At 40.5% G+C, this 288,358-nt stretch overlaps 14 protein-coding genes, 1 non-coding gene and 1 pseudogene across 22 annotated transcripts; 9 read left to right on the forward strand and 7 right to left on the reverse strand.

The window, feature by feature from the left end:
* The first annotated feature begins 3,424 nt into the window (after positions 1-3,424).
* triobpb (TRIO and F-actin binding protein b) lies at positions 3,425-24,227 on the forward strand. Its single transcript, XM_086066875.1, has 18 exons — positions 3,425-3,676; positions 4,356-4,501; positions 5,262-5,425; positions 7,142-9,137; positions 9,313-9,444; positions 11,034-11,103; positions 16,647-16,703; positions 17,386-17,454; positions 17,542-17,631; positions 17,715-17,824; positions 18,119-18,518; positions 18,895-19,132; positions 20,420-20,522; positions 20,740-20,899; positions 21,388-21,489; positions 21,848-21,934; positions 22,453-22,634; positions 23,383-24,227. Exons 1-17 carry the CDS (start codon positions 3,425-3,427, stop codon positions 22,612-22,614), a joined length of 4,338 nt encoding a protein of 1,445 aa, XP_085923001.1. The 3' UTR covers positions 22,615-22,634; positions 23,383-24,227.
* A 385-nt stretch (positions 24,228-24,612) lies between these two features.
* Positions 24,613-25,543, forward strand: ndufa6 (NADH:ubiquinone oxidoreductase subunit A6). Its single transcript, XM_086066887.1, has 3 exons — positions 24,613-24,785; positions 25,131-25,246; positions 25,339-25,543. Exons 1-3 carry the CDS (start codon positions 24,647-24,649, stop codon positions 25,468-25,470), a joined length of 387 nt encoding a protein of 128 aa, XP_085923013.1. The 5' UTR covers positions 24,613-24,646; the 3' UTR covers positions 25,471-25,543.
* Positions 25,544-27,828: 2,285 nt separating this feature from the next.
* Positions 27,829-29,631, reverse strand: smdt1a (single-pass membrane protein with aspartate-rich tail 1a). Its single transcript, XM_086066902.1, has 3 exons — positions 29,438-29,631; positions 29,094-29,274; positions 27,829-27,973 (listed from the first exon to the last, which is right to left on the reverse strand). The coding sequence occupies exons 1-2, from the start codon at positions 29,570-29,572 to the stop codon at positions 29,137-29,139; spliced, it is 273 nt and encodes a 90-aa protein (XP_085923028.1). The 5' UTR covers positions 29,573-29,631; the 3' UTR covers positions 27,829-27,973; positions 29,094-29,136.
* Positions 29,632-30,106: 475 nt separating this feature from the next.
* fam234b (family with sequence similarity 234 member B) lies at positions 30,107-38,850 on the reverse strand. The gene is made up of 13 exons (XM_086066913.1): positions 37,958-38,850; positions 36,854-37,360; positions 36,569-36,682; positions 36,315-36,482; positions 36,083-36,198; positions 35,851-36,001; positions 34,672-34,813; positions 34,312-34,506; positions 34,162-34,240; positions 33,413-33,580; positions 32,861-32,981; positions 30,853-31,079; positions 30,107-30,730 (listed from the first exon to the last, which is right to left on the reverse strand). The coding sequence occupies exons 1-12, from the start codon at positions 38,127-38,129 to the stop codon at positions 30,859-30,861; spliced, it is 2,154 nt and encodes a 717-aa protein (XP_085923039.1). The 5' UTR covers positions 38,130-38,850; the 3' UTR covers positions 30,107-30,730; positions 30,853-30,858.
* On the reverse strand, positions 38,726-38,879 carry LOC147184251 (U12 minor spliceosomal RNA). Its single transcript, XR_015090597.1, has one exon. It is a non-coding gene; the product is annotated as a U12 minor spliceosomal RNA (small nuclear RNA).
* A 390-nt stretch (positions 38,880-39,269) lies between these two features.
* Positions 39,270-45,068, forward strand: poldip3 (polymerase (DNA-directed), delta interacting protein 3). Its single transcript, XM_086066924.1, has 10 exons — positions 39,270-39,424; positions 40,129-40,229; positions 40,946-41,376; positions 41,461-41,505; positions 41,590-41,667; positions 41,758-41,979; positions 42,377-42,454; positions 42,583-42,712; positions 42,844-42,910; positions 44,164-45,068. Exons 1-10 carry the CDS (start codon positions 39,357-39,359, stop codon positions 44,375-44,377), a joined length of 1,434 nt encoding a protein of 477 aa, XP_085923050.1. The 5' UTR covers positions 39,270-39,356; the 3' UTR covers positions 44,378-45,068.
* A 333-nt stretch (positions 45,069-45,401) lies between these two features.
* On the forward strand, positions 45,402-48,850 carry rrp7a (ribosomal RNA processing 7 homolog A). Of its 2 annotated transcripts, XM_086066937.1 has the most exons (8): positions 45,402-45,578; positions 45,894-45,968; positions 46,067-46,209; positions 46,671-46,796; positions 46,887-47,010; positions 47,114-47,211; positions 47,283-47,481; positions 47,592-48,850. In XM_086066937.1, exons 2-8 carry the CDS (start codon positions 45,905-45,907, stop codon positions 47,675-47,677), a joined length of 840 nt encoding a protein of 279 aa, XP_085923063.1. In that variant the 5' UTR covers positions 45,402-45,578; positions 45,894-45,904; the 3' UTR covers positions 47,678-48,850. The 2 variants fall into 2 exon arrangements, with proteins under 2 accessions (XP_085923063.1, XP_085923072.1); XM_086066946.1 differs by lacking the exon at positions 45,402-45,578 and having other exon boundaries at positions 45,875-45,968.
* A 739-nt stretch (positions 48,851-49,589) lies between these two features.
* Positions 49,590-53,726, reverse strand: LOC147184254 (zona pellucida sperm-binding protein 4-like). Its single transcript, XM_086084024.1, has 12 exons — positions 53,308-53,726; positions 53,097-53,221; positions 52,583-52,703; positions 52,351-52,485; positions 52,104-52,273; positions 51,924-52,003; positions 51,725-51,849; positions 51,474-51,657; positions 51,265-51,403; positions 51,121-51,187; positions 49,823-49,957; positions 49,590-49,747 (listed from the first exon to the last, which is right to left on the reverse strand). The coding sequence occupies exons 1-12, from the start codon at positions 53,495-53,497 to the stop codon at positions 49,590-49,592; spliced, it is 1,629 nt and encodes a 542-aa protein (XP_085940150.1). The 5' UTR covers positions 53,498-53,726.
* Positions 53,727-54,552: 826 nt separating this feature from the next.
* Positions 54,553-61,639, forward strand: wbp2nl (WBP2 N-terminal like). Its single transcript, XM_086066956.1, has 8 exons — positions 54,553-54,626; positions 56,568-56,676; positions 56,768-56,906; positions 57,142-57,234; positions 57,323-57,523; positions 59,640-59,753; positions 60,453-60,535; positions 60,643-61,639. The coding sequence occupies exons 1-8, from the start codon at positions 54,568-54,570 to the stop codon at positions 60,697-60,699; spliced, it is 855 nt and encodes a 284-aa protein (XP_085923082.1). The 5' UTR covers positions 54,553-54,567; the 3' UTR covers positions 60,700-61,639.
* A 127-nt stretch (positions 61,640-61,766) lies between these two features.
* LOC147184256 (heme-binding protein 1-like) lies at positions 61,767-68,824 on the reverse strand. The gene is made up of 4 exons (XM_086066969.1): positions 68,494-68,824; positions 63,059-63,197; positions 62,773-62,953; positions 61,767-62,696 (listed from the first exon to the last, which is right to left on the reverse strand). Exons 1-4 carry the CDS (start codon positions 68,569-68,571, stop codon positions 62,519-62,521), a joined length of 576 nt encoding a protein of 191 aa, XP_085923095.1. The 5' UTR covers positions 68,572-68,824; the 3' UTR covers positions 61,767-62,518.
* A 1,852-nt stretch (positions 68,825-70,676) lies between these two features.
* fmc1 (formation of mitochondrial complex V assembly factor 1) lies at positions 70,677-73,167 on the reverse strand. Its single transcript, XM_086067066.1, has 2 exons — positions 72,979-73,167; positions 70,677-71,121 (listed from the first exon to the last, which is right to left on the reverse strand). Exons 1-2 carry the CDS (start codon positions 73,105-73,107, stop codon positions 70,918-70,920), a joined length of 333 nt encoding a protein of 110 aa, XP_085923192.1. The 5' UTR covers positions 73,108-73,167; the 3' UTR covers positions 70,677-70,917.
* A 51-nt stretch (positions 73,168-73,218) lies between these two features.
* grin2ba (glutamate receptor, ionotropic, N-methyl D-aspartate 2B, genome duplicate a) lies at positions 73,219-222,307 on the forward strand. 7 transcript variants are annotated; one of them, XM_086067020.1, is made up of 18 exons: positions 73,219-73,285; positions 73,402-73,501; positions 89,871-89,986; positions 92,086-92,193; positions 123,649-124,263; positions 166,101-166,244; positions 166,941-167,211; positions 172,929-173,121; positions 186,207-186,321; positions 190,667-190,875; positions 191,866-192,037; positions 199,140-199,293; positions 199,697-199,822; positions 202,610-202,839; positions 202,917-203,077; positions 203,471-203,658; positions 210,080-210,318; positions 214,957-222,307. In XM_086067020.1, the coding sequence occupies exons 4-18, from the start codon at positions 92,167-92,169 to the stop codon at positions 217,201-217,203; spliced, it is 5,091 nt and encodes a 1,696-aa protein (XP_085923146.1). In that variant the 5' UTR covers positions 73,219-73,285; positions 73,402-73,501; positions 89,871-89,986; positions 92,086-92,166; the 3' UTR covers positions 217,204-222,307. The 7 variants fall into 7 exon arrangements, with proteins under 7 accessions (XP_085923146.1, XP_085923155.1, XP_085923131.1 ...); XM_086067029.1 differs by having other exon boundaries at positions 89,874-89,986; XM_086067005.1 differs by lacking the exons at positions 73,219-73,285; positions 73,402-73,501 and adding an exon at positions 77,012-77,852.
* Positions 222,308-240,897: 18,590 nt separating this feature from the next.
* On the forward strand, positions 240,898-255,460 carry tcf20 (transcription factor 20). Its single transcript, XM_086067080.1, has 6 exons — positions 240,898-241,303; positions 243,101-251,043; positions 251,192-251,285; positions 251,473-251,522; positions 252,212-252,296; positions 254,074-255,460. The coding sequence occupies exons 2-5, from the start codon at positions 244,144-244,146 to the stop codon at positions 252,269-252,271; spliced, it is 7,104 nt and encodes a 2,367-aa protein (XP_085923206.1). The 5' UTR covers positions 240,898-241,303; positions 243,101-244,143; the 3' UTR covers positions 252,272-252,296; positions 254,074-255,460.
* Positions 255,461-257,297: 1,837 nt separating this feature from the next.
* Positions 257,298-267,191, forward strand: gsg1 (germ cell associated 1). The gene is made up of 6 exons (XM_086067087.1): positions 257,298-257,446; positions 261,113-261,412; positions 262,695-262,742; positions 262,834-262,998; positions 263,087-263,198; positions 264,512-267,191. Exons 2-6 carry the CDS (start codon positions 261,115-261,117, stop codon positions 264,963-264,965), a joined length of 1,077 nt encoding a protein of 358 aa, XP_085923213.1. The 5' UTR covers positions 257,298-257,446; positions 261,113-261,114; the 3' UTR covers positions 264,966-267,191.
* Positions 266,469-271,161, reverse strand: emp1b (epithelial membrane protein 1b). Its single transcript, XM_086067100.1, has 5 exons — positions 271,012-271,161; positions 269,627-269,714; positions 268,009-268,117; positions 267,586-267,726; positions 266,469-267,502 (listed from the first exon to the last, which is right to left on the reverse strand). Exons 1-5 carry the CDS (start codon positions 271,074-271,076, stop codon positions 267,342-267,344), a joined length of 564 nt encoding a protein of 187 aa, XP_085923226.1. The 5' UTR covers positions 271,077-271,161; the 3' UTR covers positions 266,469-267,341.
* An 8,402-nt stretch (positions 271,162-279,563) lies between these two features.
* Positions 279,564-288,201, forward strand: LOC147184262 (uncharacterized; annotated as a pseudogene).
* The last annotated feature ends 157 nt before the right edge of the window (positions 288,202-288,358 follow it).

A 288,358-nucleotide genomic window follows, 5' to 3' on the forward strand; every position in this document is an offset into this window, starting at 1 on the left:
AAAAAAAAGAGGAAAAAAAAGTGACAACTAAAGGCGCTCCACTCAGGAGGGGGAAAAAGGCGGAGGGCGCTCAAGAGCTGTGAGCACGCTTTCATGCACAGCATGTGACACTTCAGCACTGGGAGGTGGCTGATGCCGCCTATTTATTAGGTGGGTTATTGGAGACAGGTGGAAGCAATCAGGAACTGGAACTGAGCATGGCAGAAGGAAAGGCAAGTGGCCTGGAGTGAGAGTGGTGGTTAGTTCTTTCAAAATAAAATCAGAAGTGTCTGGCCCAAAATAAGAGCAAGACAACCCCGTTTACTGCCGCGTGACAAAAATGTCCAAAAACAGAAGAAGTAAAATAAATAGAAAATACCATTAAAAAACAAAAAAAGAAAGGCAGAAAAATACCATAACATTCATTTGGAATTGCCCCCCAAAAAAGTCAGAAAATTCATTATAAAGGCAGAAAAAAAAACCATTCAAAAAGTAACTTAAAAATGTCAAAAAGAAAAGAAAAAAAAATCCTGAACACTATCAGATAATTGGCAAAAAAGGTTAAAAAAAAAATTACGTCAGAAAAGAAAACGTTTAGAAAGAAACTATAAAATGTCCCAAAACAAAAGAATAAACCCCCAAAATTGCCATTAAGTGTCCACAAAATTGCCGGAAATGTCAGAAAATTAATAGCAAAAAAAACAGAAAAAAGGTATTAAAAAAATAGTTATAAAATGTCCGAAGAAGGCTGAAAAATGCCATAAAATGTCTTTGGAATTGCCTCCTAAAAAAGTCAGAAAATTCATTATAAAGGCAGAAAAAATGTTAACAACAACAAAAATTAAAAAAGTAAAATCCTAAACATCATATAATTTACACAAAATTGGCAAAAAAAAATTCACATTTTATTTTTACAAAGTCAGAAAAGAAAAAGTTTAGAAAGTAACTATAAAATGTCCCAAAACAAAAGAATAAATCCCACAGAATAAATAATAATGTCCACAAAATTGCCAAAAATTACAGAAAATTAATAGAAAAAAACCTGAAAAAAGGTTTTTAAAAAATAGCCATAAAATGTCCAAAGGGAGAAGAGAGGCAAAAAAATTATATGTCCATACTTTTCTGTTGACATTTTTGTTTTGTTTTATTTATTTGGCCTAAAATGACTCTTTTGACAGTAAAGTTTGCTGACCCCTGACCTAGCTCAATATTATCTCTTTCCCCACAGAACAGACGAGAACACTAGCGTGCCAGTAGGTTTAATGTATATTCAGCCCCCCTCCATGCTTGTGTTTATTTATTTACGCTAACCTGAGCCTGCGTGTGCCACCTGCCACCAGCACAAGCATTTCACTTCGCTTTCTAAAGCCGTGATATTTAATACAAGGGGGCTTTGCAGGCAACTGGCTGCGGGGTCGACCCCTGAAAGTCTTAACTTTGCTCACGTAGAGCAGCAGCGCTCGTCATGGATGCTTCTGTTTCACTCATTGTCTCATCAGCCAATAGGAAGCATGTGCAGCTGGGCACTATAGAGACCATGAGGATGAGCCATGTGCTTACTGGGGGGGTCAATGGGCAGCTATGCTCTGGCAACAAGACAACTGACAACTTCCCTTTTCAGGTATGATGATCATTTTCTTGGAAATGCTATTCCAAATGTTCATTGCTCTTTCTTGTCTTGTAGCTAATGCTACTTTGAGAGCACTCATGGCTGGATTGTGTTTCACTTTTACTCTTGTGTGGTTAGTTCTTTAAGCTCTTAAAGACATATGTGAAGTTTGAAGCCAAGCTCTACTTCACGTTTCTGGTTAAATGGATTTATTCTTTTCATTTTGGCAGACATTTTGTTTGGGTTTGTATTTTTTTTAACAGAAATTCGACAGTAGTTTGTTTGCATGTTTTCCATGACTTATAATTTCAAAATAAAATTTACATTCTATCCAGCCTTTACATTATTACATGTAAGGCACAATGTGTATCAATAAAAAGTTCCAGAACTGATGTCACAAAATATATAAAATGTACGAAAATATATTATATTTAATTCCAAATGATAAGTTTCCCCCCTCCACTGTGGGTCAGATGATCAATCAGCACGCCTACCAAAAAATCATGTGGTGTTTAAGAGGTGTAGCAAGACCATTTGTGGCTGTGTCGCTATGACAACACGCTTGCTCATGATTCCCTGAGCATCCGACGGTTCCGAGCTAAGAAGAACATCCTACTCACCTGAACTGACCTCATGTGATTATGTATTTACTTCAAATAATGTATTCTTATCCATGCCAGTTAAGTATACTGTAGTGATAGGCAGAACAATTAAATGATCCTCCACTAGATGGCAGGCACTTAACCTGTTTTTCCACCTGTTGCCTTTGATACAATGGTAACAGGCTACAGCTTTGTGTTCAACTAAACAAAACAGGGCTCAATTTCTCACTGTGTAAGCCAAGTTGAGAGTAATCTGAGCCAAGATCATTATTTCAATGTACATATAAACATTTTGACATTTTTGTCTGGTCATGTGCCATGGGCCTTAAAAAAAAGGAGTAAAATACAGTAAATATAAAGTCTTCACACCCCTGTTGAAATGCCAGGTTTTTGTGCCATAAAATGAGAGTAAGACATATAATTTCAAAGCAATTTCCACCACTAATGGGACATAACCTGTACAATTTAGTTGAAAAAAGAAATATTCTTGAGAAACAAACAACTGAAATGTTTGCACAAGTCTGCACACCCACATATAACTGTGGATGTGGCTGTGCACAGAATTAACCAATCACTCAAGCTCATGTTGAATGTGAGTAAGCAAGCACACTACTGCCACCATTAATAAAACTAGCAGAAGCATGAGGATTAGACTTTACACCAATGTGAACGGCTAGATCAGGATCGTAAGATATTGTACATTTTATGCAATATTGGTGATCGGCGGTAATATCTTAATTTGCCCTATCGATCAATGATATTGATTGGCTCTACGAAATAAGACATTACATGTTATATTTAATGTTTACTAGCTCTTTTTTTATCATTTTATTTAATTTTATTCTCCATGCATTTCAGTTGGTGTCAATTATACGTGGGTTTTCGCTATTCGTGGAACGGGCCAGTCCCTAGACCCAATGAATGGCAGCAGTCGACTGGAGAGTAAATATAAAGGTTTTTAAATAGATGCATTGCTCCATCTTCTGATCAAATCAGTGATCGATTATCTTTTTTCTTTTTCTTTCAAATTCAATCCGTGATCGTGATCAGATGAAAAATCCTGAACGTGTAAAGTGCTGAAGTTTTTGTGCTAAAAGTGACTGATAATTCCCTCCACTTCTGACTAAGGCCACAGTTCCATATGAAGAAAACCAGCCTCTCTCTCTTATGCCCTTGTTTCTCAGTTTTCAACACATTATGCAATGACGATGACAATTCACATTCCAAAACCATCATGCCCCTCTCTGATGACGACGAGCCCGTGTGCCCCAAGTTTCAACCCAACATCTTTGACCCCTCCCGCTGTCATGACTGCCTGCGTCAAAGACACCTTCATCATGGGGCAGGGGACAACACCGAGACAGCCCCACAGCTGAAATACACTCTAGAAGCTGTCACCGAGGCCAAATGCGGGACGGGACCGGGCAATGGAAGTCTCTTAACGCCAATCCCCTCACAGGCAGAGGAAAAAGACACCAGCAGTAAGGTGAGAAAGACGAGATGGGCGCACAGGATGGTGCAGTATATTGCTGGGCTTCAGATGCTAAGAAGAGCAGTGAAGCAGGACCACGTGCAGAATGTGTGATGAGTGATGTTGGACCTTAGGATGAGAGGATGGAAATTGATAAGGTCAAAAGTCATCCCGGAGTATTGAGGTCAACTACTCTAAAAACAAAAATCTCAATATAACATTTTTGAAATGGGGGGAAAAAAATCTATATGATGAAACAACTTTCTCCAAGACCTCTTTCTTTACAGCAATATAACTACAATATTTACACAGTTATCTGGAATATGCGAGGATCATGTCCGCCATTCTACAGGCAGCTACAGTTACGTTACAATCAAATGAAAACAGGAGTTTGTGGTAAGAAAAATGTAAATAATTAATGATAAAGGCTTTACCCTGTGTCAAGTTACAGAGGTGTAACCCTAATCGAACAACAGACTGCACATGTGAGTGTGTCAGAGGTGAGAGAGTGTTGAAGGAGACAAGAGCCTGTCAGACAAATTTCATTATTGTTATGCATGTGAATTTGGATATCAAATTAGGCTGTCAATTAAGTGAACTTTACCTACTTCATTTGGAGAGAAACAAAGTGGTGGTGCCTCTTCCTTTCTGGGCCATCCCTGTTTGTGATTGGTCCTGTTGATCATCCTACCAGGAGGATTCGGACCGTTTGTCGGTGGTGAGCAGCTATTGCGACGTCACTCGAGGTTGTCCAGGTCATGCCGAGAGCTCTTTGCGTATTCTGAGCCCAGACTGTGAGCTGTATATCTGGGACGGAGACGACGACCATAGCACTGACAGGTAGGGATTCTAACTGGATTGCCAATTAATAATAATTATAACTTTGGAATTTTTTGTATACTATTAGGGTAAATGTTCAAGTTGTTCTTTCAATTTTATGATCATCTACTGTATAATAGTTACAATAATGCAAACAAATCATGTACACAGTAATTTGCAAAGGGAAAATAACTTTTTTTTCTTGTTTTCCCAACTTTTGCAGCATAATCTTGACTAAGATTTACATAATAGCACATTCTTCTTTTTAAATATTGAAATGAGAACTCAGATACTCTCCTCAGACAAATTAGCTAAATGTGTAATTCAATTCATTCTCATAGTTCCCATTAGAAGTGTTAAACTTGGAATATTTATTTACAAAATTAATTACCTAAAATTGCAACTGTTAGTATAAGGGGAGGTCACACAAAATTTGTACCTTGCTGCCATTGTTTATATGTGTGTTACCTGCTGTATTCTAATAAAAAGACAGTATAGAATAGCAATAATATAATGGTTTGGCTTCTACATGCTATCAGTGACAGACAGCTTTACTTACTATATTCCTGTAGTTTAATAAAAAAGTTTGCTTTGGAAGATTCTGCATCACCACTCTTGGCTTTTGATATCGAGCAAGGCACTATTTTCAAATGTTAAGTCCTGTTTTTTTGTTTTTTCGTTTAAGCAGTTCCCATCACCATGTTAGCCTCTTTATTTATTTTTTGCTTCGCTTGTCTTTGTTTTCATTTTCCACCTCTATTCTATGACATCGTCCAAACAGCTGCGTTGATCAGAGTGACTACCAGGAGCTCAGTGGCTCCGGCAGTGCAGAAGATGAATACCCGCCTCTGAGAATGACTCGACTTGACCCGTCACCACACAGAACGATCCCTCGGGCCTGGATGGATGAAGCTCACAGTAGAGATGGCTTCAGCAGGCGCTCAGGTCAGTCGTAAGCGTTCAGAGCTAGCAAGGCTAAGACGTACTATAGGTGACCAGATTTTCTAGATTAAAAACCGGGACATTACAATTGAGCTGAAAATCAAATATACAATCAATTCTTACCAGGAACTAATTGAAATCCTAGTCATTCTACTAACCAGTGCGTAGTTGTGTTATTACTTTAGCTAATGCTAAAAGCTATCTTGGGTGACAGTTCAACAGCGCTAAACAAGTAAATCCTTTCACCATTATCCAACCTTTTTTGCTCAGTCCAGTCACCTATTAGAAGCTGGCTGTTCCGTTTACCTTGCGAAAATATGCCGCCAGAAAATCTCAGCATGCGTTGAACTTGGAACTGACATGCAACCACAGCATTCGGACTATATTTCCCATGATTCTTAGACACAGAAGCAGAATGTAACACTAATTCCGGTATGATGAAAACAGGCCTGGTAGTGATTAGATGCGGATGAGGATGAGAATGCAAACGTGAATGTGAAAGTAAGTAGGAACAGTTAAAATCCTTTTTAATTGGTTTGTCGTATAAATTGCTCTTACATACACATAGCCAAAACAATTGGCTTGCTGACTGGACTAAAAAACAAACCAACAAAAAAAACTGGACACCTGGACGTGCCCTGCGGAAAAGTAGCACAAAAGAAAGGGGCTGGCAAAATTCCCTGGGACTCGGGTCACAAGACTGAAAACGAGACTGTCCCCACTGGTCACCTTCAGAAGCACTGACCTACAATTACAACCTAAATTCAAATGTATTCAATGAAATTATATTAATTTGTTCCCAACAGTCTCTTCATTTTATAGTGTTTCTCTTGACTGTACTGTTTCCAGTTTGTGTAACTGTTAAGATTGTTTTTTTGTCCTATCAGATTTGACCCTCAACACAGTACATTTTGTACAATAAATTGAATTTTTTTTTTTCAATCCCAGACAGTAAACTTTACACTTCGAAGAGTGTAAAATATAAAATGTAAAAAAAAAAAACTGTACATAAAATGTATTCAAGGGTTGATTGAGGAGCGATCTTCAGGTTAGGAGACGGCCAATCTAACTACTGAGCCATGCCGCTCCTTCTGTGTGTCAATATATTGCTGGTGTCAGGTGGAATCCTCGTACCTCCAAGACCGTTTTTGGTCTCCTTTTGGGCACACGAGCAATTTGTTAACAAAAAAGTATGTGCGGCACAGCTGAAGTGGTAGAGCGGCTGTCTCCCGTGCTCAAGAGTGTCGGATCGTTCCTCAACCCTTGAGTGATTTTCTTTCTTTCTTATAAAATATTTTACTCTCTTCCAAGTGTAAAGTTTACTTGGTTTAGAATGGGACAGATTAAAGCATTTTTGAGTCAAATTTACTCTAATCTTCCCTCGTCCTTACGAGTCTAGAGCACTGGCACTGTTGGGTTGATAATAGCCTTGTCATTTGAGTTTTTATTTGAAAATATCCAGTTCCATGTATGAACCTTCCGTCAACCAATGACTTACTGCGCCTGACTGTTCTACTGTATATCATATTACAACCAATGGTGTTCTTTACCTGGCAATTCTTGTGATGCCACCACCTGAGGTGTCTTAGAGCAATCATCAGTAACATAATATATGTTGTTCGGTTTGTGTCAGAAAACCTTGCTGCTCAGTATTTTGTCTTCTGCTACCACTCCTTCATTCTATTTTTGTCACATCATTTGACTTCACCTTTCCTCCAGGGTTTAAAGAAGAAAGAGAGAAGCGCGAGAGCGGCTACTTCTCTTTGGGAAGGGCAGCAGGTGCCCGTGCTCCCCGTGATAACAGCCCTCAAGTGCCATTTCGGCATTTTGAGAGAGGCCATCGAGTCTTTAGCAGTAAAACCATTGAAGCCAAAGACACCATCCCCTTCAGAAATCCCAATCTTGGTCTGGCCTCTGAGAGGCAGGTACCTGAAGTTCTGGATGAAGAGCTGCCTCTGGAATTCCCTCCTCCCGACCCCTATGACATTGCTGTTGAGGTTGAAGCACAGGTTGGCGCTCGTTCCCCGAGTCCAACTCCTTTTAAAATAGCTGAGTCTTTGGCCTCTGTGGAGCGAAAAGGTTTCATCAGTTCTTACGGTAGAGGAAACACTTCTTTCAGTTCTTCCTACCAACAATCCGGGCGCTTTGATTCTTCGAGGCAAGACTCAGCACTACAATCGCGCTCTTCCTCCCCGGCACGTGGAAACACTCGATTGAGGGGTAGAGACTTTCCTTCCCCTATCAGAGGGCATACCGTTGATGGTGGAGGGTGGTCTCAAGGGGTAGAGCCACGATTGAGAGGCTCCCTGCAAGGATCCAATGGCCGAAGTGCGGATTCTGGAACTTTGCCAAGAAACTTTAAATCTCTTGCTGGTTCAGTCAAGACCCAATCTAGTAGAGTCTCTGATTTTAAGAGTGCCTTACGAAAAACAGAAGTCAGTGGGTCCCTCAATGGTCGAGGTCTTGAAAGCAGGAACTCCTCTACTAGCAAAATGTCACTCCGCCAAACTGAAAATACTATCAGTTCATTACATAGACTCAACAATTATACAAACGCTCCATCTCATAGACCTTCTGAGAGTCGCCATGGAAGTCGTGGGTCTTCACCCACAAGAAGAACTTACACTTCATTGGACCAATCTGTCCTTCGTAAATCAGAATCAATTGCATCACTGGACGGAAGAAGTCACTATGGACGCTGCGGATCCCCAATAAGAGAAGGCTATGACATTGAAACTCAGGCTCACCTGCGGAATGGACTTAGTGGCCAACAAGATCATGAAAACCCAAGCACCTCCCCTACCAGATGTGGCTATGACACATCGATTCAGCCAAAACTTAACAAGACGGGAATCAATATTGACAGCCATTCTGAAAAAAGATCCTACAAATCTACTGGTCAGTACCCACTTCGCAAAACAGCCAGCAGTACTTCATTAAATGGTCATAAAAGTCGAAATTCCTCTCCTTCAAGGAGAAGTTATGAAACTCCAACTCAGTCTATACTGCGCAAATCCGAAGTTAAAAATCTTGACAGCCATAGCACTTCATCAAAGCAAAGCTACAGTGCCCCTCACCGAACCTCATTTTCCAAAAATACACTGAGCAGTTCTCTGAAGAAAAATAATAACAATAGCCGTAACTCTTCGCCGTCTAGAAGTACCACCAATGACCATCCAGGCTACTCTGTCCTCAGAAATGCCAGCAATGAAGTGGGCGGCCGTTCATTTCAGAGAAAAAACAATTACAGTGACTCAAAATCTGCCCCTGATCGCTCATCACGGTCATGGCGGGGATCGACACATTCCCTGCGTAGCTCCTCGCTATCCCGTGCTGCTTCTCCCACCATGCAGAATGCAAAAGTCAACAGAAAAGCTTCTGTCACCTTGCAAACTCAAAGAAGCCCTGGTGTTGCTAGATCTAGGGTCGGAAGACACGGTCTTGAAGAACGCTATACCTCCGCTGATGACAAAAGACTTGCTCGGAGGAGCCCTTCACCTGTATCTCAGATGAAAATACAAAGTCATACCTTATCGCAGAGCTCCATGGATTCTTCTGAGTCTGTGACATCTGCTGGAAGAAATAAGGAGGCTTATACCACAACGGCTGATTTGCCCAAGGTCAAAATGATCCATCAGAGGGATGAGCATGACCAGATGGAGAGACCTCAGAATCACCAGCGCTCGAGGAGACAGGAACTCTTCAAACCAGCCAGGTTAGACTTACTTTACAACAATAATGCCACTTCAATGAGAGATGTGCTCTGGGTGTATACTGGATTTGAAATCGTGATGGATTTGATGTTGTGATGCATCACAAGCACTCAGTTGTTACATCAGCTTCTTCTATGCATTTTATTGATCACATCTGACACCATTGTTCTGTTTCAGCCACTCCCTGAGCAAGCATCCCTCCAGAGAGTGGGAAGAAACGGGGGAAACTGACAGAGAATGGTACTATGGCGGAAGTGGTTACCTATCACGAGCTTACTCCTCCTCCTCACTGCAGGTAGGTTCAGAGATGTTAATAAAGTTATCTCATTGATTGGACTCTGTCTGTCGGTCTGTCTGTCTCTACGCTGGTTTAAATTCAACTCTTTGGGGAAGAATTTCTGTCTCATGCAAATGCTTTCGTTACCATGATGATACCATCGCGACATCAAAAGGGAAGCTGTGCGGGTTATCAGAAGCTAACGCGGGTAACTCTGTTAGCTATTGCGAATCTGTACTAGCCTGACAAAGCTTCATGTTCAACATAATAATGCTTGCTAAGGGATCGCCTTCATGGGCGGAGAAATTCTGCAGAGGGAGCCGTTTTTATGTAAATTAGCTCCACTGTTGCATGACAGGCAGTGAGGCCAAAGAACCTCTCACTCACAAATATATTTTCAGAAATAAGCAGGTAACAAAATATTTACTTGGTTGTTAAATTTCACTCTTGATGGGTGGGCAAGCAATTTGGAGACCTAACTGTTAGCATTCAAGCAATTAGAAGTAAAGTCCATATCACACTGAGGGGTGAACATTTGCAACACGAACGAATGCTAATTTCATGTCAGGGTTCATTCAAGGTTGTAACACGTTTTCTAAACAGTTTTAATGGTTCTCTACACAATCTTAATGGGATTTTTTGTCGCAAGGAAAATTTGAACATATTCACTTGTAATACAGGCCCAGATTTTCACAATGTCCCCTTGAAGAAAAATTGTTTTTCTTTAAATAATAAAATCAATATATAAACTTTTATAGACTTAAAAGTCTTTGTTTACAGTTGTGCTTGAATGTTTACATTACTTTGAGGTATGTAAGCTTAACAAGGATGAACACTTTTCTGTAACTCTTTCAGTTTCTCTGTATCGCTGTGAGGCTAAACGCATTCACTCCCGGCCAATTTCACTGAAGCAACCCCCTTCGCTCCCGGCTGTTTTACTGGATTTTGACTTATTTTGCAAGGTCCACAGAATTTTCTGTTCTATTGCTATAAAAACATGGACCCTACCAAAAGAAAGACTAGAGTCTCTACTTTCATCAGGAAAAAGTACATTCTTATTTGTTTCCGTTTGCAGCAATTAGCATTAGAATATAGCTAAGTTTAATCATTATTCAAAAACTTGTTGAAAACACTGGGAAAAAGAGCTTGTTGCAACATTGCCCTGGCTGATCTATTATACTCTGCTGCCACCTGCTGGACGTTTTTTGTAATAACTAGTATTGCTTTAAGCGACCTCTTCATGTCAGAAGCTGTATCAAAGCCTTCTGTATGCTCTAGCATAAAAAACATTAACATTACGTTTTTGGGAGTGCAGGACAAAGTATTAAAAAACTTATTTATACGTTTTTGCGTTTGAATGAGTTAAATGGACAAATGTCTGCTGTGAATTTTGCCATTCAACTCCTTGTTAGAGTACAGAAAGTTTGGCATTAGGTACTAAAAGACTGAACAGTTGTCACATTTATTCAGAAATTTGGAGAAAGTCAAATTAAATTTATTCGTGAAGGTTGTAGTTTTGGATTCATCCTGACATTTAACCAGAAATCTGAAAGCTTGTGAATAGTATACTGTATATAAATAAATATTGATGCTCTGCCGACTATTTTACTCCTTTTTAGAGGTCTTGCAGTCCCACAATAGATGAGGGTATTTCTTGGAAAGATCATCAACAGAGATCAGCACCAATGCAGGTATGTGACAGCCAGTACAAACAACTTTCCCTTTTTTTGAATTTTTGTTGATAAACCAAAACAATTTTGTTACATATACGGTAGATGCAACATAAACGGCTTCCCGATTAGTGTCATGAGCCCATGCTGCAGTATAAGACAGTCCACTCATTTACAGTAATAAACATATTTATGTTATTTAATTTCCAGACCAGATGACAGATCACCAATGTTCACAGATCATGTTTATGATTGTGCTTATTATTTGCGCATTGCAAATGAACCTTCCTTTTGTTACCGCACAGATATTTTGTAGACGCTACTGTAATCATCCCTAGGGGCATTTCTTCAGAATGAGCTTTGTCATTTGCCGGCTTGGGCAAGTGTTGAAATTCCTGGGCTGCACCAAGTGAAACCAACAGTGACAAAGCTGGGTGACCAGGATATATGTGGTACAGACCGTAGATATGTATACATAAACACCACCTTGGTACCAATTATACGTCTAAGTCACCATCATACTGGATGTGGAAAAGTGAAGTGGTTGGTTAATATGGCTCATTCATTTGCTGCTTGGAGATGTACAACCAACCAGCATTGTACTGTATATTCAAAACGTGATATCATGGGATTAATACTGAATAATGCCTTTTGATTTTATTTGCCCATTATACACATATTGCTCCAGGATGTTTTCTCTTCCGGTGCTAAAAATGGGCTTGGAGGTCTGAGAAAATGAGTTTGAAATACAGTATATTTAAATGCTGGAAATAAAATAAATGCTGAAAGGGCTTAACTTGGGATACACAGATTTTTGACAGGGGCTATAGCACCCCCCCAACTCCGGTGAAGGGCCGTTGTTGCGGTTATATCATTTTGAAAACTGAATTTGCTGCCTTTTTGGCTAATGGTGGCTTTGATTTGAACCATACCTCTCAGAACTGTGAGGTGGATAGGCTAACCAACCAATTAAATTAAATTGGTGGATAATTAAAATTTTCTGTGGCACACGCTCCCTCATGGCACGCAGTGTGCCACACTGATGAACTTATATGTGAATGGACTGGCAATCCCGCTTACTTGTCGTTGGGAGAAGTGAAGCCCCCTTACATTATCACTTACCAAGGCCGCCTAACTTAAATACATTGATTGTCTGCCTCTATGGCGAAAATACCACCGTGTATGGCACAAAGTTGTACCACTATGCGCTATATGTACATTTTATTGCTAAGAAAAATTACTTTAATTTTCTCTTATCAGGTATATCTGCAGGTGCTACTCAAACATTTCTCTGCATCATATTGTCGGAGCCATCAACAATCAAGTTCAAGTAAAGCCCCTCAGGAAAATATTAGCTGCGAAATGTAAACTCAATGTCTGTGAGTCACAATTCGCAATATTGAGATAAAATGGTCGATGCAAACAGTGAAGTTGGCTCTTTGTGAGGCTCTCATTACTCTATACAGGGGTCCTAGCATAAAACACGCACTCATAAGTGTTTTCAATGGAAAAATACAAGTTGTCAGTAAAAGTGGCAACGTAAGATGGCTGCCCCTGACTGTTGGCAATCCATAAATCCATGGCCACAGCACATTGGTTGGCAATTGCTGTCCTAAAACACTTAAATTATTAAATCAATTAAATTCAGTTAAATTAGAAACCTTGAGCAGACAAAAGACTAGTGGGGCAGCCAACTTCCTCGATTGGTTGTGTTGAAAGTGTGATAGAAAGGGGAGCAGTGAGACATTTCACCTGGGACAAGGAAGATTAAAAGTTACATAACTGCTCCTAGTGCATATCTACCAATTTGATTTGTGTGTAGAGGGTAATTGAAAGGCATGATTTACTCGTTACGTTTTTTAGGTTGTTGCTTAAAGAAGGTCAACAATGCATTGCAATTATTGTCGCGGGCAGATATGCCACATCAAATATGGCTGACGCGCAGGCGTATCTCAATAACGGAGCTTCGCCGTTTATTGAGGCGTTCGTGTCTATACCTTGACCGTTCTGGTGCTTCGCGCCACGAGCGGGAGCTACAGAGCTGTGTTTTCTTCAAAGAGTCGAGCGGAGCCTCCCAGGAAGTGAACCCTAAGTCAAAACTATAAGTGGTGTCGCTACAGCCCTTCTGCACGCTGCACATTTGGCTCATTTTTAGCCGCATTTTTTTATTTTATCAAACGTATCTGTTTTTAGCGGAGTTCGGAGTTGACTTCCTGCTTGTGAATGTCAACAGCTTCGCTTGATGGCACTGTGAATGGCGCGGTCTGATCCAACGTCGATTAACGATGGTGTTGTACAAGAAAGTTGTACTACGTTATTGACGGGTTGCTTTTAGTTAAGTCGAACGTGGAGTTCTGATAGAGAGAGGTACACGTGTTTTTTTTTGTTCATGAGTTAACGGTATTTTGCTTTTTTTCTTCGACCCCGTCCTATCTGGATCCTGTTATCATGACGGTAAGTCGGTCTTTTTCTCTTTTTTGTTTTTTCAAAGCAACGTCTTTCCTTTCTTCCTTCCTCTAAGATAGAATAAGCCTTTGCAAGTGAAACTTGGTGTTAAAATGCGGATTACACCCACCCTAAAATGTTAATAACTTTGCATTTGTATTTCCCGTTTACATGTTTTTACATGCTTACTTTTAATGAGCCGTCCTGGACAGCCTTCAAGGGTGTGTTTTCAGTTGGTAGTGCCATTTTAGGCTTCAAAACTGTTCAAACGGACACTAAATGTTGTTTTGTATGATTCCCAACTTGAATTTTCTGCATATCTGATGTCCGTCTAGGTATACTTTGATGTGTTGTTTATGTTTACAGTAAAAAATTTGTCATTTGCTTCGTGCTTTAGTGTACGTCAATGATTACAGCTACCAATGACACTGGCGCATTGACAGCGACAATACCAATGTAATTATACATTATATAAATGCAAGATACAGTACAAACTAGCAAAAAAAACAAATTGCCCCCACTTTTGTGTGGGAAATCACAACCATACTGTAGTTTCTTATGAAGGACCTACAGCAACAACAAAAAACGAATTGCACGTGGGTGTGGAACTGAGGGCAAATGGGCCCCAAGCCTTCCACCTCAATTCGACACATTCGTTATTAAAATATATTGATTGTAAATATCTGTCAGCGCTCATGCCGAAAGTTAGCTTGGATAGGCGCCAGCCCAACCACAAGCTTTATGTGGACAAGTGCTCGAGAGTGAATGGATAATTTGATACAAATCTAAAAAATAATATCAATACAGCGGAACCTTAAACCACTTGAGTGAATTTGTCACACCCACCAAAGTGGGGTGAAATTTGTTCTCCGCATTTGACCCATATCCCTTAAGGGAGCGGTGAGCAGCAGCAGGGGCCGTGCTCGGGAATCATTTAGTGAACTAAAGGCGAAACACAAGCTTTTCTGAGATGCCGGTGAAATGCCTATTTGCTCTAAACTTACTTTTCCCATAGGAAGTATGAATAATCCATTTATCCGTCAATAGTATTGCTTTCATAAAATCTTTGATCAACTGTAAAGTTTTAAATAACAGAACAATAACAACATACCTGTATTTGCTCAGGGGGAAAACAGATGTTTTTATTAAGTATTGGTTTTAATAAGGCGAGAGACATTCTCTGAGCCGGGCAGTTAATAAAAACCTAATCGTAATTTTGATTTTTGCTTCTTACGATTATAAAATTATATAATTGACAAAAAACAAATAATTTGCAGAACGGCGCGGTTTGTGATTGCTAAGTTTTGAAATAAGTGACAATTATTTATTAATTGTAATTTCAATACCAATTAAAATAATTGTGATTCTCTTAAGTCATAAATACTATAAAACACGTGAAGTACTGATAGTAATGCCCCTGACTGGAGAATTGTTCTTTTTAACTTTGTTGCGCAGCACTAGACAATTGACCATGTTACAAACGTATAAAAAGTCTACACACCCCTGTTCCAGTGCTAGGATTTTGTTATAAATAATGAGACCAAAATAAATTACTTCAAAACGCTTTTCACCACTAAAACCAGTACAATCCCAATTGCTTTTTTTTCTTCCTTTGAATCTTTGAAAAAGGGTGCAAGTAAAAAATAAACAAAAATAAACAGACAATGTGGCGCACAAGTGTATACATACTTATAGGGGCTGATGTGACTGTGTTTAGAATTAACCATCATATTCACACTCGTTAAATTGAAATCAGAACACCCCTGCCACCATTTACCACCATTGCCACTTATTAATCTCAAACTTTTGATGTTCTTGTACACTGGTTAGGGATGTAACGATATCCAAACATTACGATGCAATAATATCACGATATGACCCTCACAATACAATCATTATCACAAGGAGGAAGTTGGCGATATAAGAAAAAGTCACGATACTGTGTAAAAACTCACAATTTTGCCCCCCCAATGTATTTGTTGGTATGGCTGATTTACATGAGAAATAACCGCCACAGTGGCCAAAACATTCCTAATTAAAATTAAGCTGCACTAATAAACTAACCACCAGAGGTTGCTATAACTACACAAATGGAATACAACCTCACTTTTTTAACAGGTGTGCTGTTTTTAATATCAATGACATGACGACGACGACGATATTGTGGCAATTTTAATATCGTTATATCACGATATTGTAATTATTGTTACATCCCTAACACTGGTTCTCAGCCCCGGTCCTCAAGTACCGCTATCCGGCCTGTTTTCCATGTCTCCCCAGCCAACACGGCTGAGGATTGTTATCAGGCTTCATGCAGAGCTTGCTGAGTAGCTGATCATTTGAAACACCTTTGTTGCTTTTGGGAGACACGGAAAACAGGCTGGATTAGGGGTACTCGAGGACCGCCGTTGAGAACCACTGTTTTAGTAGACCTTTCCTGACATTGTTTTTGCTCCTTAGCAAAAGCGTTTTGCTGCTATTTGGAACTGTTTATTACAGGGGTGGGCAAACTCGGTCCTTGAGGGCCGGAGTCCTGCAGGTTTTGGATGTTTCCCTTCTCCAACACAGCTGATATATGATCAGCTCATCCGCAACCTCTGCATAAGCCTGACAACAATAATTAATAATTAATTATTTAATAATTAATTCCAACTTTTCTAGCCTAGCATTTGAGTAGGGTGTGTATATTGTATATTTGCACTGCAAATGTGTTGACAAGAAATTACCATAAAATTGTATTTACTAAAACTGGATTGCGTTATATATTATTAGTACAGCCCCCCCCCCCCAACACAAAACAAAAAAAGCATTTATACATGCATGATTCCTAAAATTGAATGGCAAAAAAGTTACGTCTTGCCTCTGGTTTAATACGTTTTGCCCACCATGGATTTAATCATTGGCAGTATTTGATTTGCACTACTTGACATTTTTTAAATATTTAATCTGTTTTAAGTATTAATCACCTTGGCAGGAGGATCCATGTTGCATTCTTTGAGTAATAGACAGTTTTCCGATGGGATAAATATCTATATATAGGCCTTCTTTCTCCATAATGTAACAATTGTGTATTCTTGGTGAAGGTAACTGACATTGATCTGTGATTCTCTGCCCCACAGCCTGACCTCCTAAACTTTAAGAAGGGATGGATGTCAAAACTGGATGATTGTGGAGAGGTAAAATACCACAAAAGATGTACTTTATTCTTCTGCAACTCTTGAGAAATGTAGTATTAAGGCTAGTAGTATCCCATTCACTTCACTAATCTGCTGTACACTAAAGCCATATTCCCACTAAGTAGTACACTTCACTTTGGGTAGATGGGTACAGTCTTTCTGAGATGGGTTTAAACAAAAGTATCATTAATTTATTTAAAATTACCATAATTCTCCAATTATTGAATCAAATCGATTTGAAATGTATTGCATATATTTTTGTATTTTACAATGTATTTTATTGTAACCCAGTATTTAATGGAAGAAATGGATGCAAAACAAACAAATGTTTTTGAGGAAATGCTTGGTAGGTGGGATTAATTAGTTGGTTGTGTGTGGTCCATGGGCCATACTTTATCTAGTGTTGCCTGAATGGCAATAACTCCGCCATGAAATTAGTGACTTGCTAACAGCACAACACATGGCCTGCAAATGAAGTCAGTGAAAAAGAGGAACAAAACACAATACAGTGCTTGATTGACAAGAAGTAAATGACTAATTGCATTGTAACGGGCGGGTTGGTTTGTGTTTTGTTTTTTTCCGTTTGCGCAATCCCACTTCACCTTCTGTTTTTAAGCTGATCTTATCTGCAATATTGCAATGTTGTTGTCTGACATTTGATATCTTCCACATGTATATTAAGTGGAAGAAGCACTGGTTTGTTTTGACTGATGCTGGACTCAAGTACTACAGAGACTCCAGTGCAGAGGAGGCAAGTTTAGTAGAACGACACCATTCATTACAAAAATTAAAAACAAATTGAAAAATTAACTGAAGGCATCTTGTGTGCTCTGGACAGAAAGATGACTTGGATGGTGAAATTGATCTGAAATCCTGCGTCAAGGTTTCTGAGTTTGATGTGGAGAAGAACTATGGCTTTCAGATTCAGGTGACTATTTGATCAAATATGGACTGTTTTCGTTTTTGGCCACATCTTTTTATCTTAGAGCATTTTCATCTGTTGTCCACCAGACACGGGAGGCCATGTTCACTCTTTCTGCCATGACAGCAGGAATCAGGAGGAACTGGATTGAGGTTTTAAAGAAATGCATCAGGCCCAGTACCTCACCAGACATCACACAGTAATTTCTGCATTGTTATTAATAGAAATTCAAGTTTTTAAAGGGTAGATTCAGATTGTATCTTTTACTATAGCTAATTAACAAAATGATGCTAATTGATGTTCAGAGATGACACTGTTATAAAAATGATCCTGATTATAGTGACCAAAATTATTACGGCCATTATCACAACATTACTAGCATGAATACGAACAACAAATAAAGTTGAAAGAGTTTTATTCTGAATAGAAAAAAATATTGAACCATTTTTGTTACCTTGAATTTGATACATTTTTTGTTTCAAATCTTCTCCAGACTGCCTGATAGCAGTAGTGACAAAGAAAACACCCACTTACGCCTTCAATTGCCTTCCCGGCGACCGCCATCGCGGCACGCTGACGTTTCCGTGGAAGTTCCTCCCTCGCAGCGCAAGTTTGACTACGTTGAGCTGTCCCCCATGCCTGCTTCGTCCAGCCATGTGCGGGCCAATCAGAGAGAGATCGGTGCGGAAGACAAGACACGGGACTCCACGAGCAGCCAGTGGGAGGCTGTGCTGTCTCGGAAGGGCACCGCCGGAGGAGTCAATCAGAAGCTACGCACGGAGGAGGAGATTGAGAGAAAGTGGGCGGAGTTTGAACGTATGCCTTTAAAGGAGAAACCACCAGTGGGGTCACGGCCTTCCAGCCAGTCAGCCAATGAGGCGCTGCAGAGGGAGGTAGTGTGTGGAGAGGTTTTCAAAATTTGCAAACAAGATAAATATGCAAATTAATGCTTCATCCTTTTTCGATGAAGTATTTTCCCCTTTCAGCCTTTTAATGCTTCAAATGATCACTGCCCCTCTGGCTTGCGTTTGCTTCAGCAGTTGTCCCATAAGATCAACATTTCTAGATAGAAATGCTTGAAGAATGCTGCTGAATCTGCTGCTTGCTTGCTGTGCATCTGTGTGCTTTCTTTGGCACGATTGTATTCACATTTACTGATATTTTTACACTTGTGGGATCTAAAAAGATCCTTGCAACCTAAAATGTCAGTCAATGTTTAGAATGAGTTAACTTTCAGTGTGCTTTACCTCTGTTTTCGTCTCTCTTCAGGTGGCGTCACTGAGGCATCAGCTTGAACAACTACAACGGGGGGGAGGAAGAGGAGGGGGTGGAGGGGTGCAGGGTGGCTGCGGTCCCGACGGTCCATGCGGCCGCAGCCTGACCGCCATGGACCACGCTCATCGGCAAGCGATGGCGGAGCTGCAGAGGCAGCACGACCGCCAGATGACAGAGATGGAAACGGAGAAAAACAGGCTGCTGCTGGAGGAGATTCAAGATACGTCACGAGGTCAGCTTGACTACATTTTCGTGGTGTATAATTTAAAAAAGGGATGACTAGTACTGAAACATTTAAAGTGGCAAATTCCTAATGGTTTTTCTTTATTCATACAAATGCACTGAAAGGAAAAGGGATGTGTGACTTTGCTGTTGTATTTCCCCAGCCACACAATCTGAAAAATCGGGTTCTCACACTTTCTCGATCCAGGGACTCATTACAAAGGATCTATTGTTCCCAAGACCCCCTCATTCATGACTTGTTTAATAGAAAGGAACTTAACCTCCCCAAAAAAGTAAATGTACATCCATCGGTGCTAGCTGATGTGCACTGCTTGCGCTAACAACTTGGTTGCAGAAAGAGATGAGTTTGTTTACAAAAGTAGTGTTGCCAACCTGCAAACTTTTTGACCACTCTTGTGATGATTTTCTTTCTCAAGACAGACTAGACAGTTTAATTGCCGTAAGGAAAAAAAAAACATTCTCACGTGATTTTTTTTATTTGAAAAAAAAAGGGGGTCATTGGGAAGGCAGTCACAGTCAACATTGCTAATTAGGGCTGGCTTTTAAAAAATCGAATAATCAATATCAAATTGATTTTCCTTTTCGAGCCTGATATCAATTTATAAGACCGTGAATTGATTATTTCAATATCTTTTTCCTATACATTCATAAGAAAATAGATATATATATATTTTTTGTGTATTGTACTGTGTTCTTGAAATGTTCTATTATTTTACTATTATTATTTATTATCATTATTTATTATTACGTATTTTCTTACATTTATGAATTCAGAATATTTTTAATTTATATATAAAATTATGAAAATATTTTCCTTTCATCCTTTCTGATGTGATTATAACACATGTTACTTTCATTAATAAACTAAATCATTTAACCAATTACTGCAGCTCCTCCAAATTTAATTTGGTATTTAATATTTGTTTTTTTTATCATGTCCTTGATATTTATGAAGAATTCATGTTCCATAATTAATCAATATCGGACTGAATCGATTGCCCTACTGCCCCTGTCATATTCATGAGACACAGCAATCGTTTGAGAGATTATAGGGAAGTAAAGAGTAATTGGTTCAGTGTTTGTTTTATAGGCGTGCCACTTATATACAGTAACATAATAATGTTTTGCTAGTTTTTTTGGGGGGGATCCCAAGCTTCGGCCAGGGACCCAGTTAGAGAATCACTGCACATAAACAACCCTACCGCCGCAAACACACTTTATTTGGAAGAAGACGTGATGATGCCTCTTGGTTCTGAACATCATGCTTTTGTTTCAGTAATGGAGGCAGTCAAGAAGAAGCACAAAGAGGAGCTGGAGAGAGAGGTGAAAAGACTAAGCAGTGGATCGCTTGATCCGCAGACCTTGCGCATCCAACAACAGTAAGACACATTTTGTCCGTGTAGTAGCGATCAAGATAACATTTTTATTTCCTTAAAATTCAAATTAATTGTACAATTTGATTTGTCATTCATTAAAAGTGTAGTGTAATTTTTCATTTCAGTCATTTTCCCCCCGCTTTTTGTTGCTTCTCTTCATCTGAATTTACTGCAATGCACTTAGGTACATACATTTCTGCGCGTTATTATTTGTATGCAGGGCTGAGAGTCAGGCCTTGCAGAGAGAACTAGGCGGACTATCCGAGCGCTACTCACAAAAGTGTCTGGAGCTGAACCGAGCGGAACAGAACAATGCTGACAGGGAGCGGGAACTCAGTCGAAAGGAGAGAGACCTTGAGCAGCTCAAGAAAGAAAACCAAGTAAGTTTGGGTTGTTGTTTTTTTTAACTAAAAAATATGTATTTAGTTGCACAGTTCTTTAATGAAAACCCAAACCCAACCTATTACTCCTGTCTACTTTTAAGGTGCCCTTGAGCAAATGTGTTCCATTACTTTTTGTCACTGAAAAAGTGGGGGGCACATATACATGCAGCCTGTTGTAACCCTCCACCGATGACTTGACTCGGATGTAGCTATCCTCAACTTAATAAAGCGGAAAGTTTGCAGTTAAATCACATCTTGGACATTTCATTTCAAATCAGTAGTGGTTGTGTTCAGAGCCTACAAGATGACAATTGTATTGATGTCCCAATATTTATGGACCTGACTATATGTGTTATACAAAATGTGCTGTTAAACAGAAACTTGTATCACAGCAGACAAGTATTCATACACGTTTCATTTTTGTTCGACAGTAATAAAGGAAAAAGTGTCGTATGGAAATTAATTGTGAGAAATATTTCTTCCAGAACTTAAAGGACCGTTTGGCAGAGGAGATCAACCACATACGATGTAACAACTCAGATCTGGGTTCAAAAGACAACAAAAAAGGGACGTCTTGTGAACTGGAGGTGAAGATCCTGTTATTTTAACCTCAACACTGAAAGCAAATAAGGAAGTCCTATCTTATGCAAAGGCAGTATTTGTTTATTTGCACCACGAGTTAAGCGGTTATGAGGTGGCGACACTACTTCGCTCTTTTGTAAGCGGATTGTTGTAAACCGCGAGAAAGTTGGTGAAAGTGCGACGCTTCTCACTCTCACCCTCATTCACTGCTGTAAAATATTTTTATAATCTATTTATATGCCCCAAAGCCAGCATTGGCTGAATAACCTAGCATCTAAAACCATCATTTGTGCCATCATTGTTTCATGTATGTCATGACTTTATAGCAGGGAATGAGAACCGCACTCTTGTTTTCTCTTGCAGGTACTTCTCAGGCTAAAAGAAAAAGAGATTGAGTATTTACGTAAGGAGATCAGCTGTCTAAGGAATGAACTGCAGTTCCTTAACACGGTACTGTATTTGTGTGATAACTTCAAATTAGTTAAGCAGGCACTATAATACTATGTATCATGCACTGTGTGTTCATACTGTTGGATGAAAGATTTGTTTGAAGTTTTTCCACTTTCCATGCCCGTATTGTGTGAACCCTGCACTATATTAAAATGATTTTGGGCTTGGGAATGTTTATCCTTAGCTCGTTTGTGACGTGTATTAAGCGCTTAAAGGCAGTGTAGCTAATTCTAAACATTCAGGGCTTATGTCTAATGTCTGTTCTAATTAATTAAACCCTTAGTGTGAAGAAAACAAAGCCTATGATGTATAAACCCCTTTAGGAACATTGTATAAAAAAAAACTCAGTAAAAACGGAATGCAATGATTTGCATTTTTTTTTTTCAACCTTATGTCAATTATTAAATACACAGCAAATATCAGATTTGTAATGTACAAGCTGATGAAAGTTACTGCTGGGTGAATTTTTAATGCCGAACCACGAAAATGTATTTTAACACGTCCACCATTCACACTAGGAGAAACGTCTGGCTGGTGAGAGATATGCAGAGGTCAATGAGGAGCTGAGTGGGATCAAAGGTCGCAGCGAGCGGGAGATCCAGAGTCTAAAGGAGCACTTGAGGCTGGCCATGGCTGCACTTCAGGAGGGCCAAAGGCTCGGGAACAGCGTGGACCACTGACAATCTGCTGAGAATCCCAGGTAAAAGGTTTGAATTTATGCTTCCTATATGCTAGGAGACGACAACAGTTGGGTCATTACAGAATTGAAGGACTAACAGTTTTCCAAGATTTTAAGTTAGAATTTTTTATGTATTTAAGAAAAAAATAGATATTTGTCATATACATTTTGCCGATAGAGATAATCAAGTTCTTAAAAAAAACACATTTAATAATATTGATGAATTCTTTACAACTAGATGAAGTACAATTTCAAGTTAAAATGAATTTGATGTCTTTAATATGTGAATTGAGATTCAATGCTCATGTTAAATGTTGCTCAAGAGTGGTCAAGCTCATGTGAGTTGCAGCCAGGGGCTTGGTTTGAGTGACACACTCCATTTCGGGTAAAAACACTGACAACAAATATTAGCTTGCTGGTGTCATTTCTGCTGAGTCATGCATCTGGTTTTTTTCTCTCTTTTGATTGCGAAAAATATGTCTGACAATAACAAGAGGCAGTTATGTAGTAAGTTGGTCATCAAAAGGGAGAGACTGTATAAAAAAACAAAACCATTTGGTCCTAAAATATTTATGAAGCTACAGTTACATTTTGTCTCAGGGCAACTAGAATTTTCACAAGTACATGTTTCTGTAATTTCACAAAAGTGCATGGATTATTTGAAAATGTATTGGGGCGTGACAGAAAATGTCTTCCAATTCTGTAATAATGAGTTATTAAAGGATATATAAAATGTTGACGTGTGATTGTTGTGTTTGCTGTATTGCAGGTGTCTGCTTCAATGTGACTGAATGTACACAAGATACTGAAAAGTAGAGAAAATGGTCGAACTTTCATGGGGACCACAAACGTGCCTTTTGTTTCAATCATTCCGCCAATCAGCAGTACAGTCAAGCTGCAAACTGGCTTTATTACACTGGACCACTTGTGATATATAAACTGCACTTTTCCATTCTTAGTGAAGCTTCTGCCTCTAGGGAGTGCAAGCATGTATGAGCGTGCATTTTGTCCTAAAACTGGAATATTTGTCAACCATTAGTGTTATAGTTTCAGGTAATTGTCTATCAGCTTTTTACTATGTATGAACCAATAGATTCTTTATGTGTCTGTTTGAGGCCGCAGAATGACACAGAGCTACTGTCATCTCCGTTTTTTTGTTTCTTTTTTAAATCTGTACATCTTTTTAAAATATGCTTTAAAATTGGAGCTTATTTTTGTTGTATTGTTATTAACAGGAAACTTGAGGTGTTTTTTTTTGTGGTGGTCTTTGGTTTTGATAAAGATGTTGAAAATAACTGGGATCAATACAACAAAGCCACCCACATTATCATTACTGTTAGGCTGATTCGACATGAATCTGAAATTGCCTCCAACCAAATTCAGCCCCAAATATCTTTGCTTGGTAAAACTCAATACTTGTTGCCACATAACCCCAGCGTCTTTCCCCTCAGTCCTCATCATTACTGGCCTAAAACAATTGGCAGGTGTTGCATTAATGAGCCAAATTGTTGACAAAATGTTGTGATAAAATGACTTATCTACCTTTTAGAAAATATATATTTAATATACTGTATTTCTGGTATTTTGCAATCAATAAAAAGAGAAGCTCATGCATTTGTGTCTGAATTATATGCACTGTAATTACAAGCGTGTCTACAAATTAAAATATATTAAATAGTTTTACCCACATGCCCACTTCATGTAGAAATTTTAAAAAGGCTATCGCTATGTTTAGCATTAATTCTAGTTTTAGGTGAGGACAATTTGTGATAATGTCCCCCCCATACCCATACTAGTTGGGCTTAGAAGTGATAACACTTAATAGTGTTTCGTAGTAGCTGCTTATTAACTTTAATTGTGTACTACGAGTCTAAAGTGGCACTACTAGTGGGGAGATAAACCCGTTAAAATAGCACGACAGTTGATACGCAAGCATAATCTGTTGGCGGCATCGCCTGTCCTCTAGATGGCGCTACTCTGTTTTGTTTAGTACAACGCCGTCGAATAACACCGGAAACTGGACGGTAGCAGTCATGGCGTCCACTGCTGCGACCAGAGCTGCGGCCGGTGCGGCCAAAGTTGTTAAGCCCATTTTTAGCAGGGATTTGGACGAAGCGAAACGTAGAGTCCGGGAGCTATACCGAGCCTGGTACCGAGAAATCCCCAACACAGGTTTGTCGGCACTAGACGGTCCGTTTTAAAGGCTTTTAGGTGTCAAGGTCGTGTCTTGTCTAGCAAGCTAGCAGTTCGCCACTAAAGCTTTCATGACAACAGAGAATTTGCGTGAAATATGTTGTTCTATACATTTCATCACTGTATTGTTCATATGGCTATGATAAATTAATCTGCTGCACTGTATTTCAACGCGTTAAGTCTAAATCGGGTTGGTGTCTTCATAAATGTGCTCAAATTCTAATGTATAAGCAACTCACCATGAAGGTAAAATACCAAACTAATAGCAGAACATAAATGAAGATGATTTTGTGTCAACATAGTTTCCAATTTGTGTTTCCACAGTGGCGGTGTTTCAGCTGGACATCACAACACACGAGGGCAGAGACAAACTGAAGGAGGTGTTCGACAAAAACAAACATGTCACCGACCCCCGATTGGTTGACATGTTGGTCATTAAGGTAACACGAGTTTATGTTTTATCATAGCAGTTAGGCCGCACATTTGGGATCTGATGTAGCTGTTTCCTTTCTGTATTTAATGTCAATTACAGGGGAAAATGGAACTCCAGGAGACCATCCACGTATGGAAACAGAAGACACACATTATGCGTTATTTCCAAGAGTCTGAGGAACCACGCGCTACCGATTTCCTCTCCAAATTTTACCGGGGTCATGAACCCTGAACTCATAACTTTAACTGCTTGTCGGCCATGACAGACGGTCCTCTTTTCTGTAAATATACACGTGACATTCACACGCTCTTGTGTTTGTGTCTCTTATTAACCATCAAACAATCATTTTCGGGATTGGTATTAACTCTTTGACTGCCAGACGTTTTCAGAAAAGGGATGCCGCCAGTGCCAGCCGATTTAAGCATTTTGACTGATTTTCAAGGTCCACAGAAAATGTTCGGTTTGGACTATGGAAACACACGTACTACCAAATGAAAGATTGGACTTTCATCTTTCATCAGAAAAAAAGAGTTTGTTTCTACCTTATTCCGTTCTTTAGTAATCAACAATAGAAAATGGTTAGTTTGACCCAATTTCGCCTGTGTTGGACCAAAATACGGAGAAATCAAGCTTTTAGTGAAACGATATTATTTCATGCATTCTAGTGAATTTGACACTTCTTTTTGTCCATGAATGATGCCACAAACACCTAAATAGTGCTTTACTTCTATAAAACACTACCACCAAGAATGAAAAAGTGTTTTTTGATAGCAAAATACGTTTATTTACATTCAACAGTGTAACAATTTGACAACAATTTGGCAAACTATTTACAAATGTGTGCAACTGTGGTGCTATTTACAAATATGTGGATGTTTCAACGACAGTTTTTCTTTTTGTAACACTCTCCTGCGTGCAAAGAGACGCAACAGCATTTGCACAACAGATTGCCTCTTCGCGTGCGCCACTTTCTTGCCGGCCGTTTTTTTCCGGGGAATAGCAAGTATATACTGCAGTGTGTCATCAAGTCTAATATCAGGATCATGCTACGGTTACGTTACGGTTTCGTTACGTCTCGCTTCCCCGTGTCCTTCAGTTGCTATACCGGGTGGTAGGAGATGTTCTGATCCATTTTATCCACTCCATTCATGGTGGCATCGTAGTCCAGAAACAGTGTCTTCTCCGTGATCAGACTGTACCCGCTCCTCCGATGAATATGCATTGGACTCGGGGTACTCTTCATTGTCCGATCGAATGTCCGCTTGTGCAGCTCCGCGTTTTCCGGCCTTAGCAGCGCTAGCCGCGCTAAGCCGGTGAGGCTTACTACGTGTTCATAACAGTCACGCCAAAGCTTCCAACTTTGGCGTAGAGCTCGGAGTCCTCCTCATCATCATCATCAATCTGCATTGGTCGATGCCAACTCTCCATCGCCCGATCGAATGTCCGATTGTGTAGAAGTACCCGGCCGGCTATTGTGCGCGTTTTCCGGCCTTAGCAGCGCTAGCCGCGCTAGCCGCGCTTACCGGTGAGGCTTACTACGTGTTCATAACAGTCACGCCAAAGCTTCCAACTTTGGCGTAGAGCTCGTTGTCATCATCATCGTTGACATCAATGCGCTTTTTAGTATTGATTGATGCTTTCCGTCTTTGAAAAAAATGCTCAAGCGTGAGCTGCTTGCAACCGGTTGCTTGGGCAGCCATTGTGGGCTTATTCAGCCATGTCTCCTCAACACTCTAGCTCCGCCTCACGTCTTCTACTGACGCCCACGGTGGGCGGCCCATCCAACCTTGTGCAAAGAGAGTCATCGCTGCCCTCTAGGGGCCAAAACGAGTCTTTGACTAATCAGATCTGCCTGATACTTTCAGCACAGCTGCCCAAGGCTTTCCTGCACCCGTTTTTGAAAAAAAAACAAAAAAACATAGGGGACGTCTTTTAACGTCCTCGGCGCCCTTCCCTAGGTTTATGCTAAACGTTTTATAACGTTTATGGCAGTCAAAGAGTTAAGGAGGGCCATTATCCTATTTTGGGAGATTCTTATCCTAAGTGGAAAATAAATGATAAATTCATCCATTTGCTATAGCAATAGTTCTCAGACTGGTCAGTCTGGACCAGGGGCGGCCAAGTTCGGTCCTCGAGAGCCCCTATGCAGCCTGTTTTCCATGTTTCTTTCCACTAACACACCTGATTTATGATAAGGATCGTTTTCAGGCTCCTGCAAAGCTTGCTAATGAGCTGTTTATTAGATTCAGCTGCGCTGAAGGAGGGAGACATGGAAAACAGGCTGGATAGAGGACTGAACTTGGCCACCCCTGCCCTGGACTGTTCACCAACTTGCAGGATACATTCAGACAACCAACCATTGACACTCATGCCAAAGGATAATATAGTATTAAGTTAAGATGGAATAGAAACTATTGTTTGTTGACTCATGTCATCTGTCTTTAACATCATGGGCACCCATTTGTCTCACTGTTGTACTGTTTTTAGCCATATGCACTTTATAATAGAATTTAATGGTGTTGTGAGAATACAAAATTTGAAGACTCACTTCTAGTGATGACTACCATATACATAAAAAAAACCACTAAGCAAATATCAAAACCTTTACTAGTGCATGCAAACACAAAACAATACAGGAGGACTATTTTGGGCTCAATAACAGTTAAAAATAAAAATCCTGATGGAACTCCCAGGTGAGCAGTGACTTGTCCCAGTAGATGTGTCAAAATGAAATCTGTAAGGGAAAGGATAAAATATAATGAAATTGGTGTGAGGGAAACAAGGGCAGTATTAAGTGTTTTTCTCTACCAGTGTGCTGTAGCATCATCATATGTATACAGTGTATTGTGGGAAATGATCGAAGGGCACTTAATTGGTATGAAAATTATTTGATTACTACAAAAAATCTTTATCTATGCCATGTGCCAACTATGTATAGTGACAGGCAGAACAAGTAAGCGCTTTCCACTAGATGGCAGAATGTACAATTTACCTGTGTATCCACCTGTTGCCATTCCTACAACAGAATAATAACTGCGTTCAACTCAAAACACTCAGATTTCACACAGAGGAAGTACATTTGTGAGTAATTAGCAATTTTAAAAATGTAACAAGGTCTCCGAATGGTTAATTGATTATCAAAATAACTTGATAAACAATAAGTTGCTCCTCTGGATTGCTGTCTTTGATAATACAATGTTAATGGCTCAACAAACATGCTGTGGGGATTCCCTGAAAACTGATGTTTTTGGAGATTTTCCTGATGGCAGTGAATTCATGTAAATACTTTTTGGAACAACTGTAATGGCATAGGTTGGGGATATTTGGGTGAAATTTCAGGATGACTCTGAAATGCAGTACAGTATAACCTTAACAGGTAAAGTTTGACCGGAAATGTCAACTTTGCAGATCCAACTGTTTGTGTTAATAGTCTTATCTTTTGACCAAGTTGCTGTTCTCTAACAAGGAGCTCAAATGGTAAATCTTCCATTACAACCTCAATGGTGAGGCACTATTGAACAATTATTTGTTTGAATTAAACAGCACTATTAAGAGGAATGTAAAAAAAAAAAAGTCATATTGAACCAGGAAACATACTGGTGCATTAATAGATTGATAACCTGTTGTGAATTTGACCGTTCAGCTCCTTGTTAAATAAATTAATTGAGATGTCCAAAAAGTACTGAAACATTAAAATGTTGGCCAAAAACATTTGAGCTTTATCCAAAAATTTCAACCAAAAGCCAAATATCCCAAACATTTTGTGTGTGGTGTACGTTTAGCCCAAGAAAGGTTTGGAATGGGAAACAGTTTAGTCTTTATATCTACGGGATGTAGTTGAACGCGACATCTACCTGCTTGCTGCTGATGATATTGTTCTTGATTGCTTCCCGACGTTCAATCGTCGTCGTCATCGTCCTCGGGGACAAAGATGTCGTGTTCCTCCAGGAGCTCCGCGAAGTTCTTGCTGATCCGAGTCCCCACATACAAGAAGGGCACCACTACCGCCGCAATCCGCCAAAGACCGAAGGGGGTCTGCTTGCCGGTTTCCCACACCCACCGTAGAAACAACTCGGTTATTTAATGTCAATACAGATGAAAATGTGAAGGAGAAGAAAAAAAAAAAGGTTCCTCCGTGATTGTGTCATTCTTGAGTATCAGCTGTGGCGTGCTCTACCCGCCTCGTATGAACACTCACCTTTTTGGGTTTTGGTAGAATGGCTCCGGAAGAGGAGCACACTGCCGTCCGACACGCTATCACAGTCTTTGCCGGCGAGGCAAAGAAGTTTCTGACGGTCGAAACCCAACCAAGTCGACTAAATGCCGACGCCATGATAAGCAGCGTTTGGATGCGGCACGGCAACAATGCGGAACCACGTTGAAGATGCGGTGAAGGAACAGCGCCACTCAGCGCTAATATATCGGCACAGCAAAGGTGGGCGTGCAATCTAATGAATGGTAAAATCAAGTACACCATCTGCTAGCATAGGTGTCAAACTCCGGTCCTGGACGGCAGCAGTCCTGCAGGTTTTTGGATGTTTCCGTTCTCCAACACAGCTGATATATGATCAGCTCATCAGCAAACTGCATAAGCCTGATAACGATCCTGCTAATTGGAATCAGTTTGTGTTGGAAGAGTGAAACCTCCAAAACCTGCAGGACCGCGGCCCTCCAGGACCGGAGTTTAACACCTATGTGCTAGGGCAAAAGCATGCATAGTTAAAAAGTACAGATTTAAATGTTATTTGATACAAAAGTTTGAAGGGAAAAAAAGCAGCTTAAAAATGCACACAAAATAGTATCTGCTGAAAGAAATGAAGGGAACACTACAGTAATACATCCTAGTAGATTATTAATTGTGGAAATATTCCAGTTGAAAATCTTTATTAATCACACAGTGGAATGTGTTGAAAACAAAATAAAAATGATCAATTATTTTCATATTTGTAACACAGGAAGTTGCGGCTTACAATAATAATGTACTCGTGAGCAGCCAAGTGAGAAACAAAAATATAATACAAACACAGTATAACAAACAATACATCAACCGATAAATACTGTACAGCAATCAATATTTACACACATTGCAACTAGAAAGTTAACACATGATCATTTGAAAGGAGTCTATTACTGATTTATTTTGATCTGAGAATATGCAACACTGGCCATGGAAGGTTTATAATGAAGTACCATATTTACACTTCCTTTCATTAAAACAATGTGCAGCGATCATGTCCAAACCATTTTAAGCATTCAATAAGTCATTAAAAAACATTCTTAAAAATGCCATTTCAATAAATATGAGTATTTGAGTAAACATAAATAACATGACTAAAAGAAGCAAGCCACTTCACATTTAATTGACAGAAATGAAGTACTAATTAATTACAGATGTAAACAGCTTCAAATGAATAATGAATCCCTCCTTAGTGCAGCGTTATCCAGTTGTACCACTTCGTGTGTCACAGCACGGTAGAAAAGCAGCAAGTTACTAAAAAAATAAAATAATACTTGTATCAACACACAGCATTCAGTTGATTGTGCTGTACACCCTCATCATAATCAACATCACCTTTAAATACTTAACGACTATGCTAATGAAGGACCTCTCACCTGATGTTAGAAGACCAGGTGCCTGTAGAACTTGTCAAGCTCAAACTTGCCAGGTTTAAGAGCTGTCGCAGTCTTGTTGCTCTCGCCTAATGTGACCATTTGTCCTTTCGCGATGGCTGCACGAAGCCTAACGCTCTTCACTATCCGAGCAGCGGGCTCCGAGTCGGGTGTCGGGCGTGAGGATACGGTGATGTAGGATGCATCTTTCTGCCGCTCCTCGTAACTCACTGGCAAAAAGGATGCAGGAGAAAAATATCATTGACAGATTCCGTATACATACCGTTACGCCACACCGTAATTATGTTTTTCCTTAGAGGGTTGTTACGACTGTAAACCCATTTAAAGTAAATGTATGATCACCTCATATTACTACATACTGTATATGCAACACATTGATAGATAACTAGTTCTGAAGTCAGAAGCCAGTAGAGAAATATTGGTTCTACTATTAATCCATTTATTTTAAAAGGAAGTCAACCCCCCCTCAAATCTTTACACTAATATGTATAAACAGCAAAATCCACCCATTATTATCCATCAATTTTATCCCTTGATGTCGACTGATAATGACATCACAGTTGCTCCGAGTTCAGGTAACAACCAATCAAAGCTCACCTGATTTCTGATTTCTGATTTCGTTTCACACTTGTGCGGTCTAGAATCGGGAGTTCTCAAACTTTGTCCAGGGGCCCTTTAAATGGAATAATTTTTTTCCCAAGGACTCTCTTATAGTCCTAACTCCATATAAACACAACTATCACATTGACAACTGAATGCCATTGTAATTAAAAAGTTGTGTATTTGAGGGGGCCAAGTCAAACTGCTGTGATTAAAAATTCATATTTCTTAGATTTAAAAAAAGTTGTAATATGAGAATGACATTTTTATTTATAGTATTATAGTTTTAGTATATAGTATTATTATATAGTATTTTCCAAGAAAAAACTAAAAATACATTCTTTATATAATACATAAAGCAAAGAAACTAACAAGTGAATTTAAAGTATAACTTTATCCTCATAACATGCTTTTATTTTGGAATAGATTGTAATTCCCCAAAATCGTAAAAAAAAAAAAAAGGACTACAGTAAATATTTTGGGGGAGTTTTTTGTTTTTATTTTATTAATCAATTTTTTTAAATCAAAGATACTGCCTGAATAAAAAAACCCTTCCCATTCTGTTCAACATAGTTGGAGTGGAATTAACTTGTGTATTTGAGGGGGCCAAGTCAAACTGCTACGATTAAAAATTCATATTTATTAGATACAACAATTTTAATATTATGAGAATGAAGTTTTTATTTATAGTGTTATAGTATTAGCATATAGTAATAGTATTTTTTTAAGTAAAACTTTATCCTCATAACCTGCTTTTATTTTAGAATAAATTCTTTACTTTTTATTAAAGGACTACAGTAAATCTTTTTGAGAGTTTTTGTTTTTTTAAATCAAAGCTACTGCCTGAATAAAAAAAAAGCTCCCCATTATGTTCAACATAGTTGGAGTGGAATTAAAAACTTGTGTATTTGAAAGGGCCAAGTCAAAGTGCAACGATTAAAAATTCATATTTCGTAGATAAAATATTAATAATATAGTATATAGTAATAGTATTTAGAGAGAAAAAAACCACATAATTTATATAATATATAAATAGAATAAATTAACAAGTGAATTTAAAGTATAACTTTATCCTCATAACATGCTTTTATTTTAGAATATATTGTAATTCTCCAAATTCTTAAAAAAATAAAATAAAAAATAGGACTACAGTAAATATTTGAGAATAAAAAATGTATATATATTTTTTTAATCAAAGCTACTGCCTGAATTAAAAAAAAAAAGCTCCCCATTCTTTTCAACATAGTTGGAGTGGATAAGGGGGAAATAAACATCAGCAAATAGGTAAATTTGCAAATGCCGAACTGTGAATATGCAGGGCTTCACTATAATGATGCTTCCCCATATGTAGTTGAAGGGTTAGGGTTTAGTTGACTACTCTGGCTTGTACCTGCAGCAGCTACTGCAGTATCTGTGGTAGTGGCCAGCTGCATGAGGATTGAGGGATAAGCAGGATGCAATAGGAAAAGCTTTCTGATGACTGGTTCTGCCGCCGCAACGCCCGGGCCCACCTGTGTGGAGAGTGACATCAAAATGCATTTTATTCACTAAATATCTCTTTGAACTCTTTTGTAAGATAATCATTCTCAGTTTTGAGCTACACACTCAGAGAAGTATTTGAAGTGATGTCGAGCTGCGCTGCATCATACTGAAAGGTATTTACTGTATATTCCAGTGCAGCTAAATGAGGTCGTATTAGAAACAGCTCACACTTTGATGCAGTGAAGTTCTGCACCACTGCTAACAACCACAACCATGAAAAATGAAAATCAAATTATAATAACAAGCATTGTTAAATGAGTTAGAATGGATCATTTCTATGCTAACATTATTATTGTCATTGGTGCTATGTTTGTAGGAGTTAAGTAGTGAACAACTAGTCTCTTCAATTTGTAGCCGTGTGCAATTTATTCGCCTCAGAGCTTGTTCTCTTGGCACTCACAGTTGCCTTGGTGATATTCTTCTGTGCAGTGATTGGCTCGCTGGCCCAGAAGACAAATGCTGATTGGCCGGTGGAAGTGGAGACCGCTGCCGTTTCCAAAACAAGACGGGGGCACACAAACTGCGCTGCCCAGAGAGGACGGCCATTTGCCCCATCAATCACCTGTGCCTACATCAATAATGAAATTAGGTAAACACACATGCAGGCGTAAACAAAAAAGCTGCATAATTATGTTTTGAATTGCTTCACTCATTCACTGCCATTAACGTCAAAAATTCATTTTAACTATCGCCATTAGTTTAACATTTTTTTCCACTTTTGTTGAAAACCTAGAATTTTTTATTGTACATTTAGTTTTGTACATGAAATTTGTGAATAATCGCGAGTTAGCTAGTGAAGTCATGTGATTAATTACGATTAAAAACTTTAATCGCCTGACGCCCCCAGATTTTTAATATTTTCTTTCTTTTTTCTTTTTTTTATTCATTCACTGCCGTTGACGGCTATAAACGTCAAAAATTCATTTGAACTATTTCTATTAGTTTAACATTTTTTTTCCACTTTTTTTTATTGTATTTAGAACATATAGAATTTGTGAGTGAAGTCATGTGATTAATTACAATTAAAAAAATGTAATCGCCTCTTGCTCCTAATTTTTAATAATCTTTTTTTTTTTTAATGAATTTATGGCAGTGAAGGAGTTAAAAAAGGAGGTTTAACCGCATCTGCACAGAAAAACCTTGCGTTACCTTCATAATGCCATTTGCCGAGTGTTGAAAGAAAAGGTCGAGGATTCCGTCATCATTAAAGTGCCCTGGAGTTGGTTGGCTGCGACACACAAGGACATATGTAACAGACACGTCACTATAGATACATTCCATGACCACATGGGTCGATACCTGTGTATGGGGGCGGAATTGAAGGTCCACTGTTTGCGTACATCCCTTTGCCTGAGCACAGAGATCTTGCTGAAGCCGTACACCAACACCCAGTCGCTCTTGCTGGAATTCCGGTTGGAGACTGTGTCCAGGTTGTTGTGGTAGGTGCTCGAACCGGCCATCAGCGGCAGCAAGAATTCCACACGCTCAGATCCTCTACAAAAAAAAAAAAAAACACACAAGGAGATTGTATTGCTTTGTCTGCTCATCGTGCTCACCTTGGAACTCATACTAATTACAGCCCATCAAGTTTTTGACTGAAATGTGTTTTTTCAACATATAAGAGGCTCTTTGCCATGTCGTGTTGTTGCTAGGGCCAACCTAAAGATGTGTATGAAGGAGGAGGAATTTGTTTTCTTCAGTCCTTCCCACCCAGGATCCTTCCGTCTTAGTTTGGGAGTCACCGGCAACTTGCTCGTTGCACGGATGTAGAGATCCCGCAGTGAGATGGCCACGACATTACCTAGGAGAACAGACACATTGTTGACATGAAATATGTCTTCGTAATGATACTTTTTAGGCATGGAATTGTTGTATTCTTTTGTTTATCTAGGCCAGGGGTCAGCAAACTTTATTGTCAAAAGAGCTATTTTAGGCCAAATAAACAACAACAAAATCTACCTGGAGCTGAACTGAGGGCTCACAGCTAATTGGAGCTGCACCATAACAGAAAATATTGTCACCTACTTCAAATAGTCATAAGTTTACCCCCCAATCATCTCTTCATAATGCAAATGGTTTATTTTTTCCTGAAAAATCGGATAAAATGACTTAGGCGATTATTTTAAGAAAGCGTCGATATGCAACATCCAATACTTTGAGATTCATTTTCTTCTACCTTTCCATCTTCTGATTTCAGATTATTATTCTTTGTAACTGATCAGACTTCGTTTTTCAGATATATTTAGACTTTTCTGCCTTTCAGTCAAATGTCTGACATTTTTGGCAATTTTATGGACATATGGTAATTTTCTGCCGTTCCTCTTCCTTTTTTTGAATTTTTTTTTGCTATAAATTTGCTGACATTTTGGCAATTTTGTGGACATTTTATGGTAATCTATGGTATTACTTCTTTTGTTTGAACATTTTCTTTTCTGCTTTTTTTTTTTTAAGAATTGACTTTTTGGCCATTTTTGAACGTTTTTCTTTTTTCAAATAAATGTTCTGACTCTTTGTTGCAATTTTGTGTACATTATATGGTCATCTGCTTTTCTTGAAAATGTCTTCTTTTTGGAGTATTTTATGGTCACTTTTTGGATATTTTTAGGTATTAAAAAAAAACTTTTCATCTAACCTTTCATCCCGAGGCTTTTCCTGACAACTTACAATTTTGTACTCAGACATTTTTTGAATATTTAATTAATTATTAATTATGTTATGCTAAACTGTTAATTCATTCAAAGAATATCTAAAAAATATATAAAAAATAAAGATTTTTTATTTTTGTTGTAGCTATCCTTAAGAGAGGGACAAAAAAGCCATAGGTTGCAGACCCCTGACCTAGGCCAAACAGGATGTAGGGTGCCCCCTGTTGCGTCTCGTGCAGAAGAGGACCAATTAGTTTCCCTTGGCCAGTGAGGTTGAATGACACCGACTGTCCGAGTGTCGCTCCAGTCAGGCCAGAAATTAAAGTCAGGGAGAGATCCAGAGCCTGCAAGTGAACACAGACATATGTAGTCAGTACTGAGTGTGTTTGTGTGTGGGAGGGTAGTCAGGTGTAAAATGGCTGCACCTCGTCGGCAGGCAGGGTGGCAATCAGCAGATCTGGGACGGAATCGCCCTGAAGATCTGGGAGTAACACCGCCTGCGATTCAATGTTCCTCAGCAACGCGGACCACAAGTTCTTCCCTGTCAAGTGAAAGGAAAAATCTTTCACATTGGCCAAAGTGCTTTTTCAGACGTTTGGTTTTGGGGCGCTGCGATGACAGTAAGGTGTCCGGGAAAGAAGATTGTGCTTTTCTCACCTGTGGTTCCATTCACAGCCATGATAATCGACTTCCCGATGAGGAGACATACAGGCAATGGCTTAGTGTTGAGCTGCAGGCCACACTGGATGTACATGACTGACTCCCACATGACTTTCCTCCATAGCAGCTGCCCACTAGCGCCAGACAGGACCACGGCGCTGTAAACTGGCAACACGACGACGTTACAGGTCATTCGAGCAGACCGGACATGTGCATGTGAAGAGGTCAAAACGTATCAGGATTCACTCTACTTTTGTTTCCTTGTGCGGGACGCGTGTCATTGGTCCACTCGGTGACACTGAGCAGCACATCATCCACTGAATCGCCGTCGACATCCCATAATGCAAGCGCAGGTGGAGTTACACCTGGATGGAGAGGGACAAAAATCAGAAAAACTTATGGACTAATAATATTCATGTTTTGAAACATCTCAAAATGGCGGTGAACTGCAGCCAGCTACAGAAAAAAACTCTTTCCGGGAGTCAATTTTGCAACACAGCTCTAATGTCAAATGGTACGCTATGGGCCGTTTTTACCTCCAGCATCCCCGAGTGCTCTCTCCCACGGCGGCCTCTTTGTCAGGGCTCCCTTCTGACAGGGAATCAGGAAAGCACAAAGAAGCACGAGAAGCATGGCGCAGACTAGAGGCACCAAAAAAAACGATGCCCGCATAGCATTCTTCCTCCTCAGCCTCTTCTGTTCCTCATCAGTGCCGTGAATCCTCAGTCCAGATCCCCCCAGCTGCTCCCCGTCCTCCCTCGACGGGCTCCAGTACTGCCCGCCTTTCACATCATCTCTGCCCTGCTGGGATTTGCTGGGGAGTCGCTCTCTCCAGTCGTCATCATCCTCCTGCGCCGAATCTCCGGCCGCCACGAGTCGTCCGGATCGACCTCCCCTCAGCTTCGTCGAGCCGCTGCCGTGAAAGGTGTCCCGGCCCAGACCGTTGCGGGGGTAGTTGAGTACGAGGTCATCCTCTTCGCTCTCGTCCTCGCTGTCTGCTTGGGTGAGCGGGTCGTACTCACCCAGCTCTGAGCCCTTTTTCCCTGCACACACACACACACACACACACACATACACTGCTCGTGTTGCAATAGAAGCTTGAATTTGGGTTTTCCATCACCCCAAAATGTCAAAATGCCATGACACAGACAGGTGGAATAAAATATATTAACTGAGACTAAATTCCACGTGACAAATAACATAAAACATAGAATAAATATATTCAGGGACAAGTAGGCAGTCTAAAATAATGACAATTATTCGCGGATTAAAAAAAAAATGTCAGAAAACTCGGAGGTAGCGGGAAGGATAAGATGCTCTCTCAGGTCAATGTGACAATGTGGTCTGGGTGTCAACTTTAGCTAGCTGACTGCTAGCAGGTAGCAGAGATGCTTAAAGAGGAACATAAGCCAGCACGTTCATAAATATATACGTGCGTACCCCTCGTTAGTACGGTGTCTGACAGTTTGTTTTTTTAAACGTGCCAGAATGATGCTAATTTAGTGACACATCAAAAAGACCGATTTGCATGTCAGATGCGACAGATTCCCTTGGTGTTCTCCGCAAGGATGTTTATCTTATACAGCCCTAAACGTCACTACCTCGTGTTTAAAGCTGACCTCGCGGTGTTTGCATCTTACCGGGTAGTTTGAGGGCACGGGACAAGGCTGCTGCCATTTCTCTTGGAGCGGATCTGCAGCACAGCTGTGATGAGCTGCGGGAACCTGGATAGGGGACCGTTTCACCCCGCTGTGCTTGGATCTGTGCATGCCCAGTTGCATCACGGGAGTTGCAGTACTTTACCGCATTCATGCGTTTTAAGTCCAAGCAGCAATTGCAATTACAATGGACGAATGCTGCCCTCTGCCGGTGAAGTTTATGACGTCATTGTTACAGGGCCAGGTTTAAAAATAATAATATTTGACGTGTTGTAAAGCTAAGGCATGATGACATTTCTAGGTACTTTCCATCTATTATGATAAATATGTGTTCGGAAATTGTACAGGCTGTTAGTGGTTTTGCATTAGTATTTATGGTTATCTGTCTCTACATGTGCCCTCATACTATGTGCAGTCTGCCTATCGCCCAAAAGCATTTTGGGGTAGCCTCCAACTCCCCACTACCCTGAACAGGATTAACAATACACAAAATCGATGGATGTTTTCAAAGTGTAGATCGCTTCTCAATAAAGCAGTTAAAACGTTGCATAACCGCCATAGCGGTGTAAGGTGTTGTTTTAATTTGAAACTTTTTAACAATGTTTAATATCGTTTTTTGTTGTAGTTTAAAATGCTTAACGGTGCGTCTTATTGAAAAAAAATATTTCTGATAGAAACTAAGAGGACATCAGATCCGATTGTATATGTAAGAAGATAAAACAGATAGATATTCTTAACCGATTGGGGGGCAGGGAAGATCCATATCCTGCAAAGCATCTCGCAAAGTAGGCAAGTCACTTCAGCGGGCGGACCTATCCCCTTTCAAAAATTCTTCTCGCAATTTGTACGAGGACACGGGCGTCACCCCGCGTCGTTATTTTCCTTACTCATCAGTTTAAGGCATACCTTCAACAGTGTCGTGAAGCTATACATATACACATCGACTATATTTGTTCAGTCAGAGTTGTAACAATGGGCACCATGGCGTACTACATAAAACTGTTCTATAATTATCTTAACTATAACACATCCGGATTAGTAACTGCGTTTGATAACTGCGTGTTTTGATTTAGTTTAGTGTAGTTAATTTATTGTGGATTCACTTATGATATGCGCAAAGGCTCATGGGAGGCAGGACGGAGCCACGAATCAAGAACAATCGATTGTAAGAATGCTTCTATTTATTAAACGTATTTTTTTGTCAGTTACATTGTACTTTATATAGTTAGTACACATACTATATGTGAATTTCTGTAAACAAATATAAGTGTGCGTTGTGATAAAAATAGCAGAATGCATTTAATATAAAATACTTTCTGAACCAACAGGCCGTCCGTAACGTCGACAACCGCGCATGTGCAATTTAATATAGAGCTGCAAAATGGCGGACGTATCTTTGGATGAAGTGATAAGACAACGCGGAATAAACGTTAAGGTGCCAGTTAAACGGTAAAACGACTGCTTAATTACTATACGCCTTATTAATTGTTGGTCTGGGACATTTGTACTGTTACAGTAAAACTGTTAACAGAGAATCGAGGCGCATTTGGGAGATTTCTGGCTAATCGTGAACTAATGGTAGCTTGCTCAGGGTCCCACAGCCAGCGCTTGTCGAGCGTGTATTAGCATTAGCTCGATGTTAGGCCATTTGCATTCGAATTGTGTTTTCATTCAGTTTGGAATTCAATTCGTTGACCAATTATATTTGTTGGTAGCAATATCCGTTGAATTGCGCTAGTTGTGCAACTTATTTTGATTGCGTGACCTAGTAAGTTTTTTTTTTTTTCATGCGCATGTTATTTTAGCAGACTGGATAATTTTAGCAGCTACGTAGCCTTCCGAAAATGTAGCATGTCGTCTAAATATAAAACAATTCCTATTTAACTGTGCTTATATAACACGGTGAGACAATTAATTAATCGGTTAGTTCGTTTAAGTAATGGTTTTAGAAATACCGAGCTACACAGGCAATACTTGTGTGTGTACGAAGTTAACTTGGTACGGTTGACTTCCAAAGTTAGATTATATTTATTTGACCGCCCATTTACTACCCTTGTTCTCTGTGGTTTGATTAATAATCCAAAGGCAACTGAAGCATTGCTATATTTGTATATTGCTGAATGTATTAACCTATTGCATTGCATCCTTTCCAGAACCATGTTTGGACGGGGTGCAGGAGGTGTTGGCAATTCTTTTGATGCCCGTCAAAGGATTGGTATGACTGATGTTCGACAACGACTTGGTGGAGGCGCTGGTAAGAATGTTACATGAGTATTTACTTATTAAAAGTGTTATAATGTCTTGTTTATTTACCATTTATTAGTAAGGTGGAGTTAGCATGGTAATGCGTGTATGAGGTTTGTCAGTCAACCTCCACGACTGGTATCACAAAATATTTGTTTCAAATCCAAACTACAAGCACTATTGCTAGTTTTGCCCTTAGAGGCATTCCCCCTCGAATCTAACACACTTTCCCGGCCTACCTTTACACACCATCCTTAGCTCATGGAAGGATTCTTGTGGGATCTTCCGCAGTGCCACCGTCAGGGCCGTTTTGATTTTTTCCCACAATTTAAAATGGGTCCCCTTAATGACCCGCTCAAGGTTGGGAGAGAGGGAAGAAATTGAACAGAGCCTGAGCCACGTCAAAATTATTTTGGCAAGGAACTATTGGATGCTCAGGCCATTGTGAGCAGGCATGGTGTTGTGGTGAAGCAGCCATAAATTGTCATAATCCAACTCTCTCCTCTTTTGTGTGGCGGGAGGTTCTGGTTCCTATCAGTTGCCCATCAATTTGAAATTATGTCAGTTTACCTCTCTTTAAAAAAATTTTTTTGAATGATTGCTTTTCTATGTCAAATGACTCATGTGGAAGTAGTGTCTCAAGACTTTGTACAGTCATGTCCGTTGTGTGAGTCCCGTTCTCCATATATTTTCATCACAGCCTGTGTTTTGTGCATCTTTTGTCAGGTTTTCCATTGAAAGATGCCAGAGAAAAGCTAATTCAGAAAGATGCTCGCTTTAAAATCCGCGGCAGGGGCGGAGCAGCAGCCGGAGGAGTCAAGGATGCTCGTCAGATGATCAACTCGCGTAAACAGCAGCAGAATGTGTTCACTGTGCCTGTACAGACCATCCAAAAGACAGCAGTGGCACACCAACTGCAGAGCCACACACTTGTGCCGCAGATAAAGATCCAGGCTAACAACAACTTTGCAGGTGTGAACACAAGGCTATTTGCCCCAAACGTGCAAGGACTGAGTGGGAGGGATGGCCCAATCAGCAATCTGAACAAAGGAATGACAGATGCTCGTGATCGACTGAGCCTTAAGAGGAGCATGAGTAGTGGGCCGCAAACCCAGGCATCCACTCTGTTGCCTCTAAAAATAACCAAGACCATCCAGGTTAGGCCTTGTGCATCATTGCACTGTTTATGTTGCATATTTACCATCAAACTTAAAACCGAATTGTCCAACCTCATTTTACAGCAACGCCCAGTTGGGGTTCTTGGTGGAATGCGTCTACACACACAGGTTAAATATTCACTTTCCAGTAAAGTCTCATATTTTTATCACTGTAGTGTAAAAAAAAATAATACTGTAACTTGTCTCCCCCAGGCTGTCTCAAATGATCATGATTGCCCCCCAAGTAAACAATTCAAAATCACTACTGCTAACAATTTGCTACAGTCACGGGTAAGTGTTTATATTACATCAAAACAGACATGCTTTCTTATTATGTCTCACAGTTACATATTTGAACTATTCCATTTCGATCATTTACAGGATGGTCCATTGGGCTCCCCATTTTCCATGTCAGCCCCAATAACCAAGGTTGTTAAAAATGATGCTTACTCAGCCCCTCGTCCTCCCGTCCCCATTGCCCCCACTCGGCCCACCACCAGTACAGCGGCCCCACGGCCTCCCGCTGCAGCATTGAAGCCTGTTTCTAGGACTCTCCAGCAAAGCTCAGCTCAACACAGCTCAGCGCCGCCCCCTTCCCCTCAGGTAGACAACCTTACCCCGCATCATGTGGAAGCAGACCACTTAAGTGGTGGCATCTGTTTTTTTTTTACCAGTCTTAGTGTGTGTTTACATGATTCTCCAGCTCCATTTAAAAACAGTTCTCACATTAGTACATTATTCAAAAGTGTCAAGTACACATTTTGAAGCCAACACACAAACCTTGAAAACTGAGGTCAACTTTGTACACAGTAGAACACGTGACCGTTAATGGTAATTGTGTGTGGTGTTGAAGTGTCTAAATTTATATCCTTGTAACCCGTTTCTAGGACTAGAGGTAGAAATACATCATTTTGTTCTTTCAATTTTAGATGGGAAAGTAAGCTTTCTTGCCAGAGTTGTGATTTATTGTCATTGCATCTTCTGTTCTCATTTGTTTTAGCCTGTTTTCAGCCCATTGGAAGGAACAAAAATTACAGTGAATAACTTGCATCCCCGTGTGACTGAGGAAGACATAGTGGTGAGTAAATCGCAGGCTATTTACAAAGAAAACTCCCATGTTTAATATTCAGTAAGTGTTCTAAACATTGTTCTCTACCGGCGGTGACTCATTGTGTACTTTGTCCCTCCACATGAATTTGTTCACAGGAGCTGTTTTGTGTGTGCGGTGCCTTGAAGCGAGCTCGCCTGGTGAAGGTGGGCGTAGCTGAAGTGGTGTTTGTCCGCAAGGAGGATGCCGTGAGTGCGTATAGGAAGTACAATAACCGCTGCTTGGATGGTGAGTCTTCATAGCAAACAAACCCATCAACTTGATCTGTCAGCCAATATTGTGGTATACTGTACATGTGATACGTAATCATGAAAGCAAACATTCACACTGATGCTGTTTTTGTCCTGCTTCACACACAGGTCAGCCTATGAAGTGTAACATACACATTCAGGGAAATGTCATCACTTCTGATCAGCCCATTCTCTTGTAAGTGAGCTCAATAGGCTTTATTCTTTATTTTGCATCCATTACTTACACTGTAAGTTGTGACCGCGTATAATGTGCTACAATTTCATCCCTCTTGATGAGGCCTGAAGGATTTTGTTTTTCTAAATCAAATCCAGTGGTTGTGATTCTGATTTAATATGCAATTTTTTTTCAAGGTCCTCTTTTATGCCTTTTTTATTGAAACCTAAGCACTAAATTAATCAGTATAACAAAAAACATCAAATTAGTTAGACGTATATGTTTTGGATTTACAGGTTCGGCCTTTGCTAAAAATAAAGACAGTTGAACCATGAATTAATATGAAAACAGTTTATCTTCTTCAATTTGAGTTAACTTGCAAAACACTTTTTGACTAACAAGTAGAGGCGGGAATTTTTGGCACCTTACGATTCAGGGGTTACGGTTCAATTATAAAATTATTATTGATCCATTTTTAATTAATGTATATTAATGCACCTTTTTTTTGTCTCATTAAGTGTTAAATACTGTGCAATGGATAAAAAAAACTCACGGTTCGGAACAGATTACGGGTTTGAATCACGGATCAGATAATTTTTTGATATAGGACTTTGTCTTCCTTTTATTTTATAAAACACAAAAACCATTAAATAACATGATTCAACTCAAATATAAAATATGTCCATTTGGAACGTATGAACGCAAATTGGTCTGAACGATTATGGAAAATAATCTGACTGAGTCCTGAAACACTAGTCTATAGAGAAAACAGAAACAACCGTTGTCAACCTGGATACACACACACACATGCGACTAGCCGCTAACACCTGAGACTTGTGCCGACGGCGTAATAAACTAGAGGTTTCTTGGCGCCCTAAATGAAGCAATTGATATGATTTCGGGATGGCAATCGCACCGCCAGAAAATGCTTGACCCTCGTTTGGTGTTTAATGTACCATTAGCCAACATGTCTGCGGTGTGGGCACGTTTCAATTTATATTGTGCTTGGTTAAAATGCCAGTGCTAAATATATATTTTATAATAATATTATAATTTTAATTAATTATAATAAATGGGAGAATACTATATATATTAGTAAGTACATGGGTTTGAAATGTCTGGGTGCTAAAAAGACAAATATGTCTGAGAGACTGATTGAGTCTTAATATGTACAAGCAGAGGTGATTCTGACTGGCTAGAATGTTGAATACTATTATTGCTGCATTGTCTAAGTTTGGAAATATGACATGAAAGCGCGTGCCTTATTGTTCCAGGCGGCTCAGCGACACCCCAGGTGCAGGCAGTGGGGCCAAGAAAGATGGCCTTCCTCCCTCATTGTCACGTTCTGCAAGCCAGCGAGCTTCCCAGCCAACCCCTGAGGTGGACCCCCAGACTATCCTGAAAGCTCTCTTCAAGTCCACTGCACAGTCCTCCTCAACCACCGAGCCCCCCAACTCTCAGGCCACTGCCTTCCGCATTAAAATATAGGCTGTCGCTCGTACCTGTTCTATAACATTGATGCATCCTCAGTGGTTTTCATTTGGACAGCAGCCACACAACACATAAAAAAAAAAGTGTTTTTACACATTCAACATACATAAATACTCAAGAGGTTTGAGCAGCATCCTGTTTTTGATTGCTCTGCTATATGTCCCATGCTATTCCCAAATTGGCCCAACTGAAACAAGCCAACCCAAGTGTTTGTCATACTACAAATTAGCACAAATGTGTTTAATCCACCCATCAAATTGGGGTTTATTTATGATGTCTATAATGCTATTGCTTTTGAGCCGTCTGTGCTCAGTTCTTAGAGGTGCAACAGAAAGTAGACTCAATAATCCAAAATGTTTCATTACATGGGACAGATAGTTTGTATATCTGATAAGGGTTCGTTTAGAATGCTAAATAAATAAAATCACCAGAAGGATGGTCCAAGTCCAAAGTTTATTTTGTATGTTAAACAGTTTCACCCGGTCATAATTTGTGTTGTTATTGTTGATTGTGTGACATTCAGCATTTTGATGATTGACTGGCTTTAAATTTTTGTTCACCCCGGTACGGTATATGTTACTCATTGTTTTATACTGTAAATTACTTTGTTCTTTTGATTTGTCAGTTAGAAAAAGACTCGAGAGGTCAGATCTTGTCCTTAAAATGTCATTAAAAATGTAGCTTTGTAGAGGTTGTCAAAGACTTGTTTTTCTTACTTTGGCTTCCTGAGAAATTATCTATTACCGAGTAAATTTTATTTCATGCTAAATTTGTGCTAGGAAACACAGTCCTGCAGGATTAGGGAAAGGTTATCAAGAACTTGGTCATAAAGTCGAAATGTAATAGATGACCTCCAAATGATTGTGTAATGTGCACAGCACTTGAGATTGCATTGAGGGTTCAAATGGTGTGTTGGAGGCGAGCAAATAGCGCTATCTTTGGTGGGGGGGGGGGGCTTTAAAGAAGGCTGGCACATCTCTGCACTGCTATTGTACAACGGCCATGATTTGTGACTAGCTGAAAAGTCTTGATCACAAGTGTCTCTGGTCTTATACAGTATTCAAAGAAGTGATTTGTTTCATAACGCTGTACGGGTTCCTCACAACGCACATTGAATTCGGGGTCTTTATAAGGAGATAAAAAGGCCCCTACTGGCTACTACTACGCCTCCACTGAATTTGACTGACGCACAATCCAGGTGACCGTTAAATATATAGAACAATGCTTTAAAACATTGAAGTACAGTACTCAAGTCAAATCACATTTTCTTTCCTCGGAATGTGCTTTTTTCTTTTTTCTTTTTTCTTTTTTTTTCTACAGGAAGACAAACATCCTACAGTGACTATAAATAAAATGTTAACTACTTTGATAGAGGCGAAATTTAGTGTATAATTTAAATACTAAATATTTTCTCATTTTTATATTTATGGCTTTATGACATTTCGTTGAGTTCTGATTTACGTACGAAACCATAGGAACGGAAAGCAGATTCATTTTACTTCCGGTGTGAAAGGTCAAAACAAGATGGCTCCGTCCAAGCGCAAACATGCCAGCAACAAGGCTTGTATTATTCCTGGAGGATTTACAGGTATATGAGCAATATTTATGTAGTTTAGCTTCTGGGTTCCGCAAATTACAAACATCTTCGTCATGCTAAATTGAATATCTTCCCCTTTCCTCCTCCAGTGTTGCCCTTGAAGTTTAACTCGGACACGAAATCTGAACACAACTTGTGCGTGAAGGAGCACAAAGTTCGATCAGCGACAAGTTCCCACCGACCGCTCGACAGGACGTTGTTTGTCCTCAACATACCGCCATACTGCTCTGAGGTACAATGTGTGTGTGTGTGGTCTTGTTTTTGTTACATATTGGGGCCAATATATCGGGATTTCACAGAGTTGACGGGTGGGCCCATTTTGCTGGGCCCCACAAGTTTAGACCTCTTTTTGAGGGTCAAGACTTGGCTTTAGAGTTTAGGTTTGAATTGGGTTATGTTATTAGGGTAAGGAATAGGCGTAGGCAATCGTTTTTTATGGTTGGGGTTAGGGGAAGGGGCTAGGAAATGCATTATGAGATGGCCCCACAAAGATAGTAAAACAAACGTTTGTGTGTGTGTAATTGCAATTGTAATTGTAAGAGCAGTGGTGTTTTTATTTGAATGGGTCATCAACTACATACTGTACCAAGAAAACCAAGTACACACTAGAAGACCTAATCTTGCCACTGAGTAAAAAGATAAATAACCATGCAAGGCATCATTTCATCCCAAAATTGTGTGCATGTCTTTCAGGATGTCATCACGGAATTGTTCTCACAGTTTGGTTCTGTTCAGTCGGTGGAGTTGAGTAACCACCCAGGCTTATCACACCAGTCTGGGTCTACACTGTCCACATTCTTCAAACCAGCTGAAAAACGGGTAGACTAACAATATTGTAGTTGAATCATTTATGTTGTGCAATCTGCCATTCTTCTCATCTCATGCCTTTCCTCACTGTCGTCCATTCAGTGCTTCAAAGTTGGTTACATCGTGTTCCAGAAACCCTCCAGTATTGCAGCAGCTAAATCGCACCCTTACAATGTGCCTCTGGTGGTCTGCTCAACTCAGCATACAGTTAAGACTGGTGTACAAAGTAAGTCAAATTTCAGCATTAATAACTCCATAATGAATGTTGTTTCGTCCCTGTCCCTCTGTACTGTAACTTGTGTTTGTCTGACCTGTGTATGGCTCGGTAGAATGGATTCAACAGTACAAAGACTCTTTTGTCCAGCCGGATAAACTGCAAAATGCAGTCGATGAGTTCATGAAGAACTTTGACAAGATGAAAGAAGAAGTAAGTACTTTCCTTTTACCTGTTCCTAGCACACTGCGTGGACTTAATGTCTTTGCTTTCATTTGTACCAGGAAGAGGAGCGCCTAAAGCAGGAGGCGGAGCAACAAAAAGAGGATGAGGAGGGCTGGGTGAAAGTCAGCAGGGGGCACAAGGCACGACCCCACAGCGAGGTCGCCAACCAAAAGGCCCTGCGGAAGGAGATGGGGAAGAAGAAGAGGAAGGAGCTCTTGAACTTCTACTCCTGGCAGCATAAAAACACACAGAAACAACGTAAGTGGTCTTTGTTTTAATTGTTAATGAACATCTGGGGTGATTTTTAACATCATAGTGAACTTGTGAAAATGTGATACATTCAATGTTTTTTTTTTGTTCTGTTTCAGATATTGCTGAACTCAGGAAAAAGTTTGAGGAGGACAAACAGAGAATAGCGCTCCTGAGGGCTCAAAGGCAGTTCAAACCGTATTAAAGCAACAAGCATTGTACATATGCTCAGTTCACTGCGTTGTTTCTCACTCGGCAACCTAGATGTTGCTTATTTTATCATCATTCTGCTTTTGCACACCACAATACATCATTTAAATTGGGACATTCATTTTTAGACAGTGGTAGACTTTTACTTGTTGTGGGGGAAAAAAACTACAAACAATGGCGGGGACAGTTTTCATTCCACCCTTTTCAAGGCTTCATCATGTATAACTTGTGTTCATGCTATAAAGGAAACTTTTGATTTTTAAACACCTGTCATGTAGTAATTTATCTCAATTCAGACTGATACCGAATAGTCATGAGTGTAATAATGTAAACATTCAGCTTTCAATTCTGTAGTTGTAGCTGCTTAGTTTGATTAAAGTTCAATTTTGAACTTACAATAACAAGACTAACGGTAAGCTCTGTGCTGTCTATTTGCAACCACCTTTCTTATCAGTTTTTAGCTTTGTTAATGTAAACGTGGAACTTCCCATTTTTGTTTGATTTTGTAATTTCAAACTATTCCCAAATATTCTATATATTATCTTGTTTACATCTGATTGTATGTTTTGGCTCCATGAGGGCCACTTTTGGTGTACTTATTGAACTTAAAACTCATGAAAACATTTTCTAAAAATTCCTCATCTGATTGAATCATATAATTTTGGTCAACTGGGTTTCATTCTAGACTGTACTTGAAAATGTTAGTTTTGTTTTCTACCTGGTTATTTTTTTTGGACTGATTTCACAAACTCCGGTCCTGGAGGGCCGTAGTCAGTCCTGCAGGTTTTGGATGTTTCCGTTCTCCAACACAAGCTGATTCCAATCAGCAGGATCTTTATCAGGCTTATGCAGAGTTTGCTGATGAGCTGATCATATATCAGCTGTGTTGGAGAACGGAAACATCCAAAACCGGAGTTTGACACCTATGGTAAGGGCGCCGGTAACAACCAATCAAGGCTCACCTGTTTTCTGTCATTGGTCATGTGATAGGCTTATGTTGCATTCGAGGAAGGTGGGAAGTCTAATTTCACTCCAGCAAACCTTCCACATATCTTCAAAGTATTTCATACATTTCAGAGTAACTTCATGCAGTGAGATAACTATCTTCACACAGTCCATACAAGTCGCGTTGCATTATTTTGAATAAATAAATTGTTTATGATCTAAATTGTTTTGCCATTCATGGTCTGTGTCTCCATGTGGGTTGCCATTGTTGAGTGATGACAGATTGAAGCCGACCAGTAAAGTCCAGATCCTCCCCCACCTTCGCAATTTACACCTACCAGTTCAAAAGTGTTACAGTGCACTTTTCCCGGGTCAAAGGTCGGAAAAGTCAGACTTCCCACTTCCCTCAAATGCAGAATTAGCACAGTGATGTCATTTTCATTCTATAGCAAGTGGCAGTCCCTTAAGATAAAAACAGGTGGATTTTTCAGTTTAATTCATATTACACAAATGCAATATTAAATCACAATTCTGTTTAGACTAGTAGTAGCGCATTGAGCATATGCTGAACAATTTTGATTTGACTTACTTTTAAAAGCCTGTAGGGCCAGCTGTAAGTCATTATTTACCAAACTGTTTTTAAAATAATACCCACCATACTATAGTCATCAAGAAATTGGCACCTTATAGTAAGTGACCGACCGCAAAGTCAGTCTGTGTTAAGCCCGCGATACGCAACGTAGCATCAGCTTCTAGTCTCAGCAGTTTTAAGATGACTTCTGAGACCCGCGTGAGAAACTTCCATAGTTGAAGGCAGGCATGCATACACAGCTGTATTTATATTTAAATGAAAACAATGAACTAGCAGCTTAATTAATAGCATGTTAATCAGATACTGCATGAGCAAACGGACACAAAAAAAAAGAGAGTAAAGTGGAACTGAGAGTTAAGTGAAATGTTTATTATGTTGTCACATTTTCAACTTGAGCATCGGAGGCTTGTGCTGCTTCTGGCTTGTGACACTTCCTGTTGCTCAGACACAATATCATCATCATCACCACCAGCAGTAGCGTTGTCGCCGCCCCGAAGCCACAGAGAACAAATAGCATGTCTTTACGTACTGAGGAAGAGACAGCATTATTAACAATCAATGATCCATATGATGGTGACTGGTCATGGCACGAGTTGGACTTACCGGTATTCTGCTGAACACGTGGATTGTCTTGAATTGTCGTGCTACTCTGACACAACAACAAAGGGCCTAATGAGACCAGCTGAGTGGCATGCGCTTCAAATGAAGCCTCTCTTCTGCGTCTCTCACCTTCAGACGCTATGTGGGGGATAGGAACATTTTAGTATTGTGCCTGAGGTTTCCAGTGCTTTACTGTCATACTAACAATATTATGCCCTATGTAGGTTAAAGTATGAATGCTTCATGAGTGGATTTTTCAAGTCGGAGAAATAAACACAGATGTGTAACCCTTACATCGTCAACAGGCCCTAATATTTGCAATCGCCACTGACGACAATGTATAAATAACTAGGAAGAGGTAATGTGGTTGACATCCACTTGCATTAGTGACGAAAAAGCCACATAGACATCCATATGACTTTTTTTTTTTTTTTTTTAATGTACATGATCATTGTAAAATGGCCAGTGAGCTATACAGTATGCATCCTGCATATTAGGGAAGGACTGCTATATTTCCTTGCAAAACTTTATTTATTTTTAAGTGATAGAAGCTTGCGAATGTTTTGATCTGTGGCTTCTATGCTAGTGGTGCATTTTATTGTGTAGAATCAAGTAATTCAGAGCGCCTTTTCTTATTTTAATCAAGTTGCCTCAACTCTTTGGTGATCCATTAATTGACGCACATTGAAATGTAGTGTTTTTTTCTACTTCCACCCCAAAAATAAAAAAAGCTGATAAATATAAATTTTCCACAAAAAAACAAACAAAAAAAAAAAAAAGTGCGAGGGGGCAAAAAGCCCAAAATATTATATAGATAGAGAGAAGCAGGTGCCGAAACACGAGTATGCAGGGTTTAAGTGTACATGTTATATATTTTTTTGTCCAATCAGTTCACAGCCTCTGTGTTGCCACATGCATTTAGAATTGGTGTTCTAGCAGATGTAATCCAAACTCTTAGCAATGGGACCGTTTTTAACCAGCCAGATTCCAAATAAGCCTTCGCAGACCCTCGATGTCAGCATTTTTTGCATCCTGATTGGTCAGTCAGAGCAAAACTTGTTACAACCAAAGTTGGACTAGTAAATGTTAACACAAAATAAGCGGCACTTCTGGCGAGTACGATGCAGTTTTAGATGTAGCTACAAATTAATTAATACATGGCACAGTTGCATGCTTTTGTATAGTGATAGATTGTTTCTATAACCGCAACATGAAAGTGGTGGTAATAATAATAAAAATATTGAGTTAAGTCAGGAGTCTGCCACTGAATACATCCATCCCACATGATGCCAAGTACTCACAGATGGCACAGCGTTGGGCACAGTCCACATCCTCGGTGCAGATTTCCACCCAACAGTAGAAGTACATCTAAGAAATGATACAATCAAATAGGTTGGCAAGTTTCATTGTACTTTAGAACAAAGTCATGTCTTTTTAAGGCTTACTTCCTCCGCACTTGGATGACCTTTATTGAAAAAGGCAAATGTCTTGACATCAAATCTCCTGACTTGGGAATGGGAATACGTTTTGCCCTGGTTGTCCACAGGGACTGAACTTCTGGAGTCATCCAGGTGGTTTGGGCATCTATCCAGGAGGAGAACATCGAGTTAGCAGCTTCCGCACCCTCAATTCGGCGAATCTGTTAATCCCTTACCCGTTATTGAGAAGAGTCCACACAGCTTGTCGAGATGCCGGGTAGGCGAAGCAATCCCTTACATGCAGCGAAAGGGTGGGATCTGGCGACGGTTGGGCGATTGAAATTTCCACATACACCGTTTCACGCAGTGGCATTATCAGTGGAAGCTCGTCCTCCGCAAAGAAACATGTGAAGGATGCATCTAGACAGACGAGCAAATGCTTCATTTCAAAGCTAACAGGAGTGGCGCTCTGATCCTGTTTTATCACCAGTGGCAATTCTCATCTGCACTCCGATGGTTCCCAGAGCAACCACAGGTGGCGGGTTGGTCACCGTGTTGAGGGAACGCAGGTTTACTGCAGCCAATGCTTCATATTCACAGTCCACCTGGAGACTTAGGAAAAAATAAATCAAATTGAAAGTAAAGACGCTCATGCAGCACAAGGCCGAGGGCGTGATATAAATTACCTAAATGAAGAGTGGTTCGTTCGACTTGGATCAGGCAGCTCCTCCACCAATAACTCATAGACCACGACATCTCCCTTGACCTAAAGGCAGGTGGAGTCGCTAAGCTAAATTACATTTAGTAGTCCTAATCCACTCACAGCAACTGGTAAAGGAGGTTTGTAATCAAGGAATGTGCATGACCTTTGTTTTAACCCCACAATCCGTGACGTGAATCTTAAAGATGGCAGCGTCCGGGGTGGTGATCACAGGGACGCAACGTGGACGATTCTTGACTGCGAGGCTTCTCGGGCGCATAGACGAGTCCGTCGCCGTTTCTACAGCGAACACAAAGTGTCCATCCAGAGAGCAGGCTGGAAGAGGGGCCGGAGCAGAAAAATGCATCTCTTTACGCGCACAAGTCAAATTGTAATTATTTCTAGAAGCTTACAATTGAGTCTGTAGTAGCATGTTGAATCTGTGGAATTGTAGCAGCATCCATGATCAGCACAGGAATCTGGAGACAATCCTTGTTGGCCGCACTTCACTTGGAGGTCTTTGTGGATGGCACACTTTCCCTGGAATTCTGAAATACATTGACACATTTCCATTAAGTAATAAAGATTTGGTTTTGTAGTTTGGAACAGTGCCCTCATTTGTTGATTGCTCATCTCCACACTTACTGGTTGGCAGGAGGGGTGTCCTCTGTCTGGGTCTTCTTGTCAGAGGACAGCTGATGTTTACCCTCAACCATCGACCATCTCCTGTCAGCTGGACTTGCAGCGGGACGACCACTTCACTGCCCTGAGGTTTCAAAGTCGTCATGTCAGTTTACATGCTGACTTATTGACATATTCAAATAGTGGGATAAACACTTTCTTTAAGAATATCATGTAGTTCAATTGAAAGAGTCAATAGATTAACTAAACACAGGGTGAAATGGTTCAGGATTTCATCTTTTAGATGTTTACAGCTAACAAAAGCCCAAAATTCACCAGCTCAAAAATTGGAATGTACAAAGAGATAAAATAGAAATATAGTTTGGTGAATATGTATGTAACGTAATACAAGTTTAACTTTTTCCAATTGAGCTACTGAAACGAAAGTGTATCTGTGCTATTCAAATTGATTGAGATACACCCGCATTTCTACTATTTCTGGAATATGAGCCGATTACATCATGCAAAATTTTCATACCTTCACTTGAGCGTAGCAGCCGTCATATGTGCTGAAGAAAACGAGACTGTGGTTTTTGCGTCTGGCCATTTTAACGCCACACAAGCTCTCAGATTGATGCACTCTAAATGTGGCCCCTGATTTGTCTGTCATAAAAGCAAAGCGACCACCAATTTACAAAGTGAGTAGCTTAATAGTTGCCTTTTTGGCAGTACACAAAACCGGCACTCACCTTTTACACGAATATGACTGATATTTGATCCAAACACAGCTTTTATTCCCCTTTGAAAGCAGCTGACTTTGGGCAAGGCAAGACTTCGCCTCTGAAATGGCGTTGAGCCCTGTTCGGTACACAGGCTGGGTTGAAAGTTGAAGGTCAAAATGATGGAAATCAAACAAAATGTTACAAAATTACAATTCATCTCTTTGTAGCTTTAAAGCTGGGTCTTTCTTTAGCTTTGCCCACTTTTAACTAGGCGGTTCTCTAGTTGAAGCAGGCAGGTAACACGTGAGAGACCAATTAGCTTTAATTGGTTGGAAGCCTGCTGGAGCTCACTGAGAGACACAATGCAACCATTATTCAATGGATTAATGGCCCAAATGTGATGACGGCAGCCACTGCCAGCCAGCTCTAAAAGTAACTGAGCTGCATATGCTAGTCAATGCCACACATAAAAACATTGCTCTTTAAAAAAAAAATAATAATAATAATTTGAGAGTTATTTAGTTTTTTTTTTTTTTTTTTTTAAACATTAATCAATTACTAAACAATGTTATTTCCCCTCTTTTTCATTCATCTCAATAATTGTTTGGATAATTATAATAATAATCCAATATTACAAAACAATTTGTAAAATAAATGCTTAGAAATTAAATAATTGGTAATTTTACTGTGTGGTATTTAAATTATGGTACCTTGTATTTAATTATGAAATAATGTATTACATTAAAGATTAAATGAATAAAATATGTATTTTACTTGAAATGATAATAAACTTTAAATTAAAAATGATCATGCATTGTTTGATTATTTTATCATTAAAATATTTCATGCAAATAAGTTTTCATTCTTCTATGAAAATGTTTGAAAAATTTATCAATTAGATTTCATAAAATAAGCAAACAAGAATTGATTCTATGTATGTATTTGTTTTTCATTCAAAAATAATTATAGTTTATAGTTAATAAATAAACAAGCGGATCGGATTCCCATATTATTATTATTATTAAATTTAAAATGAAGCATTTTGTATATACACACAAAAATACCCTTAATCTACAAATGACCTGGCCAGTCCGTTTTAAAATGAATTTTCAATTTTATTGTGCCCTTCAGGCACGAACGTTTTAAGGACGTAATCAGTCAATTTTGATGATATTTTACGGGAAATTACGAATGTCCAGCTGGTGTGGTGACGTGACGCGGGTGACGTTTCATGTCGGTCGAGCACAAACAAACTCCCAACACGATCTAGCGAACAGCTACACAACCATGGCGTTTAACAGAAATCACTCCCAAAACGGCGGAGTGTTGATTAACAATGGAGAAAGGTATGAATTTTTCCTTTGTTGTAGTTGTGTTTTTTTGCTAATGCGATTTAATGGAAAATTGAACCTCCTGTTGGCTTGTTTAGTTTCCAATCTACAACAAGCTTAGTGGCCTAGTTTAGCTTTAGCCTAACTTTGCTAACGCTGCTGTGTTGCTGGCAATGTTCACGTGATGTTTTTAAGAATATTATTGAAGCGGATTTTCAAAGTATGAAGATAACTTCCTCTGTCGTGTTAGCTCATGTTCGGCGAAGGATGGCGGCTAAGCTAACTTTCAAAACAGGAAGTCAGACTCTGCCTAGATGTTGACATTACATTATCGTGTTACACTTGTCGGCCACTTTATACCAAATACAATCGAATGAATAGTTATCATACACTTGAGATATACCATTCGTAATGTGGGCACTATTTTTAGTTTGAAGTGACGTAGAATTTAATTCCGTCATACTGAGAGGTGTTAATGCAAAGCTTTTGCGAAACGGTGGCACGATATTCTAATATTAAACTAAATACGGTCAACAACGTTAAATAAACAGTGGTAACTTGACATACAAATGTAATTTCTTTCCGTGACCAAGCAAATCAAATTAATTTGACTCGCTGAAACGAAGTGAAATGCCTAATCATTTTTTTTCCCCTAGCCCCTCCCCAAATCACAATAGTTTTGTTACGCGTTTTCAATAAAGAAAATTGGCACTGCATTGCATAAAAACGTTAATGTAAATAAGTTAACCGGTTTAAAGTGAAGTTGCGGTGCACAGAGTAGCATTGAGTGCTGAATTGGCCTATTGTGTGACGTCAGGAGCAGAGGTCAGGCGTTGCTGCAGTTGAGCATCTCGGCATGAGTTGTTGCAGCTGACTGAGAATCCACACAAAAAAAAAAATCAGTAACCTTTATTGATATAACGGTACTGGTAAGTTAAAAATGACTGAGGCACTTATGCAATTAGGCTAAGGATTTGTGTGTTATGTGACATTTGCAAGTGATCCGGCTATCTTTGCCGCCATGTTAGGGTATTACGCTACCTTAATCACATTTATTTATTTATTTATTTATTTCATCTTAGTCGAGTGGTGGCATAACTGAAGTTTGCTTAACTGTAACTGGCAACACAAACTACAAATTAACCAAGCATGCGGTCAAATATTTTTGGTAAATTGGGCACCCATAAATCAAATGCTATATGCCTCGTAATGGAACTGTCCATTATGCTGCTACAGTACTTGCTTTCAAGACAACACTAGCTTCTCCTTTGCTAACATGGCGATTTAGAAGGAACAGGTCAGGGTTTGTTTGTTTTTGTGGGATTTTGAGGTGGTACGGAAAGAACACAGGATAAGGTCAGATCGGTGAGTTTTTCAGACAAAAGTGTTAAGTTCTCCAGAAAAATTCACGTGTAGGTTAAAATGTGAATGCAAAATCACAAATCGGTATGTTTCACTGTATATTACTGCTTTTTGTTAACTCATTCACTGCCATTGACATCTATAGAATTTAAAAAATTATTTTTAACCATTTCTATTAGTTAATTTTTTTTTCTTCATTTTGTTAACAAGAGTATGAAAACCTAGACTTTTTGTTTGTACATTTAGAACAGATATAAAATGATTTGTGATTAATCGTGAGTTAACTAGTGAAGTCATGCGATTAATTACGATTACAAATTTTAATCACCCAATGCCCCTAATTTTTTATATTTTCTTTTAACCCCCCCCCCCCGCCCCCAAATTAAAAAAAAATACTTTTAATAATCTTTTTTTTTAAGACAAGATTATTAAAAATTAGGGGCGCCAGGCATTTACAATTTTTAATCGTAATTAATCGTTTGACTTCACTAGTTAACTCACGATTAATCAAGAATTTTATATCTGTTTTAATACAATAAAAACAATTCTGTTTTCATACTCTTGATTGATTTTTATTTTCTCTTTCCTCACCAGTATATTAAGGGAATGTAAGAACGTGGAGCTATCATTCAGTGATGTCACCTGTAAAACAGACCTGCTGAGGGGGACCAAGAAGGGCACTGTGTACCTCACACCGTACAGGGTACTGCCCACTTTACATTTATTTGCTGGTACTTTTGCTGTTCTTTTCTTTGTCAAGTTGACTTGTCTTTCTTTTTACCCTGCTGGCTTAGGTGGTGTTTGTGTCCAGTAATACAAAGGATTGCCTGGGTTCTGCCATGTTCCCCTATTATCTGATGAAGGGCTGCAGCATCGAGCAGCCCGTGTTTGCTGCCAACTACATTAAAGGGACAGTGGCAGCTGAGCCGGGTGGTAGGTGTCCTGTGTTTTTTTTTATTTTATAATCAAATTTCTAAACGGTCACCACCATTAAAACATATTAACTGTAGCAGCAGTGTTTTAAATAACAGTTTCATACGCTTAGCTACAGTCTACAACAGTTAAACAAACAAAATCAAGTGAAATTGCTCATTCTTTGACAAAATGAAGTCGAAAGAGGTTTACTGATGTGTAAACGCTACTGAAATATTATGTCATCTCTGACCAGGTGGCTGGGAGGGTCAGGCCCATTTCAAGATGTCATTCCCCAGTGGAGGAGCCATCGACTTTGGCCAGCATCTCTTCAAACTGGCCACAAATGGTTTCTTCATGACTTCCCGTTATTGCATTGTTCCGTCACCACAGCCTTTTTGCCACAAGTCATTGCAAAGCGCCACACTGTCTTACAGCTTCTCGTGGAGCCCCATCCCAGAACGGCGATGCGTCATATCATGGCTACCCTTCTCCGGGAATGATGAACGGCTATGGCCCATCTCCACCTGCTCCCCAAGGTTACCCTTATGCACCCCCTCCACAGCAGAATGAATTCTACCCGCCTCCTCCAACTGCTGCTGGCAACATGGGCTATCCTTACCCAACAGCTCCTCCAGGTGTGGAATACAGTTTGAAATTGCTTGTGCGCACAAGACACACAGGAATATGGGGAGAGATTTGTCTCAAAAATATTCACACAAATACATTGGTGATTTTCACGTGTTGTTCAGATTCACAAATATATCCGCGATTTTCACATCTTTTTAAATTTTGTGTGTGCATTTTCCATGACTTTTGCTTGCGAGTTGTCGAAAGTGCGTTTGTGGATCGTTGCGCATTTATTTTTAAGACAAACATCACGCTGTTTCGAGATATTCACGCACGCACGCACGCACGCACGCACGCACGCACGCACGCACGCACGCACGCACGCAAGCGCTCAGATATTCATATGTGTCTAAGCCCCGTTCCTCCGCCGTCCACGGGGAGGCTGTGTTACTGTCTCCATTGAACGGGAACGAGCCGTTTCTTTTTCTTGTTTAAAATTGGACATTGAAATACAGAAATCGAGTCTTTATCTGACCTGTCATTATGTGTTTATTTTTAAGTCGGGAAACAAAATGCGACCTTAGTTTGTTTCCCTTGAGCTTGTTTTGCTTTCACTCGAAAAACACTCTTCTTCTGCTGTAAAATGTTCTTCTTCTACGCCACTTAAGCAGCAGCGGCCAAAGAAGAAGAGTGTCTTTCACGTGAAGTTACAACAAACTCGAGGGAAACAAATTAAGGTCGCATTTTGTTCCCCGAATTTTGTACGATTAACACATAATAGAAGATCAGGTAACAGCTCGAATTCCGTTTTTCAATTTCTATTTTTAAACGGGAGACGGCTCGTTGCTTATCGGCCACTGCACTGATCTGCATATATTATTGGATAGCGGCTAGGCCAAGACTTTTGAAGCTGTGAGGCTGCCGTTACTCCTCCCAAAAAGAGCATGATTTGTGAAGTTTTAAATTTGTTAAACATAAACAAGAAGACTTGAGACATTATACAACTTGCCTTAAATACATGTATAAATTACATCCTTAATGATGTTTACAGGAGGAAAATTATATATTTTTTACAGCGGAGGAACGGGCCTTAGACACATGTGAATATTTGAGCGCTTGCGTGTGTGTGTGTAAATATCTTGAAACAGCGTGATTTTTGTCTTAAAATTAAACGCGCGTGTGCAACGATCCACAAACGCACTTTCGACAACTCTCAAGCAAAAGTCATGGAAAACGCACACACAAAATTAAGAAAGACGTGAAAATCGCGGATATATTTGTGGATCTGAAAAACACGTGAAAATGACCAATATGTTTGTGTGAATATTTTTGAGACAAATCTCTCCCCATACAGGAAGGTTGTTGTTGTTAATGAAAACAAAGGGAAAAAATGAACATTTGAATGTATAAGACACTTTTAAAGGTGAGTTTGCAATTTTTAAACAAATAAAGTAATAGTTGATAATTATATAATGCTCTACAAAGGGGTGCCCGCTATCATTTCTGTTTCCTCTGGAGTGGTGCTTTCGTGTATGTCAAACTAGAGGCACAAGATGGGACCAGAGCGTCATAATAACTGTTTTCACAAATCATTTTTGTGTCGAATATTTGTATCCTTCTCCTTTAACTCAAAACAACAACCCAATAACTAACTGAAGCTGCCTTGTTTGTTTGCAAAACTAAGTAGAAAACAAAAGATGATAATGACACTGAAAATGTCCCTTTTAATTTGGGGGAATTTATTTCATATATAAACATTTTGATTTGAGTTGAAACTTTATATATTTTGCCTCTTCCAGCTGTACAACAGCTGTTTGGCCTTAAGGCACCTCAAGATCGGTGACGTTGTGTGTTGACAATCTGTCCAGACTTGCAAATTTGCTGTAAAAACAAAACAAAAAAACATAAAATATATATATTAGTGTGTATGTATCCAAATCTATTGTGAAATGTAATTAAAACAAACTGAATAAAAAAATAAATATATTATTATTATAATCTTGGTGCACAGTTTTCATATCTGCCCATGTAAAATTCCTTTACAGTTCAATATCCCTGCAACATAATTGCAATACAGTATGGCTGTAGTGACCGAAAGGAGAAAAATGGATTGCTAACTGCCAAGTGATGTGTCTGCAATGTAAAGTGATAATTTCTGACCTCGAGACTTGCCTTGTGCTCCAGGAATGTATCCATACCCAACAGGGTCTGACTACATGGCCCCACCTCCGCCATATCCGGGGCCACCTCAAAACTGGGCCGCACCCCCCCAGAACTGGACAGCTCCGCCACCTCCAGGTCTGCCCCCTCTCCTCATGCCCCCCCCCCTCCCCCCATCTCTTCAGTTGTCCTCTTCCATGTCTGCGTCATTGCACCCGTCAGATGTGATCCATCTGGCCCAAAGTGAATCACTTCAAATCACGCCACCTAAAAAAAAAAAAAGAGGAGCTCATGATCTCTCATGCGCTGTATTTCCTATTTTCCCCCCTCATAATTTCTTGAATCTGCTGCGATATCACGTGTTGGGCATCTGATTTTGTGTGTCGGACTGAATCCTCAAGCTGTGTGTGATGGCAGATTTTTAGATGGGGATTCTGACAACTGACATTTTTTGTGCCTCATTCTCACAGTGCAAGTTTCTTTCGTTTACAACAATGTTTGGAGCTGTATCAACTGTTCCTGACCACAACCACAAAATTCATGCCAAAACACAAAAGTATTGCTCAGTGTCTGTTATCACGCACACATTTCTCCAAATAAGATGTTGCGCGTGCTTGTTTCAAGCTGTCAGTCCCAGTTGAGGTTTTAAAGCCTGACAGAAGACAATTAACCTTTCAACCGTAATTTCATTTTAACGGAAGTCTGCTAGCTTATTGCTAACACATATGCAAAATGCTATAGCTGGGCTAATCGAAATGAGCATAGATGTTATGTACTTAATTGTACTGTATGTTTAGCGGTCCCTTGTCTGGCCTTTCTGATTTGTGTTTGTTGCAGGGCCAGGTAACGCCAAAGCTGCCGAAGCAGCGGGGAATGCGTACTACAATCCCAGCAATCCACACAATGTCTACATGCCCACGGTAAAACACGTTGACGTTATTCCCGTAATGTGGACGTGTCATGTGGCTTGGTTTCATCTTGTTTCCTACACACCATCTCATATGTATTTGTTCTTCTTCCCATGAAGGAGCAGCCTCCTCCATATGCACCTTACCCACATTCTCCTGAAAAGAAAAACAACTAAGGCTCAGCAACTTGGACTCTTCCTCCTTTATCATCTGATGGATCCCTGATTGCGGTATACGGCATATTACAAAAAACATCCAGCTCAGTCTCTCACAATACAGTTTTGTGAAATGACAACTTTCAATTTCCCACAAAAATCCCAAAAGTCCTCTGTAGCCGTTTTTGCTTCATATAGTAAGCTGAAAGGATTTGGTGGGATGATGAATGTTTTTTCTTTTTGATGACAGAGCTGTATCACCACACACTTTCTTGGAGTTCATTCTTGTAGCTTTTAACAACAACCAAAATTATTAGCAGTGTATTTTAGTGGTGTCATTTACAATGTGTATTTCCTATACAGTTTTTGAATGGAGTGTTTGTTATTCATATACAATAGCAGGAGTGTGTTGAATAGATTTTAGTCGTGCACCCATGGCCTTGTTAAGTCCCGATTCTCATCATTTTTACTATTATTAGCATCGTGTCTCTTACGGACGATCCCACTCAGCAACGGTAATGACATTTTCTCAGTTACTCAAACGACACACTTTTTCTGTATTCATTCAATTGTATGTCATCAAAAAGTGTGCAATATTCCCAGTTTACATTGGTGAATAGTGGAAAAGCAGGGCTCACCCGAGTGACCCTGTTCTCTTAAGCCTCTATTGCATTCATGTATGCAAAGGCAAGCTGAAACCTTGCTTGTAATTAGACCAGTATGCAGTTACCAGCTTTCATCATTTAGACAACAGCAGTGCTTTGCCTGCTGTCACAACTGCCGAAGGCGAAACATTTCTTTCTTGTTAATCGGTTAACACCTATTTACAGGTCTTTGCACACCCTGAATGGATTTTCTTGGTGTGGATGGAAAGTTTGCTTTATCCATATAGTGTCTATAAATTAATGATGCTTGTCTGAATTTTGTTTAACTGAAATCTAATAAAATGGTCATTTATTGATTTATCGTATTTTTTGTTTGTTTGTACACACTTTTTCTACATGGGAGCGGCAGTGTTAGTGTTGCTGTAAAACAAATCTGCAACAAACAAAAAAATCCTTTGTGACAAATGATGCAATAAATAGGACTACTTTAACAATATATTTATTATTTTTTGACAGACAAGTACATGTTTTCGCTCTTGCCACACACACAACAAATGTATCACAGTAACAGTTTCAGGGATGCAACTAAAAATGGATACTGCACAACAACATGAAAAAGTTTTGCAGATTTAACGTAAAATCACCATCACAAAGTGACGTACTGTATTTGATGATCACAATACAAACAGCTAGAAAGCTAACCATTCACTCGATATTAAAAACACGACTTTATGGCTTAACATCCAGTTCATTTCCAGTTCCTAATTGAAGAACAGGAAGTTTTTTTTTTATTGCTTATATATATATATATATATATATATATGTGTTGCTGTCGTCAATGGGCTCTCCCCTAATCATGCAAATATGCTAATATTGTATCTAATTTGAGACAAAAAATCAATGCTACATTACTGCCAAACTCAAGTATACTTATTTTCTCTCTCACTTTTCTCACACCTGCAAGACAATGACTTAATACTTATATTATCATTATATTTTGTAGACATTGATGTTCTGCTTTGCATATATAGTAGATGCATAATCCACAGTGCTGTATATTTTTTGTCTCACAAACATACACCAAGACGTCTTGTTTTCTTTAGCATAGTAAGGAATGTGTTTAATCAAAAGAGAAGAACAATATCGAAGTCACAGTCCTGTCAGTTTTCTTTGGTCAAATCGAGTAGGGCGCTGTGGGAGTGTCAGTGAAGCGGTCAGAATGGGCAAGCAGGCGCCTACGGCTCCTCCTGTATAAACCACACCTCATTGCGGCGTCCGTAGGGCTTGAGCGGCGAGTCGTAACTGCAACAGAAGTATTGCTTGCGCTGGAACGGGGCCGTCTCGCCAAGGGTGCGGGTCAGACGCAAGGCCTCTGCTCGGTACTCACTCTCACCTGCGAAACCTCCAAATTGCCTGTGGGGAGGGGGGATAGTCAGAATAATATTTTAGTTGAATTCTGTGCCTTAAAATATAAGCTACAGTCACGTACAGTGTATAGACAGTCATGCCAGGCCGCTCTTCAACCCTAATGGTACTGTCGGTGGGTGTCGGGGGGCATTGCTGGTAGACGGTAGGAATGCGGATGGCGACCACCAGGCGACGGGATAAAACGCCGTCATTCCGAGGGTAGACGGTGATGATGGTGGGAGCTGCCGTACCCATCGCCTCACCTTGTTGTCAGAAGAATGGAAGTACAATGGGACATCTATTACATAATACATTTTGTACAGTGACGCACACAAACAGCTTGATGATGATCCGCCACGAGGTCCTACCTTGTTCGTTGCTTCCACCGATGTACATGAGAAGCCTCCTCACCAGCTCGCCTGTCACCTGGTCATAAGTGCGGCCCTCAGATGAAACGACTGCATATTTGGCGGCGTCATAACGCCGGACCTCAAAGCTTACGCCATCCTAGGTGAGGATGCAAAAACAAAATCTGTCTGGAGCCACATAACAGTTGAACATTGTGATGAAAAAGACAGTGTTGGTGTTAGCCTGATGTACTGAGGACCTAAGAGCTAGAGCTGCACTGTAACAAAAAGTATACAGTATCCAATATTTTGAGATTCATTTTCCTTTACCTTTCGTCTTCTGTTTTTGTATATATATTTTTTTTATTGTGTAAATTTTCAAAATGTGTTCTTTATATATTTTTAGACTTTTCAGCCTTTTTGTCAAATTTCTTACATTTTTGGCAATTTTATGAACAGATGGTAACTTCCTCTTTTTTGGGTCATTGTATGGCTGGTCTTTTTTGCTATAAATTTTCTGACATATTTGGGCAATTTTCTGGATTCCTCCTTTTATCTTTCCTTTCTTTTCTTAAATCAATTTAATGACTTTTTATTTTCAGGATTTCTTCTTTTGTTTTTGGAAATTATAGTTACTTATTAAACATTTTCTTTTCTGTCTAATTTAAAATAAATTTTCTGACTGACTGGGCAATTTTTGTACATTTTATGGTAATTTCGTGATTTCTGCTTTTATTTTTGGACATTTTTAGGTAATTAAAAAAACTTTAATCTACCTTTTGTGTCTTTTTCTGACAACATTTTTGGATATTTAATTATTCTTTTTATTATCTTATTCATTATTTCGTTGAAAGAATATTTAATCTAAAAATAAATTATAAATAAAAATGATAATTTTTTTCCAACTCATTCACTGCCATTGACGGCTATAGACGTAAAAAAATCATTTGAACTATTTCTATTAGTTTAACATTTTTTCCCACTTTTGTTAACAAGAGTATAAAAACCTAGATTTTTTTATTGTACATTTAGAAGAGATGTAAAATTTGTGATTAATTGTGAGTTAATTAGTGAAGTCATGCGATTAATTATGATTACAAAATGTAATCGCCTGATGTCCCTAATTTTTAATAATCTTTTCTTTAAAAAAAAAAAAGAAAGAAGAAAAGATTATTTAAAAACGTTTTAAAAAATAATTTAAAATACTTTTTTTTTTGAAAGAAGAAAGGATTATTAAAAATTAGGGGCGTCAGGCGATTAAAATGTTTCGTAATTAATGGCATGATTTCACTAGTTACGATTAATCATAAATTTTATATCTGTTCTAAATGTAGAATGTTTTTTTCTAGGTTTAATACTCAACAAAAACAAAAATTTAACAAAAGTGGAAAAAAAATGTTAAACTAATAGAAATTTTTGACATCTATAGCCGTCAATGGCAGTGAATGACATAAATAGAGATCCACAGGGAGCCACAGGAGAGGGACTAAATAGCTACAGGTTGCAGATCTAAGGTTTAGGCATTAGGGAGTCAACCAAAAGCTAAGATCCTTTTTTTTTGCGGAAAAAGTTGTCACCTTTCAGGGTTTAAGAATGACATTTAGGCTATTTTGACAGCTGGCATGATGCAGGCTGGGCCACGCACTTCAAAGGCTTCGTGTGTGTACGTGTTGGATGTTTGTGTCTGCACAATTGCACATGCGTTGTTGTGCCAAACAAGTGCGGCCCACATGAAAACGGGCCGACATATTTTGCACTGATGTGATTTCACGTCTCCTGCTGCTGCAGTGGGTTCAGTCAGGCTACACATTATAATAGGCCAGAGATACGCAACGTTACATAACGCAGGCAAACGCAACTTGCTCCCCCAGCCTCCAGCATGATGCAACCATCTTTTCATGTGATTTAGAGGGGTTAACGCGGAGTGTGGCCGCACAGCTCCACCGCTATGCAGTGACCTTAATACGTTTTGAGGGGGTTCTGGTCACAAATGTGTCTTCCGTTGCATTAACATGATTATACATGCAATGAATCACCCAGTGTTTTTCAAAGGTTGCAAGTGTAGGAATGTAAAGGTCATTCTCATGCTGTTCAATCGACAAGTAATGTTTAACCAACATATACCACACATTGTGTTTATAGACATGATTAGAGTCCAGAAAAGCGGGGCTTGCTATTTATCTGGTGTCTTCTTTAATCTGATTTATATCTACAATTATGTCAACGATTTTGCCTCAGAGCAAAAATAGAACTTTACTTATATTCTGGATGGCGATTTTGACATATTAAGCTGACTAACCTTATGCATTGGAGTAATAACTTCTATGTTCAACTAAAGAGCATTTCACACCAAGTACATTTATGTATAGTATACTGTACAATTTTGTGACATTTTCTTTGGTGGTGTGCTGTGAGATTTTTCCCCCCTTAGAAAACATGCCTAAGAAACACCAAAAAACAAACTTTTTAGACCTTTCATTTAAATCAAGAGCACCTTCTAGAGGAGTAAAAAAAATATATATATTGTAAGTGCTTCATGAAGCTTCTTTTTCCCATCACTACTAAAAATATACTTAACTCTCCAAGTACCACAATCATGACTAAAATTAAAATACAGTAGTGTTGTAAAACAAGACTGCTTTGTACCTTAAAAGTACATTTACTGTTATTGAAGCTGCCATAACATTATGCAGTTTGAACATGAAAGTCAATCCAAACATTTTCTTTACAAGAATATGTTATATGCAGCCCCACTAGTTTAAACACAATCTTCTGATTAATATTGCGTTTTTGGAATATGAGTTAAGCAGCAAATTCCACCTGTTTTTCTCCATCTTAGGGGTGCGGCCATTTTGTCACTTGCTGTCGATTGAAAATGAAATCACAGCTGCTCAGGGCTCAGGTAACGACCAATCACGGCTCACCTGCTCTCTGAGTCGTGATTAGTCGTTACCTGAGCCCTGAGCAACTGTGATGTCATTTTCAGTCAATATCAAGTGACAAAATGGCTGCCATCTGAGATGGAGATTTTGCTGCTTAAGTCGTTTTCCACAAACGCAATATTCAACTAGTGGGGGCACATACAACATATTATTATAAAGACATTCTTGGGGTTGGCTTCTTTAAATGTGTGCTTAGATATAGAAGGAAAAAAACCTAAAATCTTAAATCTATCTTCATTAAAAAGAATCAAATAAATATGTTGTAAAATAAAAGTTAAAACGTAATGCAGTTACATTGTACTAAAAAGTTAAATACAACTGAACTGTACTTGGGCAGTGATTCTTCTGCACACCACCAGAGGGAGCCCATGTATCACTAGTGGTACTAGCACCACCCTTTGAGAATCACTGATCCAGGAGATATCCTATATTCTTTGTAATGTTAATATAACATTAGTATCGCTATTCCTGAAACTTGCCCGACTCTATCCTGCATAGTAAGTGTTGAGTTTGTACTACATAGTGTTAACAAGGCAGCCATTAATTAGCTTTGTGACACAAGAAGTTTGACTTATTGTATATGACTACTGCAATTAGTTCATCAATTATTTTCACATAGTTATCTAAAGACTTTCAATTGGATCATTTTAGCATTGCGTGTGCGCGCGTGTGCAGACCAGGTAGCTCCTCTGTATTTCCTCTCAGTTTTAATTAAGTGTGTAGGGTGTCAAGGGTCAGATGGATGTCCAAGGGCTTAGGTGACAAGCTCTGATTTCAGTATCAGTTGTTCAAACTCGAGTCCAGTTTGCAGATTTGATGCACTTTGCTTTGTCAAATCAGTGGCTCGGAGTGAATGTTGAGAGAACAAAGTGTTAGTTAGCATTAGTTCATATTTGGTCAAATTACAATAATATACTCTCTGACCTTTCGCACAATCTGATGAGATACAATACAAAGAGAATAATTACTTTTGTTTGACATTGCGAGAGAGGAAGTATTGAACCATACTTTTTTTTTTTTTTTCATGTGGCGGTCGTGTTGATGCTCTAATGGGGCTAAATTTGAGCTATGTAAAATATTAAAATTAGACCACTGCAGACTGCAACTACTGCATGCACTTGCACTAAAGTTTTATTTTATTTTTTTTATTTTACATATCAGTTTTTCATAAACAACGTATTGATGTACCAGATCGCCACCTTTTGGATTTTTTTTTTTAGCTTAACATAATTTTACGTGTTGTGTATGTTATTTAATTGGAAAATCTTAATTTACGTTTGAAATTACAATTTGAGGTACACTTGGCCCTTCCTCCCTTGTTGCTGTTTAATAGTTCAATATATATTAACTCATTCACTGCCATTGACGACTATAGACGTCAAAAATTCATGTGAACTATTTCTATTAGTTTAACATTGTTTTTATTTCATTTTTTTTATGAAAACCTAGAATTTATTTATTGTACATTTATAACAGATATAAAATTATCATGCGATTAATTACGATTAAACACCCTTATTTAATTTTTTTTAATTAGGCTCATCAGGTGATTAAATTTTTTTATTGTATTTAATCACATGACTTCACTAGTTAACTAACGATTAATCAAAAATGTTTATATCTGTTCTAAATTTACAATACAATTGTTTTCTATGTTTTCATACTATTGTTGGCAAAAGTGGATTCTTTTAAACTAATAGTTAAAATGAATTTTTGACGTCTATAGCCGTCAATGGCAGTGAATGAGTTAACGATATTCGTTCACGTATAGCAATTATTATTGTTTCAGTCTTAATTATTGAATTTGACTTGTTAATGTTGTTGTGGTGAAAATGAAATTGAGTTATCTTGGTGGAGCAGAGTAAGAACAGAGGGTGAGTGCAAAACATTTTTTTAGCCCAAAAAAAAACAAAAACTGAAATGTAGAAGATTAAGACTTATGTCACGGTGACACACAACAGCAAGTGTCAGACGCTCTTGCCAATTGCAGTAACGCTGCTGCCAGTGTCAGCCAAGGAGGATGCCAGAGAGATGAAGTGAAGAGTGACACGAAAAACACAATGGTGGACCCCATAATGGATATGACCCCCAACAGCTGATCAACCAAAGCCTGCATGTCTTTGCAGCAGTGCATTGTGGGTCAAAGGAGCACTTAAGTAGCTGCTGGGCATCGCCTCGGTTAACACACATGACTGGCTTTCCAGCGCACTCTCTTCAATGTACGGAGACGACAAACCTAAGAAGGACGCCAGTGAACACAGATAAGGAAAGGTCATGGAATTCACTGTGACGTCACCGCAATGGCGGTGATCGCTCAGTACACATAACGTGAGCCGGGAGGTTGACCACAAACGGGCTCAGGTAGCTCGACGTACGCACGCGTAAGCTAATGCCAATTTACAAAAAAACAACCTGAAATGATTTATATTTGTCGCCACTTTCAACCGAACATCGTCATTTGACTAGTAATCTAGATCCAATTTGGTTCCATTTTAAATGATGATCATTTCTTACCTTGGTCTCTGTGCTTAGTAATTTATATTCTGTCTCCTCGGTATTTCCAAAAAGCGAATTCTTGATCATTCCAAACATGTCGCTTTCTCACCTCACTCTTTCCCCCACCTTTTGTGCCCCAACTCTTCTTGTCACCCAACTGGGACAAGTGTGAAGGTGTTTCGGTTGCGTCGCTTGTTGGTTTGCAGCCTCCTCCTCCTCAACTCATGCTTCTATGCGCCTTCTGCGGCCACAAGTTGGAGATGCTTGCCGCCTCGCCGTTCTCCGTATTTCGAGTGACGGAGAGAGAGGGAGCCATCCACTCTGATGGCCACAGATGTCTCCGCCTTTCAAACGCACTTCTTTTCTCTCTCTCTCTAGCAGCAGTTCACGCACAGACACACAAGGTGGAAAAACATTCACACTCTGTATAGCCCCCCCGAAAAAAAAAGACTGGTTAAAGCAAAACTGATTTAACTAAACGTAAAAAAAAAAGAAGAGGTGCAGACTCTAAAATGTACTTAGAAATAACAAAAGTAGAAATTAAAAATGATTTGACAGTACTCAATTTTACAATAGCACAATTTGGAAAAACAATTGTTTGCACACAAAACAAATATGGTCATGAACGAGGAATATTGTGCTTGTTTTGTCATACAGTTGGTGAAATTTTTAATCTGACTTGGTTATTTTTGCACCAAAGATCCCATTGCTTCGTTTCCAAAACACTGCCTGCCTTGGGGCCACCCATCCACTAATCGTTACTTGTCAGTTGTTGCTGAAATACTTTTGAGCCCCACAAATTACAAGTAGCTATTTTATTTTATTTAGCAGCATTTTTAAACCTAATTCATTCTTCTTCTGCTGTGACTTTATCATCTGATGGTTTAGTCACAGACATTTCCAAAATGCTTCACTTCCATGAACATTAGGAATGAAAAAATTGCATTAAAAAGGTACAAAACATTTACATTTATCTTGCCCGAGCAGCTCTAAACATTGGACCCTAGAATTGCCCCTTATTGGCCATTGTTAACAGTTAACAATACAATTTTACAGAAGGGCTGTACAATTAATCAAAATTCAATTACAATTTCAATTATTACACTCCACAATTACAAAATCAGCATAATCGTAAAAAAATAATAAATATTGATACTTGGAGTTGTTTAAATGTATACATTTGCACCATTTTATTTTATTTTAAAATGACTAATTTAATAAATTATGTGTGGTCCAAAAGCAACTTGAACAATTATAGTGTTTCATTTTTTTTGTTTTGTTTGAATATTTTTTACATTTCAACATATTGTTTCGTACACTCTCAAAACAGTTGGGTAAAAAATAACCCAACTATGGGTCAAAAATGAACCAATGCTCTCCAATGAGTCAATAAATGGGTCTTTTAATGTAAAACAACTCAAAAATATTGGTCAAATCCTTTACTTGGGCCAAAAAATCGGTCATTTTGTATAAAACAACCCAGAAAGTTGGGTCAAATTGACCCATAAAGTAGATCGGTCCATTTTTGATCCATAAATGATTGATTCAATTTCCACTACAACTTTAAACCAAGAGTGCCATCTAGAGGAGTCAAATGATAGCACAAGTGCTTCATGAAGCTTCATTTGCCCATCACTACTTTACAGCACTGAACGAAGAACAAAACGTTGAATTGTTACGTTGTCTTACTGTTGAACGTACTTTTAACTCATTACTATCTCGTGAAATCAGTTCTGAAACCAATTTGGACTCCAGTAACGCCTTTCGTCCTCAATGTGTTTGTCCATAATAATAATAATAATATTATAATAATATGTTGTATGTGCCCCCACTAGTCTGTTTGTTATTATTGTGCTTGAGGAGGCACAAACAGTATAGTGTGGCGAAGCCATCCTACTCTCCGCTTATTTGTGTATTATTAATTGTGACACAAGCCTTGGGTTTGTCACAATGCATTGGAACGTTTTGAGTGCATTGAATGTGGGAAGTGCATGGGTGCTTGCCTTCGTCCCCAGTGTCACCGTGAGTTGCTTGGCTTTGGGGTCATTCTATTTAAATCCACTCTGAAAGCAATGTTAGTCATCGGTGGGATGCAGGAGGAGGGGTAACAACAAGAGATTTATGGAAAACAGTGCAATGGAAAGCAGTGATTGATGTCACCGAGGGCAAGGTGAGAATAAATGGACGAGCCTCAGCTTAGATTGGCTGCATGGGACAACTTTACTTTTGTCTTTGTCAAGTGTTAAAACACATCTGATTGCAGGACCAAAGCAAAAAGCACATACAGATCAACTGTGTACATCTATTGAGAATGCATTTTTTCCCATACATGTTTCCTCCCTGGAACACGTGTAGAGTCCACAGCCTTTAGCCTTCTCGAATAACATGTATCCCTTTGGAGGCTACTGTTCATGAGGCGTCAATTCTGTCCCCGCATCGCCTTCACTTCTCCCAGCCTTTGCCTCCCGGCTGAGTGGGCAACCTGAGTCCCACCAGGCCTGCCACCTCTTCTGAGCCGCGCTCTCCCTTCCCGTGGTAAAGGTTATGAAGGGCTTGGTGGTACCGAGAGGATGCCAGAAGACACAGGTATGTTTGTGAGGCATGGAGCGCCTCCTGCTGGGCACGGCAGTACCTCTCACCTGTCACCTGCAGGACAGGAGAATTCATTCAAGCAAACACCTTTCATTAATTACAGCGGACATGAAAAGGACACTTGTGTGTGTGTGTGTGTGTGTGTGGGGGGGGGGAGGTCAGGACGTGGCAAATCGACATCATAATTAATTAATAACAACAGACATGCAATCATCACCAGCTTTTCCGAGTCAACATCATTCTGCTTTATCTGCCGAAGCAAGTGATGTTGACATTAAGCATTTGGACCAGTCCCTATGGTTACGCATATACATTATAATGTCCCGAGGTCATTTTAGGAGTTGCAACAAATACACACTGACAGGCTCGAGTCTTCCCCCTAGCCCTGATGCATCACCGCACATGCATTCTGCCAGCGTGGCGAGCCTTGTTCGCTCAAGCATTCATAATCAGAGCTTTAAGCCTATATGCTTAACAATCCAAATGCTTCATTTCAACAGGCAGTGTCACTGCACTTAAGTATACCATCAATCCACACACTTTCTATTGCACTTTTCCTCATTAGGGTCACGGGTGAGCTGGAAGCAATTCCAGGTGACTGGGCGAGAAGTGCGATACATCCTGGACTGGTCTCAAGCCAGTCACAGGGAACAAAATAACAGACGAATAACCAGTCATATTAACAGAATAAATTATAAAATAAATTCAAGCATTATTTTCTAATTTGTCAAAAATTCTTCCATTACTAGGGATTGTGTTTTTTTTTTTTTTAACACCCGAGTCTAGTCGCTTGATTTTGACCATCGTCTGATACCGAATCCGAGCCAATACCTCAGCTACAAAGAGAAGAAGAAAAAAAACAAAAAACTAATATTTTAATGAATCTGATTTCTTCCATAGTGGACAATACATTTACAATACCACACATTGTTTATATATATATATATATATATATATATATATATATATATATATATATATATCCCCTGCATTTGAGAGAGCTCAGTATTGTTCATTCGGTTATTTATAAATTTGTGTCTTAATTACAGCAACTGTATAATGTTAAGTCCACACAGCTGCATAGTTGGTAAATAAGTCCATAAAATGCAACCAGTGGGCTACAACCCTTGCTTGTAAGGATGGATAAATAAATGAATAAATACTGTTGATCTGTCTATCTCCGGTAGTGACAGTGACAGGCATAAGAATAGCGATTCCACTCGTTTAAATAGCAGAAAATGTTATCATAACATAACATTTATAAAGTCATATTTTTTGTGTTCAACTAAACAGGTCCAGATTAGTAAGGGAGTACATTAAGAGAGGATATAGTACTTACTACTTTTTATGACATTTTTGTTTGGAGGTGTGCCATGAGATTTTTTTCGAATGTAAAACTTGCGCCTTGTCTCAGTAAAGGCTGGAAACACAAATCTAGTGAATCCTTCGTCTGGTGGCAAGTGTTGTAACTCGCATGCATTTAAAATCTCTCAGTGTGATGAAGTACAGTAAACAACAAACTACAACTCCTGTCTCTTTGGGACGTGGCCAGGCACGAAGTGAGCGATCCCTGCAAGGATTCAATTCAATACAGATCCTAAACTGGATGTCAAAGCAATGTGCAGATGTGTGCAAAATGAAGTGTCCACTAAAGTGTTCGACGCTGCTGCACAGGACGTTACTGCGCTGCTAGCTGTTAGCATGCCCTTGAGTTGCGCTAGAGTAATACTACACCTCCACATGTTTTTAAGGGGGGCATTCACATACAAAATGTTTTAAAGATTCTTGAGCCTGAAAAGATTTCGACGCATTTAACAAATAGACACGTTCACATTAAAAATACCACTAGCTGTGTACTGTTTAACACAAGTTAGCTAGCGAAAGTAGAAGGGAACGAAAATGAAAACTTGCCTGATTTTTGCGAAACTGACCGGTTACGTAGTTATAGGCCAGCGACTGCTTGTAATTTTGTCCTTGCATGGCTCGCAGTTCTTTGAGAATCCCTCTGTACACGCGTAAGGAGGATTGTGACGCTGCCATCTTTGGACGAGTGTTGTGATTGTGGAGCGATGTCTGGATTCCCCGACCCAGACCAACTCAATCTAAAGTCGCATCATCGAGCAATCATGTCCACCACAGGGTGGCGATGTATCACCTGTAGACGATCACTTGTCTTGCAGATAGAGATCTACAAGACTACACTTCTTGCCGAAGAAAGGTAAAAAAATATGTTTTCATGATACGCGTTTTTGCGCTTTCTGTTACTAAAACATGTGCGCAATAGGGTCACAAAAGTTAGTGCAATGTGCATTTGTCTTTTGTCATAACGAACAGTTGGTACTGTAAGTTCGGGCTGAACCTCGCTTTACCTTGGAGCTTCAAACGAAACCGAAGGAGATGGAGAAGATGTTTCCCAGCCTTCTCTGAGCCAGAGGTGAGTCGAGTAGCCAAAAATTGTACTCAAGAGCACTTTAGAAAAATATGACTCAAGTAAAAAGCAGTCCTTTAAGTGATTACTTGAACAAGGCGGTTCAATGATGACGTATTGAAAAACTGGTGAGTGACTTAAATTTTACGTTTATTTTGTGATTACCACATGAACGTCAAATCGACAATAGTATGAAATAGTATGTATACACTGTACACTGTACCTGTATGTGTGTACCGGTGAATGGCTCTACTTTTAGTCAAAGAAAATAATAATAAGTTTTTTGTTTTAGTCTAAAATATTCAGTGTAAGGGTCATTCCATGCCAAATCACCCACCATTTTTTTTAAACCATGCAGATTTTGATTTTAATAAAATGTGTTGTACTTGCTGGTAGTGATCTAAACACACATCACTAAATTCACAATCTTAAATTATTGGTCAATCATAGAAGGGGAATTTTTTTTGGTTAGGGCCACATGATCCACAAGGTCAACTAAAACAAAAGGTCAAAAGGTTACTAAACTATGTGCCAATCTTCTAAATGATCTCAAATTTGGAATACTTGAATTTCCTTTCCAACAATACCGGTTTTGTGACGACTTACCCAGTAGTTCCTGTGAAATAAGGGTTCGAAGGAAGTTGGCCACGCCTCTTTTTGCCAACAATATTATGGACCAAAAATATTATGGCGGGTCGTAGCTCCCAAACTCCTGCTTTGATTGATCTAAACTTTGAGATTTAGGATTGTGATATCAACAAGTACAGCAAGTTTCATTAAAATTAAAAAGCTGCTTGGTGAAACCCACTGGATGATTTAAAAAAAAAGTTCAATGTTACTTCATATCAGAAAACTGTGATCAATCTTTACCACGATTTATTTGGACACCTTGATTTTTGCCCACTTTAACCACTGGAAATATCAGAACGAGATTTTATGGAAAGCCTTTTCATCATTAAACGACATTAAGCTTGTGTAGTTGTGAGCACCTGTGGAGAGGAATACATTTAATGTCCTTAAAATCCAAAATATTGGTGTGATTATTTTAATATTTCAAATATTAATGGTCGAAGTGGCTGTGAGTAGAGATGTGCGCATGAATGTTGGTGACAATAAGTTTTTTTTTTTTTACATTAAGCATTTAGACTGACTTAGAAATTTCTCAAAAGATCAAGTACACATAGGATAAGACTCGGTGAACTTTTCCTGAATTTGTAAAATCCCATCAAAAACCTAAAGGAAATTCTTCAAATCCAAATGTGTCATTTAAAAAAATATATTTTTCTCTGGAGGCTTTCAGATTATTTTCTGTTGAAAATGTCATTTAATATATATTGTAGTTTTCAAATTATGATAGTTTTTGTTATGCTGAGAGTTAGCTATTGTTTTGAAAGTGACTGGAATTTTCGTTTTATTAACACATGAATTAGAAATAATTCATAATTGTTGTCTGTTTCTGTGTTTAGCCAGCTTTCTAATGATACCACTCTTTTGAAAATAGGGTAAAGATGAATAAAGTTATGGAAAGTTTCATGTTGGACTTTACATAGAAGTTCACACCTAAAATCGCGCCCCCCATTGACTTTTTGAACATTAAAGTGTTGGCCAGATTGGTGCATTTTCACAGCTTTTAAACAGTCATAACCAGGCCTGGGGAATAACGGAATACATGTACTGTCATTACGTAATCAGATTGCATTTTTTTTTAACTGCATTCCATTACAGTTACAGGAAAAACATGTAATCAGGTTACAGGTACATTTATTAAAAATGGGGATTTTTTCGAGGGATTACAATTATGAGTTCATTTTGCAGTTGATGTCACACATCGTCATCCTCATTGGATGTCTGTCTGTCTGTCTGTCTATCAAACTGTGAGGTGTGGTTGCTTTTAGTGACAGTTCAAAAACAGCATATGGCCTTCAATCAATCAATAGCCTACATTTTTTTTTATTTAAAAAAAAAAAAAATCAATAGCCAACATGCTTTTTAATTACACAAGGATTTTTGCTATTTGTAGGCTGCCGGTCACTATCACCGGCAAATAAAAGGGGCACATTGTTTATAATATATATTGTGGTGATATTTATTTTTATTTTGTCTTCATGAGCATACTCAATATTGGAGTAATTCAAAAGTAATCCAGTTACATTCCCTTAATATTATGGTACTTGGATTATGTTACTAACTACTTTTTTTAGCAGGTAACTTGTAAATGTAATGGATTACATTTTAAAAGTAACCCTCCCAACCCTGGTCATAACTTTCTTAATATTGCATTGCAAAAAGGGAAAAAGTTCAACATAATCCTCAGATAAAGAAAAAAAAAGCTATTATCAACAGTCCTGACAAAATAACTCACAGGAACATAGGCTTGAAACACATGACTTAAAAGCATATCCTGTGAAAATGCAGAATTGATTTGATTTGATAGAAAGTTGTTGTTCATTTCACTTTTATCAAATTTAGTGTGGACTTGACTTGACTTGCTTGATTTTAAGCCACACTAACTTGGGACTTGCTTGAAATGTGAAGCCTTGACTTCACCGCAAAGTCATCTTTGCTCCATTTGTTTGCGCTAAAGCTCCAAGTTCATATACACTGCCGGCGGTGTCCAAACTACGGCCCGGGGGCCATTGACATTTGACACGGCCCACAAGGTTAGTTAAAAAAAAAAAAGGTGGAGTTAGGCAGTGTGAGAAAGGAGGGTGTGAAATGTTTTGGGGGTGCCCCTACTACCTCTACTACTGTAACACAATGGGCTCTTTGCACAAATCCACTACTTCATTTCATGTCTTTCATGATTGGTCAAAATGATTAATCCAGGTGTGTCTGGCCATTGTCGTCGTGGTTAATGAGGTCAGGCACACCTGGATTAATCAGTTTGTCCAATCATGAAAGACAGGAAATGAGGGAGTGGTGCTGAGTTCAGGAAGTAGTGGATTTGTGCAAAGAGCCCATTACCCTTCAAAACACTATGGTGAATAAATACAGTTCAATTTTAGAAGCTTCCCACAGTTTGTTGTTGTTTTGGTACTGAATGTTGAGATGAGTTGAGTGCAATACCCCAAATAAAAATAAAGAAATCCATAACTGCTTTACCTTACCGCCTTCAACAGAAATCTGTTGTATGTAATGTAACCATTTAGGAAATTAACTAGAAAATACAAATATAATTGATTAATTGATCGATTTTAGCATGGCTAATCAATTAAAGTCGAATACTTTTAAGTGGCACTTGCGTCCTTCCATTTTTCTGTATGGACGGACGGGCCCTTGAACAAAAGAGTTTCGACATCTCCAGCATTTGAGCTTGCGTACTGACGACTTCCTCAAGGGGGAGCCATTCTCTTATCAGTTTGAACCACCAGTTGGGTTCCTCGACATTTGCAGGCTCCGCATCTCTCTCGCTTTTCTCCCACACTCTTTCAATGAATACTAATGCAGCGAGTGTGCCCACCTCCCTTCCTCCCATCTTTTCGCAGGGATGGGCGGGAGAGGGGAGACAGAGCAATTCCGGCTTCACGTCTTTCCCTCATGAGGCGGCCAGTGCTTGACGAGCAGCAGCCCCTCGTATGCCTTTTTCCTCCCACTGTGTGTTGCGGCCGCAACAATGTCTTACCTGTGTGAGTGGCGCGGCACGTCCGAGCAGAGTTGAGGGACAGAGGACACCTGTGCCTGCTTTTTGCTCATCTGGATGGGAAGCTTTTTTTGGGGGAGAGCGCGAGAAGAAAGCAGAGGGCAGACGGGGAAGGGGAACAACTGGCGCTCGCCAATCCCCCCTTCCGCGCGTCAACTGGAGACGACGGAGGCCACTGGAGTATTTGCTTTTCTCTTTCGTTTTCTCTTCTTTTTTTTCCTCATCGCGCTGCTGGGAGGTGCTTTGTCTGTTCATTTGCTGGCGCTCTCACTTCTCTGCCTCCTCATCTATTTTGCCATTTACCTGGTCAACAATTTTTTCCATTTATGAGCCAGACGAGGAGGGTGAGAGAGACGGGAAAGAAGAAAGAGGAAGGGGAGTCTCCCCCCCTTTTTTGTATCCCCTCTTCATTCATTCTTTCACCCCTCTCAATTGCTTTCACCTCCATCCCTTTCTCCCCCCGTGCAGCCCACGCTCCCTCTCCTCCCTCCTCCCTCCTCCCTCCTCCCTCCACTGCCTCCTCTTCATTGTCCACTCATAACTTTGGCTACTTTTTGAATCCACCAAATGTGCCAATGCCTTCCCTTAATATGACAACCTTTTAATCGGCTCCCCTCTTTTCCACTTTTTTACTTTTGTACCTTTCTCGATTTCCCGCCTCCTATTTTTTTCCATCCTATGCATCCTTTTTTGGGCGGTTCTTAAATCGAACCATAGGTAGGTCTACTTAGTGTTTAGTGTCCGTCACCAAGTCTTGTTTTCTTGTGTCAGCAATGTTTTTGAAGGTCTGTTGCGTGCATCTGCTATGCACGCCCTGACACACACACACATGCACATACACACACACGTTGACTGCCATTGACATATTCTATCATTTTGTTCTATTTTGTTGTTGTGTTCAACTCCAATCACAGCCCTGTGCCATCAAGCAAGGACCGCCTCCTCCTGCCATTGTCATCAAACCACATTCCGGTGTTACTACACACAAATCTTCTCTTGTGCCATCATTAAAGAATAGAAAATGTCACACACCTTCCTCCTCTAATGGGCCTCCATGCCCAATAAGAAACAGCGTCCAACATCATCAACATCTGTTCAGTGGAGGACATTTTCATCAGTCGTGATCATCTTATTGTCAATGAGATGAGCTTTATGTTTAAATCAAGCAGTTTGCATCTACAGTATAGTTCTAGACAAGCCCTGTGTGTTCACATTGGCCGCCATCTGTGCCCCCCCCAGTCTCATCTCCCCCCACCCACGTTCCATCTCATATCGCTCTCAACTGACTCGTTCCCACAGATAGACTGACACGAGCTTTGAGAGAGAACGGACTTGATCATGCGGAGGATTTTTCGCCGGTTTTGCGACAATCCGGCATCTTCAATCACCTTTTTTGCCATCTTTTCATATCCATCGGCTCACAGTGTGTTCCACATAGTGATTCATTTCAATTTATGTTGCTTATCGTCTTAAAAAAAAAAAATCACGTCTTGCTCGTTATCAGAGTAGGTGCCATTCATTTAGCAGAGGCTGTGATGCAATTTAAAGATGTGATATATTATTATATTTGCAATACAATGAAAACAGATGGTTAGTTAGTTTTTTTTTTTTTTGAGTGTCTGTGTGTTATGTGTTAGTTACACAGAGTCACCACAACGTATAGATGCATAGAAAAGTGGAGTCAATCACACAACTCATTTTGTTGTCCACCTCATTTTTTTCTCTATTCCCACTTTCCCCTCCGAGGGGAGGTTAAATGCTTCCTCTGCCCAATACATGAAGATAATGACAAGTGGGACGATTGGGAAACTGTTACCCCCATAGGGGTACTCTGGATGGAGTTATTTCTTTCTGTGGAATTACCTTTTTAAATCCTGGATCTCTAATTCCAAATGTAAAAAAATATATAACAATTCTAACTGACACTAACAATGGATTTTTTTCTTTGCTAATGGACTGAAGCTGCTTTGAAGTATACATTTTTTTTTTCCTTTGTGGGATTTCTTAACAGGTTGAAGACCCAAGCAGCCTCTTTGTCTAATTGATAACATATCTGATTCTTTCGATTGCTCCAGCCAACACAATTGAGTAATTATATTATTTTTTTGTTCAATAGGTGAGTACACTGCTTGGGATTCACTCATGCTTGTTTATTTCCCCTGCATTCTTTTGGCTCATAAATATTGATTTAATTATTTATATTAAATGGTCAATATTTATTTATTTTTACGTTTGCGTGTGAGAGACATGACTAATTTAAAGTTAGATATTTTTTTGACCTGTCTCTGTCTGCAGTCCAGCAGTAATAACGACCAGTGACAGATGTAAACATTTATACTTTGGCTCCTACCATCCACCTGATTAGCAATTACTGTATATGCACACTCATAGAAGCAATTGCAATGTTTGTGTGCATGTGATGGCCTGTTCGGAATCGGTTGCAATGCCTAATAAAACGTTATACTTTTAATAGACACACACGCATGGGCATGAGCTCGGTGCAATGGTTTTATCTGCTTAAAGGCTTGCAAAATGTGAGAGCAACTCTGCGTCGCGTTGAGTGAGATTCTCACTGTGTCAGATGCAAAGTGTACTTTCACAGCACACCCACTCTTATTTTGACAGACACCCACCCACGCATCCCCCCCCCCCCCCCCCCACACACACACCCCTACCGAGTCACGAACATCCATCAAAGGTTCAGCCGTGATTGACCCTTTTTCTCTGATTAACTCTCCTGTCGTTGACATCAGTTTGGATTTATGCTGCGCGCGCGTGTGCGTGTCTGTCTGCAGTCAAGGTTATGACTCGGTACCTGGGAAATTCACCTGGGACTCGCTCTCATAACGTGGGATCGTTACCGATTGTGCTTGTTGCTGTAGGGGCACGTGTGACCGTTGGAGTCAACGTAGGGACATGGAGAAGCAAATTGTCTGCCGACGGTGTCACAGCTGTGATGCAAAATGGACGTTTGGAGTGCGAACTGCACCGTGCCTCTGTGACACATGGCTCAACACGGCCTTTCAAGTGTAATGAGCGAGACGAATACGGAGACTTTGTGATGTGGTCCGAGCTATTTTGCTGGAATTTGACAGTGACTGGGATGTGAATGTTATGTCCCACTTACAATAGACAATTATTAAAATTGAAAACAGAAAATGTTTTGGCTGCTCATTTAGATGGCAAAGGCGTTTTGAAAGTGAATGCTTACGAATACGAGTCCTTTCTGGCTTTTATGTAAACAGAGAAAAATATATAGAATGGACGGCATTGATGTGTAAAAATTTGTGCTGTCAAAGTTAAAGCGTTAACAAATTAATTAATCGCAAAAAAATTATCGCATTAATCATGTATTAACACAGATTAATCATACTATTATTTTTAACCGCAGATGATTCTTAAACTGACAGCAGATGGTTACGTAAAGTTGTGTTTAAACAAATAAACATAACTACATGCATTAAAGTAAAGCATTTAATAAATGTTTGTGTATGACATTCAGAATATTTGGGGCCATTTTTTTCCCATTTTAAATTATGCAAGTAATTGACTGTAGAAAAAGAAGAGGATGAGAGCGTGTAGCGGATCAAAACATGTTGACGACGTCCTCATAACATTAAATGTCGAAAGAATTAACACATAACAGGTGCTCGTCAAATATGGCGGGCAAAAAATGTTAATAAAAAAGCCTTTTTAATGAAGCAATTAATCGAGATTAATCAAAATTCTAAAATGCGATTAATCAGATTAAAAAATGTAATCGTTTGACAGCTCTAGTAAAAAAAAATCAACATCTTTTAAACTGGTATTTATGAAATAGAAAAGACTCCGGATTAGCAGAAAAGCTGTCACTGTCACCTTTCAGTGAGACATTGCCATCTACTGGCCTGGCATGGAAATTACAACAGTATTAGTTTAGGCAAATCTGTGATTGGACATCATTATCTTATCTCGTATTGTATCTTAAACAAAACAGGGAGAAAGGAGAAATTTTATAATTTTTATTTTGCAGATGCTGCTGCAGTCCTTGAGCTAACAGTGTCTGGCTGAGAAATTATAGGAATGGCGGCTGTCACTTAGCATCGCTTTCATTTTAACAGAGAGGACATTTGTTTTGCTGAACAGTGGATTCCTTTTTGGATTATGGTCATGAATTAGGAATGCTTCACCTGAGGTTCACTTCCTTGGTCATAATTCCAATAGTGCAAACAATTATTACTGGATTTGGCATTGGTAATAATGTGTTGGTCCTTAGTGTACCTCAGAAAATGGAAAAACAATAAATTATTTAAAATGTGAAGCAAAGAAATTCCTTTAACTCATTCACTGCCAATGACTGTTATAGACGTAAAAAATTAATTTGAACTATTTCTATTAGTTTAACATTTTTTATTTAGAACAGAAAATTTGTGATTAATTGGGAGTTAACTATTGAAGTCATGCGATTAATTACAATTTAAAAAAATGAATCGCCTGATGCCCCTAATTTTTAATAATCTTTTCTCCCCCCCCCCCCCAAAAAAAAGATTATTAAAAAAATGTCTAGGTTTTCATACTCTTGTTGAATTTTTACGTTTATAGACGTCAATGGCAGTGAATGAGTTAAAATGAGCATGTTTACTTTTGGATTTGGTGTTACTTACGCCACAACAGCTAGCTAGCAACAAGCTTCGCTTAGTGAGGCTAAACTTGTTGCGGGCTTGCTCCTGAGTCAGTAATCATCACCTCCAAGGCGGCGAAAAAGTTACACATCTGAGTATCGATCTCACAAAGGGATGACGAGGAAAGACGGAGAAGCCATGCTAATTGCAAAGCTAACCTAAGACTGACAAGGCTAGCGGGTTTAACACCGAAATGAGGTGCTTGGAGTGATTGAGCCCACTTTTCACATCCGGCTGGAACCAGCCAACGTTGAATAAAAAAATAGCAGACGAGTTAATAATTTCATATTTTTACTTTAAACCCTTGCTTCAGGTCCCTGGGATTAACGTGCAAATTAAAAAAAAAATGCTGCACAAAATGCTTTTCAAATTAAAGGGACAGTGTGCAGAATGTTTCAATTTTTCAATGTTCATTCTTTTCAAGAACCCACTATCAATTTCAATAATATGCAAAAAAAAAAAGTTCACATCAGCATACATTTATTTTTACTTTTATAGAATCGTAGGTCTAGTAGTCGCTAATTATGTTACGTAAGCTGTGCTGCGCCTTATGCCTTGGTCAGACTACAAGAAAATAGCCCGATTTTGACCCGACAGACGTGTCGTGTCGCAGACAAACGTAGCATATCATGAACAAATTTGAGTTGTCTTGACGTAGCGCCTCCCGTGTTGTGTGATTTGCTCAATGATTTGGTCGCCTGGCATCTGTGACGCTTCAAGTCTTGCGTGTAAACTTTTTTTTCTTGTCGCACAGTGCGCCATGCCCTATGTCGGCGTCCTTTTGGTTCCGCAGCATTGACCAATAGTGAGAGGGAGCGAAAAGCCAATCACATTCTGACCAGCATGCTATATTGCGTCTTTTTTTCTTGCCCTAGATATCTCATGGGCTGGGTCCAAGACAGGTGCAGTTAAACAAAAATAAATAAATAAATAAATAATTAAATCTGTCTTAAATCTTTGAGGTGAATCTGTCCAAATCTTTCAAAATGAACATGTGCACAGTAAAATTCATGGTAGAATCATCTTCATAATGCTAAATGAGCAACACATACTGTAACACATAAATAAAAAGCCCTATATGGTATCACCAAGTGTTGCCATCATTTAGATCACACTACGAATATTCAGCTCCTCAAAATCAAGATCCAGCCTCGCCAAACGTATCTGCACAGATACCCAAATCATACTATGAAAATATTACAACAAAAATCATAATATTTTTTATTTTATGACAGGAACCACCTCCCAACATTGTCATTGCCATAGGCAACAGCTTACGATGTGAATAAAGTCTAAAAAATATTGTGACTGTCGTTCTAATATTTTCAGAGTATGATTTAGGCATGTGCACATACATTTAGTGAAAATCGACCACGTGTTTGGGACGCACGTATCTTTTTACAGAAGTTTTGGGCTCGCAGGCACGGGCAGCGTTGACAGTTTCTGCTATGTCTTTTTTTTTTTTTTTCCTCTAACGAGGTGAAGCCTGACAGCTCAAATGCACTGTACTAAAACAATCCAAAATGAAACAAATATTTAAGAAGTATAGGAAATAAATATGATGTACTGAAACATATTACAATATTTCAGCGTGTTGATAAAATAGTAAAAAATATGTCATCCCCAATTAGTTCACAAAATAGGCTATATTATCCCAACACATGTAAATACATAATAATATGAAGTGTGGTGTCTCTGAGGCACCGTAGTGCGCGTGCTTCAAAATGCACACTTAGCTCGTTGCGTTCTTTAGTTCACCACTAGGTGGAACTAAATTCTACACACCGTCCCTTTTAAGTCATTGATTTTCAAACCTGCACCGCAACAAAAAAGAAACATTATTTCGAGCCTTGTCCAGTTGTCTATCTTTCACTGTGTTAAACATAGAGATGGTGATGCTATTATTTGTCGGTAGAGCATTCAGCTTCTTTGTTGTCGAAACACAATATTTCATGATTATTACCCCCGGCGCTTTTTAGTGCTTTAAAAACTGCTCCGGAAGGCCATGTGGAAAAGAAGTGTGCCTGAAGAGCCTTCATAGACATGATCTTCATTGATAAACAGGCCAAGAGGGGAGACAGCAGGAGAATACTAATCTCTTGCTGCTTCCTTTTTCCTCCCCGTGTACTTCCTATGAGACGTATCACATGTCGGCGTCTGAGTACTAGATCAGCCTTAATTAAACCGGCACAAATTGAGCACTTGGCTATGCAGGGCAGCGTGAAAAAAACCTGAGAACTTGTCCTCTTAAATGAATGATTGCATCTGCAGAGCTACATGGAAACTTCCTCTTCAATGTGTGTGTGTGTGTGTGTGTGTGTGTGTGTCTTGCTCAGTGATTAAAGCTTATGTGGGACATGGAGCCAACTTAAAAACTAAATCTGGATTTTATTGGCACGCTCTCTTCAAGCAACCAGAATATAGGTCATAATCTAATATAAAAAGGCTGCTCAATAATTCATCAGAGCTGATTAAAAGACTTGTATATCGATGCAGACACTGTCCGTGAGAAAAGATGCGTGTACTCGGAATGAGCATAAAGGCAGCATTTTAGCGCCTTTGTGGCATTCGTATGAGACAAAAGAGGCCGGATGTGTTAAGTGAGCTGCGTTGGTCTTCTTTCGGGTTTTTAGCTCCTGTCGTGTACATGCGTTGCGCGAGTTTGTGTGTGGCCTAATCTATCTTTTTAAATATGAAAAGAACAATCTGTTAGCCTGCAGGCTTGTGTTTATTATTCATTGACATATGTAAATGAATAATTTCTTTATCCAAAATATGGCCTGCACTCCCAGATTTCAGATTGTGCGCATGGTGCAGTTTGGCAAAATGAAGATGAGGGTCCACATTGCTCAGTTTAGTTTGGACTTTTTACAAGGTTCAACACATCTAACCTAAAAACGTGCTTTGTGCATTCATGATCAATCTTATCAATCTGATCTTAACAAATGCTGGGCCTAACTATCAAATCGATTTTTCTGCAGAACGTGCTTGACAATAGCTTGCATTGTGTATGTGTGCAGTAGTTGCACCATCAATATTCTTCCGCTGCCTTTCTACTTTCAATTCAAGCTAATCATGTGTAATTTTCGACCACATTGTGGAGGATCAAAGAGAAATAACTTTCATAGAGATAAGAACAGGAAGCTGTGCAGCCTGCACACGAAAATGCTGACTGTCAAGCACTCAAACTCGAGATAACGGATAGGATAAAGACAACGTCAACTTGCGGAGATATCGACAAAGTCGTAAATGACGGAGACTTGAGCAGCCTTTTGTTAGGAACGCACTTAATACCAAATTTGGCATGGAGGTATAGTTAGGAAAAAAAACTTTACAAAATGACATCATCATTTGAATGAGAGGTAGTCATCATGCTCACTTTAACTAATTTGCTTCCAAAAAACGTATAAATACGATCTATTGTAATGTTTTAAATGTCCCAAAGACGCATTTATATGTTTTTTTTTAATGCAAGAGCATACAGAAGGCTTTGATGCAGCCTCTGAAATGCAGAGAACGGTTGAATAAATAGTAGTGATTACAAAAACGCCCAGCAGGTAGCAGCAGAGAAAAAGAGATCAATCAGGGCCATGTTGAAAAAAGGTAATTTACTCACAATTCTAAATAGATTTGTGAATAATGATGAAACTTAGCTATATTCTAATGCTAATTGTTGCAAAACTGACACAGATAGAAATATACTCATTTGTGAATGAGTTAATTATATCAGAAACAATAAAAAAGATGCTTTGCGATTGGAAACTAAAAAAAAAGTCTCTGATTTTTTCCAGGGTCAGAAGCGCTAATGCAGTTTTATCTGGTCTGGATGGTGCCTTTAGTCACAATATAAATAGTTGGAAAACCCATTTAGTTCCTTTGTATCCAGATAAATGCTGTGTCATGCTGATTGCTGAGATTTCTTTATTAAGATTGTAGGTTGTAGCCATACACGTACTGACTTTGCAGGTGATGAATTAAAGCCTTGGTGGAGTCAGTCGTTTGAGTAGTCAGGATGAAAAATAGCACCAAATGTCTCGCCAAAGTGGAAGACGATCTGTATCCCCAATTCCGAGGCTGCAGCATTCCCAAGACGCAGCCGAAGCCGCCTGTGTCCGTGACCGTCGGCTCCAGGTGTCACATTCTAAAACAGCGTCCATCCGCGACGTTTAACACATTTAATCTAAAAGGTGAAACATCCAACACAAACAAAAAGAGTTAAGTTGCGTGGCTTCGACCTTTGTGGATGCCATCCATGAAGTTTAGCATATGTGGCGTGAGCTCCATTCAATTGTGCTGCCATACGAACAATAGTTTGCAAAAACTTATTGCAGTATTCATATATGCATTAAAAACAAATTTCAGAGCTCTATTTTAAGCTCTAGCATTAGAACGTGACTGACTGACAGATGAGCTGCGAGTCGCACTGAGACAGCCGAAGACGTGTACAATTTCACAAAAGTGGCTACCATAGAACATTTTTGTTTTCATTGGAGTGATCTCTTTCCGAGATAATAATGCCTGCATGAGAAGTGAACGTTTCGATTGGACCAAAATGACTTCTAACGTACCAATGTCGTTGTCATTGTACGTGAAATGTGAGAGGACCCCAGGAAGAATAGTCTCTACAGTAGTAGAGGCTAATGAGGACCTTGAAATAAATACATAAATCCTGTTAATAAATGACATGCTTTGGTCTTGGCATTCCCTCGGTGAGCTTCAAGAGTAGTCACCTGAAATGGTTTTCCAACAGTATTCAAGGAGTTCCCAGAGGTGAGAATGCCAAGAGTGTGCAAAGCGGTCATCAAAGCAAAAGGTGGCTATTTTGAAGAAACTCGAATCCAAAACACGTTTTCAGTTTTCACCTTTTTTTGTTAAGTACATAACTCCACGTGTTCATTTTTAGTTTTGATGCCTTTCGGTGAGAATTTAGTCATGAGAATAAAGCAAACACAATGAATGAGGTGTGTCCAAACGTTTGGCCTGTACTGTATCTCAGTACAAATTCAGTTTCACAAGCAATTATGTCAAGTGGCTACCAGGGCTATTCTAGTTTTGGAATTTTTCATTTGAGTTAGTTTTTTTTTTTTTTTTTTTAATTCGTTTTCAAGGTGGTTCTGTTAGTTTGTATTAGTTTTATAATTTTTTTCATAAATGCTCAGTTTTAGTTAGTTTCAGTATTAGTTTTATTTTAATTTTTTTTTTTTATTAAGTGTATTATTTGTGCACTTTTTAAAAAAAACACCATGGGAGCAACGTCATCTGAAGGTGCTTTTCTATTGGCTGCTGCTAGATGACGTCACTATTGTGTGACACACTTTCAAATGTCCTAATTCAGGTTAATATCAAAATAAATCTACTTAAAATCACATTTAAAATCATCCCCAAAGGCTCATGCATTACATTTATTATCAAAGATTAAAACAAAGGACATTTTTGCTATAATTATAGTTAGTTTTAGTTAGTTTTGTAAACATAAAATGTAGTTTCAGTTAATTTGTCCTTTTGTAGTTTATTTCATTAACGAAATTGATTTTAGAATTTTCGTTTTTTCGTTAGTTTTAGTTAACTAAAATAACCTTGGTGGCTACTATCGCTACATGCTGCAAGCTAGTAGGTCAACCAGCATGGGTTTGCCGTCAGTTTAACGTTGTTGTTGGAACAATATACTGTAGTCATTGGTTTATTGTTTATTTATTTGGATCCCCATTAGCTGTTATCACAGCTATTCTTCTCATTAGACTTTGACAAATACGGTACACATACACATTTGCTTTCATAATAACATACATACATCAACTGTAGGTAGCTAGCTTCTGTGCTAGGTAACGGTCTTGTCAAATGACGATGAGCTGCTTGCCTGGTTGAATGATTGTGCTTTTCCCTCACACTCACTGATTGTACAATAGAGCAGTTTTATTTTTTTTATTTTTTTACTAGTAATAATGTTTCTGAATGTTTAATGCTATGTTATAAACAACCAACACCAAACTTTTTGGTAACTTACCCAAAATGTATTTAGTGTTAATCATTTGATCCGCTATTTTAAAATTTAGTCTCGGTTTGAGTCCAGTTTCAATCACGCTTGTTAGTTTTGATCATATTTAGTCAACCTCATTCCGTTTTTATTTAGTCAATTTTTAGTTGACTATAAATCTAGCATTTTAGTCTTTATTTGAGTCCAAGACGACTTTTTAAACATTGTATTTGTCTAGTTTTAGTCAACAAAAACTGTCAACGTTTTAGTCTAGTTTTAATCAGGACAATCATTAAACACCTGTATTTTTTTCGTCAACAGATTATGTTGACCATTTTGGATCTAAAACTATTTCACATGAAATGTTCTCTTATCTTTTTGATGAAAAATAACTTCACACACAATTACAGCAACAAGTGGCTCCCTGCTACGAGCTAGTAAATTAGCCATCATAAATTAGCGGTCGGATTAACATTATTTTTGGAATGTTATAGTCAGTGGTTTAATGTTACTATAATTTAAATCTTTTTTTTGTGCTATATATATATATTTTTTTTTTAACCTTTCACCGTGAATCCATCTCCTGTCTGTCCCATGTGTTTGTGCATGTTGCACTCGCTGGCTGCAGATTTGAAAGGGGGGGCGGGGGGGGGGGGGGGTGTCACTGTGTGTGTTGGTGACAGATTAGCAGAAACAAAATTTTACAAAATCATATAATTTTTGTCTCGTTTTTGCTCACGAACTAAAATGTCCATAGATTTAAGTCCAGTTTTTATTAAGTAAAGCACATTTTTGTCTTGTCTTCATTAGTCGACAAAAATGTATACTGAGTTAGTCCCCAGTTATTGTTTATTAATGAAGGTTTTAGTCGAGTCGAGTCTAGTTTTAGTCTGTTGAAAAATGTGTGTTGACAAAATTATTTTTGTTTAGTTTGCGTTGACAAAATTAACACTAAATGTCTTTGTGGTGAACTGCTACATTACTCTTCAGGTTTGATTTGTTTTCTTTTCCAGCTATCTTGTGCCCACATTCCTTCCCTTCAATTAAAATCAAGCATATGTTTTTTTTTTATTCCACTTCAATGTAGTGAAATATATATCACATCTTTTCTTTGTCCCCGGCCCTGTGCAAAACAAGTGTGTCACAGTGTGTTCGTGGCGGATTAGGTCATATAATTTTCATCTCATCTGTGCTTGTAAATTAAATGTCCATAGAATTTAGCCTAGTCTTTACTTATTTTTCATCTCATCATTCATTTTATCCAAGTTATTGTTTACTAATGGGGATTTTAGTCTTGTCTAGTCTAAAAATATGCCTTGACGAAAATATACTTTGTCGTTTTCGTTAACGAATTAAAACTACGGCCCACTGTACATTCTCAACACCGATTGGCTCTCACAACGCGATGTTTGTCTTGCAGTTCAAATGTATTAACTCCAGCGATTATACTCACCCCTCCAAGGCGTCAGCGCCTTCACATGTAAATTGCAAAAGATCCCCCTGGTAGACTTGTAGAATGCATGTTAAAATGAGTTCAAGCTCTTCTGGCAGCTTTTACTGGAGTATGGCTTTCTCAGATATATGATGTTGTCCTTTCATTTGCCATCCATGTGTATGAGCTATGCATAAGCAGATTTAATAGAAGCCACTTATTAGTATTGCGTTGGGGCTTGTTGGCGATGAAAGCGAAGACAATTTAATGGGACTGTACATCTGGAGCAAATGTATAATTTACCCGATTGGGCTGCTTTTCCTTTTTGAGTCAGCTCAGCAGTTTTTGCCTTTGCCAATCTACACACGCACACACGCACACACACACACACACGGTTTACTATAAGGTGTTATGAGACACAGTTAAACAGATTAAGGCTGAATGTTACCGTTTTTCCTTGTCTAGGCTAAAAGTGGCCTTTACGGTGTTTTTCATTGTATTTTCAACTAAAGTGGCCAGTAACCAAATTGACTTGTGTTTCTTAAGTCTTCCTAAGTGAATAAATCTTAAGGCAGCAGATCAAAAGTCACAGCGGGCACGAAAGGCTCTTGAAAGCGTCTGTGACCCCCTTGTAACCCTTTGTTCTCCTTGTTCCCCTTTTAAAACAGCAGACTGGCAGACGTCAGCTCGGTGGAGCGAAGAGGAGAAGAGGAGAAGAGGCAAGAAGCTGCTCCCGTGGAGTACATTTACCTTGAAAATTGCTGCTTTCTCCACTTAAATTGCTGTGAGTTCTCCCAGCTAAATTACACACATCATTCCAAATGGACTCTAAAAAGTTACCCAGCAACATCCTCTCCATTTCATTCTGGAAATATAATATTTACTAGATTAAAATCTGCAAGTTAAGGAGTTGGAGAGGTGTCATTTAATTCATCATGAAGGCAAGTGTAGCTAGTGATAAAGCGCTGCTGTTTCAAAAACAAACAAACGTGATTTACTCCTTCAAACCTTGCCTTTTATCCTCTTCTGAGTTAATTAAAGTCATCTTTCTATTAATTGGTTGATGATGGTGACAGATGGTATTATTCAAGTTTATGAGACGTGTCCCTTCATTGAAACGATTCCTCCTTCACATATTAATTCATAATCACAGTGACATGACATAACAAATGACTGATTGAATACTAGTTCAGTTAATTGCTTCTGGATAATAAATACTAAAACAAATACGGGTCACAATATGCAATGTTAGGCACTCCTACGCAATCTAAAACAATCCGAAACTTGAACTGGAGGGTGTTGTATTTGATTTCATCATTGGTAATGCTCCACATGTGAACTAGAAGAGAAAGAGAAAAATTCTAGGAGACTCTAGATTGGTGCAGATTGTAATGGACATGTTGGTGAAGGAAACGGAAATGAGACATATGATGTCATGTATGCCAGGTTGGACAGTCAAGAAGTTTACGGGTTGGTCAGTTAAACAGATAGAGATGGAAAGGATGTGCAGCAGGTTAGGTTGATTAAGGACAGAGATAGAAATGTGTTAACTGGTTCCAATAGTCTGTTGGATAGAATGAAAGCTTTGAGGCGTTGATGATGATTGTTAGAGAAGAAGTTAGAAAGGCACTAAAACGGATTGTTGATTGAAATCACCTGCTGACATACCAGTGGAAGTATGGGAACATCTAGGAGAGGTAGCTGTGGAGTTTTTGCCCAGGTTTGTCCAATAGGATTGTAGAGGGTGAGAAGATTTCTGAGGAATGGAGGGAAAGTGTGTCGGTGCCCATTTTCAAAAACAAGGGCGATGTGCAGAGTTGTAGGGACTATTGAGGAATCAAGGTGATGAGCCAGACAATGACGTTATGGGATGGGAAAGAGTAGTGGAAGCTAGACTCAGGGCAGAAGTGAGTATTTGTGAAAAACAGTATGGTTGCCTATGAAGAGTACTCCAGATGCATGAATTACCTTGAAGGTGTCGATGCAAAGGTATAGAGTAGGTCAGAAGGAGGTGCACCGTTTTTTTTTCTTTCAATCTAGGGGTGTGAATTACCTAGTACCTGGCGATTCGATTTGTATCATGATTTATAGGTCACGATTCGATTCAATACCGATTAATCACGATACAAATCTATACATTGATTATTGTGATTTTATTTTATTTTTACTCAAATTTAGAAAATACTAACCAGTAAACTTGTACATGTATACTGTAAGAGCTAGAGGTGGTGAAAATGAAGATGTTGTTTTTTTTTTTCCAGGAGTGACCAGGATGTTAGAAATGAGCTCATCGGAGGGACAGCCAAGGTCAGATGCTTTGAGGAAAAAGTTAGAGGGAGCCGATTAAGAGATATTCAGTATAACGGGTATGAGTATGAATCTGCCAGGAAAGTCAGCAAGTGAAAGACCTAAGAGAAGTTTGATGGATGTAGTGAGGGAAGACATGAGGGCAGTTGGTTTTAGAGAGGAGGATGCGGAAGATTACTTTGATGGAAAAGGATGACACCCCTAACGGGGAATCCAAACGCAAAAGAATAAGGCACAATATAATAATATCAATACATGAGCTGCTCTATTTATGTTTGTAAAGGTAGAATTTTTGGTACTGAGCTTTGGATCTCATTAGGGCTAAACGATCAAAATGAAGCATCTTTTCCCCCCCTCAGAATGTCAGCCTTTGCCTTTTTAACATTGCATCCAACCACATTGCCATGTCGCTTTGAATGCGATTAATTGCTCAGCCCTAAGACTGTATTTTCCTTTCTAGTATAGAAACCATCTTTGTTTATATTCCATCTGTGTTATATTGATCGCCCCAAGTATGGAGCTTTTAAGATAGTTGCCAGGGATCAATAATCATCTCCTCTCCTGTGTTGATTGTAGTGCAGCCTCCCTCAGTCTGAGGCTATGAGAGGGAGAGAGGAGGCCCAGGCTGCACCATCATGCTACTTCTGAGACCAGGGGATGAGAATCTGGCCCGCAAAACACAAGGTAAGACAAAACGAATGCATGGCAAAGGTGTCGCGGCCTCGTCTCGGTACGCGAGCAAGCGCTTCTTATCTCTCTGCTTTGTTTGCACGTCTGCACCACTGTAAAGCGCAGTGATGGATGATTAGAAGCCCCACAGCCTTCTCGCTTCTCTATCTCGCCGTTTGCTTCAGGGTTAGGCTCAAGGTTCAAGGTGGAACTTCCAGACGAGTGGTTTAATCCCGGGTTTTTAGCGCCGTGTGCACTTTGATCAATGCCACTTCACCTGATCAAGCACCTATCGACCATCGCCTTCATTTGCATGACGCTTCCGCCACTGATGAGGCAGTTAAAGGATTTGTTGAGTGTGCAGCCATTAAGTGGCCTTCCACTGTCTGTGTTTGTTCTCTAATTCATGTGCAGCATAAAAGAAAGAAACATTATGTTTCGTGTGATAAGACATCATTCTTTTTGTGCCCTGGACCAAATTGTGCCGACTGAGTTGAAAAGTGCCCATTATCACATCAGCGCTTTGCTTTCGTTTCCTCACACGCTAATCCCCTCGTTCTTTGGTGCTACACTTTTGTGAAAACTGCTTGTTATTTTTGAAGTTATTTATTCATTTTACACCACACGCTCCTCTCTAGCGTCCTGCCATGCACTATTAATCAGCTCTAATGTACAGAAAATTCAGCCTGTACAGAAGGGGGATGTAAGTTGTGTTGGAGTTTGCGCACATAACGGGCACACCAACAATGCAGCCGTAACACACTTCCTCCTATTACTTAATCGTCTGCCTTGGCCGGCTGCAGGGGGACGGTACGACGCGGTAATGAAGTGCCTCTGTCATTAGCTGAAAGTCACACAGCTCCATCGGCTAATGCTGACGTTGCACCTCGCCTACAACATCATGAAACATTACCATATAGATTAATTAACTGCGCTGTTGCGTCATCCTTGTTACTCTATGGGGGAAAAGATGGCATTAATGGTCGGATTTTAGGCTTACAGGCCCATTTAGTCCAGTCTGATCATCCAGTCCCCAAACAATGTTACCCTATGGATTACCCTAATGTGGCTTGGACCTGAGGCTGAAACAATTCTACGATCAGAACTTTGCAATTAGGCAAGGCAGCTTTACTTGTATAGCTAATTTCATACACAAGGTAACTCGGCGTCCTTCGCATAATTAAAAGTACAACATTTCAAAGCCCTGGAGGTGGGGCTCGAAGGTGAGCGTCTGGTGGCCGGGCCTATACCCATGGGGCCCGGCCGGGCACAGCCCGAAAAGGCAACGTGGGTCCCCCTTCCCATGGGCTCACCACCGGTGGAAGGGGCCAAAGGGGTCGGGTGCGCAGTGAGTTGGGTGGCAGCTGAAGGCGGGGGCCTTGGCGGTCCGACCCCCGGCTACTGAAGCTAGCTCTGGGGACATGGAATGTCACCTCTCTGACAGGGAAGGAGCCCGAGCTGGGTTGCGAGGCTGAGAAGTTCCAACTAGATATAGTCGGACTCGCCTCCGCACATGGCTTGGGTTCTGGTACCAATCCTCTCGAGAGGGGCTGGACCCTCTTCCACTCTGGAGTTGCCCACAGTGAGAGGCGCAGAGCAGGTGTCGGCATACTCATTGCCCCCCGGCTAGGCGCCTGTACGTTGGGGTTTACCCCGGTGAATGAGAGGGTTGCCTCCCTCCGCCTTTGAGTGGGGGGACGGGTCCTAACTGTTGTTTGTGCTTATGCACCGAACAGCAGCTCAGAGTACCCACCCTTCCTGGAGTCCTTGGAGGGTTTGCTGGAGAGCGCTCCCCCTGGGGACTCCCTCGTTCTGCTGGGGGACTTCAACGCTCGCGTGGGTAATGACAGTAAGACTTGGAGGGGCGTGATTGGGAGGAACGGCCCCCCCGATCAAAACCCGAGCGGTGTTTTGTTATTGGACTTCTGTGCTCGCCACGGACTGACCATAACGAACACCATGTTCAAGCACAAGGGTGTCCATATGTGCACTTGGCACCAGGACACCCTAGGCCGCAGTTCGATGATCGACTTTGTAGTCGTGTCATTGGATTTGCGGCCGTATGTGTTGGACACTCGGGTTAAGAGAGGGGCGGAGCTGTCAACTGATCACCGCCTGGTGGTGTGTTAGCTCCGATGGCGGGGTAAGATGCTGGTACGACCAGGCAGACCCAAACGTATTGTGAGGGTCTGCTTGGAACGTCTGTCAGAATCCCCTGTCAGAAAGAGTTTCAACACCCACCTCCGGCAGAACTTATCCCGGGGGAGGCGGGGGACATTGAGTCCGAGTGGACCATGTTCCGCGCTTCCATTGCTGAGGAGGCCGATCGGAGCTGTGGCTGTAAGGTGGTTGGCGCCTGTCGTGGCGGCAATCCTCGAACCCGCTGGTGGACACCAGCGGTAAGGGATGCCGTCAAGCTGAAGAAGGAGTCCTATTGGGCCTTTTTGGCCTGTGGGACTCCGGAGGCTGCTGACAGATACCGGCTGGCCAAGCGGAATGCGGCTTCGGCGGTCGCTGAGGCAAAAACTCGGACATGGGAGGAGTTCGGTGAGGCCATGGAAAACGACTTCCGGACGGCTTCGAGGAAATTCTGGTCCACCATCCGGCGTCTCAGGAGAGGAAAGCAGTGCGTCATTAACACTGTGTATAGTGGAGATGGGGTGCTGTTGACCTCGACTCGGGACGTCGTGAATCGGTGGGGAGAATACTTCGAAGACCTCCTCAATCCCACCGACACGCCTTCCTTTGAGGAAGCAGGGTCTGGGGACTCTGAGGTGGGCTCCCCTATCTCTGGGGTCGAAGTCACTGAGGTGGTTGGAAAGCTTCTCGGTGGCAGGGCCTCGGGGGTGGATGAGATCCGCCCGGAGTTCCTAAAGGCTCTGGATGTTGTGGGGCTGTCGTAGTTGACACGTCTCTACAACATCACGTGGACATCAGGGACAGTGCCTCTGGATTGGCAGACTGGGGTGGTGGTTCCCCTTTTTAAGAAGGGGGACCGGAGGGTGTGTTTCAACTTTAGAAGGATCACACTCCTCAGCCTCCCAGGTAAGGTCTATTCAGGGGTGCTGGAGAAGAGGGTCCGTCGGGAAGTCGAATCTCGGATTCAGGAGGAGCAGTGTGGTTTTCGTCCCGGCCGTGGAACAGTGGACCAGCTCTACACTCTCAGCAGGGTCCTCGAGGGTGCGTGGGAGTTCGCCCAACCAGTCCACATGTGCTTTGTGGACTTGGAGAAGGCGTTTGACCGTGTCCCTCTGGGAGTCCTGTGGGGGATGCTTCGGCAGTATGGGGTACCCCTGATACGGCTTATTCGGTCCCTTTACGACCGATGTCAGAGTTCCTCAGTCGGAAAAGGGTGGAGTGCCCTCTCCGGGTCGGGGATGAGATCCTGCCCCAAGTGGAGGAGTTCAAGTATATTGGCGTCTTGTTCACGAGTGAGGGTAGGTTAGAGCGGGAGATCGACAGGCGGATCGGTGCAGTGTCTGCAGTGATGCGGACGCTGTATCGGTCCGTTGTGGTGAAGAAGGAGCTGAACCGGTCGATCTACGTTCCTGCCCTCACCTATGGTCACGAGCTGTGGGTCGTGACCGAAAGAACAAGATCCCAGATACAAGCGGCCGAAATGAGTTTCCTCCGCAGGGTAGCCGGGCTTTCCCTTAGAGATAGGGGGAGAAGCTCAGTCATCCGGGAGGGACTCAGCGTCGAGCCGCTACTCCTCCGTGTTGAGAGGAACCAGTTGAGGTGGCTAGGGCATCTGGTTCGGATGCCTCCTGGACGCCTCCCTGGAAAGGTGTTCCGGGCATGTCCTACCGGCGGGAGGCCCCGGGGACGACCCAGGACACGCTGGAGAGACTACGTCTCTCGACTGGCCTGGGAACACCTTGGGATCCCGACGTCGGAGCTGGCTGAAGTGGCTGGGGAGGAGGGGGAAGTCTGGGCTTCCCTGCTAAAGCTGCTGCCCCCGCGACCCGACCCCGGATAAGCGGAATTGAAGACGGAACGGAACATTTCAAAGCATTTACAAACAAAATAGTTGAATACATTTAAAAGCAAAGTAAGGAAATAAAAAGTAGCTTACTAAAATTACTAAAAGCCTGATCAGTACAAGAATAACAATTTTAAAAACATGATTTTAAAAATGCTTTTCAAAACTTACATTTAAAAGCATTTACACCGTTTCTGTGCAGCATTACACCTAAATGCTGCTTCACCATGTTTGCTTTGGGCTCCACTAACTGACCCAAGTCGACACACCTCAGGGCCCTACGGGTTTATATTCCATAAGCGTTTCTTTAACGTACTCAGGACCTAAAGTATGTGAATAAAACTACAATCCTTATGAAAATGCTTTTGATAAAAGACAACCAAAATGTGATCCCGAAGATTACACAAATACTGCAGTGCGTGTGACTTCCTGGCTTAATTACGCATTGTAAAACACATTTTTTTTTTTTACATTCTCTTTTTCTGTTTTCATAGTTATATTTTAAAATATGGCGCTATTGAGTTACAAGTTTTTGAATTTTGAATATTTGTTTTACATTCCAAAGCGGACTAAATCAGTTATTGTTGTTGATGACTGATTTACTTTAATCTCTTTTTTATAAACATGGGGCTGTATTTATTTTCTTACGGGGCTATTCATTCTGAAATGAAGTGTCTGAAGGCAATCTGGAGTGAAATGTGCTGCCCAATGTCAGAAAACTTGCATTCAGTCACAAGAAAATTATTTAAAAAAATACTTCAGCTCACAAAGAATGGCAAAGAACTAAACATCATACTAATCTGAAGTGACCTCCGATGACTCCTGCCCTAAATTCTATTGAACATAATATTGTTAAATTTAACTTTTTTTCCCCTCACAAATCTATACTGCTGGTCCGTCTTCACATGTGGCTGTTGCTTTTTACAAATTATGGACCAATCTTAAGTGTTGAAAATGGCTTGCTGCCTTTGATGATGTAATGTTAATGGTTGAGCAAGACGTTTTGGGGGTCTCCTGAAACGTGACTATTTTGCGGGTACAAGGTTTCGGCCCGACGCCAGCGATGTGCAGAAGGAGCTAAAACATGGTAGCTGGAGAAGGCAAGAGTACGGTAGTTTTTGCTCATGAGGAGTATAGGCTGAATACCTGCTGACAGGTGCTCAAGTCTCATTGAGAGCCACATAATAATTTTGATTGCAGTGATTGCCTCAAAAGTTGGTGCAACAAACTTTAAAAAAAAAATCCAGGCCAGTTTTATTACTTATTTAATACAATTCAACAGCAGTGTCTTTTTTTCACTAGTTTGTTTTCAGTACATTATTTTTGGCAGTTGAAATTTCAGTGACCCTTGTGGTTTTTCTTTCTTTACAACAAAGGTATCAAAATAATTCAGTTCAAGTCAATAATTTAGCCTCTGTGTGCTGTTAAATTGTTTTTCAGTCCAAACAGAGCTCCACACAAATTCACCCATTTTTCTCGTTTAAAAAGAAACAAATAAACAGCTAAGTGCCAAAGAAATGGTTAAAATTATCTTGATGTTAAAAAATGTTGAACTGTTCTGAAACAGTAATAGGATTTTGGCACTTCATCATGTCATTCACTTCATTAACGAAGCGCGCGATTCATTCTTCTACAGAATCCACTTAACAGCAAATTATGCGTCATCATTCATATCCAGTTTGAATAATATACCTTAAATACTCCATTTTTATATGGAATGACAACCGTAGGCAAAGTATTTATTGTGCGTATTTGTCATCTTTTGATGAACTGTCTGCAGTCCATTGTGGCCTTCTAATGCGGAATGTGATGATTTTGAGAGCATTTTTAAATAGACATCATGTTTCATTTATGCTTTTTTCTTGTTTGTTTTTTGGTTGTTGTTTTTTTAGCAAAGGGAACAGAGCTTGTTTTCTCTCTATTTTTCTCTCATGTCCTCCTAAATGGAAGATAATTCAATGGCCAGGGAGTTCATACGAGGAAAAGGATAGAAAAAAGGAAAATTTAGGTGTTTTAGCGGTTGTTTGTCGGGGATGGGCAGTACAAGATGCCACAGTGACATGTGCTGCTGTCACATTTGTGTCATCATCTAAGATTTTTTTTTTAAATTAATTAAATCAATAACTATTCAAAGAAACTTTCAGGCACTGAAAACTCAGCCTGGCACATTTCTCTGGAATGCACTCCAATCATATTGCTCAATCTGGGCAACACTGATGTTCAATTATCTTGTAATTGAATGAGCGTGTGAGATGCGGCGCTGCAATCATAGAGGGTGACTATCTGCTGCTTGTTTATCATAAAGTGACACTATCACTCCATATTAATTGAATTTGGGCAGTAAGATTACATGTTTGAGCTGGACTTTCAAGCATGGAAGGGATCTTTGTGTGGCATTGATTGGGCTACAAAATGGCAGATCAATAGAACTTCACTCATCCTTGTCTGCAGTAGATGAGCAGGAACATAAGTCACATGGAAAACAGCCTGCAGAGTCAATCTTTAGCTGAGCGTAGCACTTTCAACATGGTGGCGTCTGCTTTTCCCTGGCATGTCTTTGGATGCTGCAGGAATCTACCCCCCACACACACACACATCAGGTCTTGTCATGTTTGTCCTCCTACAATTCACTGGTCAACATTATGAATGGATTAATTGTCGAGTGCTTTCAATCCACGTAATTATTTTGAGGAAATAAACATTTAAACAGACCTTTTTTTGTTGTTAAAACATTCATGATTGCATCTCAGTTTGGATGTCATGGTTTGGTACATATAGCCATGCACACACACGCACACACACAAATATTTAAGGCTAATTTAAGATTTATGTAATTTTTTTACATTTAATTTTTGATTTTTTAATTGATAATTTTAATACAAAGCTACCAAATAAACCTTATATGATACATATGTATTGGTCTAATAAAGCCTATTTATTTGAAATGCATAATCCTCAGGTTTATATATCTAGTATTAATAAAGTATATTGACTCTAAATTAATAATAATGAGAGTATTTATTTAAAATAAATAAAGTATATTGTTTGAATTGCATAATAATCAGGTTGCCTACACATAAAAAATAGCATATCGTCGCTGCTATGTGAAAAACACTTATGCCCATTCCCCCCCCCCCCCATTTTTTAAATTTTTATGTTTTTGGGATGAAACTGAATGCAGACATCCCAAAACGTAAAAATAAAAAAATAGTAATTGTACTTTATTAATACTAAATACATAAACCTGAGGATTATGCATTTCAAATAAATAGGCTTTATTAGACTAATGCATATGTATCATATAAAGTTTATTTGGTAGGTTTGTGTTAAAATTATCTAAAAAAAGTAAATGGGAATTTGTTTTGTATTTTTTTTTTTACATAAATCTTAAAAGTTAGGCTTAAATATTTATATTTTTGTGAGTGTGAAACAGTTTCACAACTGACAGCAAACAAACAAACAAAACCCACAAGAAAGAGAAACGTTTTTGTCATCATGAGTCATATGGTAATATTGTTCAATAGAAACGCACACACTCACACACACACAACTGTGGCATCATAAAGGTGACTCATTCAAATTAGTTACATTTTTGTGGTATTATATCGTTTTATTTATATATATATATATATATATATATATATATATATATATATATATATATATATATATATATATATATATACATAAAGCCATCTTTATTATTTTTGATATATTAGGTATTTATTTTCAAGGCAACAAAAATGGCTTATTTTTATGCTTAATTTGAGTTAAAGGGAAGATAATGCCTGAGAATTACATGTTAAAATAAAGAAGATGGAAATAAAATGATTTTCATAGAATAACATCCTACCTTTAGATAATCATCAGCACGTGCATGGTGAGGGGTTACAAATAGTGACAGAAGAGCTCAGGGAAACGCAAAACAAAAAAGGTTGTGAACAACTGCTTTACGTGTTACAAACAGACCTTTTCCTCTGCCCTCCTCCTAGCTTGGAGATTGTGTTGTTCAGTTTGGGGGGGATGGAGTGATGGGGGGATGATTTGTTTGAGTGTTTATGCCACAGGTCAGCATCTTAGCTCAGCTACAATGAAAAAAGCAAAAACAAAAAAGCTTGGCCTGGTGCTTTAGGACCATGCGTGCAGACAATCAAAGAGGTTTTGTTGTAGGAGGGAAAAGGATGATTTTAATCGTGTAAATGCACATCCTAATGTTGTGTTTGTTAAATTTGCAAAGTAGAGAGTTGATGCAGTCGTTTTTTACTCGTTTATGCTGATGATGAGAAGCTTCAGCAGTCATATTCACTTATTACGAATATTTCTATAACTTGCAAATCCATATTATATTATACATGACTGTGCTGAAGTCTAAGATCATCATTAGATATGTTACGTGAATAAAAACTTTATAGAAATCCACTTCTCTTAAATGGAATAGAGCGCTTCTGATTTCCTGGTTTATCGTGACAAAATGTTTGCTGTGTTGTGTAAAAAAGGTGATTCAAACAAGACAGCCAGTGTTGGCTTTTGCACAGTAAAACTTGTTCAACTGCACTTTGCTCATCTTTGATTGATCAGATGCAGCTTTTTAATTTAGTACAATTAAATGAAGTGTCATAGTAAAGGATTTGGGATGCACGATTTGATGAATGCCTGCGCAACTAAATACTGTTCTAATGCATTTTTCTTCATCTCCGCACCGCTAAGCAGCATTTTCTTCACCGTTATAAAAGCCGCTCTAGACAAATGAATCAGTGTATTCTGGAAAGAGGGGCACGATCCACACTCTGGCGTGGGGTTTGATCGTTGTGCATCATAGGCTGTGGCACAGGGAAGAGGAGGAGAAGGCTGTTTGTAATGTGCCCAAGATGAAACGGTCAAACATGGGCACTGACCCGCAGCCGTCCCCGGGTGCCCGCTTTGGTGCGAGGGGAGCAGGAGACGAGCCGGCCGCCAGCAAGCGACCGCCTGGCCCCGCTGCAGTTTAGATGTCACGGCTAATGCTCACTTCGCTCGGGCGGCCTCCACCGAGCGCAGCCAACTCCGCAGCGTCCTCCGCGCTGCTGTCGCGGGCGTGCAGCCTCGCTCCCGCCTGAAAGCCTCCCCGGGACTTAGCTGGTGTTCCGCCAGGGCATAATACAAAAGTTATCGATTGGATTGCGTTAAGGAAAAATACCCGCCAGGAGTTTAAGTGGAGAACTCCCAGTAGGGAGCTAATGCCTCCCTGTGGGTCTTCGTCCACAAATTGTCAACACCTATGATACAGTATGTGGTAATGCCGCAGCAGAGAGAAGGACATAATTAAATAGCAAGAAAAAGAAATGGTATCACTCTTTTTTTGTCACACATAATAAAATGCTGTTTAGTTGCAGAAAAAAAGGAGCTACAACCATAATGGATTTGGTCAAAGTCTGTCAGTTGAGGGTGGAGGATGCATCTCTCACGTCACGTGACCATTCAACCATGTCATTGCATCCAATCAGTCACTTTGCATCCCAGATTGATTATTGAAAAATTTAACAACTTATGGAAATGTTTTAAGCGGCTGATTTTTCAGCTGTGAAATCTACTGACCAGCATTTCTAAAGAGATTTCATATAATGCTCTCTACACATGCAGCCATTTGTGCCACCCTTTACATTTCTTCTTCTCAATCGGCTTGTGACAATTTCAACCTGAGGACTTTATTTGAGTTTGAAGATCTTCACAATCTCGATATAAGCATTTTTTTCATATCAAAATCCTTTTGGAAACAGCACCAAAATGAACTTATTTAGTTTTCTTGGCAAAACAAACACAATGGAAATGACACAGATTGCAGATTATTAGCACTTTGGACAGGCACAATAACAACACTTAAAATAAATAAATAAATAAATAAATAAATAAATATATATATATATATAAAAAAAAAATATATATATATATATATATATATATATATATATATTATATATATATAGTTATTAGCTACCATATATTAGAAGATTCCACTGATGTTCCACCTAGATAGCATCCTGACCGTGTGTTTCTTTTTGTCAGCGAGCTCAATTATGCCAGTGGTTTCAAATTCTTCCACTGTAAAATGGTGAACAATTACTCCCTGAGCTTGCCATATCATAAAGTTGAATTAACCAAAACAGGGCAAGCCAATTATGCAATTTTTATCATCATATGACGACAACGTGATTATTTTTTTAATTGGACTGCTTGATAACAAATGAGTCAGTGAGAGGTTTTCTTGAATACATTTAATGGGCTCATAATAGTCAATGGTGGGTAGAGAGGCAGCCAACCTTAAAACATCCTCGCTACTTGCTTTGTTATAGGACATCTACAGTACAGGTTAATGTGCTGTACTGTGCACACAATTCAATTTGTGGTACAGTTATTCATATTAATGCTAGTGACTAATGGATTATGGGCGGTAATTGGCAAACCCTGACCAGAGATAAGAATGAAGCAGAACATGGATAGTGTATATTTAGGCCTAAAAGGTTCAGACACTTCATTAGGTACACCTTGTACCGGCTTCCTCCAACATTCCAAAAACATGCATGTTTTGCTCATAGTTGTTAATGTCAGTGTGAATGCTTGTTTGTCGACGTAGCACTCGTGCTACCACTCTGTGTAGGACTTACTCGAGAATGGCGGGTGCTCGGGTTCGTCTACTGTCAGGTGGATACCACGCAGGTGCATCTAGAGAAGCGGATGGTCTCCAACAATTCTCATGAAGACAATAACCTCTCTAATTAAAATGAGACCCAGAAAAAAAAAAAAAAAGGAAAATGAGACCCAGAGAGAATGTAACTTTTAGGAAAAACAATGGCCTTATTTAATAAATTAAATAGTAAGTAAATAAATATGCAAACAAAATAGTATTTAAATTATATACAGTGACATTAAGTACATTTGTTCTAAATTGAACAAATTGAAACTGAAAGACTAGTTGACCAATTTGTGTTTGTTTTTTGAGTTTTTATAGAAGATTTCTTCCTACTCCCTTTGAACATGTAAATGATGACTTTACTAATAATTATTTTCTCTCCTAACTTTTATTTTCTTTCTTTCACTTTCATTTATATTTTGCATTGCATATGTTCAATAAACCAAAGTGTACATTATTATTATTTTTTTTTTGCTTTGTCTTTGATTTTCATATGGTCGTATTTCAAGTTTACTGTCAAACAACCACATAACTTTGCCCTAAAGCCCGCTATCTTAATGCTGATATATTACATTTGTAACATTAGATATTTCACATCAATCTGTATCGGAATGAATGTACACCTTTTTGAGAATCCCTGGCTATGCAATATGACATATTTTCTTCATTTCTGCATTATACGCCACCCTTGATTTTTGATGATTTAAAATAAATAAATAAAGATTTGTTGGAATTGAGATGTTTCTGGGGTTGGTGAAGAACTCTGGTTGGTGGCCCGGTGGGTGGTGTCTGGTCGGTGCTGGATTTCACTTTCCTTTCTTTTCTTTGGTCCTTCCTCGGGTCTCCTGACGGCGGTGTTCGGTTTAGGTGAACGGTATGGGATTTTTTAATAGGTTTTTGGTGAACTAACGAATACACACACGCACACACGCACATGCACATTCTCACCCACATACAGAAAAAGAAAAAAAGAAGAGAGCAATGACGATGACATTACAGAATGAACAATACTGAGCTCTTAAAGGAAAAATAAAAAATATAAATAAATAAATAAAAATAAATAAATAAAATAGACTTGGTCTTTTGTTGTAGCCAGACATCACACTGTAATTCACTTTTATGTGACATTATTGATTTTGGTGATTAATCGAATGGTAAATGTTACTTCATTCCACCTTGAACGCTCTTCAAACGCTCCACATTTTGACTACTATACCTACTGATGAAGCAGGAGCAAATGGGGGTTCAGTATCTTGCTCAAGATACTTGGTTACATGCTCACAAAATGGCCTGGGTTCGAACCCACAACCTCAGCGTTGCGAGATGACCACTCTACCGCTGATCCACGCCCCCATATTTCTTTACTTAGACACAAATCAAAGCAAAGGAACACAATGCATGAACCATGGACATGGTAGCCGGGGGCATGTCCACTGGTGCGTGACCTCATGGGAAAACAATTTATTCCAGATTGTAAACTAGCTTTTAACAGCGTGACTGCAATATACAGTATTTGATGTTAGGCTCACTTGAATTCTACACTAATAGCTTTCAGCACGAGTTGACCTCTGACTCCATGAGAATTTGCTGCCCAAAAGCCTGATATGCTTTCTGCAGTAGGCAAATCTTCAGGGGCACATTAAGATACGGTGTCCTTCTGTTACTCTGTGAGGTGTTAGTTCTTGCAAAGTGTGCATTTATGCGCAGCATATGACTTATAATTTTTCTCACTTCTGTGAGTGAGTCATGTGTTAGCTACACAGAACTTACTGCTGACGGTGGTGTGTGGAAACGCTGCGGCCATCTGGAAAGGGTTTGGAATTTTAGTAAGTTCGCATTCACTCTTAAAGGCAACATTTAAAAAGCTGTCTGCTAAATGAGATGTTGGCTGACCCGATGTCTCTGCTTTTCCATTTTTAATGCATTACTAGTGGACGCACAGCATCAAATGGATGTGAAGAAGCGAATTTTGGGCTTTCGTCAGGGTTTGTAAAAGCTTTCCAAAGATCTTTGCAGACAGTTCAGAATTTCTTTGCGACAAGTGAAAACTGATGCCATCTCTGCAACCTTTTGCAACGTCTTACGAACCCTGATGAAAACCCCCAAATTGCTGTTTTTGCAAGCATTCACTGCGACCAGCTTTATCGGCCTTCAGATTTGTATGAAAGGCAGATACCGATATTTGTCTAAATGCCAAATATCAGCATCGATCTATGCCTAAACGTGACCGACCCCTACCGCCTGTGGCGCCGGTCTGACTATCGGCATGTCCCGCCGGAAAAAATAAAATAAAATAAAATAAAATAAAATAAAAAATTAATTGTATTCGATCAAACGCTCATATACATACATATTCTACTGTTTCGTTTATCTGTTTTGTCAATTCTCTTTTATTTCCTTCAACGTCATCTCTTGCAACCCATTTGCTTTTTTTTGCCATGTTTTTTCAGTCTCTAGCTCCCTCTCTCGAGCACGCACGCACGCACGCACGCACGCACGCACGCACGCACGCACGCACGCACGCACGCACACAAACGTTTTTAATTAAGATATGTCTGTATCAAGGGATTCTCTAATGGCAGAGGCAGACATGAACTTAACATTACTGTCAGACCGAAGCAAATTCCATCAGCCCAGGCAAAAAGTTGCAGCGCTGGCCATTTTCTACAAGTCATAATATTTGAAAGGCAATATCGATGCTGTACTCATTTCCTCCCTTTTTCTCTCTCCAAGTCACAGGTCAAAGTGAAGCATCATGAGATGTGAGATTAGACTATTTCTGGGGCTCAGTATATAAACTCCAAGAAAATAAATGCTCAGTGGTGATTGATATTATCAGACGAGAAATAAATGTCATTCTTTATTTTTATGGTTGTAGTTTAGAGTGATGTACAGACTTTTTTTTTTCAATTTAATAACCGCACTGCTCTTATTGAGTGGTGTCATATATAGTTTGACCCAAAATATTAGACACCCCTCTCAGTGTGATGCAATGGAGTTCTACAACTTAAATGATGGAAGGTGAACTTCCTAACCAGATGTATGACAAAAATGACATTTTAAGTATGGACCAAAAAAAGTGCCGGACTGTGAATAGCAAACATTCATGTATAATTGACGTTCAATATAATTAATTGGAAAGATTTGGCCAAATGTGTCCAAAAAATAACCCAAATGTATTATTATTATTATTATTGTTTTAAATTCTTCCCAAAACACTGATAAACCTCCAATATGCATTCACTCTGAAAAACGGGTTGGCTCCCACAGCACCTCCAAAACACAAAAAAACATAAATGAAATACAAAAATTGGTTGATGATGAAACGCACCAATAAGATTGGTCATGTTGATTTAGTCGGACCCCCCGCATACGCTTGCGTGCACACTCTGACACACTCGCACTGAGTGATCCGCCCACAGTAGCAACCATCTCGCTGTGAGAAACAAGACATTTCCCCTGCGCGTGGAGGCTATAGCATACCTTCTGCTCCCGTCCTCGTCCCCTTTCCCCCCTGTGGAATCACTCGATGTGGCGGATAGGATCCTGCGGTGGGGTCTTCGTAAATCAAGACGTTTGCACCGGCACTATGAGGCTACTTTTTAATTAAAACTGGGAATCAGGGCCGCCTTGATTATGAATTGTACTCTGCTGCCACTGAATAAAATATACCTCCCCACCTCCTCTCTGAAGCTTCCCCTCTCAGTCTCGCTCTGCCTGCTTCTCTCTGGCATTCCCTGTTCAATTTTCAGAAATGGAGAATGTTCACAGCAGGCTTTGGCCATGCACAGCTGCCGAAGGTTGACAGCATTGTGAAATAGCCAGAAAGCTTAGCGATTGCATAAATATAATAACTCAAAATACAGAGTGCGGCGCCACTGGGGTCAACAGCATTAGATCGCATAAAACAGCCAGGAGGAGCCAAACACACCACGACATGCTGCCGCTCCTTTAATTATCACTACTGATATGCGTTGTTGGCTTGCATCATTCAGTCGAAAGTGTGAGAGCAGTATCGCGATACGGAGAACAGGACCTGTTCTGAGAAAACCTCATTTTCCATTGTATTCATGAAAGCAGGAAAGGCAACTGAGGTAACAGCGGACGCGGTTCTGCGTTTCCACTCTTCACTGTCTCCAGGCAGCAACAGTGGCAGCTCTATACTGTCAAATGCAATGAGTAATACCCTAATCTCAGAATATATTTATACCACACAAACTGTGTGTCTTAAAAGCTTCTCGGACGACTACCAACAACACGCCTCATTTCTTTATTGTTTATTAATGGCCTTTGTATGTCTGGTTAATACAGTTGACACTAGAGAAACATGGGGACGATCCGGGCCATGGGATATGTTAAGGATCCACTCACAATGACTTAAAAGCCACAAAATAGAGAGACCATATTAAAATGTTTAAAAAATTAATAATTGTTTCACCAGTCCCAGTTACACACTTTTAAATATTTGAACACAAACAAGCATAAAAGGTATAGAAAATATTAGGTGTGTTAGAAAAAATCGATTTGGCAATATATCGCAATATTACAGCGCGCAATTCTTGAATCGATTCGATATGCGGCTGAATCGATTTTTAAACATCCATTCTTTATGGTAATATTCAACAAAACGTCTTACTTAGGGTTAGGATTTACACTTTAAGCATGGAAGAACGTTATATTAATGGAACATTAAGCCTTAATATTTTATTTCAGTTCTGTTCAAACATGAAACAGACTGCAACCTGTTTGTTAAATGCAGTGGCTCAGTTATAAGCCTGAATTTTCAGATAAATAAATACATTTCCATACAAATCTTACAGTGTACATGTTTACTGATTGGTATTTTCTAAATTTGAGTAAAAAAAAATCGCAATAATCAATTTATAGATTCGTATCGGGATTAATCGGTATCGAATCGAATTGTGACCTATGAATCGTGATACAAATCGAATCGCCAGGTACTAGGCAATTCACACCCCTAGAAAATACTGTACTGGTGTCATTTATGTGGTGAATCCGCGTCTGAGTGTCCGGGTGAAAGCTGTGGCTAATAGCAGCTATTGCATTAGTGTTTATTGTGCTTTGTTGCTCTCCTGGTGTTCAATAAACAGACTGTAGCTTTTCCTTTCCCACATGCAATACAGTAAGCATCCTGTAAAACCACAGTACTGTATAACGATGAACCGCGATATGGCAGGGAAAAAGGCGCGTGGAGTAAAGGACTAAGTGCAATGCAAATTTACTGCTCAGCACAATCAAACTCATGAATGATAACGCACTGCTAATTGAAGCTTCCAGAGTGATTCACTCTGACGACCGTAGCGCTGTAAATGGAGTCCTCTACGTCGCCATGGTGACAGGCATAGAGCGAGCTCCGGAGGAGTCCTGACCTGAGTTGAAGTGAGATCACCCCCCGCCCCCATTCGATGCCATCAACGGGTTCTATTTGCGTTTTTATGACTATTCATAAGAAAATGATATTCACTTGTTGTGAGCGGACTCATGTCTGATTGTAATACCACTGATGAGCATTCACTGCAGCTGAATTGAAACGCTAATTGCACACAAGATGCTATGCTATTTCATCAATATCATACCATGGATTCAAAATCTGGGGAAATAATCTGAGTAGACTACTTTTGTATTTTAGTCTGCCTGTCTGTCTATCTCTTCATCCATCCAGCCGGTGAGTTTCGTCCATAAAATTGACGTGTCCGGAGCACGCAGTCAAGACGCAGCGAAGCGGAGACGCAACGCACACGCATGCGGTGTAATCCCGGAGTGAGAGTATGTAACAGAATCTCATTTGTTTGTAGAATGAAAACCGTTTGGAAACAGACGCACTCCAAAGTTCAATCTAAAAGGGTAAAAATGTTATCTGGACCTCAGAGACGTCATATCGCTCACTATGCCAATGGAAGAGTGTATATGCGGTCGGGGGAGAAGCGAGGAAGCTGATAATGACAGATATTTGTTGCGACTTTTTGTTGTTTATGTACTACTTTTTTTTATTGTTTTCCTCTTCTGAAGCCTGGCACTCCAAAGCATTTTGTGTCCATGGTAACAGCCCCTGTTGCACGTCCCCCTTACGCGACATTTTACAAAATGATACAAAATGTACCTTTTCCCAAACAGAGCGTGTTGTTTAACAAACAGCCAAATGGCAACAAGTGGGTACATGAAATGTTCCATGTACTTTGTTGTTCTTGTTTGTTCACTCTGCGTGTTGCCTTTTTGTTGAATTTATTGGCAGGTTACATTGCGCTCTGCTATTATGTGACTATTTTCGTAGCCGAATGGACTTCCACTCCAAACTGTGCTGCGGCAAGCTTTATGTATGATGACAATTAAGAATGTCATGGTGAGATGGCTTGTTTCAACTGTGCGTGATGCGGGGCGACATGTTTGATATGGAATTTCCCACCAGCTGAGTAACAAGCGGGCACAGAACTGCTCTAGTGCTGCCCAGTGAGCCTGTATGGTGTCCAACGTTGCTCCCAAAGGACACGGGACAGTGTGGGACTCACTTAGCTCATTTACTGAGCACACAGTCATCATTTGGAGCAATTCCTCATTCTTTCCATTGACGTGACAGCTGTTGAACAGATGAAGCCGCCTGCAGCTGTTTGGCAACATGCTGGTTGTGCGTCTGAGGGACCGAGACGAGAGTGTTATGTGTGATCAACATCCTGGTCCGCGCCGCCTCAGTCAAGCCTGAGGTCATAACAGAATCAAAACAGTTTGCGCTTGTCTCGGGAGGTGTGTACTCCCTACTAGAAACCGTTCCTTTTTGCATATCAACTCTCTTGCAGACATAAATATATTCAAACCTTCAGATTGAGAAATGTTTTGACACCAGTGAGGAAGATAAGTTTGGTCTCTCTCCCAGGGACATGTTTCTATTTACACCACCTCCTGAAGAGGCGCTTAATCTTGTCAATGATTTGTGGTTTTAGCACCAAAATCCCTCTCTCCCCTCGCCCTCCTCTTTCTCACCCGTGCTCACTTTTATTCACTTTTCCCTCCCTCGCTCGCTTGCGCATCGCTCACCTCGCCCACAGGTGCACCGGCCCGTGCTGTACATAACACATGGAATGTGCATTGTGTGTTCACAGGTAAGGCTCAGGGCAGGAAGAGGGAGTGACCCTCGTGACAATAAAAGCGCAGTAATCACTTTAAATGTGTTTTACTGTCAGCTTTTCACAGATTAGAACCACAATAATCTATCCTCCTCCATCCATCTCATTCCGAGCTGTTATTTTTGGCACCACGATCCCATCTTTTTGGATTAGTAGGTTTGTAAGTGTTTTAGTGAGAAACAACAAGGCTGTGCAGCAAGGTATTTTCCCCGATTGTGTGTCTGTGGGGGATGCTCAACTGAAGCAGTTGTCTTTGAGGACAAGAGTTGAATGCGATCACTTCAAGTCCGAGTCAGCGTCTCTTGGGTTTGATTTTGATGCAACACAACTCGAGCCAGAACATGGCCTAATCCGCTACTGCAATGTCTGCGCGTCTGACGGCACAATCCAACTCGAAGGAGGAGGGAAAAGCTTTCGATGGAGACACTTCCAAAAATAACAACGTATAATGGACTGTCCATTGATGTACAGGCTTTCCAAGTAAGGGAAAGTGTGTTAATTAATTAATTATAATCACGTGTTAAATTTTTTTCTAATAAACTCACGCACTCATTTTGACACCCCTAGTTATTAATTGATCAAGCGCACAATGTTATATGAAATGTAATAAATACGTAAAGTTGCATACCCATGATCGATAACAAATCATATATTCGCACCAACGGGGCTGACACACCAGAGGATAGCGATCTCTTCATTCTCCCCCGTGGCTGAATATTGACTGATGAGTTTCATTTTCACCTATCACTTCTCTGGCTAATTTTACACATTTCAATTAGTCCCAGGTATTCTTGAGCCAGACTGTGATTAGAAGCTGCAGGGGCTTGGCCTTCACTGTCAGAGGTTTGCGCTCCACCATTCTTGTTCTCGCATGATCATCACGATTTTCTTGATGACGTAAGGACGCCGCAGCTGTCGTTGCAGCCGCTCTCCGTGGCTGTTTCGAGAGTCTCCCGGCACTGGGATGATAATCGGACTCCCCGAAGGGATAATGACATCTAAGCGGGTCCCTCAAATGGATTTAATCCCACCCAACGCTCAGTCCCGACAGGCACGATCACCTCCAGAGAAAAAGACGAGAATACAGACGAGATCAGACGGCTTGGTTTTCCAGTTGGTCAGGCCGCAGCCACTGTGATACACAAAGAGACAGTTAGTCAGAGTGGCTAGCTCACACACAAGCAGACCGGAGCAAACGCTACCACAGGTGGACACTTTGAAATACGGCAGTTGGCATCAGAACCAAAATGCTAAAAGTAGAAGAACTCGCAATATCTGCTTTAGGCTACTTTGAGATCACGTGTGCTTCTTCGCAATCCATTCCTTTTGTTTCACACGGTGCTTCGTACGCCAAAGAGTATGACTTACAGATAGTGTATTTTGGTACCCTGTAAAATACAAAACGAGCACTGTATGTGAAGTCAACTCAACGAAACTCTACTTCTTCACAGAAATCAAGCTTCCTTCAGTTAAAGGAGTCTCCCCAAACTAAGGTCCCTGTAGTGAAACTTGCTGACATACGGTGAGACCACCATGGGCTGAATTGCGTTGCAGAGGATTTATCCGCAGCACGGTCATCTTAGAAAGTGGCTTTACTTACTTACAATAAAGTGTATGGTAAAGCCGGGTGGTGTAAAATATTATCAAGGCGGCAGGTTTGTTGAAGAGGTGCTGCTTTATCTTGGAAAGGTCACAGCAGCATAGAGGAGGGCAGTTTGATAAAGAGAAGAGATTTAGAAGAGTGAATTAGTTCAGCCATGAAGGGAATTGAGCAGGTGACCCGCCGCTAAGCGGGGCGGTTTCAACATCTGTCTGTAGAAGTAGAACCCTATTAGTCTTTTGTTAAATGGGGTCTTTGAAAGTGTCCTTAGGTTAACATTTATGGGAATTTTTACACTTCAGGTGTAAACAATGGAACTAAATGTTGCCTGGGGCCCAGGATGAACTTTGTGGTCCGCTCTTGAGGAACTCTTATCTTTTAAACATCCTCTGATGGTGTCCAGATAGAGCCCCCCTCTATGCATGCACATATAAAAAGTCTACACACCCCTGTTCCAGTGCCGGATTTTTGTGATATGGGACCAAGAGAAATCCTTTCAAATCTTTTTCTACCATTGATGTGACCACTAAACTGTAAATCTACATGAAAAAAAAAAACAAGTTAAGTACAAATAAACAACGGAGGGAGGGAGGGAGGGAGGGAGTCAGAGAGAGAGAGAGAGAGAGAGAGAGAGAGAGAGAGAGAGAGAGAGAGAGAGAGAGAGAGAGAGAGAGAGAGAAACATGTATATATATATATATATATATATATATATATATATATATATATATTTACTTCCTCTCTTGAACAGATCTCACAGTCAATTAAGTTCATAGGTTATAATTCATATTGGTCTCATTTTTATAAGAAAAAAATCTGGCATTTGAAAGGGATGTGTAGACTTTTCATTTTCACTATACGAGATGTATGGAAGTTGAAAAAGCCTAGACTGGCTGGCACAGACACTCAACAAACATCATGTAACACATATTCAGTCACTGGTTCCAAAACGATGTCCTTCAGCAGACGCTATGAGCCGCATTACAACAGCTGTATTAAAGAAATATGTGTTTACAAATACAACGGTGCTCAGTTTTGATTGACACAGCCAAACAGATATAAATCTCAAGGATGCAGTGTGCAGTAGTGTGCATTGGTGGAGAACTGCACTGCATAATATTGAGAGATGCTCATATTTAGACACTCCAATGTAGCTAAATACTGTAACCAAAAGATTAGAAACAGCTCTAAGTATGACGCGGTTCAGTTTTTGATTTTAGTTAATTATTTTTTGCACATGGACAAAACAAACAACAATACCAGTAATAATGGAATAATTTTTGTGCAGGTAAGATCAGAAACTGATTTGCATATCTTTTATTGAAATTAGGAATGTCTTTGTTGAATTGAAAAAAAAGAGGGGAAAACCCTCTAAACGGCGGAAACAAGACGGTGTAAATAAACATGCAGATTCTATATTCATTTGTGTAAAAGCTAATCACTATTTAAAGAGGGGCGCTCTTTGTCCTGCAAAATCTTTTTTGCAGGACAAAGAGCTTTTGAAGGTTAGAAAGATTTGTGCTAACCCCATATGATATTTTAGTAAAAGACAGCCCTGAATTACTATACTTTGTGATTTACAAATAACACCAATAGAATTGGATATTTTATTACTAATATGTTGAATATGGCTTTTCCAACTGAAACACTCGTCAATCATGACTCCAGTATTGTTTTTATTTAAATATACCAGTAATAAAAAGTTAACTGATTTATTCCCATTGAAGGATAATTTGTTCAATATAAACAATTTTGAACTATTATCTAGGTCAAGGGTGACACAATCAGACTATCCATTTATGCACACAAATTGTTGTCTATCATGAATATATTCATGAATGAATATAATTTATAAACCATGTATGTGTAGTTAAAAAAAAACATAATGTAACATTTTCTGAAGTAAGATATTTTAATGAACAGTATCAAAGGCTTAAGATAAATCCGACCAAAATTCCTAAAGCAAGTTGATTATGATCAAATGCAGCATAAACTTTGGCAACTAACTGAAGTATGGCCATTTGAGTAGAATCTTTTTTTTCCTATACCCAAACTAATGTTCATACAGAATGCACCATCATTCTATTATTAAACCAGTCTAAACCAGAATCTTTGCCATAATTCCAAACTCTAAAATCAATAATATTCCTTTGATGAGAGATTTCCTCTGCGTTATTATATCTTGATAAAAGTAGATTTCTTGAACTCACTATAGTACGAATGGAGCTCTTCAATTTATAAAATAAGTAGGGAATGAGTGCAGAGGTGTAATTGTAGACCCGACGCCACAAGAACCCACAATGCTCCCATTTCTTTCCTTGTACCATAATTATTTCATATAACAGCCATCAGCATCTATAAATGGAATGCTTTTAGTAATCATGTCATATGGATAGACATGACACAGCAGTCAGGACAGGAATATGTCCATCGCGGGTGGCTGTTGTGTCCATGTTACAAATTTGGATTGCGAAGACATGAGCAAGTGTTTTAAAGTGGAAGTCAACCTTAGACATTTTTTTGACAATTATATGTTATATGTGACCTCACTAGTCTAAACATGACATTATGTTTAATATTACATTTGCGGAATATGAGTTATGCAGCAAAATCCAGCCATTTTTATCCATCTCAGGGGGCGGCCATTTTGCCATTTGCTGTCAACTGAAGATGACATCACAATTGCTCAGGGCTCAGGCAACGACCAATCACAGCTCACCTGTTTTCTGAAGCTGCGCTGTGATTGGTTGTTACCTGAGACACCAACAGTGATGTCATCTTCAGTTGACAGCAAGTGGCAAAATGGCCGCCCTCCTGAGAAGGATAAAAAATGGCTGGATTTTGCTGCTCAACTCATATTCCACTAACACAGGGCAAACAAAATAACACATTCAGACGAGTGGGGCTGCATACAACATGTTATTGTCAAAAATAAAATAAAAAATGGGTTGACTTCCACTTAAACTTACCGACTTTAGTTCTTCCACACCAAACTCAGGTGTGTATCATTACATTTGATTCAATATGAGATTTGATCTATTAAAGGTTGTGAGCACTCGCTAGATCCACCACTAGATTTCTCCTGCTCACCTATAAATCATGTGGTTGCATTAGCAATTGAATGATACTGTACCTACAAGTAGCCTGCAGTATGCGTGTGTTTAACTCGGTCCTTCACACTTCACAGATGTTGATGCAGGATTCTCTCCGCGTGACATCATTTCAATTAAAGGAGAAACAAAAGCAAAACAGCACGCCACATTATCCACACAGATATATGCAAAAATAGTGTCTGCTGTCCTCCTTTGTATCAAACATGTTAATAAATGTGAAAAATTCCCAACCTCCAGTTTTTATGTAAATACCAGCCTGGACAAAAAACTCAACACTTAACATGTAATGAGGAGAGGGTGATGAAAGTGTGTGAATGCTGGAGGTAGATAAGTAGCAGAATTGAGAGGAAGCTTTGTTCAAACAGACAAAATGATAAACTAGAGAGCGAAGAGGCTAAATAGAATTAAAATGAAAGGAAGAGAGTGATGGCAGCTTCAGTGCACTCTCTTTTTTGGAAGCAGACGGCGTAATGAAAGTAGATTGGTCGTGGAGTCTCGCTGAATGTGTGCTCGAAGGCTGTGGCTGCTCCGATTCACTGTGGGGGCTGCTTGAGTGGCTCCTTCCGAACAACGCACGCGCACGCCCTCCACCTCCGCACGTCGGCCGCATGAATATTTATCACAGCGCTTTTTAATGAGTTCACGCATCAAGACAGAGAATTTCCTTGATATGTTGTTGATATTGCATCGTTGAGCAGCTATTGCGGGTGTCCAGCTCGTTCCTTATCAGTATGCGGTGCAGTGACCCGCTCGCATCTTCCGGCGCCGAGAGAGGTCCGCCTCCTCAAAAGGCTACCACAGACCGAGCAGAGGTTTTCACATTGTCATGTGCCGTCCGCCTGGCAAATCAATTCCATAACAAAACGATCTCATAGCACAGATCACAGCTAAGGTTATTTTTTATGGCTTTCATTTGAGAGTGAGAGAGCGAAAAAAGGGAAACAAACAAATGTCAATTCTAAAAATGCATTCGGGAACGACCTTTCAAACCAAATTCATCATCTTCATGGAGTCCACATGTTCATAAAGCATTCCGCAGTTTGTCCTGTGTGGATTTATGACAGCGAGAGTAGTACATGTTGCTATAGGAACAGAGTGCTGCTCACTTACATATATTCAAGTCAGAATCGGCAGATTTTTCTTTTCTTTCGCCTCCTGGGCTCGTTTGGCTGACTGACAAGTTGTTGCGTGTGCATGTTTGTGGCATCCGAGTCATGACCTGCGCTCTAATAGCTGGACACTTGCAGGAATGTGCTCCCTTCTGGCTATTATTTTGTGATTTATCGCTGACATAAATTGGAATTTTAGAGCAGCGCCAATTACGGAGCTGTGGCCTTCTTTGTCACCTTACACTGCAAAAATATGAGCCATGTTGGCCTTGGCATTCATTAATGACTCACTTCATTGTTCATTTGGGCCCACTTAGTACCTGTTTTTTTTCCTGTTTGTTCCGAGTAACTACCTGAGACATTGTGTTCTTACCTAATTGCCCGATGCCTCGTTGCATCTGTGTAGCGTCAGAGTCATAAGAATATTATATTATATCATTGCTTTTGAAGAAAATGTGTCTTCGTCCTGCAGCAGCACGTGTCGCCTCTTCAAGATAGAACCTCTAAATTGTTTACAAGATGTCTACACTTCAAAAATGTCCTCAAAAAGTGGCCTTGAGCCTAATGGGGAACTTAAGAGAAATAAGTGCCTCTTCTCAAATTGGCACATTGTTTTCCCCTAAGGAAAATAGCACTTGAAGGAAACCTTTTATACATTATACTCAATTACTGCACGCTGAGGGCCTGATATACCAAAGGTTTGTGCATGCAAAAATGGGGGCAAACTGAGGTGGAAGCTGAGCTACTTTAAACTTGCCACACAGTTGCGGTCGGCATACTGTATGATGAAACGGGCATCATCAGTGTTATAAACTTATATTAAGGAATGACACTTATAACATCTTTTTGGGGGTTGTTATTGGAGACTGCTGGAGACTCTGACACTGGCTAATATTTTATACTATGTCCCCTTTAAATGATGTGGTGATGACCATTTTCTTGTGATTAGCTTTCCAGACGCCTCTGTGTTCATAATGCAGCGAGGTTTGAACCTTTAGATTATTCGTAGTTCCGCCCACTCCACCTCTGCCCAGGTTCTTGCTGTTTCTCTGTCATAGTAATTCTGGTATGATTTAAAACTAAAATGACATATAGTGTCTTAAATATGAGTTGCTGCACACAACTAAAAACAGTTATTATGGATAAAAAAAATGTACCGATCCACTTTATGGGTCAATTTGAGGCAACTTTCTGGGTTGTTTTAAGTAAAGGATCTGACCAATATTTATGAATTGTTTTACACTGAAAGACACATTTTTTGACCAATTGATTCGATACGAGCAACAACAACAAAAAAATACAATACTGATTTCAATACCACAATAAAAAATAAATAAATAAATTCTTATTAAATAATTTTGACACTCAACAATCAGGAAAACTTAGTAAAAGGGCAAACTATTTTTTTATTTTTTTTGTAAACATTAGATAATGTAAATAATTGTTCTGAAACAATTTCACAGCAAACCTTTTCAATATAAGAGAATCAGCAACAGAAACCTTTTTAAAGCGCAAAACAAAAAGGGTGAAACATAACATAATGTAACGTAAACTGCAAAACTGTAACTTTGTTTGTGGAGCAACATTTATTTGGGGATGTTGAGCTTTATCAGTCCATTTGCGGTGGATATTTTGCCGTGAACTGCCTAGATTGGTCAATCCCCGGACCGAGTCATGCACTGGGAGTGGCTCCTACCTCGCTTTACCAAGTTTTTCATTTCAATTCATTTCAGTTTTCATTTTGTTTTTGCCACCAAAGATAGGCTGCTAACCCTGACCATAACCTTCTGAGCATATGGGCTAATCAAGAATTTGTAGTAAATAACAAACAAACAAAAAAAGAGAAAAAAATGTACACATAGCAGGATACGTACTCGTGACCCCGCACTTATGCCTTAACCAATATGGTACGAGTTATTACTCATTCATTAGTGCAGAATTTATCGAGTGAAATAGCGCTAGCAAGAGAGTTGCCGCGCCTGGCAAAATATCCAATATAATGCAACTTTAAACATATCCGTGTGGGCTTTTAGCCTCTTTCTGACAATAACACAACAACATATTGCGTGTATAATGGAGACAAATACGCTTTGCTTAGAGTGCCGCGATGGACGTAAAAATAGATAAAGCTAACTGTTAGCGTCAGTGTTATGGATATTTTCTCAAGTAGCGTTTAGTGCCAAGCATTGCCATTTTAGTTTGATAAGTTTTGGTTTTGCCGGTCGCAGGTGTCTGGAAGGAGCGCTCGTGTCTGTCAGTTTAATCTGAATGAGGCTGTGAGACCAAAATAATGTAATATCTTGTATAATTTTTTTGGATAGCCCTAGTAGTTACTTTCAAAGTTTCCCCTGTCACTTTAATTTAAAACCATCAAACAAAGTTAACACTATGAAATCAGTGACAGCTTTCTCTTCAAATATGTTCACGTGGCGGTTGCGAGCGTTCCATTAAAACAGGTTGATAAATGGAATGTATACAGTTGTGTGTGTGTTAGTGAGTGCGAAGGTTGTGCCCTGCAGGCCGTTGGCCGGGTGGGGCCGATCTGCAGTCCACCCGTGTGTAAGTGATACGGCTGCTGTGTGCGCTGGTGTGGCTAATAGAGCAAATGGTGGGTGAGATGAGAGGGCTGGCTGACGGGGAAACGGGGTCATTTAGTGTCGTAACCTCCTGTGCGTCATCTGTCTTTGAATGCTCGCCTTTTGTGTTTCCGTATGACATGCGCATTGAATTGACTGTGGCACTTTTTAATGGGCTCATCTTTCTGAGTGATCGCTGGATTTACACAGTGGGTTAGCTAATAATCCTGCGTGGATGTGTGAGTGTATGACTGCAGGCTGCCCAAAGTGTGTGTGACAAGTAAGCTGGTGACTTTGGTTGCGGGTAAATATGTATAAAGTGGAGTGTGTTTCATATAAGTGTGTGTGTGGGCACAGGGCACTTTTGTGTGTTCACAGGCTTGTTTGCTAATCTGTGTACACTCACTGCAGTGAGGCCAGTTTGTGATATGTCTTTGCATTTGCACCATCTATGCCCATTGAAAGTTGCCTGTAGACAATTTAGTAGGTTTTCATAAAAAAAAAATAATAATAAATAAAAAAAAATTATGGACTAGATTCAAATTTTAAATAGAATTAATGACTAAATTAGTGCTTATCAAAATTATAAATCAGTATTCCCAGCCAGAGTGCAGTGGCACCCTAATGTGCTGTGCGAAATCATCAAGGGTGCTGCAGCAAATCGAATTCCCCTTTTGAAAATTACCATTCATTAATTACAAAATATTTATGCCAGCAGTGTATATTGACAGACATTATTAAATGTCCTTCCATCAGAGGATGCAATTTATGGCAAACCTTTGTATCCATCTGTTGCCATTCATTTAACAGACTGTAAAAAACAATTTTTGCAAATATTTTCAGAACAGACGAAGGCACGGAAAGGACATGCAAACTCCACCCAGGAAGGCCGAAGCCCGGACTCGATCTTATGTCCTCTGCAATGCGAGGCGGACGTGCCGCCTCTAATAAACCAATGACAGATACTTTTAAAGAAAGCCCTTTTGTTTAGTTCTGAGGGGAAAAAAGCAAAACAGTCACTCTGCAAAATAGAGACTTAAATTACAAAATAAAATACAAACAACATACTACAAATTTAGTATTCATTTATAATAAATGAACCAAAGTGCAGAAAAAAATGACAACTCCAAATTTCAGTCTTTGTTGAAAACAAAGTGAAATGAAAAATCTAATTAAATACATTAAATGAGTAAATCTTAATTATTAATTCAATTAAAAATTTACCTCAACATTTGCTGTATAAAGATATTACATGAAAAAAAACTAGTAGCACACCGAAATATACCTAATGTTTTTAAGTGAATGTGAGTAACTAACAAAAATAAGTAAATATAATTAAGAAGCTAAGGTAATATTTAAAAGGGCAAAAAAACCAAACATTTTTACCAGTGTTGCAGGAGAAGAATTACATCAGCTTTGTTTTCAACCAAACAGGCGAGATTTCACATGAGTAAAGTCAATTTGCATCATTATTTCAGTATTTTTGTTTGGTGGAGTGCCATCAGAATTTAATATTTTTTATTTTTTATATGTCAAATAGTTTTCTCAACAAAGGTTGGTAAATAACAATTGGAAGTAAGATGATAAGTTTACACAAAACTTTGCAGACGAATGTTTCAAGCAGCCAATTATATTTGGGTAGTTATCTTGATTGTGTGTGTATGTTTGACCATTTTAACTGTCCAATCACAGAATCCTAATGACACCTTGGTCTCGCTGTTCTCCACTCACCAAGAACCAGGAAGTAGCCTGCTAGCTAACAAACAAATAAGGAAACACAAACACAAAGCTCTATGACATTAAAAAAGAAAACAAAACTTCCGTCCATCCATTTTCTACCGCTTCCCATCCCATAAAAACAGACAAAAATAAAACAACACTTTTATTAATAGTTCAGTATTGGATTTTGCGACGAGACACATGATTTTTGAGTGCAATTCTTCTGGAGTCGCTGGTGGTGGAGTTATGAGTGACACATACTTCTTCACTTTATCACTAAATCCCTCCGAGAATACATTGGTGTGTGTTTGTGTGAGTGCCTCTGCAGTGAGTCTGTGCGTGTGTTGTGTATCTGTGTGTCCATCAACTGTGCCTGCATGTGAGTGCATGTAGGTCTCTTTTAATTGTTGCCATGGAAACAGAGTGCTGCCAGAGAAGTCCAGATTCAAAGAGGGCATCGCGAGCTCTCGCGCCCTCTCTGTGCGATTCTCTCTTTCTCTTTCTCTCCTATCCTTCCGTCGTGTCTGTCTTAAATGACTTTTTCTTTTTTCCTCTGCTGGCGTGTTCTCCTCTTTACTTTCATCTTTCTTGTGTCTCACCAAGGTCCTCCTTGGTTTACAGTCCCTGTCTTTCCTCCCACTGCGCCCTCCTCCCTTTCTGTCTCTTTCTGTCCTCATGCCTCTTATCATCCCTCCATAATTCCTTCCCTCCCACCTCTCCGTCCTTCCTGGGGAGGCGTGTGCAGTTGACTATTAACACAGGGACCTGTAATTAGAGCTGACGAACCCCCAGCAATTAGTTTTCCCTAAAGAAGTTGTTCTGTCATGTCCGCATAAGTCCCTTTATCTTTTTTCTCACCCTGTCTGTCAATTCTTGTCATTAACCGTCAGCCTTTTTGCCTGATTATTGTTTTTTTGGGGGGTTCTTTGTTGCTGCCATCTGCCTCCTAAATGCGTGAACAAAATGCAGTCGACAGACACAATGCAGCACATTTCTAAGCAGTTACGCCACTACTGTCCTGGGTATCTCAGCCCACAAAGCTGCAGTGAACATGTTCCCGCCTACTGTACACCTACTCTGATGATAGCTTTGCTGTTAGGACACATTTACTTTAAGGACAAAAAAGTAATGGGAATTGCACCTTAATCAGTTAAAGTAATTAATCCAGCCATGAATCATTTTGGACCCCAATTTGTCATTTTAACAAGGTCCGGCCATTCATTTGCTATGGCGCTTGAGCCGGAGCCTATTCCAGCTGACTTCGGCCACACCTTGGACTGGTCATCAACCAATCACAATGCACTTAAGGACAAACAACCATTCATATTCACATTCACACCTTTTGCCATAGTCAATTTTTAGCAAGTTAACATGGGCAACATAATGGACTGGTTGACAGTCAATGACAGGACACAGGACGAGACCAAACGTTTAGAAGTTGGCCATGTGAGCGTATTTGTTTGTATGGAGACAGAAAAAGAAGATGGAGGGGTAGAACCGTTTAGAATGGAATGTGAAGTGCAGCGCTAAAAAAATGGTAAAAAGACTACTTTTGTTTCACATGCAGGGGTGGAGTTACGTGTTGCGGAATGGTGGCAGCGGCCACCACTGGACAATCTCCGGCCATCCTCACATCAAAGGGATGACTATGTGGTGCAGATGATTAGTTCCACCAAACTGCTTTAGATTGACTATCTATGTAAATAAGTGTTGATACTATAGAACTGCACACAGAATCTGTGTTAATTTTGACAATAAATTTTAATTTAGTTTTAGTTATAGTCGTTTGACTAAAATTAATTGAAGTTTTAGTCATAATTTAGTCATCTGATTGTATTTTAGTTTAATCCAATTATAGTCGATGAGAATAAAGAGCAATTTTAGTCAATGAAAAAAATTAATTAACAGTTTAGTGGATATTTTCCTTCAGCATACATTTCAACTTTTATAATGAAAATTATAACACACCTATTTGTAACTGGAGTTGAACACGCAAAACACATTTGCAACGGTGTCTCTATTGATTGTTTCAATGAACAATGAATGTTGAACTGACAATAATACAACTTAGTTTTCACCTAAATAAAAAAAAGTGCATAATTGCTTGTGATTAATTGTACAGCTGCACAATGAATGCAAATATGTTTGAACATTAAATAAAGTGCAGTGAACATTTCGGTCACTGTTGTTTTCGTTTTAGTCATTGACGAAATTGTCAGTCAATTTTAGCTGTCGTTATCGTCTCAATGAATTTCTTCTATTTTAGTTTTTGTTTAGTTTTCCTCTAAAAATTAGGACGAAAATGTTTCGGCTATGAAATTATCACTGCACAGAATATGAAATAATCTTTTCATAAAAATGTGAAATATTTGATACTTGTTGGGAGTATTAATCAAGATGATTATTTTCCCGCCTTAGTAGATTAACAATGTAGCTGAAAAGTTATTGTTATCCACATTCATGGCTTCATGAAATAAAATGTACAGTATACACGTACACCAATTTTGCCCAATACCCAAGCAGGAACAAGTTAAGTAAAAGTAGTAAAAAGCAATATTTGAATTGTGAAGAATTAAGAGATGGTTGTATCGTTGTGCTTTTTAGATATAATTTGAATGAGCGAGCCGTCGATCGCAGTGTTCAAAATGGTGTCGGCCGTCAGTTGTGTCATTCTGGTCACCCCAATGAAAAAGTTCTGACGCCGCCCCTGTTCACCTCAATAGCATGTGTTGTAAAATAAGAGCAGTCGGAACTCCACCAAGGCTGAACAATTTCTCACTTGTGAAACCAATGAGTGAACAGCTAAACTGAGCATTAATAACTTAAAGACCATGTAAGTGGAAACTAAAAAAAAAGGATTGTAAATTTGACCCACTACAGCGAATTATTGTTACCAAGCCAAGCTGTAGCGATGAGCATCAAATGTGAGAAACTAGGCCAAAAGGGTGATGATGGCGATTTAAAGGTGGGAGTGGGAGGATCACACATAAATGGTTGTCAATCACTTCATGTCAATTTTAGCATCAGGCACTTTATCAGCAGTTTTTTTTTGCATTCAGTCAGGATCTTGGGATATCTTTTTCTTTATATTGTTCTATTCTGTGAGAAATGTTCCTTTCTCGTATCGGTTCCTGTCAAGAAGCTGGTATTTTATTCCATGGGAGAATTTATGTCCTCCATAATACATAGCAGAGAATTCCACATGAATTATTGATCCCTGAACTGGTTCTATGTAAACTATATGGCATCATATCATGTCGGCGTGTGTTTTTATGCACTATTCATGCATGTCAAGTGTGACCGCTTCTCTTATCCTGCTTTGTGTCTTTCTGGCTTGTATTTCCACAGGGTTTTCTCCGTTTCCTTCACTTCTCCCCATCGTGTCTCTGGACAGACATTGACATGCACTAATTCACATAAGCCATGTAGCCTCTCTGCAATCCACTTTACTCACTCAATGTTGCATGTGTGTGTGTTCACTTCCATCTCATTCTCCAACCGCTTTATTGTTAACTTTCTTGATTCCATTTCTTAACCTTGGTTTTTTCTCTCCATACTCTCGACAGGTATTTCTCTCCCGCTTCTCCACCATGCCTCTGAGCGGCTGCCCCTCCCCCCTTCGCATCCATGCCGGGGTCTGCACCTTCGCCCCCTCCGTTGTTCAGGAGCAAGGGAGGCGAGGCCGACACCTCCATCCATCCCTGCCTCCGCTGCTGCACTGCCACACCGTCTCCCTTGGTGTCCTTCTCCTTCTGCTCTGCCTTCTTCACCTGCCCCCCGCCTGTCACTCGCGGAGAGAGAAGGGAGGCGGCGGCCACTACATCCCCATCCCTCCTCCCCCTCCGCACCACATGGCCCTTCCCAACATCCTGCGTGGCGTCAGCATCGCTGTCGTCCTGGTGGGCAACTCCAGTGAGATGGCGCTGGCCGGGGCTCGGGAGAAGGAAGACTTCTTACACATGGCGCCCAATGTCGAGATCCTCACCATGAATGAGACGGACCCTAAAAGCATCATTAAAAGCATCTGTGACTTAATGACGGAGCATTGGCTGCAAGGTGTGGTCTTTGGAGATGACACGGACCAGGAGGCCATCGCCCAGATCCTGGACTTCATTTCGGCCCAGACCCATATCCCCATCTTAGGAGTTCGCGGTGGTTCGTCCATGATCATGGCTGCTAAGGTAGGACACAATTCTTGTATCTTGGGGCTGTCTTACATAATTGATGGTTAAGTTCTATGGAGGGCCAAAATAATAAATAAATAGATTAAAAAATACAGAAATAAAGAAAAAATATTAAAAAAATAATAAAAAAATGGATATTAAAAATACATTTCAAAAATGAAATTTAAAAAAATTATAAATGGAAATAAAAACAAAATTATATATATATAAATTAATTAATTACTTTTAAAAAAACAGACTCAAAATTCTTTTTTTATACTAAAATAATTATATAAATATAATTAAATGTCAATCAATAAATAAAACCGCTCTGCTCTCATTTTTTTTTTTTTTCTGCAGACGCTGTCAGCATGAAATACGTCATGAAATGTGATTAAAATGAGGGGCGGTCCTAAGTGTGTCTTATGTTGAACTATTTGCCTATTGGTTGATCAACATGTCAGTCTATGTTGGACTCTGCCCATTCCACAGCAAGGGAGAATTTACACACACGAAATGGAGCTTGTTGTTTACAGGAACTTGTGTGAAGTTGTCGAGCAACTCAAGTCGCAAGTTGTGGTGACAGCGGACAAGATCGTCGTTCATTGCTGGGGCACTCCAACCCAGGACACACTTAGGACCGCCCTCTCATTTGAATAACATTTTATGACGGATTTCATGCTGACAGCGTCTGCAGCATGAAATAAATAAATAAAAAAGCAGAGCATTTTTATTTATTGACTGATATTGAAATCTATTTATATATTTATTTATTTATTTCCACATTTATATTTATTTAGAATCTTGTTTTTAAATTTTTTTTTTATTTATCTATACGTAGTTGCTTTTATTTCCATTTATATTTATTTTTGTATAACATTTTTGAATTTTATTTTTATATCAGTTTTTATTTTCACATTTATTTACTTATTTATTCATTTTGGCATTTTTAGTCCTCTTTTGATACCTTGTTGTTCTCTAGTGTGTCACACAGTGTGTAGTGCCACATACTATTTATGGAAAAGTGGTATGAGGTTTCTTGAGCAAGGCATACGGGTTTGGAAAAACAACCTAAGAACACGATGAGTGTATGAGTCGAGAAAAAAATGCTGGCCCTGGCTGGCTCGCTAACTCAACAAACAACACTTGAAGCATGCTGTTGACGTTTCAATTTAGCCTTTCGGAGGAAAACTAAGGTGTCTAATCCAATCCTTGTATGAAGTAAATATTGATCAGCCTGTGTCTAGAGACTTTTGCTCATATTTGGTCTGGATGAAGGCCTACTTCATTATTATTTATTGTTAACCTATTCATTTCTATTTCTGTATGCAAGACCACTCATGCATTGCAACCTGAGGTGTGAACTTGATTTGCAACAATTTTTCTTTCATCAACACGCTGCCTCATTTTTAAATACGGATGCAGTCAGTCAGTCAGTACCGTTATACAGGCAGACAGACACACAAGCAAAGCCCAATGTTTGACTTGAAAGTCAAACAGCTACTCGCAATGATGCCAAAGATGGGATCATCTGGAGATGAACAGAACAGTGAATTATGCTTAACCAAGTTATTAGACCTTGCCTAACGGGATTTAAAAAAAGAAGCTTTATCTGTGTCCGCCTGGATCTGGACTTTGAGCCCATTCCTCAAATTCCTCATTCATTTAATACTTGCACAAATCCATCTGCTTGAAATAATAACCAGTGGAATATGCTGAGTATTGTTGCTCCGTCTGCTGACAGTCTGCTGGTTGGTCTGTGATTTTGTTGCCTCAGGGAGTCTTTTTTTTTTTTTTTTTTTTTTTTTTTTTTAAGAGCTCAGTATTGTTCATTCGGAAATGTCATCATCATTGCTCTTTTTTTTTTTTTTTTTTTTTTTTAAATATATATATATATATATATATATATACACATATATACATACATATATACATATATACATACATACATACATACATTTTTTTTTTGTGTGTGTGTGGGTGAGTATGTGTGTGTGCGTGCGTGCGTGCGTGCGTGTGTTTGTTAGCTCACCAGAAAACCTATTAGAAAAAAAAAATCTCATACCGTTCACCTAAATCGAACACCAGGAGACCCGAGGGGACCGAAGAAAACCAAGGAAGGTGAAATCCAGCACCGACCAGACACCCCCCACCAGAACTCCTCCCCAGCCCAAGAAACATCCAGACCCCAACAAATCCAAAAAACATAAAATCAGGGAGGCCTCAAGAGACCAACGGAGAGACCGAGAAAAGGAAGGAAGGACAGACGAAGCCGCGTGAGATCCGAGACACCAGCCTCCACCGATTCAATAACCTGAGGAGGAAACAGATTGTGTCTGAGTTTCGGTAGATGCTGGTGTGGTGGATCTGGCATGCATGAAAATCTCCACCAAAGAGGGGAGCCGTCGACCCCCGCTGGAACAGAGCAAGCGCAACACCTCAGGGCCCCCCAGGCCGCGGCAGCGCCAAAGGACGACCCCCGGGCCCCACCAGGGCCACCGGCCGGAGAGCAAACCCAGGAGCAGGAGCGCCCCCCGCCCCAACACGGCCCGCGCCCCCGGCCCAACGCAGCAGGACGGGGCACTGCAGGCCCACCAGGCACCCCACCGGCCCCCAACCCCCGCCCCCCCCACAACCCCCCGCCCCCCATCCACCCCCGCCACCCACCCCAACCCAGCCCCAGCCGCCCCCATGCCCCCAATCCCCCAGACACCCCCCACCCCCAGCACCCCCCACCCCGCAACCCCCACCACCGCCCCCCCCAACAAAGCCGCCCCCCCCCCCCCCGACCCCACCCCGACCAACCGGCAGCCCCCCAACCCCCGACCCCCAGCCCCCGGGGACCACCCGCACCCAGGCACCGGCGCCGAAGAGGGGCCGGACAGCGGAGCGGAGAGGGCAGCCGCGCCCACCCCACCCCCCGCCGTGTGGAAGGACGGAACACCGGGGGCAGAAGGGGGAGATGGGGGCACCGGAGGGCGGCCGACACCCCCGAACCCCAGGCCCAGCGGGGGAAGGCCCCGGTCGTCACCCCAGCGTTCTTTGTGAAAATTAACCCCTGTTACTGAGTCCGCCAGCTCGCGGACTGGCGAACTCTACCCCTAAACCGTGAATGTGACCCCACCCAGTGTATATACAAGTGTGTGTGTGTGGTGCATTAAAATTAGGAGCAGGTGAACCGGAGCCGATGGAAATGATATTCCCACGCTCCGATCCACCCGCCACCCAAGCATGTTGCTGAGTGTATGTGGTGCATTAAAAAAAATAGATAGGGCGGGGGGGGGGGGGTGGCGACACGGACAGGGGACCGCAGCACTGCTCTATACTGCGGCCCCCAACCGATGGCACCCCCACAAGCCCCCCCCCACCCACAAGTTGTGTGGTGTATTAAAATTGGAGGGGAGTTGTAGGGTGAAGACGGTGTTTCCACCCTACCCCACCCCCCAAAGTGTGTTATGTGCCCTATATGTCTATAAAAGTGTATTGTGCAAACCTAGTGTAGTGAGTTAAGAGGTGTGACCAGCGGGGCCCCCCCCAACCGGGCGGGGGCAGGAGGCGCACCGGCCCACCAAGCCCCCACCCACCCCACCAGGACCCCGGCGGGCATATGGGACCCGTCCGGCGGGGCGATAGGGCTCGCCCCCCGGATACTGGGTCCCGCCCGAGGTGTCAGGACGCCCACCGGAGCGGGGCGGGCACGACACCAAACCCCAGCCACCCCCGCCGGCCCCCATAGCACCGAGACCCGGGCCATGGATGGAGCCCCCGGCCCAGGGGAGGGGAAGGACGGGCGGGGAGAGGCGAGGAGGGAGAGGCAGCAAGGGGGAGGAAGGGGGAGGGGAGAGGGAACCACCGGGCACCCCGGCGGCCCACAGGCCCCGAACCGCGTCGCCGGGCCCAGAGCGACGGACCGCGCCGGAACGGCGCCGCCCCCGACACCAGGGAAAGCCCCGCAACGCAGCACCCCCCAAGAGACCCAGGGAACGGCCAAGACGCAGCCGCCACCCAGCAGCCAACAGAGGGGCAGACCCGCCCACTCCCCGCCAGGGGGGACAGCACCCACAGAATTAACCCACTGGCATGCCGTGAATCCGAATATCAACCCCTGGTGCCCATCGGAGGTGAATCCGCTCGATCCCGCTGGCAGCAGCCGGGTTCCTGACTATAGAAACACAACCATTAGTTACAAATTGCCTAATACAGAAACATCAATGCAAGTTATAACGCTGCTGTGGCTCTCGCTAACAGGCAGAATTAAAATCCAAGTTTAGGTTAAAAAATTCTATATACGTAGACCATGTTTCTTTAAATTTTGACATTTGGTTTTTATTTGAGGCAGATATTTTTTCCATTAAAATATGATTTATGAGGAGGTTAGACCATTGGTCGATATTCAAAGTTTGTTTATTTTTCCAGTTAACAAGAATTGTTTTTTTTGCGATAGTAAGGGCTACAAGTATAGCCTCAGGGAGTCTTGATGCATTTTCACCCACTTCCCTGCACTTTTGGTGCCATCAGGTCCAGGTCATCAGTTGCACCAACACACACATGAGCCTTAGTGACAAGTCGAGGTCAGCAGCTGCCACTGAAGCTTGTGTTTCTGCCCCTTTTCATTAGAGAATTATGGAAAGAGAGGGAATAGCACAGTCCTCTCATTTTTACAGCCATTTTGTTCACAAAGCAGTTTTCACACAGCCTTCGTATTCATGTAGGACAGCCTCTGCCTTTTTCAAATACTTCTATTGGCTGTTGATTAATAAAAGCAACTTCTTAAGTGATGAGTCTGTCACTTGAGAAATAAAAGACCCCGTTAGGGTCTGACCAGTAAATTTGTTTTAGGCAGATTACAATATTTGGCAGAACAGAAATGGCGATAACCGATTAATGGGCCAATTAATTTAATAATAGGTATAATAAATCAACATTTTTTGGTGATTGATTTCTTTCAACAATTAAGATATGAATTTCAGGCAGCATATTTCACAATACCTTGTCCTTTAGTACAAAAATCTGCAATAATTGGCAGCATTTTTTTTTTTTTTTGCAGGGATTTGAATGTCTTTATCTTTGTCACGTGTTGTAATGTGTTAATGTGCTAAAAATAAATGGCAAAAAAAAAAAAAAAATTATATCGTCCGATTAAATTAATCGGTTGATTAATTGTTTGGGCTCTAATCAGGTGTATCAGATGTAAGTAGGATGATTAAACCAGTAAAGGGGCTACTAATATGACAAGCATACAGTGGTATTTTATCTTATGAGTGCATCAATGTAAGAGTTTTTTTAGTTACTTTTTTAATTTAAAATTTAGAATTTAAGTTGGGGAGTGAGCTTCAGATATGCTTAGGGGTGGGCACATCAATGGATTGTGAGCGTCCATCATTTGGCAACAGTCGAGACACCCTTGCACCGTCGTCAATCCGTCAATATTTCAAGCGGAACCAAACTGTAATCGTCAATCTGTTAACGTTATTTTAACTGGGCTTCTATCATTGCTAAATTACAGCCACTATTTTAGGACCGGCAGTAAACCTCATGGGTGAAGCTTGTCAATCGTTAGTCGGTCAGCATTATTTAAAGCTAGCTTCCGTCATGCTAAATCACATGACATAGTGTCTGTTACTATTCTTTTCCTCACTAATGTCGCTACATATAGTATGTGCACATGGTTGTAACTGCCAGGAATACTTCCGCACAAGGCCAATGGACTCAATAGAACCCCTTAGCTGTTCAATGACCTGCCTGACGTAAAATGGCGCACTGATGGACCGTTTAGCTGTCTAACAACCAGGCTTGGGGAGTAATGGAATACATGTACCGCCGTTACGTAATCAGATTGCAATTTTTTTAAACTGTATTCCATTACAGTTACAGGAAAAAACATGTAATCAAGTTACAGGTACATTTATTAAAAATGGGGATTACTTTGATGTATTACAATTTTTACGATGAGAGAGACTGCGACAGAGAGAGAGAGAGAGAGAGAGAGAGAGAGAGAGAGAGAGAGAGAGAGAAGGACAGAGTGAGAGAGAGCGCATGCATGCCTGCGCAAGTGGGACCGTTGCTACATGTCGGGGAGGTGGGAACGAACTAACTGACTAGTCGTGTCCTCCACACGCGGGCAGTTTAAAAAGCTTCACGGACGGGAGGAGAAAATGGCGACCGGTATTTACTGGAACTTATTCGGAGTGAAAGTTTGAGCTGAGAGTCCAGCGGCATGCGCTGTAGCTTCTTGCTAGCTAGCCCGCTAGCCTACAACCATAATGTGAGTTACACCTTCCAAACAAATCAATATATACACGGTTAAACTTGTGACTGGGATAAAAGTTCGTTTTGCAGTTGATGTCCCACATTGTCATCTTCATTGGATGACTATCTATCTATCAAACTGTGAGGTGTGGTTGCTTTCAGTGACAGTTCAAAAACAGCATATGGCCTTCAATCAATCAATCAATCAACCAATCAATCAATCAATCAATCAATCAATCAATCAATCAATCAATCAACCAATCAATCAATCAATCAACCAACCAACCAACCAACCAACCAATCTATAGCCTAAATGCTTTTTAATTACACAAGGATTTTTGCTATTTGTAGGCTGCCTGGGTCCCTATCACCCCTGCAAATAGCAAGAAGGGCAGATTGTATAGAATATATATTGTGCTGATATTTATTTTTATTTTGTCTTCATGAGCATACTCAATATTGGAGTAATCCAAAAGTAATCCAGTTACATTACTTTACGATTATGGTACTTGGATTATGTTACTAACTACATTTTTTTTAGCAGGTAACTTGTAAATGTAACTGATTACATTTAAAAAGTAACCCTCCCAACCCCGCTAACAACAATGCCTGAAATAAAATAAACAAACTGAGCCCTTTTTTTTAATTGAATGGGACAAACAGACACATACAACATGCTCACACTGAATTACCACGTGACAAATCCCTTTTATACACCTGGTACTTTCAGCACTTGATTAAACATCCTCAGCCACTATTAGGAATAAGTTATGTGTGTCTGTATAGTGTTTGGTGTGGTGCCGTCACAATAGGCATTTGTATTGTTATTTATTATCGTAAGTCCGTACAGTCTGAGTTCAACAGACAGAAGCAAAGAGTGCTATTTTGTGTCAAAAGGCTTAAAAAGCCTTCCCCAGCCACCAGCAGAGCCCCCTTCTCATGAGAGCTTTCTACCGCCGTTACCAGGACTTGCGAAAACTAAGACAGGGCTGCATTAAGGCTTTGTCTCCAAACGGATTTGTGTCCGACTAATGGGCTGAGACTGTGCTCTGGCGTAAATAAGATAGGGGAGGATTGGCAGAAGAAAGAGAGAAGAAAACATCGGGAGAATGGAGAAATTCAGGCAGTGAGGATGAAATGCAGTGAGGAAAATTCCGAAGGATGTCATGCGGGTGCAAATGCCAGATTATTATTATTTTTAAATCTATATAAATCTTTTGAGAGCGAAAGTAATATTAAACTCAGGTGATGTGGTTGCATAAGTTTACACACCCATTTGTAACTGGGGATATGTATTATATATGTATTAGGGGTGTCAGGCAATTGAAATGTTTAATCCTAATTAATCGCATGAATTCAATAGTTAACTCACAATTAATTGTACAATTTATATCTGTTCTAAATGTACAATAAAATGTACAATAATTTTTTAAGTTTTCATACTCTTGTTAACATAAAAGTGGAAAAAAAATGTTAAACGAATAGAAACATGGCAGCATCTTTTAGTCATTGAAAAAATGTACTGTACTGTAAAAAAAAGAGTGTGTTATTGGTTTGTGTTGAGGTCATCTTTCTGCCACTAGATGGCATAATTGCATTTGTAAGACATTGGTGACAGCTCAGTGCATTTTCTTTTCCTATTAAGAGCTATCTAATCTTTAACATGAAGTAACTTAAAACTTTAAAATTGTAAAATATGACTTGACCCCAGTCTCCACAAATATATGCATTATTATTCCATTTATTACTGCTAAATTTTGACGTGGACGTATCTGCTGCGTTGCGACTGGACTTCCCCCAGTACAGGCTGTCTAAGTAAGAGGCGGTAATTGATCGCGCGTTAAAAAAATGAGTGGGGTTGAAGGAACTTTAAATTAACTCAAAATGAATGCACTCATTTTGACACCCCTAATTTGTATCTTGGTGTAATTTTTTACATTACAAAAAACTGCCATTTGTTGGAGTTAAGACTTTTGATATCCACTGTTACTGTTTGCAAGTGAATATACATACGTACAGTATATTAAATGATGAGATTATTATATCACAGACATACAGTATGGATATATTCATACTGATACATGAAAGACTTTATGACTCAGTGTACACATTGGTAATTGTGCACATTCATTCAACCATTTTATATACTGCTTATTTTGTTCAAGGTTGTGGGTGAGTTGGATCTTTAACCAAGTTGAAACTTCTTAATCTGACGAAAGGCGAAATTTACCCTTTAGATCCTAAGAAGAGTACCAATAGAAATCCAGTTTGATAAATAAAAGTTGGAACCAGAAAATTGCACAATAATAAAAAAAGCAAACCAGCAGAAATTGACACACGAACTCCTTGGTTGAGGTTATAAGAAAAACAAAGAGTAGGAGTTTAGGAGAAAGAGTATTTGCAGTAAGGAAATATGGCTTCAATCCATCACACCTCAGATGTACACGCACACACACGCACGCACGCGCATGCACGCACACACATTTTTGAAGGGCAGAACCTGGTATTAGAATTGGCAAGACAAATCTGTATTTTTATTCCACACGGAAGGGAGGGAAAATGACGACATAATACAGAAAGAATATAATAGAGCACTCAAATTTGCATTATGTGGAGAGTAGAGAAAATTGGGAGAACGGTACAAGACGGTTCCCTAAAATATATATCAAGCATGGGATGACTCGAGTCTCATGCCAGGAGTCAAATTGAATTACTCTAATAGTTTTGACTCTCATGTTCATCTCCAAGATGTATAAAGTTAGAGACTTGTAGCCGTTATGAAACAGAAAACAAATTCTTCTCATTTGGCATTTTGAACAAGTTAATCAGAAAAAACAGGGGGGGCAATTATTCCAAAAAACAGATTTTTTTCTTTTTTTTTTTTTAATTTTTTTTTATTATTAGTAAATTTGTAATTATTTTTTTTTACCTTTGAACTCCAAGTGACTTGTTGCAGACTCGCTAACAGCGGAAGCGGACACTTTCCCGCATACCTCCATATGCAATAAAATGGTCATGTTTACTTACCGGCTCTCAATAAAGGAATTAATGTGTATACTGTATTGTGGTTTGTTCTCTAATCTCTGAGGGAAAACCCCTTTAAAAAAGAAAAACTGAAAAAAATATTTAGAAAAAGAGGGAAATATATATTTTATAAAACAGAAAAAAATACTCCAAAAAACAGGGGAAAAAATTCAATAAAACAGAAAAAAATACTCCAAAAAACAAAGCTCCCCCCAAAAATTAGTCAGAAAAACAGGATTTTTTCTTCAAGTGAATGAATGCAATACGCTTCCATACAAATGCACGTTGCTCCGGAAAAAAAAACATTTGAAATATGAGTCACTACATATCCCACTTCATGCAAAAAATAATCGAATTCCTCATATGCACATTGCACATTTGTTTGTTGCTAGCATATTCTAACACACAATTAGCAAAAAGCTAAATATTTCATTTGAGGTTTGGCCGTGGGATTTTTTTTACATCATTAATTCTGCTTAAATCCCATGTAAAGTTTGTAATTCTGTAATTCAATTATTGCACAATTTTGCAACCATAAGAGAATCTGTGTACTGTATTACGACATGCCTGAGGAGAAAAGGCAATGGGAGGAATAAAGAAATAAATTTGGCTTGGAAATTTGGCTCAGTAAAGTGAAGGCAAAAATGGATAACACTGCGTCGTGCAGCTGTGCTCATAAGATAGTACAAGATTGGGAAGTAATCCAACCTTTTAACATGTCCTTGTTAAACGGTGTTTATTGGGAATTGCGTGTTATTACCATGGCTCGAGTTGCCAGTTCTGAATCCATCGTGGTTTGCTGTACCAATCTGCATTTTGTATGGCTAATAGCGTGTGTGCATGGGTGTTAACAATCAGCACATCTAAAGCGTATGGCTGATGCTCCTATTAGCAAAACATGCTTAGCCGTTTTCCTTCTCTTGTCTAGAAGGTATGGCCTTGTAATGGTACAAATATCTGTAGTTGTCGCTGATCGCCCCAAGGCCACCGCATGATATGAACAGCCCGCTCACTATGAGAGGCTTCTGCCGGAGGGTTCAGATAACATCCACTCCTTCGTATTGCCTTAAATGCCGGATCGTCAGCAATTAAGAAAATAGATAATGCAGCCAACCCTGACGACCTGGAGGAAAGTGGAATGTAACATGAATGACAAATGCATGCATGCAAATGTGCGCCAGCAGACGAGATCAGCACTGGCATATGCGCCCCGTGTCCACGCACATATTCAATGAATATACGGGGGAAATGTGTTTGGAGGGTTGTGTGTGAATTTGAAAGGAGATGCTATGCAAATTACAGTCGCCTTCTTTTTCTTGGGGCCGTTCGCACGTACACGCACACATTTTATGTTTAATGGTACGTGTATGCTTTCGGAGGAACAAAACAGCAGGATGTGATCAGTTAACTTTTGCCCCAATAGTGTAGACTGTTTATCTGGCAATTGCCCACGTGCCTTCTGTACTTTAGGAGGACATAAGAAGATAAATATTTCATTTTCTTAAATAGGAATTTCTCTTTTTCTGTTTCCTCTGTATTACTTTTGTGCGCTTTTTGAGGTACTTTCACCATATTCCCTTGTGGGTCTGAACATAAACGTGCCTGTGCTTATTTCCCCCAATTAATGTCCTACAATAGGACCCATTGTTGTGGTAATCGCTGAGGTACTGAACTCATTTAATATAATGCGTCTCCTGCTCGGCACCACCTCATACTTGCTTTAAACAGACACAATTAGCCACATTTGTGAGTGATAAGAGTTCCTTGGGCGCTTTTTTCGTTTTTCATGTCCCTCTCTCGCTTCCCGTTCTGGTCCCTATCTCCATTACCCGCTTCTTCAGTCCATTTGTGTGCTTTGTCTTGTTCTTGGTAAAGTGTCAGAAACCCGCTCTGAAAGGGGATTATAAGACTGGATGCAAAGTTTCCCCGTTATTGAACTTTCTTTAGTCCACTTTTCGGCTTTGTTGCTGTCTGTACAGGTTTGATGCGTACTCTGAACTGAGCAGCCATAACACTATAAACGCTGTATGTAATATTTTGCCTTTGCAATCAAACATGCTTTGAGTTTTGATTGATATTGCCAGAGAGGTCTTTATTTCACAATATGGTCATTTCTGCGGAGTGCAATTTTGATGCTTTCGTAGAAACAGTCCTCAGTATATGATGCAGTACACTTACACTGGGGATAGGTACCGGTACAGTACTGATTCCCAATACGCGATGGTATACGTTTTGGGGTACTTTTTTGTGTGTGGTTGTGGTAATGCATTTTTATTTTTCACTTTACATTTATTTTTTCAATATATAAACTTCATGAGCAAAAGAGAATCAAGTAAAAATCATGGATTCATATTTTACACACTGTAAGATTTTTGTTGTTCCGGCCTCTTACTAGCCGAAGATGGCCGAGGGGTCGGTGATCAAAAAAACAAGATGGAACCAGGTTTGCTAGCTCTTCATTTTTTTTCTTTATTCACAATGTCCAGCAGTAAATGTCCCTCCATACATAACAGGCTTCCCCAAAAAGAACACACACACACAAAGTTTGAATAATGTAAACAATACAAAATATTACAAAATATAAAGTGTGGAGCAAAGTTCTTTGGCAGTTTTCAATTAACTGTTATAACAAGTACTGAGAGTCAAGTCAAGTTTATTTATATAGCCCTTAATCACACAAGAGTGTCAAAGGGCTTCACATGTCCACAGTTGACAAATATCAACAACGTCCCCTAATCGAACCACAAGAGGGCAAGGACAAACTCAAAAAACCCCAACAGGCAAAAAATGAGAAACCTTGAGAAGGGACCGCAAAGGTGGTCATCTTCAATGGATGCTGAATGGGCAAAACATTTACACAGCTTGTGATACGAAACATTATTAACTAGAATAGTGCGAAAGTCCATTGAAGAAATTGAAGCACAGCAAGAAGACGTCAGGGAAGTGGTTCCTCATCCAAATCTCAAATGTCACAAATAATGAGATTTTTATTTATTTATTTATTAAGAAGTCTGCAAATTAGAGTAGGTCATTGTGATATCTCAAATGTGTAAAGGTTTTTTGATGGCCACAATTGGATCTGGTCGGAAAAGTTCCAAAACATCCACATTAGATTGTGTTTGACCTTAGTGGTATATTTACACATTACTGTAGAGCGTAGGTGTCAAACTCCGGTCCTCGAGGTTTCCCTCTTCCAACACAAGCTGATTCCAATCAGCAGGATCGTTACACAGAGCTTGCTGATGAGCTGATCATATATCAGCTGTGTTGGAGAAGGGAAACATCCAAAACCTGCTGATTATTTTTTGAAGAAGCATTATTATCCTCTGGCTGCAAGGCTGGTATTGTCCTGGTTTAGAAAATGTGACAGCCTGCTCCGTTTCCCCTTTTCCTGGAAAAAGAGGTTTCCAAAATGAAGTTGGAGTCCTAAATATATGTGGCCTATTTTCTAACCCTGCTGGTCTCAATTTACTCCGGTCATTTAGAACATGGCCATTTTGAAACTCAGCCCATAACTTTTTTATACCGCCTCCTCACTCAACTCCATCGCTTTGACTTGGAGCGAGTCTTTTGTTTCTCTCTTATCGCTTTATAAAGGAAAGAGAGAGTGCTCCCATGCACTTGATTGACGCTGGCTTTTGGAATGGATGTGCTCTTTCGGAGATTGGAAAAAGACAACAGGCCAAATAAAAAACACAATCACACACCATAACCTTTTCTAAACTCACTCTAATTAGCCTAATTAGTGTCATACACCAAAGTTACATTTAAAGCAATTACAGTTAATTCATATGTAATGTAACATTTTTATTTCCCATCCATCGTAACTGTACATAATGTAAAAAAGTCAAAGCTAAGGAAGTCTTTATTGAAATGTAACAATAATATATTCTCCTCGCTATAAGCGTGTTTTTTTTTGTCAATTGTGGTTGATATGATGGTCAAGTGTGAATGAGAAAGTACCATTTCTATTCTGGGTTGCAGGGTGGGACATCAGACATCACAAGGAATGGATGTTATGGAAAAAATATTTTTTCATTGTTTGTATACAAAAACAGTGATATACTGTTTATCATGGGGTCCAAGTTCCAGACCCACCTGTGACAACAGTTTTACCCCATGCACACACTTTAAACAAATTTAAACTCATCAACACATACTTAGTGTAAACTTAGTAAAACACACTTTTTAAACACGAAAGTATTCGAACATATACAAAATGTGTGTGTGTTCATTCCTCCAAATAAGAGGACAAGTGTGCGAGCTTCATACTGTTTATGTGTCAGTCCCTGTTCAACCAAACCATACTGTATAATTATAAACGTTCACAAGCTTTATAACAATAACGAATAATGCAAAATTGCATAGACTGGCTTAGGGCTATATAGTATGTGTACATGTAAAAACTCATAATAAAAGATTGAATCTGCGATATAACGGGGGCCTGAAAGAAGAACTGTGATATTGCGGTGGTCCACTGTAGGTTGCTGGGTTTACTTGTGAGCGAGCTTTTCTGAAAACCGCCCAATTATGACATGGCAATATAGTTAAATGAACCAGTGGCGACTTAAGGCATAAGTGCTATCAACGGGCAGCGTGGATTTTTCTGCTCTGGAGCGCGTCCTCAGAAGTATCCTAGTTTTGTTTCTCAGTGTGTGTTTTTTGTAAGTTGGCAACATTGAGTAGTCATTGATTTCGTCAATAGCCGAGTTCCCATGTCCTGTCACAGAAGCCGATCGCCGCAATTGCATGAACCACAACTAAGGCTCGCACCCCCCCCCCCCCCCCCCCCAAGTTGACGTTGCATTGCTTAATCCTTCTTTGTATTTTGATGAAAGAATGTCAGAGAACTTCACGGTAATGGTTTAAAAATTGTGCATTATACAAGCAAAGCACAACTTAGTTGGTATTTAATTTGTGTTGGCTCTTATGAAATAGTACAGTGTCATGTGTTTTGGGCAGTACAATGAAACACTCATGAGCTATTTTTGTGGTCATCATTATATTTCTCCAAACAATTATACCATCAATTTTACCAGGCATTTAAAATGAGCAAGACATTTTCTTTCCTTTCCCACCTTTCCTTTCTTTTTTCTTTGTTCTTCACATTTTCTTGCCCATTTCCACAGCAAAGTCATTTTCCTGTGTTCTCTGGCTTCCTGGTAAGATCTGGTTCATGTTGGGGCGGCTCACAGGAGGCAGACGGAGCGATTTGCAGCAGATGTGCGAGTGTTAATTCACTCTTCACCACCCACACACCCACCCAACCCACACACTCTCAGCCTCCCTCTCCATGTTAACATGCCAGTAGAAGACAATAGAGTGGAATACATTTTGTCAGGAGTGTGTTCTTCACACAAAGACGGGCTGTGTAAATCTTACCCATCATCCATTTTCCCCCCTCCAAGACTCCCACAACAGTGTGGTTTCTTTTCTATCATTCCTTCTGTGAATTCCCTTGAACCCGTCCCACCCGCCGCTCCCCCCAACGTACCACTCCATCCCAGCCCGCCACTCGTGTCCCCAGACTCCCTGTGGACATGCACTTACAGCGCACCCCCTCTCCCGCACTTTTTTTCGCCACATGAAAAGGTCTCCCTTTACTCCTCCTTCACCTCTCGTCCCACAAGGGATCGAATAGATCGTGTGCCATCTCTTTCTGCACACCCTGCTGAGCCCCTCTCCACTCATAAAACCAACATCACCCGTATCTACAAGCAGAAGATCTCAGCTTATCCTCTTAAAGACTTAACACCAGTTTTGGCCAGGACCAGGACTTGTGCCCCCCTGCCTATGTCCAGAGACGGAGAAGTAATAGACCCCATCCACAGTAGTCACTGCCCAAGAGAGATAGAGCAACATACTGTACACACACTGTCCATTATGTTTTTATTTTTTTATTTTGTATTGAATGTTTCTGATCAATTCGGACTTGGTCCAATTAAATGAAATTGTCACGTCTGCTGTGGTTTTAGAGCCAAATGTGTGTGTGTGGGGTGTGTGTGGGGGGGGGGGGGGGCAAGGAGGCCGAGGTAAAGGTGGTTCACAACGTGCCGACAAAAAACAAGTCCTAAATCAAAGCAAACTCAAGTGGCATGACGAGGAACTAGCAAGACATGGGAGAAACGACAAAACTTGGAAACGACAATGGACCGACTCAGACTGGACAAACACAACAGACTAAATACACCGACACAATGAGACACACCTGGGGAACACAATAGGCTGAGGGCACCAATTGGTCAGACACACACTGGGAAGGGAAGAAACACAGGTGGACGTGTTTAGACATAACGAGGCAAGGGGAGAAATCAGGAACACATGACAAACACCAACCACAGACAAAAACAACAAACATACCCATAATAAACAAAATCCAACCCCTACAAAACCGAAACCTAACAGAAATGTTCATTTTTAAGCATTCCACCATGCATTGATGGAAACCAGGATGCTAGCTGGATTTTATCCAAACAAAAATAATTTGTTCCACTGTTGAGCTGTCACCAAAATTATTTTTGCTCTAAAGATCATATCATTCAAGATTAAAAATAAGTCAGCCACAGTGAATATTAAAACAAACACAAAACACAGTGTTATTAGGGTAACATAAAAAGGCATAATTTGAAGATGGTTTCTTTACACTCACTCATTTTTGAAAGATTCTTAAGCGGCAGCCATTGCCGAACGTAGAGAATGTTGCGTTTGGTCAGGTTTCATAGTAAGTCATCAACGTGTTAGTAATCTTAGTTGTCGCCATTAGTCAGGTTTCCATCCAATTGTTTTGAAATTTTTAAGCGAATTTACTGAAAATGCGCAAAATGGACATGCGACTTATGCCCGTTTCCATCTGTTCTTCTTTTGCGAATATTGAGAGGGGACTCCGCCGCTGTAGGTGGCGGTATACACCATAGAAATATGATCCACCAGTAATTTAAAAGTAGAAGAAGAAGAACAGGAAGTGACTGCGCTGTGTGATGTCGTATGAGTTTGCTTTTCTAATTCTTGATAAACCTGTTTCCAAAGCCAAAATTAGCATTTTCCTTTTTTCAATATGCTTCAAAATCCACCTCAAATTTCCGATCAGTTTTATTTTCGCATTTCTTGAAAATCTAAATAAAAATGGGTGGATGGAAACCCCACTATTGTTGCAAAGACATTTTGAACATGTTCAACATTTCCTTGCAAATCCATTGTTTCGCCAACATGCCCAAATGTTCATAATGCATATAAGTCGTAATACGTCGTAAGTCAATTATTTCCGAGGCTGCGTTTGGAAATTCACTCTGATGCTCGTGCACTACTCTGAGCGTGTTTGTGTTCGGTCACAGGCAGCAGCCGGAGCAAGAGCAGCAGGAGCAGTCTGCTCCATGATTTCTAAAAGCACTAATCTTTTGTACTGCTTGACACACCTTGCCCACCTGTCCCCAATCAGAGCACCTTATTTTTATTCTGTTGCAATTTATGAATTTATACATAACATAGGCAGCAACTTATCCATCGATATATGAAGCCAATAAACAGGGTGACTCAAAAAGAATACGTCAAGAATGTTTTTTTTCTTCTTGTTTCCTGGTCTATTGTGATAAAAACTAAACAAAACAAAACAATAAAAGTAACGTTGGCTCACCTAGTTGCTTCATAGAAACAAAAATATTAGAACGAAACACAATATTTTCGATCATATTAACACGGGAACCGTTAATATGCTTATATGCATATGAATGCATATTTCCCCACAGTGTTTCTAATGAATCTACTCCTCCATTTGGACTTTCAGTGCCTGTGCGAGGCCTCAATGATAGACAAAGACCATTTTAAATTCTTCTTGACAAACTTCACTGATTATGGCTTAGAGCAAAACTATAAATCACTCATTGTGCACTAAATGGTTTTCAGTGGTTCATTTTTTTCCCTCCATCCCATTCCATCCCTACACTCACGGGCCAACTAATGAGATTCTAATACAAAGGCTGTATTAATGATAATACCACTAAGTTTGATTGACACTGCTCGAGAAGTATTAATTAGGTATGTTATCATTTTCGGTGAAACTGAATCGATGCAGCTCTTGTACAGTACGTGCACAAGAAGTGCGATGGTAAGACAAGGATGGAAAAATGGAGACTTGATACAGAAAAGTAAATAACGTGGACAGGTGGAAGAAAGGGACAGCTTGATGGAAGATGGAGAAGAGGAATTGCAACATATGAAACAGGCAGACATAAAGTATGTGAATGAAGACAGCAATCTGCTTAATCAATTGCTCAGCAGTCTTTCGCCAGAATGGTTGTTGTCTGACACACACACACTCAACAGCGCACGTACACACAATACATGCTGTATATCTCCTGACACATTCAATTGCATCTACCGAATTCCAGACGTCTCTCTGGCCTATGCAGGTGCTGAAGCCTGTTTCCCGGGGAGGTGTGCTTGTTAGCACAAATACTCTTCAGCCCAAGACAGATGGCAGGTGTGAAAACAGGCCGGTGGTCCAACAACAACACTCGGTGTCAGTCTTACCATAAAAACAATAAGAAAGTACATGGTGATATTTTGTAGTGGAGCGAAGCACATTGGCTTCCTATGCAGAACCTCTCCCTTTGGGAACCAATCGGGACCTTTTGCACAAACTAGAGTACGTCTAGCACAATTGCAACCCCAATGAAGATAAGCACTACAGAAAACGGTTTGATGGATTGTATTACTGCCAGTGATATTAGTACACTATTAATAAAAATCATTGGTGTCATCAATCAAAATTTGAAAAATACCTTAATTAAAGTATTGAACTGATATGTTTTTTATTATTGTACTGGTACTTCATTTATAGGGCCGCAAATTGCTTTACATTCGACTACACGTTCACCTACTGATGACGCAGCATCAAGAGCAACTGGCTCAAAGATACTTCAACGTGGTCACAATGGCATGGGATCGAACCCACAGCGAGACGACCACTCTACCACTCAGCCACGCCGCTCCCAGCTGTTGAGCTGTGCGTTTGTACTTTTACGTAAAATCCACATTTGATGTAATTTCCCCCAACTTGACCTCAGGTAAAATCCGTCTAAACTGGATAGAACAAGTTTGCGGCTCGCCAAATATCCCCCTTTCCCCACTTTTATCTCTAAAAGCAGTTACAATATTAGGTTATTCCCATCCCAAAGATATTTCATTTTCCCCTTTTGTAAATGTAGATTGTGATTATCAATTCATCACCACCAAAGTATTCCAGGGGGGGGGGGGGGGGGGGCAAGTACTGTAACACAGAAAAGATCTTTTGGCTCAACCTCATTCTGTCTCATTGCATCTCTCTTTTGTCTCTTCTTCTCTCCCCCTTTTTTCACACATCATGCGGGTTGAGGCGAGGTGAGCTCCTGTGATGAATCTAAATGTTGCCCCTCCCCTCACTCGTTCTCCTAAATTACCACAAACACAACCGTCTCTTTCGTCATCACTGCCACTCTCTGTCCTCAACTCTGCAGTCTGCTGATAGGCCTCCTGCTTCCATACATTCATATTTACAGATACATTTGTGCGCATCTTGTGAGTCAGACTTAATGAAAAGACTGCTAGACCACAACTACGCTTTCAGCATGTATGATTCTAGGGAATGTTTATACATAAGCTTACAAGTGTCCGCTGATATTGTAAGCGGTTCACCTTCAACTGGTTGAAGCGCCGCAGGCATTTCCCCTGAATTATTATCATTGCTGCTGTGGGATTTTAGGAATCCCAAACGGTGTTTTACAGAGCCGTGCGATCCAACACGGATCTCCATTCTCTTGGCCTGACAATGATTTGCATCCAGAAAAGCAGACAGGCTTAAAAGGCTTTAATTAGCATGAGGCTACCTGACTTTCGTTTTTTACATAATGCTACATGCTAATAAACAGAACCCTTTGTCCATGTGTTTATTTTAAGGGGAAGTCAAACAAAAACATGTTGTATGTTTCCCCCACTAGTCTAAACACGGCATTTTGATTAATATTGCATTTGTGGAATATGAGTTAAGCAGCAAAATCCACCATCATGGCAACTATGATGTCATATTTAGTCGACAGCAAGTGGCAAAATGGCCGCCGTCTGAGATAGATGCAATTGAGTGAAATTTGCCGCGTAACTCATATTCCACAAACGCAATATCAATCAAAACAGAGTGTTTAGGTTAGTTTGGCTGTATAGTACATATTATTGTGAAGACCTTTTGGGGTTCATGTGTCAAATGTTTTTAAATTATTTATATATATATATAATTATAGACATAAACATATTTTCCAATGTAAAGCATATTTTTAATGCCTTTTTTCTTTTTAATTTAAAGCTGCTCTCTGTAACAATTTGCCAAGGAATATCGTTACAGTAGCCTTTTTATTTGACCATTCATGACTCAAACATCATCTAATTAGCAGATTAACAATTTAGCTGTTCACAATGGCTACTCCTGCAAGCCTCTGGCCAATAGTTTTCAGATTGGCTTCGGGTTCGAATTTACCGCCTTCTGTCTGCAGATGTGACGTCTTGTCCGCAGTGTGTGCGTGAAGAAGGTTGTGTGCAGTTTCATTTTTCTTCAACAGGTGGCTGTAGTGATTCCAAATGGAATTTTCTGCATTCATTATCTTGTGGATATACTTTAATCAATGTGTTTCATGAACATGACAGTTCATACAGGGAATGGGGCTTCTGTAACTAGTTATTTATTAGTTAAGTCAAGTTATTTATTCAGAATGACTTGGTGGAAACTAATCTGCAATGGAGCAAATATTCCGTTTAGGTCCTCAAATGGAATGTTTCGGACTTTGGTCTTAAAGTGAAAAAGTTGTCATGTGTTTTTAAACATTGGACTGTCTCATGTGGTAGACGTTTTGTTTTGTTTTTGTATTGCTTTTGTTTTTAGTACAGTGAAAACATTTTGAACAGTTTCTTCATTCAAGGTCAGTAGGACACACAAGGCTTGAGGGTTGGCCGACTTAACCGCTCGACTTTCTCTTGGCTTCTCGTTTCACTCTGCTAGAGGTTCTATTATCAATAAAACATTCGACATTTTTGCTATATAAAGATACTATATTTAAAGAAAAGTTTGGCTGTAACAAAGTTGGACAAGGTCATGAAACATGACTGCAGGGATTTACTGTTGGTTTGATTTTGTCCCAGCGAGCACTCCATACAAATTGAACAAAACGAGCCAATTAAGAAATGAAGTGGATCAATACAAATGTATCAAATGATAGGAAACGGGAGACAACTGATCTTTAATTCTTTGAATAATTTTGTCCTGCTTTGTCTGCTAACAACTGCACTCTGTAATCATTGTAAATAAGTCTGTAATAAATCTGGATTTACACAATATAGTCAAAAGTATGGAGGCCCCTGGCCTTGAAAGGGAGGAAAATATGGATTTGGTCCCACTTTTGTTGCTATAACAACTTAACCTTATCTTTTGATTGCTTCTGTGATAGCACAAGTTTATGAACAAAGTCTGTTTGACTTTTGGGCCCTGCAGTGGAAACTAGGTTATTGTCACTGATGCCCTGAAGCAAAGCAGAGAGCGAACAACATGCCTGCTGCCTACAGTAATAGCAACATGCTGTCTAGTATGCTGCCTTCCAGAGAGGATGCATGCATACTTTTACAGCTCATATTATCTTCTTTATTTTCCTCTTGAAATCCTGAAATTGGACCCTCCAAAGTCAAACAAATTCTGTACGAGGATGCTGGTCCATGGCTGATTTGTTGGGGTTTTAAAACAGTTGAACTCAAATCAGTCCCGGGGTGAACGTGTCGCTATCGTAAAACTTAAATAACTAACTTTACAGCTTCCAATTCCAGTGTCTATTCTTCCTCTTTTCTGATTAGGGATGGGCAAGTACCGATACCAGGTAGTGATAGACTAATATGTTTATTTCAAGGCCGATACTGGTACAGATTTTTTGTTGTCAAGGAGACGGATAAGCGATCATTCAAGCCGATATTAATTTGCAGTAAAAGAGAATATATTAGCATTAAAAAAATCTTTAATTTTAAACATATGAAATATTGTAAGTAAAGCAAGTAAATCGTTCCCTAAAGTTTTCTACTGTAAATAGTTTTCCAAAATGTCAGCATAGTTTCTTAATTATATACTGTATTTTTTTTAAATATATATATAAAAAACGTGTTGGGAGTTCCCAGTGTCAGCATAAGTGGAAATAAAAAATCCATCAATAAAAAGTTCCCTGTATCGCAGTGAGCAACAAATGCATGCGAATGTAGCTAATTTGGGATTTTTGTCAGGGTTGGTAAAAGGTTTCAAAAATCTTTGCAGACGGTGAAAAATTGTCTGAATATGTTTGAAATGTCTTGGCAACAAGTACAAACTATCTGTGAACATCTTACAAATCCTGACGAAAACTCTAAATTTGCTATGTTTGCAAGCATTCACCTCTCAGTGAGATACCAGCTTTTATTGCCTTCAGATTCCAAAAAAGACCAATTTTTGTCAAAATGCCAAATACTGACAATCGGCCCCGTCCATAATTGGTCTATACCTAATACCAGGTATCAATACTGGGCCTTCTTTCAAGGTATCAGTACTCGTAATGGTTAGCGATACCATTATCAGCTGCCCTCTTGTGGCCATTTTATGATCAGTAACTAGAAATTCGAATAATGGAAAATTGCCATTTTTGTATTGCGGCTAAATTTCTTTCTGCATGCGCAGCAAGGATGCGTTGTGCGTTAAATTTTGCGGACTGTGTGTGCTTATCCTTTGCTCCCGCGTGCTTTTTATATTGCACGAGTTTTGTATTGAGAACGCGTAAATGCAGGTGCATTCCCCCCCCCCCAGTTTTCCGTCCATGTGTGTGCGCGTTATATAAATGGCGAGTAGCATTCTCTTTCTGTTCCCCACTAATGGCATCCTCAGCAGGGCTATTACGGTTGAAACCACGTTGCCACGGAAACACAGCTTGTCCCTGTGAATTAGAAATATTTCACTCTCTTATCTATGTTCACCCTCACTTTCGCTTTCTGTCACTCCCCGAGCATTCCCGAGCAGATCTGCGCTCTTTCGCCATTCCGCTCTCGTTCGTCTCTTCCTCTCTCCACCTGTCCGCAGCCAAACATGACAGGCCTGAAGCTGATGTATAAGGAGAGGTGTGCATTACATGAAAGAGAGAGCGGAGAAGTCAAACATTCGGTGAGGGAGGAAAGGCCGATAGACAATGAGAGGGATGGATGGGAATGGGGATAATTCAAGTTTAACTACAGTTAGTAGGAGGAGAAAAACCTCGACAAACTGATCTTCTGTTCATGTGCCTTAGGAACTTCAATTACCCCAGTGATTACCCAAAGGACTTATCGGGCTGTACCTAAAGATGGAAATAAATGGACACACTAAAATCTCATGATAGAGAATGGAAAAAGAAGAACACAAAATGTACCATTTTCCCCACACGCAGCTTTTTCTTGTAATGTCAGCCATATGCCAAACGAAAAGAACACAAAATGTCTTAGGCCTGGAAACCATTTAACATTGTACAAACCAGATTGTGCGCTTGATTATGGCAGACTCAACACTCTGAAACTGTCATTTCAGTGAAGAGCGCGGATGATATATTCGCACGAGAAAGGCCTGATTAGAACATAGCGACGAGATTGGAAATTAAACGCCGAGAGAGTCCTGCTCCTAGTCCTCATATTGATGGAATATAAAATAGGGTGAGAAAATGGAGAGAATGAGAAAGCGGGAGAGAAGAAGAGAAGGCAAAGGAGAGATTGATTATGTTCTTCTAAGTGCTTCCGGCATTATTGGAACTGTACTGTCCTCCCAACCAGGCAATTTGAATTAACATTGCAGAGAGACTTACTGGGAGGGGTGGAGGGGGAATGGAGAAGCAGGACACGGGGGTTATAGGAGTGAAGGGGAGAAGGAAGGAGGTTGGGAGCAAGGGTACGAAGGGGGCGGGTTGGCAGGGAGACAGAGAAGGAGAGAGGGTCTGGAGGGAGGACAGAGATAGAATAACTGGGTTCAAAACTAGGACAGAGTGAGAGAAGGGGAAACGCTGGAGAATGAGCATTAAATGTTTGAGCAAAAGCACAAGACAAGCCAATTTGAAAAGATCAACACGCTAAACTCCTACTTTTATGAATTCCAGCTGGGCACTGTGCATAATAATCCATTTGAATCATAATATGTTTAGAAATTCCACTTTAAATATTCATTCCAAATGCTGAGACAAAACCAGTTGGGGAAGAGCACTAATCCAATCAGGAAAGAGATGAGAGCGAGACAGTCGGCCTTAAGTTAAGAGAAAATGGATAGATGGGTTTGGATAAAGTTCTGCTGAAGCGTTCTACCAATCAATACACTTGGATTCAAGACAGGACACACTTTATTCAGATACAATGTCAAAAGTTGGGAAGAAAATGGCAGATTCATACCATAACGTTTTTTGACAGCCCTACACTGAGGACAACTAGTGGTTGGTACCTACAGTTTTCTGTTATCTAAAGGGAGGTTAACACATGGTGTTTTGCTGATCAGTAGGCAGATAATTGACCCTTTTGGACAATTGCTAAAATGGAAAGAGCACATTTGGGAAAAGATGGCAATGCCCCGTTTTTTGCTACTTGTATTTTATTATGAATGTGCGTTTTCTGTTTTATACAGTACACAAATTAAATCTCAAAATGAACACGTATACAAACTAGTGCTGATTTTTTATATATTTTTTTTACTAATCACACATACATTTTTCCGTATTTAATTGTAATTAATCAAAATTTTCTACTTTTGTCTACATAGCTTGTAACAGATATTTACTTGAGTAAAATCTTGGAATTTATGTAAAATCATCCAATAAAAAGTATATTTAGACTTGTAAGGGTTACAGGCCAAAATATATGTCATACAAGTGATTATGTATGTTATTATTCATGTTGATGTATGTTTTGTCTAATAAGAAGCTCAGTCAGGCAGCGTTGAGCTGCGGAGACACACGGTTTTCGTACCTTGTCTCACTGTATGTTTATTGTCAGGCAAGAACGGACCCAAGTGGATTACTAACAACCAGGATAAAGTACAGTAGATGCGCGTAAGCACCAAGAAAACCAAGAAAACCTTCCCTGGGTCAACCCAACTCAACGGACTTGGAATACCATTCTGATGATCGCTACATTGAACATTCAACTTCATAAGGACTGTTTCTTGATCAACTTGGAATTAATAAAGAAAACACAAAGAATATGCTTTACTTTCGAGTTAACAACGGCTAACAAGTCTTTCATCTTACATCACAGAGACTGATATGAATACAGCAACTAAGTTGAACCTAAAGAGGAAACCATGGATACATCTGTAACGAAACCTCAAAAGGCACAACCTTCTAACATAATAGAATTCAATGAACTTCAACTGGACCAAGTCTTGGATGGATGCAGACTATAGTGTGAATTTGGTTGAAAGAAAGTTGTCTGAATTTGGAGAGCACATAAGACAATCCCGTGAGCTGAATAGATCTGTGAAAGACTTGTTGAAAGAAGTCAAGTCAGACGAAGGCATAGAGGATGATCAAGAGTATTGGTTTCATACAAAGATGGTTACGTTCAAACGCAATATTGCTTATGTGAATAGTTGGATAGAACGTGCACAGAAACGTATGATGGAATGAAAAGTCTTGTGACAGTCTGTTAATCCTTGTGACAGCGTATCAACGACATTGTCTAGAAGTCGTAAAGGGTCTATGACAAGTTCTCGTCGTTCCTCACATAAAAGCTCAACGCTAACTGATAGAACAAGAATTTAGATTAATGAAGGGTAAAATTGCAGCAATGAAACAAGACACCAAAACAGTAGCACTAGAATCTTTGTTTAAGATTGCAGCAATGGAACAGGAAGCTCGGCTTAAGACAACGGAGGAATGGGAGAACAGAATACAGACACTTAAAGCGACAGCAATGGAATGGGAAAATAAGATTGAAACAGCCCAAAAGGTGGCAATGCAGCATCTTAAAACCCGAGAGAATATGAGCACAGTAAATTGAATGAGTATGAAAAGTATAGAGCTTCAATTAAGACACCATATGAACAGACAAGTGTCAACATACCCTTGCTACTTTGCCACCCCAGAAAATGTTTGTCTTTGATGGAGAACCAATGGAATACAATCCTTTTATGACATCATTTCAACATGGAGTGGAGGAGAAAACGGAAGATGACAAAAGTCATCTACACTATTTACAGCTGTGTACGAGAGGAAAACCCAAAGAACTGGCGAGAAGTTGTATGCGCATGAAACCACAACAAGGATACCGTGAAGCCAAGAAGATGCTGGCGTAACGGTACGGAAATCCTGACAAAAGGTTGCTAGAGCATACATTGATAAAGCTTTGAACTGGTCTTTTATTGAAATGAGAGAAAGTGAAGCTCTGCATAGCTTTGCTGCGTTTCTTACTAGCTGCGTCAATTCCATGCCAGATAAAAATATGTTCGTCGGGTTCGCTTGAAGACCAAGACTAGCGAACTGGAACGACCTATCACCAAGATTTGTCTTCTTCTGGAGACAATGTGAACTGAACTGGAGACATCGGTATCATTGGACTGCTTTCCGTACAGACTGTTGAAATTGTTTCTATGCGTAGAGAACAATAGGGGGCTGGGTTATGTATGGGTTACAGGCCAAAAGACATGGCATACAGGTCATAGTTAGGATGTTATTCTTTCTTTATGATGATGCTGATGTAAGAAGCTCAGTCAGGCAGCCTTGAGCTGCGGGGACGCACGGTTTTCTTACTCCGACTCAAAGACTCCTTGAATAGAATTCTCCTGTAAAATACAACTGATGAACGAAAAAGATCAAAATGGACTAAGCTTTTCAGGCCATCTTTTTTCTCATAGAAACAATTCTCAAAACTTCCCGCTTCCAGGTTTGGTTGTGCAGCACACTTCAGAATGGGTGATTTGCGAGACCCCGTGGAGGGAACTTGAGCAGGGTGCGATGATACGCCAAAGATGTACAAATTTAGCATTTTAGGATAATATGCTACATTTGTACGTGTCAAGCTGAAAATAAAACTGCCTATCGTCAGTTTTGGGCTGTACGTCCTGTGAAGAAGCAAGTGCAGTCTGACACGTGTGTAGGACTGGCGGAATGCTTCAAAGAGAACAATGTGACAAAGCCCGAAGAATATCAAATTGTAAATGAGAGGCAAAAGTTCCCCCGAATTCAACCTGTTCACCTCCCCAGACACATTCCTCACGGCCGTCTGTTCGTCTTCCGCCTTCCTCCTGATTGAGGAGGAGCGGCCCCTGCCCCTGCCCCGCGCAGGCCACACAAAGCAAACACCAAGTCATGCTTCATGATGCATGTGGAGCACATTAGTTTGAAGAGGAAGGGCTTGGAAATGAAACGCCAGTGATGGAGCACTTGCCTCTTTAGTCTAATGAGAATCCTTAGCAGGTGATCATTTATGGTTGAGAAGAGCTTGTCAAGATGTTTCACACCAGGTTACTCTTTACACACTTTTCTACATTATATATGCTCTTGGTGCTTGAGAATCCCATTGATTACCAGATGATCGTCTTTAATATGTAGATAATTTTTTAGAACCATCAGGTTGCTCCCATTTACACTGAAAAAGTGTTGTCGTTAGTGTGCATCCATCATGTCCCATCTGGTTCAATTCATTAGAAGCTGTAAATAGCATGTCAGTTCTTGGACCATTGCACCAGCGGTTTGGCCACAGATGTGATGGGCTCTTTGTAGCTACATGCGATTTGTCTTCTTGATTTGTAAATTCACAAATCAAAGCGTATCATTCCATTTTTTTTAACTGACAAATGATGTTAATTCATCTGAGATTTTATGTGACCTAACAACTTTGTGGAGGGGGGGGGGGGGGTTGGATCAATGCCAGCCACTCATTTACATATTTACATATACCCCATTTTTAAAACTGGCTACATTTTACATAGATAGTAGTAAGATAATTTAGCTTACTAGTGTTACAATCACTGGAGAGCTTCGTTAAGTTATTTTGTCCAACAAAAGATTTCTTCACAGTAATATGTTCCGTGCATACAATATTCTGGTTAATATTGTGTTCGTGGAATATGAGCTAAGCAGCAAAATCCAGCAGTTTTTTCAAATATCAGAAGGTGGCCATTTTGCCACTTGCTGTTGAGTGAAAATGACATCACAGTTGTTTAGGTCTCAGGTAACAACCAATCACTGTGATTGGTTGTTACCTCAGCCCTGAGCAACCGTGATGTCATCTTTAGCCGCAACCTGACATGGATACAAACAGCTGGATTTTGCTTCAAAACTCCTAACTCAGAATGTCATGTGTACACTAGTGAGGTCACATATAAAATTATTGTCAAGAAATGTGTTTGTTGTTGTCCTTTTTGTAAGCACCTTGCCTTGGACTGTTCTGCCATGAAACACTCAATGACAAGAACCAAAATAACAGATCAAATAAAGAGCAGCCTGCTGTGCTGTTGCAAAATCCTGCCACAAATCAGATGGCATTTTAAATATGTATGCTGTTAACATGGAAGTGTTAAAAATCATTCATTTGCTGGAATGAAGACTAGTCTGCAGCAATACTACGTTAATAACCTGACCATGTTCTAAAGAGCGGAAGTAATTGAATGATTAGACTGTAACTGACATGTTCCTTTTGCGCAAAAGTATGCTTTTTTTGTAGTCCTCCTTTAGTGTGACATGAATTCAATACATGTTAATATTATTAGTAATGCTGTAAACCTAACATAGCCGTACTGTTTTTTTACATGTACTGTCCTTATTAAAATTACATCTTTATTCTCCTAATATTGCGACCCTGCCCATTTGAACTTTATTCATTCTGTATTTATTTCCGACGTCCCCCCCCCACCCCCCCCCCCCCAACTCTCTTCCTCGTTGTACAATTAAAAAGAGTTCCCCAATGTTTTTCCCCAGCCATTCCATTTGCGTGACTCGATTTGCTGAAGTGAAGGCCAGCGTACCTTCTCAGTAAATAGTCCTGCTCCGCAACCTTCAGCTATTGATTGTGGCCGCTGCCAGCGCTCATATCCTGAAATGTTCTCTGAGGCCAAGTAACTCATCACATAAGCTCGCTATAATTCAATGCATGCCTTAGAATGCTGCATTGTACCTCCCATTACCTACTGTAGCCCGCCTGCCTGTCTGTATCTAAATCATGTTGTTGCAAGCGCTTTACACGTGTCCTTAATCTCTTTTAGTTAGTTTGCTAGCTTTACGCTTAAATTAAGATACAATGTGCCTTTTCTCACCATAATGTTTTGTACTTGTAGTTATGTTCCAAAGGGTGTTGAAAGCACCAACCCGCTGTCTGAACTGATTGCCTTTTTTCCCCCCCTTTGAATTATTTTTAGCATCTGAATCAGAATCAGAATTCACAGCCTTGGATGCAGAAATGCTGGAGATGTGAGGGATAGGAGCTATCATATTATCTTGACGACGAAAGTGAATCCATCCAACAAACACAAACTTGGTTTAGACATTTTTAACATGAACACTGTCCATTAATTAAAGTCCAACAAGCAGCAGGTGTGAATGACATGCACATTGTGACCTCATGTGCGCGTGTGTCCGCTTCGGATGCAGGATTGGGCTTCTGTTGGTTGCCACGGTGTGCAGGGAGCGCAGGAGGAGTGAGTGGATCGGAACTGCACAGCTTTCATGCCAAAAGCTGGCATTAGTGTGGCAGCTGTTGTTTTGTGTGCTTGTGTGAGTGGCTGTGAACACATACCTGTAACTGTGTATGTATGTGTGTGTTTTTGCAGTTGTAAGTCATTCATTAATGCACGCACACACGTGCAGCCACAGCGAGGGGATGATGAAGGGGGAGCGGAGCAGGCTGTCAAGTGTTTTTAGATGTCAAAAACAATGCTTGTTAATCAAAAATTAATTACATCCAAGGGGTTAATCAGTCAATAAACCAGCTGTCGTGTTCTAAATGAGGTGTGAATTAATCAGTATCAAACAAAAACCATGGGCTGATTATTTATTTTTCTCGGCTAAAGGTTTAACGTAAAGTTCACGTTGTATGCTAGGAATTTGTAGGAGCTCCTGCAATCCTCATGTAACCTTGGCGAATTTGAATTTGCAGTCATAAAAGACTGAAAATTTCACAAAACAATGGTAGTTGCTGTTTGTCACAGTATAAACAAACAAAAAGATAGAGGTCTTCCTTTTATGCAAATGTCTTCATCATGTTTTTACAGTCCAGATTGTTCACGTAAAAACGGGCAATGCGGTTCTCACAAAAAATCTAGCGGGAGGAAAAGCCGAGTGAGGCATGTCTTAGCAAGAAAGTGTTGTTTGAAACACTTCAATCTTGACTCAGTACTTTCCGTGTCAATTATGCATGTTCTCCTTCTCAGGGTGTATGGTTTTTCTGCCACAATCCAAAAACATGCGCGTTGGGTTAATTGAAGTCTCTTAATTGTCTATAGGCATGAATGTGATTTTGTGGTTTGTTTATCTGTGACTGAATGACGATCATTCCGAGGTGTTCACTACTTCACTTCCAGTCCAAATTTGTGACCGGTCCTAGAGTACCTTTTCCTCATTGCAATCTGATACTTCATGACCCAATACCTCCTTCTAGAATAGACTCAACCTTTAGATGTGACATGATACATGCTGCATTGACATGTTACTGGGGTGGGATCCTCTTGACATTACACCGTTTACATCCTATTGGTTCTGGGAAATGTTATCCAATAATTGGCTCTTTAGGGTGGACACCTATTGCAATTTCCATTTGCAAATTATTTGGAAGTGAAATAGGTTCATTTTGTATGCCCTAAATATTGTACTTCTATAAAAGGGAATATTGGTTGTTTTAAACTAGTTGTTATGATTGGAATTGTTAAATACTAACCAACCTTGTGATCTTTTCATTATATAAATGATTGAATCCCACCCACAGTTTCATTGATAAAATACAAAATGTGTCAGTTGGATCAGCCCCAGATACTGCTGTGAAATTGTCCCTTTTGAGCCGCTCACCTTTCGGAGGCTGCTAAACTGGATGCCGTCCACTTACTTTTAACACGGCACATGACAGTGGCGCTCTAACCCTCTTTTCATTTTGTGCTCTTTGTACTGCACTCTGCTCCATTTCATCTCATCTAAGTAAATGCTGTGCACTGGTGTGACGACACTGATGTGGTTGGGTCGCGGTAGTCGCGCGACAGTGGCAGCAGAGAGAACTAAGTTAGATTGTACATATGAGTGTGTGCATATTAAAATAAAAAATCTAGCAAAAGGTGCATATCATTTGTCTAAGTCATATTTGAACATTTCCCTAAAACAAACAAATTCAATCGACAATAAAATAAGAGTGTCAATGTATTCAACATGACTATCTAAAAAACATTATTTTTAGAAAGCGTGGCATTTTTTATTGATATTGTAACAATAAGTTAAGGATTATTCAGGCAATTATGCTATCAGGCTAGCAATATGTAAGATAGCAATATCAAAATGTGAGCGCGCCAGTCCTAAACGCAGGGCTGAAGGTTGACAGTCGCCTGATGACTCGTATGGGCCCTTGTGTACCATTTTGATACTGTTGTGTTTAAAAAAGCTTTGGCAGCCACAGAGGAAGTCTGTCACGGCAGCACGCACACAGCGAGCGAGGGAGATGGGATGCATGCGCCGGTGTGGAAGTGTAGAAAATAGAAAGAGCACACAGACCACAGTAAATAAGCTAGACGAGAGGAGAAGTGCAGCTTTTCACTCAGGGAAAATTACACAACTATCAACACAATTCTTATATTCATCCATCTGTACAGTTATTGATGTGTAAGGTCACGGGATAGTGGATGCAGTTCTTCACAAATTAATTTAATACAGCAATGAATAACACATTTAAAGTCTGTAGCAAAGGAAGTCTTTTGCTCACCATAGACAAGGCAACCTTGCAAGAAGTGTCAAAAGGACTATTGGCCAGGACCGAGCAGAATCTGTAAAGCCATCTGGACTATTAACACTGAAAAGATTCAATTGGATAGTCGAGGTGAAAGGTCACATTGGGTGACAGCACACAGTGGACGTGAGAGTGGAAAACAGTCACATAGTCTGCTCCACTGTTGTGTTGGTGAGCTGTGCATAACATGCTTTCTTTAAAAGACATATTGTGCATTGTTTTTGCACAATTAAATTAAAACAGGAGCTAACTGTGTTAGCTGAAGCTAATCTGTGCATCCAACACAACTCAATGCAGGTATGCTTACCTTTGGCGGTGACATGATAAGAGTCAGATATGTGTGTATTTCTGTATGATAGCTCTTAGGCAGAGTACTCAACTCTTGAGTAGTCACCAATACCAAGAAAAGTCCCGAGTGGGACGAGAACCCGATACCTTCTGCTTTGAGCGTGAGCGCGCTAACCACCACAACATTCGTTCAGTTATGTTCAACAGCACAGAAATACTTGTAGTTTACACAAGTGTCAGCCACCATGGAACCTTTCTGGGAACTTAAGACTGCAAATTGCAAATGTAAAGGATCATTGATTGCTTTGAATTCATTTGGACTGAATGTTAACTGATAAAGGCTACTTTTATCACTATCCTGCGAGCATGGAGGAGAGAAAGTGGGCATGTTGTTTAGTCCGCATAGGAAGCGTGGGGGTGGGTCCGCACCTAATGACGTCATTGAGTGAGCACCCGCTCGTTTACTCAGGTTGGGAGGGGCTGGTGCTTGGAGAGCAGAATGACCTAGCATTTCTCATAGAGGAGCCAACGGAGGAAAATACCACTTTGGTGATGTTTTTGGTGAGGAATTAGCATTTTAACATGGCTAAAAGCTCCAAAAAGTTGATTTTTCACGTTAATGTCCCTTTAAAGAAAGTCCTATATATCCCAACATAGAAACATAGACATTAAAATTGCATGAAATTAATGGCATTTTTTTTATTCTTCTAATTTCTAGTTTCTACAGCTGATACTGGTATCAGCCAACCATCATGAGTACCAATACTTTGAAATAAGGTCAGGTATTGGCCCGGTACCGATACCTGGTACCCTTGGACGAAAAGAGTCATTTGTATTCCATTTGCTTCGTTACGCTGAAGAGTAAATTTGACTCTATTTAGAGTGGGACTAAATTGACTCAATTTTTGAGTAATATTTAACTTGGAAGAAAGTAAAATAAAGAATTGGAAATAAATAAATAAAAGTCACTCAGGGGTTGAGGAATGAACTCATGACTTTTATCTTGGGAGACAGCTGATCTACTCCCTGAGCCATGCAGCTTCAGCTCGTGTCATCTGGAATCTTCCTAACTCCAAGAGACCAAAAACAATGTTTTTGCTCTCCTCTTAGTAGGAGGGGCATAGCTCAGGGGGTAGTGTGGCAGTCTCCCAAGCTGAAGGTCGTGTGTTTGTTCCTCAACCCTTGAGTGACTTTTTCCCCCCATTTCTTTATTTTACTCTCTTGCTCGTGTAAATATTAGCCTACACTAAAACTGAGTTAATTTGGTCTCACTCTAAATAGGGTTAAATTTACTTAATTTATTCTACAGAATTTACCGTGTAGGCAATCAGCATTGGTGTACACTAAAACACCTGCAGACGCAAGTAAATCCAAGCTCAGAGGTGATATGACAAGATGAGGGAGTGTCTCTCCACGTGAACATCATTACAGTCATCGGACACTGTAACAGAAGGGGAGGTGGCGTGCTGACAAGATGGGGGATTTAAGTGCGTGTGCAACTTCGTCAAGCAGGGGCAAGAGGTGGCGGAAGACGAGTGAATACACATCGTCTTATTGTCTTTGTGCATCTTCCAACATGTGCTGTAGTGCAGACAGCCCTGTCACTGTCACGGCAATATAAGAGATTGGAATTTACAAGGAATTGTGGATGCAGGGTGGTCTGCATGCAAGACGGAGCACTTAAGCCCTCTTAAGTCTTGCCCTCTTCATTTATTTCTGGCATAATTCCCCTGAAAATGTTTGGCCTGTCATGGAGCTGTTGGCTATGTACACCTGCTCTTGTGGAGTACATGAACCTTTTTTCTGCACTTAGACTCATCACGGAGGCAGCAAAATGGCTGTAATTTGAAATGAAGAGAAATGCACATATGGCAAGTGCAAAGATATGGAGACGCTCATCTTTGCTTTGGATGGGATTGTACTGGAGAGGTGAGGAGGAGGAGGAGGAGGGTGTTAGATAGGGAGGGTGGACTCTCCACTGACAGTGACTGTAAACCAGCCTTTATCGTGTTGCGAGGAAAAGCACACACAAAGCATTCTCACTCCATTTCCCTTTCACTCTCTTACCCGCGCTCCCTTCCCGCCCTCGTGGGATCGTTTGCTTCCATGCTTCGCTTCGTTCCAGGGGCTGCAAACTGTTGTAAGGTTAAATGTGCGCTTGGCCCATGCTTTGTGGATGCGGCGCATCCTCATGCAGCTGAGATCAATTGTAACATCGTGGGTGACGAGAGGGGAGCAAGTCGTGATTGATAGGTTAATGTGACATATGGTGTTGTGGTAGTGCATGAGGGAACTACCGGATGTGACGGGAAAAATCATCATGCAATTTATTCCGAGCTCACATTTTGATTCTTGAATACAGTCTAGGGGTGCTCAATACCGATTTTCTTTTCAGACCGATAGCAGTACGAATACTCAGCTCTTGAGTAGTCACCGACACCGCCAATACCACTAATACTTTTGATACATACAACTATGGAAACTATGACCAAATTGTATTATAATTTTAAAGAAAGACCAAAAGAGTCCAATATGCAAAGTAGCATTTTCTTTAACTACTTGGCAATTTTCTATTCTTCTGCTCTGCCATCACCTTGAAATAAGGCTGGTATCGGCCCGATACGATACCTGGTATCGATACTTGCCCATCCCTATAAATACATGCAATTGAGATTGACAATAGGAGGTTTACTAATTTGGTATCCTCATTCCTCTCTTGATGGCAATAGAATCTCATGATTACATTCAACTATTCAACATTTAAGATTGGTAACAATATTGAAAAAGAACGACTAAACTATACTGGACCATCATAAGTAGAAATTAATCGCTATAGTTAATTTAAAAAATGACCATAAAATCCCATGACTAATGTGCATTCCTCCCACCAAAAAATATGATCCCAAATCAAGGGGGAGTATTACAGGAGTAAATATGAAATGAAAAATGTTCACTTTGTTTAAATGTTTACCAGTGCCTAGACAGGATCGAGGGGTTGTAACAAAAAAAAGAGGACCGGTACTTTCATTCCAACATGTTATTGAATGTCTAATGTTACATAATATAACAAGACTAATCTTGCTACTCACCATGAATCAAAGAGCAAGGCGGGCGCCACTGTATTAAACCTTGTTACCCTATTGGAGCAAACTAGCAATGCCGATGAAAAATCACAAGTCGAGTTAGTAAACTTCATTTATTGATAACAAAAGAAGCTTTAGTTTTAGCTTTAGGGCGCATTCGGAAATACGCTTTGAGCGCACTGTTTCACTCCGACTGTCGGCAAACTTTGATTTTCAGTTTTATAAACAAGGCTTTGTTAAAAAGAAAAAAGAAAAGTGCTTGTCTTTCATAATCAATAGCTTTCATTCAATACTGTAGTTGGTTCAAGGTGCGTTTACAGACAGTACACCCTAAAAACAGATTGGTCAAATTGACCAAAAAAAAAAAGTTACGTTAAATTTGACCAATCTAGCTGGTAGTTATGTGTCCGACAGATCCTTTTGTTATAACAACCACCCTAGAATGGTAGGTGTTTTCAACCAATATATATTGGTGACTGGGCCGACCGATACAAATTGGTCATTTTGATCAAGATATTGGTTAATCTGTATTAGAGGCTGACAAAAGTAGGCTACCACTGATTGTCACACCCACCTAAGTGGGGAGAAATTTGTTCTCCGCATTTCCCCATCCCCTGAGGAGCGGTGAGCAACAGCAGGGGCCACGCTCGAGAATCATTTGGTGATCAAACCCCCCAATTCCAACCCGTAATGCTAACTGTCAAGGTGGGAGGTAAATGGGTACCATTTTTATCATCTTTGGTATGACCTGGCCAAAGATTGAACCCACAACCTCCCAATCGCAGAGAGGACACTCTACCACTAGGGCACTGAGCTGGTCACGCCTAGTGATCTATCTAGACACACATTTCCATTTTTAAACACTATATTGTAATCACTTATAATAATTAATAAATATATATATAATATAAATTGATACAATAAATATATTTCCTACTAGATTGGTCGTTTTTTTAAACAATCAATTTTTAGAGTGTAGGCCATCTCAAACATCCATAGAAATACTGGTTCAATGCATCAAATAGCAAATAGTGAGTACATTGCATGCGGTATGTGAAAACATTTTATAATTTATTTGACGCACCAAATAATAATAATTAGCACCAGCCAATCTCAGTACCGTATTATACATGGGTACAGGGAAGAAAAAAGTAAGGTTGATTATGTGGGGCCTTATTATATACGGGTGGGTATTGTACATGGGATTTTACTGTAACAAATTATTTAAGAATAATAGTAGGTATAACAATAAAATAGTGTTAAAATGAGAGCCTTATGAAGGGTGTTAACAATATGATTGCTGTTGTACAGTCTACAATAATAAACCATCATTGTACAAGACAAAATATTTGATGCTAGTGACCTAATGACCTGTGGTGTGACTGGATCCTAGCTTGCTATGATAGTCGCAAATATGAATTAGCCTTGATCTCTGACAGTCTTGTTATATTATTAGCAATGGACTCTACCAACACAGTGTTTCAGTGTTTAATATAAGGAGCGTATTAACTTCTGGTCAACATTGTGACAACATAAGATGCTATTAATGTTAGCTGGAGAAGCAGGCTCTTTGTCTTTGAAATGTAAAAACGTTTTGACCTCGAATATCTATTACACAACTGCAGGTTATCACACAAGTAACGATAGCGGTTAGTTTGTTGTCAGATGGCGTCCCAGTAGCTTTGCATTAAAAATGCATAGCGTGTTCACGCGCATACGATCCATACGGTTTACGGTATCAGACTCTTATTTAAGAATACATATTGGTGTATGCTTTATGATAACAAACTACTAAACTAAAATACTGTACAAGCAAATGTGGGTTACACCTACTGTGTAATGCGGATATGCTTAAAATGCTTGTTCCTCTTCTGGAAGATGTAACGACTTTAGCAATGAAACATGAAAAACTAGGCGAGCATGGAGTTTTCTCCTGGGATGTCGAAGACGCATCTCAGCCCGTCACTTCACTTCACCAAGCAATACATTTCCTGAAAAAGCCACCAGCCTCCCTGTTTTGCTCTCTGTAGTTTAGCTCGACGACACACACACAGAACGAAATATTACCATTCAATACGAAGCCGGGGCACAAACAGGAGCATCAGACTACACAGGCCCCACAGTGGCTCTTCTGCTAAACTTAGAGCACAAATGGGCCACTGAGACATCTTCTATTTGTACGTGTGTGTGTACGGCTACATTGTGTCAAAACATGAAGCTTCTTGTGTCTTTATGTCCTTCTTCATGACACAATCTCATCCTCTTACAATAGATATCATGGCAAGGCAAATCAATTCAATGACAGCCAGCCTGTGAGCTTTAAAATAAAGTTTAAAAAAAAAAAGTGCCGAAAATAGGGTCAGTGTTAATTAGGTGATGCTGTGATAAACGTGTGAGCTAATTAAGCCTGTATATGTTTGACTAAGGATAAGGAAGCGTCCATGATAAGAGAAGGGACGATAAGGTACAAGCAGCAGAAGACGGGCTGCTTTTAATTGCGGGAACGATAATACGTGCGCACGTGTGGAGAGCGGCGCAACGAGTTGATGCGGGACAAAGGGAAATGAAGGAGAGGTCTCGTCATCAATACGTCATTTTCGCTCGCAAGCCCATGGCGGCATGCACACGCTGGCTTTATCGGAAATGAAAGTGCGCAGTGCGTGCGTGTGCAATCTCTACTCGGCGTGTGCATGTGTGTATGAGAGTGAAAGAGCCGTTGGCAAGTTTCTCCTGCTTACTGTCTTTTCAATTGACTATATTCAAGTGAAGGCCAGCTGTTCCCCCTCCTCCTTTTTCTCCCACCTCGCCTCCCACTCGCCTCTCTTTTTCCCAGCCCTCCAACCTCTCTTCCACCCTCCCTCCGTCTCACTGCTCTCCCACTCCCTCTCCCTCCATCAGACAGTGTCAATACCAGCGCCACTAGCCCACCGGCCCCCTCTCAAGTTCAAAGGCGCCTTTATAAGCAGGATAGAAATACGCCTTGCCAAAAAACCCTCCCAGCAGCAGACAGCGTCATCGCACTGACTTTGCTGCTCGCTTCCATCTCCATCTTTTTGTCTTCACTTGGATTTGCACGCAATTGTTTTTTTTTTTTTTTTGCGATTTGGGGAGAATAATAGAAGTAGACATAAGAAATTGCATAGAATGCTTTTATATAAAGCACCTATCTAAAAACCTTGGCAGTATTCCAATGATAATGTTCAGATTTGATTGCCACTCAGAGAAGTCTAAATTAAGCAAACTTAATTATTATGGTACTTAACCTATCGTACTTAACCACCATATAGAAATGCATCATAAACACACTCTGGACTTCATTATGCTTGTTTTTTGAAATGCGTACTCTTTATATGTGCAAAACAATGTCAACACTGTGCACATGCGATCACAGTATTACAGTAAATGGAATTTGCGTCTACAAGCAAAATACTTTTAGAAACGTTTTTTTTTTAGTACAGCAGTGTCTATTTACAATGTGTGTGCGTGTGTGCGTGCATGCATATTCCAGAGAAAATTGGATATGGGACTATTTCTTTTTGCAGTTGGTGATGTGCCCCTGTTTGTGTAATTGAAATACCCATGTTATTGACTGTCTACGCGCTAAACTAAATAAGTGCTCCAAGAGTGTGTGAATGCACTCATTTGGAGGCTCCGGGGCAGAGATTACGGCACAGCAGCCACACCAAGGCCTGTCAGGCATGGGATGAGCAAACGCAGGTAATGCTGTCACTATCGAATCTTTTTCAAATCGATTAACCTATCAATTATTCCATCGAGTAATCCCAAACCTTTTTTTGTTTTTGTTACTCTACTAAGGTTGGACCTAAATTGAATTGAGTGGATATAAGTACTTATAATTAATTATCTTCTATACACATGCATTATTAAACACCAATAAAATTAGCCTATGCTAAATGGTTAGCAATCACCATTTGCATTAGCACGCTAGCGATTATTAATTAAGGTAAACAAGCACTAACTACCATTTAGTTCACACATACATCATTATATCTACATTACACATGTAATAGTGTCCTAAAAGTCACTTACAAATAGTGCTTCAATAATAATCCAAACAATAATCCATGGGTAAACAAGTGGAGCTGCCTGTGTTAGCTGCAATAACTTCCTGCTTCTGTCTTCTTCTATGGGAACATTTAATGCAGGGATGCCCTCTACTGATTAAGTGATGAACACCTAAAACCGAGTGGCAGGTTATGTTTTGGAATAATAATTACAGCCCAAGTGCTTTTTAGGACGTACAGAATTTACTTTCCTGTGTTTTGGGGAAGCTTAATGTGCTATATTGTCTTGAATAAAAACCCACCAAGTACTAAATCAATGAGCGTTTTTTTAAGCAGACAAATAACATCTGCCGTTTGGCCACTAGATGGTGCACAGAGGAAAATACCACCACCATTACAATACAGTGTGCGTCTGCAAAAAAAGAAGAAGAAGTTTTTGTATAAAACATGGACGGCTCAAACATGATTCCCGCAGCCTTTGAGGCCGAAAATATAAGTTGAACTCTTTTTAAAGTCGACTTGTCTGACTTGGTTGGCTTTTTTTCCCCCAGTCCTAATCTCAGGGTCAATGCACCACTGGAGTGACATAAACAAACATTTCAGCCTTCCTTCAGAGTTGATTTGTTCTTTTCGCTCTGTTGACAAGAACCACCGTGTCTCTGCTTTCTTCTTCCTAAATGCCCGTCCAACACACACACGCACGCACGCACGCACGCACGCGCGCGCGCGCGCACGCACGCACGCACGCACGCACGCACACACACACACACACACACACACACACACACACACACACACACACACACACACACACACACACACACACACACACACACACACACACACACACGTTGCTCCCGACTCCTGGCTGCTGTCCCTTCTGTGCTCTGTCGCTCCACGCTGGATCTCAGCCGAGTGCCAGCTTGGCCTTCTTCTCTCTATTTATTCCATTGTCACATTGTCCTCTGCCTCTGTCCCTCTGGAGGCATCACACCTCATCTACCTCCTAGCGCTCTCCCTTCTTCTGCTACAGCTCAATCTTTCATACTCTCGTGCTTAATTCTTTCCTCTCGCACTTTTATCCCTCTTTTATCTTCACTCTCATCTGTTCTTCTCTTTTATATACTCTCTATCTCCCATATCTCCGCCGGCCATTTATCCCACTATTGTGGGCTGCATTGTTTTCTGCGTATTGAAGCCAGCGCTGACGTAAGACGCGCATCCACAAAGGAGACTGCAAACGACTCCGAAGCGAAACCAAGGCCTCGCTGGCCTGCTTCCCGAATCCGGCTGAGCGACTCGCTGGCCCCGCGAACCCCTCTGGGAATTTTAATACTCGCTAATCGATCACATTGTGCCAACAAGAGGTGCTAATGTGGCCAGAGCCTAATTATTGTTGCTGTAAATGAAGAGAGAGGTGTTTTCCAGCACTTCATTTTCCTCAAGGTTTCATGCGCTCAAACCTCCTTCCATCAGCAATTTTCTTGTTTGCCCGGCCACTTTTCACACCCTCCCCAGTATCAGTTTTAATTATGTATTTTTCTTAAAGGCTAATGGAAATTTGACTCTCTTAACAAGTGTGTTGGACAGCACATTAATACAGTTCTTAAGAATAGTAAGATAAAGAGCGGGAGCCAGAGGAGACAAGGGGGTGCAGGAGTGCGAAAGTCTGGAAATTCAATTAGAACAATCGCCTGGCAGACAATCCACTGGTATAAATGGGAGAGCAGAGCGGAGCTTTGCTTCTAGATGGATGATTAAGCCAGAGCAAGATAAAAAGTTGAGGAGCAAATGGATTCTGGTTAGCAGCGAGACATGACTCTAACATCAGCGCCTGCATCATTATTTCATGATTTTCAAACACAAACTCATTTGGCAAGTAGATGCACTTGTTTTGTGTTTCACACGCCACACGATAATGACATGTTTCCAACCCAGCACGCAGCATTGTTTGCTCCCACCTCAATGCAATCACCCTGATCTCATTAATGCAGAAACAAGCTAGCGGCTCAAGCTGTGCGCATCCCCGGGGACGGGCAGGTTAGCCTTTGATGTGGAGAGAAGCTCCAAGACGGTCCGAAGAAGCCGAAGCGATTCCAATAGGCTGTCATCGTAATTGTTACTCACACTACCGGCTCATAATATCGTCACCATACAGCATGTCCACTTTTTAAGACCTACTAAAAGCATGTGGTCAAGATTTTACTATCTCAGTCAGCATCTTTTCAGTCACTATCCATGTAATCATTGGACGGTCTACATATGATACGTTTTATATTTTAATGTAGGTAAAGCAAAACAGCAAAAATGTTGATTGATGTTGAGTTATTGATTAAAATGTGGTAAATGACCTTTAATCATTTATTTACAATTTAAGGCAATTACTGTATATTCCTCCGTCATGTTTGAAGAACAAATGATTATTCAGGCAAAATACAACTCCTGGAGGTGGGCTGTGGCAAAACACACCAAAAGAGTACAAATGTATTATTGTATTTGGTGGAAATCATTATATATATATATTGCCCTATTATGATCATTATTATTAATGGTGATACAGTAAGTACGTTTTAGTAATTGTTTTCTCTGTCTTCTTTTTGATGAGTAAATGAGCTCCCGTCGTAAACACCAATATGCAAAGACAGAAAGACCTTGAACATTTCTGCATCTAAGGACTTGCTCATGCACAGTATCACGCTTATATCGCAGCCTTGTCGAGACTTCAGCTTCTCACCTCCTCCTCTTCTGTGCAGATCAATATCCCCTTTCAACAGTGTGTGATTGTGTCAGACTACTCCACGGCTTGCTTTAAGATTCTCTACCGTCACATGACTTTGGTTAGATTGTCTGAATGTGGCGTCCTTGTAGGTCATGATAATCTATACAGCTGTTCCATATTTAAAACCTATATTCAAATAGCTTTTTTCTCACAGAGCTGCGCTAGCGTAAACTGATGGGAATGATGGATGGGATTAGCAACAGCAGTTTGAAGTCCTCTGAATAAGCTTTTGCCAGCCCCGTTTACAAACTGATTAAAAGAGTCATAAAGGCTACTAATGAAACTCGTGACTGCTATCATTACAAGCCGCCAGTGTCCTCTGTAAGCAGAAGAAAGGTAGCTAATTTAATGTTGGCACCAACGACATTACAATCGCACCACCACTGCACCACTTTGTGTAAAGTCAACTACAGTAAATCAAATTTGGAGCCAAAAAGCTTGTCTTTCTCTCCTTTTCAGGATGACGACTCCATGTTCTTTCAGTTTGGCCCCTCCATCGAGCAGCAAGCTTCAGTCATGCTCAACATCATGGAGGAATACGACTGGTACATCTTCTCCATCGTCACCACATATTACCCGGGGTACCAGGACTTTGTCACCAAGGTAACGCTGCTCAGAACAAGATCAAGCACATTAGTGCCAACACTGAAATGTAAACCATTCGTCCCGGCACGGCTTTGACTGTGCGACTCATTTATGAAGTTTCAAAGAAATTGTGTTCTATAGTGTAAATAAAACAAGATGTTGGAGGTGTATGCTTGGTGAAGATAACGATCACCCCTTTTAGAGCCCACTGTCCATCCCACTTCAATTCGTTTGTGTCCATTCACTTTTCCAGCCAATAAATTAACTCCACATTCCGAAATGTCCTCGATTTAAATGCTGCTCCTCACCATTCTTCCTTCCATGGATTGGCTCCAAATCAAGGCACACTTCCTCCACCCTTCCACTCAAGTGCTCCAAAATTGATTGTCCAGGTCAATAATAATTTATTCCTACTACCTCAGTGGTGGAATGAGCTCCGTCTTTATATCACTCACCATCCTCAAGCCATAAAGGAATCTGGACAGACCATGACCACACCTTTAAGTACCTCTAAAATCATTACAAATACAGTACATACTACTACTCACATGTCAATTGCTGATTTTTTAATTGATAAGGCAGAACAAAATTCCACTTGGTGGTCTTTGTTTCAACTGATTTACGCTTTAGAAAAAGATTTCAGACATGGTTGGTCAATTTAAACAACTGTTACCGTGATTAACAAACCAGGTCTTATTTTTCTGCCCCCTCCAGATCCGGAGCACTATCGAGAACAGTTTTGTGGGCTGGGAACTGGAGGAAGTTTTACTTCTTGACATGTCCGTAGACGACGGCGATTCAAAGATTCAGAACCAGCTGAAGAAGCTCCAGAGTCCTGTTATTCTTTTGTACTGCACAAAAGAAGAGGCCAACACAATTTTTGAGGTGTCCCATTCGGTTGGGATTACTGGTTACGGCTACACGTGGATCGTACCCTCGCTCATCGCAGGAGACACCGACGTCGTGCCTGCCGAGTTCCCAACAGGTAGGACAATTGGAGGCAAACTTTGGAATTTGTCACTGTGTAGACATTGACCCATATCCAGTTATTGTGAGTAATTTGTAAGGACGATATTTACTACGCGCCAGGCTTGCCAGCTCTTCAGTTCTTAACCCTAATGTACCCATATTTTGGTGCATTCTGTTAAACTTCAGGTGAAGACTTTTTGAATTGAAGCAGTCGACCTTGTTTTTGTCTTATTGCTTGACATCTCTATATTTCTTATTACTAATTAAAAAGCAAAATAGCTCAAATGGATTTGATTAATTTGAGTGCAGACGTTTGGAACTTACCCTGAAACTGTAAAACTGTTTCTCGGCTGCTTTCTAGGCTTTCTGGTTATTGTGTTGGTGGAATTTGAGTAAGCAGCAAAATCCACCCATTTTTCTCCATCTCGTGGCCATTTTGTCATTTGCTGTCGAATGGAAATGACATCACTGTTGCTCAGGTAACGACCAACGACTCACCTCTTTTCTGAATCTGAGCCGTGCTTAATCGTTACCTGAGCAACTGTAATGTCATTCTCAGTCAACAACAAGTGGCAAAATGGCCGCCCCATGATATGAAGAAAAACGGGTGGATTATGCTGCTAACTCATAGCTCAGAAATGCAATAACCAGAATGCCGTGTTTAGACTAGTGTGTGCACATAGAACATATTATTGTAAATATTGATTTTGGGATGACTTCCCCTTTGAAGTTGGGGTTCATTGTTTGAGTAATAGCTAATCAGACAGATTCAGTATTTGCCACTATCTCACAAGCAAATTACACTCAGAATTTCGCATTTATTTGGCTCCAACTTAACGTGAGAATCACAGCTTTGACTTTTTGCCTTTCCTGTGTTAGTTCACACTTGGAATGTGCACCTGATTGTGTGTTGGCGTTTGGCCTCTCGATTTACAATAAGAGTAGACTTTAGTACAGTACTCTGCTTTTTCGTGGCATTAATAGAAGATTTAACTGTAAATGCTTTTGCACCCTTAAATGTGGGCTTATGAGTAGGTTTTGTGTGCGTTTGTATGCTCTTAATTAACTGCTAAATGTGCAGACAAGCAGCATGTACCTCATTCAGCTCTTCAAACTCAAGTTCAAAATGTGTATCAGAAAGTTTGTCTCCTTTACACGGTATCAAATTTGATATATGGCCGTATCAGTAATGCAAATCACACAAGTTCCCCCTTGATTTATGTAGCCACAGAGAAAATCACGACCCACCCATGTGGTGCCTGGGTGATCTTTCAGTTAACACTGAAATATTATGAGATGAATCATATACGACATAATGACAGATAGAAGACTAAATGTTAGCTACTCGTTTAATGCATGATAAATCAAATACAGACTGCACCAGTATACATGATAAAAAGCACATCTATCATCCGAGCATATGATAGATAGATAGATAGATAGATAGATGGATGGATAGATAGGCGGCACTTTTGGTTGTTCATCAAACTCAAGGAAAACCTGAGAGACCATTGACGAGATGAAAGAGGCTGTCTGTGACGAGTGTCGTGGACACGTTAACAGCAGAGGGATTCCAGTGAGGCTTCCAGAAGTTGTTGGAATGCTACGAATGCTTTGAAGGGGACGAGGGTTTGGTGCTTGTCCGAGGGAAAAAAAGTATCCCGAAAAAAGTCGCAAAACATACTGAAGACACCTCGTAACACCCAGGCCATGGTAAGGAACCAGATTTGTCAAATATATAAAATTGCTCCTTAAATTAATCTTTAATATAAATATATAATATTTATATAACATCTCCTCCATAGGGTAGATCTGCATTATAACTTTATGGAGCAATTTTTTTTCCTAAAAATGTAAACGTATCTAATGAGGTGTCTGGCAAGTGAATATAGGGCAATGGGACCTCTAGCGTTCCTATGTAAACCTAAATTTGATCCTGTTTAAAAAAAATCATTTGTATGAATAGTTTTCATGTGTTAGTTTAAATTTTAAATTGTCAAAAGTTACATAACAAGAGATAGTTAGTCAACCCATGAAATTCTGAAACCAAAGGGCGAAAGTGCAGTGAAGTATGAACAAAATTGGTGTTTTTATATCTCTGTACAATTCATGCGCGTTTTATAGCAGCAGCAGTTTGACCCTGGAACCTCTTTTTTTTCTATGGCCATTATTTTCTATGGGGAAACAAAATGTTCAATTTACAGATGTTCCACTGCACATTCATGTATGTGATGCTCTTGGTAAATCCAGTGGTTATGGTTTCATTAGAAGGTGCATGATTGGTAATTTGCATACAAGACACATCTATTATACCAAAATCTCATGGGTAGCACTCTGGGGGCCTCCATCCATCCATATGCCTTGTGGTGTACCTTGACTTGATTTTTCTTTCCCTCTGACATCCTCCTCTGCTCTACTTCAATCTATTGTTGCTTTTGCTTCTTTTCCCTCCTCATCCTGCTCTACTCTTCTCTCTCTCTCTCTCTCTCTCTCTCTCTCTCTCTCTCTCTCTCTCTCTCTCTCTCTCTCTCTCTCTCTCTCTCTCTCTCTCTCTCTCTCTCTCTCTCTCTCTCTCTCGCTGACAGCCTTTTCTGTCTTTTATTGTTCGTAGTGTTCAGTCAAGGCTTCTGGAGGTTGAACTAACGTAATACCCAATCACTGCCAAATGAAAATTACCTATGCAAATTTTTTTGGTGTGCCAAATTTATGCTCCTCTCCTTCAACACTGGCATGTGACATGTCTGTGTTGTGACGTTTTAAGCATACCCTCAGAGATGTATCAATACATACACAAGGAGGTCCATTTTCAGGGTCCAAGCACAAAACACGAATACACACACATTTATTTTGCATCTCATGAAAAAATAACATCTCGATTTAAGGCAATAGGCAATGGAGAGTGAGCGAGCGAGCGAGCGAGTGTGTGTTGGAAACGTGTCAACAGTGTGTGGTCCTGGAGGAAGAGAGCTGTCAGTGGCGAGGCCCCCACGAGAGAGGCAGTTTGCCAGGCCGCCTGTCTATTTCTGAACACTGACATGCTAGTGCACTGGCTGACATGCGGTCATACACTGTCACACGGATGCGGACAGCCTGATGGAGAGCGAGCGGGGCAGATTAAAAGGCAAACTGAGAGACAGATAGCCTGATAAATTGTTTTGAAGGCAGTGTGGTCTTAGCTGAGAGCTTTGTGACCCTGATCCCAGAGGTGTCCGGCAGAGCCCAAACAAGAAGATCACTTACAAGCTATTTCCACAAGTCAGGAGGGCACTTGCAGCTGAGAATTTGAGATTGAGACAATCCTCCTCCAATTTACCTTGTTTGGGGCATCATTTATAACTCAGGTCCCCATTCTTTTTTCTTTTTCTTGTTTGTACTTATTGTTTGTGTAGTTCGCATTCACATCTACAAAAGTAACCCTCAGTTCACCATAGAATGTGTCTAGTTCATAAACTGATAAGAGTCTCAATTCAAAACCATGATTGGGTGTATTCTTTGATGGGGTGGATTAGGGTTAGTATTGTCTTTTAACATCTGCTAGACCACCACATTTAACATACTGTAGAACCTCTGGGGTGGAAAACCATCTGTTTTGGAATGCCAGCTCACCTCAGCATCATAAAGCCTTTACTAAGGCATGTTTTTCATGTAAAGTTGGGTCAGAATTTGACTTGAAGCCGTGTGTAAGCACATGTTTAGCTCCAGCTGTAGGGTGTCAAAGCCATGAAAAGGACAAAAGGTTTTAGTGATAACTTTAGCGCTGAAACGAGTCCTCGAGTAATTTGAGTATCTTGTTGTTGTTGTTTTTTATTGCTGTAGGAATGTTTTCATTCTGGGATACCGGCTTATTTACGTGTACACTGTCTAGAAGTAGTCAAACCAACCATAGCAACAGTTGTTCTTTTTATGTGTTACAGTTACACGGCGCCAACTTGGTGAGAAGGTCAAATTCAAAATAAACCTTATCTTACCATGGAGACCTATGCTCTGGAACACTTTTATTTTGAAGTTGTTCCCGTCAGCTTGTCGTGGCGTAACGGCGGACTTAATTTGTCTTCTAGAATGTGTTTTATTGGGGCGTTTATATTGCCGTCACAAACTGGAAAATAAACTTATTAACACGTTGTATTGTGTGCCGCCTGTTGCCAGCGTTTAGCAGTGGCTCCAGCATTAGCGGCAAGTAGCGCTAGCGGCTAGCAGAGATCAAGTGCTCTGTATAGACTGGCAAGAGCCGTCATATTACTTTTCAATGCTGTCTAATAGACGTACTGTATATGACTCTGTTCACTTTGATCCTAACAGCTTGACACAGTTGCCGTTCCTACTGATCACTTTTTAACAAACCAGGCTTACTGAAATGTGTTTTAGCCAGCAGAATTGCTACTGTGGTTGTGACGTCACTTCGTCTCATAGACCAAAAACAATGGGGAGAGATTTGTCAAAATTCTTATTAAAGTTTTTAGAGAGGAAAATAGTGTGCTGTTCGAATTAAGTAAATAAATAAAAAAGTTGATTATCTAAAAATTAAAACCAGTTGGTTGTTAATTAGTAAGTGGATCTGTCTTCTATATTTATAATTGGTTTTTAAACAAGAAAAAAAAAGGTTTTTCATTTTTTTATTTTAATCCAATACCTGATTATTCAATAGAATTTTCAGTAGGATATCCGAATACCAAATTATTACATAGCTGAAGCCCTATTTTAGTGGCAGTAATATTAATGTTAACAAAATATGCCCTGCGATTGACTGGCAACCCCCCACCTCTTGACAAAGTCAGCTCTGATAGGCTGCAGCTCACCCTAATGAGAAAAAGCGTAAAAAAAAAAAAGAGAAACAAATGGATGGATGGATGTTTACAAAATAGACTCAGAACATCTTATTACGCTACCCTTTCAAAATCCTGACACCTTACCCGTAATTTCAACATGATATATGTACTGGACTTAAATCAGTGTGTTGCAGTTGCTATGACTATTTGTCATAAATTAATCATATGAGGTCAATAACAGCAGATTATATCAATGGATCTCATTATCAAAACGTATTCTGTATTCTAATAGATGGAGCTAATTTTCAAACCATATCAACACCCCACATTGTGTGACTTTCAATTATCCCAGATGAATGCTATACCACAATACATTACAACATCAATCAACAAAACAAGCTTAGTTTGAATTTAAATGAAAACAGACGCCAGGTATCTTGCATAAGTGAGCATCTTTAATAGTGGATGGATGTCGTGCAGGTTATATAAAGGAAAGAGCTTAAATTTTTTTTTCCCAAAGTGACAGATTGTAGAGAGAGAACAGCATTCAAGCACACAGAGGGATAAACAGGATAAACAAGCGCACAGACAATACAAAGGCTAACAAACAGAGAGCGACACTGCTTCAGACTGACAGATGGACAAACAGAGCAAGTTGATAGATGCACAATCGCTGCATAGTCTATCCTGCCTCTTGGAGGCTATTCAAAACATGTCCTCTCTGTCGAGTCAAGTAGGATGATCAACACTCTGTTCCTGTTCTGACTTTCTCCATCTGTGTCTCTTTGCTCCTCCCTGTACGAACCCTCTTACCTCGCTCATCTTGCACTGTTTACCTTTCAGATTCCAAGCCTTCCCTAACTTGCGCTGTTTCAACAAATCCGTCTGCCGCTCTCTGGATCTTTCCGGCTGTCTTCCGCCGTGCCCTCTGATTGACGTTTCTCTGCTTCCCGTTTCTTCCATCAAGGGCTGCTGTCCGTGTCCTACGACGAGTGGGACTACGGCCTCGACGCTCGCGTCCGCGACGGCGTGGCGATCATAACCATGGCAACCTCCACCATGATGATGGACCGAGGACCCCACACCTTGATCAAGTCTGAGTGCCACGGAGCTCCTGACAAGAAGACCCCCATCTCGGGAAACCCTAATGAAGTCCTCAGGTGAGCAACGCTGAAGGAAAATAGACTTCATATCCTTAAACAATAAAACTGTGTTTTTCTTAAGTTTAAGCTCTCCCTGTTGCAGTTCACAGTACTTTATTTTTTTATTTTTTATATAATGCTCTCACCTGCCGCATCATTGGGTAAATGTGATCACCTGACATGTTAACATTTTGCTCCCTTTAGTCTTTTTGGATCTGGATGAAATATTAGACTTCAAACCTATTTATTTATACAGCACCTTTCATACATTAAAATGCAAATCAAGGTGCTAAACAATTAAAACATCCATAATACAATAAAAAGAAAACACACCCATCCCCCTAAAGTCTACCACCCCCCCCAAAATAATAATAATAATAAAATAAAATAAAAACATAGCGGGCCACAGAGAAACCATGTCAAGAAAGGCACCCAAGAAACAAGGGAGCTAAAAACTAAAAGACAACAAAATAAAAACTGTTAAAAGCTAAAAGAAAACAGAATAAAAGGAAAAAACTAAGCTAAAAGACAATATGATAAAATAAACTGAGAATTAAAAAAAGCAATAAAAGGGTTAAGATCATCATCAGGTGGAGTACAAGTATCTTGGGGTCTTGTTCACGAGTGAGGGCAGGATGGAGCGGAAGATGGACAGGCGGGTCGGTGCAGCGTCCGCATCACTGCAGACGCCGCACCGATCCGCCTGTCCATCTTGCATCTGTGGAAGAACAAGAGCCCGGATATAAGAGCCCGGATATAGGCGGCGGAAATGAGTTTCCTCTGCAGGGTGTTCGGGCTCCCCCTTAGAGATAGGGTGAGAAGCTCGGTCATCCGGGAGGGACTCAGGGTCAAGCTGCTACTCCTCCGCGGTGAGAGAAGCCAGTTGAGGTGGCTCGGGTATCTGGTTTGGATGCCTCTTGGACGCCTCCCTAGAGAGGTGTTCCGGGCATGCCCCGTCGGTGGGAGGCCCCGGGGACGACCCAGGACATGCTGGAGAGACTATGTCTCTCGGCTAGCCTGGGAATGCCTTGGGATCCCGCTGGAGCAGCTGGTTGAAGTGGCTGGGGAGAGGGAAGTCTGGGCTTCCCTGCTAAAGCTGCTGCCCCCGCGACCCGACCTCGGATAAGCGGTAGAAGATGGATGGCTGGGTTGAGATCATTTAAATGCCAAACTAAAAAAACTCTGTCTTGCGCTTCCTCTTAAAAATATCAATAGTCTCTGCAGAGCTGATGCCCTCCGGCAGGCAATTCCTCAGATGAGGACCATAGTGGCTAATGGAAGCCTCACCGAGTGGTTTGGTCCTCACCCTAGAAACAGTTAAAAGGCCACTGCCAGAGGACCTCAGGATCCGCAACAGTTGATACGATAAATGCTGCATTACCTGATAGATCCTACATAAGCGTTGCTGCCCTTTATGCCATTTGGATCAGGGTTCAGAGTAAACCTGGCTTGACGTTACAGGTCAAGTCCCTGGGAACACAATTTCTTATGGTTTGATATCTACTAATAAAATATAAAGCGGTATATACTGTATACATACATTTTGTCAGTGTCATCATTTGTTTTTGTTTTTTTAATACTGTAATTCAACAGGAATGTCCTTGAAACACTGACAAACCTTTATAAAATAATACCCAGATGGCAGTGACTATATAAGCGTCTTGCAAAATTAATAATGCTCAATTTTGATTGACATAGCCGGAGAGGTATTCATTTAGTAATTTGCTTGTTATTGTGCTTTCACTTCATAGTATTGTAAAGCTGCCCTGTATAATATTGAGAGGGAATTGGATTAAACATCATTGTGACTCTCCAAACCCAATTAGTGGTCGTTATTAAGATGCAGCAATGGAATGAGCATGATTTAAAAATGGCTTTGTCTTTTCCCTGGTTTGTATTTATTCCAAACAGTTCACTTTCTATGTGAAAGAGACAGCCATTTTGAATGCATATGTTTTATACATTTTCCTATGCAGCTAAATAGGGCACATAAATATTATGCTCAGCTCTCAGTAGCGTACAATTCTACACCAGTACAAAAAACAGCACAATGCTAACATATTGTTACTAATAATCAGTGTCCATCAAAATTGAGCATTATTGTCTTTTGGTACAGTGCTTGTACTGGATGGGAGTGTGCAAGTGTTCCTATACACTGTATGTATAGTAGTGGTTTTAGCAATGGTCTCCGAAATACTCTGCATTGATCGGCTAAAAATGACTACAGGAAAAGAGTAGAGAGTGGCAAACCATCCAAACCAGCAATGTGTCCTAGTGTCCAGACTCTCTAGAACACTAAACATTGCAACAGATGCTTGTGCACATACTCAAACACCTTCATCTCCTGCATACTGTGGTCCTCCACCCCCACCCCCCACCCCCCACCCCCCACCCCACTGCCCCAACGTAATAATAGCCTGCCCGTACAAAAGCCCCCTTCATAGACGCCTTGCCGTGAAAATCCGACCCCGCCCCCTCAGCTGTCCGTCTCAGCGGCAGGCTTTTTGAACCGGCTGTGAAGCGCAACGCACGGCGGCACTTTACTCTCCGTGTGTCCTAATTGGTCCCAATGGCGTTTCAGTAAGCAAACACAAACCCCTGTCAAGCTGTGCTCCAGAGCTCAGCACAGAAATATATTCAGCAGGGCAGCATCACCTCTCAGACCCTCCGTGTGTCTGCTCTAGTTGTGTCTGTGTGTGTGTTCTCATTGTAGTCAAGAAAGTCCGTGAAGGCTGACGTCTGTGGAGCAGCTGCACAGTGTGTTTTTACCTGCACTTGGTATGGTGGCACACATATTATGACCTCACTCAGACAACAACTTGCCTCAACTCTTTCCCTGCGAACTTCTACTTCTGATAAAGAGTGTGATGTGGCAGCTACACCACACAGTGTCCTAATTTGCCCTTTCCTTTCCTCGCCCTATTGGGTCACATTGTTTTGCGCACATTCTCCATTTCTTCTTTGTCCTTTTTCCTTTGCTCTCTTCTTTTATGCTCGCATTAAGTAAACCTGCACAATCTGTTATCTAAACAAAACAGTCAAACTCAGTACAGTGCCAAGGCTAACAGTAATGCCAGACATGGTAGATTTCTCCTTCTTACATGCATGGCCTCATTTATTTTTTATTTTTTTTTAAATCTCACCCCCATGAATGCTGATACAGATCTTATTTTACTCGCGGAGTCATCATTTAATCGCTAAGGCATGAAACTACACTTGTCAGTTAGTGTAGTGGTGTTGTTAATGACCTAGCGGCTAGCCAAACACAAATGGTATGTGCTGGTTATCAGATGCCAATGCTAGTAACACCGTCAGCAAATGCTAATCTATGCTAACAGATTGGACCCCACACCATAAATATCTACATTATATGGCTCAAGGCGGAGTCGGCAGCGTCATCACTAGTTGGTCATCTTAGAACAGAGGACTGCTCTAGTGCTGTAGTCAGTGATGAGGTGGATGATTTACCCACTGACCGTATTTTCACGACCATAAGAGCCGCAGTCTCATTCTCAGTTCCGGGTGCTATTTCTGTATTCAACACACACAAAAGGCGCATCGCACTATTGGGCGCAGGCACGGTTAAACATACGATAGCTTAAAACATATGGTAGCTTGCTTTCAAGCTAAAAATGCTAGTATATATTTTTAAAAAGGCAGTGGAGCACAACTGAGTTTGGTTGTACTTTATTGATGTATTTAACAATGTTAACAGTGAGTTTGGTTGTACTTGAAGTATTTAACAATGTACTCACGTTACTTTTGATTAATCCTCATCCACAAATCCCTTAAAGTCCTCATCTTCTGTATCTGAAGCGAACAGTTTGGCTAGATCTCCATCAAACACGTCAGGTTCCCTCTCGTCATTGTAGTATTGTCAGAGTCAGTCCCGTAACCGTGCGGCTCCTCAGAAATGATGCTGGCTTTTGTGAAAGCTCGAACATTAGCTCAAGCATGCACAATCCATTCACAAATTGTGGTATAACTCGCCCTTTTTGTTTGTTTGTTTGTTTTTAAGAGTGGACCCTGAGTCTGGAATAAAATTGAATTGAATTGAATAGCAGTTCCATAAAGCGAAAGCAGAGAGCACAAAGACGTCCAACTGTATCTTATATACAGGAAACTTGGCTCTGGTTGAAAACTGACAGGCATGAGAAACCGAAAGACTCATGTCATCTGTAAGTTGAGTCTTTATGGTTCTCATGCATGCCAGTCTTCAACTAGGGCCGCATTTCCTGTATACAAGCAATGTGTCGGCAGAAATGCAGAAATGCTCCCACACAGACAGTCAAGCGGAGTGCTTACCGAAGTCGTACAACAACATTTACATATTTTGGAACTTGGTCCACACACAAGGCGCACCTCGCTATAAGGCGCACCGTCGATTTTTGAGAAAATTTAAGACTTTTAAGTGCGCCCTATAGTCGTGAAAATATGGTAAATACATTTAACTGGCTGAATTGTTGATGGATTTATAAACGGATTGGTTTATTACAAACCTAATTAGCATGGCTATTATTCAGGCTAAAAGTTTAAATCGCAGATGTGTCGTATTTAACAGCAAAATTGAAAATCGGTGGAGGATTTTGAGAGTTTGCTTTTGTAATTCTTGATCAACCATAGCGTTTCTTTGCTGTTTTCCATCTAAAATAGCATTAATATTTGCTTCTTGAATTAATTCCAAAAAGATTTCTGTTTTGTTGCCCCCCTCCAAACATACCTTACTTTATCGTCCGCCATTGCATTGTGACTACAAAATTCGACTTTTTTTTTTTTTTTGATACGCTTCAAAATCCACCCCCTCGAAGCGTAAAATTGTTTTTTTGAGAATTTTGGGCCCTTTTTAGAATTTCTAGCGTTTCCATTCCGTTTTATTTTCGCATTTCTTGAAAATTCGAATAAAAACGGGTGGATGTTAAACTCCACTATTGTCCCCTCAGTGGTGAGCTATTCTTAGAACAGATCAGAACAGAACAGATTACTCGTACTCGTAATCGTTCCGCAGAGCAGAAAACAAACAAATGTTTTTATACAGATTTTTATAAACAACAATTGATGTGCCCCGTTTCCCCTATTGCAGCACGTATACGAGATCACTTCAGGTAGTGCAAACGTGCTTAGTGAAGTGGCCGGTAAGCATGCGCGCTTTGTCCTTCTTATCCTCTCCACTGTTCTGCAGCGTCACCACAGCCAGCGCCTGTGCTTCGGACGTGTAGTTTTATAATCAACTTAGCTATGTTGTTGATTAGATCAGTTGCAAGCACGGCGCAGATCCTTCGCCCCTTGCTGCTTTAACTAAATTTCTGTGGCGATAACCTTTGTCTTCAAGTTCTCAATCAAGAGATTATCAATTGGATAGAGTCCATCATGTGGAAAGTGAATGGCTGCTCGCCTGCTTTGCCGAATGAGAGTTTGCCTGCATGGGTGCCCTGATGCCGTGCATGATGGTTCGCTACAAAGTGAATCAATGGATGAGGAGATGGATAAAAAGGCTGCATGAGAAGAGAAACAACTCAATGAAAGGCAGAGGCACTCTCCAGTGAACTCAAATACCACAGCGAGGAAATAAATGAATGCAGACGCATAAAAATGCTTCCGTGCAGGACAGCGGGGTCGCTGAATGGTTTGATGAGGATGAAAAGGATGTGAGTCATATGCTACGACCTTTTCAATCACCTCATTTCAACATAATTGAACACTTGTGGGAGATTTTGCATTACTCGCATCATCTTTCCTGCACCCTCTGAAAGCATCTTTTTCCTGTTTAGGTTGCTCTCACCACTTTGTTTTGGATTTTCTGTTTCATTCGCCACCCATCTGTAGCTCAAGCAGACCTAATTATCAGATAGTCATAACTAATTATCTATCCTCTGAGAGTCTGCAAGAATTAGGTCCTGAAAACAAACCATGGAAAATTGATTGAACCTCGTAGCTGAAAGGAAGACTAATCGGCAAACTATGGGAATTGGATTAGAAATTGTTCTGACTCTCAAAAACTAATTAGGAGTAGTTATTAATCTGTAGAAATAGAATGAGCATGATTCAGAAACTGCTTGGTCTATTTCCTGTTTTCTATTTATTCTGAGCAGCTCCATCTCAAATTACCTTCCTGAGCGATACAACCGTTTCTAGTGGAACATATTTTTTGCTCAATTGCACGGAAATCACCTCGGTTCAGAGAAGAGCGGGCAATCATCAGGAGGAGTTCTGCAGGTCAACAAAACCTGTTCCATTTGGCTTTCAAGCTGTGACGCATGACTTTGAAGCCGCTTGTTTCACATTTGCAGCCAAAAGTTTGGACTGTGGGAGGGGGGGAAAAAAACATCATATGTTCAACTTTGTGGTCGCCTGAAGTCCACCCTTTAGCCCATTTGTGGTACACCGCACATTTTTTATCGTCCCGTCACATATTCTAATAATACATTTCAACACATCTTGTATGTCAAGATAGAACAAAAGTTGAACTTAACTAGCTATTAGACTTAAATATTGAATGAAAAATCTTCACTTTTTTTTTCTTTACTTAACATTGTAAATCAATTTGTTACAAGCTATCAAGCCATTTTTACTAAATTACTTATCACACTAATATAAAGTGTTTGACTTTGTTGCCCTAAAGTCAGCTGGGATGGGCTCCAACTCACCCGCGACACTAATGAGGGCAAATGGTGTAGAATGGATGGATAGATTATTCGATTATGTAAAGCTTCTTGTAAATTGCATTTACAGGACATTTCATTAGCTAGCGCTGCACAATTGTCATGACATCTAGTGCAATAAGTGGATCCAAAATGATTTTCTTCTCTTTTTTACTGGCTCATATTATACTGTGCAACTACAGTATACCCAATTTTTACAATGACGTTTTTTTTGGGGGGTCTACTTTCGTATCCATAAGCAATCAAAATGAAGCAACTAGGGCAGGACAAAAAAAGGACCCGGCACGCTACGAGAAGGTCATGACTATGAAGTCCACCGTTTCCTGCCAAGGGAAGATAGAAGAAGAGAGAAGGGGAAGGCAAAAAGAGCATGAGAAGAGAGCGAGGCAGCGATGGAAGCGGACAATGCACAGCGGTGCGAGGATCATGAGTTTGACAGCAGGGCCGCTGACCCCGCATGCCGTGGCCGCGTTCCAAATGAGCTTGAACTTGGAAAGGTGTCAAGTGCTTCTGAAGCTCTGTGGACCCCTTTCAACTTCTGCTGCCTCAGTGGTGCTTGCGAAAGAGTGTGTTGTTTGTAACACAGCATTATAACCCTACTGAGCTACGTAATGAGACTGTGCCAATGTGCACCTGTGTGTGTGTGTGAGCGTGGGCACTTGACTGGAACTCGATCTTTATTTTTAGTCTTTTAATGGCGTCTATTTTTATTGTAATCTCCTGTTTTCCTCCTACCTTGTTCCCTTCTGGGTTTATTCATTTTTCTTGTATCCTGTAGTCTTATCTTAACCCCGCATTATATATGTCTCACTTTGTTTGATTAGTTTACTTCTACATCTTAATTTCTGTCGTAACTTTATTTATGATTTTACGAGATACATTTATCCTTACGAGAAGCATCTCAATCCGTTTTCTGGGAATGCCAATGGGGAAAAGGATTTAAATAATTGCATCAACTTGAACTAATCAAAATATTTTCATGTCAGTCTCAACCGTTGTTCTAATGCTCAGAAATTTGAAGCAAAAATCAATATACTGATGCCCATATGAGTAATAAATTCCATGGCCATGCTTGAACAGCACTGAAATAAAATATTAAGGCTTAATGTTTCATTAATATAACATTCTTCCATGCTTAATGTGTGAATCTTAACCCTAAGTAAGACGTTTTGTTGAATATTCCCATAAAAAAATTGATGTTTAAAAAATAGATCCGGCCGCATATTGAATCGATTCGAGAATTGCGCGCTGTGATATCGCGATATATTGCCAAATCGTTTTTTTCTAACACCTCTATTCTTAACCATGCAGCTTGGGCTGCAAGTACCGATTTGTGGGCTGCATAGTCACAGTTGACATTTTTTTTTTTTTTATATATTATATATATATCCGGGATATCTTAGTTTGTATTAAAATACGTTCTTACTAAAGTATTTCACGTACATATTTTATAACTCTTATGTACATACCGTAGCGCAGTCACTCCTCCCTCCCTTCAGTCATTGTTTGTTCATGGTGTCATAAAATAGAATGTCAAACATATTAAAAATACAAGGAACAAATCAATGTAAAAAATCATTGTTTATAATTGTGAATAAGTAAGAGTCATTGTACTTTTTAGACATAGTTTGTGGTGATCACTCTGATTGGCTGTTAAGCTAGAAAATGCAAATCATTCCTCTGGGCGGAAGACTTTTGCCTGCCGATGACATCATGCTACGCTAGGCGCATCATGCGGTGCAGACTGGTGCTGGGTATATTTGACTACATTTTTCTCTGTATGTTTTATTCCGTTTTCCGTTATTCCGTTACATAATAAATAGTGTAAGTTAAATTTACCCTGTATTTGATATTTCCTTTGCAGTCTAAAGTAATCAGTAACATTTGAGATGATTTTTGCGTATTATATTTACCTCTCTCCAAAATCGTCTCACTGCATGCCCTAAATCTGTACGCAGGAAAGGTCATGCATACCATGACCACACAGTGAAAATGTTTCCATATAGGTTCCTCTGTGCAAATCTAATAAGTACATTGTGCCACAGTAATTGCTAAACAGCGTAATTCATGACTAATTTATTCCGGGGTTAATTTATTGAAACTGGCTTATCAATATTTCACACTCCTCCTCCATTATTTACATGAGAACATGCGCTAAACCGTATCTGTGTCAACGCATGAATTTAGTATAGCGAGTGGCTGCTTGTGTGTCTATGTGTGTACTGTGTCTGTGTGTTATTTACATTTTGTTCTCATATATAATTAGAAATAAATAAGACAATTAATGGGAGAAACAGTGTGACAAGGCTCAATTCTTTTTATTATTTCCCCGTTGGCTCAACAGGACAGTTCTTTTCATTTGAATGTATATTGTCAGTAAGATATCAAATCATGGCACGTCGTGGGCGCCTAATTCGATATAATTTGTTTCAATTTCACGTCACATCATAAAAGGAGGAGGCTGCGTTGAAGGGAATGCAATGAGAGTTACCCAGGCAACCTCTGTCATCGAGTTTGAAGCAAGGCACGAGGACACACAGCGGGATCTGACCAGGATTCAATCGGCAACAAAAGTGGTTAAAAGGGGGGGAGGGGGGCTCTTTCAAACAACATTTGAGAAACCAAATCATATTCAGCCAAACTGTACTGATTAACTCATTCACTGCCATTGATGGCTATAGACGTCAACAATTCGTTTGAACTATTTCTATTAGTTTAACATTTTTTTCCACTTTTGTTAACAAGAATATAAAAAAAAATTGTACATTTAGACAAAATATAAAATTTTGTTCGTTTGAGGTAACTATTGAAGTCATGCGATTAATTACAATTAAAATTGTAATCACCTAATTTTAATAATCTTTTCTTTTTTTGAAAAAATATTATTTTAAAAACAAAGAGAAAAGATTATTAAAAATGAGAATTTTGCAAAAAGATTATTTAAAAAAGGAAAAGATTATTATAAATTAGGTCGTCAGGCAATTAAATTGTTTAATTGTAATTAATCACATTACTTCAATAGTTAACTCACGATTAATCACAAATGTGATATCTGTTCTAAATGTACAATAACAACTTTTTTCTTGGTTTTCATTCTCTCGTTAAAAGTGGAAAAAAAATGTAAACTAACAGAAATAATTTAAATGAATTTTTTACGTCTAAAGCCGTCAATGGCAGTGAATGAGTTAATAGCAATGGGATTAGTGAGTTTTACTGGCCACAGCATTCAGTGCACAAGTGCATAATCACATCTAATTTAAAATATTGAAGATGCTGAGGAATATTTTTTATAACTGGACTACCATTTTTTTTTAAAGTTCTCAATATAACAGAGTGCAGTTGTACAGTTTATAACCACACAAGTATACACTACACAGATTTCATCTAACCCCTAATGGCAGTGATGTAAGAAGAAGACATTTGAATCACAACACCCTGTCCTCATCTTCTGTTTTTTCTTCCTCTGAATCCCATCACACTCTCTCTGTCTCGTTCCCGCCCACCCACCGAGAGATTACCGTTACCATAGTGACGCAGCAGATTGGCTCGGAAGTGGCAGCGGCGGTTGTGGGTGCCATGGCAACACACATATGCTTGTGTTGCCGCTGTCAGGGAGGTGCGGGACGCACACGCGCTCCCAAACGCGCCATGGCAAACAATGGCCCCGCGTCGTATAGCTGGCTCTGTCGAGATTAAAGGGACCACGGCGTCAAGTTATTTTGTAAATGGCCTATGATTTATGCAGCACATTCTGTGCGCTTTATATGTGTGCCAAACCTCGGCGGGATGCGTCCGTGTGCGGGGCACATGGCGCTGCACGGGACGCATCAAAGTCCATTGAAAAGATCAATATTTAATACAGGAAATCGAGCAAATATGCTAGCATTAGCGTAATTGCGGGATTATTACCTAAGCCTTTCCATTTTGCAAAACGGATCGTAGCTACGGACAGACGAATGGGTGGATGGATGGATGGATTTTTCTCCTCCCGCACATATTTCATCTACATACATATGGTAGCCATGGTTATGAGGTAGGATGTTTCCATGGAAACTGTCACAGAGAGGGGCGGGTGGGTGTGAGACCGAGAGTAAAGGTTGACGAGTGAAAGAACGAAGAAGGAGATTGTGTTTTTTTGTGTATTTGGTGCATGTTTATATCTCTCTCTGCTTGAGCTCATTCCTGTTATTTGTCATGTAAGGACACACTGCCACAAGGAGATTTGAATTCAAAATGGAGGAGAGGAAAAAAAAGATTGGGGTTGGACGTTTTGTTAGTTAAGGTTTAGGTCAGGGGAAGAAGTGTGGTAGTGTGTGTGTGAGAGAGAGAGAGTGGGTGTATGAAGTGATTTGAGCCCACCTGACGTGAATATTCCCATGTACACACTCTTACACAGTCCCACACACGTTCACCATAATCACAGCATGAGAGAGTGTTTGAAATGTGTGCGCGTGCGTGTGTATGTGTGTTGTGTATGTAGGGTGAAATTATTCCACCTGACAGGAACAATGCTGCTTTTGCTCGCTTGCTGCTCCTCCACCACGCACACACTGACAGAAGGAGACATGCTAAATAACACAAAGATTCGCACATACCACGAGGGAATCATTTGGAATGAATTCTTCATTCTGAGGAGATGAATTAAAGCATAGTAGAGGTGTTTCTTTGCTGGTTAATTTGACAATGCGTTTTGTTATAAAATATTAAGGGTGTCAGGCGATTCAAATTGTTAATCGTCATTAATCGCATGACTTTAATAGCTAACTCATGATAATTGTATGTGTTTATATGGCTGCATCTTTTAGTCATTGATACAGTCATTTCATAATCATTTATAAAACTGGGTTAAAATTAAAAAGATGTACTGTACTGTAAAAAAGCGAGTGTGGTATTGATTTGTATTGAGGTCATATTTCTACCACTAGATGGCATAATTACATTTGTAAGATGTTGGTGACAGCTCAGTGCATTTTTCTTTTCATATTAACTCATTAACTCGCATCCATTTTCACTGAAGCAACCCCCTTCGCTCCCAGCTGGCTGTTTTACTGGATTTTGACTGATTTTGCAAGGCCCACAGAACATTGTGTGCTATTGCTGAGTCTTTTCTTTCATCAGGAAAAAAGTATATATTTATATTTTTCCGTTTTGCAGCAATTAGCATTAGAATATAGCTAAGTTTCATCATTATTCACAAATCAGTTTAAAACAGTGGAGAAAATAGCTTTTTGCGATATGGCCCTGGTTGATCTCTTATACTCTGCTGACACATGCTGGCCATTTTTGTAATAACTATCATTGCTTCAAGCATGCTCTTCAGTTCAGAGGCTGCATCAAAGCTTTCTGTATGCTCCAGCATAAAAAAATTATTTTTTTAACTTATAAATACGTCTTTGGGAGTATAGTAATATTTCTAAAAGAACATATTTATACGTCTTTGGGAGCAAATGAGTTAGGAGCTATCTAATCTTAAACATGAAGTAACTTTTTTTTAATTGTACAATATAACTTGACCCCGGTCTCCACAAATATATGCATTCTTATTAAACTTATTACTGCAAAATTTTGATGTGGACGTGTCTGCTGCATTGCGACTGGAATTCCCCCAGTACAGGCTTGCTAAGTAAGGGGCGGTCATTAATCGTGCTTTAAAAAAAATTGTGGTGGTAAAGGAACTTTCAATTAACTCAAAATTAACGCATTCATTTTGACACCCCTATAACATATAAAAGTGTGTCTGCAATTCAGAAAAGTTGCGTATATTATTATTATCATTGTTATTATAGATTTCCAGACTACTTTGTGTGTGTGTGTGTGTGTGTGTGTGTGTGTGTGTGTGTGTGTGTGTGTGTGTGTGTGTGTGTGTGTGTGTGTGTGTGTGTGTGTGTGTGTGTGTGTGTGTGTGTGTGTGTATTTGAGCCATTCAGACTTGGTTGAAAATAGAAGCCATTCAGCGAGTGAGCACACATAATCTCAAGGCACAACTCGGCCGAGCTCAAGTTGAGTTCAGCTTGTCACAGTACAATGTGGAACAGTAAATCCTCGTCTGGCTGGTGCTTCTACAGCGGGGGTGCGGGAGCAGGACGGCGGCGATGGCTTTTTCAATTACGTAAATAGTGTGACGTCATAGTCGGGTGGCACAATGAGATCTCCTGATAAATTGAATAGAAAAGAACAATGTGACTAATAAATGAAGTGGATGACAACCACCATTTTGTGGTCCTTTTTATTAGACGCGTGGCTCTTTGACAAATATTACTAATAACTCCTATTATGATTTCTACACCATTGCACAGCACAACCACAATGATAAAGATCACATTCATATGATTATTTTTGTGATAGCATTTTTTATTATTATTATGAAGCTGTACTGTAGAATATATCTTCAGTATGGTACACTCTAATCAAATCAAAATGTCTCCTTTGTTTTTCTCCTCTCAGGTACCTAATGAATGTGACGTTTGAGGGCCGGAATCTGTCGTTCAGTGAAGACGGCTACCAGATGCACCCCAAGCTGGTCATCATTCTGCTCAACAAGGACAGACAGTGGGACAGGGTACGTTTGCGTGTGCATTGGTTGTAGTTCTGGCTCTTGACTACCTTAAAAATCCTGTCAGACCGACCAGGGCCCTTTTGTTCCCTTATTTTGGTCATGCTCATATGTAAGAATGATGAATTATTGCAGTTGAATAATGTAAAAGTGAGTATTAGCGGTGACAGCAAGTTAGTTTAGCAATTGTAATGCTTGATGGGGACTCAAATATCTGATTTCCTCATCTTCACATTTCCAGTTTTGAAGCCCAAAGCTGTATGGGCGCCGCACTGATTAGATATGATCAGATTGCCGAAGGTGCCTTTGAGCAGCATGCTGCAGCACGGGCTCCAGAGTGGCGCTTTTGAATGAACGTTTGCAAAAGCGGCTAATTATCACAAACCCGCCCACCACTGCCACCATGTTCACGTCGTTTTAGAATATTACCCTTCCCTTTGCTTCTCCCATCTCAAACATGTGTTTCTCATTATATCACATCAAAACCTTTTGATTGCTTTAAAACATTGTTTTAGACATTATTCAGGTAATTGGAATGCTTTATTAAAGACCTGCACACAAAAAAAAAAGATATATATATATATATATACATACAAAACTAATAATCAACAGTTTTGATTGGCAGTAAGTTTACAGCTGTGTAAAAGTGCACTCCAGTACATCCTACTTATGTTTATAGGGTCGAACGGAGTCGTGCAAGATTATAATACCATTTGAGAAATTCTCTTTTAGCATTTTCAGTGAAATGTACATTTGTATGAAACTTTGTACAAGTATATTTTGGTGTAATTTAAAAGGCAAAAGTTCAATAATAACGAATTAACATACATTTTGTACAAAAATACTGTACATTAATATAGAGGATACAGTGCAGGGTTGTATATGTACTATGTATTTTGTTTTTGTGTAAATATAATTTATGCAAGGCCCGAAATAAGTGTTTGCATTATATTTTGTGAGTCAAAATTCACATTTGCGCCTCATCAAAATCAATTGTACGGCAATGAAGCACAACACTGAAGCAACCCCCTTCGCTCCCGGCTGTTTTACATGATTTTGACTGATTTTGCAAGGCCCACAGATTATTGTGTTCTATTGCTATAAAAACATGAAACCTACCAAAAGAAAGATTAGAGTCTCTTCTTTCATCAGGAAAAAATAAATATTTGTATCTGTTTCTGTTTTGCAGCAATTAGCATTAGAATAAAGTTTCATCATTATTCACAAATTTGTTTAAAACAGCGTTTTTTTGCAACATGGCCCTGGTTGATCTCTTATACTCTGCATGCCACCTGCTGGCCGTGTATTGTAATATTAACCATTGCTTTAAGCGACCTTTTCAAGTCAGAGGCTGTATCACAGCCTACTGTATGCTCTAGCGTTAAAAAACTTGTTTTATTTAAACTTATAAATACGTTATTGGGACCATGGTAATATTTAAACTAAAACGTTTGTTTATACGTTTTGGGGAGCAAATGAGTTAATTACAAAATGAGAGTTAAAAAAAAATGTCTTGAGCAGATGGAGAAAGTCCAGATGTGACAGGTCATAGGTTAATAATCTTTCGACACACTGAAACCGAACCAAACCGCCACCTGTAAAGTCAGCGCACGCACCCGCCTCCTCCCCGCCCTTGTAGCTGACTTGTGTGACTCTTCCTCTTCTCTATTCTTTGTATTTCTCTGTCTTCTACCCCTCCAATCTATATTCTGTCCTCTGATCGGGGAACAAGGTGAGCGTCTCCCCTTCTGTCCCCCCCTCCCATTCTTCGCAGTCCCTCTCGTTCTCACTCATGTTTAATTCTCAGCTTGACTTGCAGCTGAACTGCTTTTGTGGATCCTAATGAGTTCCGGCTCTTTACAAGCGTCCTTCCTGCCACCTTTTGAAGGAGTGTGAAGACTCTGGAGTGTCCAGTCATGTTCAGCCTCCCATCTTCCATCTTTGTCTGTGTTACAAGGGCTGCACTGCCCCTATGGCATACATACTGTAGCCTAAACTGATCCTACCGCAGGCAGCCCTGCCACGTTCCTTGCAGTGCAATATGTGTCGTGTGTATGTACAAGTGTAACAGCTCCCGTTATCTATAGCTTTTGATTCTCATCGCCATTTCCACCTCCGCAAGTGGACTGAATGCGCTGGACACTTGAAAGAAAGGGCACCTCCAAGAGTGGTGTCATGTGACCGGCAACTGAGGAAATGGCCTAATTGATGACTTTTGGTTGGAGGAGAGCCACAAGGGCTTGGCCAGTCCTCCGGGTGTGCAGCTGGACCCTCCTCCATGGAGGAGGCAGAATTTTGCATCTGAATGAGCCCCGTCACCAAATGGTCATGTGACTCTTTGGCTCCATCCATCTTCCGTCTCGTCTCTTGCTGCTTCTCACAACAGAATTTATATCTATCTGCTCATGCTCTCTCTTCGTTCTCATTTCCTCTATTTGCCGTCTCTTTACTCCTGATCTGAATTCTACGCTTTTCTCAGGTTCAGTCTTGTCCTTCAGCTTAACCTTCCGCTCTTTCTCAGCTCCGGGTCCCTGCTCGCCCTCTCTCTCTCTCTCTCTCTCTCTCTCTCTCTCTCTCTCTCTCTCTCTCTCTCTCTCTCTCTCTCTCTCTCTCGCCACTTATTGTTTTCATTGTTGTTGCATTTCAGACGGCTGTCTGTCATACTATTTTGTGAGAAAGTATAGTATGTTGTTTTTAGCAATGCCGTAATGACAATATTTAAAGTGGAAGTCAACCTTAAACATTTCTTGAAAATAATATGTTATATGTGACCTCACGCGTCTAAACATGACATTCTAAATAATATTCAATTTCTGGAATAAAAGTTATGAAGCAAAATCAAGTCATTTTGCCACTTGCTGTCGACTGAAGATGACATCACAGTTACTTAGAGATCAGGCAAGGACCAATCATAGCTGAGATGGATAAAAATGGCTGGATTTTGCTGCTTAACTCATATTCCACTAACACAATATTAACCAGAATGCCATATTTAGACCAGTGGGGCTGCATAGAACATATTATTGTCAAAAGAAAAGAGGGTTGACTTCCCTTTTAAGTAAGTGGTTCTTAACCTTGTCAGAGGTACCTCCAGCTTCCAACGTGCATTCACCGAACCGAAGTAAGACATGATTTATTTATTTATTTTTGGTTTCAAATTCAAGACATGGTTATGGCGTTTACTGGAGAACAAAATGAACAGGGAGAGTAGCCTTTTCATCGAATCTGGCTCTCTTCAACTTGAATTCAGAAAGTGTCATGTTTTTTTTTCTTTTTTGCTAGATAGGTAGTTGCGCTGGACTATAATTGTTCAACTTGACATTGCAAATCATGCAGTTAGGATGCTGACTCCTATTACTCAACACTACTCTATATAGAAATGTCAGAATTAATCGATTAATTGACAAGTAATCGATTATTAAACTAATCAGCAACTATTTCATTAATCGAGTAGTTTGGAGCCATTTTATTATTTAAAATTGTCCAAATTCTCTTATTTCAGCATATCGACAGTGTTCATTGATTTCTGTCGTCCTTCATGAAAGAAGACTGATTATCTTCTGTGTCAATTAAAATGAAACATTTGCAAACATCTGTTTTATACTATGGAAAACAGTGTCAGATCCGGTAACATAGGTCAACATCAACCCCCCTTTTTTTAATCACTATACGAACACGAAATACAGAATAAACACCAATCACTGGTTAATAAACAGTAATCGGGGGGGAAAAGATTCGATAGTGACAGCACTAACTAACTCTATGTTTATAGAACACTTGAAAGTAACCACCTCTATTTTGGAACCCAGAGGCAACAGATACAATGAAAACCGCTGAGTCCCCCGAATTTAACCCTGTGGAACACCATACGTTCTGTTACAAGTGAATTCGTCTGACCACTTTATTTTTTTGCTCGACAGTTAATATAAAGGGATTAAAATAATAAAGAAATCACACGACGTACCATCACAACAGTAACAAGTCGACTACTAAATGCAGTAAATTCCCTGCAGTACAGATCTCTCATACACCTGGGATTCAATCGAACCCACATTACAAACCACTGAAATAGAATGTTCCTCAATGGATCGCAGACCTCCACCAAGGCTGACGTGTAATCAAAAGCGAAATAGTAGATTTTTGTTAGTTTGTCCTTCTGTTTATTCATTATAAGGCTCCTTACAGGTTGATGGGGAATAATGGACACATGGCTGATTATGATTGATTATCATTATTATTCCGGAGGGTGGACAGTCCCAATCATGCTATGGCATAAAATGGTGAAGATATATCTACATTTTTCACCGAAATGCAACCAACTCAACCCATCTTGTGTCTTGTCTATGAACAGGTGGGCAAATGGGAGAACGGTTCCCTCTCCATGAAGTACCACGTGTGGCCTCGCTATGAACTATATGGTGGAATTGCAACCAGGGAGGACGACCACCTGTCCATTGTGACACTGGAGGAGGCCCCTTTCGTCATCGTGGAAGACGTGGACCCACTTAGCGGGACTTGCATGAGGAACACTGTGCCCTGCCGCAAACAGATCAAAATATTGTGAGATGCTGCAATTATTGTCTGAATTACACTGCAAAAACTAAAATCTTAAGTCAGGTATCATTTCTTAAATTTAACCTAAGAAGTTATTTCTACTTAAAATGAAATTGTGAGACAAGATCATTGTGCTTATTTTAAGATAATTATTACTTAATTATCTTATTTGATCAAGCAGTTTTGGCATTGAGTGTTAACAGCCAGTTTTAAGAACTGTGAGGATTAAAACTAGCATTTCCCACATTTTAAGATGACAACTAACCAACATCAAAGGCCCTGAACTGGGGTTTCATGAGTTTTTTATTTTAAGATTTTGCATAATCTAGTAATAAGATAAATGGGGGAAAATAGAAGTATGAAAACAGACGAGTGCAATATGCTTCATTTCGTTATATTTACTAAACTCATTCTTCCTTGCGTCAGTACCAGCTTAGTGGTCTAGTGGTAGAGCGCCTACCCTCAGACTTGAAGGTTGTAGGTTCAAATCCTGGCTGAGTCATGACAAAGAAAATGGGACCTGTTACCTCCCTGCTTGACACTCAGCCTGTAAGTTATCCAAGCGTAAAAAAAAATACTCATGTATTTTAAGAAAATAGTTCAATTTATTACAACTTGAAAAAAGTCGACATTACTTGTTTTTAGTCTGAAAATACTAATTTCAAGGCCGCAGTTGGTATGGGCCTAGTATTATTTTCTTATTTTTCAAAATCTTACAGGTAAATTTAAGTTAAATTTTCTTGTTCTGTTGGCAGATAATTTTGCTTATTTGAAGTAATTATTTTCTCACTTTACTATATTTTTTCTGACATTTTCTACAGTCCTTTTTGCAGCGTAAGTTATTTGGGTGCATAAATGCTGTATTAATTGTAATTGATTCCGGCTAAAGACTCTTCACGCTGCTCCATTTACTCACAACATAACTCGCCTGTGGGCAAATGTTTTTCATTAATGAAAAGAAGGAATCATGCGTTGTGCCTTCATTTACACATGCAGGAACGAGACAAAAGAATCTGGGATCTACATCAAGCGTTGCTGTAAGGGCTTTTGCATTGACATCCTGAAGAAGATCGCCAAAACCGTCAAGTTCACGTATGACTTGTATCTGGTTACGAACGGCAAACATGGCAAGAAGATCAACGGAACGTGGAATGGCATGGTGGGAGAGGTAAGGAGGTGCTTTTGAACGTTTCAGTCAATAAACAGGTGCAAGATTTCTAAGTGCGCATGGAAGGGTCACAAATGTCAACTGGAGGTCAATTATTGAACAGACCCGTGCACACTACAAGCAAAGGTTTCATTATTACTAATTAAGGAATCGATCAGGGGTCTGAACTAACCTCAATATTTTTAATTCTTCTTGTGAGCAATTAAATGTTATGGTTCCAGCTTTGTGGGAACAGTTTGAACAAGGATCTTTCAACGCTTAGGTCATCCCGAACACCCTAAGAATGAACAGCCAGGCCTTCTCTTAGGGCTAACATTAGAGATCTAGCAAGCCTTGTGGAAAGAGATGAGCTTGTACAGGTCAGGTGCGCAAATATATGTCACTTTCAAATACAATACTGTTATTGTCACATTTTGAGTGTAACAGTAAATTGTGCATTTTATTCTAAAAAGAGTCTATTTTGCCCAACTGTAAACTGAGTCAAATTTAAACTTGGAAGAGAGTACATTTTACTCAAAGTATTTTTACTGTGTACGAGAGAATTGGCCTATCCCATGACACAAAACTATTAAAGATTTTGACTAGATTTGACTAGTTTTTTTTTTTTTTAAGTCACTCAAGGAACAAACCCACAACTTCAGGTTAGTGTGAGTGAGTGGCATAGCTCAGGTGGTAGAGTGGCAGTCTCCCAAGTTGAGGGTTGTGAGTTGTTTCCTCAACCCTTGAGCAACTTCTTCTTCTTCTTTTTTTATTAACTAGTAAAATGTACTCAAAAAAATTCCTTCTAAAATTTTCTTCGAATTTTTGAGTGAAAAAACTTTTGTCATGGGATAGGCTAATTCCCTCGTACACAGTAAAAAAAATACTTTGAGTAAAATTCACTCTGAATGTTTTACTCTCTTCCAAATTAAAATTTTACTCTGTTAAGAGTGGGAACAATTAGACAGTTTAGAGCAGGGGTGTCAAACGTACGGCCCGCGGGCCGGGTTAAACCCCTTAGCGGGACTGATATGGACTGATATTGTAAATTTAAAAAAAGAGTAATGTCGGACCAAGTAATCAGACGGCCAAAATCAAAACATAAATTTGTAATTTCACAAGCAGTGCAATTTGTACACAGAGCTGACCAGGATGTTATTATTTTACACACAGCCTAACGTTAACGGTTTGTTGAAAAAAAAAAACCATATACCAACATAAATCAAACATAAACTTGCTGAATACGACACACATTCAGCTACTGGTAACACCAACACATATGACATGGATTAACAACCCATAACTTAATTAACTGCACCACACAATGCATTCTGGGGAAAATATACAGTATATGCAAAACAGGTAGATACAGTATAACATGCCCAGAACTCGTACGGGCCAAGTGTTGCCGTGTTCCGTTTTCATTTGTGTTAGTTTTTGTGGAACAACAAATTTACAGTTGAGCCCCGCTATTTAGAGGTGACCTGCACATCTGTGTATAACTGACGCAGTGACACCAATTGTTTTTAATTTATATACCATGATTTTACCAGTCAGGCCCACTTGGTAAACTATTTTCTACCTTGGGGCCCCTGAGCTAATATGAATAAGACAGCCCTGGTTTATAGTAAATTGCACGGAAAAGTGATGCTTCAAAGCACTCCCTGCTTGCATACAGAAGTGTAGGACATTAGTTGGGTTTCTATCCACCCATTTTTATTCGAATTTTCAAGAAATATACGAAAATAAAACTGAATTTGAAAAAGGGCCCCAAATTCTCCAAAAAGTTTTTACGCTTAGAAGGGGTGGATTTTGAGTGTATCGAAAAAAGGAAAATGCAAATTTTGGCTATGGAAACACTTCAGAAACAGGTTTTGCGAATAACCACTGGCAAGACCGGATACACGTCGCACGTTTTGACCGGATAATATGTCACACATAGGTTTGTAGTCCCAAAGCAATGGCAGACGATAAAGTAAGGTATGTTTGGGGGGACGACGAAACAAAAATATTTAATTAAATAAGCAAATATTAATGCTATTTTAGATGTAAAACAGCAAAGAAACGCTACGGTTTATCAAGAATTACAAAAGCAAACTCATACGACGTCATGGCACGGCACAGTCGCTTCCTGGTCTTCTTCTTCTTCTTTTAAGTTACTGGTGGATCACATCTCTTCTTCCCCTTGAAGAACAGATGGAAACAGGCATAGGTCGCATGTCCGTTTTGCACATTTTTAGTAAATTTGCTTTAAAAAATCGAAACAATTGGATGGAAACCTGACTTATTGCCATCAGTGTACCGCCACTTTTTTGGGGTTGGTTTGAATAAACCCGGCCCGAGTATATCACAAGAGACTTGCATTTATGTGTGGGCGAATGTGAAAAGTTTCTGCCTTTCTTCCCAAAGGCCAAATGAACTCTGCTATATTTAGCCCCGCCGTCTAAAGGATGAATTTCCTCATGGAAATTTGTTTTCATACCTTCGATTTTGAGCCGCCCAAAGCAGTTAGGGCAGTGGGCTCTTCACATTCTATAATAGGGCCCCGGTCTCTGTCGTAGCTCGCTGTCAGTTCTTGTACATCAGCGAGCTGCGCTTGTGCTGTCTGGCTAACCGTTTGGTAATGAAGGAAAAGGTAAGCAGATCAATAGCATCAAAGGTCACAGTTTGAAAACACAGCCGTGTCCATCTGTGAGAGCAGGCAAGTCTGCCTAACCTTCACAAGTCACAGGCACCATGACAAGGCGTCAATTTTCCCCGCTACTGGCTATTCAATTTATATTAAACTGACCCATTTAATCTATTATATAAAGCCATTTAAGTTACCCTGCTGGGCCGGCTGGTGTCTCTAGTGTGCACTGAGCTATAAGTGTGCTCACCTGTAATAAACTCCATCACCCTTGCTAAAAGCGTCATAATGTGCTGTCTTCTTCTCGGCCGCACAGATGAATGGTCATTAGGAGTGAGGGTGTGAGGCGGGGGACGGGTGAGGGCGGGGGACGGGTGAGGGCGGGGGCACGCACACACACAAGTATCAAAGCAATGAGCAAAGGCAGGAGTGTAGACACATGGACGCAAACTGATTATTACTCAAATGTCAGTAGTTGGGTTTCCATCCACCCATTTTTATTCAAATTTTCAAGAAATGCGAAAATGAAACTGAATGGAAACGCTAGAAATTTTAAAAAGGGCCCAAAATTTGCAAAAAATTGGTTTTATGCTTGGAGGGGGGTGGATTTTGAAGCGTATCGAAATAAGGAAAATGCAGTTTTTGACAAGACCGGATACAAGTCACAAGTTTTGCCTGGATATTACATTGCACGTACGTTTGTAGTCACAAAGCAATGGCGGAAGTTAAAGTAAGATATGTTTGGGGGGGATGACCAAACAGAAATCTTTTTGGAATTATTAATTTGATGCAGCTTCTGAACTGAAGAGGGACGCTTGAAGCAATAGTAGTAATTACAACAATGGCCAGCAGGTGGCAGCATAGTAGAAGAGATCAACCAGGGCTATGTTGCAAACAAGCTCTTTTCCCCACTGTTATAAACAGATTTGTGAATAATGATGGAACTTAGCTATGTTGTAATGCTAATTGCTGCAAAACGGAAACAGATAGAAATATACTTTTTTACCTGATAAAAGAAGAGACTATGATCTTTCTTTTGGTTGGTTTCATGTTTTAATAGCAATAGAACACAATATTCTGTGGGCCTTGCAAAATCAGTCAAAGTAGAGTAAAACTGCCGGGGGCGAAGGGGGTTGCTTCAGTGAAAATGGCTGGGAAAGAATGAGTTAATGAGAGCGAATATTAATGCAATTTTAGATGGAAAACAGTAAAGAAACGCTACAGTTTATCAAGATTTACAAAAGCAAACTCATACGACGTCATGGCACGGCGCAGTCGATTCCTGTTCTTCTTCTTCTTTTAAATTACTGGTGGATCACATCTTTATGGTGTATACCGCCACCTACAGTGGTGGAGTCTCCTCTGGATGTAAACGGGCATAAGTCGCATGTCCGTTTTGCGCATTTTCAGTAAATTCGCTTAAAAATTAGAAACAATTTGATGAAAACCTGACGTCCCTCTGATTCTTGCTCTCTTTTTCTGACTTGCTCTCACACAAAAACTCACACTCACATGCACAACAGGGTTCGACTGCAGCCACAACATCTGATAGAGACTCGCTGTGTCCTTCTCCATTTGGAAAAGAGCCAAAATGACAGTAGATTTCAAACTCTTAATGGACTGAAATCTGGACTGATGCAGACGCATACCCACACTCTCACACATACACACTGCGGGGTGGGGGACGTGCCTCCGCACACTCTTGAACACTTTCACTTACAATCCTGTACATCAAAATGGAGGGGAAGGGGGGGGGGGGGTGTGTATTCAGTAATTGCTTTTGTTACATTTTTGTTCACCGCAGCAAGTGTCAGAGATTACATTGCCATTCATACTCTTCTTCTAAAATCTTATTGGCAATGATGTAATGAGTTAGGTCTCTCATAAAGACACACACTCTTGCACACACTCACGCAAACTCAGATTCTTGCTCACTCATTCTCAATAACACCCACGTGGGTCACTTTCATAACACGAAAAGAACATGTCGTAGGAGGGAGATGGAGAGAGCAAATGGAGAGAGAAATACAGGAAGTGAGTACACTGCTGCACGGGCTTGTACACTCCCCGGGGTGACGTTCACACGTTCGGGCACTAACGCGCGCGCACAGGTGGACACGCACGGCCACGCTTCTTCCTGACGATTGTAAACGCACGCTCGCCGCGATACCGCGCAGGCACACGCACACACTGACAACCAGGATGGACAACTTGCAGAGTCGGTGAGCGAATGTCTGTCTGCCTTTGAGCGTGCGCTTCACAGGTGGGGAACAAAGGTTCGCTGGCATCTCTTTATGACTCACTCATGCACAAGCACACAAACACTCTCACACGCTGGAGCTTGGACTCATGCGCACTTTATTAACTCGACTGGCTAGGGCCACTTTGGCACAAATTGGGGGCTAAATATACTACCTGTGAAGGGGTACTGAGGAGGGGGAGGGTGCCAGGTAGAAGAAGGAGATGCCTATTTGGAGCAGCCATGACCCACTGTGATAACCTACTTTCTTCCCGCTTTTCTCCCTTGATGGCCAGTTTGAGTGTCCACCTTCCCTTGCTGCCCTTGTTAATTACATACACTCGTTGGATATTTTTTCACCGGTTGTACCGGGACTGCCAGTACCCAGCAGACCCTCAGACCTGATGGCACCAGCGCGTCTGATCTGTACTTCGTTTTTAGCAGGGAAAGTAGGTGCCACTCTGTTTTTCAGTTATTGGTTACAAAACCTCTCTTATGGACTCTGTGTGGCGCTGGATATCGTGATATCGTGATATTAAAACTGCCACAATATCGTCGTCATCATGTCACGATATTAACATTTTCATTTGTGCAGTTCTAGCACCCTGTGGTGGCTAGTTTGTTAGTGCTGGTTAATTTTGACAAGGCATGTTTTGGCCCTTCTATGTTTAAAATCCACGCTAATGGTCAGATGAAGGGGAACGTAATATGCCTGTGAACCGAGTCAATATGTGGAGGAACTCAATGTATGTGTGCATAGCAAGTAAGTGCCTCAATATTAAGCGTTATTAGAGATTGTAGGTGGTTTATATGGATTGCTGTTATGTACAAAATGTGACCTTTTTTTTATATCGCCAACCTCCCCACAATATCGTGATAATATCGCATCGTAATGTTTGGATATCGTTACATCCCTAATATTTACCCCTGATATATTACATCATACAACATATGTCAGTGCTTTTAGTGTTTCATTTCCAGTGGTAATAACACAGGTGTTAATTCAATATTCCCCCAAACAGTTACAATTGTCGGCCCTAACCTTTTTCTGACCACATTGTGGAGGTAAAATCCCCAATAACACACCCCATGTCACAGCATAATTGCTCATCTTTTAGAGCTATCCAAGAATTGTCCCTTTGCTGACATGGACTGTTGCGCTCAATCTACAGCTGTCATGTTCAGAATTTCTAGAAAGTTATAATTTCTTGGGCTCAGTGATTGTCTTTCATGCTCTCTTTTGAGCATAGCGCCGCAATATTACAGTTGTAACGAGGCGCCTGGCAGTGTGCTCACCCCGTTCCAGTTTCTCAGGACATAATTTATACAGACGTTCATGTGTTCGATTGGCAGCGATTCTCAACCAGTGTGCCATGACACATTATTGTAGTGTGCCGTAAAAGATCATCAGGTGTGCGTGCCACGGGAAATTATCCAATTTCACTTAATTGATCCGATAAATCTATGCCGGCGACACGTAGTGACAGGCCGAACCATTAAATGCTCTTCCACGGATGGCTGAGGGTACATAATTAACCTGTGTATCCATTTGTCGTGACATTTTTCTTTGTTTATGTGCCATGAGATTTTTTCTAATGTAAAATATACGCCTTGGCTCAATAAAGGTTGGGAAACACTGGTCTCTGGGTACGATGTCAAGGCTGCGTGTGCAGTTAACGCAAAACCAAATAATGGGCCAAACAGTCCTTTAGGACACCTGATAATGTGGAAGACTTGTCTGCATGAATTGTGAATCTTGAGGTTGAAACAACATAAAATAAATTGTGTGAATATTGGAAGCATTCTACATCAATCATTACACTAGATTTTGTAGCTTTCCTTCCGTATAATTCCACCTTTACCACCAGCAAATTGCATTTTTTTTTTACCAATATCATTCCACATACTTCCATAATTTTCAATGTCATTTACATATCATTCAACATCTTTTCACATTTTCACCATTCCACATCATTTCATATATTTCAGTGTCATTCAATTTCTTTCCATGTTTCCTTATTTTTTTCAATCAGCATTTAAGCATTCAAAGGCAATTTCTGCACTTTTTTAAGTTCATAAATGTAATTAATAAACTAATAAATTCAGTCATATAGTAAATATTGCAATTATCATTACACGTTGTGTGTGCTTTGAGGAATTGATGAAAAACTAAAAATTGATCAAGACTTTAAACAGATTTACTGTATTTATGGATAGTCAAAATGGATGCTTAACGTATTGCTCATGTTGTCCAGGTGGTGTTAAAAAATGCCCACATGGCCGTGGGCTCCTTGACCATCAACGAGGAAAGGTCAGAGGTCATCGATTTCTCTGTCCCCTTCATCGAGACTGGCATCAGTGTCATGGTCTCCCGTAGCAACGGCACCGTTTCACCCTCTGCCTTCTTAGGTGAGCAATGGGGAATTCAATTCAAGAATTCAACGGCTAAACCAAGCTACTGTACATGACAATGCAGTCACTCAACTGTACTCCATTATATTCTGCAGCTTATTAATGTTTTGTTTTTCTTGCACTCTGCCCTTTGCTTCCCACTCAACTTCTTTTCTCCTGCGTGGCTTTCCTTTTTTCAATCTCCTTTTCCTTCTCACCCTGTCACCTCATTTTTTTTATTCTCTCCAACACTCCCGCTCCATTTTCTCTTCATTTCCCGACATCACCCTTCTCCATTTTCTGCCCCGCCACTGGTGTCTTTCTCTTATCACTGTTGGTCCACACTGCCTCCCTCAACCTATCCTCTCACTCACCTCCCTTCATCTTTCCCCTCTCCTCTCTTTGCTGGCTTGCCCTCCAGAGCCCTTCAGTGCGGATGTGTGGGTGATGATGTTCGTGATGCTGTTGCTGGTGTCAGCATTTGCCGTGTTCATTTTTGAGTACTTCAGCCCCGTGGGCTACAACCGCTGTCTGGCCGACGGCAGAGGTGAGGGCCCGCTACTCAACACGCACTGCACACATGTAAACACACAAACAAGAAAGAGATGTGCTGGTTTGTATCACATAGAGATAGTATAGTGCAAAATGGTGTGGAAGATGGTGGTAGGGAGCTCATGGCTGTTTTTTTGTAAAAGAAAAAAAAATGTGTACAGTCTCTCTGTGCAGCATACGCATCGAATTGAATAACATACTAGCAAACTTTCCCGATTCAGGCGGGAGACTCCCGAATTTCAACCGTATCTCCCACGTGGCTCAGCATCAGTTATTTCTCCCGCTAATCTCCCGATTAGCATTCGATTAGCAAATGTCTCCCAACAACTCTCATTTAGAAAATGACTTATTAAAATTGACACATAAAACACAAGAGAATTAAACATTGTTCATAAAAGATAACGAAAGTCAGCTAGCTTAATGCTAGCATGTAATATGAAACAACATAGATGAGCTCAAATGAATTAGCAACAATGTTACGGTAAGTATTCACCTTTAATACACAAGGAACACCACCTCATACAAACACACAAACAAATAGGCACATAGTCTTTCTGCTTTGTGAATAAAACACATATTAAAATGTAATACAGTGTTACACTGAAAGGGCCTCCTCTTCTTCTTCTTCTTCTTCTTGCTTTTATTTACACTGCATCTCTTCCAGTAGACCTCTGAGCCGCCCGGTATCATGTGGCAAAATGCTGTACTACACAGGCCTGGTTCACATGAAGCCTTGTATTCTGATTAGAATCGGGTAAGAAGCCGAAACAGAATAAAAATGCACACCTGAATCGGAATGAATAGACTGAAGGCAAACTGAATTTAATTCGGTTTCACATAGGTGGATTATCCTTTTTGCCAAACTGATGAGAAATAATTTTTCGTCAGTGAATCGGAATATTGTCAGGCTGTGTTCTGCACAGTGTGCAGTGATGTCATCGCTTACCCACAAAAATTGAACACCTTCCAAACAGAGCATGCCGAAGTCGTCTGTGACGGAAATCTTGTTTTTAATACAAATGCTATAATAATGGCGTAAAAATAATCACAACTACTATGCTAAGTAGATGACTGCCCTCCATCTTGAAATACTACTCGTATTTGTCACACGTCTGTAAAATGGCTGGTCTGATTAAATGTGTGGTGGCATATATAAACACCAAATCAGAATTGATCACATCACAATCAAAATGACAAAAAAAGGCTGCATGTAAACCTGCTTACTGAACGGGCGCAACTTTAAATTCAAACTTGCCTGCATACTTTAGAAATCCATTTTTTTTTTTTAAATGCTTACAAATAGGCAAACGACCATACAGGAAGGTGAAAAGGCAGACATTCTTATAGTCCGTCCATGCTAACCTGAACACGTCTATGCCTAGTAAAGCATGTCAAACCACATGTATGTTATTTATTGTATATATCATACATTGACTAACAAGTAACATCTATCATTTAATACAATTAAATTAGTTGTTCCCACTTCCCAGGCTGAACACACTTCTGATTAAAATAATGGATTAATAAATCAGTCTCAAGCCATACAGTCCATACAGTGTACATATGTCCCATAGTGATATATTGTCATTGTCATAGTGATATATTGATAATTGTCATGCATATTTAATACATTATTTTGCATACCGAGCTACAGACATGCACAAAAATACCGTAGCCCGCCTCCACATGGAGATCAGCCGTCCTTGCTGATTTCATCCCCCTCCTCTTCCTCCTACTTCACGCTGCCCTTCTCAACATTTACAGGTGTTCTGTGCTCTGCTTTCACCACAGCGTCATTGCTTTTACTTCCACACAGTCCATTTGCACATTATTTGCATACATTTCCATACTGCTTCAAATCAGTTGACAGCAAAGGGGCTTGTTTTGTGTTAGATCTCCCGAGCCACAAGGCCACCTTATGTGGCTATATTTAGCCAACGCCTGTCGATCTTTTCTTTCTATCCTTACTTAAGAATATATTGTACGGATTTACTCTTACCTTAACTGCTATTCTCCTTTCTGAGCCTCCTTTTGTTTATCTTCAAGTTGTACCAAAGAAGTACGGAATCACGACGATCAAAGTTTGGACACAAAAGATTCTACACAACAATGCAGCATATCAATGGCTGCAGATTGTATGGTCTCCACTCAATTTATTTAACCGACTCTCTCACAAACTTTACAAAGAAGAACATTTGGCACAACAGAGTCTGTTTGTCCATGAACAAAGCCCCCATATCACAATGCAAACCCACATGGAGGGCACGAATACTGTCTGTCTCCCTCTTATGTCCCCTCTCGCTCTCTTTATCTCTTTCTCACACACGCACACACACACACACGCACGCACACGTTCACACTTTCCCACACAGACATTACAATCCAACTGCTATATCACTCCATAATGAGTAGACGGAGACAGTCTGCTCGCAGTTCATGAGTCAGAACTAATTAAATAGTTTATTCATCACGCCACAATTCGTGATCATAATCTCCATACAGTTGATAGTATGTCAAATAATGGACATGTGACTCAATGAATGCAGATGACTATCATTTAGAAGACTGTAACCCAAGACACTATAAAATGTTGAATAAAGAAATTCAATTTAGCTATTTAGCTTTAGCTCTTATGTTGCAATGTTTTCTTTAAATTAGGTTTGCTCGGTGACCTTGAGTGCCCTGAAAGGGGCCTATAAGTAAAATGAATTATTATTATTATTATTTTTTTTTTATTATTATTTTTTTTTTTTATTGTTATTGCTGTGTGTATTTTCCTCAGAGCCTCACGGCCCATCGTTCACCATTGGCAAAGCCATCTGGTTGTTGTGGGGTCTGGTGTTCAACAACTCAGTGCCGGTGCAGAACCCCAAAGGTACCACCAGTAAGATCATGGTGTCGGTGTGGGCCTTCTTTGCTGTCATCTTCCTGGCCTCCTACACTGCCAACTTGGCCGCCTTCATGATCCAAGAGGAATACGTGGACCAGGTCACGGGACTATCGGACAAAAAGGTAGGATGGTCCTCAAATCTGCATTTTTCCTTATGGTGAAAGTATTTTTACAGAAATGTTTTGTCTTCCGTCATTAGTTCCAAAGTCCCAACGACTTCTCGCCTCCCTTTCGGTTTGGTACGGTCCCAAATGGGAGTACAGAGAGGAACATAAGGAACAACTACCCGGAGATGCACGCCTACATGACCAAGTTTCATCAGAGAAATGTCAACGAAGCTCTTCAGAGCCTCAAAGCTGGGTGAGATTTTGATTAATATCTTGATCAAAGCCAGTACCGTTTTTTTTTTTTTGTTCCATGAGAGGAGCTCTTCTTGATATCATTAGTGCGTTGCTGTACCTAATGTTGTGGCCAGTGAGCATAAGATCGACATTAACTGGCTAAAGTGCACACTTTAGTTGTGTGTTTACATTCTTCCCTTTTACATTTGGTTAAATGTTTTGTGTTTCCCCCCCCCCCCCCACCACACTGTGTGTCACTTCAGCCCTGGCAAACTGTCTCGAAGTCTATTACGCTTATCACCAGCTTAGTGCTATTTAGCAGGTTAATTGGAATGTTGTAGCTTGTGATGTCTTGCTCCTAAGTGCTAATTAAGTGTAACCTATCTCTCTCCCGCTCCTTCTTTTTCATTAGCAAACTAGACGCTTTCATTTATGACGCGGCCGTGCTAAATTACATGGCCGGCAGGGACGAGGGCTGCAAGCTGGTGACCATCGGCAGCGGCTACATCTTCGCCACCACCGGGTACGGCATCGCCATCCAGAAGGAGTCGCTGTGGAAGAGACACGTGGACCTGGCCATCCTTCAGCTTTTTGGGGACGGTGAGACGCGGCGCTCTTCGGTTTTCTGCACACCAAGGGCAATCGCCTTACTTCATAAGCGAAGGGAGCAGATTGTTTACAAGGAGGCTCTGTTCTCGGAATGATTTATTGAAAGATCCGCTCACATTGCATTTTCAAATAGGACCATCATGGCAGGGCAGTTTCCCCGTAAGGAAGGACTCAGACAGCCCTTGAGGGAAATGAAACCTCCTAACACCTTGGAATGACTGCAAGCGAATACTCTTTAAATGTTTCAAATGTGAGATAGCATTAGCTCTTTGTGATCAGAGCTGTGGCATCACACATCAAAGGTCTGCCGTGGATTTATTGCATCCCCTCAGCAGAACTCAGGGGTTGCATTGGATTTATAGTCGTCTGTCTGCCACTGCTGCATTGTTTTTGTGTGTGCACAGAACACAGCAGTATTATTTGGATTGTTTCATTCCACAACTTCTTTTTGGTACTAATGCATTATAATAACCAATTGGAGGTTGCACAATTGGATATGCAGGGCGTTAATCTCTTGCATATTCGCAATTTACAAATTCACTATTTACATTTTTTTTATCCTCTTTCGGGAACATTCTAAAATGTCGCAAGATCTCATCCTTTTTGAAATAGTACAGTAATATGCAGAGGTAGTCAAAAATTGTACTCAAGTAAGAGAAGCATTACTTCAAAATATTACTCAAGTGCAAGTAAAAAAAAGTATTTGCTGAAAAAAATACTCAAATGCTGAGTAACTGTGTGATCATGAAGTCTGATTTATTTTTAGAACCAATATCATCAGACAGACAAAAACTAAAATTATGTGCAAATGTTGGCATCTTCAAATCATAAAAAAAATATATATATGTTTTAAGTTTTTGAGCTCAAACAGACACGTTAGCCCAAGTATGCACAATCCATTCACAAATTATGGCGTAACTCGCTCGGCGCTGCCTCCCAGTCTAACGACCATAGGTGGCAGTTTCTTAAAGGGAAAGCACCAAGCCGTCATCTTTCAGTTGACTCTTTCTGGTTCTCATCATGCCTGCCAGTCTTAAACCAGGGCCGCATTTCCTGTATATAAGCAATGTGTCCGCGGAAATGCTCCCACACAGTCAGTTAAGCGGAGCGCTTACGTAAAAATACGGTAAATCTAATGTATAAATGGGGTGGCGGCTAACGACTATAGTGTAGCCCAATATAGCGGAGTATCGTTTCTTCTTCACACATGTCGTCAAGTAAAAGTAAAAAGTATTGTGTGGTAAAACTACTCTTAGAAGTACATTTGTTTTCAAAAAATTACTCATGTAAATGTAATGGAGTAAATGTAACTCGATTCTACCCATCTCTGGTAAATTGTAGTATAAAATATTACAGTAATTGTTGGCAAGGGTGTATGTTGAAGTCATACAGTACATCCCCACTGAGATCGACACATTGTATGTCGGTTAAGATTTGAGTTTAGCCTGGGTAGTTAAGGAGACTTTTTGCATTCAAAATCATATAATCCTTTATCTTAGCCATTTAAAATGATGTAAAAAGTGTTTGGGGGTTACAGATTATGGTATGTACAATATATGGTTGAAACTTCTGAACATTTCAAGGGATGGAGGGGCAAATTAGTCATGTTTTATCGCTATTTGCGGGTTGAGTTTAGTCCCGTTTGTGTGGGATTACTGCATTGTGGTTATTGGCAACCAAACATTTCTACCATATGACAGGCAGCCACAGACAACTTTCTTGAGGAGTTCAGAATTTTTTTTTTCCATTTGAAACTTTGTCCATCCATTTTCTATACTGATTATCTTGGTCTGGGTCGTAAGAAAGCTGCAGCCAATCCCATCTGACCTCAGGCAAAAAGCCAACTACACAGGGCACAAAAAGACAAACAACCATTCACATACATTCACACCGGGACTGAGTGGAAACTGAACACACTCTGCCTGCATGGGAGTCACGCAGGTTGACCGCTGACTTCATATTAAACACGTTGTATGAAATCGTTATTTTTAAATAAGCTTGTGTAAGGACACGTAAGTCTGAATTATCCACATGCAATATATAGCATCACATGTCATTTCATAGATTTTCTTTTTTCGGACTTAAAATCAAACAAGGTGTCCACATATCACATGCCAGTCATACAAGTTGCTAGCAGAGAGACATGCAGGGTTGGGTCAATCGTAACTAAAACTAGTAATAAAATCCATATTCATATTGGAAATGTATTGAAACAAATTATATGCTCATTATCAGATGGGAAAATAAAAGTAAAGGTAAGACAATATTAAAAAGATAACAAAAAGAAAGTGAGCATCTTAGCTAACACTGAAGTAAGTGACTGACCACCTGGAAGATAAGAAATAAGGAAATTCCCGTAATTGTTGTCCCTTTAAAATATGTTTTTGTAATGGTGTCAGTGATACTTAAAATTCTCAGTATATCTCTAAATTCCCCCAAAAAACATCCATCATGTTGATGATAGCTCCTGAACCATAGGCCCTGCGGGGCCGGCTATCGTGTGTCCCAGTTAGTGTTGCCAGCATAGCTGCTGGTGTATTTCGACCCTGCGTGCGCATGGGTTTCCAGGTTTGTGTGTGTGTACGTGTGTGTAAATATGGGTCATCCCTTTCAACATGAAAGTGCCTCATGAAAAGCCACGAAGAGACTTGTTTTGACGGTTATCACCCTAAAAACAAGAGTGACAGACTGACTGAGTGAAAAGTGTTGTTTGGTTGAGAAAAATCACTTATTTTCTGGTAAGCTTATTTTTGGTGTGTTTGAACATTGACTTGAACCAGTCAGCCATCTTGTCTCCCCACTGCTCGCTCTGGATTTCAATGTGACATTGCCACACCTCAACCCACTTGCTTGAACTCCTGTTGGCCTAGAAAACCATCAGACTCATGTGAAGAGACCGAGCTAATCTACTATCGGGGCTGGAATGTTAAGAATTGATGTTAGAAAAATAAGGTCAATAACAGAATGAATATTTTCTAGTTTATTAAACATAATTGGCTTTTGAAACTAGAACATATCTTTTGCATGGCAATCAATATTACACCCACTGGTCACCATCGGGTGCTTCTGAACAGTGTAATGGGATTAATACTAGAATTGTGTCCACAAAGAAAATGCACACATACATTTGCATTGTGTTTCTTAATGTGGTTGTAAATTGCAGTGGTAGCAAAAAAAATTGAACAAATAAACACATCTATGGACTGTACATTGCAGACTACAGCCACAATAATAAAGACATTTTGTTAACGCTTCTCCAGGGTCAACCAAATGTGACCCTTGCCTTATAAAGTATGTAATAGCCTACTGGACATTTTAAATACATGCACACATCTGTCAAACATCTGTTGATAGCTATTCCCTTACATTGTAATACGGCACTAACCCTCATTGACCTGCTCAACTGATGTGACATAAAACTATTATTGTCACACATTAATTCTTATTAAATGTCCTTTTTTTATAGTGTTGGTGCTTCCTATAAACTCCGGACTATGGATCACTGCTCTTGATTTCCACAAAAGCTCTTTATTTTGATATAAACGAATTTAATGAAAGAAGCCAGAATGCCCCAAATTGACTTCTCTCCCAAAACGTATATCTCCAAACTGTCTTGCCTCCGTGTGTAGTCAGAATGTCTTGCACATTGCAGGCAGTCAACACAGTCAACCTCCCAGCAGGCAAAAGAAGCAGAACTTCCAGTTGCCAGCAAAGCCGCTCTGACGCGCTGCTTTGACGCCCAAATGTATGATCTATTAAGTCTTGCTCCGATCATCTACAACAACCTAAAAGCTGTAGTAAAGTTCCGATTAAGGTATTGAAAACACTTGTAGGCCATAAATATGAAGAAATCAAATGAAATTCAGTAAGTATGGGATTCTCTTCTTTTTGGATTCGACAAATTGTTTCTTGATCTTATTGATTGTCTTTTGTTGTCTTCATTCAAAGTGCAGATTTATGCAGTTATAAGACAGCAACTCCTCGCTAGCGTGGTCACCCCGGCCGAACACAATTGTCTATTGGCACCAGGTCAAGGTTTTGTGTGCACTTTTCAATCTTGTGATGCTCGAATCTGGAAAAAAGGCCAGTTGCTTGTCAGTATTAATTGTTAACTTTAATGTTGGAAAACATAAAAGGAAGTCATTAATATAGTAATGTAGTAAATTATATCATTCCCATTTGAAATATATGCATGGGAAAAAACTAGGCCATGAATCCAACACAATCAAATGAAAAACAGTCAATGTAAGTGAGCATGCCTTATTATGCCGTGTGATGACATTCTTATAATGTGCCACTGTGTGCCGTTTGGAACCTTGAAATTACATCAGTACCATTTTACTGTCGTTCCATCACACCCCCGTATATAAGCGAGAGAGAATTTTTTTTTTTAAGGAGCATATTTGCTAATCAATCTCACTCACTTTTTGCGGGTGATATGTTCCATGCCCACCCGCGATAGGTGAATTTCCGCGAAGTAGAGGTCATTAAAAAAATATATATATAATAATCTTCAATAACCGCTAATGCTGTCTTCACCTTAATGAGATCTTCTTGCATTGAATAAACGAGCCTCGCTAAAGTTAATTCCCTTCAATAAACTTTTTTTCCTACTTCTCCTGCATTGCACAAGGGGGGGAGAAACACTCATTGGCCTTACTGTGTAGGTGCCAGCGTGTATGAGTAACAACTGTGGTGGTAAAAATAGCTTACCGATGATGGGACACTGACTTGCTAAGAAGAATTTAAAGAAGAAAAATGTACAAAAAAATAAATAATAATAATAATAATAATAAAAATAATAATAACTTACCATGATTCATGATACATGGTTTCTTAATTTACCAAATACTTGGTTTAAAAATGTAATAGATTGTGCGGAATGGAAGAAAGCTGTTTTTATTTACTCAAATATTACAAAAATGGGCAAAAATAACAGCATAAATGGACCCAAATAAAAATCTGCGACAGAGTGAATCTGCAACCAGTGAGCCACGAAGTATTAAGGGATCACGGAGGAGTTGTAGGGATTTCATTCATGAATATTTCCAGATTAGACGAGAAAATTTGCATACCCCTTTCGAGATTAAACATGACTTCAGAGCAAACAAACATGGTGACCAGTGGAGGTATGTCATAGTTTTGGTTTTTTCATATAGCAGAAAAATGAGCTACAAAAAGAAAAGGCGTTGTTTAACAGAGTGTAAACAGTGCAAACAACAAATTTCCTTCATAAGCATTCAGCTAGCGTCATTTTGGGCTAACGTTCGAATAGTGCAGCAGAAACAAACAAGACAATTTCAAAGTAATTGATTGCAGGGGCATTATGCATTTACAGTACCTCACAAAAGTGAGGACACTCCTCACATTTCTGCAGATCTTTAATTTGATCTTTTCATGGGACAACACTGAATGAATGACACTTTGACACAATTGTACAACTTGTAACAGCGTAAATAAATTTTCCCCTCAAAATAACAAAAAATATAGCCATTAATAGATTAACCTCTGGCAACAAAAGTGAGTAGACCCCTAAGTGAAAATGTCCATATTGAACACAGTTACAGTCATTTCTGGACTACAAACAGCCACTTTTTTCACTTGCATTCGACCCTGCGGCTAATACAAAGGTGCGGCTTATCCATCAGATCACAAGGGGGCGCACTATAAAGGAAGCGCAAGAGCGTCAGGAAGAGCAAAGCAAACCAAGTGAGCCCAAATACAGTAGGAGAGAGAGGAGGAGAGCGAGACAAGATGGTTCAGATGGTGTCAAGCGTGTATGCATGTTTGGGGCCACATATTTTAATCAACGCTACTGAGGGGCCACATCGGACTATATACACCTCTTTACCGTATGCCAAAATGCATGCATATGTCTGTTTATATATATATATGTGTTTAAAATCCCCACTACCACCACCAAAATACTTTTTTTTTGCAGTATCACCTGTTGTTGTAAAACAAAACAAATACAACATGCACATTTTGTCTTTCAGCATGCAAGTTTTATTACCGTGACCTATCCATGCCTTCACTGAAGCTCTAAAACAAAACAAAGCAAACAAATGTTTGAACTTATATCATCCAGAAAGCATGTGGATATTAGTGCGAATTCAGAGCCAACAAATATTTCTGCCATCTTCTTTCCTCTCCTCTTCTGTTGCATCATTCTCTCCTTCCTTAGTGTCCTCTAACAGGCATCATGTTATTGCATCACATCCCTTCTGCTTGCCACTTAAAAAAAGCACACACACGCACACACAGTCCCTCATGAATTATAAAACTATTTTCCACTTGTCATCACCATGGCCCAAACTGACTGTTTGATCTTGATCCCGCTTTCCTCCTTTCATGAAACCTTACATTTTATTTTTCTTTGTTGTTGCTCTTTTCTCCATTGTCTAACCTCCAGGTGAGATGGAGGAGCTGGAGTCCCTGTGGCTGACGGGAATCTGCCACCACGAGAAGAACGAGGTGATGTCCAGCCAACTGGACGTGGACAACATGGCGGGGGTCTTCTACATGCTGGGGGCCGCCATGGCGCTGTCGCTCATCACCTTCATCTGCGAACACTGGTTCTACTGGCAGCTGCGTTTCTGCTTCATGGGGGTCTGCTCTGGACGCCCTGGCTTAGTCTTTTCCGTCAGCAGGGTGAGATTCATCTCAAGCATTAAGAAACTGTAATCCACCACAGAAACCTATATTATATATTACAACACATACAGAATCACATACATATACATTAATTTACATATATATATATTTTTTTTTATTAAAGCCTAGAGAACAAAAGTTTGACACTGACCTTCTTTGGGTCCCCTAAATTTAAGAATGACTGATCTCTAGTCTTTTAGCTCATGTAGAAATAAAATGTTTCTTTTGTTTTGTCTAGATATTAGCACCACTTTGGTGTCCATAAATGAAATATTTACAAACTATTCCGACAAAATCAATAAATCGCTCAAGAAAAATCTGCCTCACAACTGTGGCGAGTTGATTACACCCGAGGTGTTTGATTTGCATTCCAATTGTTTTGACACGGCTCTCGATGTAATTCACTGTGTGCCTCTGAAAGTGAAGTGCTGCAGGCTCAAACGCACGTGGCTAATTTACGGCACAGGGCCACAAGCGGCTGCCCGCTCTTTCCAGTTGATATGCTGCTATGGCACCCAGGGCCGCAGAAAAACAATCCCGCTTTCTCATATTTTGTTATTTATGTTTTTAAACCACAGGAGTAGGTCAAAATAAACAGCACAAAAGTACGGTAACTTATGTTTGGTAGCAATATTTCTTGGCAATGAATCGTTTACCCTTGGAAAGCTTGTTTATTTTCCTTTGAAATGGTGCCATATTTGTAAAGAACGTGCATTTGTAAGATGAGCAGCGGAAATAAGTATGTGGGTTGCACCCATGAAAGATTCTGCCAAATCTACAGATGGTAAACAGCTTATTTTAGTGTTGCTACCATTTACTCTGGTTTGAGGTTCTAGTGTGCTCCACATGAGCATGGGTCCTAGTCCACCACAATAGCAAACTGTAGTACTGGTAAGAAACTGGTTTTCGAACGTGTAGAAAGCAAAAAGTCAGACACTGCAGTATTTTTTGACGTGTGGCTTGCTTGTTTTTGGCTGTTTGTTCCATTCACCAAGCAGCTCAGTGTATCAGCAACTGTCTTTTTTTTCCGCTTCACTCAAGCAGAAGCTCGCTTGTAATTTAAATTTTGGCTTTGAACAAAAAGCATAAAATTACAATGGCGTATTAGGGCTACGTATAAATATATATTTTTTAGAGGGCGGGGGCAATATTCAGAGAAAAAGACTTGCCACTTTATAAAGTCTATATAAAGTGGTTTAGTTTATAAAGTGGCACTCAGCGTACTACTCGACTGTTTGTGCCAATCATTTTCAGTCAGGTTTCCAAATAAGGAGATAGTAATTGCTTTTGCAGAGATTAACCATATCATGTTAAGCATTTGCTCTTTGAAGCGTTGTGTACGGCCACTGGCCAGCAACAAAGACGACTTACTTGAGAAGGTCCACACCCGGATGATGAAGCGTTTAAGTTCATTTGTTCAAATGTATATTTACTTGTACATTTATGTTTCCAGAATTATTATTTACACATTCATACATTTTTTTATTTTTTTTTGTACAAGTATCTAAGTTGATGTGTCGAATCTGCTGCTCTCCGTCATTCACTAGCATTTACCTAAAGTATGCTAGCATCTGATTGGTTAGTGTTAGTCATCTGATAGGGGATCAGGAAGTGTTGTCGCTCTAGCTGCGGTGAATGACGAGTAAAGTTTCAATTTAAGAACGAATCCGTCTCCATCCTGCCCTTTTATTTTATAAAGTGTCCCATTATCCACCAACGAATCCTCACATGATTAGACTATAGCTACGCTATGTGTATTTCTCGTAAGTTTCTGAGTTTTTTTCTCTGAATATTGCCCCTGCCCTCTAAAAATATATATATTTATATGTGGCCCTAATATGCCATCGTATAAAATTGATAAGTGTCTGGTTTGTTTTGGGTTTTCTTAACTCCACGTAACTCAAGGTATCACTGTATTGTTAAAGTAGTATTGCTGCGTGATAACTGTTCTTTGTAAAGGCAGAATTTGATGATACTGCTCATGTATTGATCTCAATATATTGGGCAGGTGTATCTGAAGTTGTTTAACGTCAACTTTAATTGCATTTTTTTTTAAATCATATCCTGCCTGGCATTACTTTTTAGTAGACAGAACATAAAATGGCATCTGCCAACATGTCAGGTGACATTCCATTTCCAAAAGCAGGCTGTTCAGGGCTGTTGTTTTTATGATTGCTACCTTATCATTTCTATGAGAACAGACATGATCTGAGACTCATTCTGTGTTGGAGTAATATTCACTGATTGCTCTCGTTTGACACAAATTACCTCCATTTCTGCTCATTTCTGCTGCAATGAGGCAACATAAATGAAAGTCGCGTGTCCACACACGCAGCCAGATCATTTAGTATGTAAAAATATTCAGGGCAAATAAAATTCATTGAGCAGTTTATTTGCATATGCAAAACAGAATCCTAGTAAAAGAGAAAACAGCTGACAGAAACAATGGAAATAAGAATTTTTATCGTTGCACAAGCTATTGTCTCCTTTCCATTTACCGTTTTCTTTCTCCATTCTTGCTGTCTTTTTTTCTTCTTCACTTTTGCTCTTCCAATTTCACAGCTTAATCCAATAAAGGTTCATTGTTATTGCTGCAATTAACATTTGCGTCGGGGTGTGTAGAAATGAGTCATCTGTCACCCTTGGTGGGAGTCACATGACTTCATGCTTGGTTAGGGTTCCTTCTTTGCTGGTCTTTTCCCGCAGGCTACTTGTTCCTCGAGCCCCTGCCTGCACCACTGCTGCAAATTAATTAAAAATATTGATTAAAAGGCCCTAATGAATTTAGAACAATAAATATATGAGGGTTGTTGATTACTCCTTTTCCCCCTGTCGTTGTCACCTTCATTTGCATCGAGTATCACACAAGCACGACCAAATTATGATCTGCTACTTGTCGGCACTTTATATGCACTTGTACACAGGGAGCAGCTAGTTATTTGTTGATTTCCTGCCTCTCTGTACCAGCTTAATCACTTATAGATTTTACCGTGATCCCCTAGAGGGGGGAAGGGGTGGGCACTGTTATTGCAATTTGCCGAGCCTGCCCAAATAATCAGCTACTGTAATAAAAGGGCCAGCAGCAAAGTGGTCCATTTTGTCAAAGACCAGCTGCTGCATATGAAGCCTATGACTTCTAAGATTTGATTTCAACAGAATTAACTTCTCAGGCTTGCAACCAGTTGCTAACGCTGCCTATTTGTGTGCGTAAGAGGACTCTTACACTAGGCCAGTTCTGTTGCACCTTGCAGTGACGTTCGTTGTTAGCGAGGCACTGACGTCAGTTTGATTTTCAAATTCAAGAGCCAAATAAAGTAGTTATTTTCTCACGTATAGCGCTGGTCTTAGATCCCATTTCGATTGGTAGTCCTGTTTTGAGATTTTTTTTAACGAGGGTTAATGGATCATACAAATTGGTAGGAATGATTTCTAGTTCAACATCAGAGGAGGTGAACCTTTTGACAGCCACCTGATCTTTAACCTCTCGGTTGAGTTGTGACCTCTGCAACTGATCTATGCTCTTTACCAGTGAACAGAGCATCCGTTTCTTTCTATCATTATTTATGTTCGTCCAGGAATACTGACTAAAATCATTATGTACAATTGATCTGTGCCTTTACTGTCCCATCTGTCAAGCCGGCTTTACTCTCCTATACATTTGCTTGTATTGGAATATTGTATCGTACATCACTAGATGCAAATGAAGCAGTTTATCTTTTTGTCGCTGTAACACTCCACCGTCTTCTCAGCGGGGGACGGCTTTGAGGCTGGTGACATTGGAGGGAATTTAGTGGAATATTTTGTAGAGAATTGCTCCACCAAATTCTCACGGTGTTGATGAAATGTCTTGACCAGTCGGAGCCGGGGTTTTTGACACGTCCTTTGCCTTTATCAATCACCCACTCTCTCGCTACACTATCCTCTCTGTATCTGCATCGTGCTCACTTGCACAACCCCATGTCATCTTGCTTATACTGTACATAAAGGTTCTATTTATACAGTAACTAGAGCTGCGAGACGCTATAAATGGCCCGCCCAACCCTGGATGAGTTGGAGTACTTGCACGTTGGGGCACTGACATCTAGGACAAGAACCCTCTAGAATGTAAATGGCTTAGCCAGACTTGGTGTTTGTACAAAGTTCCATGATTATTCACCCAGATTTAGACCCCTCAAAAACAGCATCATTTTTCTTTGCAAACAGTGCATCGCCATAGCAACATCGTGGAACGAAATGAAAAGATTTCAATAACTTTTCATCCTAAACATGTTTACATGAAACGCCCACATTTAAAGACGATTGGGTACATTCTCTAAGAAGAGTTTGTTAAAATATGAGAAATATATAAAAGGCCAGAAAATGGTGACAAATTCTTAAGTAAATCAAAATGGGGGACTTCTTGTTAGGTTTAGCATTTGGCTCCAAAATACTTTTTTGTTCATGGTGGGCTGTTACACGTGCCTCCCAATTTTTGTGGATCTAGTGCGTAATACATTTTCAATATGCATTATATAAATGACATGAATTGTGTACGTGTGGACATGAGCTTAGAATGCACTGTTTTTGAATTATTGTTTAATTTTACTACATTTTTGGAAATATTAATTTGTCTCTTATCTACATTTTCTCACACAGGGCATCTACAGCTGTATTCACGGTGTACAGATTGAAGAGAAAAGCAGCTCAGCATTGAACTCCCCATCAGCTACCATGAACAACACTCATTCCAACATCTTGCGCCTCTTACGCACAGCAAAGAACATGGCCTCCGGGGTAAACGGCTCGCCGCACAGCGCTTTGGACTTCATTCGACGCGAATCTTCCGTTTACGACATCTCGGAACACAGACGCAGCCTGGCGGGCCACTCGGATTGCAAGCCGCCTTACTTACCGGACGATAACATGTTCAGTGACTACATCAGTGAGGTGGAGAGGACGTTCGGCAACGTCCACATGAAGGACAGCAATCTGTACCAGGACCACTACCTGCACCATCATGGTTCCACACTTGGGCTCAGTGGGCCACCACCTAACAGGCCCCATAGTTTGGGCAGTGCCAGTTCCCTGGAAGGTGGCATGTTTGACTGTGACAGCCTCGGAGGCGGAGTGCCGCCCATTTTCAGCACCCAGCCCTGCTCAGCACTGACCCACAGAAACATGAGCAAGTTTGACCTTCTGTCCGGACAGACTCCCCCTTCAGGCCAGGGCTTTAAGAGTGGCCTGCCTGACTTGTACGGGAAGTTTTCTTTCAAGGGAGGTGCCTCGAGTTCCACCTACATCCCTGGGCCGACTTACTGTGGAGGGAGAGGGGATGATGATGGGAATATACGATCTGATGTCTCTGATATTTCTACGCACACAGTAACCTATGGGAACCTGGAAGGTAATGCAAAGAAGCGCAAACAATACCGCGATAGCCTGAAAAAGAGGCCAGCCTCTGCCAAGTCCAGACGCGAGCTGGATGAGATTGAGCTGGGCTACAGGAGAAAACCCTACCACATCAGCCACCACCACTACCACAACCATCGCTCTGCCTCACCACCACTTTTGCCATCTGAACGTAAGCGAGGAGGAGGGGGAGGGGGAAATAATGACACAAACTATCTCTTCAGAGAAAAGGAGAGTGTTCGGGACTTTTATTTGGACCAGTTCCGTCCAAAAGAGGGCGTCCCTCAGTGGGAACATGTTGACCTGACTGAGGGCCCTGGAAACAGAGATAGTGGAGTACCAACTTGCACTTCACTGGTTCCCGTGGAGGACTTTCTCAAGAGCAAACCCAAGAAGTCTGACTCCAAAAGTGGCGGAGGATCTGGGTTGGCAGGGGGAGAATGGGAATGCAGGAACTGTCGGTCTGGAGGAATAGTGAAGCAGATGTCCATGCACGGAGGAGGGGTTGGGGGCGGTTACGGTGGCGGTATAAGCTGCGGATCCTCAGGGGGTGGAGGAAGCAGCCGCCCGAGCTCTGCAACCTGTATGCGCTGCGAGGGCTGTAAAAAGACAGGAAACCTCTACGACATCAGCGAGGACAACAACCACCTCTTGGACCAGAAAGGCGGGGGCGGAGGCATGGGTGCAATCCCCCAGCCGCAATCTCAAGCCCAGCAGAGGAGGAAGGGTGGAGCATTTGGCAAGCCACTCAGGCGGCAGCATTCCTATGACGCCTTTGTCGACCTTCAGAAGGATGACTCGGGCGGCATGGGGAGCATGATGGGAGGTATGGGAGGAGTTGGGATGAGCGGTCCAGGAATGGGAGGAATGCTACCACCTCCAAGAAGCGTTAGCTTGAAAGAGAAGGAGCGCTACATGGAGGGCACCAGCCCCTTTGCACACATATTTGAGCGGCACGGGGGCTCTGAGAGGGAAAGGGAACGAGACAGGGACCCTTCGTTTTATGGAGGTGATGGCCGATTCGGGGGCCTGTTCAGAGGAGGTGATGGCCTCCACCGTCGCTCCGTAGGGGAGAGAGACATGAGAGACAGGGATAGGTCTTTGATGGAAAGTGGAGGTGGGGCAGCATTCTCATTATCCAAATCGCTTTATCCTGACCGGGTAAACCAGAACCCCTTTATACCCACGTTTGATGATGATCAGTGTCTCATGCACGGAGCCAAACAATATTACATGAAAAAGCAACAGCAGCAGCAACAGGTTGCCAAAAACAGCCGAAGTGACTTCAGGAGCCAGTTGAGCACCACGTCTTATCTGCCGGCGTCTGCCACGGCCGGCGTTATGTCGAATGTCTCCCCCCGGTTCCCAAAAGAGCTCAGCCTGGGTGGGCTGAACCACCACGGCTCCATGCTGGGGGTCGGCCCACCGCGACCCTTCAACGGAAGCAACGGCCATGTCTACGAAAAACTGTCCAGTATCGAGTCGGACGTGTGAGAGGCCAAGACTGAGTTTGGGATTAGGAATGGAATAGAGGTGTGTAGTGTTAGGAGATCAGGGATGTTTTTAAAGACACTGTCCACACACCGCATCTCTATCCCATACTGAGACTGGCATTGAAGGTATGATGGGTGAGAGCCAAATGTGGTGTCAGAAGCAGGATGCAAACTTGAGTAATAGAAAAATCTATATTTTGCAAGCAAATCTTGATAAACAAAACATCAGGACACCTTGGTGAGGCAGGGGGATGTGACCCCTCTCTCACAAATGGCCAAAGCTACTCTACTTTTATGTCCAGTCACAGTCAATTAACATGGCCCCGTCAACTGGGAAAGTGCACTCAACTCAAGCATCGCATTTCATCCACCGGTGAAGCCGCATTCGACGCGCTCATCTTAATTTGATATTGGCCGTGTGATCACGGTGAAATTCGACGGCAGCCCGAGAGCTCCCGCTGAGCGCTTGAGGGAAGACTGCAAGATCGAAGGGCCCATCTGGGCCCGCGTCGTCTCAGAAAGACGACTTTGTCGCCTTGCCGGAGTGGCAACATGGATGACTTGTCCCTCCGGCCCTCTCCGGGGGGGGGGATCTGCTCATCTCTCGACCCTGAACTCTTCTGTTATTCTCCTCCCTTTCCTCATCCTCCCCAAAAGATTTGTTTGCTATAAGAAATACAATCATGAATGACAAGATATTCTTCTAGAAAGAAAAAACAGGGTATAAGATCAACAATAATATTAATAACATTGTGAATAACAACGATTGTGATAACACTGCTTATAATATCATTGTTTTTTAAATGCTTTATGTTCAATTGGTGTGATATTCCATCCCTGTTTTAGTACTGGCTGGTGGTTCGACCTCCAAGCCAGAAAGACTGATCTCTTTAGTTGCCTGTAGGATATTTTACTTCACATGAGTACATATATTTTCTCCTTCGGGAAAAAGGATCTCAAAGACTCATACTTTGTTACCGTTTTGAGATATTTCAAATCAAGTGCGTATAGACTTGTGCGTGTTTAGGCAGAGCCTGAGAGCTGCGGATGCTGAGAGAAAAGGACGTGCCTTAATGGTCTCCAATGGAAGTGTCCTCCTGTTCACATGGTCATGCAGCGGCGCCAATACTTGCTGTTCTCTTCACGTCCGTGCGCCAAAACTGCAGTAACAAAAATTTACAAGCGGCTGGAGATGCTGCCTGGCAGTGGTTTAGATACAAGATGCTGCAGAGTTTTATAACTTCGTAAAAATGATTTTATGAACCTGTACGCCAGCTCTATTCAGGATGTCCCACACTGTCTAGGAGTGGCCCACTTTACAGCACGGCGGCCTTCTACTTAGCTTCTTTTTGATTCAGGTTCCATGATAACAGTCACCACCTGTTTGGCCTCTCACTAGTGTCGCATATGACAACGTGTCGTGTCCGCGGTCTGGGAGGCGGGTTGAACTTTGAGGAGAGAATGGCGCCCTGTGACAATGATAGTCATAACATGGAGCAGAGGACGATGTCTATTTGAGAAAGGCCGCTGCGGTATCAGCTTTGACCGATGTAGATAGTTGTCGTTTTTTTTTCTGGTTCTTAAAGCTGGCGAAGCCTCATTATTGCACAGGACCTTTACCTGGTGTAGGTTCAGGCACTCAGTAGACATGCCTTATCATCCCATCACACACACACACACACACACACCCTTCACAGGAGCTGTCTGCTAATGACTCATCATCTCACTGTACAGAATAAAAAAGCCTCTATTAGCTATTTAAAGGTTTGATCTTCAATTAGCTGGCGGTGTCAGAAGTTCAAGGGCTGCAAGAGATTGCGCAGGAGTGCTCAGCCAAGATTGGAGCTGCTGGAGTGTGCAGAGCGCTGACATCTATCTTATAACCTCATCTAAATGCACCACTGTTACGTGTGTGTTGCGTGAGTGATGATGCAAGTCACAATTTAATGATAACAGCATTTTTTTTTTTTCCTCGCAGACTTGCTGATTACTATTCATAAATTCACAGATAACAATGTAATCATGAGATTGATAGTTAGCCTTAAATCAATACACCTCCCATACAACCATGACTCCGAATAAATAGACTGAGATCTCTGGAATTTTTATATGTGCACATTTTCAGATCAAGCGTTATCCGAGAAGCAAGTGGGAATATTGGAAAAGGCGAGGAAATAAGAAACATTTTGGCGATGGCGTCTAAGTCGACATTAGTATGTTAAGCTTTTACTTGTAAATAGTATATTCAAAACCTCTTTTCACTTTGTACAGTAAACAGACAGACAGGATGTAACTTTCATCAAGTTTTACAGCAATTTAAGAAATAAACCAATAATAAATTTAAAAAAAAAATGGACGGACAAAAATGTGCAGAGTATAGTTAAGACACCAATGTTACTCATCCTAAGTGATGTAATTCAACCTCTTTCTTTTACGCTCATGTTACAATAGTTTACCAATCAATATATTGATTATGTTAAGGTTTTTACTTTTTCTTATGTTCACTAAAGTGTTTGAGAAATTGATCATATACCGTAGGTGTAGATGTCTGGTGATATCAAAGGGGGACAATTTAGTTGTAGGGCTTTGTTAAGTTTCCCTTAAATTGTGTTAGATTCAAAACTTTTTAAGGTGAGCTAGACTTCATGCTTTTTCCAGCTCAATTCAAGTATCGACACATTTATGTAATACAATATTACATGTATGATATTTGCAGATAGAAGCAGCATATTGTGAGCTTTCATTTTAGGCAGCAGTCCTTGTTCAAATCTTACGACATCATTGTGTTTTGTTTTGGGGTTTCATTTTTGAAGCTGGGCTTGAATGGTGATTGCACACAGAATTTAGAGCCATCGTGGGCCCGGCCTATCCTGTTCCCTCTTTATCATTGGGATAGACATCACTGTGGTAAAGAATGATGTATGTACATAAATTTGTGTATGTGTGTAGAACACACAAGTGCACACTGGGCACCTTCCGGTGTTGATGCTGTTAATACTGCTGAGAATTTCAGCACAATAATGTGGAAAAGATCTTTGTGAGAAGTCATTTGAAATGCATTGGTGCAACCCCTTGTCAAAAGTGAAGCATTTGCTCTCTTTTTTTTTAACATCGTGCTTTGCTTGAGGGAAGTCAACTGTTGATTTATTTTAGCTCAGGTTAGTAGACTGACAATACTAACAACTCACATGCTTTGGATTCAAATTTCTTTAGTTTGTTTATGAAAAGAGAACTACACTTTGGAAGTGGCTTTGTACATGCTTTTTGACATAGTCCCCCTGACACTGATTTTAATTGATTTTGGTTCCTCTACACTTGTTTTCTACTCCAAATGCTTGACTGCAAATAAAAAAACATATACATGGACTGTGCCTAGTGTGTTGTGCAACATTTTTAGACTACCATGATAGTTGGTATTTTCATAATTTTCTAATGACAATGTTACTTATGAACAAGAGTGCCATAGTTCTGTTTGTAAGCTAGCAGGCTACTTCCTGGTTCATGGATGACAAACAGATGGGCAATTCCAGTATAAATTTAGGAGGTCGGGACAGTTCAATCGATGCCATTATGACTCAAACTATAAAAAAATTAATTTAAAAAATGAAGGCCAGAGGAGGGGGGTTATGTTCATCGCAACTGACTAATCGTATACCAGACAAAACCTTGATGCTACCTTTGCTAGCTGCAGGCATGCAGACACAAGTCCACACGTTTTGCTAGTTGTGAAATTCCACAACTTTTCCTGACACCTTTCACATAACTCCACATTTGTGACATTAAAACAACAAACTTGTTGGTGCCCTAGGATTTGTCCACAGCACGGCGCATTTGTCGTCCTTATTTGCAATAAGGCCTATGACCAAACAAAGTCACCTTAGTGCCGTTGCCGTGAAAGGCTAGTGAGGGCTTGTCTACGGCTATGGTTTGGGAAATCAAGGTGCAGACACACACCCATACATGCACACACACACACGTCATTGAGCACTTCTGTTCTGCTGCCAGCAAGTGCCAGTCGGACAGTGAGTAAGCTGCCTCGTCACAAATCTTTGTTTCCCTTCAGCCCAAATTGGCCCCGGCCTGGCTTCTCTGCACACACGCATGCCACAACACATTTGTTTAGATGGTTCATGTTGAGAAAAACACGGCGTCCCTTTTTTTTTTCCTTTTTTTTTTCAAATAACACAAGGTTCAGTTAGGTTTGAGTTACTGGAACATCCTGGAGCTGCCGGATGTAAATATCACCCCAGCTGACAACCATGACAAGCGGATGACAGGCGTCAGTAAAAATATGTTTGTTGGAGGGGAGGACTGTTTTTAATGATCTTTGTCAGCAGTATTTGTAAAAGCGCCATGTTTTTTAGCAACTTGATTTCATCACATGCAGCCAGGAAGACTTATACTGTGATACTACATGACTCATTTGCTGGGAAGTTTTACATAATAATAATAATGTTATAATCCTCCCAAGTTCTTTGCAGAATATCTTTGCTAACATTTGACGTTTTGTGATGTGTGTTTATGTATAGTGCTACTGATTTATACAAATGCATATGCATATCATTTCTATTCAAAGATAATACTGTTCTGTTTGTCCATCCTCTTAATTCATAATAGGTGACAGAAGGGGTTGCTCCTAAATGTATTTCACATGGGGAGTGAGTTTACAACGGCGCTCATTTCCACCTAAAAATACACGACCTGGTTGAATTTACTGTGGCTCAACAAAATGTAAAATATGAGTACGATCAATTGTATACATAATTCTATATACACAATTTGATCTTGGCCACTCTTTTCTCTTTTTCTGGCCCTTTTCTTTGAAATAATGCCAACGTGTTTACATCATAAGAACAAAAATTACACACAAAAATTATTGTACAGGTTACAGGTTGTGTAAATATTAGAGAAGACATTAACTTTTTTTGTATGGAATCAAAGTAATCTCAATAACAAAATTAACCATGTCATGGCAAAAACTGCAAAAATGCATTATTATGGTACTTCTAATAAGGATAAATACATTAAATAAGACTATTCTTTCTCTTTGTACATGAACAACATGTGTTGAGTATTAATAATAAAATGCTATAAGTTTCATGCAACTGGTGCGGAGTCTTTTTAAGCTTTTGTGTGTTTTGTTCATTGTCATTATTATTATTATTATTATTATTATTATTATTATTATTATTATTATTATTATTATTATTATTATTGGTGGTGTCTTGAGGTACAAGTTGAATGTGTTCAGTCAAATCATGTTTCCCCATAGAATGGAAATGCCATTCATCCGTTCCAGCGTGCTGCCGAAACAGGGGCCATATGGCGGAGCGGGTGGGTCTGGGTCTTTCCCCTCCACCATCCACACTGCTGCTGGCACTCCACAAAGCTTTGTGTGATGCCATCCAGGCCCCTCAGGGTGCTCTCATGCTGCTCTCGCATCCTCCTTGCACAGCAACACTCAACGAGCATCGTCCTGCCGCCTACCTTTACTTTTCAAAGCAAAACTGAGGATGTCTTTCACAAGGAAGACTTGCTAAATAAAACGATACATAATTATGATCTAAGGTCAGATTGACATGTTGGAAAATCAAGAGGATGACGGTCAATAAAGGAAAGCTTCCCGTCTCACTCACATGACATTGAGAAGCCGTCTTCTCTGTTATTCTGTTACCACAAGTGTCATGAATTTCACTTGTAGCCAGCAGGCCTGCTGTGCAAATATATTTAAATGTATGAATAATAAGACGGACATGCCATAAAGAATGCAAGCCAAACATTTGAGAGGAAATCAAAGCTGACTACTGTCGAAATCCTTTTTAGCAGGATTAACCTGGCTGTATTTTGCGTCGTGCCTTTGTGGCTGTAAAAACACCAGATGTTCATTAGTCATGTTTGAAGCTCAGCGAAGATGCAAAGTGTGAGTAATTAGCTGTTTTCGTGATGCCGCTTTGACCTCATGCCATTTTGAATACACCTCAAGTCAAAAACCCCGATCACGAAGCAGATCAGGCCGCACATTTTACACGTTGGAGATGCGCTGGCATTGGCCGCTCTGAAATAGCCACTCGGTGTGCGTGCAAGAAGAATTGTCCTTCATTCTGTTTCCGCTTGCATGCTGAGCGCTTAAACGTGCTGGGCTCTCTAGTTCTTGTCCTGCTTTTGTATATGTAATCACCCTCCAACACATTCTTTGAGGTCAAAAGTGAATGTGTGGACCAATTTTCAAGTCATTCTATTCCAAACCTTTCCTGTGCCACCTAGAAAAAACCTACTTACATTCTTTCACCTACAAAATTTATATTTACCAAAAAGTTCAGTAAAACTCTACTTGCCGATTCACCCACTGAAAATTTTTCAATGCAAGAATTCTGCATTGGGAAACTGTTTTGGAGGCTCTATTCAGTGTCAATGTGGCCTGTAAAGTAAATATAGTTATTTTTTTAAGTGGAAGTTGAAACCACGATATAAATTGAATTGTGAATGTTGCCTAATCTGTATACACAATATATATTAGTGCTGTCAAATGATTTCAATGTTTTTAAACAATCGCACAATGTTCTGTAATGAATCGCCTATAGTGAGTGTTTACTGTTTATCCATCTTCCTTTTAATGACCCCACCAAGTTTGGCTGCAATATGCGAGCACAGGTTATATGCTGCCACAGGAAGTAAATAAAAATTAACTGGGATTATTTTTTTTTTTAAAGAGTTCAAAATAAACTCCAGAGTTAACGCTTTATCTCTGTAAAGAATGAGCAAATTCCTGTTATGGATGCTATATTCAACACAAATGTATCTCATAGGGCAAATTATTGGACTCCAAGGTAAGTAACTATGTAATTTGGACGAATTTGGTATGATCCTTTGATGTCAGGTCAAACAGCAAAATGAAAAAGCAATACGTTTGTGGGTACCTTGCAGCAGTGGTTGTCAAGTCTTTGCGTCCTCTCGCCATGTATCGTGGGGTCTGCGACTGTCTGCCTGTCCAAGTATTTAGCCTGTTTTATAGCAGCTTCTTTAGTTGTTGCATGTTCATCAACCCACTTTTTTTACATACACATGTAACTTCAGTACATACTAATAAAAGTGCCTAATTTAAGCCTGGTTTCCACTTTACGATAGAAGTCAGCAAAGGCCCAATACAAAAGATTATCCTGACTAATGATCTTGTATAGTGTGGAGTCTATTATGAGTGACTTTGTCTGCCTAATCTGCTCAGAAGATGAAGCCAACAATCATAAATGTTAAAGCTGTTCATTATTTACAATTGCAAATTCTCCCGCGTAAGCCCGATCCATGCAATCCCTGTTTGTGACATCTACGGAACAATTATAGCGGTCAGGAGCGAGCGTTGTCGGCGGATACAAATAGAAGAGCAACCGATTCTGCCGAGTGTTTTTTGTAACGGGTCTCCGAGGTCATTCAGCACAATAAAAATGACGAGTTAGCTACCTCAATGTAGCGTTTGAGCTAAGATTTGGCCCAGTCTAGTTCCTCTTCTTTGTATTTTCTGGCACAATGAATTCCGGGTGGCACCATGCTGCATCTCACAGGCAGGCTTGGGGAGTAACAAAATACATGTACCGCTGTTACGTAATCAGATTAAAACATTTTTTTACTGTATCCCATTACAGTTACAGGAAAAAAACATCTAATCAGATTACAGGTACATTTATTAAAAATAGGAATTACTTCGAGGGATTACAATTTCTACGATGAGAGAGAGTGTGAACGAGGGAGAGAGAGAGAGAGAGAGAGACAGAGCGCGTGCACGCCCACGCGAGTGGGACCGTTGCGACATGTCGGGGAGGTGGGAACGAACGAACTGAAAAGTCGTGTCCTCCACACGCGGGCAGTTTGTAAAAGCTTCACGGACAGGAGGAAGAAATGGCGACCGGTATTCACTGGAATTTACTCGGAGCGAAAGTTTGAGTCCAGTGGCATGCGCTATAGCTTCTTGCTAGCTAGCCTACAACCATAATGTGAGTTACACTTTCCAAACAAATTTTCCTCCCACCAATTCACTATTTAAACATCATACACAACATATACGCGGTTAAACTTGTGACTGGGATCAAAGTTCATTTTGCAGTTGTCACACATCGTCATCCTCATTGGATGACTATCTATCTATCTATCTATCTATCTATCTATCTATCTATCTATCTATCTATCTATCTATCTATCTGTCTATCTATCTATTTATCTGTCTGTCTATCTGTAAGGCGTGGTTGCGTTCAGTGACAGTTCGAAAACAGAATATGGCTTTCAATCAATCAATCAATCAATCAATCAACCGCCTACATGCTTTTTAATTACACAAGGATTTTTGCTATTTGTAGGCTGCCCGGGTCACTATCACCCGCAAATAGCAAGGGAACATTGTATAGAATATATATTGTGGTGATATTTCTTTTTATTTTGTCTTCATGAGCATACTCAATATTGGAGTAATCCAAAAGATATCCAGTTACATTACTTTAATATTATGGTACTTGGATTACATTACTAACTACATTTGAGCAGGTAACTTGTAACTGTAACGGATTACATTTTAAAAGTAACCCTCCCAAACCTGCTCACAGGTCAGTCTTAGTACTACACCAGTCTTCTCATTTGCGGGAAACTTGTGATGAATGTCCTTTTAATTGATTTCAATGGCTAACATTGATTTCACATATGAGTAAATCTAGTTACAAGTTTGATCATGGAATGGATTACACCCATAAAGTTGTTTTTACTTGCAAAACTTTGAATTGTTGAGTATATCTATATTCCTTTTCACCCCTCTTCTTATGAGCTGAGTTCCATCCACTGATCCGGGTGCTTCTCATCTATTTTATCCTTCATTCAGTCAAGTTTTAGGATATCTGTGACAATCTGCTTCCTCATTCGTATCTCCAGGGCCGAGCCAACCATTCAAGTAGTGCAACCTGAGCCTCAAGCAGCATCTTGTTGTTGTTAAAGTTGTTGTTGGCCAGGAGCTGCCTTGTGAGCTCCCAGTCCTGCAGCTTCCGGCGCACCCTGTCGCCCTTCAGCAGCTTCTTGCTGTTGGAAATGGGACAGGCTCGTGGAGAGAGAAAAAAAAGATGTGTTGAGGATTACTGATAGGGCAGGAAAGTGGGATGAGAGGGGGCAGCAATGTCTCATTATATGAAATAACATTGATAAGCTTTCAATGTCCAGATATCTGGGGATCTGTTCAGTAATGCTAACTATAACTAACTACCTGCATATTGTATCTTAAACAATACGAAATTAAATTATAATATGTTTTTGAATGTTGGGGGGGGGGGGGCTGAGCACAACATTGGTTATGCGATTCCACTGCACCAAGCAAAGTAATACTCTTACATTTAAAAACACAGCTTAGATGTAATTTATTTAAATTGGTGACCTGTGTGTTTTTGTTTTAAGTATATAGAATACAATTAAGTATAAACTTTAACAACCTCATTTAGCGCAAATCTTTACAGACCATCTGTCTGAATGGACCCAGATGCGTGACATGTGGATGGCTATGACTCCAATGCCAAAAAGAGAAAATTAAGCGAATAATTATTCAGCAAGAATAACTTTCTGATATTTTACAACTAAGGATAAGGTCAGTGAGAGAAAATTCATACTTTTTACAAAAAAAATAAACTCATACTATTGTAAGACAGAGAAAATGTTTTACATTTGTGAAGTTGCAATATTACAAGAAAAAAACATCTTTAGTGTGAACAGTTTTGTGATTCTACCAATGTTTTGTCTGTATAAGTAAATAAGTCAGCTTTATTTTGTATAGCGCTTTTCACGCACACAAAGCACTTTACAGGAGTGAGGATCGACCCCACAACCTCACAGATGGGAGATGACCACTGAGCCATGCCGCCCCATAAGAGAGTGGCTGGTGCTCTATTATTAGGAATTTTGACATTCAAAAAGCATATTTTCTTTATTCTAATAATGTAATGGCATTATTTAGGTTCTGTTCTTGTAATATTATTTTACTAATGCTTCATGTATGAACCAACTCAAATGTGAAAAGGACAAAAACTGCACACTTTACAACACAGTACAGTAGTACAGAATTTCTATGCACATTTTTATCTAGACTAGACTTAAAATAATTGGTTGTTGCTTTGAACCGCCTTTCACAAAGTTTCGGCAAAAGTCAAGTGTATTCCTGCTCACTAACGGCAATCAACACAATACCTCTCGCCTTCGCTCTTTCGCACTTGGGGAAACTGAACTCACGGTTTCGAAGCACTTTTTTCTGAGGCATAATTTGTTTACTGTATCCCAGCAGCCGTGCTACCATCCCTTCACATCCTCAATAACACCTAGAGTGAAACAATGACTTCCTGATAGTTAACACCGGATAGCACAAATTGCCACAGTTCTTTAACAAGGAATGAGTCAGCGCTAACAAAGCACACGCGTGCAGACAAAATGGCAGGTGTGAGGATGGACGTGAGGGTGAATAATCAAAGATTAAGACCAAACATCTTGCAGTTCACAACTTTGTTTTCCAGCGACAGAGCAGAGGGATGCATGGCTGGTAAAGAAATGGACAGATGGAGTGAGAGGACATCAGCAAAGTGTGAGAATGTGGCGGTGATAAAAGACAGAATGTGAAAGGGATGTGTTGAGGAGAAAGGGTTAAAAGAGAGAGAGCGAGAGTTGTGGAAGATGGTTTCCCTGACAACAGCAGCAAGCGTTTTTCTGTCTTATAAACTCACACATTAAGATATATTATGTATGTATTATATTATATTATTGGTCATTATAAGGAGAAGGTGCCGAGATGATTGGATCGTAAATGATTTAATGTGTGAATGCTAGAGTATCTTACTGTACACCATTTCATTTCATTATTTTTCATATTCCTCACTTTTTCTCCTTCCACATTTCTTGACCTATTCTCACCATTCCACCTTCTACATATTGCAAAAATTCACACTATGCAGGCTATTATTTTTGGCATTCCAACAATTAAGTTTTCCACATTTTTCACCCTTAGAAAAAAAAATCCGTTCCCAATGACACGTTCAACTAAAGTGCACAAGTGTTTTGCGCAATTTCACCAACATACAGCACATTTATTTCACCAACATCTTAACATTCCGTTCCGTCTTCAATTCTGCTTATCCGGGGTCGGGTCGCAGAGGCAGCAGTTTAGCAGGGAAGCCCAGACTTCCATCTCCCCAGCCACTTCAGCCAGCTCCTCCGACGGGATCCCAAGGCGTTCCCAGGCCAGCCGAGAGACGTAGTCTCTCCAGCGTGTCCTGGGTCGTCCCCGGGGCCTCCCGCCGGTAGGACATGCCCGGAACACCTCCCCAGGGAGGCATCCAGGAGGCATCCGAACCAGATGCCCGAGCCACCTCAACTGGTTCCTCTCAACGCGGAGGAGTCCCACCCGGATGATCGAGCTTCTCACCCAACTTTAAGGGAGAGCCCGGCCACCCTAAGGAGGAAACTCATTTCGGCCGCTTGTATCCGGGATCTTGTTCTTTCGGTCACGACCCACAGCTCGTGACCATAGGTGAAGGCAGGAACGTAGATCGACCGGTAAATCGAGAGCTTTGCCTTTCGGCTCAGCTCCTTCTTCACCACAACAGACCAATACAGCGTCCGCATCACTGCAGACGCTGCACCGATCCGCCTGTCGATCTCCCGCTCTAACCTACCCTCACTTGTGAACAAGACCCCAAGATACTTGAATTCCTCCACTTGGGGCAGCATCTCATTCCCGACCCGGAGAGGGCACTCCACCCTTTTCCGACTGAGGACCATGGTCTCGGATTTGGAGGTGCTGATCTTCATCCCAACCGCTTCACACTCGGCCGCAAACCGCTCCAGTGAGAGTTGGAGATCATGGCTTGAAGAAGCCAACAGCACCACATCATCTGCAAAAAGCAAAGATGCAATGTTGAGGCCACCAAACCGGATCCCTCAAAGCCTCGGCTGCGCCTAGAAATTCTGTCCATAAAAGTTATGAACAGAATCTGTGACAAAGGGCAACCTTGGCGGAGTCTAACCCTCACAGGAACGACATACTCTGACATCGGTCGTACAGGGACCGAATAGCCAGTATCAGGGGGGCTCGGTACCCCATACTCCCAAAGCAGCCCCCACAGGACTCCCGAGGGGCACGGTCAAACGCCTTCTCCAAGTCCACAAGGCACATTTGGACTGGTTGGGCGAACTCCCACGCACCCTCGAGGACCCTGCTGAGGGTGTAGAGCTGGTCCACTGTTCCACGGCCGGGACGAAAACCACACTGCTCCTCCTGAATCCGAGATTTGACTTCCCGACGGACCCTCCTCTCCAGCACCCCTGAATAGACCTTACCTGGGAGGCTGAGGAGTGTGATCCTTCTAAAGTTGGAACACACCCTCCGGTCCCCCTTCTTAAAAAGGGGAACCATCACCCCGGTCTGCCAATCCAGAGGCACTGTCCCTGATGTCCACGCGATGTTGTAGAGACGTGTCAACCACGACAGCCCCACAACATCCAGAGCCTTTAGGAACTCCGGGCGGATCTCATCCACCCCCGAGGCCCTGGCACTGAGAAGCTTTCCAACCACCTCAGTGACTTCGACCCCAGAGATAGGGGAGCCCACCTCAGAGTACTCAGAAGGAAGGCGTGTCGGTGGAATTGAGGAGGTCTTCGAAGTATTCTCCCCACCGATTCACGACGTCCCGAGTCGAGGTCAACAGCACCCCATCTCCATTATACACAGTGTTAATGGCGCACTGCTTTCCTCTCCTGAGACGCCGGATGGTGGACCAGAATTTCCTCGAACCCGTCCGGAAGAGGTTTTCCATGGCCTCACCGAACTCCTCCCATGTCCGAGTTTTTGCCTCAGCGACCGCCGAAGCCGCATTCCGCTTGGCCAGCCGGTACCTGTCAGCAGCCTCCGGAGTCCCACAGGCCAAAAAGGCCCAATAGGACTCCTTCTTCAGCTTGACGGCATCCCTTACCGCTGGTGTCCACCAGCGGGTTCGAGGATTGCCGCCACAAAAGGCACCAACCACCTTACGGCCACAGCTCCAATCGGCCGCCTCAACAATGGAAGCGCGGAACATGGTCCACTCGGACTCAAAGTCCCCCGCCTCCCCTGGGACAAGGGAGAAGTTCTGCCGGAGGTGGGTGTTGAAACTCTTTCTGACAGGGGATTCTGCCAGACGTTCCCAGCAGACCCTCACAATACGTTTGGGTCTGCCTGGTCGTACCAGCATCTTACCCCGCCATCGGAGCTAACACACCACCAGGTGGTGATCAGTTGACAGCTCCGCCCCTCTCTTAACCCGAGTGTCCAACACATACGGCCGCAAATCCGATGACACAACTACAAAGTCAATCATCGAACTGCGGCCTAGGGTGTCCTGGTGCCAAGTGCACATATGGACACCCTTGTGCTTGAACATGGTGTTCGTTATGGTCAGTCCGTGGCGAGGACAGAAGTCCAATAACAAAACACCGCTCGGGTTTTGATCGGGGGGGCCGTTCCTCCCAATCACGCCCCTCCAAGTCTTACTGTCATTACCCACGCGAGCGTTGAAGTCCCCCAGCAGAACGAGGGAGTCCCCAGGGGGAGCGCTCTCCAGCAAACCCTCCAAGGACTCCAGGAAGGGTGGGTACTCTGAGCTGCTGTTCGGTGCATAAGCACAAACAACAGTCAGGACCAGTCCCCCCACCCGAGGGAGGCTACCCTCTCATTCACCGGGGTAAACCCCAACGTACAGGCGCCTAGCCGGGGGGCAATGAGTATGCCCACACCTGCTCTGCGCCTCTCACCGTGGGCAACTCCAGAGTGGAAGAGGGTCCAGCCCCTCTTTTAACATCTTAACATACAATTCAATATTTCACATCATTGCATAACTTGCAGCAACATTCCACATATTTAAACCCAAATATTGCACTGTTCTCATTAATATAATTCGATATAATTCCACGTCATTCCATACAAATTAATATCATTCCACACTTTTCAGCAACGTATTGCACATTTTTCATTAATATCATTACATATCATTTGTCATATTATTTAAATGTATAAGTTTAGATACCATTACACATGATTCCATTTTGTTCAATATCATTCCACATTATTACATTTTTTATTTTAATGTTGTTGTTGTATGTTTATTACTGTTATTGAATTAAAAAATATATTTTTTTCATGTTTAAAATAAACTCAAACTCAATTATTCCATATTTTTTCCATTCCATTCCAAAATTCCAGAATTCACATACTATTACTCTACAAATTGTATTTTCAAGTATTATCTAGCTAGCATATAAGTAACCTGATATTTTTTACCACAAGCACTGGATATAATTAGGCCTCACCGTATTAGCATATTCTTAACATTTTCTAAACCATTATTAACCAACGTCTGCATTTATCCGGTTCATTTTGGTTTTAGAAATAGAACTTGAAATCACAAGTAATTGAAAATAGCAGCAAGCAAATATTTGTGTATACATCTATTGTCCAATTTGTACCAAGAAGGGATTTGGTGAAAATAAATATTGTGAAATCAGTCAAAGTGAAGAAAATTAGCATTTTCAGTACAGACTTGCTGCCAAACTGAGAGGAACAAATGTATTTTGCAACAAGCATTAAGTAGACTCACTTTATTTGCTCTACATACGTTATATTTACCTACAGTATGTTGTACCATCACGTATGTACAAATCTCAGAGAACATCAACACTTTATATGTAAGATTAAAACCAATTGCTTGAAATGGACGTATCATATTGAATATCTTGTGAGCTGCTGTCAGCTTTCACTTGAGTGGCTCCTGTAGTGAATCCACCTGACATTGATGGCAGCTCAGTGTTCCCGACAAAACCCTGCCGCTCGTGTATCACTGTTGCATATCCTCACACGACAGCCGCCATGAGGGGGTGGGGGAGGAGGAGAAGAAGGGAGGAGGACGGAGTCTCGTGTCTGAGGTCAGTGCCGCATCACACGAGAATTGTACGAACGTTTGTGTGCTTGAACTGTGAGCATGTGGGGGCTTTTATGCATGACGTCCTCGCTATGTTCATTTAGGTTGTATTATGGAAATGTGTTTGAGAAGTTATTCAATATTCTTGATGTCTATGTACAAGTATGCACTTTGTCCTTTCTGCTAAGACAATTCGTCTGCTGTATGACATTTCTGCACACTTTGGCATCAGCGTGCTACGTACGAATAGTGACATTACACATGAAATTGTAAGTATGGTATTCTCGCAAAAACACAATATATGTGTATTGTATACTGTATTTTATTTAAATCTTTTGGCCACAGGCAACTGTGTCGCTTTCGCTTAACCCCAGAAATTTATTTTTCGTATATGTGTGAAATCCTCTGTGCATTTCATGGATGTTAATTTGCGACGTCGCCACATCGTGCAACTGCGATTCGTATTTTGAATTGCTGCAAAACCTTATGAAATCTGACAGAACCCCACACACTGCGAGTATGCAGTTGAGGCTCACGCAGTTCCATTGATCTCTCCCCGATTGATTAGCGCCTGTTGTAATGGAGAAGTCACGGAGGCCAGGCCGTGCAGGGCCAAGTCAGGCTGGTGCAGAGTGGGGCCAAGCCGTTCTGGAACCTGTAATGGAAAAGCTCCTTTATGTCGCAAGGACAGAGCGGTGATATTTAAACGAATGAGAAAGTCGTGAAAGACAGAAAGAGCCGACCTACGAGGAGGGGCGGGGGTATGAGCTGTGAAGTCCACAAGACGAACTATTTTAATAGGGCAATCACTCACTTTTCCTTCACATTCTATCACATGACTGATTTGAAATGTGATTTCAGTGTGTCCCTTACAGCCTTGGTTACCTCAATTAACCCTCCAACCCCAAGCCCCTTCACACAGCTGTTTTAACGATTACCTGGCTGGCACTCACCCGTTCAGGTTTGCTGCATTGGATGCTGATACCTCACCATCCTCTTCTCCTCCTCCGCCTTCTCCTTTGACTCTTTCACACTCTCCACCCTCCCTCCATCCCTCCCGGTATCCGTAGTGATTGGAAGCAGGGTTCTGTGGTTGCTTGGATACGAGGCGAGTGTGGCAGAGAGACAGCCTTGGTGTGATCGAGTTGAAAAACCAATTAGACATTAGGCGACATCTCCCCCTGCTGGTCGCTAACGTCCACCGGCAAAATCTAACTTACAATGAGTGATGTTGGGAGAGAGCGCCACCTGTTGTTTATTGATATTTAAACCACATTCATTTGAATCCGCCTCTGAATCTCGTCGAAGAAAAGAACATTTTATTGACACTATAATCTACTAATCTATTAACTATATACTTTATTGTATTTTTGTTGGTACTGTATACACAAATGTTCTATAATTATTGCATTTATTAAATTGATTCCAATATATATTTTTATTTTATTTTACATATTATTAGGCCTATAGTAGTATAATAAACCATTTATGTTAATCATATGTAGGATATTGTACATAACGTCAATGTACATGCCTTTCATACAGACAGTGGGTTCAATTCCAGGTCAATTCTCTAATTGACAATTTCAAACACCCGGGCATTTCTGCTATTTCCGCAATGCATCTCTTCATTTCCACGGGTGTATTGCATTGTTTTTTCCCCCTGTGACTAGCAAACAAACCAGGCATAGCCTATTATTATAGTAGTCAAACTAATTTTGTCACATTTTCAAATCAAAATAATCCTCATAAATCAAATTACGAATATCCAAAGTCTAATGCTATTCTTTTTTTTTTCTTCTTCTTTTTTCCTTTTTTCTTTAAGAGCTCAGTATTGTTCATTCGGAAATGTCATCATCATTGCTCTTTTATTTTATTTTTATTTTTTTGTTTTTTGTTTTTTGTGTGTGTGTGTGTGTGTGTGTGTGTGTGTGTGTGTGTGTGTGTGTGTGTGGGTGTGTATGTGCGTGCGTGCGTGCGTGCATGCGTGCGTGTATTTGTTAGCTCACCAGAAAACCTATTAGAAAAAATCTCATACCGTTCACCTAAACCGAACACCAGGAGACCCGAGGGGACCAAAGAAAACCAAGGAAGGTGAAATCCAGCACCGACCAGACACCCCCCACCAGAACTCCTCCCCAGCCCAAGAAACATCCAGACCCCAACAAATCCAAAAAACATAAAATCAGGGAGGCCTCAAGAGACCAAAGGAGAGACCGAGAAAAGGAAGGAAGGACAGACGAAGCCGCGTGAGATCCGCAGACACCAGCCTCCACCGATTCAATAACCTGAGGAGGAAACAGATTGTGTCTGAGTTTCGGTAGATGCTGGTGTGGTGGATCTGGCATGCATGAAAATCTCCACCAAAGAGGGGAGCCGTCGACCCCCGCCGGAACAGAGCAAGCGCAACACCTCAGGGCCCCCCAGGCCGCGGCAGCGCCAAAGGACGACCCCCGGGCCCCGCCAGGGCCACCGGCCGGAGAGCAAACCCAGGAGCAGGAGCGCCCCCCGCCCCAACACGGCCCGCGCCCCCGGCCCAACGCAGCAGGACGGGGCACTGCAGGGCCACCAGGCACCCCACCGGCCCCCAACCCCCGCACCCCCCACGACCCCCCGCCCCCCATCCACCCCCGCCACCCACCCAACCCAGCCCCAGCCGCCCCCACGTCCCCAATCCCCCAGACACCCCCCACCCCCAGCACCCCCCCACCCCGCAACCCCCACCACCGCCCCCCCCCCGACCCCACCCCGACCAACCGGCAGCCCCCCAACCCCCGACCCCCAGCCCCCGGGGACCACCCGCACCCAGGCACCGGCGCCGAAGAGGGGCCGGACAGAGGAGCGGGGAGGGCAGCCGCGCCCACCCCACCCCCCGCCGTGTGGAAGGACGGAACACCGGGGGCAGAAGGGGGAGATGGGGGCACCAGAGGGTGGCCGACACCCCCGAACCCCAGGCCCAGCGGGGGAAGGCCCCGGTCGTCACCCCAGCGTTCTTTGTGAAAATTAACCCCTGTTACTGAGTCCGCCAGCTCGCGGACTGGCGAACTCTACCCCTAAACCGTGAATGTGACCCCACCCAGTGTATATACAAGTGTGTGTGTGTGGTGCATTAAAATTAGGAGCAGGTGAACCGGAGCCGATGGAAATGATATTCCCACGCTCCGATCCACCCGCCACCCAAGTATGTTACTGAGTGTATGTGGTGCATTAAAAAAAATTGATGGGGCGGGGGGGGGGGGGGGGGACACGGACAGGGGACCGCAGCACTGCTCTATACTGCGGCCCCCAACCGATGGCACCCCCACAAGCCCCCCCCCCACACAAGTTGTGTGGTGTATTAAAATTGGAGGGGAGTTGTAGGGTGAAGACGGTGTTTCCACCCTACCCCACCCCCCAAAGTGTGTTATGTGCCCTATATGTTTATAAAAGTGTATTGTGCAAACCTAGTGTAGTGAGTTAAGAGGAGTGACCAGCGGGGCCCTCCCCAACCGGGCGGGGGCAGGAGGCGCACCGGCCCACCAAGCCCCCACCCACCCCACCAGGACCCCGGCGGGCATATGGGACCCCTCCGGCGGGGCGATAGGGCTCGCCCCCCGGATACTGGGTCCCGCCCGAGGCGCCAGGATGCCCACTGGAGCGGGGCGGGCACGACATCAAACCCCAGCCACCCCCGCCGGCCCCCGTAGCACCGAGACCCGGGCCATGGATGGAGCCCCTGGCCCAGGGGAGGGGAAGGAAGGCGTACCGGGGAGGGGGAAGGGAGGGGGGAAGGGGACGACAAGAAGGGCAGGGGGCAGCGGCAGGGACGCAAAGAGAGGGGGAGAGGAGGAGGAAGGGTGACGAGGGAGAAGGGACAGGGAGGCGGAGGACGGGCGGGGAGAGGCGAGGAGGGAGAGGCAGCAAGGGGGAGGAAGGGGGAGGGGAGAGGGAACCACCGGGCACCCCGGCGGCCCACAGGCCCCGAACCGCGTCGCCGGGCCCAGAGCGACGGACCGCGCCGGAACGGCGCCGCCCCCGACACCAGGGAAAGCCCCGCAACGCAGCACCCCCCAAGAGACCCAGGGAACGGCCAAGACGCATCCGCCACCCAGCAGCCAACAGAGGGGCAGACCCGCCCACGCCCAGCCAGGGGGGACAGCACCCACAGAATTAACCCACTGGCATGCCGTGAATCCGAATATCAACCCCTGGTGCCCATCGGAGGTGAATCCGCTCGATCCCGCTGGCAGCAGCCGGGTTCCTGACTATAGAAACACAACCATTAGTTACAAATTGCCTAATACAGAAACATCAATGCAAGTTATAACGCTGCTGTGGCTCTCGCTAACAGGCAGAATTAAAATCCAAGTTTAGGTTAAAAAATTCTATATACGTAGACCATGTTTCTTTAAATTTTGACATTTGGTTTTTATTTGAGGCAGATATTTTTTCCATTAAAATATGATTTATGAGGAGGTTAGACCATTGGTCGATATTCAAAGTTTGTTTATTTTTCCAGTTAACAAGAATTGGTTTTTTTGCGATAGTAAGGGCTACAAGTATAGATTGAAATTGTTTATGTGGTAAGTCAATTGTTGTTAAGTCACCTAGCAAACACAAGTTTGGAGAGAACGGTATCCTACAGTCCAAGACAGCGGAAAGTTTTTCTAAGACTTTAGTCCAGAAACACATAACCGGAGTACATAACCATAAAGCATGAAAATAAGTGTCTGTAGTGTTTTGTAAACACTGGAGACAAATGTCGGAGTCTGAGAGTCCCATTTTCTTCATCATATATTGAGTAATGTATGTTCTGTGAATAATTTTATATTGGATAAGTTGTAAATTTGTGTGTTGTGTCATTTTAAAAACGTTTTCACAAACTTGAATCCAAAAGACAGATTCCGGAGCTATAGACAAGTCTGTTTCCCATTTTGAGATGGGTAAAGACGTAAAGTCTAATGCTTTTCAATGAGTGGAGAGCATTGTTTCACCAAGGAAATAATGTTGCATTCGAGGAATGTAAGAAATCGGATTTATCCCACTCGGGTTGTTTCAGTTCCGACCTCAAAGCGTCCAAGGCAAATGTAAATACATGAATGTTCACGTGACACAGCGTGATTTGGTGATTTGGAATCACTGCTTAACCAGAACAACAAACAATTTATGGGAATCAGCAATGTTTGTTGTTTACATTTGCCTCGAACGCTTTGAGGGTGAAGCTGGGACACTCTGACTGGGATAAATCCGACTTCAAACTGTCTTCGAATGCAGCATAAGACTGCCATTTTGACTTGTAACGTAAGCTCGGAATTGTCAATATCCATCTATCCATTTTCTATACAGTATTGCTTAGGTCAGACATTGAGATTGCACCCAGATGATGCCATGCTGTTGTACACCCCTGCAAACTGCAAACTATGACCACATTAAAAAGCATATTGTTAAACTAATACCTGTCTGACAGAGCAAATCCCAAAGGAACATTATCATCTTTGTAAAGACAGAATATTTGATACAGCTTGTGTATTGCATACCAGTAGCATAGCAAGTGGTCACAGTTTTGTGGCTGGTCGCTGTATTCATAGCTCAGTCACTTGACTTGATGTGGTCGTCAAGGAAACTGCTCAAACTCTGCTTGGTAGCAAGTTGTTCATTCTAATAATATAAAATTATATAAAAAGGTATTTGCTGAGATGTTAAAGATTTTTGTTTCTATCAAAACAACATTTTCGTTTTTGCATTCAGTATATTGAATACAATATATTGTCATTATATGGGAGCTAACAGTACCTGTACTTAGAGGTATCTTTGATGGAAGCATATCATGGGGAAAAGAAAAGTGGACAAAACGAATGAAAAAAACCACCTTTTTTTTTAAACGGTATAGTGCAGTGGTATAAGTTAATATAGTATTGCATTGGTTTATAAACAACAAAATGATTAACTAAATATTTCAAACTACTACATGCAAATGTTCATTCACTTTACAGTGTCGGACACTGTGAATGTCTAACTGGAAACCTCAGTATTAAAGATACAATTTCAAGTTGTACCTCTAGTCTACCACATTATGATGGAAATCATGAACTTAAATACCTTGTGCCAGGGATGGGAAACTTAAACCATGGAGGGGGGGGGGGGGGGGCACACAATTTTTCATCAGCGCTACTGGAGGGGGGTGGGGTACTGGGAGTACTCAGCGCATGTATGACAAAATAAAACAAGTGCATTTGTCTGTTTTATTACAAGAATGTACAGAATAAAACCTTAATATACTTTAATGCTATAAAAAGAAATCCACTCTTCAACAGTAAAGTGTTTGAAGCAAACAAAAACAACCTCGGTCTGAATATGTAAACTCATGAGCACAAGTGTACTGTCTCGAGTTTACGGCTGCTACCACATAACACCACACAGTAACGCTGTGTTTATTTGTCAAATTTAAGCAAGTAAATGTGACATTTCAAGCATTGACATTTCAAGCATTGTTGTAAGTATAACACTTAGATAAAGGCAACAAGAACCATTAATGCACTGGCCTTAGCATATTTCCTGTACATATATATATATAGATAGATAGATAGATAGATAGATAGATAGATAGATAGATAGATAGATAGATAGATAGACAGACGGACGGACGGACAGATATTTTTCTTTAAAAAAAATACTAACAGAAACTGAGGCCCTTGTATTGTTAATTTAAAGAACAACAAAATCAACATGGATGCTGCTATTAAATGCATAATACGTACTTTGTCCGATTTTTTTTAAAGCATACACGTGCAAGTAAAGAAAAAAAGTATACAATTGAAAGCGAGGCAAGTGCAAGTGTAAAGGCTACATGCAGTAATACATCTGCAATGTTGTATCTGCATTTGAAGAGACAATTAGGATTGTTTGTGTACATCTACAATGATAAACATCCCAAACTAGTTTTATTCTCTACTGTGTGCTTTGTGGCTGCTTAATAGATGATTTTGTGACCTTGTCTGTGATGGAGCGACTGTGCAAGTCCCAACAGGCATTCCTGTTGATTGGATAGGCCTGGCTGGCTGACTTACTGGTTCAACGTATGAATGCACGGCGCCTCTCGCCTCTCAGCTTCTTCTCTTTCAGCTTGCTCGCACAAGTGCACAACCGCATGTTGCACGCAATTCGTTTGGTTGGAGAATTCTACCTGGGTAGTGGATGCGTGTTAAAATGTGCACGTGAGCCACAAATGTCAGTAGCCTAAAAATTATCCACAGTTAAAGCTCTGTGCTGCAGTTGCTATGGCAACTATGATAGAAATAGACGTGTGTTTTGCAAGGGAAAGAAATGCATTGAGTGTTGTTAAGAAGAGAGAATTCAGCCTTGAGTGATGGGTTAAGTGACCCAGTGAAGGTTAATTGTTTTAACTGCAGTTCCCTGTTTGATTGTTGTATTTGTCTGTGTCTTGGTAGGTGGGTGCATGTGCATGTAGTTTGTATGTTTTGTGGTGCAGGGGTGTCAAAGTGTCAAGACAGCATGTCTCTGCTCAGAAAAAACACACATTTTTGTTCCCCCAAAGTTATCTCTAGCTGCTGGGTTTTATATATATATATATATATATATATAGTGTGTGTGTGTGTGTGTGTGTGTGTGTGTGTGCGCGTGCGTGCGTGCGTGCGTGCGTGCGTGCGTGCGTGTGTTGCTGTGACTTCACAGGGAAAGTCAATCAATTAACACATCAAATAAATAATCAAATACAATGCTGGAGGAGGGCTTAACTGGGGCTAGACAGATTTCTGACGGGTTATAGCACCCCTAACCCCAGCGTAGCACCGCCCCTGTTCAGCTGGCAGTACAATATCTGCATTCCTGGACACAATATAGCACAGTAACATACAAATGGCACTCTGCTGTCTTAAATGCAAGCCCACGTCTCCCCAAAAGGTCATTTAACTACATTTATTGTTTTTAATAAATTAACAATTAATTTCAACTGGATGGTAAAATCTCCTTCAGAATGTATTGAAAAGTAACGTTGCAATCATGCCCATTATACTGTATGTTAGATCAAAACAAAATCCAAATATGTTCTTATTGTTTTCTCTAGATGCTAAATATATCTATATATAGTAATGCAAACATTTAAAACAAAACAAAAAAACAATTAGGTATTTTTTACGGATGAGAACATCTCTCACAGAATGTATTGAACGCCAGTGAAGTTGCAATTGATAGATTTATATGGCCATTATATGTTTGTTACATCAAAACACAGCAAAAGTTAAGGTCCATTTGAAACCAAAGTATAAAGCAGCTGTCAGTAATAGACCTGCATTCCAGCATAAATAAAACAGCAACAACAAAACAAACACTGCAGTCTTATACATCCTATGCAAGTCTATCTGGTCCCTGCCATTGTACACTGGTGACTAATTCACTTTCACTGAAGCTGGAACAAGAACAAAGGAGCTGTGATGCGGAAAAATAACATCATAATAGATGAGAACATGATGCACTTAGTCCAATAAAAATTTTAATGGAAGAATTTGATGAAAATCTGAGCAATAACAAAATAGATGGTGCTGTAATATGGATGATGAAGGAGGGGGCGCAGGGGAAATGTGTGTGCGCATGTTTGTGAACGTGTATGCATGTGTGTGTCAAGGCGATCTTTCTGTTGCAAGAAAAAAAAACAGTCTTGTAGGGAAAAGAGCATGTGCTGAAGGTATGTAATGCACTTCGGGGACGTCGGGGCGCTTCGTGGAGGCTTGTGTGTTTCATTTTAGTTGAAGATAGGTGCAATCACCTCAGCGGTGTGTGAAAAGAGGGAGAGAGAGAGAGAGAGAGAGAGAGATCAAGAGGGGGCGGGTGTGTGTGTGTGGACCTCACCACTGACGGGACCCACAGGCACCCGATTGTGCCCTGCTCTCATCATTTCTGGAGGTGAGGACAAAAGGGAAAAAAGAGGGGGGAATTCGGCAGAAAGGCCCGGCATACGACTGTCGTGACGGCTCCCCCCCCTCCCCGAAACTGGTCGCCGATGGTCGGGGTTTCCTGGACCCAGAACGTCTGCGAGGAAAAAGCGGCGTAGCATTGGACTCGAGACTGAGATTGGGCTTTCCTGCCACAACAGCGGGATTGTCAATAGGAGCCATTCACTCCAAGCAGGGCCTTGTGTTGCTACGTTTTCAGGTATGTGTTAAAGGTGTTAGCTAGCGTACCCTCACCAACGTTAGCTCTTGAAAAACGCCAAGGAGAGTGATGCTAATTATCCCACATCACGTCTCTTGCTCATTTTCTCTATATGCGCTAGCTAAACCAGCTTGTTACAGCTCCACTGAATTGTGAGGGGGAAACATCTGCACCTAATCACCCCAGTTTTCTAGCTAAAGCAGCTTTTAGCCTGGCGTGGCTATCGTTGTGTGTGTATGCTCTCAAATAACGTGCAAGAGCGTAATAAACCCTAATTAGCTGTCTTGCTAAGATGCTAACCACAGCTTGTAGCGTTGCTAGATCCCAATTGGCAGTGTATGAGCTAACGCCAACATTACTTAGCTAAAAAGGCAGCACGACTAAGCTAATCGGAATGCGTAAAGCCTACTGTTGGCTAATGCAGCGACTAAAAAACAGCATGTTTGCTATGCAATTGGTGCAACAGTATAATTGCGTACGCAGTTAATAACATGACAGCCATGTCTTGCTGACATTACACAGGCTGTTTTCTATCTGTGTGTGTTGATCGTGCTCAGTGAGCTACTGTGATTAATTAGTAATTAAGATACAAGGGTGGAGATCAATAGAATCTCTCCAACTGTACAGATTTTTTCAGACTCCAGTGGCATGCTTGAAGACACAACTGCCTGATACATGCACCGTTTGCTTTTGTGTCACTGATCATCACTGGCTTATTTGTGTTCATTCATGTGCAATATATTAAGAAAAGTGACAGACAGGGAAATGGTCACAGTTAATAGTTTAATTATAATGAGTTTCTTAAGGGTGTACTTTACAAAACACAATTGTCCAAATGCATCGAAGGGTACTTAACTATTCTGTTAGTTTAAAAACAACAACAACAAAAACAAGACAATGCAAGCTTGACACCACAGGCAATTATGGGCCCTGACCCCATAAAACAGGGTGCAATCCCTCAAATTGTGAGCCATTATAATTAAAAGAAGTTAACACACAATAAAGTTTACATTTAGTGCCACTATAATGAAGCTTGGCTTTATGAAGTTGTTTTATTTCAGCAGTTGCAGTGTGGTAGCAGTATTTTGTGACTGTGAATGTTACTTTATTTTCAGAGTTGCTTGCTCCCACTGCCCCACTTATCAGTCAAGAGGGAACGCTTAGGCATGCCTCTTTTTTCTATGTCTGTAAAAACTGTGTCAAAGTCCATGACAAAATGTTAGTTTTTATAAATGTCTACATTATATTCATATTTTTTATTTGTTTCATAAAATGTGTACGAATCTTGTATCGAATCTAATATTTTTTGCATGCACCTTTAATCTGTATACACTTAAGTAGACTACAACAATTCCCTATGAGTAGTACCTACTGTGCCAAGCACCACCATACAGCCATAAACTAATAAGTAGCATTATGACTTGCACAATATAACTATCTATGACTATCATCATCAACCAGGGAGCATTCCCCAATGTTTCTGACGCTCAAGCAACTGAATGAGGCCAAAATATTAGACAGAGTTCTTCACTACTGAAAACTTGAGGCACAATAGTGAACATATATTTTCCTAAAAGAAAAAAAGATAATTTTACAGTGTTGATAAATCATAAATTTGGCATATCATGTATTTGACATAATTTGACTCAAGATAAAACTCGGGTATACAAGTACATAATGTTCGTAATATGTCTATGTTTCAACAGACATTAGTTCATATGATCACAGTAATAATTGTATGGCATTATGTTTTACCCCCTCACATGCCAACTTATACATTTGTCTTTTGATTTACAGACTTCTGAGCCACTGGTCTGCAGCTGCCGGAAAATGAATTTATCTGCATGGAGTTACTGAGGAAAAAACGAGAGCTGGAGTTTGAAAGGACTGAACTTGAAGTGGAATAAATGGATTACCTTCCTTTTGGGAAATAAGTTGCCATGGAGCTAGGTAGAATTAAATGATGGTTGACAGAAAATAACAAAGGTAAGACGACTACATGTGAAGTACCAGGAGAGCAGCATCAAGAGGAATCTATGCCAAGAAATAATGAAATAAGAGGGACCAAAGACAAATTATCACCCAGATGAATGCATGTAGTGACAGAAAAAGCAAAACAAAAACAAAAATGATATGAAATGAGAATGACCAAGAAAGACAAGAGCTACCGTGTCACACTGCACCCAAGAGTGGATGAGAATATCAATGGAGTCCTGGGAAGTGTTTTGTAAAAGTCTGTTTTCAAACCTTTTTGACTGAAATACTTCAAGATCATTTTGGTTCACGCCCTAGCAAAATTTCACATACTAAAAAAGAAGAAGAAGAAGAAAAATCTTGTCAGAATTCTGTCTCAATGGAACAAATATTTTTGCACAATTGCAATTATATATTTCCATAATCTTTATGCTAAAACAGCTACGTTTGCTGGAGCTGTTATGGAACAATATCTGCAAGTGAGACATTTGAAGTTGCCTTACATAGTGACGCATTAGTCATCCATGATATCATATTCTTGATGCCAAACTGCAAAGGAATGACTTCAAATTTTAAACCCACTGTGATGTGAGCCTTTTTTTGTGGAAACAACCATATGCCAATGCCACATTGAAGTTAAAACATTTTTACTCTTTGATACAACCATCTGTTGGTTACTTCTGGTATTCAGTTGTACATTCCCAGTGCTTCAGTGTTGTAGTGGATTTAACAAAGCATTTCATTTTTAAAAAGTTCTGCTCTCTTCTGCATCCATGGTTCCTGCTATCAGCTCTTCATTTATACATGGGTTGCATTTCCCACTGACATTAATCAGTGTTGTCTTTCTCTAAGTCAAAGGGGAAAACATGCAGAATTTTTCGAATAGCCCCACCCCCCATTCTCTCCCCCCCGGCTTTAGCATGAGGGGTGGAGGGGGACCTCCATATCCCCCTCAAAGTGTAGACCCCCAGATCTCCCCAAGGATGACAGAAGATTATGCAGCGATGCAACAGCATAGCCTACACAGAGGCCATCCCCACTCCAATCAAGCCAGTCCCATGCTTGCTTACAATGCTCGAAACAGAGGCATTGTCGAGCCATCGCCCACACAGGGTAACCTTCACAGCAGCAGTAGCAACCCATACAGGAAGGACACAATGGATTATTATTTCTCATTGGGCGGGAAGGACAAAAACAGAAAAGGAGGTCTGGCCTATGGAACAGGATTTGGCTACCCTAATATTGATGCTCACATACCTCCTCAGTACAGACATTCTGGTGCTGGGTCTGTATTATCATCTGGCATCATGTCACAATATTCAGTAGACTATGGGCCCAGCACTGGATCAGGTGGAGGCTCTGGAGCATTCTCTCCGCACCAATACAATATGAGTCAGAACGCTGCAATGCAAGCCATGCCAGGTTCTCAGAGCCGCCAACATGGACAAACATTCTCTCCAGTCCACCATGGACAGCAGCATCGGACTTATCCGAGCTCTGGGCATAGAATGAACCCTCAATACCCACAATACTCTCCACAGGCAGGAGCATCCACGGGGTCATCGGGGATGTACAGCCCCCCTCCACAGAGATATGTTGATGGGACTGCTAACACCGGTTTTGATCCCAAAGTCAACAGTTCACACAGTGTCAACTCAAGTGCAAACTCTGCCTCTGGTTCAGCTGCTGCTAACAATATGGGGCCAGTGGAGAGTATTCAGCAGCGTTACCATGCATCAAACTATGCTGGATATATTCCGCAGACGCAAACACTTCACAAGGAGGGCACACTGCAGCACTGCAACACACAGCACAATTTAGGTGTGGGCTACGACAACACTCTAAAGATGCAGCACCAAGGCCCATCTCCAGGCACGGTGTATGGTAAACATCACCAGGCCTCCACCCCCACTGTACCTCATGCAGCATCTCAAGAAATAGCCAAATCCCCATTGCATTCTCAACAAAGTCAGATGAACCAAAACCTTAGCCCGATCTCCAACCCATCCCCAGCTGCCTCAGCAGTACATTCCCCCGGCTGTAGCTCCACTCCTTCCCCTTTGATGGGTGTTTCGGAAACCTATGTAAACCCCTCTGGCCCTTCCCACCCTTCATCTACTGTCCATAGCAGCAGTCATGGTCATAGATTAATCCAGGCCGTGTCACAGTTAAGTCCAACACCCAACTCAAACAGTAGCATCAGTAGTTGTGGTAGCAGTGGCAGTCACAAAGGCCATAACATCAGTACTGTTGGAGTAAACAGTGTGCCACCAACAAGTTGCAACAAAACTGGTCTAGGTTCAGGGCTTGCGCCCCGAGAGGAAGGTCCCTCTGTTTATTCTTCTCCCATAGTTGGGAAAATGCATGATACAGGACTAAGTAGTCTTAATGCCTTGAGCTCCCAGGTAGCTAATTTACCGAACACTATTCAACACATGCTCCGCACTGACAATGTGCTGTCGCAGAAGAAGGGCAAAGAGGGTGGACAGGTGCAGCCAACAACACACAGTATTCCGACATTGCAACCAAGGAGTAAAAATCCAAGTGCAGTTGCAGTTAAAGATGGAACTGTTGTAGGAGTTGCTGAAGGGGCTGGTTTAGAAACTGTTGCCGATGAGGACTCCTCCTTTATGTCAGCTGAAACCAAGATAGAGGAAGAGGATCATTTAATAGAGGGAGGACATACAAGAGTGAGGCAAATGAGTGGTGCAAGCAGTGAATCTAAACCAATTTTTTATCATCCTCCTCACAGCCAACCCCAGCCACAACCTGGACAAGCATTAAATGCCAAAACATTTACATACAAGTCACCACCAAACGAAATGGTCTCAAAAGCAAGTCTTCATATTGCGTCTACATTACCATCTCCAGAGGCTGACCCAAATTCACATTCAAAACCTCCAGTTTCAGTTTCTTCATCCATCTCCTGTATTATTCCTCCCCCCCAGCCAAATCGTGGCTTACATCCTAGTTTATTAAAAACTAACTCAAAAGGTGGCCATAAAAAGAGTGTCGAAATAAAAAATGAACAGATCAAAATGGAACATGAAGACGGGGTTGATAAAATGGAGAAAGGCAATAGCCAAATGCTTCGAGATGAAGAAATCAGCACAAAGCATGGACAGGACAAAGAAAATATGTTGCACACTGCTTCTACAGCACATGGCGAGAGTGAACAAAAACCCACATCTGAGGAACAGCTAAGTGTTGGTGTGATTGTTTCAGCTCGTTCTGAGGGAAGTCAGGTTGAAAAAAGCAAGCAGCCCCAAGACCTCTGTTTGAAGGAGAAACAATCCTATTTGAAAGAGTCAACGAGTAATAATGGAGAAGAAGGTATGGACCTAAGTCGATATTCATCTCAGCACCCAAAATCTAATATTGAACAAGCCCACAATCTCAGCCAGTTTGGATCAAACAAGTATGGGTTTGTAGAGTCAACCTATGGCTCTGATTTGTCAATGATGAAGAAAGGAAGGACTGGCCCAGCAGGTGTAATGGAATCAAGTTCCAGAAGCTTTCAGCAATCACACTCCGGTTGTGTTCCTGAACATTCAAAAGAATTGAGTTCTCTAACTGAGGCATTTGGAAAGAGAGGCCAAGCAGTAGGAACAAAAGCCCAAGATGACATTTCTCAAATCCAACAATTCCCTAGCCTTTTACAAGAGGTTCTTCAGGGCTATAATTTAGATAGACGTTATGGAAGACCAGAACAGGCGTTTCCTGCACATCTCCAAGTTCAACAACAATTTCAAACAAGATACCCATATGGTATGACAGAAAATATAAAAATGGTGGAAAGTGGAGCCAGTGATCATTTGGCCCTAATGGGAACTACGGGAAAGCCCCAACATCAGAATCATCGACTTGGAAGTAAAACCAATTTTGCCACAGGTCTTCAGTCGTCAATTAAGCCAGATGTTTCCAACACAAAGATTTTGCAACATACTGCAAAAAAAGAAGTGGATTTCTCTGAGGATCATTTACCACGAGCCTCAGATGCACAGCCAATCCAACCAAAACATATCAATTTAGCTGACTATTCTCTTCCACAAAGAAAAACATTGGCCAATATGTCCACCTCATCATCTGCTGTACAGGAGCTCCTTTTGCAAGAGCCTGAGCCACTGAAAGGGTGTACTGGTCAAGCAGAATCTCAGAAATCAGAACGTCGCTCTGTCATCTGCGATGTGTCGCCAAATAGGCGTAGCACACCAGAGAGGGAAAAGGAAAATAACAGGGAGCGAGAAAAAAACCAGAGTGCCACCTCTGTGATTCAGCAGCCATTTTCCTCCCCAGCATCAGCCAATGATATGAGTAAAAAGGACATTTTAGAGAAAAAAGTGGTAAAAATTGAAACTGCATCCAAAGAGATCGATCCAAACCCCGATTTTCATGGCAGTGATGGAACTAATGACAGTGAAATGGAATATTCTTCCAAATCTACACATTCATCCATTGTACTAAATTCTGACCCCTATAGGCACCAACCGCTCCATTCTCTAAGCACAAATCCGTTATCATCACCGTCTAGACATCAGTCATATCTTCATGGTGTGGATTTAGCAACAAGCAATTCCAACAGTTTCCCTGGTTATCGGTTTGGAGACACAAGAGAAAGCAATGTGCCTCGTGGCCACCCTCATTTTCCTTCCCACCATCCGTACCACAATTTATCATCCCAGGCTCAAACTACAAATAAGATTCAAATGTATCCTCACCCTCGTGGGCCTTTCCAGCATTCACATGAAATAAACGATTGGGTGAAAGCAATGAACAGGTCTGCTAAGGATATGATGATGATGCCAGTTGCTTCCCCAGGGAGACATAAAGTCAGCCAATCAGAACACAGACAGAGATTGATCCCTCAAACAGACATCCACAGTGAGCAAAATGCAGCCAAAACACTGCTGCATCAACAAAGCGGATACTATGACATGAAAATGTGGGAGTCGACACCCCCAGGCAGAGATGGAGTTCGAATGATTGAAGGTGATTCTTGCTACAGGACGCAAGCACTTCCTCCACCATCATCTGTTCCGGCAGGTTCACAGAGCATTTTGCCGCCCTCTAAGGCTCATGGCCTAAATACAGCTGAACTTGAGGAAACTAAACGTCCTTGCCTTCCTCCTTCATGCAACTCTACTAAACCTCAAACTGTTGTAACTTCTACTCAATCACAGGTGCAGCGTCAAACTAAGTCTGGAGGTCCTGGTGAGACGAATCCTCTTATTTTGAGAAGAAGAGTGCGGTCTTTTATTTCTCCTATTCCAGCCAAAAGGCTACTGCAGGATGCATCTCAGCAGAAGGCTGCTACAAATTCACACCCTGCTGGGGTGCACCCTGAGTCAAACCATCGCAATGAAGATGAATCATCCTCTTCTGATATTCCACATCTCTCTTCCCCTTTGCCTGGTGATAATGCCTTTGCTAAATCTCTGTCCCCATCAGGTGGAAGTACAAAGGCCTTGCCTCCGAAGAAAGGACGTGGTTTGAAACTTGAGGCAATAGTTCAGAAAATATCACCAAGTATTACAAAGCCTGCCAGCAATGTTGATGATGGAACAAATCATTACTCGGGCTTTACTCATGCAACAATCCCACAGTTTAGTGATTCACAGGACCAAGACATTACCCATTTTCCTAGAGTTGGAGGTGGGGATGATGGCTATATTGAAGACACTCACTCATTAAATGACATGATGTCCTTCAGAGGTGTAGATGAGACTGGCCCATTGCCACTATCTGGCTACCCATGTGACCCACAAACACAAACTCGTAAACAAAAAGACTTTGACTTTGGGTTAGGAGCTGCTGTAGTGTCAGCCTCTGGTGACAAGGAAGACTTTGCGCTGCTCGGACCTTTACCCCCTCCTCCACCACTTCCCCGTCCAGTTCAGGGTTCTCCACCTCCATCTTCATCTGCCCTGTCAGACATTCAACATTTCACTAATACTTACCAGCAGCTTGAGACAAGAAGAGGAGAGCAGTGTGCTGCTAACCTTCTTCGACAGAAACTTCAAGAATCTGGCATGGGATTTGATGATTATACTGGCAATGACTACTATAGAGCTACCTCACCCCATCATAGCCAGTCTCAAGGACATGATCTGAGCAGACATCAGACACAAGATTGTAATACGCCAGATAACTCTGTGCCTAAAGGCTATTTTCCATCTGGCAAAAAGAAGGGCAGACCAGTTGGAAGTGTGAATAAACAAAAACGTGTCCAAAATCCTGCCCAAACACAGATCCAGTCTCAAGCCCAAGCTCCAATCTTGAATCAGAATTCTTCTCAACTGCTACCAACTCCAATTACAACAGACCTTACAATATCCGACACAGATCAAACTACAACCAGCACAGCCACCTCCATCTTGGAAAACAAAAGCACTCCTCCTCTGACCCCACCCATTTTAACCCAGGTAGTAAAAGTGGATGTTGAGAGTGAACCAATTCAACCAGAGATTGAAGTCAAACCTGTGAGACGGCGGCGCAAAGGTTTTAAAGATGAAGATGGCTCACCAGAAAGAAGAGGACGTCAAAGAATGAGAAGAGGAGGGGCACCAACATCACAATCAGCGGCTAGAGATAACCCTGAAACACTGCTGGGGGCAAAAGGGGCTCACAGCATAAATAGAGCATTCCTGGATCCAAATCTAAAAGGCCTGTTTGTGCCACACATACATGTCGAGAACAAGATACCAGAGATTGGGTCAGTGTGCACCATTGTAAATGCTGAGGATGACAAGTTGAAAGGAGAGCGTAGTGCGATTGGAGGGAAAACAGGTGGGAGTGGAACTGAGTCTCTACCAACCTCAACTCTTTACTCACAGTTATCAAAAAGGGAGTTAGAGATGAGGGAGACTGACCAGGTGGAAACTACACTTCAGTCAGGAAAAGCACTTCCTTCATCTGGCTATGTTGTTTCTGGACCTGCTGTTACAGAAACTAAACACTTTGGCCGTCAGCTTTGCTGTCTGTGTCAAAAATGGGCCAATTACAAACATCTTGGAGATCTTTATGGGCCATACTATCCTGCCGAATATGCTGTTAAGCTCCCCAAAAACCAGCCCCAGGTTAGACAATGTCATGCAAACACAGGTGCAACCAAAACTGGACCAAATTCACAAATTGACTCAAATGCTTTAGACACTTTGCAGAACTTACAAAACCATGTTCTATTGTCCAGACCCCCGGCTCTAAGTAACTGCATCGTAAGCTTGGATTCAAATATTAAATCTCTTTCCGCCATGGTAAGAGCCCCTTTCTTAGCTTACAGAGAGGATATGATTGGTGAGTCCAGTGCCATTGCCTCCTCATACCTTGCCAGTAAAACCCCATCACTATCCTGGGACATGAACCTTGATATCAGACCTATTCCAGAGCTCAAGAGAGAGCCGGACTTTGACACTGAGCAGCAGCAGCTGCCAAAACCGCAGCAAGAACAGCCAGCAGATGAAGCCCAACAGCGACCACAACACCGTAAGCTGACCTCACACCCGCGCTTTAAACGCAGGCATAAATCCAGCGAGGACTGCCCCAGAATGGTGCCATCCAACAGTAAGGCTTCCCTGCCCTTCCAACCTCCGCCACCAGCTTTGGACTCCCTGGGACCTTTGGCACAACTTGCCCAGTTGCCTCAGATGCCCATGGACCCAGAGGAGTTGTGGGTTCATGAAGGATGCATCGTGTGGACCAGTGGAGTATACCTTGTCAATGGGAGACTGTATGGCCTGCAGGAGGCACTAGATGGTGCCAGAGAAACGGTAAGTATATCCATGTGATCTGTTTAACTAGGTTTCATTTTTCAGTAAATATCACATTCTTTTGAAACGGTGTCTAAGGAAGCTGCTCGTTTAAGTAGTTGCTGTCATGCCATGATTGCTTATGTGTATTTCTGCTTGTGTGTCTTAGAGCTGTTCATACTGTGAGATGGTTGGCTCCACCCTGGGATGCTACAGTAAAGGCTGCATACGGCGATATCACTACATTTGTGCTATTGAAACAGGTGAGCAAAAGGCTTAGACACTGACAAAGCAGAAAATACAAATAATTCATGAATCACATTCAGAATGGTTGTAACTTTATTAGCTGGTATTTTTCATAACCCCGAGAAACACCACCTGGTATTCTGCATTAATGAGTTTCATATGGCAGTCCTGTTATGTATCGATATTTTTCCCTCTCCCTTACAGATTGTTCTCTCAATGAAGATAACTTCTCACTGCGGTGTCCGAAGCACAAGGTAAAATAGCAACGTTAGTTTTTATATTCAGTGGAATTTTTCCCATTTCTTTCATGTTTTTTAGTGCTGTGCGATTTACAGGTCATTTTAAAATGATATGCATCACTCTATAGTATTTATCCTTAAAATGACATGACATGAACAGAAATGTTCTCTTTACTTTTAACTACTTAACTCGAAAATAGTAAGGGACAAATAAAAGATAGAGCACAAATATCCAGTGGACAATTACCATTCCAAATATTTGGAAGTACAAAGGAATGCAATAGTTCAAATACTGTATGCATAGTGCATGCCATTTAACCAGTAAATTGACTTGTAAATTAATTTTTTCAGGGGTTGAATATTTGGAACACATGTTTGTTAGCTTGTTTTGACATAAAATGAAACCTTTTAAAATAACTTTATTTTTTTGGTTATGTGTATATATATGTATATATATGTGTATGTATATATATGTGTATGTGTATATATATATATATATATATATATTGGGGGGGGGGGGTGAGAGAGTGTTGCTGCAGTTGCATTAACCTTTCAACACTTCATTGTTCATACGATGTTACTCCAAACATTAAAATAACAATATAAAGATGATAGGGTTTTATCGGACAGAATGTCTTTACATTACACAGCATGTTTTCATACGATTAATGATTAACCTGTTTGGTCCACTGTTCCACCTGCAGGTTACCCAGAACCTCCGGCCCGCCAAGTCGGTGTACCTGGAACAGTCTGAGAGAGGCTGAGACTTATTCAGTCACTCTGAAAGCAGTAAGTTTTTCTAATACAGTATGTAATTCACTTCAAAAAGGTCAGAGGTCACAACAATAATAGGCACATTATGTATTTTAAATTGTCTACCTGCCATTCAGGTTCTGACTTGATTATTTTATTCATCAGTTTTCTTCAATTGAGATTGCTTTCGCACCTCACCCTAACCTTGATGTGTTCATTTGGAGCCGTACTACCTAATAGGAGTCCGCACCCAACATCAAGTACTGTGTTCAAAACAAACATGAGTTTGATTAATACGGTCTCAAGGTTGAGGCTATGAATACCTGTTGCCAAGGCAGCCAGTACTTTGTCGCTGTTATGTTTATCTCATTCTTATTTACGCCTGATCCAGAGCCATAACTACATGACAGTCACGGTACCAATTTTCTTCCTAAGTGATTGATTAGGTTTTTGTCTTCACATAATCACAACCTTTGAAATACAAATCCTAATTCTGTTGAAGTTGAGACATGGTTGTGTAACGCTCATATTAATGATTTGCAAATCCTACTCCACCTATATTCAATTGAATACACTTTATAGGCAACACATTTAATGTTCAAACTTATACAATTCATTATTTAGTTTTTTTGTCGTTGCAAATATTCCCTCATTTTGAATTTTGATGGCTGCAACACTTTCCAAAAAAAGCTGTGATGGGGTCATGTGTACCAGCAGTGTTATATCATCTTTCCTCTTAAATCACCCAATCAGCGTTCGAGAACTGATGAACACATTATTGAAACCTTGTAGGTGGAATTCTTGCTTGATATAATTAATTTCAGATGGTCCTTTTCCTCTTTAGCCCAGAGGGCACAAATTCCATCATTTTCAAAAACAATTAGAAATGTGGACTCATCAGACCACAACACAATTGTCCAATTTACATCCATCCATCTCAGAGGAACTTGGGTCCTGAGATACTTACGACATTTGTTGATATTAGACTTTACACCAATCTGATTGGCTGGATCGGGCGGCATTTTGCATTTTATACAAAATCAATGATCGGCCGTAATGTCTTAATTTGCCCGATCAATCAATGACGTAATTGATTGGCTTCTCAAAATGAGACATAACATGTTATATTTCATGTTTATCTGCATTTTTTAGACGATTTTATTTGTCATATTTCCATGCATTTCAATTGACGTCAATTCTACATGGGTTTTTGATATTCGTGGGCTGGGCCAGGCACTTTACCCCACAAATGTTGACTGTGGAGTAAAAGTTTTTTTTTTTTTTTTAAATAGCTCCATCTTCTGATCGAATCGGTTATCGCTTCTTCTTTTTCAAACTCAGTGATCGGTCAAAAAAATCCTGATCGTGTAAAGCCTTGTTTTGATATCCGGCTTTCATTTTGCATGGTTGAGTTTTAACTTTCATTTGTAGATGCGACAAACTGCGTTAACTGACATTGGTTTTCTGAATTGTTCCTGAGTGTATGTGGTAATATCTTTTACATATTGATGTTGGTTTTTGTTTTTTTTGTTTGTTTTTTTGCGTTTCTAATCTTTCCCAGTGATTTATTGCCCTTTTATAGCTTTTTGGGAATGTGGTGCAGTCAACTAATTTTTGTGCATCAACCAAAGTTGATGAGTTTGAGCGTTAAGATAAGTGTAAACTGTGAAACTGCATCTCATTGTTTTTATTTACATTCTACACATTGCCAAATCATCACTAGAATTGGGGTTTGTAATACAATGAATAGTTTTCACACTGCACAGTGTGTGATATGTGTACGCATATCAATTTGTTTTCTCTTTGTGTGCAGGTTGGGACAAGAGTCGGCTAAGACATGAGACTTGTTGTGAAGACGATTTGCGCAGGGCCGAGCAACAAAAGGGAATGTACAATTTCAACAGGAATCGCCATCATTTCCATTCAAGACATTACAGAAAAGAGGCCGTCGCTATTATTGCTTTTTCACTTCAAAGCAGAGCAAGACAAAAAAAAACATGCAGCTTTGATGAACAAAGCGGAAGAAAAAGACTTTTAAAAGGAAAACACTAACTGAGATCGAAGTGGAAAGGAATGACAGTGGAACAAAATAACTTTTCAGTCGAGAACAAAAGAAGCAAACTTCTTCTCTGGGCTTGCTTTGATTTTCTTGAAATACCCCATAAGTGTTAAATTCTTGCTTATCATCACCCATTTACATTTTGTCTGGGTATTCTTTTGTTTTAAGGAAGCCTTTTGGGAGGAAACGGGGTGTCAAACTGAGAAAAGAGAGATTGGGAATAGTATTTTATCTCATGATATCAAGATGAAGAATTCATATTTTAGCCATCATTATTATTTTTGTATCCTCATCAGTATTTACCCATAATGATGAAATGGATGTATTTCACTTTATATTCAGTCAGAACGTTAATTGGCGGCTGTTTCCTCCCTACTTTCTTTCATTCCCGGAGAGGGAGGAGCCAAATTGATGTCCTGGAGTGTCAGGGTCAAGTTTGCCACAAAGACATTTATTGCCTTGGAGAACGGACATTTGTTGCCTTTCAATTGAGTGTAAGTATCAGTGTGTGTGTGCGTGCGTGTGTGTATAACTGTGCGAGTGAATGAGCGAGAGGGAGAGAAAGAAAGTGCTATACCATTCTGGTCCTTTTTGAAAAGTGTTCTTATTTTTCCATCATGAGCTTTTTACGGTACAGAAAGTATTCCTGAAAAATCTGATGGACACAGTCTTATTTTTGGAGTACAAATGTTCCTAATGTGCACGGAGAAGACAAAAGGACGGACCATTCCATGTCCAGGCCATCTTTGACCATGCGCAGCGGACTAAGATGAACTGTGTGCTGGATGCTTATGTTCTACGTAGGAACGCCAACGGTAACACTTAAGGAGACAGACAACATGAGTATGAGGATGTCACGGACGGCTGTGATTGGCCAGTTGGCTGCACCGGCCAATGGGGACCAAGCTTCGCCAAGTGGTTTTCCAGCGGGAGATTGAAAATCCATTCAAAAGAGGCATTGCCATCCGATTTGAAACTGTAAGTCGTACATGGTGTTGTCTTGATCATTTTTTATTGTTATTCTTGTACAAAAAGAAAAAAAAAAGCTAAAAGACGGCAGTAACACTATCAGAACCATGTTGTATCACAAAAGTTGTCAATATGTATATGAATTATGAATACACTTAAATGCTTCAACTTTGCTCTTTTTTTCCTGGAACATAATTTACTCTGCTCTGGGGAATAACCATGCACAATTGATTTATGTTTTATTTATTTTTTAACATTTCTGAAGGGGTGGGAGAATCTCCGAATGTTCTGAGCTTCCGTGCCAGTGTTGTATGAAGCCGAACAATGCCCACAGGTCTTCGTGGATTTATCTTACCTTCCATTGCTTCATTCATCTTAAGAACACAAACTACTTCAACAGCGCCTCTGTAGGTTGCAGCGGAGTAGTGCACGCCGTTTTGCTTCAATTGTTTCAAAACACAATGACTCAATAGTTAACTCTGTTTCCCTTTTTTTTTCTTTTTTTTTTGCTTAGCATAATTCTCATTTTCACCACATGACATACATAGTTCTCTTTTATTCACAAGTTGAGCTGTCTTTGAAAAAAGGAAACCAAAGTAGTTTAAATAAATGTAATTTCAAATCGAATGAAGTAAATCTGGACAAGCCTGACCCCTTTCAGTTTCCATTCTGTTAGTGGGTTACTGTGTAGTGTTTACTAAAGTGACTGAAAGCTATAATTAAGGCATCCATTTTGTCTGCTGATGGTTAAGTGCAATGATTTTTAACTGGTGGGTCATGGACCCATTTTTAGTCGGTCGTGGGCAGCCAGCAAAAGTATGTGCATGTAGGCTATTTATTTATTTATTATTGTTATTATTATTATTATTATGGTCGCACAGAGGCATACCGGAGGTCCCCAATGTAATGTTCAGTAAGGGTCTTGAAATGTACACGGTTCCCTTACATATTTGTGATTAACCTATTCAGTCTTTTTTTTTTTTTTTTACTTCTAAAAAATTCACCTATTCACTGATTTATTCCAAGTATTGCTTTTGGATTTATTCTAAGTATTGCTTTTGGCGCCATCTTAAGACATCTTTTATGGAGGACCAAAACTGCCAAAATTAAAAAATAAATAAAAGAATCAATAAATAAATAGTGAAAATAAAAACGGATCTAAAAATTATAATTCAAACATTAAATACAAAAAAATAAAAATGGAAATAAAAAACAACTAATAAAAATAATACATAAAAATAAAATAAATAATTATAAATGTTGAAATAAATATATAAATAGAGTTAAATATCAACCAAATAAAAATGCTCTGCTCCCACATTTATGTTATGCAAATGAGGGGGCGGTCCTAAGCGTGTCTTGGGTTGGACTGCTGTTGCAAGCATTGTGGCATCTATAGCAATTGTAAACCTTTTGGAGCACAACGCAATGCATGTGCTCAAAGGTCCTTGCCACTTGTAAATAAAGACCATGGCTATTTTAAAATGCACTATTTAGAAACTGGATGGGGTTTATCATATCAGCGTACTTTGAAATATCTGAGTTTGTGAAATGCAGTATTCATAAGCTCTACAATGAAAGAAGAGATTTAAGAATGCAAGCTACTACTGTATGTAGGGCCACTAGTTATGGGTATAAGTTGTTTCAAAGTGACTGATGCCCTATTCTCTACTGAAAACATCATCAATCTTTTGGTTGGAATGAGTGCACTTGTCAAAGAAGTCGTTCTTGGGGCTCTCCTTTAGTGTCGACACCGCTCAGACTCAAACACAGTAGTAATCAAGTGGAAATGCAATGGCAGTGAAAAGCAATGTCCATGTAATACTCTGAATTTGCTACATTTTCATCATGTCAAGGTCATGCTGATGTTCAGATCAGAACCGGGAGGAGACCACAGGGGACAGGAGGTGGCGGCGGTGATGAAGAGGAGGGAAGATGAATGGAATAGTTGAAAATGAGTTGCGGAGCCAAAATGAAAACAGATGGAAAAGAGTTGTCTGTTTTGGATTAATATGGATTAAAGAAGAGGAGTGTGTGTGTAATATGCACACAGTTGTGTCTGACTGCTGGCTTCCTCATTTGGCACTCCTCACTATGTGAAGCGCAGACTGGAAGTGGAGCAGGGATGACAAACTAACCCCTGGAGACACTGCAAGAGGTGAGTGCATTTTTCTTATTTTTAATTGATCATACCTTCTTTATTCACATCCACTATGTATGTCAAATTAAACCTGGTGAAGAATTGGACATTTTCTCTTTCACCTAATTATCTGAAGTTTGCTATTTTTCTGTCAAGACGTTTAAAAGCCTGTACCTTTTGCTTAAAATCAAATGGATCATCCTAAGTAAACAAGAGGCATTGTGTTTTTTTTTTTATCTTGCAAACAGACCATATGTTATATTTTTAGTGACACATCAAACTCACCCAAATTGGAAAAGTCAAAATAATAGGCAAGAGATTGATCGTTTCAAAAAAAGTATGTTCTCATTATCTGGCATGCATGCAGCTGCTCTTCTCCATTCTGATTGATTTTACTGTCAAATTAACCAAAACAAGAAAATTACAAGTTGTGTATTTAAAACATCCACAAAGCTTTGCTTTAGATCAGTGGTTCTCAACCCTGGTCCTATGGTACCCAAACGATCAGCTAATCAGCATGCTCTGCATGAAGCCTGATGACGATCCTCAGCTGTGTTGGCTCAGTGAGACATGCAAAACGGGCTGGATAGGGCCTCTCCAGGACTGCGCTTGAGAACCACTGCTTAAGAGAACGTAATTCTGTTTAGCATAATGCTAACAAGCAGCTTACGTTTAGCATTTGTGTCGCAGTGTTGAAACCCTTTAAGCAATAGATAATTGAACACAAAAATGTGGAGCAATAGTCACAAACACATATTCTTTATCCCCTGCAAAAAAGTTATTTTTATTTTTTAATTTTTTTTTTTACTGTGGCTTACTGAGGAGTTTGGACCTGATGTGATTGGGCTGCCAGATCGTATAAGGTAGCCAAGCGAACACAGGATTGGCTAGAAGTTATCCAATTGACGTCAAACATTGGAAAGAAAATATTAAAGATGTAATTTAAATAACAAAATGTACGGGCTGAAATTGTAAAAACGTAAATAAACCTAAGAATATAAAAGCAAGATATATTAAATAAATGATAAAAAAAAGAGTGAATAATACACAAATTAATTGCCTGAGATGTGACAAATATTGTCAGTTTAGATTGCTAATGTGGTGCTATTATCGTTAAGACTATTTTTGTGATGTATTGTTATTTGTGAACTGCTCAAAAAGAAACCAAACCGAAGTGAACATGTCTGAATCGCGCATTTCGTTAGCGCTGCTGTACTGACGTAATCGGCAAGGTCGACGGCGCTTCAATCATTTTTTTCTTTTTCTTTTTTCTTTAATCTTCAAGTATCCTGCTTTTATATTCTTAGGTTTGTTTACATTTGGACAATTTCAGTCCACACATTTTGTTATTTAAATGACATCTTTAATATTTTCTTTCCAATGTTTCCAATGTAAAAAAAAAAGAAGCTTTTTTTTAAACAATTGTAAACGGCTTCTTTTTTCCACAAATTGAAAACAAAAGCCAAACATGGCAAACATTAAGCAAACAAACATCATCACAGTACACAACAATCTCACAATAACAGTAAAGGAAAAAAATATATATATATATGCCAGGGGTCTTAAACTAAGAAATATTAAAAATACCAAAATGAGAACACAAATTTAAGGTCTTGATAGCCTTCTTATTTTTGGAAGTAGAGATGGACTGTAAATATACATCCATCTCTTTCAAAAACAGAAGAAAAAAAGTAGGTTTTGACTTTACACATTTACATTTATGAATATAAAACTTAGCAAGATAAATTAAAAGACTAATCAAACAATATTATTTTTCAAACGAATTGTCAAAGTTCAGAAATCCAAACTAAACATTTGGTAAGAAAAGCTCAAAATTACAAAAGATATTGTCCAAAATAAATTTTCAAATGTCTTGCCATAGCTTGCGAACATAAGTAAATTTCCCAAACAGATGCAATTGTAAACGGGCAATCTAAAGCCAATCCTGCTGCGTGACGCCATCAGTAGGCGATCCCGATACAATCTGGCAGTCCAATCACATCTTGTACCGACATTGGCGCCATGTGTATCAATCGGTGCATCCGTGTTATACTGCCCCCAGGTGGCCAAAATGTTGTTGATAAATGACTTTTGTTTTGCATAGTAGAGTTTTAAGTTGTACTCAAGGATGTAGCACTGTACTGTATTTACTGATATTGGTTTTCTGAAGTGTTCCTGAGCCCATGTGGTGGTATCCTTTACATATTGATGTTGGTTTTTGATGCAGTGCTGCTTGAGGGATCAAAGGTCACGGACATTCAGTGTTAGTTTTTGTCCTTGCCGCTTACATGCAGTGATTTCTCCAGAGTCTCTTAACCTTTTGATGATAATTATTGACAGTAGATGATGAAATCTCTAAATTACTTGAAATTGTATGTTGGGAACGTTGTCTTTCAACTGTTTGACTCTTTTCTCACGCACTTGTTTGCAAAGAGGTGAAGCTCGCCCCATCCACCTGTTCCCAATTAGCCTGTTCACCTGTGGGATGTTCCAAAGCAAGCGTTTGATGAGCATTCATCAACTTCCTCAGTCTTTTTTGCCACCTGTCCCAGCTTTTTGGGGACTCGTTGCAGCCATAGAATTCTAACTTAATGATTGTCTGCGAAAAAACAATAACATTTATCCATTTTAACATTGAATGTTTTGTGTATTCAATTAAATATAGGTTGAACCTGAGTTGCAACAAAGTGGTATGGTGTTTTTATGTTTAACATCCCAACTTCATTAGAATTGGGTTTGTGTGAGAATAGGACCAGCTTGTTCCCAAATACTGTATACAGTAGAGTTTTTATTACCAGATTATACAGTGCATGTGAGAACATGGGGAGACACAATAAAAATTAATACTCTGTCCATGTCATGCTTTCTGAATAATGACCACCCACCTCATCCCCTCAACAACTACGTCCATGGCACAATTTATGGTTTTAAAAATGAAGAATAACACTGTGTAGCCCAGTGTTCTGCAACCAGCAGCTCCGGAGCCCCATTAGTCCTTCTTCTGTGGCTCCTTTTGGATCTAAAAAAAAAAAGAAGGAAAAAGAGAGATAAAAGGAAAACGTTTTTTTTTTTTTTTTTAAACCCTAAAAATGTCCAAAAGAAAGCAGAAATTTACCATAAAATTCTACAAAATTGCCAAAAATGTGAGAGGGTTGATTACAATTTTTTTTTTAAGGCGGAAAAGAACATGTTAAAAAAGTAAGCATAAAATGTCCAAGAAATCCTGAAAATTACCATATCATTTCTTTGGAATTGCCCCAAAAAAGGCAGAATTTTTAATTATTTTTTTTAAAGCAGAAAACGAAACATTTAAAATGCAACTATAAAATGTCCAAAAATAAAAGAAGAAATCCCGAAAATTACCATAAAATGTCCACCCCCCGTTCCAATAAATAAATACAAATAATCAGAAAATTGATAGCAAAGAGGTAAGGTAGAAGAAAAGGAATCTCAAAGTATTGTATACTGCATATTTTTTAGATTAGAAGATTAGACTAACACTCCCAAACTGTTTCATTCATCATCATGTTCAAATGTTTTGCAATGTCTCGACAGATTTTTGTTATTTATTTGGCCTAAAATGGCTCTATTGACAGCAAAGACCTTCCCTCCGTGTGCAATCCAGTCTTTCTCGCTGAACGTTTCTCCCCGCATCCATTCACCAGCGTCTTCTTCCTCACCCAGGCATGATGGCGTTCCTTCAGCAAATGCGCTCCCCCGCGCTCTCCTTCATCCAGACTGTTGTGTCTCTCTGCCTGGGCGCCATGGTGCTCACGTCCTCCTACTGGTGTGTGGGGGAACAGAAGGTGCCCAAGCCTCTGTGTTCACCCACCAAGCATAAGAAATGTATCCCAGTTCCCGGCATGTCCAACTCGTCCAGCATCCAGTTCTCCTGGGAGACCGGAGACGACCGCTTCGTCTTCCCCATCTTTCACACGGGCCTGTTTGTCATCTGCGAGGAGAACATCTACACGGATGCGTGGGGTGAGTGTTCAAAACACACGATTCAGACAGTGAAAGGATACTGAGGCATGTTGGGAACATTGAAATGAAGGGGTGAAAAGAACAACACAAGCCCATTTTTCACATTAATACGCAAAAGTGTTATAGTTGTCAATCCGTGCCGTAGTCCTGGGATTTCCACTGCAAATCCAGCATGATTACCGAGGTGAGATCCACACAAACAGGAAGTGAAGGCAACAAATTGGGTCATAGAGGGAGTGGAAATCCAAGGTGATAATAGGGACTGAGCTCCCCGTCTGTGTTAGTTAGAATTTGTGTGGGTCAATGTCTGTGTGTGTCAGTGTTTGTGTGTGTGTGTGGGGGGGGGGGGGGGGGTGCGCGTGTGTGTGTGTGTGTGTGTGTGTGTGTGTGTGTGTGTGTGTGTGTGTGTGTGTGTGTGTGTGTGTGTGTGTGTGTGTGTGTGTGTGTGTGTGTGTGTGTGTGTACATGCGCACGCTTAGCCTAAAGGGGATTAACTTAAGTGTGTGTTCTGCTTGTGGAGATTTAGTCTTTAGCAGTATGGCTCAATCATGGATCAGAAATCCAGAGAGCAAAAGGTCGATAGGATACGTAAACACAGGCTCAATATTATCTGATTTGTTGTTATTGTTATTATTATTATTATTAGTTGGTCATTTACATCTCCCTCTAGAATTATTGCATAATTTTTGCCGCAGAATGAAAACATTTGTGTTTGACATCAAAAGATGATTATGAAACAAGATATCAACATTTGATCTTATTTCTAGGCACATAATTTATATCTGCATCCGATATCAACTTAGTAGATGGGGTGTGGGGGGAGCAGCCTTAAATGAGCAAAAGTATAGGATCATTTGACTGACCGCTGTGTTCTATAACATTAATTAACTAAACAATAAATAGCGCTGAATGTCCCCACTCGCTTTCAGATTTGGGCTTTGGCTGTGAATATTACATTTATACCAGTTTTAGGCAATACAAATAATAAATATTTGCTTTTTATTTATTTTAAGTCTTTGTTTCAACACTTTTCCTGGTGAATCCTTCTTCTTCTTCTTCTTCTTCTTCTTCTGTTGTTGTGTATGAGATATACGGGTAGATGTACAGTCCCTAACCCCGGCGACTAGCAGGTGCCCATTGTCGCTGAAAATAGAAACTGAAAATGTTGATCTCTTTCACTATCTCTTATATTCACCTTTTGATGTGAAACCCAGATGCTACCATAATTGTCGACATCCAAATGCACGTATTTCAACAGCACTATACTAAACTTCTCTTCCAGAGGAGAAGTGTCGCGGGTTCTACACGTTGACTCCAAGATCTGAAAAAGGTAACTTGCATGACATCTTGTGGTCACTTAGTAAATTGCTTGTGAATTCTTCGTGACGCTTGCTTGGTCATTCTCTCCTGTTGTCTCTCAGCCATGTTTTGGCTGTCGCTGTCCTTGGAGCTGATGTACGTGGCTCTGCTGTTCATCAGCTGCATGCTGCTGTCCGCGCAGTTGTGCATCAGGGCCTGGTTCCCCTCCACGCAGCGCTGGGGCCAGCTGCTCAACGCTTTTGCTGCCGTCTTCACAGTCTTGGCAGGTGCACAACTGCTTTATTTGATACGTCGATGCCTGTGACATTCTGTGGTATTTCATTTGTTTTTTTTTCCCGTCTTGGGGCTTCCCAGGTCTGCTTGGAATGGTGGGTCACATGATGTTCATGCAGGTGTTTCAGACGACCGTGTCCATGGGCCCAGAGGACTTCAAGCCTCACAGTTACGGATATTCTTGGGCATTCTAGTGAGTCCATTACGCAGAAATAACTCACAAGGATGGCAAAGTCCTTAAAATGATGACGCATATACCATTTTTAACATCTTAACAGATTTTTAAAATAGGAGCGAGGTGGTCAATCTTGGTCCTCGAGGGCCGGAGTCCTGCTGGTTTTGGAGGTTTCTTATTTCCAACACAAACTGATTCCAATCAATAGGATCGTTATCAGGCTTATGCAGAGCTTGCTGATGAGCTGATCATATATCAGCTGTGTTGGAGAAGGGCAACATGCAAAACCTGCAGGACTCCGGCCCTCGAGGCCCACCTCTGGCCTATACTGTACAGTTGTCCCACCTGAGCAGGCCCGTGAGGGGGGGGGGGGGGGGGGGTTGACTCTTCACACCATCCGCACCATTGGACAATCTTTCAGGATAATCTTTTAAACACATCAGATAATCTGACTTTTGGTGATTGGGAGGGTGGAATTACACTCAAATTAGGCCTGTTTATTGGTGTGCCTTGAGATCTGAATTTCCCCATTTCAAGTTTTCTGTTCAACTAAAAGAGGCTGCAAGCTATTTTGTGACACTCTCACTTGAAGTTTACTGTCACACTGAACCTAAAACAGAGGGAATTGCAAGTTGTATATGTTTAAAACAACATAGCTTTGCCTTCTTAGTTTAAAGCTACTGAATGTAGAATATTCCATTTCGAATTGCTACTGCCTGCCACCTGCTGGCGAAAAAGGAAACTGCACATACCGTTCTTCACATACACACCAAGCACATTACATCACATCCGCAGACATAGCGCGGGAAATTCTAACCCGAATCCAGTCTGAAAACTATTGGCCAGAGGCTTGCAGGAGTACCCATTGTGAACAGCTCAGGTGTTATTCTACTAATCAGAAGGCATTTCACTCATAAATGGTCAAATAAAAAGCTTATTGTAAAGTTATTTTGGGGATAAAAGTTACATTTTGCAACTTCAATGCTAACAAACAATTCAAAACACTATTGACATGCTAATGGTTCGCTTCAATAGTTTATTTAAAAGCAAACGAGGGATTAACACATTTGCATTTGTTCATCTTCTTCGATGATAAAGACTAATATTATAGTATCTTACTGAGTCACTTCCAGTAGTAGTAAAAGAAGAAATCTATTCTTCTTTCATGTCAGCACAGCTTACAGTATTATACTGCATCCATGTGGCCAAGGCAGGCACATTTGAAGGAGCAGCAAAATGGGCATATTAAGATTACATGACGCCTTCAACCTGAAATGCAAGTGCTGAATGTTTGCAGTAGTTAATATCTTCCCTGTATGTTTTTCCTTCAGTGTGGCCTGGTTTGCCTTCACTGTCTGCATGTCAGCCGGCGTCTCCACCCTGAACAACTACACAAAGAAGGTCCTGATGGTGGGAGCCCGACTTAATTCCAGCCTCAACCCCTTCAACTTTGTGGGCCTTCTGCCCCCGGCTCCTTATTGCTCTGCACCAAACTCTGACATCGCCCACGCTTTTCATCAATCCCATGCGCAAATCTCTCATTTGTCCCCTTACTACCAGCAGCCATCAACCAAGTCACCACCGCCCAGTAAGCCTTCCCACTTTGTTCCTCTGCCCCACTCGGTGTCCTTCCCTCCTCCCTCCTCCCACCTTGCGTCTGCGTCCCCTTTGCACCGATTGTCCCTCCCATCTCCATCTCATTCACACATCCACGGTCTCCTCAAAGGTCACCAGGGGAACATGGTCCCCCTTTACACGCCACAGGAATACTACAGCCTTCTCTGAAGTCTTATTGTGCAGTTCATTTGGCCTGGTGTGAATACAGTAATACAACTCAGGTGTGGACCAACTCTACCAGTGGTCTGGTTTTGGTTCCAAACAAACTTTGGTGCATTTCTGTTGTAGTGAGAAAGTTATCCAACCTTGATTTTTTTTTTTTTTTGTAGCCGAGCTATTGTAGCTTCTTAGACTATCCATGCATTCATTTTTGATACTGCTTACCCTTTTGAGGGTCACATAGAGCTGGAGTGCGTATCCATACGCAGGCCACACTCTTGATTGGACTAAAGTTGAAAAACCATGTTTGTTATCAAAATAAAGTAAAAACAATAATGCTTAAAAAACTAACTGAAACTACATTTTGTTTTTAAAACTTTAAGTAAAGCGAAAATATCTTTAATTTTCATCATTGTCAATACATTTCATACATTAGCTTTCAGGGTTTATTTAAAAATAAAATAAATTTTTATTAGGGATGTTCAATACCACTTTTTTCCAGACCATTACCAGTTTGAGTGCTCAACTCCTAGTCATTGATACAGATACCAAGTACCGATACCACGAGTACTTTTCATACGTACAATTTCTTTAAAAAAGCAATGGCAGATAATTTTAAAGAAAGTCCTATATCTCCCAATATATTATTTTTCCTTAAAATTGCATGTAATAAATGGCTATTTTCAATTCTAATTTCTCATTCCTAGTTCCTGATCATAAAATGGCCACAAGAGGGCAGCCAATGCTGGTACCGGCTGCCGTTGTGAGTACCGCAAGCTTGAAATAAGGCTGGCTAGCGGCCCGATACTGATACCTGGTTCCTGATACCTCGCCCATCCCTAATTTTGATATTTCTATACAGCCATTCAGAAGAAAGAATGAAGAAATATTAAAACTGTAGTTTACTCAACTTTATTTCACAATACTTATTGACCTTTTTTAAATCTTGTGAAGCTCAAACACATCATATATAGCATAAAAAAATAAAACTAATAAACTAAGTTTTGGAGAGAAAAAAACTAACATTCACTCTAAAATGAATTACAACTTAAAATATCACAATAAAATCACAGGGCACAAACAGGCAGCCAACAATTCCCACTATCATTCACAGCACCACCGAGTTGGAACTGAACCCATTGGCGCGTGCGCCAAAGTCAGGCAAATATACTACTACACCTTCAGTGACCCCTTGGTGGACTACTAGTACTATGTAATTATAAAAGGTGGCAACAAAGGCATTTTTTTCTTTTTAGTACACCAAACTTTCCTTCCTTCTTCAAGCTTTACTTACTTACTTTGCTCATTCTGGATTTGTGAAAAAGACCATGTGAGAACGTTTACAAGTCCATTAACTGATTCAGACCAGAGAAAACACATATTTGTGAAAACATTGAATATGCACTTGTGTGCAATGGACGTACTGTTGACAACAGGATGCGGCTACCCAAAGAAAAAGTTGCTACCATAATGGAAATGCTGTATTACAACAAAACCCTCAAATGACAATAATTGGTTGGAAATCTTTTTATTATAGTAAAAATAATTGTCACTGTCATCCATGAGGAGAAACAACAAAACAAAACAGCATTAGATATACAAAGCATAACAGGAAACATATTTACATTTACGATGTAAAGGCAGTTTTATGTGTCAATTCCTAAGTCAGCTATGACATTTGGAAGGCAGTGAAGGTTTATATTTTAACTTATTTTGGTTTCATTGGTGTTACCTGATCCAAATGTCCATGATTTACATAAAGCACTAAATCCAAAAGATCATTTAGAAGGGACTTAGATGATTGAAGATTTAGCAACTTTAAAAACATGACTGTTACATTCTTTAGTCCAAGTCCAAAACAAGCACAACCTTGAGACATGATGCTTTACAAATATATCGGCATTGCATAGTCCTGTCATTGAGTAATCCTTAAATCTACAACATGTCAATTTGGACCGATGCCATCATGTTAGGGCAGCACCAGAATTCATTTTAGTAACACTTATCATAAAGCAAAACCATAGAAAATAAATGACTTTAACTTGGTAAACTTACAATAAAATAATGGGGAAAAACTTGAAAAATAATAGACTCACCCCAACTTATATCCGTATTTCAATGTACTACAAAGATGATCACTGATTTTATTTGTTACAACTTTTTGTTGCTGCTGAAAATAATGAATCTGACTTTCTTTTAGCATCATATGCATTATTTAATCCAAAGTGTATACAACTTCAATTGGTTGTGCCTCTCTCTTGTACTGCCATTGCGGAATGTTACAATCTGCTATTTCTCAGTAACTAAATATCAGGTTTTTGCTCAAAGAATGGATCCAGCCTAACCATTTCTTTTGCTTGGATGTTATTATTTCTAGTATCATTCTCATGCAGTCTTCTTGCGTAGCACAAAGTAAATGACGGCAGAGACAAATGTGAGCGCAAAGGAGATCCATGCAAGGATGTAGCAGTGGCCATAAGAACCGATAGACTCGTCCAGATGGAAGCGGTCTGTGTAGATGGAGGCTGCGATCATGATGCTGAGACCTGCGAGAGAGGACAAAGCCATTCGCAAAGGACGAATCTCGCAAGACAGAGATGGTGGCATCAGAGAATGGACTCCAACTTACAGGCGAGGGCTTGGAAGACGCCAGAGATGGTGAACCTCTGCCCCTTGTTCAAAGTGAAGAGCTGAGCGACAAACACGAAGATTCCCAGGATGGAGAATATACAGGCAAGCACCGAGCTGGCTTGCACTGCCTGGAGGTAGTCTGCAGGGGTGGTCAGAAACACATCGGTTAGCAGCATTGCCACAATAAATCCACAACCGTGTGGAATCCATGTTGAAAGATGATGTAAGACTAAATATGCATCGCACTTGGCTTAAATATTAAAAACGTCTGTCAAACTACAAACACATGGCAAATGTTTGACTGAAGAAAAAAAAAAAAGATCAAATGAGTTTGCCACATTTGAGCCAGGGAAGTAGCATGTGTGCACAAGAACAGGTTCTCACTATGACAGACAGTGATACGTGCGCATGTGTGTCTTACCTTGTGGGTAGTGCGAGCCTGTTGGGAGATCGGTGTAGTTCCACGCACCATTCATGTATATCCACCGGGCCCACACATCAGTGGATAGGGTTTCAGTCACCCACCAAGCCTGAGCAAAACGGAGACAGTTGCTTTGAGTCATTCCATGGCCAAGTTACATACACAAGTACTTATTCTCAAATCAATATTCCCCATTCAAATGGAGTTAATCCCATTTTTGTGTGTATTTGGTAAAGAAAAACAATAACCATGGTGTGGCATGTGTGGCTTTAAGGGGCTTGGCCTGGTGAGTGATGTCCGGAACTTGGCCGGTTAGTCTGTATGAGTGTCTGGGCGTGGTTTTTGGCCTACAGTAGTTCTCCTTTTCTATCAGCGGGTTTGACTTTTTGTCCATTTCAGTCAATTATTTTTGTCATACTTAAGACAAATTCAAAATTGTGTTTTTAAAGGGACAGTGTGTAATACTAATAATTAATTTTAAAAAACAAGTATTCATTTTAATAGTGCGCAAAAAAAGTCCATCACATCAAAGTGCATTTTTTTAAATATAATCGTAGGTCTAGTAATCGCCAATTATATTACATACGTCGTGTCGCACCCTTCAGGAAGCAGACATGTTTTGCCGCCATCTTTCTGCTACGAATACCCGAAGGAGAAGAATTTTGCAAACGTAGTTAGCCTCTGGTGGTAGTTACAGCTCGTGTCGAACCCAATGGGTCGCCCGCCATTTGCCTTCCACAGCTGGGGCCTGCAGGTGGTTGTCGCCAAGTCCCATGATTCAGGCTCCCACCACTTGTCTCCTACTTTGCTAGCTTCTCCCATTAGCTGCTCTCGTTAGCCGCTCACGCTAGCTCCTACTCGCCTCGTCGCTCACTCCAAATAATAATTGGTGGTATGCTTGTGAAGTGTGGTCTGTCTGAGGCACCGTAGTGCGTGCTTAAAAAAAACCCATTGCATTCTATTAGTTCACCACCAGATGGCACTGAATCCTACACACAGTATTCTTCGGATTCTTTTATTCACTTCACTTGAGGTCTCATAACTAGAAAAACTCGTAAGATGAGGCACCGGTAAGTCAAGGTACCACTTGTGGAACAAATTCATGCATAGGGTAGGAAATGTGTTTTAAAAAAACTGCATGAGGAAGTGTTTACTCCTCGTGTCCAGACATGTTTGGAATTGAAAATCGTGTCGGTCAGTGTGGCATTCCACAAGTCTCAGTGTGGTATGCGACGCTCACTACGGCACATGCAAGCATGTCACATATTTGTGCGTGAATGACGAGTATGTGCAGGCACAACATCTCCCTAAAGCGTCACCTGCAATTTAGAAGCAATAACAGAGGAAGACAGCCACGTGCTTCATCAATGTGTCAACTATGAACCCACCCCCCTCCCTCTAAGAGTAAGACAATGGGCAACAGCCTGAGTGAAGAAGAAGCCTGAGTGATGAAAGAGTTGCCAATCAATCAGTCGTCAGTGCGTCTTTTCGCTGTCACCAAAACATACCACTGCAGACATTTTAAAGTCTGCTGTGGTTTGGCATGTCTTGAGGAAGCTGTGCGTGCACGTGTGTGGATGCACGCACAGGTATGTACTGGATGAACTCAAACACTTACATTGTCGATGGTGGCCACCAGCAGTAGGATGATGCCAATGATGTGCAGGGCAAAGATGGCGGCAAGGAGAATCAGCATGATGGCGGCACTGACGAGGACAGAGAGGCTGGTGAAAACTTGTTGCACTGCTAGCATGACTTTCTCATTAATTTGTAACCAAACAAGAAGACATTAAAAGTCAAACATGGCTGCTAGCTTTGTGAAGATGAGCCAGTAATGTCAGCTCCAAGACACACACACGCCCATCTTTATAAACACACACGAGCCAAGTCCTGGCTCACGCTCACGTTTTTGGTTTTGCTAACTTCTAATTACTTTGAGTGATATCCAAAGCACGAGTGTTGCCGTTTATTTGTGAAGAGCCAATACAGCAAACAAAATCTTGACTACTATTGAGGAAACTTTGAGTGTGTGAAGGAGGGAAGCTCATGGCGGGAAGATGAGTTTGGACTTGCCTGCTGACGACTGCACGAAAGCTGCCACTCCTTAAAATAACTGTAAAGAATATTCCCCCGCGTGACTGTGCCTAAACTTATCCCTCCTCTCGTTTGAATTTCTGCACATGAATACTCACTCCCAACGCACAAAACCACACTGGAGCACTTCAAATACATTCAAGGCACATCGTAATGTCTCTGTCAACAATAAAGAGGTGGCCACTCCCTAAGTGAGAAATATTGCATTAGGGGTTGTTTATTTTAAAAATACATTTATATATATGTTTTGTTTTTTAACAGTAGCGCAACTGGGTGTGAAGTATGGAAGAGTCACATCTGGAATGTGCTGCTTCTCTCCACAGTGAAAAGGAGTGGTCAAGGGTTGGGCCAAGTCCCTCTGTCTCACGCACACGCACGCACACGCACTGCCAAGAGCGCTAATAATGTGGACGCCGAAACACGTGTTCACGCCCGACACATCTACAAAAATGTTTTCCCACCTTTTATTAGTGAAACGAAAGATTGAGCTCCAAATATTTGCGTTGTAAAATATCTGCCTGGGGCGATGGGAGTGCTAACACAGACGTGCTCTTCGGCTCTTTTTCTGTCGGAGGGTAATATTGTAATGAATTACTGGAAACGGATATAAAAGACTAGCAATGCCAAGAAGCTGGATACTTGATACGGAAGAACACACACACTACATTTTCTTCTACACTTTCGACAAAACACACTCCATTACATTGAACCAAATGTCCCAACCATAACTGGATATTTAATAGAAATGGGACCGTTTGAAAAAACACCTTAACTTGACATTATTCATAGAATAAAAGAAAAAAAGAACTGATAAAGCGCAAACAGCTGCACACAATCAATCACAATCAACTTCTAATTACAATAAGCAACAATATATTGTACAGAGTTAGTAAATTATCTTCAACTTACCGTTTGCTGGCTGGCTGGCTGTCTCGAACACTAATTTCAGACTCAGCCTGGCAAAGTACAAACATAAGAGACTTACCCGTCCGCCTACTTTTGCCCCACCTTCTTTTTCAAGTCCACACCCCTCCTGCCTCGTCAGACTCAAAACCCCGCACACTCTCCGACCAACCCACCCCAAGTTTCTACTCGCCCTTCTCGCACCCCCCACAAGTCCCCGCTGCCGGCCCAGCCCCTCTTCATTCTATCCACACACATACACACGCAGGGACTCTTTTACGACATACTTTCCTCCTTTGGTGTCTCCTGACTTTGTCACTCAGCTGATGGTGATTTGGTTCTGGGAGGGCAGCAAATGACTCACTGAGGTTTGGTGGGGGGAACTCCCTAACACTGGACATTGATGAATGTACACAGGTTGCCATGGTGACAGACTGGCTAAATCATAATCACACACTGCAAGGACAAAAGTGCCGGTCATTACACCTACAGAAAGATGGCGGAAATTAAAGAGAAGTTGTCTACTTTTGAATACTGCAAGACTTACTACTACAAAATGGTGGGGTGTGTCACTGGGATTTTTTTTTGCTCATTAACCCAGAAGATCAGGCCACTAAAAACGACTGCAAATTGTTTTGTGCATCACTCTTCCTGTTGTGGCCGGTCAGTATTTCTTTCTTTTTTTAATTCATGAAATGTATTAATTGCTGTAGATATAAACACAATGGCAAAGAAGCCTAAAGTTCCAGTAGCATTACTTCCCGATCAACACCCTTCTTTTCCTGCTTTTGTTTCAGAGGAAGGAGTTTCAGGAAGAAAGAATGTTGTTGGTTGCAATCGAGAAAGAGGTGGGGGCAAATGAGTGCATGTCACAGCTTGAGAGCGAAAGAAGGAGAGAAAAAAGAAGGGTGGGGAAGAGATGGGTGGAGTGAAGATATGGAGGAGACTGCTTCATCCTATTAATTCATTATTATTCCACATTGCTGGTTTATAGCTTGTGGTATATGGTTTTACTGTTTCCAGTGAGTCAAAGTCATCTGCCCCTCAACCACGTGTAGCGGCACCACATTCTTTTAGTAAAAGGGAAAATTTAGCGACCAGAACCTCTCAAATAATATCACGTTGCTGAATATACAGCAAGCACATCATTACGTGTTTCTTTGTCACTTTGCTATAGTCAATTCCAAGAGGTAAATCACAAGTATTTATGTGGTATTTATTGCAGTATGAATGTCAAGTCATAAGAGCAGAACATACCAACCATAAAGTAGGAACGCATGATATCGGAAACAGATTATTATCACAACAACCCAGCGAAGCGAATTTGGTAAACGGTATGATAAAATCGCTTAGACAAGTTATTTTCCACAGATATAAACAGGTCAACCATATTAGCTATAATTATGTATTTTTTAATTACTAGTTGGACCTGCTCGTGCCGTTTTGCTACACGGAACTACGTTGAATAATTGCCAGTGCAGGACTGATAGAGTTCACTATTCACCTCATGTATAAGCTAGCAGGATGCTAATCATGAGCCAAGTTATTGAACAGCCAGGAAGGCGACCTTAAGAATGACGAAGGCAGGTCAGATGAGTGCATTCATTCTGGAGAACGAGGACAGGGTCTTGGGGGCGGAGGCCGTGGTTGGGTGGAGGTGCAGTCACGCCACAGCTGAGGATGAGACAGAATTTTTGGAAGGACAACTAGAATTAGAGGATTCAGCTGCAAATTGAGTAAAGTGAGTAAGTGAATAAAAGCGCTCAAAGAAAAAACATTTACAAAAGCAGCCAGGCCATAGGGGTCAATAACATAATTCTGTGATACACGTGGGGAGGGAGGGACGTTGTTAAACCCTCAAATTTATTGTACTTATTTTAATTCCTTCAATGGCAAATTAAAATTGACACTTTGCTGTATATTTCTGTTGTACACCACACACAGAAGCAGATCCCACACGGAGTGATGTCAGAGTGAAAGACGTGCAAACAGTGTTGCACCTCAGAGCTGAGGGTGGGGCATGTGCCTAGCTCAAGGGCATGTTGACAGCTCTTCAGAAGCAAACTAGCATCTCTCCTACATTTTTGTCTGTAGTGGGACTTGAACCACGACCCTTCACCTTCATAGCCCAAGTCCTTTCAGTTGAGCAGCTGCCACCTCATTATTTATTATGCAGTGGCGGCTCAAGCATTTGCGAGCCATCAATACTATACAAAAACTCAAATGACAACATGCAACATGCATCATCTATTCATGTAATAAGATGGAAAAAACATTTTTAAAAATGTAATAAAATCAATTATATTCACAAGAAAGGTCAACCTTAAACATATCTTGACAATAATATGTTATATGTGACCTCACTTTTCTCCACATGACATTCTGATTAATATTCCATTTATATAAGCAGCAAAATCCAGCCGTTTTTATCCATCTCAGGGGGCGGCCATCTTGCCACTTGCTGTCGACTGAAGATGACATCACTGTTGCTAAGTGTTCAGGTAACAACCAATCACGGCTCACCTGTTTTCTGAAGCTGAGCTATGATTGGTTGTTACCTGAGATTTGAGCAACTGTGATGTCATTTTCACTCGACAGCAAGTAACAAAATGGCCGCCTTCCGATATTGATAAAAACTGCTGGATTTTGCTGCTTAACTCATAATCCACTAACGCAAGATTAACCAGAATAGGCTACTACAAACAGTTTTGCTACTAACTAGTAGTTTTGCTTTAAACAATTAGTAGATGCTAATGCCTTCGAGCACCAGCTAGCTGTGAGGTTGAATCTGATATACCTTAAGGAAGAGAATAGATTGAATAAATTAATAGAGTTTTATAGAACATATGGTTATAATTGTAAGTCAGGTGTGGGCCTTGCTGGCCATCGCTGTGGTTGTTCATATGACTTGGCTAGCATAGCAAATATCACCGGTGTATTTGAATTAGATAGTATTGTATCGATATCAATGTTCAGAATTTTTATTATGGATGTGCCTTCTGTATTGTGGTGGTGTTATCGGTTACATGCACATGCACTGTAAACCATGGATGAATACAAAAACAAATAATTTCCCTCAATTCTATGACTTATCAAGTTACAATGAATATTCTGTAATTATACTACAGCATTGATAGATAACAGTCATGTTATCATGGAATATAAACCCTTTCATCACCACAAAGAGCTCCACCGGGGGCCGTGCTCGCACCATAGCCTTGAGATTAAATCAACGAAATGGTGATACATCTGTGATTAGAATTGCCTTGAATATCATGTGGAGTGGAGTGTGAAGCAGAAGAAAGAGTGAGACGAGAGAGAGAGACAGGATAGGAGAGAATGCGGTCGAACCCGATAGCGTCCTGGGCGTGTCGACCCCACCTTTAGGTGAAGTAAACCAAGAATTGCACTGCACCACACATACACTCCCTGACGTATTTTCACCAAATAAAGACGGTGGGCATGCTAATTTTTTGGGCACTTGGATGATGCAAGAAGTGTTCTGCTACCAATGCCTACTCGCCTAAGGGGGGCGGGGCAGAGACTTGGCCAACAAGACGCTGTTTTCAACCGAGCACAAGTCAACTAATCACATGCCTGTGTAACTATTGAGGAGACCAATGGGGTAGCTTGCTCAACAAACAGCCCTTTGTCATATTGTAATGCCGATGAGTACTGGAAAAACCAGAATCATAAAGCGTAGTTTGAACTGTGATACCAAATGCCGTTTGCACATGTAAAAATTATGAATCCATGGAATTAAGAGCTCCCAAGCATGCCTGGTATAGGGTGGTTCTATTAACTCATTCACTGCCATTGACGGCTATGGATGTCAAAAATTCATTTGAACTATTTCTATTAGTTTAACACTTTTTCCACTTTTGTTAATAAGAGTATGAAAACCTAAAAAAAAAAAACTTATATAAAAATTTAGAAGAGATCTAAAATTATTGATTGATCGTGAGTTAATTTCTTAAGTCATGTGATTAATTACAATTAAAAAAAATTATCGCCTGACGCAATTAAAAAAGAAAAAGAAAAGATTATTAAAAATTATGGGCGTCAGGTGATTATTAGGTGAAAATTTTAAATGGAATTAATTGCATGACTTCACTAGTTAACTCACAATTAATCACAAATTGTATATCTGTTCTAAATGTTCAATAAAAAAAATCTAGGTTTTCACACGCTTGTCAACAAAAGTGGAAACAAATGTTAAACTAATAGAAATAGCTCAAATGAATTTTTGACGTCTATAGCCGTCAATGGCAGTGAATGAGTTAAGTTCCTGTTTGGAATTTACTGTGGGATCTTATGGGAAGCGAACGCAGGGCACAATCTGCTATTCAACACACACAACTGAACTATGCAACTCTGACATTTTTATATTTCCCCAGAATGAGTTACATGCCCTGTCACAATAAGAATTCCAGCCGCTTTGAATAATGAAAAGCACCCTTATTAGAGCCAGTATGCCACAGCCTCTCTTTTAAACGCCGGCATTTTCATCACTAATGTGAGATCTTCATCTCTGAGACACAAGCATCAGCTCAAGTATGATTTCATTGACATCCAAGGTCCGTAGCGCGGCATTTGACAAATGTTTGCTGGATGATAATTCCTTGATGAAGGTGTTTGTGAAGGGAGGGAGCCTTTCAACATGTCTGTGGGAAATAAAGCAGTGTGCACATGCCAGACGAGTGAGCCTGACCACAGCCAATAAGACTGCAGCATTACACAATAGTAAAACTCCTCGTTTGTGGTTCGTTCTTCAATCCACTCATTCCTTTGCTGCCTTGCACGTCACACCCTGGCCAAAGACATACAGTTTGAACGGTCACGTTAAAACGCACACAGCAAAGTAGTGGTAGTAGTTTGAAATATTTTGGACTTGGAGGTTGTGAATCAAAAGGGCGGGCGAGCTAGCGAGTTAGCGGCGCTCCTGGCTTTGCTTCCGGTGTGGGCGAGCTACTTTGGATGATGATTTGCTACTGCACTGGTGACACATATGCACGTTCTCACAACCTTAAAGCCACATGTGGAATACACTTCTGGCTCGTGACACATCAGTTTCCGAAACAAACAAAGACAAACACTTACTCACTCACTAAGGGAGGGATACCGAAATCTTTTTTCCTCTTACTATAGTATGTTTCTCAGGATTGGTCATCGGTTTGATATCTCTGTATCCACGTCTTGTTTGTTTATGTTGTTGCCGTCTGCTGAATGAAGATTTACAATTGTAGGAGAACTTGAGGTCATTCTTTTGTCAGTTTTGTTGTAATGTTTACACAATGTATTTGAGTATGCTTGCTATTTTGGGGGCATATTTGACATGTATAGAATGAAGAAGCAGAAATCAACATTTTCTAAATTTAGCGATACATGGTTCAATAACTAGTAGATGTGGTTAGCACGTGTAACACACAGTCAATGGTTCTGGGTTCAGATGATGAAAGGCCTCAAATATGTCTGGGCTAAAATGACAAGAGTGCAGACTCCAACTTCTAACTTTCTTTAGAAAAGGTTTACCTCACTTTTTTTTTTAAATTCCCCTTTGATTGAAAATTACATCCAAAAGCCGCACACACCTTTTCCCTGATGCTCGTAGTAGTTCACAATTGTGGGCAGCAACCATATCATGTTGTCATCCCAGAATGTATTGCACATGTGAAAACATAGGGGCACATCAATTGATTTTGTAAACAAAGATTTTTTTTTAACTTACAAGAAATTATACATTTCTAACAATGTGTTTTAATAGTAGAGGCCAGTGGTTGTATTTTGAGACCCGATTGTTGTTATGGTTGGGGTTCCTTAAAATAAATAAATAAATAAAAGATCAATCAATGCAATATAAATCAAGAAATGAACCTTCCAGATGTTCTTGCAGCCATAAAACTTTGAATCACTCTGCAGTAAAATGACAAAAATGGAGTACCGCTACTACCGCATTTCACGAGCTCATAAATATTTTTGTGTAAAGAGCAAAGCCCAAAAATGTATTGAAAGATAAAAGCTTTACAAACTCAAGAAAAGCTTGCCTGAAAAACCAATGAAATCCAAATTAAAGCATCAAATGCTTAGCAAAGCAAATTAGGACCGAGTCTGATCATTTGCATGTCTCCTGTTGGCTGCTTGCCTTTGGACTGAAGAAAATAAGAAAATTGCGGAAGGAATCCATTTAAAACAGCAGACTTGGTGGCTATTGTAGGGCTCACTTGAGGCACTTTTGTTGTGCTACATTACGGCCTCCAGTGGGGCAAATGGGGGACATCCAAGCCACTGTTTACTTTCAGTAAAAAAAAAAAAAAAGACCAGGCTGACCTGTTTCCATGGTTACTAGCCAGCGGTTTTCATCCTTCACTATACCTCACCCCCACTGCTGTGTTTTTCTGTGTCGGTATAACTACATTCAACTCCAGTTTCTCCTCACGTGAATTGAGTCCTTTTTGGGAACATTTCTGCTCCGCCTTTTTCCGGCTGAGCGCCACACTTGTGTTTAGGCTGCGCCCACAAAGTAAGTAAGTCAGTTCTCTCTCTCTCTCTCTCTCTCTCTCTCTCTCTCTCTCTCTCTCTCTCTCTCTCTCTCTCTCTCTCTCTCTCTCTCTCTCTCTCTCTCTCTCTCTCTCTTCTCGCTCTCTCTCTCTCTCTCAAATGAAATGCAGACACGCACACTGTATTCTCACTTCAATTTGAAAGAAAACAACTCCAGGCTGTAGCTAGGCAATTCTAAAATGTGAGTCATTCAACTGCCGCACCCATCGTCTAGTGATCACACGCGCGCGCGCACACACACACCCACCCACACGCGCGCGCGCACACACACACACACACGCACGCACACACACTGTTCAGGGTTGACACTTATGTAGTCTTCAAATATAGCTAAACTCAAAAAGTACGGCTGTAATTTTCACCCCTAACAAAATGGTATGATAGAAAATGACACAATGGAGCCATCTTGATCACATGAGGACAACAGCATGATCAAGGCTTGGCTGTGTCTAATTGTCAGATAGTGGAAAGCAGTGATCTTATCAAATGTAGTATAATAACAATTTCCACTACATGGTCAATGGGAGTTTACTCTCCCCCACGTCATTCACAACTGTCTACCTAGAAGATTTATGGCTAGAGAGAGAGAGAGAGAGAGAGAGAGACAGAGAGAGAGAGGATATAATGCAGTAGAGTGTCCTCTAGTGGACATAAGGGAGTATTGGATCTCATAAAATAGTTATACCAGTGATGTGCGGGGAGGTTCCTGACTGGTGAGGCATTACCCATCTGGAGTAGCCTATAGATGAACCCAAAATGAATAGAAGGTTAGACTATATTTCAGTTTTATATACAGAGAAAACGGTTAGGCCTACACAAGGAAAAAACAGGGACAGCAGCATTATGTAATTAACACAAACCTTTTATTATGGTGGTGCCAGAAGGAAGACCATATTTCCCATGAGGACCAGCACCAGACAAAATGTTTCTTTTTGTTGGTTATTTTGCAGCTTCTGCCATGACAGCAGTAATCGCGCGTAGATGTTCGAATCCAGTTCCGTCTTTGTAACAAATGGGAAAAGGGGGAAGTGACGTATGCCGTAAAGCAGTCAGCACAGTTGTCATTTTTTTGTGTGTGGCCCTCCTCAAAGTTGCTTAGTGGCAGTAAAAGCGACACAGACCTCCACAGGCCACAATCTAAAAACAGTTAGGTCAAAAGTAACCCAATTATGGATTAAAAATGGACCGATCCACTTTATGGGTCAATTTGACCCAACTTTCTGGGTTGTTTTGTACAAAATGACACCATTTTTTGACCCAAGTAAAGGATCTGACCAATATTTATGAGTTGTTTTACCCTAAAAGACCAATTTCTTGACTCAAAGTTGGGTCAAATTGACCCAAGTAGAGGATCGGTCCATTTTTGACCCAAAGTTGGGTCATTTTTGACCCAACTATTTTTAGTGTGCACAACAAAGGTACCATTTAACTAGTCAATGTTTGATCAGAAGAGTTATTTTATGAAGGGGGAAAAGTTCCTTAGTAACAAATTTAGTCAGGATATGAGAGCACTTTGTTTTGATAGAATGTCCTGTAGTATTTTTCTTGTTCTCAGGATATGAGCACTGTGCAAATTAAAAAAAAAAATTAAAAGGGAAGTTATCTTGTGTGCAGAGAAGTGTTTTTTGTTTGTTGTATCTAATTTTCAATCTGGCAAACAAAAATTAAGTTTTACTTTTGTACATTTCAGCATCAGTTTTTCTTTTGCCAATATTGTATTTGTCATAATAATAAATGAGAAAATACAATACAGTACGTTTTTTACAATATTATATTTTTTATTAAATTTTTTAAACTAACATGTTGTCAAAACAATGTCCAAATCATGTTAATTTCCAACAATAGAAACATTCAATGAACATATTGTATTAACTTCTGGTCACATAGTAAATTTTCAGGGCCAATTTTCCAACTGGCGAACAGGTGTGTTGCCAAGAGGTCATAAAAGTTTTTTTCTCCAGGTATCTGTTTTGATGCACAGAAAGAAACTCACCTTGGAAATGTATTTGAGACACAAACGATATTATCACATCGCCGTCTTCCATATTTCCACCATCTTAATAATAACTCTACCCCATGTGATCTGCAAACCAGCCTCTTACCACTCTCACTCCGCTTTAAAAGGCAGCCCTAACAGTGCAACAACGAAAAACCTCAAAAATAATTTGAGCCGAGAAGACGGAGAGCGACAACAATTACATTCAAGCAGGCAAGTAGAATTCTCTGGAATATCTACATTAATTGCAGACAACGCTAAGAACAATGACCGAACGTGGAGACAAAGTTTTAACCAGGAAACCGACCAGCAGCCCAAACACAACATGGCGTCTTCTTCTGAAAGAGACCAAACTTTTACCACGTGGTAAGACAAAGAAAATGGAAAGGGAGGAGACTGTTGTTTCTGTGAAGCTTTCAAATAAGGACTGCAGCTCGGGTCAAATCCAGCATGTGGTCTACGGGAAGTTTTTCATCACTGGTCAACTTGAAGCAAACATTCCTCATCGTCACGTGGACCGCCAGCCTCATTCAGACGTTACCGGTATGCATGGAGAGAAGTGCCACTTCTTGATTTCTTCAACATTTTCAATAGCTTTGAATGGTCAAATTATTCTGACCAATCTTGCTAATTGTTGTGTTTTTAAGTGTTTCCAACCAATTAGCTGACATTGATTGTCCATCTCGCTTGTCCGCATTTAGTGACTATAAGCTAGAGCATACTAGTATTAGTTGCACTTTTCATTACTACTTTTTGTCCTCCCTCATTGGATAACTCCGTACAATAGAATGACTGTGGCTTTCTAGTAAAATTGTTCTGTACTTGTATCCCACTACACTACTAGTTCCAACTAGTAGGCATGTGTCAAAGTGAAGGAGAGGCATTTTATTTAAGTGACTTGTCATTGCACTGGTATGTGTGCAAATGTTTGGTCACTTTTAATAAGACTTCAGTGTTTTGTTTTTGGGCTACATTCTCATAATGGGTGAGTAATTCCAGAAATGTCACACATGCAGTCATGAAAGAAAAAAAAATTGAGACCGCCATGTTTTCTTCAATTTCTTGCTCATTTTAATGCCTGGTGTGACTAAAAGTGACTAAATGACACACAAAAACATGCCGTTTTTGGCAGTACAGTGTCATAGCAATTAGTGTAGAACTTATGAAGTGTTTTTGATTATTATTCAACAGAACCTTTGGAAAATGTCTTGATCATTTCTAAAATTCAACTTTTGTGAGCAGTTTTTGTTGTCATTTATAATATTGATCAAACCAATCTGCTTTTTAGTTGTACTAAGCATTTGAAATGAGCAGGGGCACTTAAGAAACAAGGGGGTCATTCCATGCCAAATCACCCAGTAAGTTAAATCAAGCGGAAATTGATTTGAATGAAACTTGCTGTGCATGTTGATAGTTGCAGGGCTGCTAAACAATTTTATTTTTATTTTTACCTCTCTAAAACGTATTTTACAGAACATGTGAGAGACATTGTAATAATTTTTTTAAAGTCATGTAACCCACAAGGTCAATTTCAAGGTCAATTAAAACAAAAGTAAAAAAAGTGACTAAAATATGCAGCAATCATCATAACGATTGGCGATTTCTGAATCCTTGTTAAAATCCCTTTCCAACAATACCAGTTTTGTGAAGATTAACTAGCAGTTCCTGAGATTTAAGGGTTCAAACGAAAGCGGGCATGCCCAATCTAAAAAATATTCAAATTTGGCAGGCCTTAGCTCCCGAACCCCTGCTCCGATTGACCTAAAATTTGAGATTTAGCGTTGCGCCATCACTATCAACATGTACAATAAGTTTAACTAGAAAAATTCCCGCGGAAATTTTGAATGGGCCTGCTAACTCTTTTCAATGAGCTGAACAGTTTAAACTTTCAACCATTGAAATCGCTCAAGAAATGTGGAAGTTAACCATAATCTACTAAAAGTATTACTGCCCCTTTAAGAAACATGCACATTCACGCACACACATTTGATTTTAACCAACATTTCAATGAGCTGAACAGTTTAAAATTTAAACCATTGAAATCGCTCAAGAAATGTAAAAGTTAACCATAATCAACAATATGTTACTGCCCCTTTAAGAAACATGCACATTCACGCACACACATTTGATTTTAACTAACATTTCAATGAGCTGAACAGTTTAAAATTCAAACCATTGAAATCGGTCAAGAAATGTGGAATCTACCATAATTAACAGTATCTCACTGCCCCTTTACAAAACATGCACATTCACGCACACACATTTGATTTTAAGTTGTGAGGAGACGTCACGCACCAACACTCCATTGATTTGTATAGGATTACGCTCACCTCAAACAAAAGCCTCTCGCGACTTAACGGTTGAAGATGCAGATTCCAGAAATGGCTCGTTAGAACGGCAAGGGTTTGGGGAACGCGAGCATGTTCTCAGTTTTTTAATCGGATGAAAAATGACCAAATGAGAGCAGGTTGAAAACTTATGATTGATCGAAAATGAAGAGGGAAAAACGGCGAAAATTACATTGAAAAGAGATCAAAAATGTGCGACTTCTCCTCGCTTAAAGTGAAAATAAAGGTACTAAATGACACCTTAGCCAAATAAAACTTAGTTCTTCAGAAAGCAGAGGCTTGTGGCTACAAAATGTGCGAATTTGATGTCTAGTGAGCAAAGATTGTGGCCATGGTGACGAGTTGAAGTGAAACTTTTGGAAATATATTTTTTGGTTCCCAGCACTCAGACCTTAATTGGGTATCAGAGTGGCGATTACACTCACTGTCTTTGAACCCGCACAGGGGGAAGAGCTTTCATTCCTTAATTTTTTTTTTGACACTGAGCTAAAGATGGGAAAAATTCCAACAAAATGAGCTAAAATTCATATCAATCGGTTAACGTATGCGCGCGCAGCGTCTCTTTGAAAAAGGTGCTTGATGTGTGATTTTGTCTTTCCTTTTCCCATTCATTCCTATGGGACTTTTATTTGGGAGTTTTTTGGGAATAGCGTCGCCATGGTAACTGGGAATTCTTATAAAAATAATAGCGCACCGAGTCAGATCGAGCCGCATCGTTTGATACCTCATTTGTCCCGGTGCGATCTACGGTACGGGCCGCATTTTTGCGGAAAATAATAAACCCTTTTTCCCTTTTTCTAGGATAGTAATATGTGCCTTCTGCTTCGCAGCAGGCCCATAATAGGATAGTAATATGTGCCTTCTGCTTCGCAGCAGGCCCATAATAATATTAAACACTTTTCTAGGGTGGATAGTAATATGTGCCTGCTTGCTCCGCAAGCAGCAGCTTCGCTGCTGCTTGCTCCGCTTAGCAGGCCCATAATAATATTAAACACTTTTCTAGGGTGGATAGTAATATGTGCCTGCTTGCTCCGCAAGCAGCAGCTTCGCTGCTGCTTGCTCCGCTTAGCAGGCCCATAATTAATTCAAATCTGCTTGGTTAAAATGTTTTGGGTGATTTGGCATGGAATGACCCTTTTTTTTCCTTTTATATAACCACCACTAAAAAAATCAAAAACACTTTATAATGATATTGACCCTTCACCCATGCATACTGAATTACTATTATAACATAGTTATTCTACAAGTGTACTATTGTGCTATATTGTCTTACTAATAAGGAAAAACGGCTTGCTGCATAAGTCAAATTCCACAAATGTAATATTAATCAGAATGTCATGTTAAGCCTAGTGAGGTCATATATAACATGTTATTGTCAAGAAATATTTAAGGTTGACTTTCCCCTTTAAGTTGGATCTCAAATCAATAATATTGCATAAATGCTCAAACGGCTTCCTTACTGGACTCGTTGCCAGCTCACCGCAGGGCATATGTTCACACCTATTTGTGAAGTGGGAGTAAAAACGCATACACACTTATAATATTAATAGTCATTAGCAACCACCTGGCCACCCTTTTTAATATGAGTGTTTTGTTAAGCCAATTACACAGCAAGGATTTCTTTAATGTCGTTCGGACCTACTGTCGTTGATACAAATGGTTAATCTGGCAGAAAGGTGGCTTGGCTCTTTAACTCATTCACTGCCATTGGCGGCTATAGACGTCAAAAAATCATTTGAACTATTTCTATTAGTTTAACTGTTTTTTCTCCACTTTTGCTAACAAGAGTATGAAAACCTAGGGGAAAAAATATTTAATATATTAATAATAATTATATAAATACATAAATTTAGGCCAGATTAATCGTTAGTTAACTAGTGAAGTCATGTTATTAATTACAATTAAAAAATGTAATCGCCTGACGGTCCCAATTAAAAAATAAGGGGCATTTAATCGTACTTAATCGCATGATAATTTTATATCTGTTATAAATGTACAAAATAAAAATCTAGGTTTTCATCAAAAATGAAATGAAATTGATTTTTTTTTTAACTAATAGAAATACTTCACATGAATTTTTGACGTCTATAGTCGTCAATGGCAGTCAATGAGTTCATGTGTGAAAATTGGTTAAATTTTGATTTTCTCCTGTTGGCATTCAAGTCAAATCATTTGGTAATGGTGCTTGACTCACCCCTTATCCATTCTATATGTAAAATTGCATTGTGAGATTATGTCCCAAGAGGACAGGTGTGCAACACTCTCCTGTCTTGTGGTTGCTGTTCCTTGTCAGTCCACTCACAAGGAAAAGGTAAAGTGAGGATGCCAGGTCAGCGGCTCGATGGCTCCGAGGAGGTCTGGCAGAAGCATCAGCCTGAGGTGGATTGTGGAGACACCGCCATGACCCTAATTGTCAGGAGGAGACAAGCTGTACAGCTCCTGCTGGACCGAGGTGAACTCGCAGCTTCTTCAAGGTCTAGTCTGAGATTTTTGGTTTTATTGCACACTCACTTTACATCTGGATTTTCTTTTGAAATATACAAACTTAATTCACTGAATTTTTGTTTTGTATTTAAACCAGAGAATGGATCATCCATTCGCCTCTCCCAGCTGTCACCTCAATGTGGTTACTCTGTGGAGACCACATGGCGAGACCTCAGCTTGATAGCCCAGTATGATGCCTGCCATGTCACACGACAGGTACAGTACGTTTTGTATAATAGATTTTGTATATAGGATGTCACTGGGAGGCCCTAAAAAAAAGTTCTGTAATTTTATTTTGTGTTCTACTTGCACATGACCAATAAAGAATCTTATCTTCAATAACCCTAAAAATAATAAAGGATTTGCAATGACTAGGGAGACAGTTATGTGCTGCCTCTGCTATGGAGGGGGACTCACTCTGTTGCTCCCCTCATGGTATGGATGTCAGACTTCCTGCTTCACAAGAAGTGAGGCTTAAGGGTAAGCCGTATTAAGGTGGACACATGAATGAAATATTTATGAATTGTCGACAAGTTACTTCATTACATGTGGCATCACAGTCAATTCTATTCTATTCTTTCTTGTTCTGTTACTGTTTTGCTCATCATACTAGGATAGATAACGATATACGTAATATTTGCCAGTTATCTAAATTTTCTACACTTGTCCACTCTAATAGGGATTCAAATATTTCAAGTTTACGTATGGCATAAATAATGCTCAGACTGTTTCAGAGGGAGTTGTGTATGTCGTGTAGAACTGCATTGCAACCAATTTATGGAAGTTTCATGTAGGCCTATTAACTTAATCCCATCAAGACCCACTACAGGAAAGATTACAGGAAAAATGACCTATTCAATCTCAGAAGTAGACAGACGCAAAATATAACGGTTTAAAAATGACTACCTAACATGGAGCAGACATTTCTATTATGTCATTTCCGATGTGACCTCACAAAGTTACCTTATTTTCTTCTCAGGATGGAAAACACACTCTTCATTTTCAGATTGGAGAGAATACATTTACTCTGGCCTGCCCCATTTTCCCTTCTCAAGAGTCCGCTTTAACTCATCAGCCTGTGGTGAGCAGCTCTCATCTACCAAGTAAGACGTCAGGGACCAAATCAAAAGCCGTGGAGTCGCTTCCATGGGCTCCACCTTTTTACCTGGCACACCTTTACTACCCCCACCCAACTCGTCGACGCAAGAATCCTGTGGCATATTATCCTCCTACTGTCAAATCTTCAACTCTTGAACTCATAATTGGTACACAGTCTCTGCTTTTTGATGGCTCCCAGCAGGCCGATCAAGTTCCCGCTCATGAGAATTTTGTCAAGGACTCATTGAAACATTTTAGAGCTCAAACCGCTCCTTGATCAACGGATGCAGAAATTCAGGCGGTTTCACTTTTACAAGGAGTGACTGAGCAGCTCGTTACTGCTGGCTCCCCGCTTCAAATTGAAGCACATACTGTCCAAGCCCTAAGCAATGCCTTCAATCCATATTATCACTTCTACCATCACCCCAAAATCCCTCAATCTGACCCACCCGAAGATTCTGATCCAGGCCCATCCCCAAAATCCTCTCCCATTTTTCCTGTTCAGTTGTCTGGCCATCCTTCCCCTCCTGTATACCCCTACTACCCTGATCACTATAATCAAATGTATCCTGTGATGCCACCTTCATCTAAAGACCCCGCTGACCCACCTAAACGTTCAGAATTTCAACAAACCTCAACACCGATAACCACGGAAGAGACGGAGGATGTTGAAGGGGTCCAAGCGCATCCTTACCTTCACCACTTCTACTACCTTGTCAACCCTGAAAGAAGTATGAACTCTGAAAAAGAAACTGCCTTATCAGATTCTTGGCCTCTCCATCTATCCCAGTTGTATTGGTCAGCAACACCCATTTAAACTTTTTGAGCAACTTGATGGGGAAGAGGACAAGCTTTTTGAAAGGACTGGTAAAACAGTTTTACACAGTGCCTGTGTATGTCATAATTCAAGAATTTGAGCATTTAGGCTTATTGCTGTCTTATAGAGTTTTGTTATTTATATTTTGTTTGTATTTATATGAATCAACATACTCGTGTGAACTCAAGTTGCTGGTTTGATTTCGCTACATTAGCTCGCCACGAGATGGCAGCACAGTCTTGACTCAAGTGCCTAGACATGAATTTTGTTACCTCTGATTAGAAACCCTCACCTCAACAGTGCGTTACACCTTGACTCAGAACTTTTAATACCAAACCATGCGAGATTCGTTCCTCAGCTTTAACTTTCCCAAAATGGAACACGCTAAGTCATTAAAGGAACTTTCCTATAGGAAATTGCAATTACTGTACTCAGTCTCTAAGTAGACACGACCCACAAAACACTGTAAAAAGTTAACATGTCATTCTTTGTTTGGCCGTTATAGAGTTGTTTCTCTTGTTTTGGTTGAAATGGCAAGCCGGCAGGGTGTGTGTTCATAATAATTCATTAAATTACAAGGCTTCCATTGTCCTATGAATTTGACTAATGACATATGTCTTTCTTGACCATGGAATGGGAGCTCTTGTTTTCCTTTTGATAGCTGACCCTTTAGTGGAGCTTCCAGCACCCCAGTTTTCTCCGCCTTCAGAGGTCAATGTGCCCTGCTCACTGCAGATGGTGACGACGTCTGACCCGGACATTTACAAGGTGGTCCTGGACGGCTGTGATGTAAGAAACCATGGAATGCAGACATACTGATGATTTTTGCCTTTGTATATGAAGTGAATTTCCAACATCCTTGCACATCAGGTACAGTATGTCAGGTTGTCACAAGCTTCATGAAGCAACTTTATTTATTTTTCGCCTCTAAGATGGTGCTCTTGGGTTAAATATAAAGGCTAGTGCAATTGAAATTGATTAAATGTCCATTGCATCTTTACCAAGAGTGCCAAGAAGAGGAGTAAAAAAATAAAGAAAAATAAAGTGCTTCATGAAGCTTTATTTATCCATCATTAATTTTAACATTTTGCAATGCACTCAAAAATTAACTTTTACTACTTTGCTGTTGTTATACAAAGTAGATTTGCACCAAATTTTCTTAGGCCACAAGTTTTGTTGAACTAATGCAAAATGGGCAGAAAGCTGCATTGTAGGCATTTCGTTATGCATTCAAAACTGTCATTTCATTTCCTTTGTATCTAAAGTTGCTCTGGCACCCACCACATCAGGAGGATCTTATTCTTGATCTCTCGCTTTTTCCACTACCCTTACACATTGCCTCCATCAACTGGGGCATGTTATCTCTCCCAAAGGACCCAGAGGTATCCAAACCAAAACATATCAGACAACTTTCAGTGTAGTATTTTAAACAGACAACAGTACTAACTAAAACCATTTGTAAATGGTTTTCAGAAGACTACAATTATAAATGAATGTAATAATTATGTTTTCCCATTCTTTCCTTGTCTTTAGATTTATTTTGTACGTCTGACAGGAATGTGCTCTGTTGCAGAGGGTGACTGCATTGTTGGTTGCATTAGCAGTGAGTTTCAAAAATCTAACGCATGCCTCCATTATGATTCCAAATGGCCAACTGAGGGAGAAAAAAAAAGATCTATATTAAGATGTAAAGGAAAAATAATTGTTTATGTTTTCTTTTTATCCTCACAGGTCTCAGTAGTGATGTATGAGCTTGGAAATAAAGACCCTGGTGTACAATACTGCAATCTGTTCCTGCTGTCTTGATGACTATAAAGTACACAAACCTCTTGGGTTACTAAAGGCAACCGTAATGACTTGTTAATCCCAACTCCTTTCTATTACAGGCTGAGTAGCACAAGATGTGCGATGTCTACTTCAGCAAGCTAGTACTTGATAACTAACCAGAAAAACAATCACATTTAGTGCTCACCTTCATTATCTTAAGACGGAACATGACATAATTAAACCTTACCATGCTTGGAATACATTAGGCCTATGCTTGTAAAATGG

Source organism: Leptonotus elevatus, chromosome 1, assembly GCF_054856555.1.
Source record: "Leptonotus elevatus isolate MCC_2025b chromosome 1, RoL_Lele_1.0, whole genome shotgun sequence".
NCBI classification, from domain to species: Eukaryota; Metazoa; Chordata; class Actinopteri; order Syngnathiformes; family Syngnathidae; genus Leptonotus; species Leptonotus elevatus.

Excerpts from the sequence above, each read along its gene's own strand:
- triobpb (XM_086066875.1), top strand. The coding sequence starts at position 3,425 with ATGCCCCTCTCTGATGACGACGAGCCCGTGTGCCCCAAGTTTCAACCC. Across the intron at positions 11,104-16,646 it reads AGAGATCAGCACCAATGCAG|CCTGACCTCCTAAACTTTAA; the intron begins GTATGTGACAGC and ends TCTGCCCCACAG. Across the intron at positions 17,455-17,541 it reads GAGACTCCAGTGCAGAGGAG|AAAGATGACTTGGATGGTGA; the intron begins GCAAGTTTAGTA and ends TGCTCTGGACAG.
- ndufa6 (XM_086066887.1), top strand. The coding sequence starts at position 24,647 with ATGGCGTCCACTGCTGCGACCAGAGCTGCGGCCGGTGCGGCCAAAGTT. Across the intron at positions 24,786-25,130 it reads CCGAGAAATCCCCAACACAG|TGGCGGTGTTTCAGCTGGAC; the intron begins GTTTGTCGGCAC and ends GTGTTTCCACAG. Across the intron at positions 25,247-25,338 it reads TTGACATGTTGGTCATTAAG|GGGAAAATGGAACTCCAGGA; the intron begins GTAACACGAGTT and ends TGTCAATTACAG.
- smdt1a (XM_086066902.1), bottom strand. The coding sequence starts at position 29,572 with ATGGCGTCGGCATTTAGTCGACTTGGTTGGGTTTCGACCGTCAGAAAC. Across the intron at positions 29,275-29,437 it reads TTCTACCAAAACCCAAAAAG|ACCCCCTTCGGTCTTTGGCG; the intron begins GTGAGTGTTCAT and ends ACCGGCAAGCAG.
- fam234b (XM_086066913.1), bottom strand. The coding sequence starts at position 38,129 with ATGAATGCGGTAAAGTACTGCAACTCCCGTGATGCAACTGGGCATGCA. Across the intron at positions 34,814-35,850 it reads CTACATCCTGTTTGGCCTAG|GTAATGTCGTGGCCATCTCA; the intron begins GTCAGGGGTCTG and ends CTGTTCTCCTAG. Across the intron at positions 33,581-34,161 it reads CGGCAAATGGCATTATGAAG|GCACAGGTGATTGATGGGGC; the intron begins GTAACGCAAGGT and ends TTATTGATGTAG.
- poldip3 (XM_086066924.1), top strand. The coding sequence starts at position 39,357 with ATGGCGGACGTATCTTTGGATGAAGTGATAAGACAACGCGGAATAAAC. Across the intron at positions 39,425-40,128 it reads GTTAAGGTGCCAGTTAAACG|AACCATGTTTGGACGGGGTG; the intron begins GTAAAACGACTG and ends CATCCTTTCCAG. Across the intron at positions 42,455-42,582 it reads TGACTGAGGAAGACATAGTG|GAGCTGTTTTGTGTGTGCGG; the intron begins GTGAGTAAATCG and ends ATTTGTTCACAG.
- rrp7a (XM_086066937.1), top strand. The coding sequence starts at position 45,905 with ATGGCTCCGTCCAAGCGCAAACATGCCAGCAACAAGGCTTGTATTATT. Across the intron at positions 45,969-46,066 it reads TATTCCTGGAGGATTTACAG|TGTTGCCCTTGAAGTTTAAC; the intron begins GTATATGAGCAA and ends TTCCTCCTCCAG. Across the intron at positions 47,011-47,113 it reads AGTTAAGACTGGTGTACAAA|AATGGATTCAACAGTACAAA; the intron begins GTAAGTCAAATT and ends ATGGCTCGGTAG.
- LOC147184254 (XM_086084024.1), bottom strand. The coding sequence starts at position 53,497 with ATGAATTGTAATTTTGTAACATTTTGTTTGATTTCCATCATTTTGACC. Across the intron at positions 52,004-52,103 it reads ATTGTGGGGTTAAAACAAAG|GTCAAGGGAGATGTCGTGGT; the intron begins GTCATGCACATT and ends ACCTGCCTTTAG. Across the intron at positions 49,958-51,120 it reads TGCCCAACGCTGTGCCATCT|CGTCTGAAGGTGAGAGACGC; the intron begins GTGAGTACTTGG and ends TCCCCCACATAG.
- wbp2nl (XM_086066956.1), top strand. The coding sequence starts at position 54,568 with ATGGCGTTTAACAGAAATCACTCCCAAAACGGCGGAGTGTTGATTAAC. Across the intron at positions 54,627-56,567 it reads TTGATTAACAATGGAGAAAG|TATATTAAGGGAATGTAAGA; the intron begins GTATGAATTTTT and ends TTTCCTCACCAG. Across the intron at positions 60,536-60,642 it reads ACAATGTCTACATGCCCACG|GAGCAGCCTCCTCCATATGC; the intron begins GTAAAACACGTT and ends CTTCCCATGAAG.
- LOC147184256 (XM_086066969.1), bottom strand. The coding sequence starts at position 68,571 with ATGTTTGGAATGATCAAGAATTCGCTTTTTGGAAATACCGAGGAGACA. Across the intron at positions 62,954-63,058 it reads CGGTGGAAGCAACGAACAAG|GTGAGGCGATGGGTACGGCA; the intron begins GTAGGACCTCGT and ends TCTGACAACAAG. Across the intron at positions 62,697-62,772 it reads GGCATGACTGTCTATACACT|GCAATTTGGAGGTTTCGCAG; the intron begins GTACGTGACTGT and ends CCCTCCCCACAG.
- fmc1 (XM_086067066.1), bottom strand. The coding sequence starts at position 73,107 with ATGGCAGCGTCACAATCCTCCTTACGCGTGTACAGAGGGATTCTCAAA. Across the intron at positions 71,122-72,978 it reads GTCAGTTTCGCAAAAATCAG|GTGACAGGTGAGAGGTACTG; the intron begins GCAAGTTTTCAT and ends CCTGTCCTGCAG.
- grin2ba (XM_086067020.1), top strand. The coding sequence starts at position 92,167 with ATGAGAATCTGGCCCGCAAAACACAAG. Across the intron at positions 190,876-191,865 it reads CGCAAACAGATCAAAATATT|GAACGAGACAAAAGAATCTG; the intron begins GTGAGATGCTGC and ends TTACACATGCAG. Across the intron at positions 203,078-203,470 it reads CTTCAGAGCCTCAAAGCTGG|CAAACTAGACGCTTTCATTT; the intron begins GTGAGATTTTGA and ends CTTTTTCATTAG.
- tcf20 (XM_086067080.1), top strand. The coding sequence starts at position 244,144 with ATGCAGAATTTTTCGAATAGCCCCACCCCCCATTCTCTCCCCCCCGGC. Across the intron at positions 251,044-251,191 it reads TAGATGGTGCCAGAGAAACG|AGCTGTTCATACTGTGAGAT; the intron begins GTAAGTATATCC and ends TGTGTGTCTTAG. Across the intron at positions 251,523-252,211 it reads TGCGGTGTCCGAAGCACAAG|GTTACCCAGAACCTCCGGCC; the intron begins GTAAAATAGCAA and ends TTCCACCTGCAG.
- gsg1 (XM_086067087.1), top strand. The coding sequence starts at position 261,115 with ATGATGGCGTTCCTTCAGCAAATGCGCTCCCCCGCGCTCTCCTTCATC. Across the intron at positions 261,413-262,694 it reads CATCTACACGGATGCGTGGG|AGGAGAAGTGTCGCGGGTTC; the intron begins GTGAGTGTTCAA and ends CTTCTCTTCCAG. Across the intron at positions 262,743-262,833 it reads GACTCCAAGATCTGAAAAAG|CCATGTTTTGGCTGTCGCTG; the intron begins GTAACTTGCATG and ends GTTGTCTCTCAG.
- emp1b (XM_086067100.1), bottom strand. The coding sequence starts at position 271,076 with ATGTTTGTACTTTGCCAGGCTGAGTCTGAAATTAGTGTTCGAGACAGC. Across the intron at positions 269,715-271,011 it reads AGCCAGCCAGCCAGCAAACG|TGCCGCCATCATGCTGATTC; the intron begins GTAAGTTGAAGA and ends TGTCCTCGTCAG. Across the intron at positions 267,727-268,008 it reads AGGCTCGCACTACCCACAAG|ACTACCTCCAGGCAGTGCAA; the intron begins GTAAGACACACA and ends CCACCCCTGCAG.